A 288,358-nucleotide genomic window follows, 5' to 3' on the forward strand; every position below is an offset into this window, starting at 1 on the left:
AAGGTATATTCATTGCTGGCTTCTTTTCTCTGTGTTTCAGCAAAGACAGGCACAGCTATTGACAGATTATATAGCAGAACTGCAGCTGGGCACTAGTAACAAAATGGGAAATTTTGTTTGCTAGTCAAAATCTTTGCTGTAAGTATTCTGAGGAATACCTGTAGTAACACATTTTCTGCAGGGAAAAAAAAAAAACAAAAATATGTTTGAAAAAACAGAGGGCCTATGCCTTTGCTAAACAAAGGACTCTCCACATCATCATTGTTTCATAGTCCCAGTCTAGCCCATTGCACCAAATGAATATGACAGATTAAAGAACATTGTTGAACTTTTACAATTATTCCATAAAACCCCACAGTGTGAGAGCAGGGTATGTTCTCTTTCAATACCTCATATGAAGATCATATTTAAAAAATTTCCATTCTCCTAAACCTGCAATAAGCTTTTCCCCATGCTGTGTGTCTCTGAGAAATATCATAATCACTATTTATTTCTCAGAAAATTTGCTTTTTAAAATAAGGTATTACTAAGAGCTTTACTTTTTAATTGCTTCCTGTAGTCCATAGTAGAAACAATGCATATGATATATCCCTTCAGGTCAAGCCTATTCTATAATCACAAAATAAATGTCAACAGTCAAAAATAATACCTCAGGTTATAACTATGAGCTAGCTGTATTTTATTGTGTTGTTTCAGTCTTAAATTTCTTAATGCACAGAAGATTTATATGTTTTCAAATAAACTTCTGACTACACCAAAATAAAAAGTGTTTACTGTTGTTTAATATTCAAGAGCTTATCCCTTCAACATCATTGATAAACCATGCTGGAAAAAAAAACAACAAAAAACCACAAAAATATGGGCTTCTCTTCCATCTTTCCATCTGCATCTGTGGTTAACAGAGACATACCAGTGATAGACAATGAAGATTTCATTATACATTGCTTCAAGTATGATTAACACTTTCTCCAGTGAAATTCATAATATATGGGCATAGGTTTGTAAGGGAGAGTAAGGAAATTCTAAACTTTAATACTGAGTTTCAAGGAATAGACAAAGATAGGAACTCACTGCATAAAATGCAGACACATAGAAACTTTGCTATTGTATGGTTTTCAGAAACTAATATATGGGAACACCTTCTGAGAAGTGCCTTTTCTAAGAATAAAGGAACCATGCTTGAGTTCAGTGTTTATAGTGATATTTGCAAGAAAGAACGGAGGTAAGTAATTACATGAAGATAATAGTTATGGATAGTTTTTATGACTGGAAACGAATGTACTTTATTATCTGTAGATAAAAAAATTTAAAAAACCAACAGACATAAATGTAAAATACCAATCCATATGCTTTTATTAGTATTTTTAACTTTCTGTGTAGGTCTAGAGTTTGTTTTTCCATACAAACATTGTGATGTTGTATTACTTAATAAAAATAAGTAAAGAAAACCTCCAGTATCTGGATTTCTTGAAATATAGAATTATTTTTAAGCCTTTTCTGTTGTGAATTATGCCAGCACAGTGAAAGAGTCTGTGTACTACTGCAATAAGTAAAAGAGCCAAAGAATAACCACAAGTCTGAAATCCTTTCCTCATACCAGTTAGCTGTTCCTTTGCTCCATGACTGATTTGGGTTGCTAACAGCATGCTCTCCAGGGAAATATCTGGACATTGGTTGGTTCACTTCAGGTCGGTTCACAATGGAATAAAAGCAAGTGGCTTTTTCTGTCTTCCAAGTCCACCAACAGTTATCCCAGAAATCTGTGCACCTCCAGAATCCTTCTATCCTGACTTTTGTTTCATCATTATAAAGCAATGATCTATATTACAACCTCTGCATTGTGTTGCATTCCTTGAACTGAAAAAAATCTGCACAAAATAATAGTGATGATTCAGGGATACTGTATAAGAGTCAGAGCAGCTGCAGTCCAAATGGTTTATAGCATGGATGTACAAAGTCTGATCCAAGAGAGCTTATTCCTGAACGCTGTGAACGAGCCCCTACACGCCGTGTAGCCCAAAGGATATGATTATCTAAAAATCCATGCAAGGCCAGCTAACTCAGTCATGCATAGTGAATATCATTCTTAAAACATTTTCCGGGAAGAAACAAATAAATGATAGGTTTTTTAAAAACACACTAGTAACGGCTAAAGTAAAACATGAAAAATTAGTGACTTGGAATGGCAGGATAGCATAAAGCCTCACTGCTGGCTTCAGTTTCTTTTGGACCCCTTTCTGTGCAGCAAAGCCAGAAAGGCTGTTATAATCTACTCACTGTTACCAAAATTACCAGTCTTTTCTAAAGTAACAATAGCAACACAATAATAACTCTTATTGTAGAGATACCAGAAAGACATTAGGGAATAGATTAATTTTCAGCATCTGCCTCTTGTAATTTATCACACATTTATAAGAGAAGATTCTTGAACTTCAATTAAATGAATAATGTTAAGCAAATCATATAGCAGAATGTGCTCTTCTGAGCTTTGTTTTCATTATTTATTTTAAACTTGTCTACATGCATCACAGCTCCATATTGGAAATGGACTCCTTTGGTACTTAAGACCTACACCTGGTGTGTTTTTGCACAGCATCTAGTAGAAATACAACAATATGTATTTTTTTTTTTCTAATATTGTTTGGTTAGGAAGCAGTCTACAAGAAGACATGATATCATGGCTTTATCCTGTGCCATAAAATCCCCCACAAAACCCTGGATTCTGCGATTTGGCCAATTCTATGTCAAAATACTATGATTTACTTATAATGATAATTCCAAGCAAAGGGTCAGCAGGGTCATTCACCTGTTTGTCACCCCAAGACCATGGTTCCAGTGCACACGTCTATTGGATTATCTCTGAGTGCAGACAATAGAACTTCAGTGGTGCATTATTTGTTGTAACGCACAGTCTGGAAAACATTCTAACACTGACAACAGGATCCATCACCTACAGAAAGTTCTGACATTTGATAAAGACTTCATAGTCAATAGGAAAAGTGCTCATGTTCAATTGAAACAATTTTCTACTGTCAGTCTTTGAAAGCCACTTTCTATTTACTGTAGAACTTAATTTATTTAGGGGACCTGTGCACTAGGCACATTAAATCAGGAAAAAAGTTAGATGTCTCAATGAAGCAGACTATAAGCCCCAACTCTGTCTTAAGAAAGCAGCTCCAGAAAATACTTGATCCAAATAATGGATGAACATCTACATATATTTATTAATTCACCAAGGGAGTTTTGTTTTTCTGTTTCTTAACTTGCTTTTCAGAAGACAACAGTTCTATATTGCATATATACATGTAGAATTCCCAAATTACTGCCATTTTAAACAGAAAACTAACAATGCAAATTAAATCTTGGTACAGTGAGAAGAAACATCACAATAAAAAAATTAAAAAACAGAAAATGTTTTTACATTTATGTTTTTAAAACTGGTAAAAACAAGTTTCATTTCATTTGCTGTCTATTGGGAGATCTGAATATAATTTTTCCAAATATGTCAGCTATTAGATTTTATTATTCAGACTGATTCATTCTTTATTTGTCATAAAGGGGCATATTCATATAGTTCGTGCAAATGAATCTAATATACATATAAAAAAGGAAATAAACAGTAACTTATTCTGAAGTTGCAACTGTCACTGTTTGCTGTTCTTCACTGTGTTTTTTATTATGGTAATAGCTACTATTTTGTGAGATTTACAGCACACTTCCCAATTCCAGATGTCACCTCTAACCTGAGTCTGGTGCTTGCAAGGTGCACTTCATGGTTTTGGCTGCTAAAGATTGGGTTAAATGGGCTGCTAAATGGGATAAAGATTTCTCTGCAAAGCCCTCAGATGTGTTTCCATCATGGTGTTGAGGTGTAGTGATCTCCAAGGAGTACTCTGACCAACAGAAAGTTTAAGGGTCAGAATAGGACAAGTATGGTCTACAAAATAAAATGGCAATTCCTCAACATAACGTAACATATCAACTTCTTTGATGTTTATTGTGTTTATTTATACATATTTAAAGCATATTACCAAATGTTATGTTTTTTTAGGAAGAATGGCTCAAAATGTGAAACTTGAATGTTTGTATTTTGCTGTCTGTTACAAACACATTTGCTGTAACTTTCTGAAGGGAGGGATGAATGACATGTTCTCTATCATAGCACATGTGTATGAGTCTTTGATGAAGCATCAAGGCATGGGATGGGGCAGAAGCCTCAGAACACACAGTGACAGACTGCAGCTAAACCAGAGAATGGATCCTTGAAAACAGCAAGCAGCATGTAGGCAAGAAGTCACCTTAGAGTGAGAGAAATGAGCTTTCCTACAGATGGAGACAGAATTAGGCAGAGCTTGTAACAACTCTGGAAGCCATAAGAAATTCCAAGAGTGATACATTTTCAGACCTTTGTTTCAATCTTCAATCTATTCTGAACAGTTTTCTACTATTTTCTAATAGTGTGAAAGGTGGGTTTTGTTGTTTCTATTTTTTTGTTTGTTTGCTTTGTTTATTTTCTTTTATTTTTCTTGGCAGTGGTGGTTGGTTCAGAATTTTTTGCTTTTGTTTTTGTATGTATACAATTAAAAGTAATTAAATTTTTAGAAAAATGGCATAACAGAAAAATGATGAAACTTAACAAAGCATGATCTCAAGACAATTCTTCCTTATCCAGGCATTCACTGTTGCTTGTAGAAATTTCTTCTGTGTTTTAGTTATAGTTTTTTATATTGGGAAATGTCTTCTTTTCATCCTGTGCCACTTCCTTAGTCACTGACTTCTACTTTCATACTGAGATCATTAAACATCTCAAACATGCAAATGAAACCTTCAAATGGTTTCTTCTAAATAAGTGCATTTTCTCTTTAGTTTTAAGTGGAAGATACTGTTGTGTCATAATTCAGACAAAACTAACATGATATATGGAGTATTCCTTGTATTATATGTTCCTTTTTATAACTTTAGAATACTTCTGATGTCTTGACCAAGTTGTATAGTATAAATGCTGCAAGATAGGTTTTCAACAATTATCATAAAATTTTGGCCTGAACTTCAGACTTGTGTTCTGGTTTTTGTTTAGTCTTTCTTACCAATATATTGTTTTTCTAGTTTATACAGTTGTTTACAAGGAAGCATTAACTACAGAAACATCTCAAGATCTCCATATTTGACAGCTTATCACAACTTATGTCTGAGCCAAACATGGCACATCAGTAGATAAAATGCAGTAGGTAATGAGGTGGTTGGAATAACCACATAGCACATGCTATTAGGAATGGGAAATCAACCACACTCCCATTATGTCTTCTAAAGAACACAGAAAAAAATTATAATACTGAGCAGAACCTGCTCTAAGAAGAAAACTTAGATATGTTGAGCATTCCAGGTGTTGAAAAAAGTCATCTTGGATATGAGGAGAGAAAAGCTGTTAACAGCAGGAATTTGGACTGTAATGAAGTTATCTGCGAGGTCATGGAGTGGGGTGAAGGAGGGGGTGAGATTGAGAGGGGAAGATGGTTTAAGAATTTGAGTCTTTCCTAATGTGCTAAATACTTACCTTTAGAGGCTTCTCCTTTTGCCCTCATTGACTGGAGACAGAGAGAACCCAGACCTCTTGCTTAAACTTGAAGCCTAAAGTTTAAAAAGTTGGATTTAGGTGAGCTATTAATGAAGTGCAGCTATTTCTACCACAGTGGAATGGCTGATACATAAACAGTTCCACTCTGCAGAGAGTAAACAGGTATTTGCAAATGTCCACAAACAGGATGCCAACAGTGAAACCATTCCAGACCATAGGAATGCTGAAGGCATCTCTATCCTCCCTCTTTCTGAAACACTGAGAAACCTCATTACAGGTTATGTGATCTCTTCTTCAAAGCTTTGGGCCTCACCCCTTTTCTTCAAAATGGAAACAAAACACTCATTAAATAGTTAAGACAGCTGAAAAATCTGAGTCTGTAAGTTCTACAACTTTTTTTAACTATGTTAACAAATGGTTGTTGTGTGATGGAGGGAAAAAAACCATTAAAAAAATAATTTAAAAAAATAAAAATGGGATCTTAAATAGAAGATATTTTAGTCTTATTTAGTTATGCAGTTTTTTCAGTTATATCAAAGAGAAAAAAAAAGTTGTAGTTGAAAGGGACTAATTGCAAAATATGCAATTCATTTATGCCATGCCATTTACATAGATATAGATCATTAACATTTCTCTCCTTTGTTCTGCTTACAATCAAAGTATTTTCTATTCTAACTACTCAGGCAGCAAAGGGCCATAAATGCAATGTGTCTGTTTTTGGTTTTTACTAAATATTTTCTATTATATGGCTACTAGGATATTTATTTCCTGCAAGTTACATATTTTGAGACAATCTCTTTGGAAACATTACACACAAGAAGAATTTATCAATGTCTGATCTCAGTTCCATCTATCTTCTGCTATTTTGTAAAGATTGGTAATACAGAATTTTGACTTCATTGTCTTATATTGATTAAATTGTGTGTTCTGATAAAGAGGAACTCTCTTAACAAGGACTTCAAAATTGCTACATGGAGTGGTGATTTCTGTCCCTCACAGAGTAAGATAAATTTAACCATAAGCAAAGCTTAAGGTGGTCTACTGTTTTTCACTGAAGTATGTACTCCAATGTAATTAAAGAAACAAAATTCCAAGTCCAGTCCTAAATATCTTTGGATAATTTGTTTCCAAAGTAGCACAGTCTTGGTTCAATTAAATAATTTCCAACATTTCAGACACACAAATGGGTTTGAGGCACTGATATTAGTTACATTGTCAGCCTCACCTGGATCCCCTCACATTTCCAAATCCAATAACATTGGAAAAATTCCTGTTGTGTAATCATTACAATTGATTGGTATATTCATAATGCAGGAATATAATTTTACTTTATTAATTATTAGAGAAAAAAATCTTGACCCTTTACAATAATAATTTTACTTTTTAAAAATAAATAACAATAACAATAATAAAAACATAGGTACAGAAATGTACAAATAATGTTGCGAAGAAAGATTTGTTTTGAAAAACAAGTGACAATTTATTTTCTGTAGATTTATGCCTATTCAATCGAATAATATGTTTTCTTGTACTGTATGGATATTCATTGAACTTTACATCATATAAGTGCTCCTCTGTAATGAACAGAGAGAAGCAGATAATGTTGCAGACCTCCAGAGGAATATGCTATCTAGAAGAATTTAAATCTTTAGTATTGAATGGAATTCCTAATTGACCTGTCACTGACTGACTGACTGACTGACTGGGCACTTATGTTATGAGGGCTGCTTCACCAAATAATGAAAAACTAGGTTAATTTTAAATATCTCACTTGACGATAATTTTGTCTCTTTAAAGAAAACAAAGATAGCCTCAAATTAAAAATGTACCTCACAATTTTTTTAGATGAAAATTGTTATTAATTTTATTTTAAAATTAAGAACAGAGTAATTAATTGATATACAGAGTGCCAGAAAAAATAACACACTCCTGAGGTGTTTTCAGGGCTGTAGCCCAGATGTCATTTTCTATTACTTCAGTTAGGTAGTTCTACTTGTCTTACTGCTGTCTGAATTCTATTTGGGTCTTCTGCCTGTTTGTTTATTTTAGGACTAACTAGGAATTTTCTTCTTGAAACATGTTTATTTCAGTAGCAATCTATTTTAATGTTGATGTAAAAAAATATTTTGGGGCAGGTCATGCTAAGAAAGATATGAGGAAAAAAATGAGAATGAAAAGAGATTTCAAATCAAGAAAAAAGAAAAAAAAATCACAGAATCTGAACTCCAAACATGTATATATGGGGCAAGTGTCAGAGAATAAAATGCATACCTCACTGCTTTGCAGTACCAATTTCAAATAAAATGCTTTTAGTCTCATTCCTACTCCTTATTTGTTGGTTGGGGTTTTTTTTAACTGTAACTACTTTTATTTCTTTCTTTTTATTGAAGTTTTTGGTCTTTTATGCTTGTAACTAAAGGGGAAAACAAGAACATATAATTACTCTTAAACTGTTTGTTATTTTACACTACTCAGTCAGTCATCTGGTATTCATCTCTTGTTTAAACTTAGTAGCCAACTTTTCAGCTGCTGTAAACTGCACAGTACTAACAAAATCAAAGGCACTGCAGCAATTTTAATCAGCTGTTCATCTGGTTTCAGAGTTCTATTAAATATCATCTTACTGTAATATAGTAAAATAACCCTGAAGTTTTTTCTTCTTTCCCTGAATTTTATACTTGTTTTTTTTTATATATATCAAAGAGAAGCTCCTCAGACACAATATTTTCAGTATTTTAATAAATTAATTTTTCTTTACCACTTGCTTTCTTTTATTGCGAGCCAGTGGGTATTCAACAGATGTTTTCCCTGGGGTTTTCAAAATTATCTTTATTTGTTATTTTACTTTTTCTAAGATGGCTATGGTTAATTTAGAATCCACTAGTTTGTGCAAGTTCAAATTGTTCCTTCAGTTGTACAATAGCTTGTATTTCTCTACAGTGATTTGAACTTGCATTCATTGCCCAGGTACCAGGCATTAACTTGACTTCTGAAGCTCCTTACAACTTTCTCAAAACTGAAAAAGTGTTGTCATCCGAATATTTAACTTACCTTATGATCTGGATTTCTGCTTAAAAATATATATATATTATGTTAATATCAACTTTAGTTCCAAAAATAACTTCAAACTTTTGTAGGCCTACTTTTAACCTAAATTTACACTTTATTTTATTTTTCTTCCAGTACTTTTTATTTCATTTGAATTATTTTACTTAAGTGCCAGGAGTTATCATTCACCAATTCTGCTTTTTCCTCTTATCATAGATCAGTAACTTAAAGACTTTCATTGCAAGTACACATCCGATATCTTGCAATTATTCTGTTGATCACTTTTGCTTCTAGCACTTTAAAATGAAGTATGTTATATGCCTTACATACTTTATTTTGGAAGTAATGGGTTGTGAATCAGACTCATTTATTTGTGTAAATTAGATTCTTGATTGGATAATGACTCTTGTGAAAGTCTCACATAAGTAGACAAATATAAAAATTAAAAGTAAAAAGTTAGTGTTTAGCATAAATCCAGCTCACAGTAGGCATTTAAGTGGCTGTGAATTCCATTTTGAAAAAAGCATGACTATAGCAGAGGACAAAGAAACACATAGCGATTCTGAATCACATCACAACTTTGTTTATAAATTAGAACACTGAATTTTCTGTCTGTACAGTCTTCATCCTTAAAATGGAAATATATAAATATATGCAGATTATAGCCTGTGAAAGTCCCATGTTAACATGGTCCTGTAGATGCAGACCAGAGGAGAGCAACTAGGATAATAAGAATTGTAGAAAGACCAGTAAATGAAGAAAGAATGTGGGAAGTTTATATAGCCTAAGGGGAAAAAACCCAAATCTATTGTAGAATCACAGATTATTCTGTGATAAAGAAAATCATTGAAATCCATCTACTGGGCCTGCACAGGACAGCCCCTGTTGTAACACCCTGTGCCTGAAAGCATTGTCCAAACCCTTCTTGAACTCTGTCAGGCTGGTGCTGTGACCACTTCCCTGGGGAGCCTGTTCCAGTGCCCAAACACCCCCTGGGTGAAAAACCTTTTCTGGATTTCCAGCCTAAAGCTCCCTGGCACAACTTCAGGCCATTCCCTCAGGTCTAGTCAATGGTCACCACAGAAAGGAGATCAGTGTCTGCTCATCTTCCCCACACAAGGAAGTAACATTTCTTGGCATTGAAACAGTGGTTAAACACTGAACAGCTTCCTAGAGAGGTGGTCAATGCTGTAAGGCCGTGTCTTTAAGAGGCACTTGGAAAATTACATTAATAACATGCTTTAATTTTTGAGCAGCTCTGAATTAATAAGAAAGCTAGACTAGATGATCATATTAGGTTCTTTTCAACTAAAATGGTTCTATTCTATTCTATTCTATTCTATTCTATTCTATTCTATTCTATTCTATTCTATTCTATTCTATTCTATTCTATTCTATTCTATTCTATTCTATTCTATTCTATTCTACTCTTTCTCCAAATGTTTTGATAGCCTTAAAAAAAACCCCAAATAAATTCTGCTAAAATCCTGTAAGATTATTTATAAAATACTATAAGATCATCCAAATCACATATAATGGAAAATCACTGTCCACTTGGAAAACCTCAGTCATTTGGGGTTTAATTTATTTTTATGCAACAATAGACATAGAATCTGGTTAATTGTCTGTATCCAGAGTTCTTGTTAATATTGATTTTTAATACAGTAGAACACACAAAGCAAAAAAGAAATAAACTGGTTATCCTTTCTGTATTTGTTGCATGAATAATCCAGCCACAAGGTTAAATTAGTTCTTTTGTTTTCTTATCAACAGGGAGGCTGCAGCCAGGTGAGATTCTGGCAAATAGAGCTACTTTTTGCCCTTTTCAACTTGAGTGTGTTAGCTCTAAGGGCAAAAAGAAAAAAATAAATAAAAAGAAAAAAAAAGGAAAGGAAAGAGAGGCAACAATCAAATAAATCCCCTTGTACAGGGAGAAGGTATTGTGTTCAGCCTGACCTTGGCCTGCAACTCTTGACATCAGCTCTGGAAAATGTGTCAGTTTTCTTGCCTGGTTTGTTCAAGTGGTGAAGCCTTACTACTACTGTAAGGCATACTTTACATACACACACAAACACAAGTACAGTTATTTCTATGAAGTCAGAGGCAACAAAGCTGCCTTTGTATCTGGCAAATATAATTCTTTCCTCCTTGCATAATTGCTTAGATGTTTTTGTCTGAAATTCTATTCACATTGACACTTCATGTATGTGTGAAACTGGTTTGAATGATGTCTACATTCATTAGTTTTTCCACAGTAACTATTTCCCTTACAAGGTACATGATCCCAGAGCAAAGAAAAGTTAACAATTTAAAACTCTGAGGGTGTCTTTGTTGGGAACAGTATAATTTTTTAATTCACATTCCTTTCACTTAGTTTCTGTAATCCCTGAAGAGAACAGAGTCAAACTTTGTGCTTTAATTAGGATTTTCAGTATTTATGGCCTGCAGCAATGAAAGGAAAAAAAATAATTCTAGGGTTGTTGTGGGAAAAAAGATTGGGCCAAGTTTGCATTCTTGTGACTGTCATTTACATTTTCTAAGAACAGTTGTAAAAACTGAAAATGGTTTTATTATTCACAGCTCGCATGGTTAAAGGTAACAAACTGAATTTTGCATAAAATACTGTTAAGAAATATCTAGCAAAGGGAGTGAATTTAGTCAAGGAATGCTACTTTGCAAGGAAGAGACTGGAATTATAGAAATTATGATAATTAAGATTCAGGTCCGCAAACTCAAACATTCTGCTGATTTTATAAACACAACAGTTATAGATGCATAGCATTGGTACTAAAAACTGCAGAATTTAAAGGTGGTGGTGTGAAGATCTTGTGTCAGGCAACAGAAGCTTACAATAATTTAAAATCTGGTATCACTACAAATGTGCTCAAATTCACTACAGGACTGAAATATTGAAAATGTACATTTTTGCTCTTTTGCTTTACATTAGAAGTTTTTTCATTTGTCAGCTGTAGAGCATTCAGAAATGCCACATGAATGAAACATAATTTTCCTGGTTTTGCTTAGTTATAAAGCTTCCTGCTCTGTTCTTGTAGGCACCTGATTTGTTTGACTGTTTATTGACAATTTCTTGACAGCCACTGAAGGCTAAACTGTGTAAGTGGATCAAGATAATCACTCAGGGAACATCATGCAAATCTGGTAAAGCTCTGTGGTGGTTTAATGGAACTAGATAATTTCCAGCAAAAACACCATCACAACTCTCTTTTTAGTGAAACTTTCTGCACTAAAAAAGTTAACAAAGTTAAACCCCTCCAATTTAATAAAAAATGAAGTAGCAAAGAGTAAGTAAGAAGATGAGTAAAAATTTTTTATCGTGAATGCTCCCAGAATAAGGTTTTTTTTCTTTTCTATGGGAATGAGAGAAAAGGAACAGAATTGGTTTATTGGAGAAGTTAAGACAACCCTGTTTGGTGCTGTTTTTAATAAGCAAAGAGGTGAAAATACCTGAAATAATCCAGTAAAAATAAAAACTAAAAAGGAGGTAAAACATTCTGTGTCTGTTAGAGACTATTTGCTAGGTGCTCTAAAAGCTGTGTAAGAAAGTGGGAAGATTGCTGTAAAAAACACACATGAGAAAAGAATCAAAATTTAGAGGTACCAGTGAAAGGTAGTGACCAAGAACATACCCACTTTTGTTTTTTGATGCTAATTTGGTGCGTAACTGCTAACTATGTATTTGAAAACTCACACTACACTTTGAAAAATGAGACTAAATAGATACAATAAAACAAGCAAGTGTAATTAACACTTGAAAAGGGAAGAAAAGATCAGCTATATGCATATATTAACAGTTCAATATTATATGAACTGTTTTCTTAAAAGGAAAGCTAGTGTCTCACTCTAGTCAATTGTCTTTTGAAGCTGCCTTTTTTAAATGTTGCAATGGTTTAAAACAAGCAAACTATTTAAGCTGAGAAAAGTGCAATCATGCCTCATGTATTCTAAACTCTCTTCATTTCATGAAGCACACACAAAATTTTGCATTTTCCATGATACATTCAGAAAAATGTCAGTTTAGCAAAACCAAACTCCAGCTCCTCAGCAAAAAAAGTGCAACAGCAGAATTATCCATAGAGATACTAACAGATCCAAAACTCACAGATTCAAAACTGAAATAGAAGATTTCTCTGCCTCAATTTTCATACAGTTATCTTAGTATTTGTAAGCTTCTTAGTACCCTTGAGCTCTCATAAATATTTGAAAACCCTCAATATTTGCACATATTTGGAAAAAAAAGCCAAACAAATAAAAAAGGTCCTACCTTCCACCGAAAGGTCTAACACTGAATGTTATTTATTTCAGAATGGCAGTTTCCAAAATTTTAATTAGACTTATTTTTGACTTTTCAATCCTCTTTGTATGTGAAAATGTCCAGTAAAATGTGAAAGCCTAAAATTAGTGTTCTCTGCCCATTGTTCACCATTAATTAAATCCCAGTGAGACTTCACAATTTTTTTCATCTCTTTCTTAAAATTTCTGGAGGAAATTTTTAGAAGATATCCTTGTGAACCAGGAGTTGAATTAATAAGAGCATAATGGGGAAATAATTTGTTTTCTAATTAATTTTTGCATCTGGGATGAGTCAAGCACAAGACAAGAGAAGGCAACAGTTTCTTTCAATATCTGACAGATAAATGATCGATAATTGCTGACTCCCTCTGAGAACAAGATTCCCACAAAATTGTTGGAATACAATATGGCAAAGCATAAATCTTTCTAAAAATTTCCACTGCTTCTATACATTCCCTTTTTTCCATACAGATGTCTGTGTGCAGCCATGAGCATTCACATAGATGCATATACACTGATATATTCCCCATTTTCTAAAAATTAACAGTCTTAAAATAGCATGGCTGTTTTCATCATTCACTTATGTGGACACATTTTTCAGAACAAAAAGTAAAAATATACCTTCTTTCTAGTCATACCTATGAAAATAGAAATAAAAAGGAGTATAATAAAAAAATCCATGTCAAAAAGTCATGAAATAGATTACTCTTTCTTTTCTGCTCTTAAATTGCTTCATCTTCTCTCAAATTTTGATCAGATGACATATATTTAATAGAAACGTATTTTTCTTCCTTTGGAAATCAACATCAACTGTCTTCTCACTGACTGCTGGAAAAATAGGAACAAAAGTTCTTACTGTTTCCTTAGTAATTTCAGTTCAAGGCATGTCAATATAAAATAGTGCAATTTATTTCTGTATATCAACTTATAATAAATGTCATAAAAATATTGAATTTTCATTGGGACAAGGAAATCTGAAATGTGTAACTAAAGCACTTGATCTAGCTTCTACAGTGATGAAAAGATGAAAACAGGCAGCTGATCTATCATTAAAATGTTAAAAGCAAATGAGTTAAGCTCTTTATTTTATGGTTTTTCTTTTTCCTACGTGCATATACTCATAAATCTGAATTTATACAAAGAGTGTGCCCAAAATTAATGAGACATCTCACATTAGACATTAGAACATTTCAGAGTATCTGTTTTGAATCATTTAAACATAAACTTTATCCATGGAGTTCAAATTAAAACTAGATCTGGTATAAGTTTTGATATCTAGATGTGCTGAGATTCATTATGGCAGTTTCATCAACTATAAAGAAGAAAATTTACTGACTTACTTAACTTATATATTTGTCTAGGAGAAATGGAATGTGAAAAGTTCTTTTAGTAATATCTGCTTTAGAATCACAGAATGAGGAAATGTTTTGGGTTGGAAGGGACCTTTAAAGATCATCTACGTTCAGCTTCTCTGCCATGAACACTTCCCACTAGACAAAAGTTCCATCTAAACTGGTCTTAAACTTTTCCAGTTATGAAGCATCAACAACTTCTCTGGAAAACCTCTTCTAGTGTATCACCACCCTCATGGTAAAAAAAAAATAAATTAAGACATATCCCTTATATTCCAAAAGAAACTACTTTCAGTTTAAAACTCTTGACCTGTGTCCTGTTACTACAAGCCTTGGTAAAAAGTCCCTCTCTATCTGTTTTATAATATCCCTTTAAGTGCTGAAAAGCCTCAGTAATGTTTCTTCAGATCCTTCTGTTCTCCAGGATGAACAACATGAGTCCTCTCAGCTTTCTTCATAGGAAAGTTGTTCTAGACCTCTGATTATTTTCATGGTCCTCCTCTAGACATGCTCCAACAAGTCTCACCTGCACTGGGGACAGGAGTTCAGGTGAGGTCTCATGAGAACAGGGTAGAGAAACCAGTATATGGTAGAAAATTCAGGCTCATTAACAGAATATAATTCAGGACCCATCATGCATGTCCACATCTTCTAGCTGATGATAACCTGCTAATAGTCATTCTTCTTTTGTTGTCTGCCAGATCCCTGGGAAAATGTTCACTTATTTTTGACACCTTGATTAGAAGGCAACTGCAAAATACCTATTAAACCACCTTACTGGACAAGGTTAGACGGACTACATACTGAGATACTTTCTAGATAAGATTTTTGTTTCTCTCTTGATTTTAGCTATTTAAACCTATTTGGAAATAGCTTCTATATGAAATTTACTTTATTTATAAATGGAGTAAAGGTAGTTACATAATTTTTCAGAGGGTGATGAAAGAAAATGTAAATTTACTCCTTTTATGCATGGTGTATACAGTATTTTTCTGTTTTATTAGGTAAAGCTCATATTTATATGGTATACTACAGGATGAAAATTACCAGCCTTTAAGAACACCAGATGCATAATAAATGGTCTGTATTATTTTAGTAGTAAATAATATGAAAATAACATGCAAATGGCTTTTGTTGCTGTTGTTGTTAATAAGCAGGTCACCTATAAAGCCAAATAAGAAAAATAGATGATGTAATATTTTCTTGAGACTGAATAACATTTATCAAAGTTCATCTTGTGTTTCCATCTTGTGCCATTTTACAGTTTTTTCTTGGTAACCTCACTAATATTTAGCTATTTTTCATGTGCAGACTTCACAAAGAAAAGATTCTTGTCACTTTTAGCCAAATGTCCGTTAGCATTTTCTGAGGTTGCTTTTAGTAGTTAAAAAATTGCAATAGATTGATTATATGTTTACCTTTTAATGTTGTTTATTCAATTACTTTTTCACAACTCTATTTCTCGTTGAGTTGCCATTATAAAATATCATACTTTGCAAAAATGGATCAGAAGTATGTCTTTAGTGTAGTGTTCAATATGGAAATCTATTCTTAACCATATGCAATTTCAAAAAAAAATCTCAGTATGCAGCAGCTGTGTTTCTTGAATATGTAAGTGAATACATGTTTTTTAAAGTTCTCATATATTATGCTGATCAAAATTTCCATTTAAACACATTGTAGATATGCACTGTACTTATCTGTAATAATGTTTTTTCTTATATGCTTGCACACAAGTACGTAGAAACTACAATAATGAATATGAGGAATTTCATACCTCAGGCCAAGTATTTTTTCACAAGTATCTATCAAGTAGATACTTGTGAAATGATTTTTGGCACTGTTAATACTTATATCATCAATGATTTTGCTTGTGCTGCTGAATTTTGTTTTAGATTATGTACAAAAATAAGAAAAAAACATGTTTAAGAAACATAATACATCACAGAGTGAAAAATAAAGTAAATGATACAAAATTCTATTGTCAGAGGCATAAGTTTATTTAAGCATGAGAAATAATTGCTAGGTGAAAGATAGTGCTTTCAGACAACTGAATGAAGAAAGATTTCTAATTATATTGCATCACAAAGATCAGGACATAAATGGGTTCATCAACAAATCTCAGAATCACAGCTGTCCCATTCCTAGGCTTAGTAGGAAATGTATCCAAGCTGTTGGAAACAATAACAGAAATAAGTAATGAATGGCAAATAAGAAGAGATTAAGATGAAGACAAAAATATTCAGTGTGCATTTGACACTGTCTCTTACAACATCTTAGTGTCTAAACAGGAAAGACATGGATTTGATGGGTAGACCACTTGGTGAATAAAACTTTGGATGGTCACACTTAAAGAGTTGTAGTTAACAGCTCGATGTCCAAGTGGAAAATGGTGATGAGCTGATGCTCCTCAGGGGCTGGTGTGGGGTCCGTCACACTAACATTTTTGTTGGTGACATGGACAGTGGAACAGCAAGTTTGCTGATGACACTAAGCTGTGTGGTGTGGTTGACATGTTGAAGGGAAGGTGTGTCATCCAGAGGAACCTTAGCAGGCTTGAGAAACATCTGTGCAAGACTCATGAAGTTCAACAAGGCCATGTGCAAGTTCCAGCACCTGGGTCGGGGCAATCCCTAGTACCAGTACAGACAGGGAAGAGAACAGATTGAGATGAGCTCTCAGGAGAAAGCCCTGTTTATGGACAAAAAGCTCAATATGACTCAGTAATGTGCACTTCCAGCCCAGAAAGCTGATGACACTCTGGGCTGTATCCAGAGAGCTGTGACCAGCCACCCAAGGGAGGTGATTCTGCCCCTCTGCACGGCTCTTGTGAGACTATACCTGGAGTACTGTGTCCAGGTCTGGGACCCTCAACAAAACAATCAGTCATTGATCTATTGGAATGAGTCCAGAGGGGAACCACTGGTGTGATCACAGGACTGGAACCTCTGCTATGAAGACAGGCTGAGAGAGTTGTTCAGCCTGGAGATGAGACAGCTCTGTGGAAACCTTACAGCAGCCCTCTAGTACTTAAGAGAGCTACAACAGAGCTGGAGAGAGTTTTTTTAAAAGGGCATGTAGGGGCATTTCCATAGGACTTGGAAAAATGGCCTTAACCTGAAGGAGAGTGGTTTTAAATTAGATATTGGGGAGAATTGTTTTACTGTGAGGGTGGCAAGACACTGAAACAGGTTGCCCAAAGAGGGTATGTAATCCCCATACCTGGAGGTGTTCAAGACCAGCCTGGATGGGGCTATGAGTGACAGGTCCTGTGGATGATTCTTTTGCCCATGGCAGGGGTGTTGGAACTAGATGAGCTTTAGAGTCCCTGTCAACCCCAGCCATTCTCTGTTCTATGATTCTATGATTCTGATTCTATGATTCTATGATTCTATGATTCTATGATAGATTCTATGATTTGTTCCCAGTATACAAGGTTTATAGAGGATTACAAATTTCTCCAGAAGGTATAAGGTACAGACAAACAAAATTTTCAAGAACTAGCCATGGGTTACTAGTTTTCTTTAGTGAGATGTGGATCTATATTAGTTTATTAAGGGGGACCTTAACAGTACATATGTCTTTCTCCTCTTTCATGTGAAGAGCTATTGGGAAGTTCTGGTAATGAAATTTTTTTATTTACCACTATCACTATATTGCTTATTTTCTGTAGACAGTTAGCTCAAACAATTGGAAAATAAGCATGTTCTTGAACATTTCCTTTCTGTTTGTTTAAGCTATTACACTTACGAGGCTCTTAGGAATAAGGGAAAGAGGAACTGCTTTTTTGTCTGGAAAAGGCAATGCCAACTTATGTTTAGATAGTGACCGCAGAACTACAAGAAAGGAAAATATGAATTAAGATTGCGTATTAAGATGTATCTTGGCATCATATGCGCTCTTCAATTTTTTAAGGTTTTGGTCAGAGTTTGATGAATTTAACTGTGTATTTCTGGTGCAGCATAAACTTGAGATACCTCTATATTTAGCTATACTGCACTTGATGGAAATTTTCTCTCCAGTTTATGCAACATTTCACAATAATTTCATGCTCTGGGGAGAAGGGAAGGAAAGAGGAGAGAAGAACCCTTCTTCTGTTTTTGCATGGCTTTAAAACCAGGATGTAGATTAGTGCACTTGACTTCAGTTTGAAATAAAATCAGCCAACAGAGATTTTACAAGTGTTGTAGTTGCCAATTCTTGTATTTTAAAGTATTATGTATCTTGGTGATTCTGTAAGATGAGAAAAAGGAATTTCTAAGCTACATAATTTGAAAAGAACTGAGGAAGGCAAAAATGCAGAGGGAAAGAAAGAAAAGAAAAGAAAAGAAAAGAAAAGAAAAGAAAAGAAAAGAAAAGAAAAGAAAAGAAAAGAAAAGAAAAGAAAAGAAAAGAAAAGAAAAGAAAAGAAAAGAAAAGAAAAGAAAAGAAAAGAAAAGAAAAGAAAAGAAAAGAAAAGAAAAGAAAAGAAGAAAAGAAAAGAAAAGAAAAGAAAAGAAAAGAAAAGAAAAGAAAAGAAAAGAAAAGAAAAGAAAAGAAAAGAAAAGAAAAGAAAAGAAAAGAAAAGAAAAGAAAAGAAAAGAAAAGAAAAGAAAAGAAAAGAAAAAAGAAAAGAAAAGAAAAGAAAAGAAAAGAAAAGGAAAAGAAAAGAAAAGGAAAAGAAAAGAAAAGAAAGAAAGAAAAGAAAGAAAGAAAGAAAGAAAGAAAGAAAGAAAGAAAGAAAGAAAGAAACAAAGAAACAAAGAAACAAAGAAACAAAGAAACAAAGAAACAAAGAAACAAAGAAACAAAGAAACAAAGAAACAAAGAAACAAAGAAAAAGAAAGAAAGAAAGAAAAAGGGGAAGAGGGAATGAGGCAAAGGAGAATGGAAGGGAGGAATGAAATTGGCCAGTTGTTGCATATACTGAAGCACATAATGTTTAGATTTTAAAAACATGAAGACTTTCCAGCCGAATCTCTTCCTCTAAGCAATCTGGCCTTCTTGGCTAAAAATAAAGATCCTGCTGCCATAATAACATATTGCTCTTGATTAAAAATGCTCATTAAATGGAATTGAAATTCTTACTAGTGGCTAAAATTATTCTCTAAAAATAAAATATGGGCCTGAACTAATAGAAGAAATATACAGTCCAATAATAGTTTAGCCAGATAAAGTATTTAATTATTTAGGTGTGTAAACACTTCTAATATTGTAAAATCAGTGTAAGACTATCAATGAAAATTCAGACATGGAAGGACAATTTCCAACCTGTCTTTTTAAGAACTCTGTCATAGATGAACATTTAAATTGCCTGATTCCACCCTTTCTCCTTTTCTTCCATTGTATTTATTCATAATTTTATTGTTCATCATTGCAGAAGTTAGGTTCGAAGAGTGGAGGGAAGTAGCAGAATGGAACAAATGCTACTATGTCCATTTGGGAATACATAAACCCTTCTAGCAGAGAATTCATTTATTACACAGTTACCACTAAGTTATCCAGATTCATCCTTTTAGAGAAAAATCCTTTTAGAGAAGGTCAGACCCATTCTGATTGACTTCAGTTTGAAATAACATCTGAATGACCACCTGAGGCTGTGCAGAGGTACTTTATCTTCCTCCACTTCTGGAAATCTACAAGATGTAAGGTTAAATCCCTTCTCTCTTCCATAGATTGAGACAAGCTCTTTCAGCTTGTTTTCTGTGCCTAACCAGGAGGACTTCAGTTAAAAACACTACTATCTTTCCCCATTCCTTCAATATTCACTGAAATAATGTCATTCCTCCAGAGATCAGTAAAAATTTTATCTCTGATATACTGTTTCTGTAAAATCACATGCCATCACTTATCTTTGTCCCAGGCAGGACAAAGAGAAAATGAATTATCTAGAAACATGCTGTAAATGTGCTTTGTAAAGAGCATATGCAGGCAAAGAGTTACTTAATTTAGTCACCTATTGACTCTAAACATCACAAATGGACTGATTTCTTCTGGACAAGTCTAGTTCTGGGGCTGGTGTTAATATAGTCAATGTAGGATAAATTGAATAAAATCTATGATTAACAGTATGAATATCTATGAAACTAGACAAAAATGTCATCTCTCTCTTACAGTATACCAGTCTATATTTTACCAAAAAATGTAACACTTTTACATTCATAATGTGAAACTGGCTAGATTAATAAAGCAGTATCTTCTAACTTTTATAATAAGCTCATAATTTAGGATTTTTCCAGGCAACTTACTAAAGCATTATTAATAAAAATGTTAAAGTTTATTAGCATAACCTTTTTACTAATATATTTTCCAGACTGAAGATGTATAAAAAAATCAATATACTTAAACTTTAATAAGTGCTAAACATCATCTATGTAAAATGTGGTTGGTCCTTTTTCTCATATGGCAAACATAAAGTAATTAAAACTAAAAAGAAAAGCGTGTTTGCCAGAGTAGAATAATATCAAAATATGCCTATGCTGAGGAGGATGGGAGGAAATATAACACAGATGGCACTGATTTAACAACTACAGGACATCATTCAGTGCTGTTCAGTAATCAGAAAAATAAAGCACTCACATGCACAAATTCCAAACTGCTTTCACAGGCAGGTATAGATGCATCTGATTTTCTCTCATAGACCAATGAGACTTCTGATATGGTACTGATATGATATTTCTTGGTATGGGTTTGTTCTCTTGATGCAAGACTGTCATGCCTGGCTGGGAGGTTCAGCACTCTTCAATGGCTGTATTACAGATGCTCAGAAAAGAGATCAGAGAGACTCTTTCTCATGAGCTTCAGTCTTATGTTAATAATGATTCTGCAGGTACCTTCAGAAACACCTCCTTAATTAATGCAATTTAAAATATTGAAATGGTGATGCAAAGTGCTGGACAGGTAAAGGTACAATGCAGAAGACCAGTACATTTCATAGATCACATAGTGCTTTTAACACCTATAACTTGTGACCACTGTTACAACACATACAACTGCAAAAATTATGATCAAAAGTGCTACTTGTTAGAAAATGGCCTGCTATTATTGCAAACCTATTAAGTAGCAATATAACATGTAAAATATCTTTTTGTGACTCAAACAAAATGCCTGCAATGGAAAACACTACCGCAGCATGCTGGTCCCCAGCTGTTATATAAAAGATTGGGGTAGATCCAACAGAAAAGAGAAATTGAATCAGATATTATTATTTGTTTTGTTAGAGTAGCTACTTGCTAAAGCTATTATTTTTATTGTCCTCTTCCCAGGGGTCCATTTTTGAGCTTTGGTCCCTGTGTATATAAACTTGTGAAGAATGTAGAGTGGTATCACTTTGACTAATACTAACCAGAGAAAATAAAATTTACCTCCTTGAGTAGTAAATACTTAGTAAATCCATAAGATCTTGGATTCTGGGAATAAACAACCTTATGTGCCAATACAGGCTGAGGGCTGACATGCTTGAAAGCAGCTTTGAGGAGAAGGACCTGGTGCACAACAACCTGTCCAGGAGCCAGCAGTGCCCTTGGAGCCAAGAAGGTCAACAATATCCTGGGGTGCATTAGGAAGAGCATTGACAGTAGGCTGAGGGAAGTTATCCTGCCCCTCTGCTCAGCTCTGGTGAAGCCACATCTGGAGTGTGCAGTTCTGGGCTCCTCAGCACAGGAGAGACTTGGAGCTCCTGGACCATGTGCAGCAGATGAGACAAAGATGATGAAGAGACTGGAGCATCACTCTTATGAGGAAATGTTGAAGGAGCCTGTTCAGGGGGCCTGCTCAGCCTGTAAAATAGACAGATGGGAGGGGACCCTATCAATGTCTGTCAGTATCTAAAGGTCCAAGAGGGTGGAGTCAAGCTCTGCTCCGTGGTGCTGAGCAATAGGACAAGAGGCAACAGCCAGAAACGTATGACTGAGAAGTTTTCTACTTTGTAAGTGACTGAGCACTGGAACAGATTGCCCAGAGAGAGTGTTGAGTGTCTCCCACTGGAGATGTTCAAGAACAGTCTGAGCACAATCCTGTGCCATGTGCTCTGGGATTACCCTGCCTGAGAAGGGAGGTGGGATCAGAGGCAGATTCACTGCATCTACCCATGGATTGGCAAGGGCCTTTTGGCATCTGAAAACATCAACTTGATTTTGCATGGAAATTTACCTTCATTTGTATTAGCCTATGATGCCTAAGAACTGTGTCTGTAAATCTATCCACTCTAGGCTCTTTTTAGGACATCAGAAGTACAAGAATATAGAAAGGAGATTCATCAGACTTCTGAAAACATCCATTTTGGGTTGAATTGCTTTTTAAGAGTATTTAATATAACTTAGATGATCTAAATTTTAAGACACAGCAAATACAATTTAAGCAGATTAATTCTTTATAATAGAATCATAGAATAACTTAAATGGGAAAAGACATTTAAGATAACAAGTCCAAACATTTGCAAAACTAACACTACCATTTAACCATGTGCCTAAGAATCTCCTTTACAGGTATTTTAAATATGTATTTAGGGATGAGGACTCTTCTGCTTCAGCTTGTTTCAGTATTTGATAAAACTTTAAGGGAAGACATTTCTCCTAATATCCAATAATAAAGATCATTTTGTCTTAACCTATCTCTTGTTACTTGGGAGAAAAGACTGATCATCACGAATTTTGTCAGGTTAGTTTCTTCTGTCTTGTGACCTCCTGGTCTTCATCTGTGCAGAGAACATCTCTTCATGTTACTGAAAATGAAATAATTAATTGATGTGATATACATATCATCTTTTACAGTAGTAGGTCTCTAACAGCAGTGCTCTGGATGAAAATGAGAAACAATCTAGGTTTTCTCCCCACCCCCTCCACTCACACACACAAATATTTAGAATAAGGAACTCATACATTAAAATCTCAAATTATTTGTACAAAACCATATTTTCACCTAGTAACAATTTAAGTACATGACTCTTATGATAAACAGAAAAAAATAATCAGGAGAAATGCTCATTTTATTTTAAATAATGCCAGTAAATCCCAAAATGTATTGCAATGCACGAATATCAGCCTTCTATAAAACCTAAAAGAAGCAGAAATTAGCCTTTAAATAAAATTTAAAGGTCTATGGAGAGCACTCATCATGAACAGAAAAGGTAGTTTTTGTTCTGTAATTGGGACTCATAATGTTTTCCCTATTAGATCTTATTAACCTATATATGCAGTACACAACAATGCACAGTAAGTTTTATTCACTTTAGTCTTTGCAAAATCTCACAATTACAATCTCCAAAACATGTGAAGCTATTTTATAATGTTAATTAAGGGTCATGGAGTATTGTTTCCTATATGGTGTTACTAAGCTGCTGAACTGTAACAGTTTGCTGGAGTTTTAGTTAGCACACTATTAAATATACCTAAGTGGCTTGCTTATCTTCTTTGTTTAGCAGGTCATTTGACACCCAATAATTTCATGCTATGAAAGAAAATGCATAAAACTATGTCAGCTTAGAATATGTCAGGTTTTTATTTTCTCAGTCTGTCTCTCTCTCTCTTTGCTTCCCTATCTGTTCATGAAGAAGGAGAAATAGAGTGTATTAATGTTGACAAGAAGATACTGGTAATAATGAACATTGCTCAAATAGCTGTGATGGTTTCTGTTATTATTATTTTAATAATTTACAGAAGTATCTCCACAGGGTTGTGTAGAACTCTAGAATATAGCATGCTTTAAAGCATTTAATAGAGAAGATTTATGTTTTTTCGTTTGCTTTTTTTCTTTCCCTTTTTTGGGAAAAATTTTTTGGGAAAAATTTTGGTGAAGTTCACCAAATTCATTTGAGTATCAGATTAAGAGTCACTGTTTAGCTGAAACAAGGGGTTGTAAGGTTTCCATCAGTAAGAAGAAGTTTCAGACCTTTTCAAAAGTGTCCAATAAAAATTCAAATGGCATTAACGCAGCTTTTAGATCAGTCCCTGATTTTTTCTAGGACATTTATTAAGCAACTAAGCATCAGATGCAAACCCATGGTGGCCTTCTGCAGGAATTCCTCACACAGCCTCAAAGCATGATACCTTTTGTGTACAAAAACTTGAAACTGGTATTCTTTACAGGGTCAGTTAATATTCTTATCTCACAAAATCCAACAGAAAGTGCAGAAATGACCCCTCATCTAGGTTGACACAAGCTTGTCTTTCGGTGGCTAATGTTTTAGTTTTCTGCTAATACAGGTATTGGTCTAGCAAACATGCAGGAAAATAATTGCTCTATCCTTTCCCAAAAAAACCCCAGAAACTGAACTGTCACTTTGTTGTGTTGAACATGCCTGTTTCCCCTCTCCCCACTCCTTATTCTCAAATGTCAATATGAAGAAAAAGAAAAATGCACAGATAACCTCCTCCTCTCGCCCTCCCAATTCTTTAATTTCAATTTTCAAATCATCATTTCTGGTTACATATCATTTGTATATTTTATAAAAGCTATAAATACAATTCTTTATATTATGGGGACATTAAAATTAGACTGACAGAATTATAAATATTTGGTCATCAACACCAAAAACACAAAATTAGAGTGTTGCTAAAAGTACTGTCCCTTCTCTAAACAATTAACAGGAGTGGATCATACTTAAATCATACCTACAATAAAGTGATAGACACCTCATTATAATTTGAAGAAGGAGATAGCTCCAAAATGAAAGAAAACAAAAAGCAGTTATACTGGTATCTAGCTAGACTAAAGCTCCAGCTGCCTATTTTTAAGTCCCTAGCATATAAATATCTAAAGTAAGCATTTAAGCTTCCCTTTTTAACATTTTTTAAAAAGGAAAGAATCTATATTTTTTCAAAGAAAAGTGGTTGAAAATAAAACAATTAGATAGATTAAAAATATGACTGAAAATCAAAATGGTCCCTAGTGCAGAGCACTTGATGACTGAAATTTACATCTCCTGTTGCAAATCATATGCTCCCCAGGTAAACACCTTTCTGACGAGGTAATTGAAACACAGGTGGTCTATAATATTACTACAATTAGAGAAAACAAATCAAGATGCACATTTTGTAACCTACTCTCATTCAATGACTTCGACTGATTAATATCACAGCATATTTTAAACATTTGAAAGGTAAGAGCTGGATAGTAAAGGAATCACACAGTAGTTATCATCTTGGATATGACCAGTGTATTTTAAAAGCTGTTACACTTGTGTGTGGTCAAGACAAAACACACTGCAAATACTTTGACAAAAGGTATAACCTCTTACCTTTAGCATAAATCATATTCCTTAAATCTAATTTTAGGCGTTTATTGGCTTTTTTAAATCTGATTTTTTAAATCAAGGTTTCTCTGACATGGAGTACTTCTGTTTACAAGTTATCTACCACTTTTGTGTCTTAAGGAAATCTAAAAAGACTGAGCTCCTAATTTGAGGAACTTTGTTTCATATGATGACTCAGAATCTCTAATGCAAATTGTCCTGGTCAACATTTATACAGGCAGAATACTGGGAAGACTTGTAGTCTTCTGTACCTCTTTTCTGAAATTGCATATTTAGATTGCAACTCTTTGTTTCAGTGATAGATATAAGGAAATATTTTTTTCCTATTGGACATTATACTGACTGCAATTTATTCCTTTTTCTGATCATATGTAATGGTACCACAACCTGCTGAAACATGTAGTTGTATTTTTCTTTGTAGAATTTAGGCTTGAAGCATTGGAGCTGGCACAAATTTGTGTTTCAGAACACATGGAATGTCAGAATCATAGACTAGAGATATGTGTAGTGGAATGTTCCCACTACCCACCAGTTAGATTAAAAAAAAAACCAAAAAAAAAACATGGTAATATGGCCTGTTGCATTAACATTTGATCTATTGCAGTTCTAAAATAACAACAAAAAACCCCCTGACATTAGTAAACTCAACATTAAATAAAAACTGACAAAATCTGTAACCAACGTACCTTGTTTGTTAGAAAGAGCTATTTTACATGCCTGATTTCAGTAGAGAATGTGACTCCTGAGACAGTTTTCTGTTATATGATAGTGTCACTTGTAACAACCCTTCAAATGTTTTCAGGATTTCTTGTTTGTTTTGGAATGAAGAAGTGATATTTAGTAATTCTTCTCTTTAAAATCTTTAGAATGGTCTGATTGTTTTCAATTCTAAACTTGACAACCTGACTTATGGCCTGATTTCATTCCAGTTTTTGAAGGCCAGCTTTAGGCATTAACTGAAGCTAGCAAGTGATGACCTAGCTCCTAAAAACATTTTGAAGATGATGGAGTTGCTAAAAATGTCCTATGAGGATACTCAAAACCTCACACAAGAGCGATTTAAATCCTTACTGTTCTCCATTGCTTTTAGAGACTTTTCTAGGATTATAAGGCTTCCTAACTCTGTGTTAGTAAGAGAGAATGAGTCCAAGACATTGCTCTTTCTGTACTTACATGTTGTCATTACAAATAAAGATAAAGTATGACAAATTTGGGAGTGGGAGAAGAGGGAGGAGGAGGAGGGAAGAAAAGGTTTATCATTGCTTGTTCTAGATTTGAACACAAAAAATAAACTGAGAAAAAAGAATGTCTGTAGATAATGGTTTGAGAACAGAATATTGACAGCATCATATGCTTTTACGCTGCAATAAAAAACAAATTATTGTGTATTCCAGTGTTTGGAATGATACAGAAAAGATAAAACCTTATCCTGTAAATCCAAAAGAAATAGCAATCAGTATTTGTCTTCACAATGTAGCAATTTATTCTTGAACTACCAAGAGCCTTCAGACTCAACTAGGCTGTTATTTTGTTCATAGAACTGAGCATTAGTCCAGTCCTGAGCTGTTGCTAGTCATTTCTGAGGACCCTCATGATTTCATAACATGGGGCAGATGAAAAAATGCAAATTTTGTTTAGATGTCTTGTCATTCCTTTAATTTTTTAAAAAATCTTGACATGTATATGATGCTTTCCATGTTCATTGTTATATTCCTCATTTGTTTGGAATATCTAGGCATGTTTATGCTTGCAGTTTCAAAGTACTACTTATTTGTCGCACACACCTCTGTAGTAATGCTTCACAACTGCACAAAGAAATAAATCACAAAGGTCAAAATCTCTCCTAGAAAACTTCATCAGATAAGACAAATTGATATGGTTGCAGAAAAATTCTTTATTAAAAGCAATACACCTAAATAATTTTCACGTATCTGAGACAATTATCTGTCCATACATGGTATTATTACTTGTTCTTTAAGCAATTCTGCTCTGAGGCTTTTTCTGTAAGCAAAGATGTATTAAAAGGTGTTCAGATCTCTAAAATAGTTTCAAGTACTTTTGGAGCTTTTTAAATCAAATGGATAAAATCAAAACAATAAAGCAGAAAATGAGTAAAAGGGTTTTAATGTTTGGCTTAAAGCCAAACTTACCATTAAAGTTGTAAATATCGCCACTAAATAGATAACAACATAAAAATATATGTAAATCAATAGAAATGTCTATACAAACCTATTTATGAAAATCTATTTTCAGCAGCTTGCAGCACTATGAACTCAGTTGTACTGTGCTTTCCTTTTTGAAAAATGTTGGCACAAGAGACTTGACATTTAAAGAAACAGGCATACATAAATGCTTTCAGATACTATTACTACTATTTTTGTTCAGTGGACTTTATACACATTAAAAAATGGCTTATATCTATTATATCTATTACTCAGGGGAAATTATCTGTCAATCATTGAATAAAAGCTTCTCCTTCAAATGACATAATTTTAATGATACTAGTGTAGTTTTTCAGAAATAAAATACATGGCATGTAATCAGACTTCATTTTCTTCACTTGAATAACCCTTGGGTTGGCAAGGAAATATTATAGCAACACATTGCCATTCCCAGCATGTGACAATTTGAGCCCACACGACAAGTATTTTTCAAATATATATATTCATTTAACTGAATATTGATGAGTCGTATCAAAAATGCATGACACATGGATGAAATTTCAATTATAACAACTTAATTAATCAAAATTTTTATGAAAGGCAATTTTGTAGTTCTTACTTATTTCATACATTAAATTTATGGAGATTTAAAATTAAATATATTCTTAATAGTAAATCTGTGAATATTTTTAATTTTTTTTTTTTTTATATTTTCAAACCCATGGGTGTTTCTGTCTATTTTTTTTGAGGGGGTTGTGCAAGACCTGAACATGTGAGGGAGTGGTGAAAGGGGGAACAGACAATATGTGGCTAATATCCATAACTATTGCCTGCTGCAATTACTAAGATACACAAAATCCTCAACCTGCAAATCTAGAACAGGTGCATTGGAGAAGAGGCAGTTTTTATTGCTCTGATACTATATTTTATTCTTTTATAAACTTATTTGTTTAATTTGTTCCTATGGTACTGCTTTTGTTCCTCAAAAAGATGAATGAAGTAAAAGGCTGAAGTCTGCTTAATCATTGGATTTTGTTTCTTCTTGTGATATTTTTACCTCATTTTTCTTCTGAAATAAGAGCATATGGAAAATACTTAGTATGTGGCAACCAACTATAAATAAATAATTATTTTTTAAACAGAAGATCAAAAGGATATATGGGTTGCAGAAAAAGAGTAGACATAGTTCAATAAAAAAGACTTTGGTCAGAATTTGTGCTGTGACTGAGGTTTAGAATTGTGGATTACTTTTGACTTTTGTTCCTCTCTTGTGTTTGGTAGTGTTCATTTTTATCATGCTGCAACTATGCTTTTATTTGAACATAATATACACAGCAAATTAGACAACTATCCAGTCAGGAAGAAACAGGTGGTCCTGAACATGTTTTTTTTTTTGTTTTTTTTTTTTGTTTTTTTTTCATGTGTAATGTACAGCAAAGAGAAACATCATTCAGAAATGTGCTTTATCAATTACTCTGATGTGTTACAGCCACTGTTGAGAAACTGCAGAGAACTATTTCTTTCATAATTTGATTAGGAAAATGGGAAGGGTGAAAATGGTGGATAGGAGAAAAGATGGCAGCTCTGCATTATTCACAAGAAAAGAATGCAGAGAGAAACAACACATCCCACACAAAGCAGGATTCACCTCTCACTGAGTTCTGGTTTCTTTTAAGAGAGAAGAAGATATGGTGATTATTTAACACAGTTGTTCTAAGACATACAAAACATGACCCAAGGAAGAAAAAAAAGGGAATTTACTAGAATCATAGAATAGATTTATATACAGAGTTATTTTTTAAAAAGTGCCTGAAAACATACTAGCATTCCACTTGATGAAATGACGTTTTTAGCAGACGGAAAATGAAAGATCCTAGAGTTGCATTTAGCCGTGAGATATGTGATATACTATTAATTAAATATTTTTTTGAAGTAGGAAAAAGATGAACAGCAATATTGAAGCTCAAAAAGATACAGTATACATTGGCTACTAGCTAAAGTTTAAATTTAACTATATAATGCAAAATACTAATTTAAATAAAGATTGAAACATATTTTTGAGATTTTGTTTTGTGATAATGGCCAAATTTCAAAATGTCACATAATTTTTAGATAAAATTATAGAATGCAAAAAATGTTGAAATTAAATACTTCAATGTTTTAAATTTACAACACAGCACTTTTGCAAATAAAACAAAAGCATTGCTCCTTTCTAAATTTGCATGCAGTTCTTACTGGTCACATATTCAATTTCCAGTGAAAGACTACAATTTTTCTAAAAGATTGTAAAATGTTAGTATTAACTCAGTAGCCCTCAATTATTTTGCTCTGGATCATAAAATTATTTCCTTAGAAGGTAAATTTTCTAGATCAATTCATTTTTCAATTATTCATTCAGAAATTAAAAATTTGATTTTCCATCATGAACACAGCAATCTATCCTACCCAAATAATGGAGAGAAGTGGCACACATTTTCAGGAGTCAAAGCACATCACTCAAAAGTTATTGAATAGTAGTTCCTATAATTTAATAAATCATATTCTAGAATCCCTTTAATAAATTTATCAATACTATTTTTTCATTCATTTTATGCAATTTTCACACATTAGATATTTACTCTCCTGAAGGCAAATAGCTCTTATAACATGGAAATTTTTCCACAGAATATATACTTTTTTTCAACAGATTTGTTCACTATCTTGATAGGGACTGTGTGATGTTTTGCCAGAATGCAGGAAATACTGGGAAAAAAAATCATAAATGTGTCAAGATTGTTTTTATTTTTTTTTTTATATAACACAACAGTAACAAAAAGATTCTTCCTTGCTATGCATTCCAAACGCAGATTGTTTTTTCCAACAAAGTATAAATTTAATTTTCCACAATACACTGATAAAGATTTTACATTTTCATAAACATAGCAATTCCAGAAATCTGCATTTATATTTTTTTTAATAATTTCACAAGTTCAAGCAATGTCTTCTTGGAAAGACTAGATAACCATGTCTAAATTCTCACAGGATATCTACAATGACTGTTAGACATATGCCTGTACCCATATCTAGGCTTACATTAGCTGTGTATTTTTAAACATTGCCTATTCATCTCTAACAGCACAGCAAAAGCCAGCCAAAGGCCAGTTCTGGACCTCTGCTCAATTTTTACTGTTCCTAGTTTGTAGTTCTCTCCTACAGACTGTCTTCCTATGAGGTGGCTTTTATCATCTTCTACTTTTGCTCTGCTTCACTTCAATTTCATTCTGCCTTTATTTGCTTTTCAGACTGCTCCAGAATTCTTGTAGCATCCCTCCTGCCCTGAACTGCAATTTTTCCAGGGCCTTTAGAAAAACACGGTCAGAAAAACATGGTCTCAATTTGATATCTGCTGGGAAGAACCATAATTTTATAACACAGCCAGATCACATTTGAAGCTTAATTTAGATCATATTTAGACCAATCACAGAAGGACAGCTAGGATGAGTGAATTTCTTTACAAGAGGAAACTATCTGGTTTAATGCTACATAACTTAATTTTTTATTTTTTTCACAAGGAACATAAAGGAAAACATGTCAATGATCCAAGTGCCTTGCTTTCATTCAACTCTCTCTTGTAGGACAAGGATTTTCATGGGCTTTTTTACATTTTACAGAGAAAATGAAACAAGAGAGATACTTTTGTGCCATCTCAGGCCATGACTACCCTTAAATACCTGATACAGCATCGGTTCTGTAGGTAGTCAAGCCAAAACATCCCTCCTTCATTATGCAGCCTGGATAGACTCTTTATTAAAAGAGCTTCTGGCCCTGCTGCCAAGTGATTTCCTGTTCAGGTACATACTATCAGGCCAATTGTCTCCTAAAATGGGCCAGCTGCATCTAGCCTGTATTTTGAGAAGAGCTCCTGAATTTAGATAAATCTCAAATTCTGTGTGGGAATTATCTGGCAGAAGACCAGACAACCTGATGAGTGTCAAATGTGAGTGGTTTAAGCTGTAGATCCTGATCCCATGACTAGGATGGTACAATAGCAGTCTTGGAGAATCTCTTTGTCAGAAAATTCCTAGATCTCCTCATGCACAGTATCTGTTAGACAACATATTTGTTATGTGTTTTGCATAAAGTAGAAAGGTAGATAATATATATTGCAAGAGGTTTTGCTTTCATTGGATTTGATCAGTGGTCATTTAGTGTAGGAATTATACAGGGGTAATGTGATAATGCTTAGTGATTACTTCTCATCTTTTCTTGTAAATGTGTCATTGAAGCAGATGGAAAAATAAGCAAAAGCAAGAAGAAGCATGTGGTTAAGAAAAGGTGCCACACTAAGCAAAATATACTAGGACTGTCTCAATGACTATAGTATCTCACACTGTCGTGCAGGCATTACTCCAAAATCATTTATATATATACGTTCATGCATGTCAGTGAAAAATTAAAGTCTAGATAAGAATTTCAAAGACCAATGAGGTGCTTTAACACTTGATTCATTGAAAGTGTGAGCAGCCCTTGCTAATTCATCTTGGCAGGAGGGAGATCATCTCTGCTTTTGGCTGGATTTTTAGGGACAAAATATGTTAAAATTAAGAGAGGTATGTCCAAGTCATCTATTCCTTTCCTCTCACTCTGAATCTGTGAATGCTGAAACTGGGACAACTGCTGACAATGCTGCAGCAAGGAGAAGCCAATTTCCAAGCATAGCTGCTGTAACAGGCAGAGCAAGGGTGGTAGGAGGAGTACCTAGTGACTTGCTGGAGAAAGATGATATTTGTAAACTATAACTGTGCTTGTTTTTCACACTGCTGATGAGCTAAAAATGCCTGTAGAATCACATGAACATGACCTTATCTTCTTTTAGGTGCCAGTTCAAGTGTGGTCCCCAAATGCATCATTCTAGAACTCCAGTGTTATTCCATAGAGGCAGCTCTGAACAAGTGGAGGGATGACAAAACCCTTTCCACTCTTATTTGGTCTTGTGGTGAGAAAGAAAAAGAATGAGAAAGGAAAGAAAAAAGCAGTCAAAAAATACTTTAAATATTCCTTCATATTTTTTCCTCTAAATTTAAGCCTTCTGTAGTGTTTATACTTTTCTCTCCATTCTGGTTACATTAATTTTCACTCATTTGGTTATCATGCAATGTTCCTCATAAGTCCAAGTTGTCTTTTCGTTTAGTAAAGCTCTCCGTTGAAGTTGTTACTCCTACTGGCCTAATTATGGTAAAAGTCTTTCCAGAAAGAATACATTGAAATTCAATAACAGATGAAACAGTTTATATAGACCATTAAATTGGCACTACATTATTCTCAAACAGCAAATACAGGAAAGCTTATTTAAATCAATACATTTTTCGACAGACAAATCACTGCTTTTTTCTTCATATATCCAATCCATAAATTTTGGAAAGGCAAACTACCACAAGAGAGCTTCATGCAGGCAGTTCAGAAAATTACTTCAACAGGAAAGTTAAGCCCTGATATTTTGCACACCAGTATGTTGTCAGATGATTGGTTATTAGCCACATCACTTTTATCCTGAGTTCTGGCGGAACAGTGTTCCTTCAGTGGATGATTTTCTTCTTTTTTTTTTTTTTTTTTAATTACTAAAAATAATTTGAATATGAATAATGCGTTCAGACAATGTGTGTCTGAATATATGCAAATACTTTAGAATTACAGGGAAATTTGCTGATACACAGAGAGACACAGAGAGGCACCCCGAGATAAACCCTTTTCATCCAGTCAAACAAGTTTCTATCTACAATTTTCTGCCCCTGTTAATACTGAAGTGGTTACTTCATGTGTTACCATCTTATCTATATCTGGCTTCATAAATAAAGGCTGATGAGGTTTAGCAATGTCCTGGCCACAACATCAAAAGGAAATGAAATCTGGTACTACCCAAACACCAAAGCATCAGCAATTTTCTCTGTATTCACCTTCCTGTATCTCTCCTTGACCAAATAAGATTCTAGTACTGCTTTTAGCTAATTTATCATTACATTTATATAATATAAATGATAAACAATTAGTTTCCTTAGCATCTCTAACTTCGACTGAAATTTCCATTTGAAAATCAGGTCTGATTTCAGGTGTGTTTGTAATTTCTGTGGTTTTCAAGTGGAGAAATTCTCTAATATCTAAAAGCAGTAGCACTCCAAGACTTGTTAGATTATTATTACCACCAAAACAATTTATTCTGTGTCACTCATCAAATGTAATGAACATCCTCCACTGTTTTAGGCATCAAAAGCTTCAGAAAGCTACTGGTGATCTTCACCATTTTGCAGAACTTTGGAAGCCGTGGCAGATTGGTTCAAAGTTGCAGAATAATTTAATTTCACTAGTTGACTAAATTGACTAGTGTATGTCAATTCTCCTCTAAGAGTGCCACTGTACTCAGGATACCAGAATGGCTCAAGAGTCTTGCAGAGTATGTTGGCTACCTCTGCTACATGTATTTCTGGGTGGTTCACTGTTTCCTTTGAATTTAGAAATTCCCTCTGAAGGCATGTACTCTCTCTTTATGTATCTATCCCAGGATAATATAATTTGTATTGCGGTTCTGAGGAGATTCTGGCCCCAGCTCGTGTTTGCTACAAATTCAAGTAGTCTTATCGCTTAGTATTCTGCCATTCAAGGCTGCAAGCACTGAGGATGGATGACAATGAGTTCTGCCCTTTAAGATCAAGTTATCAAGACAGAAGTTTCAGAGGACCTCATATTTACTAACATAAGGAACCTGCTACACAGAACACCACCTGCCACAGAGGCTCATTTGGTTGATGTTTCAATAAAAAACAGTGAAAGATGGGTCACAGAGAAAGGGTCGGTGCTATGTTTGGTGTCACAAATTGTGACCTGTCATTACAGATGTCACCATCATGTTGATATCTCAACAGAATGTGGTGAAATGTTAGCTACTTCGAGCGCTCAATTTCTCGTCAAACTATCTGCTTCATGGAGCTTCCATATTTTCCCAGGGACTCCTGGTCAACACAGTACATATGTAAGGTCACAGCCAACAGTCTAACAATGTTTTTGACACAAAGAAAATGTGTCTTTTTAGAATAACTGGATGCCGATTATTGGTAAGTGGATGTGCATTCATTATGTGATGCCTATATAAAAATAAATGATTACTCCTACACAAAAACATTTGTTGAAAGAAAAAGACAAAGAGATTATATAATATATAGTTTAAAGAATGATGAGAATAAGGCAGATCAGTCTTCACCTTGTGCTTTACAAGAACCTCCACTGCAGCGACAATCCCAACTTCTGCTAACCCTGTTTTATCAAATCTGACTCTTCTGAAATGATATGAAGGAGTAAGAAGACCTGCTATCAAGTACGATAGGGGATATTAGCATCAGTATATTAGGAAGACATATTTAGGAGTGCTAGTGGATCAGATACAAAGTAATGAGTGCCACATTTTTATTTAGAGCTTGCTAAACCTAAAGCTACATGAATAAGAGCATGTCTCCTTCAAGAAAGGATCTAATTCAAAACAGGAATAACAGCATGATATCTTCATTTCAACTGCTGGCTGCTGTGGCTGTTGGGACTGAAGGTCTGATTAAATTGGCATTATAAAGAAATTCCCTCCCGTTTTCTTTCATGTGCTCCACAGCCCTGGATCACTTATTTTGGCTGTTCTCACTGTCTCATGTTTTCAGACACATTCATTTATCACAAAGCAAGGCACTTTCCTGTTTGTGTTTCCACTTTACTGTAAAGGACACGCAGGGAAACATCACAGGAATGCAGGGTTGCAGCAAATAAATTGTCTGCAATATGTCTGCAACCATTCAGCCTCGTATGATTTCTTGTTGCAGAGATAGAGTTAAAAGGCTTCTTGTAAACAACCATTTAATACAGCATTTTCTGAAGACGTGACTCTTTGATCTGTTTTTCTGCTGAGAACTGTAATATACACTACAGAAATTTTATGTTCTTTGTAATGAAATGTCTTAAAGTCTCATTTAATAATACAGTTGTCTGTATATCTCAAAGATACATGGTGTACAGTATTTTAACTGGAATCAGATTGCCATTCAGCTCCCACAAATCTGAAAGTTTCATACCAAAGAAATTAAAAGATCAACAGTTTCCAGAAGGATATAAGGAAGTGCTGCAACTTGAGGCGTTGATGAGCTACACTAGACAAAGTGATAGTCATCACTACATTTACTATATTTGCTACTGGAAAAAAAAAACTGTGGTAGGACAGAATCTCCTCAGTTTCATTCCTTTTTTTTTTTTTGTAACCACATATATATTGCATTGCCTTCTCTCAAGGAAAAAAAGTTAAATACATACTCTTCAATCAAAAAAAATATAAACCCAGCCCCAAACTAGAAAGGATTTCTATGATACCATAGATGAATTTTTCCTTTAATTACTATATGAAGTGAACATCCTTCACAGCAGAAGCAGCCTTGTAAGGCAAACAAACTCAATTCCTTACTAAGTACTTCTCATTTATGTAACTGCAACCTGCAGGCATGCTTTCTAAACTAAATAAATGATTAGTGGTTTTCATGGAATGAACAACCAGGTTCAGTATGATATATATATATATATATATATATATATATAGGCATCTAATGTTTTTTAATTCTATTATTTTAATTTTTATCTTAACATTTTCTAAGATATTTTTACAGTTTAGATGAAGTTCAACTTTGAAAATCTAAGATTGCACAGAAATATAAATGTCTGGGTAAATACTTCTTGAAGAGTTATCAGAAAACAGCAGTCTCTGATCTAACAAAACTAAAACATGCCTTTTAAAGGAATTTTGGAAATTAGTATATTCCCTCCTATAGTTTCTTAGACTGGTGTTGTTTACTTTTTATTTTTTGCTTACACAACGTGTTCAAAAACCAAACACCATGTGTTTGGTATTTTTTTTTTTCATAATGATTGTACTGTAACATAAAATTAAAAATTAAGAGTGTAAAAAAATTTCAGGTGCCTTTAAGTTACAGTCTCAACAAATTGCAGTATTCTTGTGCTTATTTTTCATTTCATTCTTCTGCTGAGAAAGAAGGATTTCACTGTAATTGTCTATTTTTATATGTATGGCTTAATTCACAAGACATTAAAGTTTCTGTTTTTCAGGTTGTTTTTTATTTGTTTGTATAATGTGAACAATTGAAAAAGCAATGGCTTGAAAATTAAAATATTTGACCTGAAACAAACTTTTAAGATAAGACCATATTTTTTGTGTTGTAATAGTATTTACATTGGATTTATTTTTGTATATTATGGCTTTGGGTTTATATTTATTTTTACAGTTTGCCTTCATAAATTATCATATCTAATGAGAAAACTTCTTAAGGCGTTGGCAGAGGAAGGCATCTCATCAGGCTTCAAAGGGATTTTAAATACTTTTATTTTCTTTTTCTTCTTTGAATATCCAAGGTAATATTCAGACCACCTAAGTTAGAAAAAAACAATATCTAAGTATGGAAGCTCCCTAATCATCAGTGCAAATACATCATATTAAGTAGATGTGGTTTTTATACAGTTAATATGAGAGTCAGAGACTGCTGAATAATGGCTATTAAATTCTCTACACTATCAAGATAACTGTCTGGAATTCCCTGTACAGATGATTATGGGTCCCCTTCAACTCAGATTATATAAAATTCTGGGCCCACTGATTTGGGGTATCAGTCTTCTGAAATTCAGATGGGAATCCATGCATAACTTTACTGAGCTCCTGAGATGCCAGTGTTTAGTTCAGGAGGTCTAAGACATGTTATCTACCAAGGAAATAATCCTCTAGACCAAGGTAATAAAATACAACTCCCACATCCCAAGAAGGAGGTCTCATCTCCTGATGAGGAACATGATATTATCTATCTGTGTAGAGGAAGAAATAAAAAAAAAAAAGTTGTTCTTGCAAGCATCAAAAATAGAAAAGGGCTAAAAAGGAGAGTAGGCACAAGATTAGGGTGTCAGGGAGAAGGATCTTGAGTGGATTAGATTTGTGAAAATAAAAAAAAATTGCTATGGTGCTTTTGTCCCTGAGCCTGTTTACTATAATGTAGATAATCATCTTCATCTGCCTTGCCCTCAGTAAAAGCAAGACCTGCTCATGCCTTGCAGGGCAATGTCTTAGTTGTCTAACTACAAATGAATTAAGGGTTCCACTCCATAGACATCTTCAGTGTTTCATGAGTTGAGGTTTAAACTGAAACACTGAACTCTCCCTACTAAACCTTCCTTCTCCTTTTTCATTCTTTCGTTCTTTTAGTTTTGATAATCAAAAATCAATTTAACATTGATGAATACTGACATCAGGTTTTTGAGAGTTAATTTAATAATTTAATACATGTAATTATTTCTCCTGTTCATTTGGAGAAATAAGGATGAAGATGACATTAGACTCAAATGAGTTCAAAACCTGGATTTTGTGCCTCTGGAATATATATAGAAGTAGGGAAATAGAAAAACAAATGAAAAATCCCCAGGGATGATGAGAAATTGCTGTTGTGAGGGGTAAGCATAATTTCTGCTTCCAGTGGTTTGAATAGAAGTGCACCCCACAACCAGATGCACAGTATTTTCTGATGAAGACTGAACAACAGAATGTTATTCTCAACTCTTCATCCCTGCATTCCCCAGGGTATTTTATTCTTCTGTAGTTAAAAGTGGAATCAAAATATTGCCAAATTCTGACATTGTGTGAAATTCATCTCTTTCTGCACAAATAATTGAGCTGTGGAGTTGGAATAGCACTTCTTTAGCACATTTTATTTAGAAATAGAAGAAAGGGAAGCAATTCAAAATCATGCCAAAGTAGTGAGATATGATGAATGTAAGTGAAATGAAAAAGCTGACTAGTAAGTTGATTTCTGACATTTCTAAAATTATACTTGTAAAAGTCAATAGAATGGATTGAAAAATCCTAAGATTTAAACTATTCATATAGAGAAAGTCAACATCACTATATCACATAGACAAGCCTTCTAGAACACCCTTTTTTTTTTTCAGTGACTAAAATAGAGGCAGTACAGTAAGTTCCTGGAGTGTGTGGAAGAGAGCTTCCTGACACACCTGGTGAGTGAGCCAGCCAACAAGACCTGTTGCTCGTGCACAGAGAAGGACTGGTAAGACATGTGATGGTTGAAGGATATTATGAGCACAAAATGAAAATTTTCAATTCCCAGAGAGCAAAGGACTTGGGTTTTCAGAACTTCAGCTTCCAGAGGGCACTTTGGTCTCTTTAGGGGACTGTTTGGCAGAGTCCCTTCTGGTGCAGTTCTGAAGGGCAAAGGAGTCCTGGAAGGCTGGACACTCTTCAAGATGGAGATCTTAAAGGCACAGGAGCAGGCCATCCATATATGTCAAAAGACTAGTCAGAGGGGAGGAAGATCAGCCTGGCTGAATAGAGAGACAGCATTTTCTCAAGCTCAAGATAAAAAAAAAAGGAGAGTTTATAGCCTTTGAGAAAAGAGGCAGGAAACTTAGGAGGACTACAAAGTTTTCATAAGGTTATGCAGGGAGAAAATTAGAACTAAAGCCAACTAAAACTTGTATTGACAACTGCTGTAAAAGATGATAAATGAACTTTCTATAAATGCATTGACAACAAAAGAAAGGCTAAGGAGAATTTTCATCCTTTATTGGTTGTGGGGGAACATAGCAACAAAGAAAGAGGAAAAGGCTGAGGTACTTAATGCTTTCTTTGCCTCCGTCTGTAACAGTAAAAGCAATTGTTCTCAGGGTATGTAGTCCACTGAGCTGGATGGAATTCAGGGACAGGGAGCAGAATGAAGCCTCCAAAATCCAAGAGAAAGTGGTCATTGACTTCTACACCACTTAGACACGCACATCTATGGGTCAGATGAAATCCACGTAAAGGAATAGAGGGAGCTGGTGGAAAGCGTCATTGAAGCACTTTCCATGATTTGCCAGCAGTCCTGGCTCACTAGGGAAGTCTGGCCAATGACTGGAGGCTGGTCAATGTGATGCCCAAGGGCTGAAGGGATGATCCAGGGTACCACAAGCCTGTCAGCCTGGTCTCAGGACTGGGAAAGGTCATGGACCAAATATTTTTGAGTGCCATTATGGGCACGTGCAGGACAACAAGTGGATCAGGCCCAACAGACCCTGTTTGACCAACCTGATCTCCTTCTTTGAAAAGCTGACCAGCTTAGCGGATGAGGCTGTGGCTGTTGTCTGGATGAAATTTAGTCAAGTCTTTAACACTGTCTCCTACAGCATTCTTCTGGAGAAAATGGTGGCTCACAGCTTGGATGGGGCATGGTTCACTGCGTAAAAAACTGTCTGGGTGACCAATCCCCCCAGAGAGTTTGGGAGCTGCCTCCAGCTGGTAACCAGGCACCAGTGGTCTTAACCAGGGCTTTGTTTTCAGGTCAGTCCTGTTTAATATCTTTATCTGTGACCTGGACAAGAGGATCAAGTGCATCCTCAGGCAGTTTGCAGAAGACACCAAGCTGAACAGGAGTGTTGATCTGCTGGAGAGCAGGAAGGCTCTGCAGAGGCATTTGCCAAGGCCAGTAGTATGCAGTTCAACATGGCAAGGGTCAGGTCTTACCCTTGGGTCACGACAACCCCATGCAGTTGGGAGAAAAGGAGCTAGAAAACTTCCTGGTGGAAAATGGTTTGGAGGTGCTGTTCAACAGTGGCTGAACATGAGCCAGAGTGTGCCCTGCTGGTCAAGAAGGCCAATGGCACCCTGGCCTGTATCAGCAGTAGCGTGGCCAGCAGGAGCAGGGCAGGGCTTGTCCCCCTGTCCCTCAGCACTGGTGAGGCTGCACCTCGAGTGCTGTGCTCAGTTTTGGGCCCCTCATTACAAAAAAGATGCTGAGGTGCTGTGGTGTCCAGGGAAGGCCAACAAAGCTGGTGAAGGGTCTGGAGCACGAGTACTATAAGGTGAAGGGAACTCGTGTTGCTCAGCCTGAAGAAAAGAAGGTTTAAGGGGAGTCTATTACTCCCTACAAACATGTGAGAGGAGGTTTTAGTCAAGTGGGGATTGGTCTATTTCCAAGTAATAAACAGTGAGAGGAAATGGTCTCAAGTTGCTACAGGGAAAGTTTAGATTGAATTTTAGGAAAAATTTCTTCCCTGAAAGGTTTCTCAAGCACTGGAGCAGACTTCCCAGGGAAATGGAGGAATCATCATCCTTAGAGGCATTTAAAAGGTGTGTAGATGTAGTACTTACGCACCTTTTAAATTACATGGTTTAGTGATGACCTTGGCTGTGCTGGGTTAAGGGCTGGACAAGGTGATCTCAAATATCTTGTCCAAGTTAAATAATTTGATGTTCCTAACCACTTTTATTCCCACTTCTCCAACCAAGAGAATGAGAAGATGTCATGTGATCCTTAAAACTTTTATATTTTTATCATAAATTTATAGCAACTTATAATACCATTCTACAATGATCTGATTTTTATTGTTGTTTTATATCTCACTATGTATTGCTTGCCAACATGGTATTTGTCCCTCCTTACCTTTTGATTGAAGTATTTGACATGCTTCAAGCCCATCAGGGTGTGGGGATCAAGATTCAATTTTGACTGAGGAAATAATGCATATGAAAATCCACTGAGTTGTGATTTAAGAGCTGTTAGGTGCCAGCTCCTAGACCTGAATGTGATTAAAATACTTGGGAAATTACAGGTGCTGCTTCTGCCATTAGTGATAATACTGTAGTAATAAGACTGTAAGCTTTAGCAGACTGATTTTTCCCCCTTTGAATTTTCTCTCAGGCAATTTTTTTGAGGTAAAATTTATTGTATAAACTGATGTAAGAAGGACCCAACCTGGATTTATTGATTACATGGAAGGAAGCTTTTAGATCCTCTAGGTATTTAATGTTGCCTGTGGTATTGGGATGAGGGCAGGATAAAAACTGCTGGTTAGCCTTAGTAAATTTTGGCCTGCCATTTCTGTACACGTGAATGAAGCTTGAAGAATGTTTTTTGCATGTCATTGCTCCTGAGGACACACCAAAGTGTTAAATTTATTTCTTTGATAATCAGATTGCTAATATTACCTTTTTTTGTGTGCTGTAATTGTTTGATAAAAATAGAAGATACAACAAATAGTATATCTGTAGATTTATCCTTGTGCTTGGAGAAAAAAAAAATGAAACACTATTAAACCATGACTTTGGTGCAATATGGCCTATTTCCTGTGAATAATTGACAGAAATATAGTAAAATGTTAGTGGTAAATTTGAAGTGGCATGCACAGTATGTGTTTAGAATGTTTATACAGCCTCCAATTGATTCTCAGGGAGCTCAGACTAATTGGAAATAAGGTTTATGTGCAGCGAAGCAGTGAACCAGTGATATGGTGATACTGCAGAAGTGATTCCTGCCTGTGGCAATATTTTTATACATATCTGCAAAGCTCAGGAAATCTTTATAATTCTGAATGACTTAAATAATAGAAATACATAATTTTGTAAATATATCTAGGTTTACAGTGTTTCAAATACGGACTCTCCTATCAGAGTGAGAAGGAAGGATTAGCGCTTTGCCCTTTCTCCTTTCACTACTGTTAGAAGGAGTTGTAAAACTTGTTTTCACAAGCTGAGCTAATGATAGGTGGGATTTGAATGCAGGGATATTGAATTCTGGTTATTCAGCCCCATCTTTGTCAGGGTCAGGAAGTGATCAACAGATAACTGCTCATTTTGCAGGGATAAACATGTTCAGAACTATTCAAACTAATAACCCTGAGTTATTATTCAACAGCTCTCAAACAGTAAAACTGTCCTGGCTTGTAAATTGACCTTAGTAGAATAGACTGTGGCTGTGATTGCCAGAACTTGGGATACTAAGACCTTTGTTAGGGATGTGCGCTGATTAATCCAAGCTAGCAGCCAAGCACCACGGCACACTCTGCTCACTCCCTGTTTACCTGATAGGTTGAGGGAGAGAATTGAAAGGTAAAAGAAAACTTACTTTTGTTGAGATGGCAACAACTTACTAACTAAAAGTAGTAATAATAATGATAACGAAAATTATAATGATGATGATGATGATAATAATAATAACAATAATGAAAGTTACAAAAAGAGAAGTAAAACAGGAGAAACAAGTGATGCAAATGAAAACAGTTTCGCACCACCATCAGACTGATGCCCAGGCAGTTCCCAAGCAGTGGCCCCAAGGCCAGCTTTCTGCCTAGTTTATATGCTGAGCATAGTGCATAAAGCATCAGATATCCTTTTTGTCAGCTGGGGTCAGTTGTTCTGTGTCTGTCCCCTCCCAGCTTCTTGTGCAACCCAAGCCTGCTTGCAAGGGCATGAGAAGCTGAAAAGTCCTCGACCTAGCATAAGCACTGCTCAGCAACAACTGAAACATCAGTGTGTTATCAACATTATTCTCTTTCTGGATCCAAGACACCATTGTACCGACTACTAGGAAGAACATTAACTCTATCCCAGCCAAAACCAGGATGGTATGTTAGGGCCAGAGATGTTAGTACTGGTAGGAAACCTGTACCTTAATTACGGTACTTACTTCAGGATTGAAATATCAATGGCAGAGCTATAGAAGGCACCTGTAATAATTTGGTTTAGAGAACAAAGTCCTCAAAAAACTGCATTTTTTCTTGTTAATTTTCTTTTTTAGAGCTCCAGTTCTCTTCCTCTTCTCTTCCTCTTCCTCTTCTCTCTAATTTTTCTTATGGATATGTAGTTTTTCCTTATGCTATGCACTCATTTTTTATCCCTGACTTCTTACTCTAAAGCACTTACAGAAGTCTGGGGATTCTTTCCTTTTTTTCCCTTTTTTATTTTCCTCCCATTTATTACTGCCTTTTATCTCTTTTTCAGAAAGAAATTGCTTTTCTTATGTTACTGAAATTAAAGCTGATTATTTTTTCCAGTACACGTGTGTGGGTACACTGACAGATAACTACATCTGTATTGCTTTCTCACTTGTACCCACAGAAGATACTCTGGTGTTTCCAAGACAGTTGTCAACTGTAGCTGAAATAATGGCACAATTTTCTTTTTCACTGCTAAGAGATACAATGAAAAAAGGGGCAAAAAAATTTTCTGCCTTCAAAAGCTTCCTTACCAAGACTAGGAAGGTTTTTTCCTCTCCTCTTCATCTTTCTCTATTTATTGTAAAGATAGAAATAAGAAGATAGACTTTCATAATTTCAGATGGGGGAGACTAGAAGACAATGTTGTAATGAGGCATCTAGTCCCATGAGTTCTGTTTAGCTAAGCATCCTTTAACTGCATTGGAAAGGGAGTAACACAAGGAAACAAGAAGAGGAAAAAAAATATAAAAGATCAGAAAGCTGGTCTAAGCTGTTTAAAAGATGAACATTTAAAACATTTTTTATTTTTTTTTCTGCCAAAAATAAACATAGATATTTCAACATTAAATTCTCCAAAGATTTAAATAAATACTTTGACAAATGGGGTAACCCTTCTTCAAGTGTCTTGTGTTTTGATATTATTTGTTGCTCAAGTGAGAAAGTAGCAGTGACATGATAATTTCAAGCAACATGACAGATAATAATTTCACACAAATAAAAATCCCAAACAAAAATCCCCCAAAATCAAACCAAACCAACCAACCAAACAAAAAAACCCACAACAAAAAAAAAAACACAAAAAACCCCCAAACAAGCAACCCAAAAAACCAAAAAAAGCTATAATCTGATTTTTCAACCTATATGCATATTGTTTGATATTTCTTTAGTAAAGCAATTGATGCTTAGTACAGAGATGAAACAAAATCAACTCCCACCACACTGATTCATTCTTCTTAAAAGTTTTTAATGCTAATAAAATTTTAAACTATCTTAACTGAGCTCAGTATTTTGTATCTTGATACAAATTAATCTCTTGGTCCCTGTTCTGGGTTTATGATTCAGATATGAAAACAAAATATGAAATAAATTTCTCAGTTAAGGTGATTGGGACAAGGATTTTATAATATGCATCCTTTTGGGAGAAAAAAAATGGAAAAAAAGAACTCAGAAAGACTTTGATGGTGGTGGTCTATTTTTTGTGTTTTCATATACAGCTTTCAGAGGAAAGGCATAGAAATTTATTTTATATGACAGAAACAGAGATATTTTCTTTCCCTTGATGCATCTAGAGTTCTTACAGTAAATGAAAGACATCTACTTTTGTGTTTATCTACTGAAATTCAAAATGAACTTTTTTTTTTTTTACTTTAAAGTTATTGATTTCATCTGAAATACAAGTTTGAATGAAAGTATTAGCTTTGCTGAATGTGGAGAATTGTTCTAAGCAGCAAACACTCACTTTTTGACTTAAAATGTGTTAACAAAATGAAAGAAGTATTTATCTCATTTAGAAATAAAATTGTGCAGAAAGAGAGGTGGCCTTCAACTGAAGAAACAGTTGAAGTAAACACTAATTTTAAGATGGTGTTTAAACTACCACCATCAACAGCAATACGGAGTATTTTTGCTCTCTGAATTTGTCCTTATGCTCCATGGGGAAAATCTAGGTGGTTTGGGGAAGACATCTAATTCTTAGATGGCTCAGAGGGACAAAATGAATGCCTCTTTTTCTGTCTAGACTGTTGCTGAGAATATATTGGATCTGTTTCTTTAAATATTCATCAATTTTCAAAATGGATTCCTGTGGGAGATATTAATTTGCTTGTTCTGGACATATACAACTAACTTAGAAAAAACCTTTGGTAAGAGGTTGTTTCTGGGGTATATTCTGACCAAAAGCAGAAAAGTAAATGTATTTGTCTACAGTCCTGAATATAAAAAGGGAAGGACAACAGATTGCGTACAAACTCCCCAAGAATCTAAACTATTACCTGGCCCAGGTAATAGTATCTGCCCATGCTGCCTCCTATGCAACGAGTCTTGCTGTATAATTGCAGTTTCTCAGGTTTCCAAAGAAAGCTGGCACTTGCCATGGACCACACCAAGGGAAGCCAAGTAGAAAATTTTGAAAAGACAGATGTAGTTAAAATCAGGTTTGCAAAAAGTAAATGCTAAGGTAACCTAAACTAGGTATGCCAGTAGGTCTTCAACTGATATATGTGTGTGGACATGTAGGTAGAAGAACTCTGAGAGAGACAGACAGACAGAAAGGTAATTTCCTTATCCGTCATGCAAATATAATAAATTAGTCAGCTTTCTTTCCAAATCTGTACAGGATGACAGGATGATCTGAGAAAGTGCATTAAGGCTTCACCAAGAAAACTGATGGAGGGTGGTTATAGTGAAGAAAGGAAGACCAGAAACACATTTCTGAGGAATCTGAGATAGTTCTTGAGAGGATTTCTGTTGTGAAATGCAAAGGAAAATAAGAAAAACAGATTGCAGCCTATTTCCATAATGGTCTAGATAGAATGACTTCCTTTTTATGTACGCAATGACCTGAGACAAGTAGTCATGCTTTCTGCTCACTAGTGATTATAGTTGCACAGTGTAAATATCTGATCATAAATAGTGTGTTATTTCACACTAATGCTTTATAGATTGTCTCGTGTGATTAGTGCTCAGAAAGCTCATTACCTGCTTGATATCTTTTTCTGCAGCTATTCTAACATCAAATCTGTAGTGAACTGTAAACAGAGTAACAGTAGTGATTTTGCTTTTTTACTCAAGTTGTGTATTTTTCTCATTCCTGATTTCTCAGGTGGCAAAAGGATTGAATTCTGCTACAATGTAGAGGTAATTTTATCACATAATTGACTGCCAACTTCTCTATTAACCTGATAAAAACACTGCCATGCCGAAATGCAGTTCAAATGGACCTTTGCAGATTTGATTTTTCTGTGAGACACCCACATTTTGTACAGGCTCTACTATATCAAACTACTTGTTAAAAGTATAACAATCTTAACCCTGGATAACAGTCAGCTGGTATAGGATTAAATAAAAGTGATTTCTAAGTTTTTTAGGTAGAGGAGGGAAGTCCTGACTTCAAATAATGATTGATTCCAAAATAAGGATAATTGCAGGATGAATTATAGCAAATGTACTATGACAATTCTTTCCTCCACTGTTCCTTTCTCTTTTGCTTTGTTTTCAGTTTTTCTTTTCTCCCTGAGAGACTTAAAACATATCCTTGAGTGTATATCAGTACAACTTCATGTGAAAGATGCAAGTTGAAATATTTAATTAGAAACATTTCTACAAAAAGTGTAGTTTTTGTAGTAACTTGAGCAAATGCCCAGGTGAGACAGCCTCCATATCTTTCAATAGTCATGATGTGATCTTTTAATCTTCTTGGAATAGATTTCAGGAAGTGAAATTCCAGGAATGAGATTTTAAGGGAATAAAGACATTATTTCTCAATATTTGAGGCTCTGTTTCAGTGGCTAAGAGCCAAGATTAAAATGTTAATTCTAGACTTAATTAAATAACTTTGCCCTCATTATTCGTACGATAAGGGGCTATCTTTTTTTTCTGGAAATACTTAGAATGTGTGTTCACCATACAAAGACATACATGCTAGCTACCAGGTTTGCATGCTCTTGTCTATAGAAACAGGCTAAAAGGGAGACCTAAATTCACTTCTGAAAGCAGTACAACGTTTTGTTCTTGGGTCATAAACTCTTTCTTATTAAAAGTGTAATTAAGATCCTTTATGTATCATACAATATAGCTCACTCTATTACTGCATGTGGAGGTGAAGGTAGATCAAGCACCTTTCTGTGCCACAAGTGGCTCAAATGTTCCTTCCTGCCTGGTTTACAGGCATGTGTTGTGGCTTAGACTGGGATAGAGCTCATTTCTTCTCAGTAGCTGGCACAGTGCTCAGTTCTGGATTCAGCGTGAGAAGAGTATTGATAACACTGCAGTTTTGGTGCTAAGTAGTGTTTATCCTATGTCAAGAACATTTTTTTGTACTCATGCTCTGCCAGTCAGGAGGTACAAAATAGAAAAAAACCCCAAAAACCCAAATTAACACCGAGCACTGGGAGATGCCACAGGGGAGAGCAGATGACCTGAACTTGCTAAAGGGGTATTCCACACCGTGGAACACTATGTCCATTATACAGACTAAGAAGCTACCCAGAAGGGAAACAAATTAGGGTTCGGGGACAAGGTCTGGTATTGGCCAGCAGGTGGTGATCAATTGCATCATGCGCCACTTGCTGGTTTGGTTTTTTTTTTTTCCTTTTTATTAACATTATTATTATGTATGGGTAACTATTAATATTATTATTAAATTTTACTTTGTTTCAATTAGTAAGCTGTTCATACTTCAACCTACAGGCATTAACTTTTGATCCTCCTCCCCATTCCAGTGGGTAGGATGGGGCGAAGGGTGGTGGCTGAGGGGCTGCATGGTGCTTAGTTTCCAGCTGAGCTTATACCCAACAGCATCCAGGTCATAAATTAGCCCACGTTTTTAAATGAGCGGTTATTTCTAAAAACACACCCCAGCAGAGAGGTTTTTCCCCACACATGCACAGCAGTTGGAGTGTTGGAGTAGGCATGGCAAGCAGCTGCAGAGAGCTGAGCTCAACCAGCACAAAATCCTTATTTGGACAAACTAACTTCCAGAGTGCGTTTGTCCTTGTTTTCCATCATTTCAGGCTAACCATGGTAACATTATGCTGCAGGAACTCTCCTCACTCTATTGCCTTTGTTTGATGAATATCTTGTGGCACAGGTGCTATCTTTGGGAAGCCTTTTTTTTGGTCAGCGGTGAATACATTTTGTGGGTAAAACACCTTCTCTTTTGTATACTCTTGCTGTTAATATTGCTGTTCTTTTAGGAAGCCATTTCAAGTCATAATATCTCATTTATTGTCTCTTCCTTACCAAAAGGTGTGAGTGAAGTGGAGTGGCTTATTTGAAATTTAATTTCCCTGCTGAGGTAAAACCCAGCATACAAAAGTAGAAAAATTACCCTGTGGATCTTGAGAATTAATTGTCTTCTATGTGTTTCACCTGTTTTTAGGTTAGTTATGTTTGGGTGGTTTTAAGCAGAGAATAATTGACTCTACAAGATGAATATACATAAACAAATGATATAGAACAGTTATTCACTGTCTAGAATCTATGCATAAGAATTACCAGATATTTGAGTAAGCACTTGTGTGCTCTTCCCTTCAATAGACAGGGCACCCAAAGATCTGTCAGTCCTGGCTTCCGCAGGGGATTCACAGAGCCAGAGGACTACCTCAGGCCTCTGACTGTAGCTCCACCAATGGCATCAACATCTCCTGGCTGGGATCTCATCACCTTTGCCTGCCCTGTCTTTGCCAGCTCGATCTCATGCCTTTCCATGCTGTTATTTTCCCTTCTGAATCCTTGAGCCACGGATGATCTCACTTAGGCACTCTCAACTCTAATTCTGTCCTTTCTCATAGCACAGTTTATACAGTTAGCCCGGACCAGGACTGCTCTCAGTGTTTTGGCACATGGATAGCTAAATGCCTAGGAGAGGGGACCTTAGAGCACTAGAAACAGATGATTTCAATGAGAAAGTGATTAGTAAAATGGAAAGTTGTCCTTGCATACACTTTGACTTACTTTTCATGAGGAAAGTGATTAATTATGGATGGCTGTTCTCAGGAGGCGATTCCTAGTTTCACATTTGGAATGGACAGAAACTTGTGACTAGTTAAACAGGACTTGTAGTCCTGGTTCAGTTGACTCAGGTTAGAGAGGATGTTGCATCCCTCTGCTGTTTTATTTGATTTTTCCTCTTGGCAGGATCCATGCTCAGAGAAGAGTTTTTTGATTGATCTTCAGAGATGCATGTCTTTCCTTCTGGATTACTGAGGAAATTTAGACACTTAATTCCAGATCTCTTTTCAAAGTCTCAGGAGTTACAGAATGATGCCATACAGAAGTGGTTCTCTCAATTTCATACTGGACTTATTCCTGTTTCCTTCAGAGAATATCAGAAGCCTCAGAACTCCCATGTGTGTTGACAGAGAGAGTCAGAGTGAAAAGACATACAGATTTCCAATGAAATGTATTGTGGCACTTGTAGGAGGGCAGAAGCATTTCAACAAATTTAAGCAAACACTGTCACTTTTTTTTTAATTTATTTATTTTTTTTAACAGTGAGGACTTTCTAAATTCTCAGGTATTAGAGTTGTATTTTCAAAAGGTGGAGGTGAGGAGTGTCCTTGATTCTGGCATAGGCACTTAACCCAGACAAAACAGGTTTCAGACATTTAAGAAAACTATTGTAGAGAGAAAAGAACAAACAACAACAACAACAAAAAAGCCCACAGAAAATCCCACACCTTAATGAAATTGCTTGAAAACTAAACTGGGGTTTTTCAGCTCCTTTCCAGTTCAGCAAGCTGTATAAAATGTGAATAGAAAATCAACATTGTTAATAACTCAGTGCAATTCCTTTAACTGCTGTTGCAACCCTTGTGACACTGACTCTTGCTAGCCTGTTCTTGGCACTATTACTGAATCAGGCTGCAGTGTGTGATATCCAAGGCTGGAAACAGGGCCCAGACACACAGCTAACATGATGGCTGTTGTAGAAAAGCTGCATTTTATTTTGAAAGTTGTGGTTACTTTTTGTCTGTATGGATTGAGAGAGTTTAGTATAATTTTCTAGACTTTCTGCATCTCTGTAATACTAAATAAGCACATAATAAATTTTTACTTGTATAGAGAGAAAAGTATTCCTAAGGTTTATTTTTTTCTTTCTTCTTTTTTTAAGAAAATGATTGATTGGTTGTAAATGACAGCTTCTACTTTTTGAAGAAATAGAGATTAGAAATAAGTAAAAAGAGATAACATGATCAGATAATGACATGAAAATAATATAGTAATGGATTTAAGCAAATTTGTGTTTTAATGTCTGGAGATAATTGCAAAATAAATTGCTTTAAAATATTTTTTTTGTCATATAAATTGTTACAGATTTTCCTTGTGAGATTTTGCTGAACAATGAGGGCTTAATGCCTTGCAAAAAGTATACTTTTCAAAGTTATTATTAGTGAATTTCTACTATGTATTATTTTTCATCTTTTCCTTTATGATCAATAAGCTGCATTAAGAACTGTGGACTTTGGATCTGAGAACCTACAGATAATGTATCAGTTAATTTCATAATAATGTCCATAAGTGTGATGAATGGTGATAAAATATGTAATTAGCAAAATGGTATTTTAAATTTTTCAAGCTTTTGAAAAAGTCATACTACTTTCCAAGAAGCTTCATAAGAAATAAGTAAACTTACAAGATTTTAGATTCAGGTCCATTTTTTTGCACTGTTTCTTTTTTTTTAATCCTTCATATTTTGTTCTCAGAAGTAGCCTTTTAAGCAATTAATTACTTTTAATATCTTCATTTTCATTTAAGTGCTCAACAGTCAGGATAATTAGAATTCATTCTGCATTGTCATAGTATGCTAATGGCAAATCTGCCACTTATTATTAGCATCCTGCAGGCACAATGTTATCAGAGAGATATGACTGGTCCACTTTATCACTTTAACCAAAGACTTTAAATGGATATAAACCAGTAGGAACTGGCATCTTCCCAATACAAATTTATGCAATTTCTGATGAAGAATTGTCTCTTAAGTGCTGGTATCTTTGTGCTTCAGTTCAGTTTTTGAGTTCCTTCACAATACATATAAAGACTGCCTTTGAACAATTAGTTTTGTTCACATTAATATGTGGGGCTGATCTGCTTGTTCAGTCTCGGTGGAACAAAACAAGTGGAATTTCTGGGGCAGATCAGCAGTTCTATTTCACATAAATAGAATAGTTGCATGCAGAATCTGATTGAGTTCAAGCACAGTTTGCCTGACAGTTCAAAGTGACCCTTTTTTCCCCTGTATTTCTTAAGTTCTAATGGTAAAAGAAGCTGAAGTATATTTTCAAGAGGGAAGTATCTTGGTCAGCTAAAAGGAAATGGTATCTTCTCTGATCTTCAGTACAACTGTATAACACATGTGACTGACTGGAAAACCAGGATATACTGACTGTCCTAAGGAGGATGCAACAGCTACTTTTCAGAAACATATATATCTTATCCGGTGGCCAGAGAAGCAAAAACAACAACAAAAAAAGCTCATTTATCCATTTAGACTGATGTCCTCATTAGTAGTATAGTGGTACCAATAGACATAGACATTAAACAGCTTTTATTTTGTGTTCGACTTTTGGTTAAAGCCAAGTCCATAAATCACAGCTATCTGTTTCTGATGCTTGTCCCTGCAGTTTCCACTCATTAAGGTTATCATGATCTTATCTCTTGAACTTCTGTGATTACTTCATTCAGATTCTTCAATACCATCCATTCTTATGGCAAGATTGGCTTTGTCAGGGAAGCAGGAGGAAAAATTAAAAAATTCTTCAAAATTCTTCAAAAATTATTTCTGGTTTGGAAATCCTGGATAGAAACTCCTGTTTGCCACAGGTACTGTCATAAATACAGTGTGTTTGCAGCATGCTAGGCTTGCTGCATGTGCGTGACTCACAATATCACACGAGCACGGTGTACTGATGTTTTCCAGAAGCAGCAAGCTCACTGTGCCTGTGCTGCAAAGTTAATCTTTACATGCATAGTGAATATGTCTGGAAATTTTGGACATTCCAGCTGGGGGCACAAACTTCTTCAGTTCCCAGACAGAGAAAATTTCTTGACAGAAAAGGGAGGACGTGTCTGAAGAAATCCAGATGTACTCTGGCTCTAGTTAAGATTGAAATGAAAACTGAAAAAACTAGCAAGGTCAGTGTTTAGCTACTTTCTCCTTCTTTGGGAAAACAGAGTAAACTCACTGTATTAAAAAAATTACAGTGTTAAATTCTCTTCCATACTATTTCCCTTTTTCTGACAAAAATTTACTGAGTGGTCTTATACTTCTCTGCCTCTGCTATTTCCCAGCCACATTGTTCTCTTACCCCATGCCATTTGAGAGTACTTATCAAATGTCTTTGTCATAGTATTTCTGAAATTATTTCAATTTACTCTAATGAAATTATTATTTAAATGACTTGTTAAAATAGTTCTATTTCACATTCTTTTGCTTAATATTTTTACCCATTTCTTGTTTCATTATTTTCAAACAAGTAGTAAAGGAGAATTTTAGATTGTTTTGGAATGATTAGTTAATCTAGCCTACTTTTAAGGATAGTGTAACTGTTGATTTCTCATAGTCTGAGCTCACATGTGCATTTGAAGAAACTCTCATTAACTTCAGTGAAACAGGTCCTAAGGGAGATAACTTGGAAAGATGCCCTCCTTGTCCACTGCTTGTCACCAGAGAGGATCTTGTGAGCAAAGTGAAGATTGGCAGCTGTCTTGGTTGCAATGACCACAAAGAAATAGAGTTTATAATCTCTGTTGACAGAAGGAAAAGTGCCAGCAAATCCTCAGCTCTGGATATGTGGAGAGGTGACTTCAGGCTGCTTGCAGAATTAGTAAGGTCCCCTGAGAAAATGTTTTTGCAGATGCTGAGGTACATCAGTGTTGGACACTTTTAAACTTCATCTCCTGACACAGGTCTAGGTAATTCCCAAATGTCAGAAATAAAACAGGTGAGGCAGAAAGACATCTTGGCTAAACAGGAATCTCCTCTTGGAATCAAGGCAAAAAAGGAGGTGCTCAGTAGAAGCAAGGTTGGGTGACATGGAAAGAACACAGAAATGCTTCTTGCCACTGCAACAAAAAGTTTGTGAGCCACAGCTCAACTGGAGATGACACTGGCCACCTGTCCACTGTGGGGGACAATAAAAAGGTGTTTCTTTGAAATGTATTAATGATAATAGGCAGAGTAAAAATAATATAGGCCCATTATAGGATAAGTATTGTCAGCTCACAAACAGGGACATGGACAAGGCAGAGGTATTTAATGTATTCTTTGACTGCATCTTCAGCATGCATGACAGGTCAAGAGGGTCTCAGTGCCCTGAGCTGGAGGACCATGGCTGTGAGAATGATCAACTTGCAGTCGACCTTGAGCTTGTGAGGGATCTGCTGCTCCAGCTGGATTGTACAAATCTATAGCACTCCTCACTTTACATGCTGAGCATGATGTCATATGGTCTGGAATATCCTTTTGGTCAGTCTGTCCCAGCTGTGTGTTCTCCCAACCGCCCATTCATCCCCACCCTTCTTGCCAGCACAGCAGTAGGAAAAGCAGAAAAGGCCTTTACTCTGTGTAAGCTTTGCCCAGCAATAGCAAAAACATCTCTATATTATCAACACTGTGTTCAGCAAAAATCCAAAACATAGTCCTATACCAGCTAATGTGAAAAAATTAACTCTATCCCAGCAAAAACCAGCACATATTATTTAAAAACAGAAACACAAAATCCAAATCCCTTAGATCTTTAAGAGAATTAAAGGAACAAATCTGGAATTTCATATATATGCCACACTATATATATACTATATATACTCCATGTATTTTATTAGAAAAGTTGCATTATTCATATTATCTGTATTCCTGAGGAGGTGGTAATAAGATGCTGCCCAGAGAAAAGCTGTGGATGCCTCATCCCTGGAAGTGTTAAAGGACAAGTTGAATGGAGCTTTTAGTAACCTAGTCTAGGGAAAGATGTCCCTGCCCACAGCAGGGGGCTTGGGACCAGATGGTCTGGTAAGGTCCCTTTCAATCCAGGCCATTCTACTATTCTATAGCTATCATATCTCATGCCAACAACAAATATTTTCACATTCCTGACTTTGGACATCTTAATGTCAACAGTAAGTTTTCATTGTTTAAATATCCACTTGTATTTTCTTTTATAGCTTAACATCTGCAATACATATACAGATTTTTCTGTACAGTATTATAAAAAGATTTGTGTTAGAAAATGCTAGACATATCAGCTGAAGTCTCTCTTGCATAAGTCCCTTAACTGAGTCTCTATCTTTCTACCCATATACAATATCTAAAGTCTACAGGGACATCTTAGTACATATTATGCAGATGACTGTTATTTATGGAGTGGGATCACTTATTCCCCAGGTGGTTGTAAAACTGCAATCTCAGTTTGACAAGAGACAAATTGGTTTAGAGAAAACAAATTATTCTGAAGTCTTTAGAAACCTAAGTGGTGTTGGAGCGTGGTAACATGGTAAGTAAATCTAGGAGATGATGATTTAATCATTCAAGACCCGTGCATTCACTTCAGCCCCAAACTTGATGGGCTCTGAAGACCTCACTGAAATTTGTCCTGTCCTTCCAAAACTAGATGGACACAGCAGTCTAGGTGTGATCTATCACTGCCTTGAAACTTTGTGACAGACCTCACTACTGGCTCATGTCCAGCTTTGCAGTCTAGCAAGACCACCAGCCTGTTTCCCCAGAGCTGTTCCTCAATCTGTTCATCCCTGTCTGCAACATTGCAAGAGATTATTCCTTCTTGGGTTCAAACTTTGTATTTGTCATTGAATAAGAAATGTATGACATATTATATTAGATAACAGGGGCAATATACAGTGGTGTAGGTGTGGTTTGAATCAGCCAATCATTCTTTTAGCAATTTTGAAATCCACATACAATGTAAGAAATACTACATTTAGCAATAGTAAAGACACAGATTTTCTTCCCCTTGTTGCCATCACTTTGATCCTAAGCCATTTAAAAATGATAAAATCCACTGTCCTTCCTACCACTGAAAGTTCTTAATTAATGTATTCAATTACAAAACCCAGGTAATAAGACTGTAATAAAGCTCATTCTTTTACATAGTTTCTTCCTTATCCTCTTGTTTTGTAGCTCTTAGAGAATATTACAGCCCCAAAAGAGTAAGAGAATAAAAAAAGATCTATCTTTAAAGGTCTTTTAAAGACAACGTTTTTACATGTAAATTTGTCAGATTTTAAAATTATTTTGAATACTGTAGCAACAGAGATTAGTCGTACATCAGATCATGTAGAGTTCATTCATCCAAACAGGAAAGTTGAATAACAATCAGGAGATATTTTTATATTAGGTAACACTTAAATTCTGAATTGAAATATTTTAAATACAGATTGCATACACTGAGCTTTATGTAACATAGACCACCCAAGAGTTTTATATGATGTCGCCTATAGATTCAGTCCAATATGGTAAAAATCAGATTTTAAAACTTGATCAGAATGCAGAGTAGGTCAGGCAATATTGTAAAATTAAGAACATTTTAACATTAAGAATATTCTCCCTCTGCCTACAAAAGTAATTTAGGCTTTGATGGATCCCAGTTGCTGTATTTCCTATCACATTAACCTCAGTTATATGGTTGAAAATTTATGGCTAGAATTTAAGCAATTTATTTTGAGCAGCTAAGTAACCACTATCACTTTTTGGCTCTATTTCAATGATAATGATGTATAAATAGAGAGTGGAAACTTGTGTTTTGTTAGCAAATTAGTCAGGCTAGGTTAGTTTTATAGGAACAGTGTTTTGCAATCTTTCCAAACTATTATTTAAAATAATTCATGAGTTGAAGAAGAGCTTATAGCCTCAGGAAGTAGAAAGCTGGAAAGAAGAAAATAGATATTCTTCTTGTATGTTTTATTTTTCTTTTTAATAACAGTTATACTGACTATAACCCACTTCCAAAAAGAGGTTGGAGTAGGAAGGAAATGGGATTTATTTGAATCTTCTGTGTCTCATACACAAGAAGACTGGGAGAATTAGAAAGAGTACCCGATGTTGCTCAGGAGACAACCATATCCTAGTAGTCTGTTCAGCAGTTCCCTTGAAGTTAAGAGGCACCACTGTCATCCAGCAGGGATGAATATCTATATACTTGCAGATCATGAATTGGGCCAACTGAAACTCAAAAGCAGATAATAGAAATATGTGCTGGCATTATAGCTGGCACGAAAGCAGCTGATTCTGATAGGGATAGAAAGTTTTGAGAGTCTATGGCACAATAAGGGTTCTTGCACAATTTCTTATCTGAGCATGAGCTAAGGAAAAAATGCATCTGGAAACTGAAAGAGTGAACGTTGCTAGCAAGATGCAACTGGGTTTTGGTTTTCTGATAAGAGAAAAGCATTTGGATTTTCTGCTTTAATAATATGATTTTTTTCTTTGCATGCTTTAAAGATATTCAGGAGAGACATGATACACTATGTAACCAGATAATTACTGGAAGATCAAAGGAGAAAGTGTGGTCTTATATACATGCGCTGAGATAAAGAAGTATTTATACTATGTCAAACAGTATTTAAAAAGCTCAAATTATTTTCCAAAATTTATTTTCATTATGTTAAATAGTAATAACATTGTATTCCAAAATTCCTGGTTAGGGAAGAAGAAATAGAAAAAGAAAAAAAATAACCTTTAAAAAAATATTAATTATCTTTAGCATTTCTTTTGGGTTATTTCGAGAAACTGCATAGGTACTCCAGATTATTATTAAATTTTATTTTTAGCAAACATCTGTGTGCTGTTTATGTAGTGCTGGTCAGAATGTATTGATAATATTACTGTTTTGGTGATAGATTTTGAAGCCTGCAGCAACCATTTCTTAGAAATTTCTTTTTCTTTAACTCATTTTAAAAAAATATAAAAAATAGAATAGTTTCATAATTCCATGATTGCCAATAATCTTATAAGGATGTTTAAAGAAAACAAAATCTGTAAAAGAACATTCACAGTAAAACTCTTTCTAGTACTAGAAATGAAATTTTGACTAATATCAGGTCCTGACCTTGAATCTCTTGAGTCTGAGGTCTGATCTCAAGTCAGGGCCATGTCTTTGTAAAAAAAATATTGTCTAGACCACAAGCAGTGGAAAATTCTTCAATCTTACAGTTAACTATGTCGAGAATAAATGAACCCTGAAAACTACTTAAAGTGCTTGCAACTGTCAGACAAAGTAATTTATATTTTATTAAGGTTTACATGTCTCTTAGTGAAATAAATTTCACCAGTAATTTTAGTTGAAATATTCTTTTGGGTTACGGACTTCCCCTTTTTGTCCGGGTCCCATGTAATATCTGAGGAATCATATCTGAAGTCCTCTATTTTAGGGAAAAAAATAACTTTATGTGCTCAAGAAATCTTGTAGACCGAAGAAGAGAAATCAGAAAGAAGTCATTTAACTAGGCGAAAAGGTTTAAATGTTCTCAGAAATTCAGAGAAGGGCTCTTCTTTAAGGCTATTACAAGCAAGATGACTGAAATTCCTGCCCAAAGACAAAAGTCAGCATATTTAATTTTTTTTTAAGTGCTCAATACTTCCACCTCCAATGACAGAATATTCTTTACCTTGTTTTTCTCATGTTATTTAAGTTTTTTTCCTATTTTTGGATGTGATTCAAATAAAAATGTCTTCACAAATTTAATTTTAAATAATTATGGCTATACAGTAAAATTAAAGACTGAGAGGTATGGAGAACTGAAATTCTTGTCTGCTCTTAATAATGAATGCAATCAAGAAACATTTTATATCTGAAATTTATTGAAATTAATGCTACATGAAATACAGTGTTTGGAGGGATATAAGGAATACATAAAGTGAAAATTCACACAAGGTTGGTATTTCTATGAAGGTAAACAAATGCCTGCTCATTTTTTTATATTATTTGGAAGAATATGCACTTTTAAATGTTTTTAATAAATGACATATTTATTTCAATTTCAATCAATAATATTTTTAATGATATTTTTTTTTCAATAATAAAATTAAATTCATGCCCACAGAATTAACTTTCTAATACCTTCTACATTACTTATATCTTTGCTCATGAACCACTAAACACAGCTGACAGAAAAATCATACAAAAAGACAGTCATGTTTATTAAGCAATCACCTGGTCTACATTTTGCTAGCGAGTGGATGGAGTGGCTTGTGGCTTGATCAAGATAGTAGCTTGATCTATTTGAGAGAGGAAACCTTAAAACTGCTATTTAACAAACAAAACAAACTTTGTCTCTGAGAATAGGTATGAATACAATTCACTACATGAATTGCTGATGCTGCAGAAGCAGTGGTCAAAATCTCCACAGCTCACTAATTTTCACGGGGATTTTGTGTAAGAAAGCATGCAACAGCCATTGAATTGACATTGTTGAGATCAATTTCAAGTCAACTGTACACTAAGTAAAAAAAAAAAACGAAAACAAACCAAACACTGGAAAAGTTGGTAGAAGATGGAGGAATAAGATAAAGACATATCTGTGCTGGATTTCGTCAAGAAAGTAGATTGTAGGGAATTTTCTTTGTTTTATAAAGGGACCATAAGAAGAGGGTATGACAATATGTAGAGAATACTGTTGGGATGAAAATGTCCTAAATTTGCTTTAGGACTTTCAAAAATTTAATTGCCTTCTTAGAATTAGCTCTGATAAATCTGCCTTTTTTATTCAGAATGAAGACATTGAATAACATTCAAAACCTTTAGGTCAAGTTAAGAATATATTAGTTCTTTTATTCTTTTTAGACTTTTTATTGAAATATCTTAATAACTGCTGATGTAATTGCCATTAAAAATGCATGCATGGAGAGAAAGTCTTGATTGGGTCCTATTTCAAAAAGATATTTGTTCATTGTTAGTCTTTTAACTATTACCGCAGACAGAAAGTTGACATCACTGCCCCCACAATAAAGACATCTCCTGTTCTTTGTAATTTTGTGAGAGCATATGATCTGTAATTAACTTATCTTATTCTGAAAAATCAATAGTCAGTCAATCATGAAACTTTCTACCATGACCTAGAGCTGAAAGAATACCCACTGTGAGAGAATTATATAAGCTGACTATCCAGAACAGCTGGAATTGCTTAATTGGTTACAATTCCGTTTTGAATACTCTCCTTTATATCTATCTCTTTGTGACATACTCATGTTAAGAAAACTTCCCAGTCTGACCATCCATGACATTCTCTGGTAGTCACACTCCCAAGGCCAGAGACTTCTGCTGCTGGGATTGAAGTCCCCTCAGAACAGGCAGCTCCAGGAAGTGATGGGAGCCCTTCCACACACCACACACACAGTCAGACCAGTTTTCCTGACCAGCTGGAGCCCAGGTTTGCCACAGAGAAGTCTGAGATGTCTTGTTCCATAAGGATATTTATTCACATAATAAACAAAACAGTGTCTCTGAGGAGGACAAAGGAATCCCTGAGATTTTGTATGCTCGCAGTTTGCCTGCACACTAGTGTTGTTCTTCCTCTCAAGTCTTCACCTCTCGAGGTGTGTCTCAGTGCCCATTCATCTTGCTGGTGTCACTGGTCTTCATGACCTTTCTTAACCAAAGGATTTTCAGTTCACAGCCTCTTGTCTATCTGGGCTCCCACCCAGAGCTCAGTCTGCATATCAGTCTTCATCTCTAGCTTGCAAACTGAGCAACCATCGTCAGATGTATTCTTCCACACCAAATCTCAGAAAAATTCAAATAAACAGTCATACTCTCAGCAGAGAGCAAAATCAATCTTTTATTTGTATTGTCAGAATTTTGATTTGCTGTTTGCTAAGTTACTCTCAAAATTGTTCATCATTGTGTTACTAAATTATAACAATTCAGGGTGGTGAGAGGTATACACCTTTGTTAAGGTTTATTTTTTGTTTCCTTCCAATTGCTCAGATACACAAGGAGAAAATGTTTCCACCCTTTTGTGCTTTGCCATTTTATTGCAAACATAAAAGCATTTGTTTAGGAAAACAGAGGGAGACAACCAGATGATGCAGACAAGAACATGGCATAGATACTTGATGCAAACAACATTCTTCTGAGAGGTGGTAAATGTCAATTTTGAATTTTCTGGGCTTTGTGAGATTTTAAATATAGGACTGATCTTTTAAAATAAACAGCTCCTTTTCTTTAATTTCAAAAGAAAGAAATGAAGTTTTGTGTTATCTAAGAATCCCAGGGTAATCCATATGCATTAAGCTTTCACTAAAATTTTCCATACGGGCAAAATTCTTCTCTCATCCCTCTTTAAGTCAAGAACACTAATAAGGAATTAACATGCTTGAATTGCCATTATTGATGACAGTTTAGGTTTCCCATTATGGCAGGAATTGCCAATATGACACAATACTCATGCTCTTCTGAACCAGCCATTAGAGTACCAACAGGATACAGCACAGAAATATCATCAGATGGCAATAGTCAGACATATGAATCCTATGCCTGGGCTTAAACAGTTGTAATAAACTGTAATAAATTGCTTAGCCAAATTTAAGACTGCATGATTAAAAAAATATCTGATGAGGCAGTGTCTTGTCTTGCCTAAATAGAAAGAAACATTATGTTAAATTAAGAGTTAAATTAAAAGTTAAAAGCTGATTTTTTGATCCCTAGTAATAAATGTCTATTGGGTACTACATACACAAAATTGCCTATTTCTTAATATGTCTGAGCTGATCTGGTGTCAGATGCATCTTTGTTATAAACCATCATTGCATGTAAAAGGAAGGACCATAACTTACTTTTGTACGGTTCTTTGTGGTTCTTGGAGTACACACCAACATTGTGTTTTCATAGTTAAGTCAGTGAAGTTAATGACAGCTTTGGGTTCTAGGCATAAATTGAACATATGTAGAGTCCTAACTGCTGGAGGATCTTGCTTTCAATTTGCAAGGAGAGATCCACAGATGTCTCCCAGTTGGATGTCTTTGCTTCTGCTTCACCAGGGGGGAAACTGCTTTGAGAAACCCAGCAGCACAACTCAAGTGTGTATTGTAAGATTTCAAGTGCAAACTAAATTTGCAATGAAAAGAAAGCCTTCAAAAAAACCCTGCAACGCACTAAGAAAATAATGCATTCACTGTTTGAGTTCACAAATGAGCAAGTAAATGTGGCCTCTTAGCCTCTCTACTTTGTATATCCCAGTTCTTAGACACTCACTTTGGAACCTTGTCTCTGCTTTTGCTATTTATTCAGACAGATCTTGAATGGCTTCTAGGTCCTAAGCAAGGCAGCTATTAGTTCGGGTAATCTAGATTTCTCTTTCCATTTTATGGATTTTAAATCTGGTGTTACTTGTAGTCCATTTCAACAGAAGGAATAGGTATCGCCCTCCGTCTTCCATAGAAAAGTACTATATATTTTTTCAAATATGCAGATGCTACCACACTTGAAAAGGAAAAGCAAGCCTTTTGCAGTGCTCAAAAAAAGTGTTTGATTCTTTCTTCCTTCAGGGATGGGTTTGTTCCAAATCCTTTATGGATATAATAAAATATCCTGCAGGCTTACATGCTTCAGCTCTGTGCAAATACCGCGTTTCATTTGCACCCTGAAGACAATATTCCTTGCTGGCTGTTTTCTGGCTACTGTACATCCTAAAGTTTTCTTGCTTTAGTTTGAACTCTAATATGGAAAATACTTAAATCTCTTTATTCATTCCAGAAACAGATCAAACAGATTGGAAAGCGTGTGAAAAATAATCACCATTTCCTTTATAGGTAATGGTTCTTCATATTTATTTTGAATATATAAAGCTAGATGGTTCCCTCTGTTACTTAGAATTCAATGACCCTTAGATCTCATGATAATATCGCTCAAAACAAAAGTAAGAGAAAAAGGATCTATGTTTAAGAAGGATCTTATTCCTAGCAGTCAGTTTATTATCTTAAAAGAAAATAATTGTTTTCCAGCTTGTCAGAGGTGTTAATTGCAAACTGTATATTTAAATTATTATTGGCATGCATTAGTGTGGTACATCTGGTAGAAAAAAGATGATATCATTCTTAGCCATCTCTGTAGCACAATTTTTTCCTAATTACTCTCTCATTAATCTGAATAGCTAAATAGTTGGTATTCATACCAATAAAAAAGAATCTTGGTTGTTACCCTGGGGAAGTCGTTTTTTTCCTTTACATGATCTTTTTTACTTAATATCAACACTAGCACCAAAATTAGTTGCATGCCACTTAAATATGTGTAACCAGCTGTGAATGTATTTTTTTAGTATGCTGCATGAAAAAGTTTTTCCTTTTCTTGAGCTATAGGTGTTAATTGGTATCTTTGTATCTTGCTAATTAAGTTCTAGCAACACCTTTTCCTTCTTCCTTACTCTGAATTTAATGAGCTCCCTTGTTGTAATAATTTATTAGATAATTAGATAAAACACAACAAAAAGTTTTTTAGAGGAACTTTGAACAAGGAGGTTCAATAGATTTTAGAGAGACGTGCACTCACTAGCTTTTGGCTAATTCAGATTTTAAATCTTCAAGAATGAGTACGAAATACTTTTAAATCATACTCTTCATGAATAAAGTTATTTTCTGTTCAGCCTCGGTTACAGGTAGACACTGCTCTCCCTATTTCCCATTTCTTCCCATACTTTCTAAGCATGAACATTCAAAAGCCAGCTTGTTTGTAGAACCTATATTCAACCTTAAGAAAAGGAAGGTGTCTATGAAACAAAATTGAGGGGTTTTTCTTAGAATGTGTGGTTTGTATGTCTTCTGTCAACTCAGGATGTTCCTCCTCTGCATACTTTATCCAAGTGGATTAGTTTTGTGATGATCATCTGTCATAATGGTCAGGCATACTTGGCAACCTCATTCTGGGTAAAGGGATCCTCCTTTCTTTTTCTCTTGTTGGTCTAACCTTTGAGCCTGTTCAAAACAAACCAAACCAAGTTCCCAAAGCAACAACAAAAAATAAAAATATATCACTTATTTTCTGTTTCAGTGAGAATTGTTTCAGACCCTAATGTGAAAAAACTGCATAAAGTATAGCAAAAAAAGATTGTGCCTGAATGTTAAACAAATAAATCTGGTATTACAATTCACTCTTTATCACATATAATTGTGATTTTAATTTAGACACCTTTAATGTGTCCTAAGATTATAAGGAGTTATAGAAAATATTTGAATTACTATATCGGGCTTCCAAAGGTTCAAAGGAATTTAGAAATGCATACATATAACAACATATTCATTTATAAAAATTTAATTATTATCAACTTATTTTAAATATCACGATTTCTCACCATGCCTTAATGTGATAACACACTTGAAAAAAAAAAAAAAAAAGAACAAGAAAAACAAGGAAATCAAAATTTAGAAAGACCACATTAATTAAAATTCCCCAAATTGCAATAAGGTCTCTTTGGGAAAAAAATCTCTGCAAAACATGGCTATTTTCCAAGTTCTAGAAATGCTTTCCACTAGACAAGGTTGCTCAAAGCCCCATTCAGCTTGTTCTGCTAAAGGCTGGGGATGGTGCATCTGCAAATTCTCTAGGCAACCTGTTTCAGTGCCTCCCCACCCTCACAGTATAGAACTTCTTGCTAATATCTAAACTAAACCTACCATTCTTCAGTTTAAAGCCATCCCCCCCTTGTCCTATCACTACATGCCCTTATAAAAGTACCATTCCTGCTGTCTTGCAGTCCTTGCTTGGTTACTGGGAGGCTGCTAAAAGGTCTCCACAGAGCCTTCTCTTTTCCCGGCTGTACAACCCCAGCTCTCTCAACTGACTTCCTAGGAGCAATTCTCAGCCCCCTGATCATGGCCCTCCACTGGAATGGCTCCAATAGGTCCATGTCCTTATGCTGGGGCCACAGAGCTGGACACAGGACTTCAGGCAGGGTTTCATGAGAGCAGAGTAGAGGAGCTGAGACTTCCCTCAGACATGCTGCTTTTGATGCAGACCAAGTTGGCTTTCTAGGCTGCAGACATATATGTCTGTCTCATGTTGATCTCTCCACCCACCAACAGCACCAAGTCTTTCCCCCCAGGGTTCTATCCACTTTTTTCCTAGCCTATATTGGTGCTTGGGATTGCCCTGACACAGGTAAAGGATCTTGCACTTGACACTGTTGGACTTCCTGTGGTTTGCACAGACCCACTTCTCAAAGTCCCTCTGGGTGACATTCATTCCTTCCAGAGTGTCAATTGCACCACACACCTTGGGGTTGCCAGAAAACTTGCTGCCAGAAAAGTGCTTCAATGCACCTCAGTGCAGTTCAGTGCAGTGCAGTGACCAAACAGTTCTCCTTTCCTTAAGAAATAAGGCAAACACAGTAGAGTTGTTTTCTTCTTCGACTACTTAGAAAGCATTTTAATATTTTATGCAATGACAAGGAATAGTGAAATAGTCTTTAAGGCATTAAGTTTATTATTTTCTCCTATCTATTATTGTTCATTAGTTTTGTTTTATTTGTTTATTTTAAAAATTACTTATAAAGAAACATTTAGGAAGCAATCAGTGTCTAGACACCTTTGCTTGCCATTTGGGTTTATATCTTAACATAGATTCATCCCACACAGATCCAGAAAAACATTTGGACTCTTTTGCTCTCCTCTAGCTTGGACTACTTCCTAGAATTTTCATAAGGCTTACTTGATTCAGTAAGTCTTTTAAAAGACTCTATCACATATGTTCCACATTATGGGGTACATACTTGCAAGAAATTTTCCACTTTTGTTCTTTTTGGGGATTTTGTGTCTCAGACTTCCTGATTTTTCACATTTCTTTGAGTGTCACTTTTTCAAGCATCTTTATAGTCTATGTGAACAGTTTAATCTGCTTTACATGACTTTTTAAATGCAAAGCTAGTCTTCCCATTCTTTAAGTCTCCATAAGACTATTAGTCTATGTTGCAACCGACATATCAGGAAGCTGACCATTAAATTTCCTCACATGTTTATTGCAACTTCTTTCTCCAGCCCTCATGATTATTAGGTGTTTAGTTTTAGTTTCAGGTTAATGCAAATTTCTTTATCAGGAACTAGCAGAAAATATTTTGTTTAGTGCTCAGGCTGAAAGTGCTAGTGCTTTCTTATATATGTCATCCTCAGTATTAGCACAAATTTGAATTTAAATGCAGAAAAAAAAGAAAGTTAAGATTCAGATCTTTTTCACTCAACTTTACTAAGTTAATAGTAGGTCACTAACTCAACATTTAAACCAATCTAATTAGTAATTTGTGGATGCCTTGAACTAACATTTAAGAAATATCTTTCAGTCCTATGTCCTGTGTCATTTATTCTTTTCCTTGTTTATGACTGTATTTGCAAAAAGGTTTGCATGCCTTTACAGGACCTAATATCTGCACCTATGGCCACTCCTTCCCATGAATTTTCCTTCCACAGACCATAATGCAGAGCTCTGAGACTCTTGTTTGCTGGAATTCCACAACTTTCTTCCCATTCCTGCTCCTTTTTCCTTCCTCTTAGTCTTTTTGCTCTGATTAAGTTTCTGATTAGTACTTTTATATATATATATACACATATACATATATATATATTTTAAATATCTTAGTTAACATGCAGATCAAGCCTTTTCCTTAGGTATTCAAGACCCATATTTATCAGCACCAGAACAATCCTTCAGAGAACTCCATTTTCATTTTGCACTGATATTCTGTAGGAGTTTTCTGTTGTTAATTTTCCGTTTTTTTGTGGTAAATACAAATTTACCTACAGTAACTTTATGCTAGCCCATCTACTTTCTCCAAATAGTACAACTGAAGATTTTCTGACAATCTGATTGGTCAAGCGTGGCATGGATAAGATTTAATTCCTCACCATACCATTGATATCCCTTCTAGAGAACCAATTGCCTACTCTGCAGGAGACTGCCAATAGTAGAAAATTATCATATAATCTCTTAGAAAGATGCAAAAGTTAGAAATATACTGAAAGAAACAAATGTGCTTGCAGTCAGAAAGTCAACCCTGTCTTGGGCTACATAAAAAGAAGCGTGGCCAGATCAAGTGAATTAATTCTGTCCCTCTTGTCTGCTCTGCTGAGTCTCCACCTGGAGTACTGCATCCACCTCTGGGGTCCCCAGTGTAGAAAAGTCCTGGATGTTTTAGAGTGAGTCCCCTGGAAGGCCATGAAAATGGTCAGAAGGCTGGAGTAAGACTGTGTAAAAAGGATGAGAGAGTTTGGGTTAAACCTGGAGAAGAGAAGGCTCTGGAAGACATTGTTTTTCCTTTCAATGTATAAAGGGGACTTATAAGAAAGATGGAGAGAGATATTTTTCCAGGCCCTATAGCTATAGAAAAAAGATTCATGGTTTTAAACTTAAAGATGATAGGTTAAAATTAGGTATAAGGAAGAAATTCTTTATGGTTAGGGTGGAGAGATATAGGAACAAGCTGTCCAGAGAAACTACGGGTGCCTCATCCCTGGCAATGTTTCAGATAAGGTTGGATGAGACTTTGGGCAACTTGATCAAGTGAAAGATGTTTCTGCACATGGCAGAAGGGGCATAACTATTTGACCTTTGAATGTCTCTCCCAGATGTAACTGTTCCATGATAAGTCTGAAACTGTGGTTTGTCCCAGATTTTTTATCTGCAGAAAATTAAGGTTTTTTTATACTGTTATGTTGGCAATCTTATCCTTGTATGTTATTACTGGTATGGTTACCTAGGTTACTGGCCTTAAAAAATGTTGCTTTCCAGAAGATTTCCCAGTGTTCCCCCTCAACTTCATACTGAGTTGAGTCACTTTTCAAGTGACTCCCCCTTACCCACTCATGATATTCAGCTTTTCCTCGTGATGCTAACAGCTACCTCTGGGTGCTTTTTAGGGCCACAGAATCCTTTAGGTTGGAAAAGACCTTTAAGATCAAGTCCAACCACAAGACTAAAAACTGCCAAGTTTTTAAAAACATGCCAACTAAGCCATGTGATCATCCACCAATTTATGTTCAGTAATTCCTCACATCTTGCTTCACAGAGCAACCTAAGGCCAGGGATGAGTCAGCAGCCTAGTCACATTTTCCCAAATATCCTTGTGACTTACAGTTGCTATGGCAGAAGCCTGAAAAAGAGCTGTGTGTCATATTCACCTCTGACTGCTTGTAAGGTAGGGATTGTGTAGATACTCGTAGTATCAGTGTTTGCTCTTTGATCTAGCCACAAATCTTAGCCTTCATGGCTATTTGTTTTGGGTTTGATTTTTTGACTGTAAAAGGAACCTCTAACCTAACTTTCCTAAGTTATGTGAAGAAAAAAAGTTAGGTTATTTTACTTCCAGTTTTCCTGTGCTTGAAAATGGATGATGTTTATCAAAGCTCTGAAGTATCTGTGGAAGGACAGTGCTGTATTCAAGGCTTACACAAATGCTGCATCAATCTGTATTACTTTATTTGTTTGACTCAGAAAGACAGCCTTTGACTTGTCAAACACAAAGACTGAGCTTATTCTCCATGTTTGCTAAAGCATTGTCATATTCCTTAGATTCATGATGCTTTCTATTAACTTCTAACTGCTCAGATATGGCCAAACTATTTGATGTCACAGTTAGAAGTCTGCCAAAGTAACAGTTACATTGAAGCATTATGTTTATAGAAAGATATCTGAATGCATTAAATCAGTACTTACTTAATAAAATTAGCTGTTAAGAGTTGTGGCAGATAAACTACAATTTTAAAGGAGAAAAATAGATTTTTAAAAAATACCATCCTACCCCCTAACTTGTTCCAACTAAAAAAAAACAAAACAAAAACAAAAACAAATCACCCAAAATCAATAAAACCCTACAAAACCACAGTTTCCATCTAATCTATTAAAATAGAAAAGTAACGTTAGAACCTTACTAATAGTGGCTTGAAATCTTAAATTTGTCTCTTTCATGTGCATTTTTCTTTATTATTTTCATTGTCATATTTTTCTTAGGATTGCAAAAATTTTGTACCATTTTCAGTTTTCATCAAAATGCAAAGATTACTTTGAGAATAGCTTAATTTTGTACAATTTTTTCATTTCATTTTTTTTGGTTATTTTTCACTGAAATGGGTTTATTTATTCTGAGACACTTTTTGAAGATACTTATCCACTATTTTGAGGGGAATTATAATATGATGGATTAGGTTTAAAAAATACAGAATCTTATTCCAACAACAAAGAACATGACCAGAACAAGCAGTGGTAGCTGAATACAGTCACTAGCAGCACAGTTGTAAGAGTCATGAAAACAGAAAGGTGCATACATATGTGATAGGTACAATTATACTGTGAAATGTTCTAAAGTTATTTTCTTAGTATCATATTTTAGAACACTTTGAATATGTACTTAGATTTCTACATGGTTTGTGGTGGGTTTTTTGGGCTCTTTTTTATTTTTCTTTTATTTTTTTGACAATATAAAAATAAGTCCAGGTTTTGCAATCATGCACAATAGCAGGTTATCTTGTAAACCTCCACAGGATTAGCCATGTGAATAAATGCTGTTTGGTCTGAATCTGTAAAAAATATTAATGTAAGTAGAGGTTCTAGTGAGATTTCCATCTAGGTGATTTGTTCATAGAAGCACTATTGTACTTTTAAGTGTCTTTATATATGCTTTGTATGTATGTGTGTTATGCTACTGGACAGTATGAATTATGAGAGGAACATTATTTTGGAGAAGAAAACACTTGTTATCTTTACAGTTCTGTAATTGTAGTGATAACTGCAGTTTGTATAGAGAATTCAGCATTGTTATGTTTCGTATTTCTAATAATTAGAACTATATAACACAATGAAAATGCTACTTCTTTTATTATATATTTTCATTATTATGTACTAGGATTCCGTCCATACCCCTTAGAAATTATGTTTGATACTGAAAAATTTGCATGTATTTCTATGCTAGATTGTAAACTTCATTTTGAATCCTTGCTTCAGTTCATTCTCTACATGAATATTGGACTAAAATAAATAAATAGAAATTAGGTGAGAGAAATCTTACAGTAAAAGAGTAGGAAATGAATAAAGAAAGGATTAGGGGTTCTCATCTAACAATTTTGTTTGACTAAATAAAAAATTCAGGCTGGAGCATAATCACTATTCTACATTATTGCACTGCTTCAAACATAGCTTAAACATACAACCAAAATGCAGGATTAAAGTAGTAGAAATTTATTATTTAGTTTTGGAATTTGTTTATTTCCTCTATCATTTGTTGGAGGTGTGAGGCTTATGATTTTAATGAAGGCACATGGCATGATATGAGTTGAGCTGAAAGGTCATGGTATCATGGGTGGGTACCCAGTATGCTTCACAGCCACCTTACTGAGTATCTCCTGCTCTTAAGATTGCTTACTGCTTCATTACTTCAGTTTCCTTCACAGGCTTCTGTCCCACCAGTTGTTTCGTTTTCGTCTCGAATAGAGGTGTTACTTTGTTCTGTCTCTTATCGTATTTCTTTCTTCTTCCTTAATTTCTACTGTTAATAATAACATGTCATTTTGCTCCTAAGTTCTCATTTCCTCTAGATCTCTTTCACTCAAACTCTTTAAAGTCCATTTTTTTCCTTTATCAGCTCCAGCCATGGTGAAAAATTAGAAAGAGGAAGTTACTTTGACTCTGTTCCTTTTTTGTGTACTGAACCTGATGAGCATTTTGCTAGCTGAACACTAATTTCATTCCTGTGGCCAGGGCTAACAGATGCTGGCAGTAGTTTTGATGAAGAGGAAGAGCCTGTGAATTTTGAGAGGGGAAGATTTTACTAAGATGCTTTTAAAAATCTGAAATGAATATCTGAAATCCTTTAAAAATCAAAAATAAAGAAATACTGCCACAAAACTTGTTATCTATCCTCAACTCAAATCAACAGAACCCTTAGCAAGCAAATACATTGAGGCATTTTATATGATGGATAAAATTTGCAGGCCCTGTAAACAAAGAACTCTCAATGAAAAAACTAAAATGCTTCATCTGAATAACATTTTTATATTATAAATAATTCTTGGAACTATTAATTTTTGATAAATAGCTGACAGATTTTAATAAGCAAAAAGATGAAATGCTTTTGCCCTACATTTTTTCTTTTTAAAAAAGTTTTATGTTGCACTTAGGCTACATATAATCTGAAACACAGTGCTGTTACTTTAATTTATCATTAAATATTTAAAAATGTATTTAAATTACATAAATATTTTTAGGGGTGTTTTTGCTGGGTCTTTTAAATTTGTCCTTTTAGGAGAAGGAGAAAAAAATTAAATTAATTTAAACATTGCAGATTTCAAGCCACTGAACTAATTAGAAAGAAAAACACAGATTTTGTCTAGTAGAGAAGTAAATTTAATCCATCCTCTCCTTTTTTAATTCTACTTCAATATAAACATATCAAAAAAGCTTAGGAAAATTGTTACACAGTCTTTAACTACCATCTATTTCTTTCACTTCATTTGCCTCCATATACAGAGACTTAGTTGAAATGTTACCACAAACTGTCTATTTGTCCCCTCCTTCCAGTTCAGTAGTCAATAGATTACAAGGAGAAAACAACATCTTTGTATTTGGATCATTAATGCACAGCATTTATACTCTAATTTGTACAGTATATGTTTTTCAGAGTTAGTCTTCAGCACATGTGTATTGGAAAAATTATTTCAGATTTTATGTCTTTTCCACACCATATTAATATTATTAAGATTATTGATTAATAATAATATTATTTAATATTATCTATAACTATATATTATATAATATATAATCAATATATATTATATAATAATTTATATAATATATAATATATAAATATATATAATTTATATAATATATATTATATATTATATAATTCTATATAATATATAATACATGTAATTATATATATTATATATTATTAATATTATAATTATTAATAAACTTATTATCTTGGGTAGATAGCCATGGTTTGTTAGACCTTTTAATATTCTAGTCTAAGTAATGTTACAAGGCAAAAAGTAGACATTACTACATTGTGAAATTAACATCTGATACTTCAGAAGACACTACTAAACTATTTTTTGATAATTCAATCACATCTCTTCTCCTAGCCACAGGAAAAAAAAACAACAGTGTTTTTAAAATCAAGCTGTTTATATTATCTGTCTGCATATTGTCCCTACACTCAGAGTGCTGCTAGAAATTAACTTAGTTTAACTGTGTCTAGCCTCTAGGGACAGCCAGCAGGCAATTTTGCCTTAATTGTTTTTAATGCGTGGAAGTACACCTCTCAGTTACTCATTGGATCATATGGAATTTTTATTGCCCCTAGGAAGATACTGCACAGCAAAAAGTCGAGCACTGGATTTGCCTGGAAGCTTTCCTCCCACAGGCACTAGCCTGCAGTTGGTGCAGTTCACCCACATTTCCTGACTGAAAAAGCAGCAATGCTGGTTTCAGATTGCATCACTGCTAATCCACACCCTGCCACCTCATTCAGCTTCACCCTTGAAACTAAATGGGTGTTCAGACCATCAGTGACTGTCATGACAAATAATTTCTGAAGCTGGTACTTTAAGATGGTTAGCCTCTATGCTATTGCAAAGTTCATGATATAATTTTACATTATTAGTTGTCCTTGAATAGCTGCTGATAGAAATGAGATGGGAAATAGTGTCCATTTCACTGGTGATCATTTCTATTCCCTGATGATTTGTACAGGGATGTTCTGTGAACTGTGGTACACAAAGCAAGCTATTGAAATTCTGGTTACTAAATCCTTTCTTTCCTCTTGACATTGTGCACCAGGATTGCATATTGTAGAAGAGAAAGTATTACTGAAAGTTTATCATGTTAGATGAAGGGAATTTTTCCTAAACTGAACAGTTTTACAGACTTTTCTCATGTATGAATAAAGATATGGAAGTTTTAGATCAAAGACCAAACAAAAGCTTCTTCTTTGACTGATTTATTTTTTTCTTTACTGAAGTAAAGTCTTTGACAAAATAATGTTGTTTCTTTCCTTTTCACCCAACTTCTCAGAGACTATCCAACTATTCCCTAAATAGTTTCAATGGCAGTAGCAGAAATTCTTTCAATTTTTAATTCATGTTTTCTTATAAATACATTCAGCTATGATTGTTTTACCTTCAAGATAAAGTACATTAAAACATTTCAACTTTTATCCTATGTGATCAGCAGTTCCCACAGTTTAGTGCACCATTGGGTGGCCCAGAATCATGAAAATTCTCTCATGAGGTTTTTTTTTTTTCTTCTCCCAGTTAACAAAAGTATATTTCACTGAAGTGTGAAGAAGTAGAAGCTTGTTCCTTTAGCTGGATGAATACTGTATGAAATTACTTATTAGCCACTCTCCTGGTGAAACACTCAGCCTTTATCTGAATAGCTTGCCAAATAGATGTCAGGTCATGATTTGAGGCAATAAAAAAAAAAAAAAGAAATAAAAAATTGTTTCCCTAGTTAACTGCAGCTTGCCATTTTAATTTTGCAAAACTTTCTCTTTTTTTATTTTTAACATCAGAGTTTCTGCACAAACAACATTCATACCAATTAAGCTATGATTTTGTCTTAACCCATCAGGTATTTCATCATTTAGCACCTCAAGCACTGTATTGGGAGAGGTGAGATATGGTTGGGAGGGCAAGAGTTGATTTTTAGCACTTGCAAAATAGATAATCTTAATTCCTAATTTACTACAGGGAATGGAGAAGGCACGATTATTTCTGAATAAAATAAAAGTAATAAACCAAATTAAATAAAGGTAACATCAGTATCAGTATCAGTATCAGTAAATAACAAATCAACCAAAACAAGACAAGATCAAGTCAGACCCATAAAAAATACTGCCCTATTTTTCGTTTGAAAGACTGCATGTATTTACTTTCAGGACAAAAAAAATTGTATATTTGCTGGAGGGAATGTATTTTACATTGGTATGTACATGGTTGACTAAAATTAATTCATCTAAAAGTTCTAAAATACAATTTGGCCTTGGTGTTTCTTTACTGACACATTCCTCTCCTGTGAAAGTCTTGGAGATTTGAATCTCATATAACCATATATAATCTATTTCACATCCTACATAGGAAATTTCTCTGAAAACATATTTGATGAATATATTTGAATTAGTGCTTGCTCTATACCTGAAAGGAGAAGAAGAAAACGGATCTGGGGAAAGGCATGTCATTTTACCTGAGGGGATTGCAGGCTTGGTACAATTAGAGCAGGGTCAGGTAGCAGAACCTCAGCATATGGAAGATCTCCATCAGGTGGACTTACTGTGCATAGTCAGCATGGAAGCAGGCATTCCTGGGAGTGCCTGATTGTGTAAGAATCATGAAAGAAGGTGGCTCATAGTATTTGGAAGATTATTACAGATCTGCTTGTTGAAAACTAGGGGAGTTCAAGTTAGGGAAACCCTTAAAAGCGGTGTAAACCCTGTCTCACTTCTGAAGCAGAAATCCCTATTAAAAACCAAGATTTCCCATACCCTTTATTTTTTTTTTTTTTTCTTCCTCTCATGGGAAACAAGAACAGAAACAGCAATAAAAACCTACTGGCATACACATGCAGAGTGTTATTGCTACTGCTGCTCATGCTCTGTGAGTGAAGAGAATGAAATAAGGAACTACACACTGAAACAGCACAGGGTAAGCAGGCTCTACTGCTGAGCAAGTTTACCCTCACCTTCAGATATGGCAAATTACAGTACTGGATTTAAAGGTATTTGCACTGCATGGTTCCTAAATAATAATGATAAGCTAAAACTCTGTTATTTAATATTATATATAACCACATCCTTTCTGATGGATTCATTAATGTATAAACATAGTGATTATATCCCAGACATTTGATGTGGTGTTTCATACCTTAATTTTAAATTGGACAATAATTTTATGTGAATTAATACCCAGATTTTTCTACTCTTTATACATGTTTCAATAATTTCAAAAGATGAATAGTAAAAAGAAATTGCACCCTGTGTAGGATAGAATTAATCATGAATGTTATGAAGAAATATGTTCATTCTGCAGGGAAAAGTTGCTATTAATTACTGGAGATAAATTTCCAATGAACAAAGGTCTGTTGGTTTTAACACAAGTGCAGTGAAGGCCTCCCAGAAGGTTACATGGCTTTTTATTAAATTAACAGTAAGGGTTTATTCAATTTTTTCTATTTTGCATGTTGCATTTTTGGTTTTGTTTTTATTTTCTTCTAATTTACAACTTAGAGCTTACAAGAAAATCAAATTGGCAATTCATACTTTTCAATTCTGCTGAGATATTTTTCTGGCCTTCTCACTAAGGCCAAACCAAAGTATATCCTATGTATTTAAATGGTAATAATTAATCTTCTGAAATCTGTTGAATTTTCTTTTTAAAAACTTTTTTTTCTTGTAACTTTAGAACTTAATGTGAATTATGATGCTTTATGTTTATCTAGATGCAGTGTTTATCTGAAAACTGGAAGAAGTAGCTTTGCCATAGGTCTGAGCTGGACATGGTAAATTCATAATTGCTTCTTGACAAAAGGTTAACAAGAGTATATGGGGAAAAAAATGAAACTATCACAAGCCAATTGATGAAGATGTCTTCACTTTAAATGACTCAAACTGATGAAGATTTTTGTGATTGTGGAACATGTTCTACCAGCCACAGATATCTGGGACTTGCTGTGCTTGATATGAGAAGTTCCAACGACAAGCAGAACACATTCTTTCTGAAGGACTGGAAACTGAGTATGAGGAATAAGTACTTAAAATAAGGACATGGTGTTTCCTGCTGTAACTTTCCCACAACTGCTTGAGTTTATTTATAATACTTTTATTTTGACTTCAGTTAGATTTGTATATCTGGATAGAGTTTTGAAGTCTGACAATCATTAATTGAGTTGCCTGAATGCGTTCTCAGCAGCAGTCCTATCTGGAATTTGACTTTCCACTCTTTCAAAACATATTGGCAAGGTTTTAACTGGCAATCTCATGTATTCTATTTTTGCATGACTTGACAGAAATGTGAATTTTGGTGTTCTTCTGAGTGGTATGAATAACTGCACATCTCTGGAAGGTAATTTAGCATGAATGAATTCTTTGCCTTGATATTTATGAGTGCAGCTGTAGGCCATAACCTAAAGTCTGGAATAAATTTTCTGTGAAAGTGAAATACAACAATGGTTTTATGAGCCCCAGATCATATAAAGTGTTTGCAAAATTAGAATGATTAAAGGATGATAAAGCACCAGGCTCAGATAAATTTTTCTGTGACATGTTTGGGGAAATAGAAAAGTCAGCATCAGATATTCTGATAACTCATCGAGGTTAATGAGGTAACAGAGGTATCAAAATCTGTTTTTCTTTTAAAGTTTAAGAAAGAATCTATGAAAGATTCAAAAAATGACCTGAAAGGCATACAATAGTTAGAAGAATAGTTTGAATGGAGCACATAAGACAGTCTTATGAGCCATTTAAAACAATGGCATCAAAGGGATATGACTAATTTGCTTTATTTCTTTAAAAATATATGTATTTGCTAAATTTGTGAACAAGGAAGTAGTAGGGGAAGTTATTAATGTGGATTTCAGAAACATTTTCATGTGTCCTTATACAAAAATGCACTTCTCTGCTAAGAGTGTTTCAGCATAATAACTGCAGGAAAGGGATTTTGTGCAATAGCTAAAAACTGGGCCAGAGTTACTAACCAACTCTCCTTTTTATATGGAAACATAGGATTTTGGCACCTGAGGTAGGGTGAAAGGTGGCTCCCCAAATATTTCTGAGCTTGCATATTCAGTTGCAGGTTGTACTGCAGTATGGCATGCAGTTTTAAGTTAAACTGCATTTTATTCTTGAATAGGGAATTCTGTATGGCTATGCAGATTGAAGTCTTTTGCTACATCTATATTCAAAAATTAAAAGGGTTAAGGGTTTAAGGGGTTAAGCAATCTCTTGCTTTGATTGCTACTGATGCAGAACATCTCTCCATTCATTTAAACTGTCTCCTTAACCCAAGCAAAATGGTCACCATAAATCTACCCAGAAAAAGATTTCAGAATTTTCATGGCATTTCAATTCATGGATTAATAAATAATGGGTGCCCATTAGATGAGGATATATATGTGAATGGAAGATAGGCAAGAATGAAGAACTGTACAGGGATGTCTGTTTATCATATCAGAAAGTTCCTTAAGAGATTATTATCTGTGAGGTTATCGAGATTATTAATATAAAATTCCTCCTAACTGGGTATGTAAATCTTACTGTGATGAAATTTCTGAAAATATCTGATTCATACAAAATAGTCCAAAAAGTTATAAAATCCTTAAACATAATTTTTAACAGTATATTTTATAATTGAAGTAATACTGTTTCTCTACACATGGTATGTAGTACTCATCAAGCTGTATGGATGCATTCCATTGACTATCGTGGCAGAAATGCAAATATTTCTATATGTGTTAGTTCTTGTTTCCATGACAGTTGAAATACTGTAGCAAACAATAATAAAGGAGTATATCAGGTAGCATTCCAGTGACTAGCAATTAGAAAGATCCTGTCTAATCTTGATGACTAGGGAAGAAGTAGGAGGATTGGGAATTCAATGAGGTATGTCAAATCTTATTAGTCTACATAATTTCCCCTTGCTGAATTCTGACAAAGCAGCACTGTTATTGAAACTGAGAAAATATTCACAGTAAATAATTCAATTAAATTTTAAAACTATGTCAGCAAACAATTATTTTCTTTCAAAATTTACTTTATTTTTCTTACAAATATGTAGTTTGTTACTCAATATTTATGTGTTGTTGCTTAGCAATTATCAGTTAAACAAAAGGTAGTGTGTAAGTCTTCTTATATCATTGGGTAAGGATATTTCCAGTTTATGACAGTAATATTAAATAAAACAAATTTTGCATTCAGTTTTCTGTTGACTTTTCTAAAACAATGTGGCAATGAATCATTACACCTAGGCGGAACATAAACATAGTTTTTTTTAAATAATTAAAGTTATATCACAAAAATCCATATCTTATTATAATTAATTTTCTTTATTTAAGCCTGATCATTTCAAATTTTTGTGTTCCTTATCAAAGAAAATAAGCAACTTAATACACTCTTTCCATTCTTCAAAGCATTTATATTCAGTTTATTTCACTTCACATGTATTTGCTTTGAAAAGAACATTTCCTACCTTTTCAACGTAGTGACAGATTAGGCTTAAAATTCTATTTCTTGCTTTTGCCATACTCCTACTGCAATCAGATATGCTGTGGGGGTACATTTTATTTTACACCCCTTTCTCTCAGCTGAAATTTGTCTCTTGAAATTTGTCAGCTCTGTCTTTTGACCCCCATAGTGATCTGTTATTCTTCTATTAAGAGACAATCTGTGAATAAACATTATCTGTTCTTAAGCCATCCCTCAAGAGGTGGGTGGATTGACATGGTGTTTTTGTTACCTGCTGAAGTTTTGTTTCATTTAAGTTTGGGGGTTTCTTCCCTTCCCTGGGTACTGAAAGATGTTTGCCAGTGAGGGCATGTAAGGGATCAAGGGCCCAGACGACTGATGCCGAATGAGGCGGAAACAAATTGATATCAGCAAGCACCAGAGATAGTAACTAGCTGCAAAACAAGAGGTCATGATCTGAGGTTAAAGGGAGTAGTAGCTGAGAGGCAACTCAAACAGTTTGTCTTTATACAAGGAAAAATTCAAATACAGAGCAAAGCAGCAAGAAGCTGTAAAATACACAATGGGAGCTATGAATTAGGGAGAAGAAAAAAGGCATATTCCATAAATGGAATCATAGTTAGAGGAAAGTCCGTGAATTTTGTCCAGATTAGAGTTAAGCCTCAGAATCATAAAGGGCATTAGAAACAAAATTAACTATCAAAAAGATATTCTTTTCCCCTGCTTAAATTGTAATCTAGGTCACTCCTGCTTTACTTTTATTCTTAATATTTTTGTGGGGTTTGATTTTTAAGATAATAATTTCTCCTACTTATTTTAAATTCACTTTACACTGTATTTCAGACTGAAGTTAAATTTTTTCCTGTTTATATGTGCTACAAGTCTGATTGTAGGAATAGGTTTTCATCTGAACAATCTCTTTTGACAATAGTTTCTCAGTTTTATTGTAAGGTTCCATGCTCTAGCCTGAAATCTGATGTATTTTCAGATAGCCTATGGACAGATAGTGGTATTCAGAAAAAAGAAACAGAAACACATGAAAACATTATGTGTAGTAGGTGGGATGTTATCTTTTTACACTTTTGCTTAATTTTATATCCATGAAATCCACTATGCAAAGTCACAGTGGCTACGATTTATTTTGTAAGGAATTTTGGAATTGTCAAAAAACTGAAATCTTCTCTGGCTTCACAGTACTTGTTGACTAATATTTCTATAAAATAAAGCCTATGTGGTGTAGTGAGGTTAGATGGAATTTATCACATTTCTCCAGGCAAGTTTTTATACATGGAACATAAATTAATGATCATAGAACTTTTCTCAAATATTCTTCAACACTTTCCTAGAAACAATATAATCAGGCAACTAGACGGGTTGAATCATATGTGAATCAGCTGTAACTGAAGGAACTAAGGAAAACATGTAAACTGAAATACATGATACAGCATTAGGCTATTGTCATAGAAACAGTAATGAGAATAGAAGAAATGTTTGTACCTAGAAGTAAAGATATAATGTCAAAAAAGCCTTGGATAGACGTTTCCAATGAATGCCAATAAAGTAATTATGCTATTTTAATTCCTATTTATTCTCATCAGAATCTAAGGATCCAAGTAAGACATATGAGAATCTTAATTTCAACAAAGACTAAATAAAAAAGGGTGGAAGAAAACATGGTGTGAGAAGAAACAAGTAGAGCTAAAAAAAATAATAGTTTTCACTTAGAATAATTACTTTCAAGTAATTACATTCATGTAATGAATCTATAGTTAAGAGCTAAGAGATAAAAAAAACAAAAACCAAAAAATAACAACAAAAAACCCAAAGCCCAAAAAGCCAAACAACAACAAAAAAACCAAACAAACCACAAAAAAATTTTCATGTCAAACGATGAAGAGTTTAAGTATCTCTATATTTATATTAGATCCATCATTTGAAAATCGTAGAGAAATCTCCAGCTGGGAAAACATCAAACCAATTATTAGAAATCTTCATTATCATGTTCATTAGTGAAATCATGGTGTTTTATTTGCTCTGTTTAGTTATTTACTAGGTTTTTTCCTATCTGTCTGTATATAAAGTTTTATGTTTATATTTAGAATGTGTGTCATTACTAAGAAATATTTTAATCAGGAAGAACTTTTCCAGATATGTTTTTCCATTTGAAAGTTTTAGTTATCCAATTAGAGGAAAAAAAGATTGCTGAATAATTCAGAGGACCAATCAGGTGCATGGAATGGTAAATCAATTATACTTAGTGAAAAGAGGGAATATGCAATATAAACACAAAAATTGAATCAATTAGCAGAATGCATTGAGAGATTTGGATACCTTTTAATGAATAAAAACTTTGGTATGATTGAGGGTGTTTTGAGAAGAATAAAGGACTAAATTTACAGCAAACATTAGTAAGTGCATCGTTTTACTTTTAATGTTTATGTTGATGAAATTATATATCTCATAATATTTGGTTTTAGAAGAGTGTGACTATGTGAACATGATTGTGGAACGACATTCTGACAATACTTCTTACTCAGGCAAAATAAATTTGCATTGAAGTAAAGACAGTAAGACAGTAATAGGGTTTCTGTGTCTCAGCTCTGGCTTCCAATTAAATATGCACTCCTACATTCACTGGGTTTTTTTACTTTGATTTTCTTGTGAATTAATTTTGTTTCTCTGAAGTGTCTAAAGTCATCTGTGTCTTCCTTTTAGATGCCTCATCATTCCTTTGCTTAATCATAGAATCATTTAGGTTGGAAAAGCTCTTTAAGATGACTGAGCCCAGCTGCTGCTAAGACCATCATTAAACCATCTCCCTAAATGCCATATCTATATGTATATTTTAATTCTTCCAGGGACAGTGACCACCACTTCCCTGGGCAACCTGTTACACTGCCTGACCATAAAGAATTTTTTCCTAATATCCAATCCAAACCTCCCTTGATGTCAGTTGAAGTATTTCCTTATCCTGTTGCTTGTTACTTGTGAAAAGAGACCAACCCCTAAATGGCTACAACTTCCTTACAGATGGTTGTAGGAAGCAATAAAGTCCCCCTTGAGCCTCCCTTCCTCTGGGCTAAACAACCCCAGATCCCTCAGCCACCTCTCATAGGGCTTGTTTCCAGACCCTTCAGCAGCTCCATTGCCCTCCCTGGACACACTCCAGAACCTGAGCATCTTCCTTGCAGTGAGGGGTTCAAAACTGGCCACAGAATTCAAGCTGTGGCCTCATCAGTGCCGAGCACAAGGGCACAAGGGCACAGTCACAGTCACTGCTCCTGCTGGCCACACCATTGCAGATACAGGCCAGGCTGCCACTGGCCTTCTTGGCCACCTGGGCACACACTGGCTCGTGTTTAGCCACTGTTGGTCAGCACCAGGTCCTTCTCTTCCAGGCAGCTTTTCTGCCATTTCCCCCCCAGCCTGTAGCGCTGTATGGAGTTGTTATTTAAGTGCAGGACCTGACTTGTTCAACTTCATACCACTGGAATGGGGTCATCAATCCATCAAATTCAAATTCAAATTCATCAGTCCTTCAAATAGATCAGAACTGAAGCCTAACAAACTGGCTGAATAAGTGAAAGCTCTCTGAGAAAGAATATTTGTGAAAACAAAAAAAGATAATTAATTATAAGAGATTATGCTCATGCCACAATTAGACTCTTGGCACATGGAATTCTCATAAAGAAACAATTACAAAATATTCCATTTCTAAAGTTTTTAATCAAGAAGTCAATATGGATTTGATATGGTCTGAATGCTTTTTGCTTGCATTACGGTAACAATAACTAATTTAATAATACCTGTTGCATTCTCTCAAGCAGTTATATAGACTACTGAGGGATGATACGTGGGGTAATGCTATTTATAGTTCATGCAAAGAAAAGCTGAAACGTGTTATAAGAAATAAATTTTTAATTTAAGTTTTCACTTTAATGTCTTCATTGATTAAAACAAAATCTCTCCATATTTCTGCAAATGAGGATATTAAGCTAAATAAATGAACTATAAAGTGTCTTAGCAAAAAACTTTGTTCATTAATTTGAATGGGTAAAATAAATCTAATGTACATTAACAAATGATGGCTTTATGGCTCATTGTCTAATGTCTGAATTAGAAAGTGAAGCAACCATGAATTGCCTGCTCCTCTGGTGAACAAGATCCACAGTATTTTTACAATTAAATCCTGGCAGGCTTACCCTTCATCATGACCCAGAATGTGTCCTGAAGTCCCAGGATGAAAGCTGAGATGTCTCTGCCCTTGACCCCTAGTCCCCAACACTTCATTTTCAAAAAAGCTGAGTATCATTCAACAGAGTTGGTGGGAAACATAAGCTTTCCATGTGAGGGAGCTGACAGTGCTGCTGAACCGAACATAACATTCAGCATGAGATCAATAACTCATGGTCTCCTTCTGAATGGGATTGCTTTTCTTTTGTGCATGTAAGGGGAGCCTGGGGCTGAGCTAGTTACTGCCTTGGAGTGATTGAATTCAGAGAAATGAATGAGCAGTAAAGCAGAGCTGGCCCACCCCCCCCCTTCCTACTCCCCCTTCTCCTTTCCTTTCTTTTCTTTGCTTTTTGTTGTGTTTCAGGCCCAGTGTCAGCAGAGGAGGAGAGGGACAGGTTCAGCCTGCCCTGTAGAAGTGCCCCGGTGTGCCCGTGACTGAGGCACTGAATGCTGTGAGTGGAGTGGCTGTGCCCGGGGTGCCTGCCCCACCGCGGGGATCCTCCACCAGCGCCCTGACCTGCTGCCCTGGGCAGGTCAGCGCTCAAAGGCAGCCTGGGAAGACAAGTCAGAGTTACTGACCTCTCCTCAGGGCACTCTATCAGCATATGACACTGACCTAAACACCACCTTAACCTAGAAATTAGCATCTTATACTAGGGAGGTAAAACGTGGCCAGTGAAGAACTTTAAATTCTGCAGAGGCTTTTGATGGCTGAGTAGGTGTAACTTATACGAATGACAAAGGATACGATATAAGCAAGTATAGTAGGACAGAATTAATGCAAGCTTCCTAGTTTCTCATTTGTTAATGTAGGTTCACTTCAATTGACCTTGGTTATAAGCATTCAGTGGATGAAAACAGTCATAAGTACATATGTTTCTCCATCCTTTTCAAGGTGCCAGAGCATTAAGGATATTTCTGAACTTCATACAGGATACTACTGATGGGGGAAGCAACTTCTTTTGGAGAGACCACAGTATTTCTGTAACAGGGATGAGGGAGTTTCAGTTCTGTCACACACTGAATGCAGAATTTCGATGAATTTCAAACGGGATTTTGCATTTTTCTCAGCTTTATCTGGTTTTGATTTGACTAAAACATAGATGAAAAAGAAAAATATATTTTACTATAACATGGAATTTTAATAATTTCTGACAGGATCTTTTATTTTACCACCACTCCAAGTGTTAATTTTTAGAATTTTTTTCAAATTGTCTATTCTACTATTGCCACCTAATTCCTCTATAAACAGATTGACCTCTGCTCTAGAGTAAAGGGTTTGGTTTTCTTCTTCCTTTGCCATTGATTTTTGTAATTCTTCCCCTGCCTAATAGAAGTGACAAAGGAAAAGAGTGCTTTGACATCATACATCTTTGCTCAGCAGGCTTTCTTAAGCTTGCCTAACTAGTTAATTAAAAACATTTGACATTGGTCACAAAGTAATGGTCACCTAAAGACATTGATTAGTTCATACACTTGAAGTTTAAAGTACTAGAACTTTAAGAATAAAAAGCAAGCCTTTGGTATCACTGTCTGTCAGCTTCAAGCAATAATTATTTTATGTTCATGGTCTTTAATTGTTACTTTTTTGTAAAGTGCAGTACCCTATGCACCAATAAGTAGTAAAAGATTTTTGCATGCTGGTTTTAGAGTAAATTTGGAACAGCACTAATCTTGATAGTTTTATTCTTATTAAATTGGACATAAAAATCTTTCAAAGGTGAATTAATAGAAGGAATGAAAAAGAAAGTAAAAAGCATTTATATGAATTATAAAAACTACGCAAACAAACTAACTAAACAAAACAATGTTTAAAAATACTAGAATGTCTTTTTTGGCCTCTTTTTCTTCTTTCTGTACAGTAATGAAGGGTTACATTGAAAATTAACAGAATTAACAATTATCTCTTTCTATTAAAAAAATAAGTTGCAAAATACAAGAAATAAATATATAGAATTTTCAGTGTCTAGAGAAATAGGCTTTTACAGAATTGCAATCTCAACCTAAGCCTTTTAGAGAGGAAGGAGAAATAATTTAAGGAAAAAAGTTGAGAATAATTAAAACTATTATTTTCACCCAAAACAAACTATTTTTATGGATACATTATGTTCATAAAATTATCTTTATTTAAATAAATACACTTCTTTCTTCCTTTTGGCTACTAAATTCTAACCATAGAAAGCCCCAAATAAACAAGCAAAATAATCTCCAATTCACAATGCATTTCACTGTTGCAGTGACCAGAATTTAACCAATGAAAATATTTCTTAGTAGACTTCCTGCATAACAGGTGCAGCATATTTATTTCATTATAACTGAGGGAAGGGCTCCTTAATTCTTAAAGGAGAAATGAAAAAATCTCCATTAATGAAAAATGTATATGCCAAAACAATCTGTAAGAGACAGATGTAAAATTAATTATCGTGGGTACCTAGATTTTTCAGCAAAATACATCTGAGGGCCAAAAGGACTTTATTTATTTACTTCAGACATTCTCTTTACAGAACTTTGAAGGATGATCAAATCATTGGCAGGAGCCAATCAGCAGAGACTACATCCTCTGCTCATAGGCTGAGCAGAATATTGCAGCTGGGATGTGTCAGGGAGAGCAGAGAGAGAGAAGCTGCTGAGATGGCCAGGTCACTTCATCTACTGCATAGTCACACTGAGGACAGCAGGAGTTACAAATGTGCAACCCAAAATTTGAAAAATATTGTAGAGAGAAGTGGTGGTAAAGCTATTTAGCTACAGAGCTGGAATCTGGACTTCCTCACTTCCTTCCAAAACAATGACAGCTTCACAGTCTTCATTTTCCTCTTGTTTTTAATTCTGTTTATCATAATGGGGGGTTTAGTGGGGCTGGGTGTGGTGGCAGTTGTTTGTTTATTGTTTTGTATTTGCTCATTTTAAGAGAGGAGGGGAAATAGAGGCCTATTATCATTAAATGACAATAACTAATGAGGTTTTCATTACACTTACTCAATCTCCTTATCAACAAACCCACACTAAGCACTTCTACTGAATAAATTTAACATAAAAGATATGAAGCAAGCAAACAAAACCCCTACAGAATATCATCCCGAGAAACACAGGATGTTTGATTTTTCTTCTAATGAATTTTCATGTGGTTTCTGTTCCTGCTATCTGATCCAAATATTCTGGGAAGGGAAACATTATTAAAAAAGTATGATTCTGGAAAATCCACTAAAACGTGTTCAAATCAATTTTTCCCTTACAGAAGCAAACAAACACACAAACACACACAAAAACAAACAAACATAAAACCAACAAAAAACAAAAAAAACCCAAACTTCACAAAACACAAAAAACCCAGGGAGAGAATTAACAGGAATTACTACATGGGTTGTTCTGCTACTTGTTTTGTATACTTGACTGCTTGTTAGTTGGCAGAAATCAATGGTTCCCTTTTCACACAGAAAAGAGAAGGAAATGGGGGTCAAATTTTTCCTTATGGGTAGTATCAGTATAGATCAAGTATTGTACCTGTGTCTCTCCAGTGAATCCCCTAAAAATAAAATTTGCCATAGCATTTCAAATATATGCATTTATGCATGCATTCACAGTTGATTAATTTATGTTTCATTTATCTTTCTTAATTTGCTGCAAAATTATTGTAGCTTATAATAAATAATTATGAGGACTAAAGAAAAGTAATTCATGCATTATATTTAATACTCTTTTTTTTTCCCCCAAAAGTCAGGTTGGCTACATCTAAAACAGACAGTTTGAATTCCTTTGTCTAAAATGCCTTTGTTTTGATCCCAAAATACAGTGTACAGAGTACAACAGATATGAAGAAATGCTACCAACAAGTAAAAGAAATTTCCCAAAGGAGAGTTCATCCAGCATAGTAATAGTGCCATGTGGCAGTAACCTGTTGCCTTCATTGATAATAATAATTCAGTAAGGAAGGTTTCAAAGTCATTCTGTATCACAAACAAAGGAGCTAAATGGGATACTGCTCAAACTGCTAGAATGACAAATTCTTTTTAAAATCGCAGTAATTTTTGGCACTAAGTCAGGTAGGTTTTTTAATGTTATTTTCCCATGAATTTTGCATGAAATAATCAGGTGAACGCATTGTCAGGCTGTGCTGACTCTTTCTCCTTTCATTCACGAGTATCCTGATTTTAAATAGGTGTTTGCCTTAAGGTCAGGGGTGCAAAATCTATTTTCATTGGACATTTATTTGTCTGTCAGGGTTTGTGATGTGGACAGCTGCATTTTCCACTATGGTGCATTCATTGCAGCATGGTCAAAGTATCTGAATTGTGTTATTGGTTCACAGGAATTCCTCAGTATGGTATATATTTTGAGGACAGTTTTCTGTGTTTAAACACTGTTTAGCACGCTCTACTCTATACCCTTTACATTATATCAAATGTCAGGGAATCTATTATTGCAAAATGAGCACTTGTATGGCTGGCAAGGATTTCTGCATTACAAAGGCTTCAGCAAAGCCTGTTGCAATCTGTACTTCGGGCTGAGGTTATTGCCTTAACAATGCTGCAAGACAATCTTTTGCTGAAGATTATTGTTCTGACATCCCTTACCTCATAAGAGAAAAAGAGTGCTTCAATGGTAGCACTGGGGAATGGGACCATGAGAAAAGTGTCTCAGTTTTATTTTAGTGCTGAAGTGAGAGACGTGGATGGCAAGTGTGTATGCAGCAGAAACAGAGAAACAGAAAAAGGACTTTTTAGAGAAAAGTTACAAAGTGTTATGAGCTAACATCAAGTCCTATTCAATTATGTGCTTCTGAAACTTAAATAATTTCAACGATATATTAATGTCAAAAAATCATAATTTAACTTCAAATTATGTTTTCTTTCTTATATACTAATCTGTAGTTTTATCCGCACTGGAGTTTGAAATGCAATTGCCATAATCACATTTCAAATTTTCTTCCTACTTGCATTTTGGTCTATAGCACTTATTTAACATTGCTCCCTTTATTCAGGTTTTTGCTAAGAAGTGAGCATATTTTTTTTAAAATTTTGCGAACCTATTTCACAGTAGTCTTCAGTAATTATAATTAGAAAGAATTTGGGGAGCAAGGAACATTGTTTGTTACTTAAAAAACACAGTAAATTATAATTACCCTCCTGATAAAATATCTTGTTTTATTCTACTGAAATTTATGCAAGAACTAACTGATCAAGTTGCACCTCTGGTTTACACAGATGCACTGGAAGCAGTTTTAACACATTTAGCACACACATTTTGACTCTTCATATACATGTGTAAGTAGTCCCTCTAAATTCTCAGTGAAATTAATTCAGAATCTAAACTGACTAAATCCATGAAAACCAAAAAAGAATAAAAAAGAATTCATGATTAATAAATTGCAAACAGAAGCCAAATTTGCCTTGAGTGTGATTTTTCCATCCTCTACTAGTCACAAAAGATGCATCTATTATAATCATTTTCCTGCAAATTTCCTCTCAACCCATGTTGTAATCCTTAATACATATAATATGCAGTAATATTACACAATATTGTAATCCTTAATAATAACCCCTAATATTTATCCAGTATTATGTATCTATTTAGAAGTGAAAGTTATTCTCCTAAATTATTAAAGTTTTCTCCAGTGTAGTGCAAGTGCAAGAAAGAAGTTAAAAACTAAATCAAAACAAGTCAGTAGTATGACTCTTGAACAGGAACAATCCATGTCTCTTTTTCAAACTGGGCTTGGATATATTTGCAAAGAGCTAGCTAATTAGTTGTCTTTTTCTTTCTGGTTTGTGCTACTTGGGGTGGAATATTTAGAGTCACATTTATCGTTTTGTTTTTACTTTGTCAAAAATATCATTCCTCTTTTTTCTGTTTATTATTATTAAACATTTATATGCATCTTAGTTTAATTATGAGTTATAATTACACAATTATCATGTGTTCTCCTACAACCAAAATTCAAAATCTTAAAATTAAAAAAAATGTAACACATTTTTTGTTTCCAGATTTAGTTAACTTTATATGCAGGCTATTGGATTTTATGTCAAGATAGAGAATTTTTGATTTTTATTTCTTCTAAACAGAAATTTGGGGGTCTGATCAAATCTGTGCTAATATCACAGAATTATAGAATCATGGAATAATTTGGGTTGGGAAGAACTTTAAAAGCTCACCTCATTCCAATTCCACTGCCATGGGCAGGGACACTTTCCACTAGACGAGGTTGCTCAGAGCCCCATCCAACCTGGCCTTGAACACTTCCAGGGGTGAGGCATCAACAACTCCAGAGAACATGTTCCAGTGCCTCACCACCCTTACAAAGACATCCAACATATTATGCACATATTTATCCCGCACACTTTTAAAAAAATGTAAATAATCAGTTTAAACTTTCAGTTTTGCTGGATGTAAGTCTTATCCAATAGGGAAGTTTTTTTTTTCTGTCTTCATTTATTTTCATCACTTTGTTGCCTTTAAATAGATTTAAAAAAAAACCACTGTCATTAATATTCATATGATATTTTTGCCCTATCATGTGATCCAGACTAGCATAGAAAATAATGTCTACCCAATTCTTACAGCTGGAATTATTCCAGGTTTCCTGAAATGTGAAATGATTTATCAACCAAGAATGACTGTCTCCAGAATTTTGTCAGGTGAATCATTCCCCAGGCTCTTTGGTTCTTCACTGTAAGCTAATCCTGTTTAGAAATCGTTGAAGTCTTAGTCTGATTTATGTAACATTATTGGTGCTGTGTGCTAGTTTCTCTTCACATTTTACAGACCCATCTTTGGCAAAATTGAGTGTTTGCAAAAATGTATTTGACAAAATCAGTTACGGTAAACATCATGATCTGACAAAGAGCTGGCCGACTTTGAAAGGTTTAAACCCTCTGGATAGATACAAATAAGATAAGAAAAAGCAGACACATGTTAAATCATCCAACAGCAAAGGGGATACTTTATGGAAATGAACTTGCAAGATAATAATTTGAATTTGACAAGGTGATAATTAAAGTCCCTAGATAGACTCTTTCCACATCTGTATGCCTTTCAGTGAAGTTGGTTAGCATATTAAGTACTGTTGGAGAATGATAAAAAATATTCATGGGATGTTAAACTGCATATTGTTATTCATTTCAATTTGTATAATAAATGTAACAGAATGCAATGCATACAGTATTACACAAGAGGTACTAATCTCTATTATTGACTTATTTTAAAGAACTCTGATACCATACTAGGCTCTCAGATGCCAGTTTTATCCAGAGAAATTCAAAAGATTTAATATTAATTAGTCTTTCTGGCAAGAACAACAAGGTGATAAATTTCTTTTGAATGTGAAATACTGAGGCCAAGACTTTTTCAGTGCAGTAGCTGGAACTATTTTATATTGTACTTACTGAATAATGAATAGGTACTTTTACTGGAAATACTTTAATAGCAACTGGCTTCATGGAAAAGCTTTGAAGCTTACATCTGTAATAAAAGGTTTGTTGTTAACTGGTGATAGCTTTTTGGACCAACTTTAAACAAATAGACCCAAAAAACTATTGGTGGATTGTTGAAAAGCCAGTATTCTCTCCCATGGATTTACTGCATCAGTGGGAAAGCATTCATATACTTCTATAAAAGACATAATTCCATTTCAGAAAAAAAACAAAAAAGAGAAAAAAAAAAAAAAAAAAAAAAGAAGGCAATTTTAAATGTAAATATTACACATCTATGTTCCCTAGCAGATGCAGGTGTCTCTTACATTTTACCTTCCATTGAAAGTACATTTTTAAAGCAAGACTTCTGCTTTTCCCCACTTAGGTGGAGTCATGTAATGGAGTGGTCTTAGGGTTCTGGAATTGGATTCACTGCAGGTGAAACAGTGGAGGAATATATGTTGGGAAGCTCACCTAGGACATTCTGTCTGCAGATGGGCATTTGGACCCTTGGAGACAGATGAGGACTGAGATGAAGTAAAAACACTCCATATTATCTCCTGTGGTCATCAGGTCCTTGGCACCAGCTGCTCTGCTCTGCAAATCTATTCTATGATGTACTGTAATTGTTTCTGCAGGTGTAGTCTCAGTGTGATAGATACAAGTGGAGTGCACGCACATTAAAAAGTGGGAGCCTTCAGGTCTGGGGAATGACTGGCAGCACCAGCTGGAGAGAGATGGAAACTTTGCCACTTAAAGTAAAGATTTAGTGTGAAGAGCTCAAAACACTGAGAGAGCAAAGGATTATCAAGTCTGCCGTAGGAGTGATTGTCGTCTCTGAGTCAGTGGAGTGAAAGACATAAAAAACACTGTGATATGAAAGTGCTGTAAAAGCCTATATGACCAAAAGGGATGTGTTTAATGTTCTTTTATTTTTCCTTTTTTTAATATTCTATGTCCCTAAATGAAGGAGAATTTTGCATTGACATAACTTTTCTCATAAGTTGATGTTAGTCTGTCGTCTTTTACAGTAGCAACATAATTATCATATAGCCAAGAATTTATGAATCATTTTGCAATTCTAGATGTTTTTGTTAGCATTTAATGTTGTAACTTAACACATGGTATTCATATTCTGTGGAGTGATTTCCATGCATCATGACTTTCTCATTTAACTGTGCCAAAACTTATTTACAACTTGGAATATTTCTTCCTGACATTTTTATTCTTCTTTTCCAGTCTTCTTATCATCATATCACTAGCTGTAGAGATCATGGATGTCACAATTAGAAAAAAAGGCCGATTTTTTTTTTTTTGCAACCAGATAGATTTTCTTGCATCTCTCTTTTGCTTTTTGCTCCAAATCCTTCATTTAAAATAAAGCAATACAAACCATCAACTTCTGTAGCATGCTAAGTCAGTAGTTGGTGAAATACTAAATGACATTTCAGCTTGGTTTTGTTACAGTTCTCAAAAACATAAAACACATGCAATACTTCTTGATCTTGACAGATTTAATTTCACGCACTTTAAGAGCGTGGTTTTAAAATCTCCATGACTGAGAAAACATCGATCTGATAATAGCATTTTTTCCCTGGTTAGCTGTTACACAATTGTCCCTGCAGGAGGCTATAAAGATGCAGATTTTAAAGGGTGAAAATTCACAGGAAATAACTATTGTCCATTGCATTAACATCACAAAGCAAGCATTCATGTATTCACCACATACATGCATTCATGTGTTCATATTTTTAAGGGAAATATACATATATCAAGTTTACATGCTGCGAATAAAGTAACTTCAGTGCTGTATGTTAAAAAACTCCATATAAAGTCAATATACATACCCCTCTTAGCATTTTTAACATCTTTGGTCTCAGCTGCAAAGATGTGAAAAAGGGAATAAGGTATCCTGCTTTATCTCAATGCAGTAATCACCACTTTGCTTCCTAACTCCTGAGCTGTATTATACATTTCATTTTCAGCTGCTTTTGATGTAGCTGTGAACAGCTGAACTAAAGCTCTAATGCAGAGTCCCACTTTTTTAGAGAACATGCTTTTGCTTTTTTACATGTACAGTGTTTCTTTTAAATATTTTAAGGTGGGGGATACAATATCCTGGTTTTAAACCATGTTATTAACATACAATACTTAATACAAAGCCATAATAATCAGAGGGGAAAATCCTAATTAATTAAAACAAACACATTTCTTATAAATTCAGAAAAATATAACTAGCTCTCAGAAAATTTTGCTTTTCAAGTTCTATGTTACCATTAAGTGAGGAAAATTTTGTTTTCAAATACCTTAAAATAGAGAATATAATTTCCTGATGTTGAAAATTACTAAAACAAAGTCTCTGCAACAGTAACCGGAATGGTAGGTCACAGAGTGGAATATAAATAAATAAAGAAATAAATAAAGAAATAGACACAGTGGTATATTTTAATTGTAGATACCATGCATGATATCATCTGGTGCAGTGTGACAAATCTGTCTTTTCTAGTTTTGCTGTTGTTGCTACCGTGTTAACAAGAGAGCTCTCATTAAAATTGCAAAACTTAACACTCATTCACATTATTTCAAAACTTATTCAACACTAATAGGCAAGAGGTACCATTCATATTTAAAATACTTTGCAAAATATTGACCCTTTCAAGAAAGAAGAAACCAATAGGATAGCAACTAGTAGTTATACGACTATATAGATATAGTATAACTATAGTTATATAGTTATACTATATAACGGTAAAAATTTAGTAAAGCAGAAAAAAATGTTAAAGGAAGAGAGAAACAAACTGGAAATATCCTTATGGTAAGTAGATTTAGGCCACACACTTTCAAACAGACTCTGTTTAAGACTTTCTTGATTCATCTGGAATTTTGGACCTTTCTCAATATACATTCTTGGCTTTGTATTTTTGTTTGGGCACAGTAAGTGGTTAGTGTGGCCTTAAAATGAGAGGTAAAAATTGTTCACAACCGCTTAATGTGTCTAGCAACCAGGAAGTCTTGTTTATTAGTATTAACAAACCTTAAAGGAGTAAAAAATTCACCTAATGGTGGGAAAAATGATAAGAACCAGACCTATAAAGCAAAGGCTAGTCTAAGTTGTCTTAGTGGCTATTAATTACTGTTTACTTCAATTTGATCTCACAAATAAGTGAAAGTGACTAATATTTGACTTAATGTGAACCTCAGCTTGTAATGTTTGTAGTGCTGTGTGTGGGACACATTTAGATTAATGGCTTCAACAGTAAAGGTCAATAATAAGCCTGAGGGTCCACTGAAAATCCTGACAGTAACATTTGCCAGGTGTTTTCTGGACATGGCCTGCTATCACTAACTGACCAGTATCCCACAGATAACAGGAACAGTAGGCCTTTCACCACAAGACCTCACTTGACAAGAAAACTGACATTTCAGTCCTTTTGGACAGCACAATGTGCTCAGTGATTTCTAGGCACAGAAACGTATTTCTGTACATTTCACATATCCTGGAATGTACAGAAATGGGACTGCTCTTACTTATATAGAGATCCATATGTGTGTGTGAATGCATGTGGTTGTGTATGTGTGTCTGTCTGTCTCCCCATTTCTTGCCCCCAGCATGACATCTCACTTAGTCTCAGTGGGACTATTCTTGCTCTGAAGCATCCGTTCAGCAGGAGTGGAACAGCTTGCATCTACCCTTGGAGGGTTTGACTGAAAACAAGGAGAGAAAAAAAGAAGCTTGACTTCACATCCAGTGGTGTTCTGAGGAAGAGAAAAATACGTGTTGTTTAAGAAATGATGGGGGAAAGAAGCAAAAACTTAGAATTTTTGGAGTAGAAGTTGAAACAGTAGAAGGTAATTGTGTAGCACGAAACATTTCCAGTATAAGAACAGAAACAATTCTGTGCTGCATATTTATCTCTATTTTTTCCCCCTGAAAATTTAAACTCATACTTTTTTTATTTTATTTTATTCTTCTGATTTCCCCATCTTTTATGTGTTATACAGCTTACTGAAAGTACTGACTTTGCATGGAGAGGGGTGGGACTGTAGATTTCCCTTAGGGAATATAAAGAAACCAATAGGGTACAGTAATGGCATGCACAGCACTTCAGGTTTCTCTGAACATATCAGGACTTTAAGATGTAGAATTCAGAAAGAGGGGACTGTTGGTGAGAAAAGCAGTTGTACGTAGTCAATTTGAGCTTCAAAGATAAATCATTCAAGATAAGGTCATTATAGCCATGCTGTGAATTTGGGGCCTCTCAGCCTCTTACTTGCCACCCCACAAGAAGATTTTAAGGGAGATTAAAAGTTTATAGCAGGATGAGGAAAGAAAAAGGCACACTATTCAGGGCAGCTCTGTGCAAACCCAGTTTGCCTTTTCCTTCCCAGTTGTGAGTTTGAAACCCTGATGTCTGCCTTCCCCTCCATCTCCCATCAGTGACTGACCACTTTCATCTGCAGCATCCAGGAGTTCACTCGTTTGTAGTGATGAAAATGTTAACTTTCTTCAGTAATCACCGAGGCAGGCTCAGCTGCCTGCTTCTGCATTCATGTGAATATTAACTCACCTGGAAAGCCCTTCTCTGGAGTTGGATGTGGGTTGTAATTAAAGAGTGTGTTAAGAACGAGCTAGCATTGTATCTACAACGCTGAAGGTAGTCATAAGGAATGCGTACACAGAAAAAGAAAATAGATGAGCTAATAAGCCATTAGCAAACGATCCACTTCAAAGCACTAAGTTATGACAGCCAAGGGCAAAAAATAGTGGGAGAGGGCTGTAAATCAGAGCTCTGCTTTGTAAAACACACTTTTGCCCGAGGGCCTATAGAAAGTCTAGTCCAGGGAGTGCAGACAGGGAAATAAGGCTGCATTGGTTTCTGAAAATGGGATGGAGCAAGCCTATTTTAATTGAGATAAAAAAGTTTTTTCAATGTCATTAAACACAATCCACTGACAAATACCTGCTAAATAATTAATTTGCAGCCCGAATGCTCAGGTTTAAAAACTTACACTGAATGTGCCAGCATTAAAGCAAGAAGAAATTGCAAGCCACTCCCTGCGCAGTTCGATTTCCCTCAGAAGTTTCTGGAAAGTGCCTCCACTTGATGACAATCAAGTCTTAAAATGCAGATAAAAAATCTCACCAACTGAGCTCTATATCATGTAGAGATAATACATCATTGAATAATAGGGAGTTTGAAATTTTTTTCATCATATATTTTCCAGTGACAATGCTGACAATGCCAAACCTTTTCCCATTATTTCTGTCAATTCTGAGCATTAGGGAGATAAGCTTGGAAAATTTTCAAAATGCTTTATTTTGACATTTTTATTGAAACTATCAAGTTTTATAGCTCAAAATTATTTTGTTTGGCAATTAAACTAATTAGAGCTGTAAAATATTGGCATTTATTGAATCCTACTTTTTAACTTTTTCTGTTTTAAGTTAAGTTTTTTTTCTGAATCTCAGAATATTTTGTTTGAAGTCTGGTTTGAGAAAATTCTCACTATATTAAGAAAATTTTGGGTCATTTGTTAAACATAATCCATCTCATTCTCCAAGCCATCATAACTCTAATCTCTGTCAATATCTGTTCATAATACCTGAGTAAGAGCAAGTACCAAATGATAAAATAACCTGAGTAATAACTATTATAGTAGTAGATCATAGTTTCCTTTTCACTTCATTCGTGCAAGTCTTATGGAAAGAACAGTCTAAATATTGCTTAGGAAAAGCAATATGATATCTGATTCTTTCTGATGCAAAATATGCAAGCCTTCAAACACATTCATGAGCACTCACCCAGCTCAACAATAATAGACTAGCTGTGCAAAAACTGTGTAAATATAATTGGATTCTTTGGTTCAGATCCCAAGGCTTCATTCAATTTTTTTCAGTTATTATTGAAACAAGCTCCTATTGAATGAAAAAAACATTTTATCTTAGTTAAAACTTAACTGGGACCTCTGAATTTGACCTGCTTATAATGCTGCATGTGAAGTATTTAATGCAGTGCATGAGAAATTTTATGTGATAATCAATGCTGACAAAAGTGCTGAGACCAAAAATAGTCTGACCAAAACTTGATCATAGTTATCAGTGTCTGAAAAAAAATACCTATTGACTTTTTCTTTTTTTTTTTGCCAAAGCACCTCTATTTCCTTCCCAAAATACAGTTGTTTTCTGTGATTGATAAGTTCACTAGCTTTTAAGCTCATTCACATCCATTAGTTCTGCCTTTTCCCCTCCCTGTTGAAAATCAGGAGCTGTCAGGCTGAAACATTCTTGACAGACACAAATAGTGTCCCCAGGGGTAGCGAAAACCAGTTGGAATCAGTAAGAGACAGATTTTAATGCACTGCTTTGCTGACACTGGTCACTCCACTTACATTACGGAAAATGTTGACATAGAGGACAATTATACAAATACTGTTTTTTTAATGTCTTGCTAAAAATGTTTGGGTTTTTGGGGGGGGGGTTGGGTTTTGGTGTTTTTTTGGTTTTTTGTTTTTTTGTTTTTAGGGAAAGCAATACATTTGAGATATTTTGAATAAAATTTATGGTGCAACAGGGAAAATCTATATGTTGATCCTTTACAGAATATTTCAGGTGTTGTGCATTTTCAGGCCTGATCCAAAGCCCATTAAATTTAATAACACTAATCTATTTTTTCACTTTAATAAGATTTGAATCATATCCAGTATGTGAGCAACAGTCACCCATGTGCTATTTAAACTTGCAGAATGCATGATCCCATGTTACAGAACCAAGATCAGTTCTGGCTCTGCTGAAACTGATGGGAGTTGTGAAGCCTTCCAGACCAGGATTTCAAACTTTATCTCTAGGACATAAGAGCAGGAGCTTCAAGCAAGCAGATTTTTGGAGGAAAAAAAATCTGAAGTTATAACAGAATTACTGTTTATTTGAGTGCCTTATGTGTAGTTAACCCCAGAGGAATCTTATATTTCCATATGTCTTCTACATAAAATGAACAGCTTACTCTCATGTAGGAGTATGCATAGTTCGTTTAGTAAACAGTTGCATATTTTTTGTTAGAAATGGTGACCCATTAAAAATTATTTCCTTAAGAATCTAAATTATTTTTGTTTTCAAAGCTAGCATATGTATAATTTCTCCCATTGCGAGAACATTGTAGTGGGAGAAATTACAAAACAAAGTGTGAAAACACTAATGATTGCGATGAAGAACTGTTGTCTGGCTTCTATTTTCTCTTTAATACATGGATTAATACATTGACTGAATGTAATGAAGAAGTCCAGAGGTATAAGAAGTTTGAGAAGAGTGACAAGTGTACCCATTACCTTATTCATTCCAACAACATCCTTTATTCCTGCCCCATCCCCTGCCCAGTCAGTTGTCTGAATTGCAGTCTGAAAGGCTAGCTGTTTTCTAGGCTCAGCTCCTTTGTTTCAGACATTACTTGGGAGAAATGATGACTGAAGAGGTGTAGGCTGTTGGCCAAAAGGGTTTCCAGATACTGTTGAGACATGGATGATCTCCAGTGCTAACTGGATTCTTGTTTTCTGATACCATATTAGGTGGTTACCTACAGTGCAGGAGACAGCTGAATGAAGAAAATTTATGCTGAAGACTCCACTCTGAGAAAGGGCTAGTCTGACTTCTCCCATGTATTTTTTAAAGCCACCTGACTCTGATCTCTTAATACTTGACACACACTGAATGTCATTATCTTTATTATTATTGTTGTTGTCTTTGCTGTCGTCATTATAATTGTCATTATTTTATAAAATGAAATTGCTCTTTTCTGATAACTGCATTGCCAAGACTAAAGGATGCACGTGATCATTTTTTTGGTCTTCAGTATGTGTGGTAGAGGAGAAATGGAAAAAAATGTATTATTGGATAGGCTATGTTTTCTGAAGTGTCCTCACCATTTTACAGCATTCAGAGGGAAGATTTCATAGCAGATGGATTTCAGGTCAGTTTCAGGGTAGAAAGTCCTGTAATATGTTTTGATGTAAAAGATTATTGTGAAAAACATGTTGAGGTTTAAGCAGTACCTGAAAAATCATAAAGATCAATCATATAATAGTGAAACCTCCAATAAGTATGATGCTAATAATCACGTGGTATCTAAAAAATATTTTTAAAAATATATTAAAAAAAAATATGTTATCTGAAATCTTACTGTTAGTACATGTTTAGGAAATTTAATATAAAACATTACTTAACAATTTACACCAATTTTTTATTATTTTATTATTTATAAGTTTTTATTTCCCTATGTTTTTCACATGAAGTGGAACCTTATTAAAGTAAGATTAAAGTCATCTTTCCTAACACTGTTTGTGTTGGAGATTTTCTTACCAATATCTGCTTTTGTTGATCTATTGTTATTGATAAACTAGAAGATTAGCTTCATGTCAGGAAATTAAAGATATTTTCTGACATATTTATTAAATATTAAATATCTTGGGCAATGATTAAATAACACTGAATCTTATATTTCTTACAAAATCCCTACTCTTTGACTGAGTTCTAGGAGTAGAGTTGGGGTAAAGAGAGGCACCTTAGTACTTAGTAAAGGGTTATTAAACCTAGTTATCAAGCTAGGGTTTAACCTAGTTAAACGCATTATGTTGTTTTCCATATCTATCTCTCCCATTGGCTTGCCAGGGCCAAAATTTGTTTTGCATCTCTGAGTGAGGAAAAGCTACATTAGTTATTTTGAAAAACTTTTCTCAATGAGAGAATTTAAATGGGACCATCAGAACCAAGGGCATCCTGTTATCTATCACAGGGTCCCAGGATAATGCTTTACAATCCTTCCACCCTGCTGGGGTCCTGATGCACAGAACAGGGAATCACAGACAGGAAGAAAAGAAGAAATAGAATGACCAACTCACGTAATAATGCTTCTGGTCTGCTTTGTAAGGTGACTGGGGTGATGGCATCAAATTTCTGCACATATTCCTCTTGAAAATGAAAGAAGACTAGAGAGAAGACACTGCCCAGCACTTACCAGACTTGTGACTACTGTAGGACACCCCTACATCTCTCATTGTACTTGATGCCATGTAGTATGTCTTTGTCTTCTGTGTTTAACACAAAAAATATTGAAAAAACTATTTTGCTTTTACAGAAACTTGGATTAATCTAATGTTGTGATTGAAAGAAATGCAGAACATAGTTCTGAAACACATGGTTAGAAATAGAAGTAAAGGTGGAAATATTCTTATGCCTAATGTCTGTGCTGCTACTTCTCCATTAAGTTTCTTACTGTGGCATATTTCATAATCACCACTGATCAATAGCTTCTTTCCATAGTGAAAGGGTTAAGATGATTATCAGACATTATAGACAAATACACTGTGACAAAAAGGCCAAACATAAAGATGTAAAGCATGACTAAGAGCAGGGAGTGATGAATAAGAAGCAGAATGATTCATAAAATTGTCATCGCTGTGTCTTGATTCAGCCAAAGAGCCAAAGAGAGAAATCCCAAGCACAAATACAGGCTGGAGGAAAAATGGATTGAAAGCAGCCCTGAGGAGAGGGAATTTGGGAACTTAGAGGATTTGGTTAAGGAGAAGGTCAACATCAGACAGCAATGTGCACTTGCAGCCCAGAAAGACAAACATATCCTGGGCTACATCAAAAGTAACATGGCCAGCAAGGCAAAGAAAGAGATTCTGTGCTTTTCTACTCCCTTCATGAGACCCCATCTGACAACTGCTCTGGGAACCCCAACATAAGACCAATGTGGACTTGTTGGAGTGAGTTTAGAGGAGAGTGATGAAGCACCTCTCCTATGAGGACAGGCTGAAAGTTGCTCAACACGGAGAACCAAAGGCTTTGGTGGAGACCATGTAGCAGCATTCCATCTCCCGCAGGGGGCTTACAAGAACAGAATGTGTTGGAAGGGGTATTGAATGGAGCAGATGTCCAAGGAAGAGGAGCTGGAACTAGATAATGTTCCCTTCCAACCCAAACCATTCTATGGTTTCATAATTTTAGTTATCATATGGAAATATAACCTAAAATAAATTTTCCTCATGTTTAGAGTAACAAGCACACTGACTTATTATAATTTGTTCTTCAGAAAGCATACTAATTTGTAGAACTTAGAAAAACATAAGGAATTTTTTCTTCAAATAGATAAAAGAAAGATGCATTGTACTGTGTGGTATGATTACCATCCATGAAAACAATTTTGTGTGATATATAAGAAATACAGTATAATTTAAAGCACAGCATTTATAGGACTTCAACTAATATAACTTTATGGAGCTATATCACAAGTAAAGTTATGATGGTGACAATGACTCCTACTGGACAAGTCCAATCTATTTTTTTTTTAATTCTTTATGAAAAATTAGTTCAATCTATCTTTTCTGTTTTAGAGTTCCGAGAGCTGCCAATCCTCTTCTGAAGGCAGATTTGGTATATTCAAAAATAATGCTATGTCCTTATAAGAAAAGTTAGGGTTTCTAGTATAGTCAGACAATTGCTTGTAAAACAGAAAGAGGGTCTTGCAGCATTAGTGCTTCTTGAAAACAAATTTACTGGCAAGTTTTCACTTTAAGGCGAATATGAGTTGCACAATAGAATCCCTGGGGTGAGATAGTGCATGTAATCTGTGTGCAGGCTGCATGTGTGTGCATTTGAGAAACCCATTTTGCCTGATTGACACTTCACTGCTTAACATTTGGCTCTTTGTAACTTGTTTATCCAAGTGGATGATATATTCTTGTGCAGCATGACTTTTTTTGAGGAATAAGTTGTGATAGTCCAAGCCTATAATTTGATTTCAGCAACGGGCCTTCAGGGACTAGAGTATTTGTTCTAACTTGACTTTGCTTTTCCCTTCTGAAGTATTTCACCCAGGATATGCACACCCACTCGCCTCCATGTTTAGCAAAGTGCGCTCGTTGTCCTGTATTGCAACCTCAAAGGTCAGGGAATTGAACCATTAAATATTCAATTTATTCATGTAGGTACATTACACGTGTTTCAGTGTTTTCTTAAATGATTTGACATTAGCAAAAGAACACTGAGGGAAAAGAAACTGTGCAGAAGATATAGGCCTTAGGCAATACACAACAACAAATCATGACAGATTTTAAAACGAGATTTAATATACATATTGTTGTAATACCCCTTCCTTCATTACAGTAGTAATATCTAGAGAATGTCTGCTCATGCAATTTGCTGTACATTAACTTACAAAATTCTATTAAACTTATTGATAAAAATTCTATTATAAATTAATTCATTGATGTCAAATCAACATCTGTATATGCTTTTAGCCTAGAAATAAACAAATATTTCTTGTGCACTCCCATACCACCCTGATTCTGAGAGTTCTTACTAGACCTGAACTAAAACTGATGTGTTTTCCTTTTCTTCATTTAAAACAGGCTTTCTTTCAGCTCTTTACTCATTTACTGTATCTGCTTTTCATAAACATTGAAAAGTTAAAATTTATTGAACCAAACATTCATTATCTTTCAATTTCTAAGTGATATATATGAGATTTTGGTTGATGATATATTTGTAGCTGTGAGTATTCATGAGAGAAATTTTTTATTTTCCCTCAAGGGATAAAACGTCACTCCAAAATCAAGACTATTTATAAAAAAATATAAGCATATATTACATAATAAAAGAATACTAAAAAAATTTATAAAAAAAATACTAAAAAACCCTTGGACTATTACATATAAATTACTTGTAGAGATCTTGTGAAAAACATGTACTTCTCCTCCTTTTCCCTTTCAGGATTCTGCTGGCATGAAGACTACAAAGAAATAAAATAACATTTTTCATATTAATGGCCACCTTCCAAAAGAATATAATTTTTCAATTAGAAATATATGCTACAAATTAATGTTCACAGTATTTATTGCTCTGAGAATTTAACAAAGCAAAATTTTACAAATTATTACTTCAAACATTTGGCAAGGAACAGTGCTGATCTATAGAGATAGAATGTAAGGAAGATGATAATTTAGTGGCAAAATCCACCAACCTGCTTGTATTGACCAGTTTTTTACTCTGAAGTTGTCCAAGTGAGATCAGTAGGATTACTAGAATAATAATGCCCCACTTACTGTGGGCATTACTGAGGGTGTTACTGTGAGAAAGCCTGGCAGAATTTGACCTTTAATGTGTCTTACTCACCAAAACCGTCCTTTTCTTTCTAATTATTTTTTTGTGTGCGTGTGTGTGTATAGGTGATAAACAGCTTCACTGCAGTTTTGGGAAATGTAGCGTTGTAACCTGGCAATTTATATATTTATTTCAAGGAGAAAACTTCAGGTTTGGTCATTCATTTTGAAAACACTTTCTTCTTGTATTCTGCAATTAGATTTATAAAAACCATTTTTAGAAATAACACAATACCAGGACATACTCTTTTTTTTTTTTTTTTCCTGTAAATCTATTTGTTTTGCAGCTCACTGTAGCATTCTCCTCTTAGAAGGATAAGACCTCTTCCTCTCTTTGTGAAACCAGGAAAATACCATCTATGTTTGCTCTTCTTCACTCTTGAACCACTGAAAGCAATACAAAAAATGGCATTGATTCTGTAAGAGTAGAGACTTGACCCTGACATTATGAGCCCTCTTAGGGACAGTGCAGCCCTTTAGTGGTGCTTGACATAGGCCTGGATCACACCCAAGGTATATATCATTTGCAAAAGGTGAGTCACTTCACTATTTTTTTCTCTTCAAGCACTGGTGATGACTTTCTGGCAGCTGCTTGGGAGGGAATAGACACTTGGGTGGAAATAATTCTGAAATCTTTTGATAGAGAAAAAATTCCATTTTGAAGCTAACATGTTTTTCTTTTTTTCGTATTAGTTGCTGCTGCTGTATACTTATCTTTGTTGCAACTTCCATGTGCCTGAACATGATTGGTTGGCTCCATGTTCTCATGCTATTGTTCAAGATGTTTCTATGGAGAGTGATTTAATTTCACTAGATTTGTGGCTTTCTCCTGCTGTGCCTGTATAATGGCATTGAGGCAGATTGTTGAAAGAGAGTGTCTCAAGCCAGGTGGAGTTAATTAAGCTGAGGTAGGTACCCCCAGTCCTTCTCACATGCAAAAGAGTATAGAGCAAACCTGGCAGCTGATGATATAACAAATGTAAATATATTTCTGATGACAGATTATGTCATGTAAAAATAGTGAAAGCAACTGAAAACTAAGGCAATGTACTGTCTGCCTAAATTGCAATTCCCACTAAGAAAGAAGTAATTTATTTGCTGTGAATAAATGAACAGTCATAGGGCTTGAGAAAAACTCCCTAAGTCTTAAAATGAGAAGACTTGATACACATGAAAGAAAGACACAGGACCCCCCTCCCCTCCCTGCAAGGGTCCATGTAATGCTCACACATTGTTGATATATTGAATTTGGAAATTCCTCTAACTTGTGGCTCCTTCTGTTGGGGAAAAAACATGTGAGATTCAAGATTTCTCTGAAAACGGCTAAAATTTACAAGCTGCAGAAATGTAGACTCGCTTAAACCATATTTACAATGATAAACTGACCTGAAACAAAGAAAGCAACATAGAGAGCAATGTACATATAAGGAAATCTCATGCTATTTTGAATACAATTGACGGAGGAAGTTGTTTTTACATTTGTTTATATGAGTATATTTTGTAAAATTAGTGTAACTTGGTAAAAATACTGTGACAGGTGGGAGCAAACAGAAACTTGTAGATCATCTGTAATAAAGAATGGAGCTAAGAGTGGTAAAGGAACTGTGGATCTGAAGCTTAATGGGTTGAGAGGCAATGAAAAGATGAAACTGGGGAACAGCTAATGGCCACAGCATGCTTTTCGTCTTGATGAACTAATTTCCCAGTGGAATGTGTTTTGCTGCAGGAGTATGTTTGGTATGAAAATTAAATGGAAGCATAAGCAGTTTATCTAAGGTATTTTATCTAATCTCTGCGTATATTTTAAATCCATCAGAACAGAATCTCAGCACTAACAGTCTTTTATAACGAGGCAGTCAGAGGACTGAAATTAACCACTCTGCTTACATCATCTCAACATAGCATGCCTTTCCCTTGTCTTACTCTCCAAGGGAATACTGTTGGGTCACTCAGAGGTGACTGCACCTATGCAAATGAAAAGAGATGGATCTTCACTTTGACTTGTAAGGTGCCATTGTCCAGAATTCATTCCAATTTTTGATGGAAAGAAATATCCTTCTCTGTAAAGCAGACAAAGGCAGTTGCCAAGATCTTAACCGAGGTCTCTGTCTGTCACAGTTACTAAGAACACAGCTGCTACACTGGGGCAGAATGAGCAGCAGGTATGAAGGAGTCATGGCCTAATTCTTTCAAGACTGAAGAATATGGCCAGCATTTGGCCTTGGAGTGGATCTGATGCCACACAGGTAGAGAGAACAGAGAGGTCATCAGAATGATGTGCTCCTTTTGTGCTGCTGAACTTAGGATATACACTGAGTAAGATGATTGCAGCCAAGTGTTTCTCACATTTCTGATTCCTCCTTAAGGGGAGAAAAAAGAGATAGGATATAATGTTTCCTGAGTTATTGATTAGATAAGGGATTTTAGAGTGATGTGGCAATGGTACATAGCAAGGTATTAAATGTATTTCTAGTTGTAGTTCTGGGCTTTCAGCTTTCTAGGAGTTCTTGTGGTAAATATAGGGAAAGGAATCCTGGAGTTACTGGCTTCCTGTATCTGTTGTAACACTAACACATTTCTTCAGTTGCCTCTGTTTAATCTATTGATAATGAACTTGTCAAAGTTAATAGAAGAAAAATTCTTTGGATCAGACTCATGAGCTAGTTAAGCTAACACCTGGGATTAAGGCTAGATTTTTACCTACTATGAAGTAAGGGAAATGTTAACAAGTAGTAAAAAAATAATTCCAGCACAAATTTGGAGGTGAAAAGGAAAATAAGGATATAAAGGTCAAAGAATGTCCTTCTAATGGCAATTTTTCAAAGTTGAATTATTATATTCATTTTACAAGATAATATCTAGCATCCACCATAATTTGTTTGACCAAAATAGTTGCATTTATTATTTTTGAACTAGAGCTTCAACCCCACCCCAGCTACTTTAAAATTAGTTTTAAACACATCACTTTTGTTTTGTATAATTCCTGGTGTTCTTCTGAATCTCTTGAAAGACTAGGATTACCCATGAGTGCACCAAGTACGTTAATATATTATTCAGTATTTCAGACACCTTCATTCCTAAATTCATTGATTCAGAAAGAACTCACTATGAGTAAAGAAGATTTTATGAACCTTCAACAGAACTGCAAGTTACAAGTTTAATTTTCTAGGAACTACAGTAACTTTTGGAAGTTCTCGACATGAATTTTCAGAATCTCAAATATTTTCAACAACTATCAGGTGTAAATACTGTCTCTGTACCAAACTGCCATACACACAATTGTTTTCACACAGAAACAAGGTCATTTTTTATATATATGGCTCACACAACTTCTACTCTGTCATACAGTGATGGGTTCAACATTAAGAGAACCTTCCAGTTTCCGGAAAATAATTCTTCAAGATATTTTGCCCTCAAAAATCACACTGCCTGTCAAAGTAGCCAGCTCGTAAAACTGCAGGTTGATCTGCCAGCTGGTGAAAATTTACTACACTGCAGTCAATGACAAACACCTAGAGAGATAGCATTTCACTCATGATGCTTCACCATAATAGATTATGACTCTAAAAGAAGTGGTGATTATTCATAATTGAATTGTGATTACAGATGAGCAGCAATGAGAAGAGACAGTGAAAATGCCATTTATGTTTAGAATAAGGTAAAAAATAATGAGTCAGATGAAAAATTTTAAAAGGAAAGGAAATAAATTATTTCATTTTTCAGAGACTAAGATGTAGTATTTAAAGGACCACATACTTGACCTTTTCTTTCTTTTATTGATATTTTTTTTTCTCTATAGATTAAAATAAAATAAATATTATTCTTAGATGTCTTCAATCCTTTTTTAAGTCACAATTCTTTAAAAAAAGAAAAAGAAAAATCTAAGAAAGAAAAGTAAAAGGAAAAATTAAGAAAAAGAGAAAGAAAAAAAGACAAAAAAGGAAGAAAAGAAAAAAAAAGAAGAAAAGAAAAACAAAGGAAGAAAAGGAAAAAGGGCAGGGCAGGGCAGGGCAGGGCAGGGAAGGGAAGGGCAGGGAAGGGAAGATATAGGAATTAGATGTTAGCAAATCCAAAGCAATAAGCAAATCATGCTGTATCATAGCCACTTTTTTCCTATGTTATTTGGGGAAGAACACCTTAAAATATATGTGCATATCAGACTTAAAAGAATGAGACCTGCACAGTGTTTGACTGCTAAATTTTTTGTAATGTTATAAAGAACAATTCTAATAAAATAAAAAAAAAAAATAAATTAATAGAAAATAAAAGCCCTCAGCACTTTCTATTTTCTGAATATTTTTTATTGTAAAGGAAATTGTGTTATCATGACCACTCTTTCATCTAGAATGATTAGGCATGGAAAGCTCTTACAAAGAATAAAGGCAGGAGGAAAAACAATATAGTTGGAATATAGCATACCGTAAAAAGCTGAAAATTTAGTGAATTAGAAAAAATTTGAAGAAAAGAAAGAGAAAATATGCATCCCTAGAAGAGGCTTGAAAAACTGTCAGCTTTTAGCAGTAAGCCAATATTTCCATTTGTGGGCTCAAGGGACTGTTAAATAACAAGCAATTATTTCAGGCAGGAGTAGATGTAAATGGCAGCATTCAAAAACCTATGAAAAGATATTGTTAAAACTGGTTTAGTACCTCCTAGAATATTGTGGCTGTGCAGTCCTACATGTCACCAGGGAGATTTATTCCCTAGAGAAAGATAAATAATATTCATCAGAGAGACAAAATGATGAAGCCAACCAAAGGGTGTTGTAGAATGACACATTCAGTAGTAAATGATATATTAATTACCTCTAATGAGTTTAAGGCAACAAATAAATAAGACTGAAAACTTATTTCCTGCTTAAAATTAAACATGAAGTGAACATTTAAATTGAATTTTTAGAGATGTATTTTTAAAGTTAAGCTACAAGTTCAGGGTGTAGGGATGAAACCAGTGATAATCCTAGTGCAGTAACTCCCTGCTTGTATAAAAAATAAAAAAGTGAAGCTCACTACTTTTTTTTTTTTTTTTTTTTTTTTTGTAGGTCATATCAAAATACGTAAAATCAGTGGTGAGAAGCAGGTACCAGATTTTGAAAATGTCCTTTAATATTATATTTTTGGCTGTACATAATAAAGCTGAAAGCCTTGTAATTTTGGAGACTTGAGACAATACATAGTGGTCTAGATAGTGGTCTTCTGTTCTATTGACAGATAAAGATTCATATATGTGGAAGTAATTCTGAAAGTCTTGCCATATTTTATGTATATAATATATACATAAAATTTATATAATATATACATATTTTATGTATATAATTTGTTGTTCATTACTTTTCCTTGCTTCCTATATTTAAAAAGAGATAATAGTGCATCTTCATTTGGGAATAGAAAAGGGAGAAGTTAGTTGACCAGCTATGTAAGAAAGTAGCTAATGTCTGGAAGTCAATACAAAGTGAATGTTTGCACACAGTTAAGTATTTTACTTATATTATGAACTTTGGAAAACAGGAAAAAACATTCACAGAAAGAAAAATTGTCTAACAAATAAAATTATGTGGTTAAAAAAAATAAAAAAGTAGGATTTAACACCTTGGTAAATAATGGTAGATATATGTAAATAGAAGCAGTAAATAGCTGCTCAATGAGTAGCCACCTGTATCCCAAATATACACAACAGAAGCAGCTTCCCAGCTGTATCTGATGTGAATAAAGTATCCAATTGCAAACCTGGTTTAGGCATGAACAAACGTATCTTAAAGGTTGCCAATGTTTAAATTAACTCTTTGGGAAAAGGAATATATTTCCTTTGAGCATGTACAATGCCAAGGTAAATGGCACCCTAATCCCTAATGAAGGCTTATCTGCACTGCCAGAACACAAACTGTGAGAGAAGGAATAAAAAGCCCCCAATGCACAGCATAAAACTTCTTTACTCTGTATTGTCTGTGTTCACAGCTGCAAACCTTGCAGTGAGGAGGAGCAGCTCTCCAGACCCTCTAATATACAGCAGTGTCAAGTGAAGAGTTTTGCAACAGAAATCTATTCTCATCAAGCATGTCCTTGCTCACATCCTTTTCCTTACTGCACAAACAACAGAGTGACTGTGTACTCATATAACAAATACAACTCTAAAAATTGCGACAATTTGAACTTGATGCTTTCATTCGCCTGTTGATTTGCAATTGCTAATCCCCAAGCACTGAAGACCTCTGGGAATGTATAAATAAATCTGTTAATTATTATGTGTTAAAATTACTTTAAATTATTTTAAAATTAATTTAACACTTAGTATTAGACACTGACATTTCTGTCCCAAGTGGTCTTATCAACACCCTAGTGCTGCAATTTCCTATTTACTTAAAACTGACTGAATTGTTATGCAGGTTATCGCTTCATATTTTTTAAGGATGCAAGGAAGTTTCTCATTTTGTGAAGATTGGAGAGAAAAAAAACAAACCCCAAACCCAACAACAGATAAACAACACTTGTGAAAATGTCAATGAGTTTCCATATCTCACAATGAGTGCTGTCTAAATGCTCTAAATAGTATTGAAGCTTTACAATTTCACCAGCAAAGGTTTATTTCTTGCATCTCACTCCATCTTTCTTAATCTTCTAACAACATAAGGTTGCTGCCATTTTCATTTAGAATAACACAGAAAATGGAATGCTATTTTGCCTGATTTTCTCAGTAAGGGGCAGTAAAGATAACCCCTAAACAGAGATTTAGATGTCTAAGTTTAAAGGTTAGTTTCTTCTTTCTTGTTTAAACTAGATATCATTATTTTCTTTATGCAAGTAGGTTTTCTTTTCAGAAATTTCTAGAATCATCTAGTTCACCACCTCTAGTTCACCCACTTTTAGTTATGTAAAACAATTTCTTAGAGTTTACTTTATAAAGGTTTGTTCCACTTTTGTTTATCTCAGTATTTTGGTATAGACTTCCCCAGACAAGATTCAAAGCACTTGATATCTCTCTCCAAACTCTTCTCAGGAGAGAGACTTTTCAGTTATTTATATTGAGAGCCTAAAAGACAACCTTCCTGGAGATGCACTCACAATTAGGCTCCGCCTTTGTCCATCAGGAGGGGAAGAGAGAGAGGGAGGGAGAAAGGACAATTCCTTTAAAAATAAAATAAATATTTTTCTTTAAGATATACTAAGACTTCAAATTTAGAAACCTAAAAACAAGAAAAGCAGGCAAAGAGTGAAGAACTATAGCACAAACTCTAGTTATCTGCAAGATATACCCACTTGAATATGAATTCCTTACTGTCACAAAATGATAGATAATGGGACATATACCACAGGTTTCATTTCTAGAGAACTAAAGGATGGAAGAAGGTGGGGAAAGAGGGAGGCAGAAAGCATAATAAAATATAAACCAAAATAAGGTAACATTATCTCTGGAATTTTGTATTAGTTTGACATTGTTAAATTGTTATAGACTATAAATGAAGAAACATATTCAGTAGAAAAAATTAGTTTGAAGGATTAATGTAGTAATTTTTGAGCATAATATATTACTGAGGTAAACATAAACAGTTTATTCTGGGACTAGATTTTTAAATTTATCATTTTATGCCCATGACATCCATTTCAGTTGGCTTGGTGATTTATGATGATACAGTAATAATACATAATAATAGTGTTAGGGGTAGGAAGTTTTTCAGAGACTTTCTATAGAATCTTACATATTATAGTTAATAATAATAGTATGTGTAAATTCAGGTGATTTATGGAGTATATCTGTATCAGAGACAGCATTTCTAGATGTTTCAGAGATTGTGGTTTTAAAGAAATATCGTCACAATGAAAATTGCAAATGTTAGGTAGGCACTGTTATCTTTTTTAATTGCTTTAGGGTTGGATGAGTTACTAATTTAAATGTGTTCTGTGTTCCAATGAAAGGACAAGAACTTTATGGTGTTCACCCATTTATAATTAATGCAAGCAGTGAGCACTAAAACCTTTCACTGAGATTTGCAGCATGGCTCCTGTGTTTTCTTCTCTGTACCTCAGTGGCTGCTTTCTCCCCCTGCATTTAGTTGGGTGATGTCCTTGATGGTGTAGGGCTGGCTAGCCACTGGCTGAGACTATCTAGCAGAGTCTTACTTTTTATTCACATGGAAATTATATCTAACAAAATTGCTCTATCTCAAAAGACCCGAGCCTTTTGGGCCCTATCTGACAGTCTAACACAGCCTGCTAACTGATGATTTCAAACTTTGTTGCATACACTTAAAAGTGGTAACAAAGTAAATGAAAAGGGGATTGCTGCATAATGCTGAAAGACTCTCTTCGTTTTTTTTTTTTTAATAAATAAATAAATAAATAAATAAATAAATAAATAAATAAATAAATAAATAAAAATATCCTTCTTTTATTTGTGTTAGTCAGCACTGGAGATGCCTAACTCACATTAACAAGTGTGTCAATACCAAGCATTTGGAAAATAAGAGAGAGGAGGCATATGCTATGTCAATTTAGGCCATCAAATATCATATTGTATTGTCAGTCATTTCTGAGAAATCTCTTGAGAGTGTATAATCTGTTTTGATATGTGTTTTCTTTTTAATATGAAATACAGATTGGAAAATACATGTATATCTGTAGAAAATAGGGAAAAATAAAGAAAACTGGCAATAAAGATTCAGTTGTAGACCAAAATGGTCAAGGGATATTAAGAAGCAATGCATTTTCACAGTTAAAAAAAAAAAAAAAATTAAAACAGCAAAATTTTTATTTCTGAAAATATAGAAAGATTCAAATTTAATTTATGGGAAGAGGAGTTGTAGGCTATGTCTTGAGCTGTAAATACTGTTTTATTATTATGACATGTCAGAAAAATGAAATCTCTTAGTACAAAAAATGTTAAACAGGAATATCAACTAATTGTCTGAGCATAGCATATATCCAAATGGGATTTCACAGATTAAAGCTATGCTCAGGGCAAAGAATGAATTTAATGTATCAAATGTCCTCATTTTAGCTACTTTCAATACCAAAACCTCCCAACTTTTCCAACGTCATCGTTCAAGAAACATTTAGAAGTTATTTAAGGAATCAGAAACTTCCTTGAGATAAAAGGTTGTTTAATCAATGTTGTAGATACACATCCTGGAGGACACTATTGACCAACACCTGTCGTTCATGTTTACATTTCATGAAAATCTTGAGTACAGAAGTAGAAAACACTCATTACAAATATACTAACACAGCTCACTAATCCACAGGGAATTTTTTACCTGCCTAATGAATGTATTTGGACTACTGTTTTTGGGAAAGGTATTTCCTTGATGAGAACTGAGCAGAGGCTTTCTGAAGGAAAATTCTGACCTACTCTGTCACATAATTTAAAGAAAAATGTAAGGAAAAACCCGCTTCTTTAGAAAACCAAGCAAAGCCCAACCAAACCAAAGACCCACTTGCTTTTAAAAGTGTTTTTCTGACAACTTTACATAATTATCACCTTACTAGGTCTCAGTGTATGTCTAGTATGAATGTAAACACCAAGAATATGAATGTTAGCACATACAAAAAAATATGTTAGCACATACACAGAATCACAGAATAGTTGGGGCTGGAAGGGAGACCTCTGGAGATTATCTAGTCCAACCCCTCTGCTTAAGTATGTGTCCAGCACTTGCGCCCAGGAAAGTTTTGAATATTTTCAGGAAAATAGACTCCAAATGTCTCAGGGCAGCCTATTCTAGCACTCTGTAACTCCTAAAGTAAAGAAGCTTTTCCTCATATTCAGACTGAACTTCCTGTGTTAAAGTTTGTGCTGGTTTGCCCTTGTCCCGTCAGAGGAAATCACTGTAAAGATGGACATCGCTGGGCACATCCTCTTGACACCCACCCTTAAAATATTTCTAAACATTGATAAGATCCTTTATCCAGGCTAAACAAGTCCAGTTCCCTCAGCCTTTTCTCATAAGGGAGATGCTTCTGTCCCCTGATCATTTTTGTAGTCCACCACTGAAGCCCTTACAGTAGTTCCTTCTTTTCCTAGAATTGAGGAACCCAGAACTGGCATAGCACTCCAGATGTGGCCTCACCATGGAAGAGCAGAGGGATAGGATCACCTTCCTCAACCTCCTGGCAATTCCATTCCTAGTGCACTCCAGGATGCCACTGGCATTTTGGCTATAAGGACACTGCTGGCTCATGGACAGATTGTTTTCTGCAAGGACTTCCAGGTCCTTTCTCCACAGAGCTGCCTTCAGAGCAGTCAGCCCCCCACCTGTAGTGGTGCATGGGGTTATTCCTCTCCAGGTGCAGAGCCCTACACTTTGTTCCTCTCTGCCCAGGTCTGCAGCCTGTTCCCATCTCACTGTCTGGTAGCACACACTCTGGGGTATCAGCCACTCTTTACAGTCAGCAAACCTGCTGAGGGTGCAGCGTGTCCCTTCATTCATGCTGTTGATGAATAAGATACCTGAAATATTAGCAAAGGTCTTTACCATAGTAAAAAATGCATCTTTATATGGAATTGCTTTTAGATTTGTAAGTGATCTGGAAATATGTAATGAATGATCTGCCAAAACAATGGATTTTTAAACTCAGTTACAAAGGACTATTGTTTTGCAGTGAGGAGCAGAAACAGACAGACCACCCATAAAAGGCTGGAAATGCCAGAGACTATGGATTGTACTCCATAAGACCATTAGCAGTGACATGTTTATGCAATATTAAGTAAACCAAAAGTATTAAAATAAAATATGTTTGCGTGTGCATGTATAAATGTATAATATAAATATAAATTATGTTGGTAACCCTACTAAAGACCTTCCCTGGCAGAAGCATGACCAGATCCAAGGGTTTCATTAAATTAATTTAAAAAAAAAACAAAACCTGGTCAGAAGCCTCAAATTTTATGTTCAACTTTTCATTTTCCAGTGAAAAATTAACTCTATTCACATATATGAATCTAATGCCTAACATGACATTTATATTAAAGAGAGAAAATAAAATTGTGTTGTTAGATGAGTGAGGGAACAGTAACTCATTCTTTAAATGTCAGAGTAATTTTGTGATCTTTTTCTCTGAAGAGGAGATCCTTAGGCAAAGTGCTTTGCACCTTGGTACAACACAGGGTCAGTACAACTCCAGTAAGTCTCAATCAGAGGTTCCACTGGGTAGCGTAGCATGGTTTAAGTTGATCTGATCCATCAAGTTACCATTTTTCATCAGCCAACTTGGCTATCACCTGTTATTACCCTGAGCTGCACGTGTAGGCGAAGTCTGACCCTGTTAAAGGTCCAGTGAGTCATGCCATGTCCCAGCACTCACACATGCACCACCACACAACACAGCTATTCCCTGATGCTGGGATCTGTGGCATCAGCAGCTCCTGGCTTCTTAGCCTTGTTCCCATTAGCTGGATCTTACTCTAGGCCACCCATTACTCAAAAACATATTGCATATATCTTCAATGGGCTGCAACTCATGACTTTCTTTACTCCTGCTATCTGTGCAATCTTTCCACTGCAGCTCATGGTGGTCCTCATTCCTCTGTGCTCTAGTAAATGGCATCAGACTGGCCAATCATGCCTGTTGCTGTGTTTAAGGGTAGGAAAAAAATTCAGGAGAACCATAGAAAATGTTAAAGCAGCTCTTGGTGCCTCATACATTGTTAGGAAAACTGTAAGCATATTCCTGATTTTCTTATTACAAATTCTGTCCTTCATGCCCCTATGCTGGAGGTTGCTACTGAAATGTAATGTTCATAAACACCTTATGAGCTTTTAGAAAGCTAGACAAAACTTTTTACATTACAAACTTCTCCCTTTTAAATAGAAATTAAATCCCAACAAAAAATGCAAGGAAAACTTTATTTTTCCCATTTTTTTCTCTACATTTGTGTCCTTCTAGTTCCATCAGAAAATAATCAAGCACAGTCTATGAAAATTTGGGTTGCCTTCCCCTCCAAAAGGTAATAGGGAAATGATGGGATTTTGCTTCAGTTTGGGATCTCAGCCATCAGGCTTACATAGACAGTCACATAAACTCACTCTGTTATTCACACATAGACAGTCACAGATGTATATGCATATATAGAAACATAAATATATTATTTAAGTAATACCTACAATTATTAGGCCAAGAAACACAAAACATATCAAGGAAGTTTGAATTATGCTGGTATAAAAAAAATGTAGAATTCTTTGACCTTGGTCAGTTACAAGGTATAAAATCTTCAATTAGGGAAAAAAACCCCAAACATCTTTTGTTATCTAAATCTTTTCTATATCGGTTTTCACATTGCAAGAATAATTCTTCAGTACTGAGAGCCAAATGTCTATTATTTAGCTGTGTACATCCTCATATTTTATAGTACATATGGACTTGGTCATATTTAACCTCCACTGAGGTTGAGAGGTTGATCTTTATTTTCATAACTTTTACATCAATAGAATTGCTCCAAATTCATAATGCTGACACCTCAATCTAACTTGACCCTTGTGCTCAAAAAACGGCATTGAGAAAAATCACATCAAGATTCAGCTGAGAATATGGGGAGTAAAAATGCAGCACCATCATCACATTAAAAATAAGCCTTAAAATATTGCCGGCAATAATGCCAGAGATGATATCGCATAAAGGACAAATGCATATATTTGTGATTTAATGCACTATCTATACTCAAAGAACAATTCTATTGTTTTAAATATTTTAAACTCTTTATTCATTTTTGGTTAAGAAGGAGTGGTCAATGTTTTATCTTGATATCCTTATCAGTCCAATTTCAAAAATATAGGTGACTTATGTATTATAAATATAGTGGAAGGTTTAGAAAAATTTCTATAGGCAAGTTTGCATTTTTTTTTCTTCCAGACTATATGAACAATGAACCTTCTTGTTTGTCCCTAATAAATGTTGAAAATAAACAAAGTCTTCTCCTTTTACAGAGAAGCTGAAATAATGCATGCCTTGTTCAAAATAGAAACAAAAAAACTCCTGTTGAACAGAAAGGTTTGGTTACTGTTGTCAATATAGTGGATGCAGTGTTAACAATATTGACTTCACACCACCCCAGAGAAAAAATGTGAGGAGGCACAATATAGACAGTATGACCAAACTACAAGCATACTCTGTCTGATTAATTCTTTGACTTTAGCTGAAGTTGGTTTTTTGAGCAGTGGAATGAAAGAATGGAGAAAGAAACATAGTTTGCTTTAGATTCCAGTAGTTTTTATCTCCTGTATATTTATCCATGCTTTTAATTAAATGCCAATAAAATTCTATCCAAAACATTTGTTGAAATATGAATTTTAAGTTTAGTACTTTGTTCTAAAACACAGATTAAAAAAAGCTTACAATTTATTTATTTTCTTATTTTCCCAAGTGAAAATTTTAGTACTTTTTTCTACTCTAGAAAAAATTTCTTAATTTATTTTTGGGAAAAGCAGTAGCTGCTTCGATTTTATTATTTGTGGTGTTTCTTTGTAAAAAAGCAGTAGCAGTGAATTCATTCTCATTTTCAAGTTTGTTGTCCTGTTCAATGTTTAATTCCTGATTAACTCAATGAATACTCAACACATAAGGATCACTTCAGAGATCTGGTTCTTGTCCAAGATATTTAGATCAGCAAGACAAGAAATTACAAGTAACACTTGGATTTCTTTTAAACTCCTGATGTTTCTTGTTCTATCTCTCTATGCTTAGGAATATTAGATAGCAGTAGAACTTTCCCTCAAGGAAGCCAGCATGTGTCTGAACTGCTAGATTTGTTCCACAAATCTAGATGTGTGTACACACATTCCCCTGTGTGTACGAGAGATATAAGTTCTGTTAGAAGATTATTAACAGATTTAGAGGAGTACTGATCAGTGATCACCTCCAAATGTGACCTTTGGTAATTATTTAGTGCGGTATTAGGTAAAGATATTTGCTGAACTCAAATAAACATCAGAAATGAGAGTACTATATTCAGAATTCCTTCCTGGCAAGTTTGATTACCAATAAATGAATAAAACTGTCATACATCTAAGAAAACACATCCAGTGTAGCTCTTGAGGCTCAACACAGCAAAAATTAGTTGTAGAGGTGGCTGGAGGAGAGAAATGGCTGGGCTAATGGTTTTGAATATAAAAGACTAAAGTTTTTCAAACTGCCAAGAAATTCCTCTATGACCCTTTCCTAAAAGAGAGTGAAAGATCCAGATGGCAATCATGTCACTTGATATGTGTAGGATTAACCAAGTTCTCCAATACACACGTTCATTGACTAATTCAGTTCTTGAAGGGCTGAGTGAAAGAATCAGACATAGCTGCAAGACCTTGATTTTTTAACATACCTGATGCATAATTTATCAATTATGGAAGCTCAAAGTTTGAAATATGTATGCTCTTTGTGGATGTAAAGTGTTTTAATATTTTGCCCTATATAAAACTGTAAATATAAATTACATTAATATCAGATGTGAAAGTCATAGTTTTTAGTCGTTACATAATTTTTTAATAAAATTAATTAATGTCAGGATATCATCTTATAGTTGATCTTTTTAAAAACCTCTAAAGTTTGAATTACTGCTCTTCATACTCATGACAAATAACCCTACATCCCATGATTGTGTTGAGTGAATCTTATATTAGTAATACTTAGCATAAGTAAGGATGGCAGAAAAAAATAGTTGCTTAGTTTGTCATTTAACAATTGTTACTTTGCAATAATTTATTTCTTAAAAAAAATATTTTTTCTTTTTCATCCAACCATTTTATCTCTAATTTCCCTAATTTTCATAAGACACAGAAAAAAAAAAAAAAAAGAAAAAAAAAAAGAAAGGGGAAAAAATGTTAAATCATCCTTATATTCTAAAGTTAAAAGAAAGTGATGGCTTTGCACAGCCTCTGTTATGTAGACATTGCAATATTATCAGCCATATATGATAAATAAGTGAAGTAGCAACAGCCCAAGGACCTGCCCAGATGTGTTTTCATCACAAAACCACAAAGAGTTTTTGAGGAATATGTGGGATTTAAAACTTAATTACTTGGGTGATTAAGTCCAAAGCTCTTTTACACATTGTGACAATGGATTTCTTGGTTTCAGTTTCCTGTAAGTTATTGTTGCTACTGATAGCTAGAGCTGTTAATGAGTAGTCTTTGAACTGCAAGTACTGCTATTTTCCTTCAATGAACAAGAAGCTCTGTTAAAAGAGGCCAAGATCTCCAAAAGCATGTAAATGCCAATCAACATTTAATGTGTATTAATATTTCATGGCAAGTGATCAGATTGAAAATGCCTTTCTTCTATTGTACAGCACTAAGTCATGACCATTTTGATTGAAAAAGTGAGAATTCTCCTGTGAGTAATCCTTTGGACAGAAGGGTAAGAGAAAAAGTAAAGTTTTCAAAGAACTGCCCATAAAATTTTTGCACCAATTAAATTCCATATGATATTACATAGGGTTTTAAGATAAATAAGGGGAAACCAAAGATGTGTTTCCTTGATTTGGCTGCTGGACCAGTTCTCAAATGCTGGATCTGTCACTCAAGAGGGAAAATCCCTTTCCAGTGGTCTCTGTGGCCTAATGAGTTGTGACTGCCAGTTTCATGTCCTTGTTTATTATCTCCTGGCTATAGTATTTAATAGGAGTACAGAGGTGCCCACATTCCATTCTGAATGTGGTAGGATTCACAGAAAAAGTCAAACAAATTTAGTTTTGTCTAAAGTGATATAAGTTTACTCTTTTGGACCACAGGGATCTCTGTCTGGCTTTACAACAGAGTAATGACACAGGTTTGGGTTTCTTACCATGAAGTGATATGATATCCTGAAGCCAAAGAAAAACCCTTATTCCCTAGTATTTCTCAGTAGGTTTTCAATCTGAATGATTTCTTGTGTTTCTTTGCAAGCTGTCATTTCCAAAGGACTATAGCTATAAGATCAAAGCAATCATACTTTAACAGTTAGCTAAAAAGCCTTGTACTCACTCATTAAACAGTGTTGAAAAATAGATATTTTCTTTATAACTATAATGAAGTTTCAGAGCCTGAAGAATCAATTCCACATCAAAGAATCACTGTCATGATAAATATATATATTTTTTCTCCTGTCTAACAAAACTTCATAGAAGGATTTATGACATATTAAAACATCAATTTGTGAGAAACATTTATTCTGAACTTTTAAGTAATTAGATTCAAATCACAAACAAGACATTTTTAGTCAGACATTCCTGAAGGGATGAATCAAGTCAAAACCACATTGCTGCCATCAATAGGCAGCACTTTAACAGAGAAAGACACTGCTGAGCTTTACTATACATAGTCTACAAAAATGATATATAGTCTACAATAATGGAGATTCATTTAATTCTGCTACTGTTTGTCAAAGTAATCAACAGTACAGAAACACATGGCTCAAGTAGGTAAATGCATCTCCTTGGTTAGACAAATTAACACATTTCACCTGTGTGGTGGCACTCTGTGGTCACAAGCAAAGCAATTTAACACTGAAAACCTTTTGCCTCAATCTCCCAATTAATTTCTAATCTAGAGGTTAGTTCCCATATAATCTTGTGCATATGTGCATGGGTTTTGTAGTCCTGCATTTTCACCAGCATATAAAAGATAAGGACAAGCACTCTGGGGGCTTGTTTTCTGGTGAGCTAGACACATATATATAGCATATGTTATATGAATAAAACCGAAAAGATTTGCTCTATTCACTTACAGAATCTATTTGGTGAAAAATCCCAAATCAACAAAAAGAGAGTATTTCTTGATTCTGATGATACATTTCAAAATTTTCGCATGCAGACAAAGAAAATCCTTGTCACTAATTATGAAGGTCATTGATTATAAATGAGCATGATTTTTTTCCGCAACTCATGTATGGTTTATTCGCTGTATTATTAAACACTAGACCTGAAGTACTGAGGGAAATAAAATATCACCAACATTTAACATATATTGTTTCAGACTGCATATTTTTGGAAAACACATAAAGTGTTACCAAGAATTTCCAATGTGATCTTTAAAGACTTACTAGTAGTAAATAATTTCCTAAATAAAAAATGTTTCATTGCTCCATTTCTCCCCCACCCCATGGAAATAAACAGTTTTCAAAGAAAAATACCTGCTGTTTATTCTGTTCTTAATTGATCCAGTATAAATCCTACACCTGCTTGTGTACTGTTATAAAATCTTTCTGTTCTAATAATGACTGACACTGATTCCAAAATTTGATATATTTGGTAAAATGGTATAGGAGTTTTTTAATGAGGAAAACTTTAACAGATTTTTGCAATCTTTCTCCAGTTTCAGGATATCACTAGGTAAAGGTTATTACCTGGTGAGAAAGCTCTCAATCAACTTAACAGATGCTCTACTTATTTTTGCCAAAAATACTAGAGTGAAGATGCTGTGGTGTATCTGATGAGTGACAGTGTGTGGGAGGAGACCCCAAACACACATGAAATCACAAAAATACATCATGATGTGGCATTGTTACCGGTTAACTCTATTTATAAAAGGTAGTTTAGGGCACAAAAGAGTATAAGTGGAAAAGCAATTTTTAGAGTTTATTGCCATCCTCCACAACCCAAACTGAAGAAATGGCACTCCCTACTTCCTCAGCCTGTTGAGATCAGAAAATAATTACTGTTATGACTATGAATCACAACCAAGTTACTGTCAGAGAAATGTAGTTTATTTAAGCCCCTTTTTAATATCCTTTCCCCCAGCTGCATGGATATATTAGTAACTACTTACATCATGGATACTGAAAATAACTCTTTTCCTGTTATGATTTAGATCACAATCTATAATTTGATAATTTTGAATTTTTTTTTTGTTCTTGGAAGATGAGTTAAAATTTTAAGTCTTGAAAATTGTGGTTCAAATCTTTGATTTAAAAGACCACTGATTAAAACACTTTAAATGTTCATAATATATGAAATAAATTATGACAAGAATATTTATGATAGAATTAATGGTTAATTTCCTGTAGAGCTCTTTTATAAATGCACATATAAGCATACATAGTGGTACATGTATACAAGATTTTATATACAGTGTAAAGCATATACTATATATATTTAGCATTTTCTTTATTGTAGTATTATAAATTGAAAAGGCATTCTGAACTCCATAGTTCCTAGATTCTGACATGTTTTTTCACATTCTTGAATAGATCTCCTTAACATGTTTTCCCTAAAAACACTAACTCATCTACTTTAGTTTAAATTAAGGGTTGAATATTTCAATGGTGAAGTCGCAACAGAAGTTTACTGAGGATGGTGAAATCTAGCTAGTGTTTGGAATAAACTACTTGTCACTGCATGTGATGTCTGCGTGACATAACCTGGCTGTAGATGCAGCAATGAGTACAGAACATACCTGGAGCAGTGGAAAGCTTTAAAAACAACCCTGCCTCCAAAAGTCTGACTAAATAGAGATATGTGCATCAAACATACATATTCTATTTATGTAAGAAGTTACTTAAGTTATATAAGCATACATTTGATTAATCATTTAATTTCTTGAATGCCATTTTGTACTTTTGAGGGGAAAAGATAAAAGAATCTGATGACTCTGAAGCATCTTCTTCTTAAGTCTTTTCACATTTGATCCTGCACAGTTGACTGACAGATTAATAACTTTGAAATTAATTGAAGAATTGGTCTCAACATTTTATGAACAAACTAAAGAGCCTTCTGATATTTTTAGCTATACATACTCTGTTAAATGGTAAGGGGGGTTGGATTTAGATATAAATATAATAGCCAGAAATATTAATTTTTTTTTTCCTCCATAAAACAGCTGATCTGAATTTCTCAAGCATCATTATAATAAGGTATTTTCTTAATCTCCTAAGAAACATATAGATATCTCAATTAAGGCATTATCTAACAATAATGCTGACACCTTATAAATGCCTCTCTCACATAATTGGTCTATTTAGAGAATTTTATGCTCTTAGAAACCTTATCAGGTATGAACAGCTAGCCTTTTAGATGATGCAACTCCTGTTACCAAGGATTTTTCAAGACTGTGGGATTCAAACTCTATTTTGAAATAAAAACCCTTAGCTAATCTGCTTTAACCACTAGTGAGCACTCCATCACCAAAAAAAAAAAAACAATTCTGCTATTTTGATGGTAGATTTCAGATGCATGTTAAGGTTAAATAGTGATAGAAGGGTGCTAAATGAAGTCTTATCAGGTTACCATGCATCAGAACTGTGATAAAGCTTCCTCAGGATAGTATCAAATGGAACAAGGGCCTATTCAGTAATGTTTGACAGAAGACACACCATTACAGTGGGACCTGTCTAATTGACAGCATGGCTTAAGTGTGGAATTTCTCATAGATAGAACCTGGTGACTGCCTCGACTCCAGAAGTCTGTGCTGTGTTCAGGCTATTTCAGGGCCAGTTTTGTGAGTTAACCAAAACCAGGGATCTGTATAAGCAGGCAGGAAATTTTGAAACAACAAGCTTCTCTTATCTTTTTTTTTTTCTTTGGATATTTATCTCCATCAGAAAAATATGTAAGGCTCATAAATAATCAAGTGTAATACATCTCTGAACCTCAGTAATGTTTTCTTTTGAAAGTTATTTATGCTGGACTGATTTACCATCACTTTCCCTAATTTTTAGGCAGGGCCTCAGCTCTCTCAGAAGTTCTGAGGATGACCTCATCTTCAAAGTGATTCATGGAAGGAGAAGACACAGACAACAGGACACAAGCAGGAGCCATCTATTTAAATGAGTTTTAATTTTGGTGCTTTCTGTTTGGATGTCCCACATCTGTATCTATATGCCATTACAAAGCTCTGTTGCTATTGAACAGAATTTTAGTTTATCAGAAGTTGACAGTGAGATAACTAAAGAAAAATTTAAAAGAAGTTATATTGTTTGGTCTTGGTGCCATTCCATGGAAATGGGAACTGTTTAATTTACAGAGTGGACATACTCCCATACATCATTCCGCAATAATCTTTGTGTAAGAAAATGCTTATTTGATAATTGCAGAGTGCAGGACAAAATGGCTGGAAAGAAATGGCAGGACCAAAAATCTAAGGTTTTGAGGTGTTTACATAAGAAGCTGTACCACTGGTTTACACCTTCTGACCTTCCTTGAAAGATACATATCAGATGTTTTATGCATCTTAGCATACAAAGGGTTGAAATAGAATAAGAGCAGAATATTGCTTTTTTTTCCCTTTCAGGCATGTGTTTACTATTTGCAGTAAAAAAAATTCTATAAAGAGTGCTCAATAGAACCTATAACCTACTAGTGGCCCTCTTGAAAACATTTATGAACAGCAAAATGTGTTGTATTTAATCAGGTAGTTAACATTAAATCAAGACATTATTTGTCTCAGAGAGTGCAAATTTACTCTTGAGGCAGATTAACTGAAAGAAAGCACAAGTCACAAAAAAACAGAGAGGAAAATCAGAGGCTCTGGCAAAATAACTCCACATAAACAATGGTGCTGGCTGAAAAGGTAAGCAAGATTTAAAAAGAGGAATATAATTATTTCTTTAAAAAAATACAAGTTTGTGTTTGGTAAAGGATTAAATGAACAGAGTAGCTGAAAGAGTAAAGATAACAGGAATGGAAAGGCCATTTTGCAGTGTGTTCCATTATGGAATGATGCCTTTCTGCACATATCCAGCTGCCCAGTAAACTACAAACTGCTAAAGAGCTGAAAGAAGGAAACTGAACTGAGGATTTCTGGACTGAGCTAGAAAGCCTCTTAAAAAATTCACTTTTGAAAAATGAGAATTACACATGTCCTATTGTGCAAATATGTCTGCATGAATAATTGGTGCAGTATTTGTGCTTAGAGTCTTCTTTCCATTGCATGAAATTCCATTGTCTGAGATATGATGAAAACCAGATACAGCTAACAAACTAATCTGATTAGGAATGTTTTACCACAGATGGTAAAAAAGGTTTCCAGCACCAACTGTTTTCTGGGTTTTCTTGAATGTTTTGTGTGTTGTAAATTTTGTATAGTCATGCCAGCTTTTAGACTACTACTTCTTGCTTTACAGATACTCTTATGCAATACAAGACTCCCATAGATGTACCTCGACTTAGAATACCAGAGATCTTCTCACGTCTGTATTACATGTTCTATATAGGTTGAAACAGTCTTCAATACTGTTAGTATAACTTCATTTGAATAAAGAAGTATATAGTTCATTATCCACAGCAGCCAGCTTCCTTTTTTATCTAGTTTGATAAAATGGCAAACACTAAAATGGGACAGTGCTTTATTTTCCATTGAAAAAGTTTTTCCTACATGATGAGCAGAATAAATTGTTTGCATCCATACTTAGGTGTTAGGAACTGTTTGACTCCACTCAAAATTCTGAGTAAGTTTATTTGAGTTTTTCACTCGATTTGGGCTTCATTTTTTGTCTTTGACCATAAGAAATGAAATAAATGCAAGCTACAAAACAGTAAGAACTTAAACAACGTATTATGCATTACGCTGTACAAAAGTTTATTTTGTTTATTTGATGTTTAGCGTCTTCCTGAAATACAAAGATGGCTAATGTTTTCTGCTGCTAGAAGAAGAGGAAATTATAGCATAATTCTGGGGAAAAAAGAAAAAAGTTTGTATGAAGCAGCAAGATTAGAAGAAATTTTACTATAACGTTGTTTACAGACAGATATTTCTAGGATTTTTTAATTATTTCTTTGAAAATAAAACTATTCTTAAAAGCATGTAAATTTTTTTGACCATCATCTTAAGTGGGCTTAACTGATACCAATATTAGCATGTACAAAGAAAAAAATGATTGGAAGAAAATTTAGGTCTATCCTGCCAAATTTTTACTCTTGATTTGAGAACTAAGGAAATTTTCTGAAATATATACAGCTATGTATATTAATTATTTACAATATCCACATATTATAAAAAAATATTTTTTTTTCTTTCCGTGGTGAATTAGATACCAGTACTCTACTGGCAAAAAATTAAAAGAAATTAAAATTGACACTAGTCTCTAGAGTAAATTTGGTTAACATTGGATATTTAAAAAAACATTTTGATGAAAATATAATTGCAGGAATCTTTAGCAGTCTTGTGATAAACTTTCTTTATTTTTTAAACCTCTTATGTTAAGATAACACTATTGTTAATAACAGTAATTCTTTGCCATCCTATTTTTTTGCCATACTGACCAAGAGGTCTGTGCAACTTCAAGATAGTTCAACAAAATTACTTGACTCATTTTGCCTTTAGAGGATTATCTGTTTCCCACTGATGTCAACTTTTGACATGTGTGTGTTCTGTATACACAATTTGGTACATATTTAATATATCAACAGCAACGGGAGCCATGGGTATCTGGGGATCATTTCACTGGCTGCCAAAGTGCACCCACCTCCTGGGCAAAAGTTATTCCAGCATAAACAGTTTTGATATTGCCAACTTGCACAATATTTGATAATTTCTCTGTGGCCCAGCTGTTCCCTAGTCTTCACATATGCAGATATAGCCTTTATTTGGAGAAGAAAAGGTTTTTACTGCTCAGTGGAGGAGTTTGGGGCAGACTATAAAATGAAGTTTGAGGCATTAAAGGCTTTTAGCCACGAACCCCCCACAACTGCTTTGTATTAACAAAGTGATCATCCTTTATTTTTTTATTATTAAGCATGATCTGGAGGGGAGGATAAACGGGTGCAGGGGACTTGGAGAGTCCTACTGTGTCTTTTAAGTCCTTAATATTGTGAATGCTATTCTTTAGGAAGAATAAGCAAACATGGCATGTATTCAAACGTTAGAGAAGTCAGTGCAATTCTAGTTGCCTAAAGACATTCAGGTTTATTTTCCTACTGACTTCTGGAGAGCAAGGTCACCTTTTTTTTGTAAGTAAGAACTTCCATTCCACAGAAATAATTCCATGTTGAGTATCTACTATACTTTAAATAACTTTAAGTAATTAGAATATAAAACAGGAATCCTGAAATTTTTATTTATGCTGGAACCCTTGACAGATAAGACATCTGTCTGAGAACAACGTTATAAAGTTTACATTAATTCTGTTGCTTTTTTGTCTTAAATTTATAAGGTGTTACATTACATATAAAAAGTTACTTTAAAAAATCCACGTTCTCTTAATATACTCACAGATGGAATCTTCACAGCTAAATTTCCTTGCTAATAAATTGAGACAGCATGTGTTCAAAATGAGTTATCACAATATAAATGATTTAATGAAAGTTTCCAATGGTCGCTTCTGAATTGAACTTGGATTTAGCTGAGAAGGTTTTCTCACAACTCTGTATGCATCCAAAGAGAGAGGTTAATCCTTAGGAATGCTAGAGAATCACTGGGTAAACTGATAATAGTACGTTTTTATGATTCTGTCAAGTATAGCCACAATTAGAAAGTCCTTTTGTGGACTGAATACAAAGGCTTTGCGAGCCGCAAGTGGTCTGTGGGCTGTGATACAGAGAATCTTAAGCTGGTGGATATTGACGTAGCCCTATTAAAGTCAATGGCATTAACACCTCTTTTATACTAGCTAACAATCTGGCCTGTGATCTGCCCCCTACCCTCTCCATTATACACTGTGTTAACAGATTGTCAGACATCCCTTGAGAGAAAATGTATATCTTGCTAGACAAACTAATTTCACATCTACACATGATTTTCAAACCAAAAGTTTGATCTGAAGCCCAGTAAAATAAAACAAACTCCTGGAAAAAGTGCTTACTTTCTAACATTTTCCTTTTCCTCCTTTTTAAAGTTATAATCTAGGAACAGTACAACAAGGAAGTCAAAGACAGCCTCAATAGAGCTATTATTTCCCCTCCTGCACAGGTGGTAGGCTCAGTTTTTCCCCTCCCAGTGTTACGGCCAGTGCAGCTGTATCAGAGCATGTATAATTAATTAATTATACATGCCTTAGTATATAATTAAGTTTAGGGGTGGTGTAGGGGGATACATCAATGACTTTATAGAAGAAGAGAAATAGGAGGCATATTGTAACGCTGATTCACAGTTTGTAGGTTTCTCCACCCCCTGAGGCAATGCAACTGCCCTCTGTAATTGAACCCTCAGCTTGTACCTTTTCTTTTTTTTAAACAGCAGAACAACAATGTCAATGAATAAAGAGACTGTGCTCTAGAGTTCAACTTCAGCCAAGTTGCAAGGACAAGAGACGAAGATCTCAGAGGTAACAAAAGTCAAGGCAGTGACTGTGGAATAAGTGTGGAGTGCAAAGCAAGACAGTGCTGGTGCAATTAGAAGTGCAGCAGTGAAGCTCAGCATGGCCAAGACTGAGCTGCAGACTGGATCATATGTACGTGGTAGGGGTGTTTCCATGTGATTGAACTTACCCTCACTGGAATTTTAAAGCCTGTAAAAAAAGAACAACTGCCCTGGAAGAGAAACTCCAGGGTGTGTGGTTATGTTGAAGTCCAGTAGGATTGCAAATATCTATTTAGATGATAAACTGTAATTCCCATGATTTGGATTTTATAGGGTGTATTTAAGCACACAGTTCTAACATCAGTCTCTACCTTCTCTCCCATATGTGCGTCTAGAGCATCTCCTTGCTGTCATTATTCTGCAAGAGAAACAGAGAATGGGGTAATTTTTCTTCTGTCTGTCGTTGAAAGGCTAATGAATGTTTATAGCGTTTTGTATTTTTATTTCCATTCTGTTGGGAAAAAAAATTATTAGTAAAAATTCAGGTAAAGGTTTCTTTTACCATGTTAAAAAAAAAAAAAAAAAAAAAAAATGATGGGAGCCCAATGCTCTTAGAAAAATGTGAATAATTTGAAATAAGCTAAGAGTTGAAGCTGAATGACTGCCGGCTTTGTGGGACAGCAGCTGGCCTTGATTTTAATACCAGCTGTCAGACATCCAGTTTAATATTTATCTTTGCCTTTCCATCACTGAAAGTGTAAAGACACCTCTTGGTTATTGTTCAGATGAGAAAATATGCATGTAAGGTTGTAATTCATGTGTGGCAGTCTTCTGTGTATCAGCAAGACTGTGCTTAAAAACCTTGTAGGCTATAGGTTTTGCAATAAATTACATGGCTACAAAGGGATTTTCTTAAGACTTCAGAGGGAGGTGGGTATCTGGGGGAGGGTTTTTTTGTAGTGGAAATGGTGTGAATCTGGATGAGTCCATCCTCTCAAGACACATCTGGCTCAACAAAGTTATTTATAGCTTATGCAATTTCCTAAATGAGGGTATTTTAGAAAGACATGGAATACCAACATCCCAAATACTACTTCCTATATTAGTTAATCAATAGTGTGATTTAAAGCTACCTACACACACACACACACACAGTGCTTTATCAAACTGATTAAAATACAGTATGATTTCTGATATTTTCACAGGAAAAATACACTGCTATGCAGAGTTGAATGATTAGTTTCCATCCCAAAGCTGTTACAGAGTAAATTGCCGATAGCTATATGTTGTGTTGAGTTTGGTTTCCCTTCTTAGAGCGCACTATCTAATGGAAGTCACCTCCATTTTTCTAGATTATTTTCCTCTCTTTTCAGTTTATTTTTTAACAGCAATAGAAACATCTATCAGTTTAAGCTACCTTAACATCAAGGTACAGAATTGGTGGCTGTAAAGAGCCTGTCTCCTGTGTGTTAACAGTGCAGATGCCTCTTCTGCTCCTGATGTTTGAACAACAGCTGAGCTGTGTAGGAAAAACACTGTTGCCCAGGAGCTTCAGGTAGAGTTTGCAGCAACATAGTTCTTGAACATCCAATGAATTAACCTTGACATTGCTCAAATGATGATGAAACCTGTCTCTGGTGCATCTTTACATACTCTATGTTATCATCCCATGGTGTCATTGGGTGACTTTACCTTTAAGATGGTTTTGGGAGCTAAGGAAGTTGAAGCTGCTGGCGGCTGATGGGAGTCTTTTCTCTGGACCAATTATCAGTCATTTCTAAGAATTGACAGCAGTTTTGACCATTAAAAAGTGAGATCAACTTGTGAACACCCCCTTAAGATGTAAAGTCAGAGCTCTCTTGTTCTCTTAGGTTTCCAGCTTCTGAAGATGTGACAAGGCTCTGTCTTGGCCTCCTCCCCCCTCCAGGCCGGACAAGGCCGCAGAGGGCAGTGGGGGGAGAAGCAGAGCCGGCCGGCCTGGCTTGGTTTTCAGTTTCTGCTGCTGGACTGAAACCTGACACCATGAACTCTTGCAGCTTTTCTAAGACTTTAATTCTTTTACTACCTGGATAAAACGTAGATTACTCCTTTTTCCCAGAGAGGCAGAGAGAGAGACAATCAACATGAAGAAGACATCATAAAACCACCAACAACAGTGAGGAAAAGAGTTAAGTTTTAGATGGGGAAGAAAGAATAAGGAGATGCTTTATAAGCTGAAATATCTTTCTGCTAAAGCCATGGAGATGGACAATAGTGTTTTGAAAAGACTCTTTTAATTCATGACAAAGTATATTGGGAGGAATGGAGTGTTCAAAGTGTGGACTTTGAGCAAAAGAGAGAGTAATTGTGATACAGTGAGGTGCTGCAACAGAGTGAGGCGAAGATTTGAGGCTGTTTAAGACAATGAGGAAACTGTTTCCAGGGAAGCTCACAGAGACAGATGAAGAGGACTTTTGCCTTTGAATAACTCATCCTTAAAATTACATCCCTAGACTCATGGCCCATACACACCTCAGAGTGATGTGAAATGGGAAAAGTGAACTCTGATTACAGATTTCTGGGCATCTGGCATCGGGGAAATAGAAAACTATAACAAAAATAGTTTTCTCATGAGAAACTCCACAGATTAGCAGAAGAAGACTTCTGTTTCTCTACAAAGACTGATGAAAAGACTCTAGCAGGAATTGGGACTGTTTTAACCACCAAAGTTCCAAAGTTTTTTTGTCTTTATGTTGTCATGTGTACAAGAGAATGGTTAGGTAGTGGGGGATAAAAGGGTTTTCTGGAAGTTTATTCTGGTGTTTTTATTCTTGTAGTTTTGTTAATAAACTTTCTTTATTCGTTTTAAGCCTCTTTTGCTCTTGTTCTAATCCATATTTCACAGCAAGAAATAAGTAATTTTTTTAGTTACTGCTTTAAGACCACAACACATGGTAAATAATGTGAGCCCAGTGTGACAAAGTAATGCTGAGGTGCTCTTCAAAATTCACAGTTTGATGACTTCAAAAATCACAGTTTGATGGCTTACTGGTTTTGCTCATTCTGCCTGAGGAGCCCAGGAGAACTGTTCCTAAACTGTACAGCTGTCATGGCTTAACCCCAGCTGGCAACTCAGCACTAGCCAGCAATCCACTCAGCCTCTCCTCCCACATGGGATGGGGAGGAGAATTTTAAAAAAGGAAAACATAAGTTGAGATAAGAACAGTTTAATAATTAAAACAAGGTGAAATATAATAATGATAAATTGTAATGAAAAAGAAATTGAAGAATAATACCCAAGAAAAAAGTGATGGAGGGTACAGTTACTCAATACCTGCTGGCCTGTGCCCAGACCATCCCTGAGCAGGGATCACAGCCAACTCCCCTTAGTTAATATACTGAGCATGACATTCTATTGTATGGAAAATCCTCTTGGCCGGTTTGGGTCAGCTACTCTGGCCATGCTCCCTCCCGGCTTCTTGTGCACCTGCTTGCTGTCAGAGCATACGAGTCCGAAAAGGCCTTGATTTAGAGCAAGCACTACTGAGCAAAAACCAAAACATCAATATGTTGTCAACATTATTCTCACACTTAATCAAAAACAAGGCCCTGTACCAGCTGCATGGAAGAAAATTCATTCAGTCTCAGCCAAAAACACAATAAGAGATGACCTAAAATTGCAGAACCTTATTGGCTGTTTTCAATTTAAAAATATTTTTCTATCAAAATTTGTAAGATTTTATACAAAAACAAATAGAAATTGAAAACAGTTTTATCACTTCCCTTTGAATGTGGAGAGTGGCTAGACACATACTTTTTTTTATCTCCATCAACACCTGCTATGTGGATTTTTTTCACAGCGAAGTCACTACTATTCACATCAGTAATTAGTTTTCTTGAGAACCTGTGAATCTACCTTTGAACAGACTGAACATTTGTCATAAAAAGATAATGATGACAAAAAGTAGATACTTTTTTTTTAGATGGTCTATGCTCCTGTAGCTTATGTGGCGTTCCATACTTCAGAACCAAACTCATAATGCAATGCCTGTGATTCAAAGCATTATAGGTGTTTAAATCCTCCTCTCAGTTTCAATTTACTTTTCTGTTCCTGTTGGTCTACAGAAGATTTTATGCAATGCTGAACCCTCCTCTCTTTTCTTCTTGTACATTGCAGCATTTATGCATCCAGTTAGTATCAGTTGTTCGGAAGCTCTGGAACATGTTACCATTATGGCAGTGACTTTTTAGGAAGTTCTGAAGAGAGCAAATTAATTTGAATTGCTGCAATTCTGTTAAACTACTTGGGGTTATGACTATTCATGTTAGTAAATTATTGTGTGTTTCCATTGTGCCTAAGGAATGAATATGTATTTGAAAGCATTCCCCTACAGTCTTTTGTTCAGCTTTATTACATTTGCCTGGAAGCAATGTCAACTTTTTCTTTACCTGTACAATTAATAACAGCAGTAGTCCATCTCTTCTACATATTCTGCTTGTTCAGCTCTTTTGTTTCATAGTTTGATCTCAGCATCTGATGCCACTCATCCATTAATTCATTCATAAAAGAAACCTGAGAAGATAGCAATGAGTATTAATAAAAATACTCGTTTTCTCTACCATCCATCTTGATGTCAGTTTTGTGGAAGGCATTCCAAGCTTACAGATGCAGCAAGAAATATCAACAAAGGCATGCATCCTAAGAGTTATGCAATAGAAGTGGATTCGTTTCCAAAAAAATAAAAAAGAGAAATAAGAGAACTTGAAGGCTGCACCTAAGGAAAAAATGAGAGACTGAGACTGTGATTATGAAACATAAATTTAATGACTTTTTTTTCTTAAATTTTAATTTTTTCAGGCATGATCTCACAGACAACCCAAACATTTCCTCTTTCCTAAGCTACATGTGTGTTCCACATTTGTTCTAACAACTTACATGGTTTTTTTTCCTTATATGTAATGTATTTACAGCAAAGAGAAAGATGAAAAAGAGTAAAATAATTTTTTTTTCTGAAATCTGATGTACTTAAATAGACTTTGTGCTCTTTAGCCAGAGAGAAAGACTGGACAAGAGCTAAAAGATTGAATGAGATTATGAGAATATGACAGTAGGGTGCGGAAGAGCATATCTCATATAGAAAGGTAGATAATCAAACAGAAAATGCAATTTAGGATATGCAGATTGCTGTCTTACATGTTCCCTTAAAAATGTCACCTTTAAAAATTCATCTTCCATTACAATCAATCCAAGGATTCTATGACTATATATGATACAGGGAGCTGCAAATGAGGTTAAAAGGCTGCATGAATCCTAAAATTGAAAGGCCCTTACATGTTCAGTGGCAACAGACATAACCAAATTGGTTTTCTTTTCCATTTGGATCTCCTATTGCTTTGGCACCCTCCATTCTTATGGCATTCCAAGGGTCCACATGGGCTTGCTTTGTTTTAAAAAGTTTGGTCTAGACTCTCACGTAAATCTGCTTGTAGAGGAGAAAATGTACTACTCTATTCCCTCTCAATTCTGAAACAGAAAATGCTTATACTGTATATCTCTAAGGATCCTGCTTTTTTTTTTAAATTAGAATAAAGGTTGAAAATATATCATATGTATGATAAGATACACCTCATTCATACACATCAAACTACAACATCTCTGGTTATTCAAGGCTCAAATCCTTTTTTGAATGCCCATGCAAATCGTTAACTTCACTGAGGTTACAGTGACATAAGTGAGACCACAATTTGACCTGCTGTGGATAGGGGTTACAACAGAAGGCAATTAACAGCAATCTATATCGGTACATATTGTCCCACAATGTGTTTCTCATTGGCATTTTAATCAACAGGGGGTTTATGACAGATTTCTGTATGGTATTTTTTAACAATCTAACTAGGAGTAAACTATTGGTAATTGCTGTTGATTTCTTCTTATTAACAGAAGCTGAACTTAGAGATTTAAGGGAAGAGAAGCTTTGTTTTTTAGAGACTTTGAGTTATTGACTGTATTGATTAACTCCATGCTTGCTATTTTTTTCCAAGAAAGAGAGAAAATTTCTTAACAGAAATTAAATAATCTCTGCATTCTTTTGCCACTAATGATGTACTGATATAGTGATCTAAGCTTTCTGGTTATGGTTAAAAAAATAAGTGCCATACTTCAGAGATGTCTTTCTACACCTGTACGTGGATCGTATGGTTCTCTGCTGTTTCGTAAAGATCTAATTCAATTGTAATGAGTTATGGCTCGTTATTATAAAATATTTTGGTTTAATTCTTGTTGAATATACTAGAAGCAACACTACTAGAACAATGTAAGCATCACTAGAGTCAAAAGATGTTTTAATAAGGGATTAGAGATAATTTATATTTTCTATTGGTTTTGGACAGTCCTTACTCATTACTTAATCACCCTATGCTTAATGGATTTTGAGTTTTGAGCATTTCTTCCTGTGTATAGAATTCAGATTTTTTGGGAATATGATGCATGCAAGTGCAACTAACTATTGAATCACAAAAATTTTTCATTGCCCTTCTCTTTATTAGTAAAAGAACTCAATGAAACACATAACTTCTGTTTCTCTGGAGTTTGAAGTAATCTTTCAGCAAATCCATGCTTAATATTAAAGATAAAACTGAAATAGTGGTGTTTCATTGCATTTGTAGAATTTCAGTTCTTTTATAAGCTTTTCAAGAATTGAAATACACTGAATACACTGAATTAATATTAATACATATTAATGTACAAATTAATATTAATTACATATGAATGACAAATTAATACTGTATCTCAAAATATTTATATCAGAAATTATCTATCTTTTTCATATCTAGTAGAGCACATTAAATCAAGTTTCTTATTTTAGAATAATATTTCAACTGAAACTGATTATCATTTCAGAATCTGAATCAAAACATCAGAGTCTGAAAAGACGTGTTTGGTTTGGTGGAGATTTTTGGGAAGGGAGCATGTGCTTTGGCTTTTTTTCCTAGATTACATCATTATGATCAAGTAAACTTCTGGCAGTTTTATTTTAATTGCTTATTTGCATCCAGGTTTTGGAATATATACTTGGGGCAGAGCCTATGTCTCCTGGGAAGACAGATATTCACTGATTTGGAGAGGTTCTGCAATTTAAACAGTTAAATAGTTTAAATAAAAACGTTTCTTGTACCCTTCTTAGTAAATTGTATAGGATCTATGTGTTTTTTTGAGTTGTATATGTCAGTGTCAGATTGGATATCCTAAAATATGAGAAAGCTGAGCTCTTCGGGTTTATGAATATGACTTCTTCTTTGAGCTGTGTAAGAGAACACTCTCGAAAACAAATAAAAAGCTAAACCTAAGCACTTGTAAACTCTGCTTTGTAAAGAGGATATTTGTTTGTGTAGATTTGTGGTAATTTCATGTTTCAGTTAGGTACCTGTCCCTCTGTGTATAAATTACTTTATTTTTGTGCTTTTGAAAATTCTGTCTTTGATGCTTAGGTCTTACTTTGCTTCTCTATTGGTGATGCTTAATGAAGCACAGTGGGCCAAAAAATAAATAAACAGAATTTTAGTTTATCTATTTGTCCTCATTGCAGTGTATAGTAAGTTTGACTAATCATGTTTAAAGTACTAAGTAATTAAATTCTCTCTGTGTACACTCTTAAAGTCCATATGACAACTACATTCTAGCTAGGTGTAATTTGAAATGCCATTGTTTCCTGCAAAAGTTGCTGTGGTATATGTTAGCTATTTAGTCCAAACTACCCAAGGAAAGTGAGCTCAGAAAAGAGTGGTTAAAAAGCTCTAGTGTTTTTGTATATTAACATAAAAATTCAGCCACACCTGAAATGAGCAGAGACGCCTTTGGGCAAAGATGTTCTGCCCTTTCCTCACAGATCACTTGAGTTTTGTGACATATTGAAAACTACTGATTACTTTCACAGTTTTCTTCATGGAACAAAATAGTGAAATCAAGCATAATTACAGATAAATAGATTATGGGATAGAGCATCCAGTGTTTTTATTGCTCAGTAACTGTTTTTATAACATTTGACCTGAGAAAAGCTTGTAAACCAATTTTAGTTAAAGAGTTCAGGTTGTCAATGTTGTAGTAGACAAAAGAATCCTTTATATCTCACAGCGAAGGAAGTTACCCGTTTTGTAACATTTATAACTTCAATATCTTCCTCAGGAGAATGAAAATATAGTACTGAACACTGTTTTCATTTTCAATGAAAACCTGTGAATGGGTTTTACTAACTGTTTCTTGGTAACTACAAATAGAGATACCAAAGACTATCTGGAAGATCTGAAGATCTGGAAGATCTGGAACTATATGTTGTGTGACTATCTGGAAGATAGCCACACAACATATAGTTATGCATGTGGAACATACAAATTACATTTTGTTAGACATATTTTTTCTATTTAGGATGCAGTTTTTATACTAGTTTTCTATGTCTTTGTGGTAACAAATTTTCAACTCATTTTATATCCAGAATAGGGAGAGCATACTCTCAGCATATCTGCAGATAATTACACATTTTTTGTATTATACCTAAATAGAAAAAATTGAGTTCATCCAAAGGGATTGCCCCCTCAAAAGCTCAGAAACATCTCTGCAATAAATATTGACAATTTTAGATCCTCATCCCAGCCTTCCTAATCAAAAAAACAACTTGATCTTAACAAACATGTCAGAGTTTAATATATGAAGAACAAAATTAAATATGAGTTTACATAGAGTTTGCATCATTTGTATGCAATTTATTGCTACACAATGTTCGGACTTTAGACCAAAGTCTACTAAAAGTAATGGAAATATTTCTTTCAGAGCATTTAGCATAATAGAGCCACTTGGAAATACACAATTTAGTGAATTCTGAGCAAGCTGACTCAGATACTGAAGCCAATGTAAAAGTCTCTTAACATATCCCAAGAGAACTGCAGCTGTATTTCTTGCACAAGATATCTCCAGGAGAGTTGGTTTGGGTATCATTACAAAATGAGGACATTACAAAATGTGGAGATATAATTTTAAGCTCTGTGAAAGAATACTGTGTCAGTACAAATTATTTAGACTAGTGGAAATCTGGTAAGTTTCAGAAAATATGTGAATGTAGTGCTAAGGCAGGAAACTGCTTCCCCCACACAGCACAATGAGAACATATTTATTTTGTTAATGTTATGTTACCATAAAATAATAAAGGAAATTAAATCAGAATTTAATTGTTCATCATATTGCAGAACACATTGTATCTCAAGCTGTCATGGAAACTAGTTATAATTTCTTTGATCTTTAAATCATACACATAAAAATAGTTGAGAAAAGATAGAGGGATCAAAATATTTGTATGAACAAGATTAATGAGCTGTCTAAGCTGATTGCTTTTGCAGTAACACATATTTCGTTATATTGTATGATGCATAAAATAATAATTTTTTAGACATTTAAATGAAAAATACTTTTATGTGTATCGATACAGATATAATGTTATGCATACTTAGTCATGAGTTTTACTTTCTAATTATAGCAATTTTGCTAGTGGTAAAATATGCAATGTATCCTACCTATTTCAAAAGTCTATCTGTTGATGATTTTCTTCCAAGCATTTTTCCTAGACACTTGTCAAATGATTGCATTTTACAGTATAATATGAATGTATTCATGGAGAATTCATTTGTTTCTATTCATAGTACACCCTAAACAACATAAAGGATTGCACTCTCTTTCTTCCCTCAGCTACTGAGGAAAATATTTATCATGTATATAGTATTTCAGTATCTCTATTGACCTGAATGCTCAATAGAGCATTCAGGTCAATTATTTGAGGTCTGTGAAAATTCATGTAATAATGTCTACATGTTTTTTAGCCACACAAAATAATCCCAGGTATATATATTTCCAGTTGAAATTTTCAAAAATATATTTACATGTTCTTCATGCAGTAGTAAAGAAGAAAGAAAAAATATAATTTAAAAGCATGTGGGTCTTTTTGTTTGATTTTTTACTACAGTATAAACTCATAAAACCAATAATAAAGTTATACTCTTTTAATGTCATAATTTTAAAAATTATAATTAAAAAGGAGATTTTTTTTCTAATCCTTATTCATATATGGAAAATAAAAACATAATTGTAAAATATCTCTTCAAATTCAAATATGAAACCCCAGTCTTCAAAAAATCATAGAATGGTTTGGTATGAAGGGACTTGAAGATGATCTAGTTCCAATCCCCCTGCCACTGGCAGAGATCCCCTTCTACACACCAGTGCTCAAAGCCTCATCCATCCTAGTCCTGAATAATTCCATGGGTGGGGCAACCACAACTTCTCTGGGCAACCTGTTCTAGTGCCTTATCACCCTCATACAAAGAAATTCTTCCTAATATCTAATCCAAATCCACCCTCTTTCAATCTGAAGCCATTTCCTCTTGTCCTATCACTTCATATCCTTATGAAAAGCCCCCAGCCATCCTGTGGGCCCCATTATGGGAAGGCTTCACAAATATGGGAAGGCTGCTTTAAGGTTTCCTTGGAGCCTTCTCCATGCTCAGCAACGCCAGCTCAGCCTGTTCTCATAGGACAGGTGCTCTAGTCCGGTATCAGTTTAATGTTTTACTCTGGACCTGTTCCAATAGGTCTAAATTTTTCTTCTCTTAAGGGCTCCAGAGCTGGATGAAGTACTCCAAGTGTGTTCTCATAAGAGCAGAGTCCAGGGAGAGAATCACCTCCCTTGCCCTGCTGGTCACACCTCTTTTGATGCAGCCTTGTCATTGGCCTTCTGGGCTTCAAGTGCATATTGCTGAGTCATATTGAGATTTTCATCTACAGACTTCCCCAAGTCTTTCTCTGGAGGGCTCATCTCAATCCATTCACCTCACAGCCTGTATTGGTGTTGGGATTGTCCTGAAACAGGTTCAGGATCTCACACTTGGCTTTGTTGAATGTCACAAGTTTCTCACAGGCCCATCCAAGCCTATCAAGGTTCCTCTGGGTGGCATGACTTCCTTTCAGGGCATCGACTGCCCCACACAGGTTGTGTCTCCATGTCATCAACAAACATGTTTTAAAAAGCTGGTACTGATACCAGCCCCTGAGGGATACCACTTATCACTGGTTTCCTCTTGGAAATCAAGCCATGGACCTCAGCTCTTCAAGCGTGACCATGTAGCCAATTCCTTATCCACCAACTGGTCTTTCCAACAAATTCATATGATGGCTACTGGTGTAGCCACTTCTGTCAGATCTCTCAGGACACATGGATGCATCTCATTAGAGTTTTGCATCTTCAGGTTCCTTAGATATTTTCAAATTTGTTTTCAGCTATACCTGGCAATTCATTTTCCCACTCCCTGCCTTTGCCATCTACAATGCAAGTGGTGAGGTGGAACATTTTCCATTGAAGACTGAAACAAAAACTTCATTGAATACCTCGGCCTTCTCATTGTCCTGGGTAACCAAGTCTCCTGTTTCTTTCCAGAGAGGGCATATTTTCTGTAGTCTTCCATTTATTATCCATGTGTATATAAATGTTTTTCTTGTTGCCCTCAAGGTCTCTGGTAAGACTTAATTCTGTCAGGGCTTTAGGTGTCCTAGCTTGATCACTGGCTGCTCAAACAATCTCAGTTTTCCTCCCAGGCCACTTGTCCTTGCTTCCATTCTCTCTAAGCTTCCTTTTTTGTTTTGAGTTTGTCCAGGAGCTTCTTACTCATTCAAGGACAAGGCTTCCTGGTGTTTTTGTCTACATTTTTTGGTTGTGCAGCCTTCTGGTCTTGGAGGAGGTGATCCCTGAATAATAACCAGATGTCAAGAAGCAGATCTCTTAAAAGGCCAAGGTCTGCTTTCTTGAAGTCCATAGTATTGAGTTTTCTGCTTTCTGCCCTAAGGATCTCTTCATTTTTCCTCATGCAAAGAGTTAGATGGAATTCTTAAATTATCTTTTTACCAGATTCATAAGAAATAATTAAAAATTACAGCTCATATTGCTAATTGCAAATAGGGCTTATGACTTTATCAGAAAGGCAAAGTAAAGCATATTTTGAAAGGTGTAAATATGGTGATATAAACATTATATCCTTTTTTAATACAATCATTTTTTATATTTTCCTCTGAGATGGCTCAAAGGAAATTATTACACTTTGTGGCCCTTTATGCTTCTACCACCTGTATTTCAAAGATATTGACTAGTAAGTGTTAAAACTAACAGAAATATGGTATTGATTGTGATGTTATGCTAGTTGATTAAACCAAGCACTTCACCAAGGCCTAGGAAACTTTCGTTTCATCAGACATAGAAAAACATGGACTGAAGATTTGAGAGCATAATAATGACTTAATAGATTTTATTTTTTTCTACAACTCAAATTTAAGTTTATTCTCCTTTGCCTAGGCTAGTAAGATAGCAGAGAAAACAGGTGCTTGCACAGACACTGGACATCTATCCAGTTTTACTACTTTTCTTTTTACTGTCCCATATTCCCAGCATAGTGCCCAGTGTATCTAATCTCTACATATTCTCTTTCACAGCAAGTGTAGATACAGAGGCAGTTGTTTGTGAAGCTAATTTTTTATAGTTTTCAGCTTCCTAAATACCTTGTCTTTGTATGTGCATGTCAGCTCTTTTGTGATACATCATAAGAACTTTAATATTTATTCCACAAAAAAACTTTGACTTTTTCTTTTTTGAGGAGTTAAAAGTCTGTGTTGGCAGGAAACTGCTGAAACTTTAGTATGAAATTTAAGTTAAAGAATCATGGAATCATAGAATGGTTTGAGTTGGAAGGGACCTTCAATGACATCTACTCTGACCCCATAGCAAAGAGCAGGGGCATCTTTAACTAGATCAGGTTGCTTAGAGCCACCTTCAACCTAATCTTGAATGTTTCCAGGGATGAGGTGTCTATCAGCTCTCAAAAAATTGCTGTTTATACTGAGGTTGTATACAGCTTTAGCTTAGCACATATTCTGTCCATTATGCTCATATCTAGATTAAGGTTAAGAAAACCAAAATGTTGTAAATTAAATCCGTGTTGTCAGTAGTTCAATCTGAGAAGAAAAGTGTTCAGAAGATGGAAGAGATATTTCGGGTATAAGAAGTGTTTCTCCTGTCCCATCCCTATCTTCTAGGGAAACTTTGTCATCAGTTTTTACATTAAAATGTGAAGAAAATTAAGGACAGTTTTGCAAGCTTCTTCATTAAGAAGAAGCTTAAAGAGGTTATTGTGAGGAAAAAGACACAACTTTGGGGGTTCAGATAAACTAGGGTGTTTATTAAGGGAAAAGAACAAAGGGGAGGAAGGGATAATGGGTGAGGGAGACAAAAAGAAAAGAAATTTAAAAAAAAGTCCCGGGTCTGAGGATTGAGGAATCCTCTAGCCGAACCAGCGTTTTGGTCCCAAAGCAAGAATGCAGTGGCACTGCAGTGAATGCAGCTAATCTGCACTCAAATTTATATAAAAAACTCTCTAAAAGAGATGTAGACCAAAGTCTGCAGTGCTGGGTCCTCAGCTGCAGCTAATCCACAGTTAAGGGGCAGTTCTTCAAACTTCACAGGTCCTTTTATAATCTCTGTCCCCTCAGCTTGTTGCTGGCAGTCCCACCCCTATAGTTGTTGATTGGTGCTGGTAACATCTTCTCCTCCAACAGTTTGCTGTCGTTGCGGTAACTGAGGTTTTGGAGGGAAAGTTCCTCATTAGTGTGCACCATTGCCATGGTGTCAAGTTACAAGTCTTCTGGGGCAGGTTAAAAATTCTTTGTAAAATGTTGCTGGTGAGGGGATTTGCTTTGAAGACCTCGAAAGTAACAAACTTAAAAGGGATTATTAAACTTACAAACAATGCATCAATAGCATAAACAAATGAGTAAGGGACCACAAAAATAGGGATAATGCTTATGACAGTCAAACATTCAATTGGAACACATAAAAAACAACCAGTACAATTCTACAATGAAGAACTTCTAAACAACAACAACAAACAATTCTACATGTAAAAGCCAATCTAAGGTTTTATAGATGACACTCATCTGCTCTTTAAAATGAAGTAAAGCATTCAAAAGTGAAAGTAATAAAGGAATAATTAAAGATTCTTATGCAATGATTGCAGAAAACCATAAGTGTTGAAAATATCCTAAGTATTCCTAACACATGCTGCTAATACCTTTGCTGAGAAAATAAATGAAATTGAATTGCTGGCTTGTCTATAAATTAAGAAAGTAAGTATGTTGATAATTAAATAATAGCACTTTGGTGCCTGGTAATCTAATTTTCTATTGTGGAAGGGTAATTAATAGTAAGGGAAGAAAAACTAACTTTGCACACAGAAATCTGTAATGGTACACACTTTGTTTATGACATTAGCAACTATATTTTTGCTATTCTCTCTGAAGCCTCATCTGCAGTTTCTCTGTTTTACCTTCATACATGATAACAGTTGCTGCTATATTATTGAGATGTCTGAGAAAAGTCAATTTAGCTTTACTTTTGATTATCTATCTTTTAGCTGTTCTTTTTTTTCTCACCACTTCTGTCACTTCTTCCAGAACTCAGAAGAGGTACAGTGTCTCTTGTTTTTTTGTTGGCTCATTCTACATGTCAGGCACTTGCATTAAATGAATTTATTGGCATTTTTTTCCCCCACTATAATCAACTGGGATCTTGCCCAATGTCTCATTCTACACTGACTGACTAGACCACTGTACAACAGTTATACCTGAAAACTGAGATCAAGATATACATCTGCATGTGTTTGATTTGTTTTGAGATTCTTTGTTTGCTAGGGGATTTTTATTCAATTTAATTTGTTTTATGTAGTGTTTGTTGGGTTTTTTGTGGAGTTTTTAATTTATTTGTAAACTTCGTAAGTTTTCTGTAATTTTGCCTCATTTAGAGAAGGATGGGTACTAAGGGAACAAAGCAAAAATAAAAAGCATGTTCTTTTAATCAAAAAATGAAATCCAAACATGACTAATTAAAAAATAATAACATAAATATTAAGCATAGATGTAATCACACTCTGCTTTCTGAAGCACTGCATTGATCAAAGCATCCCCAAAATTTTGGAATTCAAACATCAGTTAATGATGTGAGAACAGCTTAATTTTCCTGTGGGTTATTCCACCCATTCAAGTCAGTCTGTCTCTCTTGGACTCTATTCTAGTGGGGCAGAAGGTTTTTTAATGTTTTTAATGTTACAGTGCTTATTTGTGTAGGAATTGTATGGCTCAGAGGTCTTACTTCTCAGAGATTGAAGTGATTTTGTGTCAGTATTTTCCTGAAACATGATGTGTTGAACCACAGGATGCTGAATCTGTCTCTGGACTACTCTGTCGATATATTCTATATTATTTTAAGACAAGTTTTTTATTCTATAAAGTGCAATGATACTTTTTTACCTTTTTAAGGAAATCTTAAGTCTTACACTCCACAGAATATGTAAAAAAATGAAGGTTTGAGCAGACCATTTGACTCAGGTGTGAAAATAAATATAAATGGAGGGTTGGAAATACACTATGTGAATATCTAATCTCTTACTTTTAAAAAAAAATTTGCTTAGGGTCAGAATTTTCTGTTCATATTTTAGGATATTAATTTACTATCATTAACAGATTGATGGAATATTTAGATAATGATTATATGCCAGCTCTCCTAAAGAAGATCAATGTTTTATTTTTGCCTACAATACACCTCTAGATAACACCTTCGTTATCCTTTTCTGATGTCAGTGAATGTCACTCAATGTGTAAATATCCTACTTTAGAAAGTGATGTTCCAACCACTATGAAGTTGGCATCCATGGTTTTCTAATCCATCCTTCACATGTCGCATGCATCCCTAGTTAGCTTGGAAACCCATGCACTTCTTTATATCAACCAGGACCTCAAAACCCCAAACCAGTGTCATTATATAACTGGGCCCTCATGTCCTCTGATGCTTTATTGTTGCTGATGTTTTCTTTCAAGGCTTAATTCCAGTGTTTTGAACTATTTCACCTGTTCTTAAAATAAAACTAAGGCTCTTTTAGTACTTTTATTTATTAACAGGCTTTTGTTTTTTGGCTTTGTTTGTTTGTTTGAATTTTGGTGTTCATAGGGGAGTTTCTTTCTACTGTCAGCAATATGGATCCTTTGGTCCCTGTGAAGGCTTTTCTACTCTTCTTCTCACAGTGATACCTGAGAACTTTTAGGTTCGGTCACTGCAGATCATGAATTACAATGCATTAGCTTCATGTCTTTAAAAAAAGCAAACATTTGAAAGAGTTGACAGAAAAAAAAGGCACGAGCAACTGTAATCCTTTTTGTCTCTGCTAACCAGTCCTCTTAATGGGTGGATGCTGTCTGATTTAAACCAAATTTGACAGTCTGAAGTTTCAAAAATACATTGTTTTTTGTGAAAAAAAAGTCTAACTAAATGAAGATAAATCCTATCAATTCCTTCGATAAGCAGACAAAATGAGGATGTTACCACACTCCCCATTTTGCTTGATGCTGTCCAGCTAAGTCAGTATGTACAGAGCCCTGGATTATCTGCAGAGCTATTGGCATCCTGCCTGACTAGAAGTCACATTACTGCTATGGCTAAAGTATGGAGGGGAATTGGAAGTAGAATGGACTGCACAAAATGTATAAAACACAGCTCAGATAATTTAACAGGTACTAGAGAGGCTGGGAAACTAATAGTTATGGTAGAGGAACTGGGAAATAGGAGGTTCAGGATGACATAGTGAGACAGCAAATAGTGTATTACATTTTCTTCCTATAACCTACATAATGTCTGATATTTTTAATGTGGGTTAATCTGTGTACGGTTGTACTATTACTATTCCAACTCAGAGCTGCTGGATGGCTAGTCATTTCTTGGCAATGATTCACCAAATGTCAAATTGGTAGTTACTAGGTAAAAATTGTATCAACAGGAGAGAAAGTTCTGTGGGATGAAGGTACATTTATGTAGTGAAAATTAAGACTGTGTTTCTCCTTAAAATGTAGATGTGAAATAAGTAGGTTCAGATCTTTGCATTGAATTTATAGGTACCTTGTTATTATCAAAAAAAAGGAGAAATACAATAATTTTCTGGATTCTTCAGAACTGAAATTGAACATTTATCCTGGTTGAGAATACTAGGATTAGCAAACCACCCACTGGCACTACTTGATAATGGATCATGCTGCAACAAACCCCATGCATTTTCCTTTGTCTCACATGGTGAAAGAAGAGTAAGGGTTGTAAATGGGAAAGGAGGAATGAATTGTTCTGTTTCTTGAAGAAATCCGTCTTGTCGTATCTGCTAGGAAGTGTATGAGAAGATGCTGATGACATCAATCCTAGAATGGACATTGATGTAGTGATATATGGATCACTCTGTCCTCCTTCTAACCAAGGAATGCATCCCATTTACTCTTGGTAAAGAGTCCTCCTGCTCCTGGTTGTATAAACTGGTTTAACATGTGTCGTGGTCAGAATTATGTTGACTTCTTTCACTACAATAATCAAACACAGGGCTGCAAATATCACAGAGAGCTCCAATTATGTTATGTTCTTGCTTTATTTCCTCCTGTCCTGTTTTCTTATGCTTCATTTCATTGGACTCATACCTCCCTTTCTCTGTCTAAATTAACTCCTATATAAACAACCTGCCCCAATTGCATTTTCCTAGATTCACTCCATCCATCCAAAATACACTTATTTAGACAATCTTGGTTTTATATGTTGTTACTGACAGTGAATGATAACACAAATAATAATTTGCTGCTGCCAGTTATAATTCTGCCACCCCCAAATTACAGCTATCTGTAAAGTAACTTCCCCTTACTCACCTATGACACCCAGCTTTTCATCATGATGCTATTATAAACCTCCTTCAACATGGTTGTGTACCATGTCCACCCTAGTTTCTCGCGGCATGTCTACAGCCACTCCTAATATTCTGCTCTGCAGCATGACCTTAAGCCAGGGATAAGTCAGCAACCTAGCCATTTCCCTGTAGACCTAACAGTGCGATTTAAGACTTTTGAATTTCTTTTGGGAGGCCTTTTGTTCCCTTCACAATTTGTCTCTGTACAGTGAAAGACAGCAATCTGCAAAGGCAGCAAAGATATTTTACTCTGCGATCCATGAAGTTATAACGCCACGAAATTCTACAATACCACATTAAGAAAAGAGAGAATGGATTTTTATGGAAAAGGACATACATATATTAACTCCAGAAAATCAAATAGTTCAGGATATTAATTTAAAATATGGTGATAAAATTTCCAGTACTTGTTAAATTAACTGATTAGCTAGTGATAAATATGTCTAATAGGAAGACTCATATATGAGCAATATGATATTTAAATCCTGAGTCCAAAACATTAAAAAAATTATCTGAAAAAGGGATTGGCTATGTCTTGCATGGAAAATAGGTATTCCCCCCCCCCCCCCCCTTCCCCATATTTTGTACAGAAATACCATCTTAGAAATAATTTTACTTCCAGGAAATATGAAAATTTTCTGGTTTTATAATGAAATAAACATTTCTCTAGAAAAAGTAGTTTTCACAAATTCCTGTCTAACCTGTTCATCCATGACCATACATTAATCAACTATTTATCTATCTTTCGTGTCTACTTACTTTGAGGAATATAGATGCAAAATAAGCAAGAAAAATGAAATAAGTATTACCTTTTTGTGGCCTTCACAATTATAAAACTCTTAATCAGAAATCAAAACAATTTGCTTTCTCTATGGCATTTTGATTATGAATCCACAAGACAACAATGTTAATTTTAATTAAATTTGAGCAGAAATCATGGCTCTTTATTTCCACATTTGACTCTGGTTTCTCTAATCTATTGTTCTGTCACAGACATGGACAGAGAATTGAATGAATGACAACATGAATTTTTTCAACACCTTTTTCAAGTTTTAAAGTATTTGGAGTCTAAAAAGTTTTGTGGTATGTATACACAAAGAAGTTTTGAACATTCTAAAAATTTTAGGTGTGTTTTGCTGTAACAACTTATTGCCACTAAAACTGCAACAAATTCATTAGCAAAATGCTACTGTCATTGTAATAATTTTTACATCATGAGGATTAAAATAAAAAAGCAGAAATACCACATATCATATAAAGTACAATCTTTCTTGGCATAAAATCTTCTGAAACACTGTATATATTCAGCTGAAATCTGTTGTTGTCCTAAATATACTCCTTTGTTAAATTATACTTCTAACCCCTTTGGCTATTGACAGCCTATTATTTTTCATATGTGCCATCTTTATCCAAGAAAGTGAAAGAACAACTAATTATATACTTTGCAAATGAGTGTAGCAGAATAGCTTTTGTTCACCAAAATTCTTAAGGCTACTCATCATGAATACAGAATTCACTATGACTTTTTTGTTGTTGTTTTTAATGTACAGCCACTTTAATGCCATGTGAAGTTTGGCATTTGAAGTTAATTGTATACTTTGCTTGGGAGGCTGTAAATCCAGTCAGTCTGCCTAGCTATACTGCATTTATATTTAGGCCTTAATTGATCATTTTGCAGAAGGTTTTTGTGTGTAGTTTTTGTGTATAGTTCTTGCGTGATTGACATTGGCACTATTATTTTTAAAGGTTGCCCCCACAGTTTCAGTAAAGGCTGAACCTTCAATAAGAATGAAGGTCAGTAAAATAAATCTATTAACAAAAGTATATTTGAGGGGAATGTGCTAAACATGAAAAGTTTACAAAATAACTGCATATAAAACCTTCTCTAACTCATTTGTCTGTGTTACTGAGAAATCAAAAGCAAATTACTTAAGAAGAAAAGCAGACATTTGAGCCGAAAGTGGAATATAGGCATGAGTGGTATGAAAAAATGAATGGAAAAGCAGAACTGAAGTAGAAAGCATATACAGTCATATATATCTTCAACAGATATAAGAATTTCAAATATTATATTGGTCAGTTTGTTTATCAGTGTATGTATTTCAAGTTTACAGGTGTCAGTAAAGACCACTGAAAAATTTAAGTTAATCTTTATTAATGATGAGGCATAATGTACACTCAGGAATTCTGTTACTGTTACCAAAAGGGGAGGAATGGCAGGTACACAAGAGAGCTGCACTGATGTTTAAGGAGACCTTACCAGTCTGGAGAAACTGACTGACAGGAACCTTGTGGAGTTCAACAAGGGGAAGTGCAAAGAAATCCACATGTAACCATTTACCACATGGTGCATTAAAACTTCATTTACCAGTACAGGTAGGGGGATAGTGACTGGCTCCTGACAGACAGCAAGTTATCTCCATCCCTAGAGATATTAAAAAAAAAACAACCTGAGTAACAAACGCTAGGTACCCTGTTTGAGGAGGACAAGATAGACCTTCAGAGGTCCCTTCAGTCTCAGCCATTCTGTGACTTCAGGAATCCCAAATAATACCATCATGGAGCCTGTCTGCTGCTCCTTGAACATTCTCTCAAGGCCCTCAGATTTCTGCATTCTTCCTAAAGCATTCAGAAGAAATTCATATAGTTTTCTTTTTATCTTTACATAATCAATGTGTGTCTAAACCAAGTTGTTTTACTTAAATGAGAGACTCCAGGTATTTTTTCTCTCGTCTCTTTTATCTTCTAACACTGGCAAGGAATTGCCACTGTTAAAAGTGTATCTGTGTACTTTGTTGGGATACTGCCAAAAGGATTAGCCCTACTGAGCATGATTTATGAACAAATACACAGCTTTTCATCTTTAGTCAGAGAAAAGAGGCACATTACGATTTGTATTATTATTCTGCAACTCTAAATTTTAATGTATAATTAGTGTTTCCTTTGTAATTTCAAATGTGATTTTCTTTGGCTTTCTTATCATTAATCTGCACTAGGGCTTGCACTGAGAAAATTGCAAATCTATGACTGTTATTATAGGTCTTAGAAGATATCGTATGCTGACATTTTGACAGGTCGCTCGCATACAAATGGCTGAAATACTACTAGCAACCTCTGTAGTTTGTTTCCTCCCCTGCTTTATTTATTTTTTCCAGTATTATTAATGTTTAATACATACTGTACTGTTTGATTTCATATCATGTGAAACAGGAATACATGAAGGTGTTTGTCCTGTTTGCTTCATAAATCAAGGAGTTTGTCATCCTTAAAAGCATCGGGTCAAAATGTGTCAAAATCTGTGCTGAAACCGAGGTTAATAGTGTGCTGAAAATGAGCTTTTGAGTAAAAGATAGAGAAAACTAATTTTTTTGCAAAAAAGAGAAAAGCTATCTCTTAAATATTCTCAATGAAAATAAAACTCTATTGTGATATGTATCCTCATGGTAAATCTACTGCAGGGATTTGTATAACCCTCTCTAAAAATTATGAAATACTAACCTTGATTCTAAGGCCAAAATACCAGAATATACAGTCTCAGCCAAAATCTAATGCTTTTATGGTTTGTTAACTGTACTGTCCTACTTCACTTGGTGTGAAAGGGAAGAATCAACTGGATCTGTTTATCTGCTCAGCTCTCAGGTTTAATGAAAGCAAAATAACTTATAGGTATAAATAAACCCAAAAGGACTTCCAAAGCAATCCTTTCACTTGAATCATCTTTATTTCATACATATAAATAAAATGTAATATCTACTTTGAATATCTCTTGTAGGTCTTAACTAATCTGACCCTTTTTAGATGAACCTTATCATAATAGGGTTTGCCTTTTCATAGAGTAAAACAGAATAGACTCAGTTCACATACAGAGGTTTATTCCTTCATTAGATGTATTTCACACCGGTCTCCCACTAACTGTACAGACTTACATATTCTAATTCACAAGAGAAGTCAGTATAGAAGGTAAATAAATTATTGTCAAGGGTTAGTTACCATAAGTAGAAGAGAATATACACAGAGGTGCAGAGGTACTGTATATACAGAAGCACTGTAATTTTTTTTTTTTTAAGATTGTGGGGCATAATCTTTTAATAAAAGTGTTTTTATATTTTAGATATCATACAGAGTGTGTTTAAATTGAAAAAAAATAAACAAACCCACAACAGTATCAATAAAGAAAAAGGATAGGGTATCCTACTTAATTCATATTATTCCTCCAAAAATAGTCAAAGAGGATGTGGTTTGGTTGTTGTATTTTTGAATGAAAAATATACTGAAAAAAATAACACCATTACATCTTTGGCACTAGGTATCACTATTGATTATACACACTTAATGAACTCGGAAGGACAGAGTAGTAATCAAACCAGTCTTTTATCATCTGTAGAGATTGCAATAGTTTAGAAAGAAGCTGAAAGAAGTGAGAAGATAATGCTGAATGATGTACTAAGAAAAATTATATTAAAACCTTTGCAGTTGTAGGCAACTAAAGTATAATTTATTCTAATCACATTTACCAGAAAGAGTTGCTCAGCTGAGGTTTGCCTAGAACAAAATTCCATGAGTTGGTTCAAAAATAGGTGGTAGTGTGAAATTCATCACATTGCAGTGTTGGAAGTAACTTAGCTTAAGGGGCTGTGCATGAGAAGCAAATAGAATTTAAGATACAGAGAAGTTTTTCTAGGTTTAGACATTTATTATGTCCTGCCATCCCATTACATTTCCACTGAAGGCTGAAATGGAAAATATTTCTGACATATAATGTTGGGTAAAGACAACGGAATTAATTTATTAAACAAAAGAGGAAGAATACCGGGAAAAAAAGATAAGACACAGTTAAGGAAGCAAAAACAAACTTGCCAAATCTCTTTCAGATGTGTGTTGTGACATACGAGTTTCTGGTAGGACTTTTATGATCATATGACTAATCTGGAAGGCATTAGCAGCTAGACACCAGTCTTCTGCCAAATGTTCCACTTAGCACTTCTATGTTCTCATTCCCTCAATTTGAATATGACATAAAATCTAAATGTTATTGAAGAATTTGAAAAACATAGTTAACAGATATAGAAGTAAAATTGACTATTAGGGAATAGGTAAAATTATTTCTTAATTCTTCATGCAGTTAAAACTCATAGATGATAAAAGCCAAAGAGAATATTTTAATCACTTATTTGACATTAAACAGACATTTTAATTTGGAGTCTCTTTTTTTTCCTATGAAAGGTGATGTGTTTTACATTGTATGTGTTCAGATAGTTAATAAATTTTGGTAGAAAAGAAATTTGAAGAATAAGGTATCAGGTTTGGTTTCCACATCATAGTAATAGCAGTAGTAACAGCAATAATATATTTTATCTCAAATGAATGATTTAAATTACACAATTTTAAGTCTCTGTGTCAGTGTACTTTAGTTGAATAATGGATAGATGGCTTCTCTTTTAATGAGAGAAGCTCTTCAAAGGGAATCACGATTGTCAACCAAGGCGTGATCATGATGACTCCACTTTTCACTCTCAGTTTAGTGCACATTTGTGCTCTTGAGATCCTCTGAATAGTAAAGAAAACGTATCAAAGAAGAGAAAGATTTCAATACATTTATATCTTCACAACACAGGACTACCATTCCAGTCAATTCCTCCAAAAACTGGACTTAAAATTAAGACAAAACTCCAGAATACCCAATATTATGAATTGTTAACACAACTGTGGCATTAAATTAGACTTTTAAAATTTAAAAAAATCACTGTAAAGGGGGAAAATTAGAAAGTAAATCTTATCAGGATCATTAACACAATCAGTTTTCCTCTATCTTATTTTTTCCTCCTCTATCTAGATTAGAGCTATAAATAAGCACAATTCACCACTACTAAGCATGCAGAACTATGTCTGCCTTGTAATTGAAAGTTCACTAATAATCAGCTACATTACCTATATAAATATCTAGAAAGTGAATGTGGAAACTTAAAGAATGTTTAAGAATGTTAGCATACCCTTAGAAAACTAAATGGACCTTTTTACAGCAGATGACAACAGAGAAATATGAATGGTGAACTCCTGACAAGCCTGCTATCAATGGAGACATGTCTGAAAACATGTACTGCTACTGGACACACTTAATGTTCTTCTGCAAGGGGGAAGCACCTATGGCCTGCTCTAGCAAAGACATATTTCATTTAGTTGAACTCTTACGTTTACCTGACTGTAAGAAAATACAATGGAAATAGGCAGTCTTCAGGCTCTTTTAAGACTGTATGGATTTTTATTTAAAAAACTGTACAGTTCTACTTAAACTAAAGAAAAAACACTTCTTTCTTGTTGTGTTTGGAGTAGGTCCTTCAATAACTATTATGAAAGGACATCTTAGGGATTGAATAACTTATTATTAATTAAAAAAAAAATAATTCTTAGATTGACTTTTTTCTCAAATTATGTTTTTTCTTTTGAAACATGTGTTGAATGAATTCCAGTTAAATAAAGAGTTTACTTTTTTCAATATTTATAATTCCGATGGAATTCTTTTCAACATTAGAGGATTGCTGTCAAGAGAGGACTTTATTGATACTTTTTAACAATTTTCTATCTAAGGACTAACAAGAGTGGGAACTTAATTTTGCTCCAAAGTTGGAGGAAATAGGATCTGAATTTTCTTTCTCTCCATAGCTTTTTTTCTTTTTTTTTTTGCTAGCTGAGTCTTTTTGTATTCATGTTGATTTTGTTGAAATGCTGAATAAGAGGTGCTTCCACAGAGCAGGCCAAACCCAGATGGCATTGTATTTTGTCATGGAAACATTTTGAAATTGGTGTCTATAAAAGTCTGTTTAGAGGTTATATGTTCCCACACCAAAGCCCACTAAAGTGAGTTTTGTGCCAGCTACAGGTCGCCTTCAATTTCCTCAGCCCCTTTAGAACCAGGGTGCAGAATGACAGCGGTTCCACCTCAAAATGGGCCCTCTGCCCATGCAGAGAGCCCTGTCGCATTTTCCCTCAAGTGCACATAGTATCCTTGAACCTGATCCTGAGTTTTTGAATAGCAGATCAGTTCCTGCAGAAAGCATGTTCATACATGTTAGTGTTTCCTATGGGACTTTATTCACTTTGTCACTATTAATAGGAGACAGCTGTTCTATACAGGTGAAACTTTTCCTTCTAAAACCAGTTGTGAGCAGATAGATGTAAGAACATATAAAAATTTGAGAAAGGGCTTGAAGCAATATTTAAGAACCAGTCATCTAGTATGTCCCAACATTTCAGTTGACACAGAACTTAATGTTCTACAGAAATAAGGTATTGATTGTCAAAAGTAAGTTTCTGTAATGAAAGTACATTATTATACTATTATGAATTCACCAGAAATATGATATGTTTAAAAGATTACCTACATATGTACAAACTTATATATAAAGGAAGAAGAAATATTAAATGATAATATCTTTCTCACTTCTTTTAATGGTGCTTTTAACTTGTATATGCAGTGTTATTTTAAATATCCCCATTCCTTAAAATTCCACAGATCTTTACAATTTTTCTCTTGAAAAAAATAAAGAACTTTACATTTGTGTTAGTCCTACAATTTAAAACTTATATTTAATTCAGTTTTAAACTTTAATGTATATTACAAACAGAAAAGAAATACATATTTCATGGAAGAAAATAAGACATGAAGACATTTTTCAAACAATTCTACTTGATGACAAAATAATAGATATAATGAACAGCAGGGAATGAAAGAGGAGCTTGTGCTTTAGAGCAATATAATTATGTAAATTATCAACTGAGTTATACATACTTGCTACTCTTTCATTTGAGGTTGCTTCATTTTTTTTTGTTTATTATATGCACAAAGAATAACAAATGATTTTAAAATATTAATTGCAAGAAGATCAATTAGAAATCAATTGAGATAAACCTTTGTATGAGAGACATATGGATCTGTCTTTTCTCACTGAGGCTCAAGAAGCTGAGCTGTCCTGCAACCTGAAGAATGACAGAATCACAGAAAATTCTGAGTTTAAAGAGATGCATAAGCATCATCAAAACTCCACTCCTGCCCCTGCACAGGACACTCCAAGAGTTATGCCATGGGTGTGAGAGCATTGTCCAAACTCTTGAGCTCTGTCAGGCTGGGGCTGTGACCATTGCCCTTGGGAGCCTGTTCCAGCGCCCAATTAGACTTTTAACAAGAGTTTAGAGTATTACATAAGAAAAAGGAAAGTAGGACCTTAAGACACCACTGAGATAAATGGCACTGAAGGCTGGTATGACTGGCAAAAGAGAAGGAAAGGGGAACAAGACATTGTAATTTAATAAACACAGCTAGGATGCCTGAACTTTATTTGCCACTGATTTTTCTGTTTTTTCCATCCTTAAATTGAGAGGGTTTCTCTAGTCAGCGGTGTAAACTACAGTGGCTCCAGACTGAGAGATATGGTGGGGAGAGCCAAAACAGTATGCAAAATCACATGGGGGTAGAAGAGCACTCTGCAGAGGGTACCGTATGAAATGATTACCATCTGAGATCTGACAGGAAAGAGAAAAAAATGTTGCCAACATGAGGGGAAAGGCCAAATACTGAACAGCATTGCTGAAGCTCTGAACAAGTCAACAGTTTGAGGACTGACTTTTTCTTTCCTAGCTTACACCTAAGATTTAATACAGAATGTATTGTACAGAGTACATTTAATACAGAAGTTCTGGTTATGCACTTTAGCAAATTTCCCTAACATTTCAACCATTTTAGTTTCTTGTTAAGAGTCCAGTTTCTGCATTTGAGACATGAAAAAACAACTGAATTTCAGATAATGGAATTGCAATGTGCACTGCTGGGCTCTGTTCAACTGTGCTTTATGTTTGCATTTCAGACAGAATTAATTTTCCCTGGATTTAGTTTTCTAAAAGTTTGTCATCCTACTTTCCTTATTGTATTTCACAGGTTTTCCAGGAAACTAAAGCATTTGTAATTCTCAGGTTAGGGCTCAATTATAGTAGAAACAAATGTCATTTATAAGCAGTCACCTCTACTTAAATATAAATCATCAGTTATTTAGATTTCAGTAACAGAATGTACTTCCAGAGGACAATTCAAACAATCTTAGAATAATTGGTATAATAAACTTTCAGACAGCGGAAGAACTTACCGAACTTTATATTGTTAGATGTAATGAATCTTAAAATTTACTGTGATTTTCAGAAACATTCAAGACTTGTAATTTTTATATGAGGAATATGACATAACAAAGGGATGCGTGTGCATGTATTGCTCTTTAGCTATATGGTAAGGATGTTAAAGCTTGGTCTTCTAAGGTAAGAGATTGTCACGTTTGTTTTTCTTACTATCATTTTACCTTGCAAAAAACGAACTTTTTTTGGCTAATCTTAATTCAAACAGCAATTCAGAATAAAATGTCTTGTAGGAGTAAACAATTATGTTGGAATAGTAATATGCAGTGAGGAGCAGAGACACACATTTCACGATTTTGTACTTGCAATGACTTTCTCCCTAAAACGTTGACCCCATGATGCTTGCTAAAAAACTGTTCTTCAGTTGTAGAAGGACATAAGAAAGGAAGAAAAGCAAAATAACATTTTATGTTAAAACTCTAAAGATTAAAAAAAAAAAAAAAATCAGTCCTACCAACAAATGCAGTTAGTTTTCAGTAAAATCCTAGGCCATTTTTAGGGTTGTGGTTGAAACCCACGTGAAGTATAGATCTTAAATGTCTTTTGAAAGGAAACAAGAAAATACATTTGAATTTATTATTTATTTAAAATACTGTGTTTAAACAGAGGACATTCAAGTGAAAACTAAAAGCCTTCCAGTAAAGGTTGAAGAAAAGGTGGCTGCTTAGAAATAGTATTAAGACTATTAAGAGCCACAAAGTCCAGTACTTGAATTTCCTCATTTTACACCATTTTTAATATCTCCTAGAATTCTGCAGTATTAATTACTGACCTCAGTTCAACAGGATTTTGATGCCTATAACATTTGCTTTCCATTTGCATAATGTCTTTGGCATTGCCTTCATGGAGGAAGACTATTGCCTATCCTAAAAAGAAATGCAGTAAGATATGACCAGTCCAGGCTGCACAGTACCAGCTCCATGGATAGGGATTGTCAGTAGCCTGTTGACCCAAGTTTGGAACCTCCTGCCTGAGTATCAATAGCAAGTAAACATTTATACTGAAAAAAAAAAAGAAAAAAAAAAGAAAAAGAAAAAAGAAGAAAAATGCTGTTGTATACAACTAATAAGAATTTTCAGCACAGGCTCACTGGAACACAGAAATGACATACCCTTAGCAGGGCCTGCTGTACACTATGTCATGTGTGAGTTAAAAAGTTGTTCCAAAACAGAGATCCTCTATGTCCCTCAGCATTGTGGATGGTTCTATCCCTGTTTCCTGGATTACTTTAATAAAATTAAACACAGCTTGGTAAGCATTTTGAATTTATTACAGGATGTAAGAACCAAACAATTTGATATCTCTTGTCCTTTCCAGCAGCTCTATCAGACAGTCTGAATCTTTCAAATGTTAACGGTACTTCATTAGAAATACCCAGCCTTATGGTAAAGTTTAGATGCTGTAGACTTTTCCATATGGCAGAGTAACTGTGTGGATATTTAATGTACTGGCACACCCACAAGTGAAAAAAAATGTAAATAAATATAAAACTGCACTTAGTAGAGAAAACAGTAGAACGTGATTTCTATTTTGAGAATTTTCTTTTTTTTTCCTATCAATATTTTACAATAAATATTGTGCACCTCCTAGAAATAGATAAAACATATTTTTAATTTATTTTGCTCCCATGAGTCAAACAAATTTCTGTGGAATTTTTGAGAGATAAAATTTTATTTAATTTGTATTTAATTTGATTAATTGCAATTAATCACAATTGTATTTAATGCAACTATTGCAGTTATGTTCAGCATTATTAGTTTACTGGGGCAGGGACAAATAAGAAACACCAGCTATATTAATGTCAATAGAAAAGTGTAAGGCATCCAATGCCATTTGTTTTCTTCTGATATCTGTATCCAACTGCAGATGTTAGTGTCAACCTCACTGAAATTATTGTAGGATTTCTTGAGCAGCAGACAGACACAGAGATAGTAAAAAGACTTTTTAAATGCTGTATATTGTTTTAGTCTCACAATGATTTCAGTACTAGCAATACTTCATAAGCTAGAAGTGATAAATATTCATGTGCATTAAATATATTCATTTAGTAGAATTATTCATAGTGAGGGAAATTATGTAGTCAGTTTCTTTTGGAATCAGTGTAGTTTTAAATGAACAAAGATTGTATGACTTGGCCTGTGTATTTAGCAAGATAAATAGCCTGTGCTCAGCACCATGTCACTTTTTGGGGCTTCAGTGATACCACTTCTCTTTCCCACACACACAGACATAAAGAATGTGTTTCTTCCACTGAGGTCGACTTACTTCTATGCTTTTCTTACCAAGAAAGAAACATGATTTTAAGGGCCTACACCTGTCTCACAAATGCTCCAGCAGGAGTAAGTCTGGGCCAAAAACCACTGACTTCTTCCGAGAGCCTAATTGAGTTATGGAGTTAGAATCTGCCTATTGCTTGCAATGGTTTTGACTGAAACTGCCAGAACAGCCAGGATCAGTTTCAGCAGCAGTTGACTATGGCAGCTGGATGTAACTAGGTGTACATGAAGAAAACGTGTGGAAGTATAAAATAGGAAACCTCTTACAGATGCATGAAGTCCCTGATCACTTTTCTCTGAAACCATATTCACAGACTAATGGCTGCAGACTTCCAGACAGTAAATTTTAAAGGGTTTAAACCTTGATTTCTTTCCTTTTTTGTGATCGGAATTACTATTATGTTGAAAAAAGTTAAAATGCAGAATCTTTTCCTTGTGTAATAAGAATGTTGCAAGTAGTGCAGAGTCAGCAAACAGCATTTTTCAGGCTTTTAGCATTAGAGATTGAAAGAACTGTAGCATACATAGAATTCTGAGCCAAGAAAATTAGTTTTCAAATTCCCAAACATGTACCATTGTGAGAGACAGGTAGCAGAAGTACACTTCATATGGTCTATACATTTGCCTACTGTTGCATATTAGGGCTGTGGAATATGCATTACTTTAGAGGTACAGCTATCTAAAGTCTGTAGAAAATTTAAATTTGCTGCTATGCAGTCACGGGAAAGTTGGCAGATTGTAACTATAAAAAACGTAATTAATGTTCCCAATAGAGTTTTAAATTAGGTGCTTTCAGCTCTTTAGTAACCTGGGCAGTCCATTAAAAATAATATGTGATAAATTTAATGCTGTCTGCTTGCAGAATCAAAAATTCATGATTCTATTTTTAAAGACTGCTGCAACACCTAATATTTGATATTTCTTTGCATATTCGCAATTATGAAAGTTTCATTTCAAGCAAAAATAATTGGCAGAGAATTAAGGGTTATATATTTTTGTGGATTCATTGTTCTCTCTTTAATATATCTTCTAAAGAACAACAATATGACATTTCTTAAAAAAAACACACTAAGATTCATTTTTTTTTTTTTAAATGACCCTTGGCATTTTTCCTTTGAATGCTTGTGAGATTTCCTAGGGTTAACAGCAAGGAACAAGCCAGGGAGAGCTCCACAATGGCAAGCATCAGCAGCAGAATGAAAGAGTGCCAGAGGGCCTGTCTTGGGGTCCAATCTGTTCAGAGAAGAGACAGCAAACTGCTGTTGCCAATTTACATACCTTTGCTTTGCTCTGAGGCACAGGGCACAGAACTGTGTCTGCTGAGAGCTGCATCATATGCATATTCATCTCAGTGTAGTAAGTATAGGGACTTATAACAAAACAAAACACAGAAAAAAAGAGCCTACCCTAGCAACAACATCAAGATCAGAAATACAAAAGAACAATTGATTAAAGACTTGCGGTGTAACCTGACCTTTTGATGGAGAAGCCAAGTCTATAGTCCGTCTGGATTCCAAGGCACAGATAGAAAGCTCACATGCTTTGTGCATGCTTTTGTTATTGTTGTTGTTTTGTGAAAGCAGCTGTGGGAGCACCTTGTAGAAATTGTGATAAAGATACTTATCAAAGGGAAAAATGATCATATGTGTTTTTTTAAAATAGAAAGTATTTGAACAATAGTATTTTAAAACACTCTGAGTATCAAGCTTATTCTCTGTACAAAGGGAAGAGACTTTCTTCCTCTTACAATTCTGTTGTGGCTGTTTTAAATCAGGAAAATGGAACCAAGGAAATCATATTCAGAATATGGTTTATGTCTGCGTGTGATCACTGGCAACACAGCTCCACCCAGAAGAAGAAATTTGCCTGCTGATCACTGATGACAGTACTCCACCCAGAAGGAAAAATTATGGATGGTTTTGATGATGTTGTAAGATGAAATCTGAGAATTTAGAAATCTCCCAACATAGAGATACATTTCTGAAATACTCTGCTGTGTGAATTCCAAGGTAGCCTTTCACTGATTAAATAAAGAAGCCGCAATATTCAATCAAGTTATACTTTTTTTTTCATTTTAGTTTCTAATTTCACATTGGGTTCATATGATGACTCTAAATGCAATTTTATGAGTGCAAATGACTGGTTGAGTATAAATCTTAGACTGCTATATTTTATGTATTCTAATTTTAAAAATAAAGTAATGTAACAGTATCTGCTATACAGAATGTATTTTTTTAAAAAAACCAGAACACTTGGCAAGATTTTGTCTTATAGTAAAGCATCAAACTGAAAAAACATGATTCAACCCACTATGATATGTTTGGCAGCTGGATCCATCAAATCCATCCAATGCATTGGAAACTTCAGAGAGTACACAGGAGGAATTTTTTGTGTCTTGAAGAATTTGATAATGCTTACAACATGACACTTTGTTATAGTTTGTTTATTAATTTTTTTCTTAGAATTAAATGCTTCTTAGAACATTTCCCTTGAAATACATACACTGCAAATAACAATATGCATAATTAAAAATATCCTCATGCCTGATTGGCCTCTGGAGAAATCATAGGAATCCAGGGGTTTTTTTTGTTTCTTCTGAAAACTGACAAATCCACTGTGACCATTAGACAGCATAGTTATTTAAACTGGTTTTATGGTGTTACTGTAGTTCAAAACTCTTGGGTTTAGAAAATGATGGTGTCGCCCTGAAAACTCAGCTTCTGAGCTTGCTAACATAGTTTTCTAAAGACTTTCCCAGGACAGTAACTGTAAACATAGATATGTGTACATTCTTTCTGTTACACGTCTTGTGATGGACATCTCTCATGGCCAGTGCTGTGAGAAAGTGTTATCCTGACCATCCAATCTCTGGCCGTGGTCAGAAACCTATAAATCCTGGAGGGAAAAATAAACTCCTCTCTTCTCTTCACCACACCTCGACCTGTGTCCGTGTGATCTATTCATCTTCAGCGGTAACATGATGGGATTTTTTTTTTCTTTTTTTTTAAACATAACTCAGTATAAGCAGACTATTGTAAACTTCAAATATATTTTAAGAGCTTTCAAGAAATGAAATTAATGGTCATTGCATGTGCATGGAATTAATAAGATAAGAACACAATAAACAAATGTTTATACCTCTTAGTTCTGTTCAATGAAGCATAGTGGACACTGTGTGGAAATTAAATTATTTGTATCGTATTGTTAAGATGCCAAATATTGAGTAACAACTAGAAGTTATATGAACTCATGAATACAGTTGATGCCTTTTGGGAGTGATGTCTGCAGTAAGCCCAAGATGAGGAATTAAGAGCAATTGGAATGAACTACAACTTTGAATGAACAAATGCTTTGAATCTTCCACCTGTCATTGCAATCTTTCCTCCTCTCAGGAATGAGTGAACTTCTCAGGGAAAGAGGGAATCTGGGGCTTGTGTTCAGCTGGTGACACCATCCAGGTTTTAAAATTTGTGTGTGAGGCCACTAGGCCAAGTTAAACCTGTCAATTTAGCCTAACTTAATATAAAATATATTAATTTCTATAACTTTGTTCCTTTATCCTGTGCATCTTAATAAATACCTCTAGCACTCAGGACAAGGTTTCTATATAAAAACCCCTGAATTTTAAATGGAAATAGCACAGAACATAGTATTTAGGCCTTTCTTCAAAGTACTTCTCACCCAGTATTTCTTTGATTGGATTTGTCTTGTATTTTCTTTATTGAGTTTGATCTTCAGTGCTTTGCTTATGTTGTTTTACTATCTTTAGATAGTTCTTTTCCTAGAGAAAAAAATGTGCAGATTCTGACACATGTTTGAGAGGAGTTCTGTCAACTTTAGGCAGCCAAAATAAGGAAAATGAAGTCTGTAGTGTATCATGAAAAATTATCTTTCCATATAGAGAAAAAAGTACTAGAAAAGTCAATGGTACCATATTCATTAAATGTATAGTTAGATAATGTGTAAATGTAAATTGAATATAGAAATAATTTATTTTTTCCAACTTGGGATTCTGTTTTTATTTATAAGAAATACTCATATTTTTAGTATTATAAAAATCACAGATACAGACAATATCAGGAATTTCTTTAATAATGTCAGTTAGTGAAATGATTACAACATTAAATTATAATATTAATCTTGTAACAAAACAAAAAACTCAGTAGAAGTTTATGTAGATGACATCAGTTCACCTTTTTTTCCCCCTTTACCTCAGAGCCAGGAAATATTAATTCGCAAGTTTCTTAAACTGAAATTACAGAGTCCTCTTTTCAAGTGTTTGACCTGCTAGGACCCACTCACTGTGCTTTAATTTTTCATGAAATAGAGAATATCAGATATCTAACAATCAAATTTGCTTTTTACATACTGATTGTATAAATTACTCAATAAGAGTGGAAAGGAGTGTTATTCTCTATAATTTTTAGAACACGTTCCAACAGCTTGTCTTTGGAGTTAAATAGAGCTGTCTTGATCATTTTTACATATAGGCTTCTTTGAACACTAAAAAGAATTATAATCACCTGATTATAAATTCACTGTTAATATAGCCTTAGAGCTGAGAACATTTCACTCCAGTAGTTAATTTAGTCTGTGGTAAATTCTCACTGTTATTTAATGTCATTTATCACCTGCTGTTTTGTCTTACTGTGAACATCCTGCCTGCCCTGTACAGTCTACAGTACATGGACCTTCTGTGACTTTAATGTACTCAGAACAAAGGCTCCAAAGTGCTTCTATCGGGAGGATTTGGCAACTTGCCTTAGATATATTCAAGCCATTTTGCTGCCTGTCACTCAGTGCTTTACAAATTGAACTCTGAGGAGAGGTAAAAAGGGTCTATGAGGCATTTTTTTTCTGGGAAGAATATGCTAATAAAGCGCCATCAGCAGGAAGCAGGTTGTGTCTGAAAGAGTTTTGTCAACTCTGAATTAATTTTGTGTGTTAAGAAACACGGGGGTGCTTCTAGAGCTGGTCTTTGGTAATTAATCCTTCCTGTTTCTGGAAGAGGAGAACTGTAATAAATGCAGCCCAGATTTAACAGATGTGTGCACACAATGTCTGCTTTATGAGGAGTAAGACAAAATTATGTGTATAGAACAAAAAATGTTGATTTAAAAAAATTAAAACAGTATGGAAAGTACTAAGATTGGAATTCCCAGTGCTTATGCAAATACTGTATTCCTTTAAATGTTACCAGACAGTATGGTTTTAGAAACATCTGCCAGAGTGGTTGGATGCTGTGAAGAGAATGAAAAGGACAGATGTTCCTTGTGCTTGTAAAAACACCCTACCAAAAAATAGATGCATGAGATCTGAGCCACAATCTCCTTAATCGAGGTGATTATGGAAGTTGGACTAACAAGATAGAGAGTAGTAATGAGCTAATCTTAGAATCTTTTTAATATTTTCATAAAATATTTTAAAAAATGTCAAAGATTGTTGTTGCAATACAACATTATGCTTTCAGTTCCCTTACCCTGTATGGGATCACGATCAGGGCAGGACAAGGGGAAAATATATTTGGTGCTATGTAAAGAGTTTTAGAACACATATGTAATATCTTACTAAATTAGCTTAGTCATACTTGCCAGTAAAATGTGACTTCAGTGAAGTGTGTGATCATTCATAACAAGTTTCAGATTTTACTGAAGTCCATTACATGCCTCTCATTTATTTTAGTGCCCATCAGATCCCTTGGACAATGTCACCTCTGAAGAACATTACAATCACACAGCTAACTCCTGAATTTCCTGTCCAAAACATATGCAAGAACTTTTCCTTCAGACCTAGTTCCGGGTTTGATTTTGTTTGGGGAACTGTATTGTTTGTGCTTTTAACAAAACAGAAACCCAATCAAACAAGCAAAACCTCCAAACAAACAAAACTCCATCCAAAGGGAAAAAAATATTGTCCATGATCCATTAGTGATGTTTTGTCATAGTTTGACATATCCTTCATTTAGATGTGTCTCCATGATGAATAGTTTTAACTGCTATGTAGCCAAATAGATGTCTTAATTTTATCAGGAAATATAACTTTCTTATAGCTTAAAAATAACTTGAGGCTTATTGCTGGTTCAGCCCTCACCCAAGAAGCAGCATACCTAAGCACACTTCATTTTAAGTTTGATACAATTCCCATTTTCTAGGAGAGCTTGAAGGTTGTTTTAATTTTCTACCTCATCTTTTACTGGAGCTCATAAGCATATATACTTCTCTGACACTTTTCAATACTCTGTCTTTAAACATCAAAACTTCTCTTGAATTTGAGTAAATAGAGCATTAACAATATATTATTAATACCTTAATATTAGCTGCTTTTATTAAAATGTCTACAAAGACAAGTGAATCTAAGCAGACTGAACTACATTTCCATGTATAAGTTAAAGTACTAGAATCTACAAACCTTTTCAATTATTAATTTCAGCTAATAAACCTCTAGTCAATAGATCTATTTCAATTACAATTCACTTTAAAATATGACACTGGAAAGATTTCCCCACTAAATTAATTTAGAAGGATTACAGAAATGTGGTTAAGAAACTAAACCTCACAAACAGGTATGATTGTCAGCTTCTGAGCAAAACTTCAGTACCAGCCATATAAAATTTGCAGATTTCTGCACTGAAATTCTATGATCTTCAACCCACATTTAAAATTGGTAACTTTATGAAATTTTGTTTGCTAATGAAATAATTTTTGTATTGAATAATTGAATTATTTTTCAGGGCAAGTGTTGGTAACCTATAAACATTTAAATGTAAACTGAATACAGGAGATAATTTTATTTAAAACTTTCAGCAGAGATACTGTTTTGGGTACATATGACTGCTTTATGCATCTCCTTAATATGCAACATTTTTGAAAAACAGTTAATAGGATTTCAGTTATGTGAATTTGCATATTTAAACGATGTATTCGGAAAAACAGACAAATTTTTTAAAAAGTGGGAAAAGGGAAATCACTCACTGTGCCAAATTATGGGCTTCCTGACTTCAATATTCTTGATCATTCTGTGTTTATACCTTTTTTTTTTTTAATCTATTGACTATCAGCTCCTACTTACAAATCCTCTAACTTGTGCCAATGCTAGATGTTTAAAGTAGCCCCAAATGGAAAGTGTGAATTCTCATTCAGTAGCCAAATTCACACATGGTGTATATCTATTAAATCCAGAAGACCACCATAGATTTACTCTGTCTGAATCAGTCTCGGATTATTCTCACATTTCACAAAAATTTATAGCACATGTCCTTTTCAGTTTAAGAGGAGAGACGTGAAGAGTTGTTATTATTATTCTTTATTATTCTTAACCAAATGGTCAAGGAAGAGGTTAAGTCACAGGCTCCTTTTCCATCATTCTTGCAAATCACTTGGCCAACTACCTTCCTTGGTCTATTGGGACTTTCTGTAGTGTAAAGCTCTAAGCAGTTGCCCTGCTGGCATCTCCTAGATCTCACATCTGTTCTTGTGTCACTGAATATTTAGTGAAGTCTTTCAAGCAGTTATGGTACGTTTTTTTTCCTTTTTACCTTTGCAAATTTAGAAACTAGGAATAAAATAAATCTGTGCCTCTTGACTCAGGAGGAGAAATACTTATTTTGAAATTAGCACTGCAAAACAATTACTTTGAGAAAATTTTGTTCCATATTTAAAAGTTTTGCTCTTTATTCTGATTTGTTTTTGGAATTTCCAAGAAAATACTGAAACCATTTTTGATGAAGGCTTTAATTTTTAATTCAGAAATTAATTGGTTTCTTTAGAGGAAAAACATTTATTTTCTCTTGTGAAAGTTATCTTTTAATGCAGTCAAGTGGCTCATACTTGGTCATCCATTTCTGTTTAAGTTTGTGAAAAAAGCTTCAATGAAAAAATATGGCTTGCTTTCTCAACTGGTACTTTTTCTTGTCTTGCCTCTTGTCTACATTTGGTAGATGATCTTCTCGTTGAAATAAATAATGAGTGTTTTTTTGTCATTATTCCCTTATTTGTTTCATATAATTACAAAATGAGAGTAGGACTGCTTTTATTCACCCAGAATTTCTTCCCAAATTGACCTCAGTAAGCACAGTTTCTCATGAAATCCAAACATTTTTATTGGCACCTGACCTTTTTCTGTATAAGATGGTGTATTGTGTTTCCAATGACAAGCCTTCTACAAGTTCGCAGACAGTGCTGAAAAATTTGTGATAACATTCTCGATGCAGGAAAAGCAGTCTCATCATTACCATGCAACACATTTGTTCTGGGTTAGAGTGAATGAGGCTCCATCTGGCTGGCAGCTGGTCACCAGGGGTGCTCCTCAGGGCCCAGTTCTAGGGACAGTCCTATTCCATATGTTACCAATCATCTGGCTGCAGGAGTTGAAAGCACCATTAGCAGCTTTGCTGATGATACCAAACTGAGAGCTGCTGTTGACTCTCTTGAGGGACAGGAGGCCTTTCAGAGGGATCTAGATAGGCCAAAACTATCATCACAGAAGCACTGGGCTGTGATTAATGTGATGAAATTTAACAAGTCCATATACCAGATTCTGCTCTAGGATGGAGTAATGCTGAATATAAACTAGGAGAATGGCTGGACAGTAGCCCTGCAGAAGGGGATCAGCAGCCTCAGTGGGAATCAGCAGTGTGCCCTGGTAGTCAAGAGGGTAAATACCACCATGGAGTGTACCAAACATGACCAACTGGTGAAAAGAGGTGATTATCCCTCTTCAGCATTGCCACAGTCTTACCATGAGTGCTGTGTGCAGTTCTGGGCCCCACAAAAAAAGGAGAATGTGAAGGTCTTTGAATATGTCCAAAGGATTGCAACAAACTGGTGAAAGAACGTGAAGGAATTCTCAGGAATCAAGAGTGGTTGAGGATGCAGAGTTGGACAAAAGAAAGCTGATGAGGGATCTCACTGCACTCTTCAGGTTCCTGGGGAAGTGGAGAGGAAGCTGCTGATTGCTTCACTCTGGTACTCAGTGACAGGACATGTTGGAATCATTCAAAGCTCCTCCAGAGGTATAGACTGGACTTAGCGAGAGGGTGTTCAAACATTCAAACAGGTTTCCTGGAGGAGTGGTTAATGTCCCAACCCTGTCAGTGTTTAAGAGGCATTTGGACTGTGCCCTTAATAACATGCCAGTCTCTTTTAACTAAAAATATTTTCTGTTCTATTCTATTCTATTCTATTCTATTCTATTCTATTCTATTCTATTCTATTCTATTCTATTCTATTCTATTCTATTCTATTCTATTCTATTCTATTCTATTCTATTCTATTCTATTCTATTCTATTCTATTCTATTCTAATTTACTTGCAGTAGTTGCCTATTATGTTTGGTTTGTTTGCTGACATAGATTAAACTTGTTTGAATGATTTCTTGAAGATTTTTGGAGGTGATTGAATTTTCCTGGGTTTCAAGGCAGTGTAATCATGAATGTGGCACTAAAGGTTGTGGTTTTAAAGCTGTTATAAAATATTTGAGAAAAACAAAAATTGATAGACAACATATTTAGATTGTAGGTGAAATGGAAATGTGTTGATTTTATTTGGGTAATTTTTGTCTTACTTAGGTATGAGTATCTGAGGCAAGTATGCTCCAGTTTTTAAGTCATACAGATTTTTGCACTGCAGTTATATTGACAAGCATACCTGAAGCATAAAATAGGAGTTCCTATATTTGAATGTCTTTAAATCTAGGTAAATAAATGTGACAATCAAGTTGAGTTTGCACACTGCATCTACTAAAAGCTGACATTCACTTTGAAACAACTTGCAGCAAGCAATTTCTGAAACTGCAAACTTCCTTCATCTACAAGTAATTCTAATAAACAATGCCATATGAGCTACCTCTGAATGTCTAAAGGAGGAGACAAGGTGACCACTTCAAATTGTTATTGACAAAAGCAATGACAATACTGCTATTAAAAACACACAGCACAGTAGATAATAAATCTCAAATGTTTAGTAGAACTTTCAAACACACATTATTCTAGACTCCTATTTAGAAATGTTTTCAGATCCTGAATTTATGCATAGCAGTGTGTGACGTCCCTGGGGCTATTGCATAGGGCAACATTAGTGACAAACTATGCAGAACAGTGCTTTTCTTTCACTAATCACAGTGTAGCTGGGATGAAATTTAACAAAAGAAGAATGCTTCTGCAGGAGAAAAGAAAACCAATTGGTTTATACCATCTTTGTGTAAGGAAATAAAACAAATAAAAAAAAAAATTACCAAAATGCTAATATCACTCTATTGGGTGAGCATTCACTTTGCTTCCCTTTCCATGACTCAACTTCAATATGAGGCAATTTGGCAGAGCAATTGAGCACCTATGAAGTGTTACATTAGCAATAATGAAGGATTATAACTGCAGCTGGCGGGGGTGGGGGGGGAGGGGGTGATATGTTTTGGTTTGGTTTGGTTTGGTTTCTTTTTTAGTCTTGGCTTTTAACCTTATGTGAGTTGTGAAGTCTACCCTTAAAACATCTGGGCTTCTTACTGAAACAATGGCATAGTTTCTGCAGTAATCTTGTATAATTTCTGATGAATGGTAGGGTACATTTAAGCAGTTCTAATGGGGTGAGCAATATTATTTTAAGGGGCTTTGATCATTACTTATCTTCCTGCTGATTATAGGAATCTTGTTGGAAGCTTTAAAAGGACTTTTAATTTTGAATCTCTTTATGTCTTCAGCTTAGTGATGACATTAATTTCCCCTATTGCTTGTGAAAGAAAGCATAGTTTTGCTTCAGATGGTTTTTGTTCCCTGTGTCATGTCTTTTGTGCATGCAGATGGGACTGATTAATTCTGTGTCCTTACTTTTACAAAGTAAAATAAAATAAAATAAAATATCACAGAGTGGTAAGCATAACTTCTGTTAAAATCTACCATTAATGAAAGGAGTGTGGCTTTTACCTTAGGAACAATACATTTAACATGCCTCTGTATGTGAGATCTGTGTGGATTTTTTCTCATGTAAGAGAGAATTTCTCAGGATTTTTTGCAACATGTAAGCTTTGTTAAGGGGAAATTTGTTTCGGTGCAGAGATCTGTCACAGGCCACTTCATCTCTTGAATCCTACTTAAACCTTCAAAATATGGTATAAATGGCATTTAAGTAAGGCATTAGCCTCCACCACAGGGTAAATTTCAGCCTTTCTTAATTAGCAATTTTTTTTCCATTTAACAATGACTGAAGAACACCTAAGATTAAAAATTAAAGGTAAAGTAAGGATCGTGTATAAATGATGGCCTTATGAATTATCTTTTACATTATTCTATATTTAAATAGAGAAAGGCTAACATCTAATTTATATAACTTTCATTTATTAGGACTTCTGAACTAAGATAGTGCTGAATATATGCATTTCAATCTTAGAGTAATTTCTTGCATGCAATGACAAAGTTCATATTGTACATGTAGATCTAAATATTTTGTGCTTTGTTTTTTGGTTTTGTTTTGGTCTTTTTTAATTAATATTAAGGTTTATTGAAACCAGTCAATAAATACCATCAAGACAGTGCCTTTTTCATTCTGTTCTTGATGAGATAGATGCTAAATATTAATTTCATTCTCTATAATGCACTCCAAAGCATCCTAGGACTGATTGAAAAAAAAAAAAATCCCTTTCTACACAGAATAAGACTAGAGAGGAAATCTTAAAATTTTCTAAATGCTGTATTAAACTTATTTTCTTAGTGGAAAAAGTAAGCAAACAAAAAAATTACCCTCCAATTTAGAACATGGTGTGCCTTCAGATTTCTCAAATAATTTTGGCTAGAAAGTGTAAATTCAACAGTAAACAGAAAAAATCCCCTAAACAAAACAAAGGACCCAGCTCTACCCAACAATGATTATTTTGGTATATGTACAGAAATAACAAGCTCATTTACAAGTATAAACAAACAAACAACAAACAAATAAATAAATAAATCCCCTTAAATTGTAAACTGAGAAAGGAAGAAAAAAGTACTTCCATTATTTAATGTATTCATAAAAATTTACCTGACTCAAGTTTTCAGTACATTTTTTACCCAAGAAGTCAAAGCACTTGAAATTCCATTATGTTCTAAGTAAAGAAAACCATGGGTAGTTTCAAGCCTTCTTGGTTTTTATTATATGTTTTTCTCCTTAAAAAAATTAAGTTGAAAGCTTCCTGGCATTTTACTCTGGCCAGAGAGTAAAAAGTGCTAGAAAAAATGCTGAATAAATGCTTTCTATTTTCAAACACAATAGAAAGCTTCCTGTCTGATCAAGGCAGTTAAATCTCCCAATTTTTATTAATAATAAGTGTGGGGGAAGGGGAAGGATGTTTCAAGCCTTCAAATTAACTTCCTGATTAAAAAGAAGTTCAAAGATGCCCAGGTGAATTAGAAAAAATGATTGGGCTGAAAACCACAATAAGTAGTGTTTTAACAGCTGAAAAAAATCCTGTAGATGAAATTTAATGAAAAATGCACTTTTATGCTCATTGTTATCCTTCTGTGGCTTTGGATATTGCACAGAGAAAAATTAAATAATCTTTTGTGTTCAATGGGAGGCTTTGAATCTATCAAGTAAAATGGTAATTGCAAAATGGCATGCTTATAGAAGTATTGTGAGTTTTTTTGAATTAGTGAATGAATGGATGTAGACTCTGAGTTTGCATACAATTTTCAATAACAAATTTTCCATCTATGTAAACTGACTGCTTGAATAAATGAAACACAAACTATTTATTTAATAGTAAAATGCCTCTAATTTCTGGTATTAATTGTGTTTCTGCTTCATGCTGTTTCCTAGGTATTTGAAAGAGAAGATTTAGAATGGACTGCAACTTATCATCTCTCCCTATACATAGTTTAAATAATCTGTATCTAAAGTTCAGCCACATTCAAACTATACAGCAGATTAAGGCAGAAAATATATTTTAATTTCATAGTGTTGAATGTGAAGAAGAAATGGAAACAGGCTTACACTGAAAATACTGGACACAACATGGAAGCATTATAAAGGTAATTCTGGTAGAGTTTGTGCAATTGTCTTCAGATCACCACCATCAGTCACCACTTATCTGCTGTAAGCTGCAACATTTGCTGTGTTTTTCCATGTTAGGTTTCCTCTGTAAATAAAAATGTTTTGTATATTATGTCCTGTTTTACAGTCTCCCATAGCTGCAGACTGGGATGTATTGTGGATTTTTCCTGCAGTAAAACCCAGAGGGTTTCATCTTTCTCCCAAACACATTTTATGTAACCCATTTTGTTGCTTCCACAGAACTAACAATTTTTCTCTTTAGTCCAAAGCATGAAGCCCTTTATGGACACAAACTGTTGATTTATATATCTGATATGCATTGGTTCTCTGCTTTTATCAGCTTTTAAATCACTTTTTTTCTTCATCAATTTGAGAATTTTGCAGTGCCTTTGTGCTTCATGGGTTATCTGACAATGACTATGAATAAAAATATGCCCTTGGATAAACTCCTAGCCTTTCTTAAAACTAAGCAATAGTGAAAGAAGGAAAGGAATATGATAGTATCAGCAAATATAACTCCAAAATTCTTTTTGCATAAGCTAAACTCAATTGAATGTCAACCTTGTAAAAATGTATGAGTTCACCCAAGCTGACCCACTGTCAATATCATTCAGAAAAGACAAATAGACTTCTGGACTATATATATTTCCCTTGGAGGTCCTCAGAATTTTCATGTTACCTGTCTCTTTTCGTTGTCCTTTTTTCGCTTTAGTTATCAAACATTGAAAGTAATACTAGATCATTCCTTTCACCTGTGCTCTCAACATACCACATCATCAAATCTCTGAAGTTTAGGTTTTTGGAACAAATCATTATAAACACTTTATACTCCTACATAAATTAGAATTTAAGTGTTAAGAATACCATGGTATAAATCTTTTAGACAGAATATCTTTCAAATACTCTCAAATACTACATATCCCATATATATAGATGCAGTGACTGCAAGCCACGACAGAAACAGTGAATGCTGGATAGTATGTCCATATGTGATCCCATTCCAAAGGGACCATAAGTGAAATAAGCAAGACAGATAGAAGAATATTATTAAACTGTTGTCACTCTTATAGAATCAGCAAAGAAAACTATAAAGGTCTTTTTTGCCTTAAACTACCATTAGGTTGAGCAGTGAGTGTTTTATAGGATTTACAATACAATTATGTATGTACTAATTTCATAATGTTAAAAGTGAAGAGCATTAACATGCAACATCTATGTGTGCTATTGAAAGCCATAAAATTTAGTCAATATTTTTCACTGTCCCTATGTCTTTCTGATAAACAAAAAAAAAAAAGGACAATGACTACTCTGTGACACCAAAGGCCAATTAAGACAGTAAAAATTGTGCCTAAGCAGGTAAATTCTCTTACCTCCAGACACATGTAGTAGTATTAGAACTATTCATTTGGAATTTCTCAATCCTGAGCCACGACTGTGTATGTTTTCTAAGCATTCTGCTTTTCTAAGTCAGGCTTGGTCAGGGACCATGTCAGCTGCTTAACAGCGTAGAGTACTGCATGCTAGTTCTTGCAAAGGGAATCAATCTCTGAACATGAAATAAATGAAGGGAAATACCTGTACTTCAGGATTTCAGTAAGACCACCTAAAATTAGGAACGTTGAATTCTTAGTAACTAGATATATGTAATATATGTTGATATTGATAATTTTCTTTTGTAGTTTTGCATGTGCATGCACATAAGTGTCTGTGCCAAATATTGTATATTGCAACAATTCAACTGATTCAGAAAGTGAAAAAAATGTTTTATCTGAGCACGGTCTTTGAGTTATTAGACTACAGTGCATTCAAAATATAACACTGTGGAGTATGAAATAATCCATGATCTTTATTAAATGTGAAAATATGAGATCTTCTACTCACCATTAGCTACTAGAAACGATTTAGCTACACATTTGTGAGAATTGCTTACTCTGCATCTCCTTAGAGTAATTTACCTTTTACAGTAAATATCTCTTTGTGAAACTATCTGAAGAATAGTGTCAAGGTCCTAAAAGCTTTAGTATTTGCTTGATTTATCATTCTGTTCATGAATATAATGCATGTCATTCTTTTATCTTATTGAGCTTTGTGATTGATTTTCCCTTTTATTGTCTGTTTTTAATGGTACTAGTCTCCTATTGTGTAAAGTTTTATAGCAAATGTTGATCTACTACGCCTACTTGGAAATAAGTACCAAATAAAGTATCGTAAGTTTAGTAAAATTTTAGATATTTGCTCACATAGATACTCTAATAGAATTATATTATTTTCTGTAGCTTTATATCAAAACCATTATCAATGCTCCCACAAATTCCATAACTGCATTATAACCTTATATATTTAACTGTTCTGTGGGGGAAAAAAACTAGGAACTAATTAAATAAATGCTTCCCAATATATTTACCATATTTCATTTATACAGTCAATCAAAACAACTTCTGTTCCTGTTGTAATAACTTAGGTATCTATAAAGATTGTATTGAAGTAATTTCAATTTAATTTTAGTCAAGAATAATTATAGATGTATACATATATATATATATATATATATATATATATATATTTTTACACTGGGGTTGGAAGAAAATATAATTATTCTCCAAGTTCTGAGTATCATTATTTTCTCTGAACTAATGAATAAGTTGGCTATGTCCAGTGCTAAGCTCAGAACACATATATGCATATAAGAGGAAGAGCTGACTAAGCCATATGACTTCAAGGAGTTTTATCATATTGTTGCTTACCCTGCCAGGTTGTCATATGAACTGGGTTTAAATTAAGAAAACCTGGATTTAAATTAACAGCTATGGATGTATCTTACAGGTATTTATGATTGCATAACAGTCAGAAACTCATTCTAATTCAGCAGCCATAGATATTTTTAATATTTTTTCCACTTTTTAAGTTTTAATTAACAATGACAATGAGGATTTTTTACGTTTATTCCACCTCTGTTTTGAAAGCACTCATTTTGAACTATCTCAGAGCAGTAAGATACACCATTTAACTAATGTTAAGAGTGCAAGCACAGAGAAATTAATGGGAAATTAATCCAGTGAAAACTTTGTATGAATACTCTTCTTATCTAGAGAAAAAAATTGCTCATTTATTTATTTATGTATATTTAAAACAGCTGCTGAAACTATATTAGCTCTCTGTATTTTAGATCTAATTCTGTCTGAAATTCCTCATTTCCAAGTCAGATTATGTTTTGCTGTAGCTAAACCTCTGTTTCACCATGGAACTACTTTCCTGTTTGAATATGTTTTGTTTGAATGGTTTTTGACTGCCATGCGCTACATTTTGACTCCTTTGTAGACAATGCAACATGGATTATAATTTTAACAGGAAGAAAAAGAGTAATTGCTATATTACTTAAAGTTTCTCTTAAACTCATGTTTTTTTTCTTTATATGTACCTGTTGATTTGAAATGTATAGACATACAGAAAATAAATAAATATATATATTATAAACTACTTCCAGCAACTTGAAAAATGTTGTCTGGTGATATAAGAATATAAAAAAAAAATTCAAGTGTTTCTGCTGTGAAATATTGAAAGTAAAAATGCTATAGAGATCAAGAGAAGATCTGCAACCATTCAACATTCTTCTGAGACATTTTCCCAATTTCTTTGTTATTTTCTTGTGGTTGGAAATAAATTTAATCTTAGGAGTATGCTTCCTTAAATAAGTTATATAATATGCACCTACTGATATTCTCAAATAATGTTAACAAATTTTTCTGGCTATATTAACAATTGTTGAATTTTGCAGCTTTCCAAAACAATGCTTCTAAGCTTATTCTGAACAACTGAGATACTCAAACATGATGTGAAAGGAAGAAAAAATGTTTATTTATTTCTTTAATATCAATCACTACTTTGCATGATAACATGAGAATCTGTGGGGACTGACTCCTCCAACACAGAAACCAGTGGCATTATTTTCCAAAGGCATGTTTATGTTACCAACACATACTTTCAGTTTCACATTCATTTTCAGTTTCAGTTTCATATACATAAAACACTGTTGGAGTAGGAGAGCATTAAATGTCATCCCGTCTCCTCCTCAGAATCCTTGAACACTAAAAAGATGGTGTAGATTATAAAAGCTGGGGGACTTATCTCACCTAAATTTTTCTGAAATTCAAATTATTTGTCTTTTCTCAAATCAGTGGAGGCCCTACTGGGATGTGGGAGGTTCCAAAGTCTCAGCATCTCTACTGCCTGCACTGGCACCCTGGTGGAGCACACCATGGGTGAGAAGCAGCAAGGAAGGACTTGTATGACCTTGGGGCTGAGCCTAAATAAGAGGACAAGCAAACACACATAGCCTTGTGAATCTGGGAATATTTAGAGGCGCAGTATCTCAGACATTGCTTCTCATAGTTGTTTTAGGTTTATTTTAGGATGAGTATTGGGTAATGAAGTAATGTCTGTGCAACAGAGATTTCCACCTTCTCCAAAGCAATGCAGTGTAACCTTGAACTGAAGCCAGCATTTTTTTTCTATAAAGTTCAATGCAATATATATAGCAATGTTCAATGCAAAGTTCAATGCAATATATATAAAGTTCAGTAGGAGCAGAATTTTTTGGATTTTAGAATTAATTAAAGGACCTGTCCGCAAAACTTCCTCTAAAGTTCAGTCAGTATCATGAAAATCACGACTTAAAGCCCTTTTCATCTTGTTCCTGTATTTTTACTAAACATTAACTTTAAAGACTCCCAGATTGCAATATCCATTTCAAACAACAAAAACTATCTTTTTTTAAATGTGGTTTAGGTTTGATTTGCAGTATGGAATACATCAGGAGTGGAAAAAGAGATAAACTATCTTTGACTCCTTAAATTGTATTTGCCAGTTCCAATTTCAGAAAATGTTTTAGTTCAGATAATAACAGGACTATTTTCATTGATCTTTTTAATTAAATGGAAAGTAAATTTCAATTGTGTGTTCTTCAAAAAAAGTTTCACTTAAAAATGAAAAAATTTACAGTCCTCATTGTAAGTGTTAAGGACAAATGAAAGCTAGTTTTTATGTCACTCTTCTTTTTTAAGTTCGCCCCTCCAGGATGATTTTATCAATTAAACTTGTTATCTTATTAGCAGTTAAGACAGATTTTCCTGAAAGCATAATGAAAGTATTCTTGTTAAACCTTACAGGCTTACTGTTAAAAGTAGTGCGCTTTTGTTAATTGTAAATGAAGTTCTATAGTTACTACCTTGGTGTCACTTAAATGAGATGCTAGAGTAGCACCAATTTTAAACGCTTTTTAAAGTTTATCAAATACTTTTGACACAACTGGAGACTTATTTTGGTTACTAGAGAATACATTTAGTTTCTTCAGTGGTAAATGTATTTTTTTTCAACTTCTGTATTAGTTCACTGATGTAATTCACAATACAGTCCAGATGAAATATTTTTTATAAATATGTGTTATTTTATTACATTATTTTTTTTTCCATTTCATAAGATTTCAATTGCATCATTACTTAATTATCAGATAGCTCATGGAGACAGACAGTTGTCTCATTATGAGACAAAAAGCCAATGTTTTGTAAAAATCATTACGTTGGGCTCCTTCACGAGAAAAGAAGCTGTATTCATGTCCTTGATAAATAATTAAATGATAATTAATTTTTCATTCTTTCATCTGATACTCAGCAATTGTTGAAAAGCATATTTATTATTCAAGTGGAGGTGTCAGATTGCCCATAACTTGTTGTGTTTCAGCCTGTCACAGAGAAAACTATACAAGTCCAGTTCTGCTGTCTTTTTCACTACTTTGCATGGTGTAAAAGAGAAGCATGACTGCTGCAATGAAAAAATATTGATAGCCTGGAACCTGAAGGAGATACATGCCTACTCTCATCTTCCCACTCTGTACATGCACAGCCCCATCTCGGAGGCCGGCAGGACACTCTCTCCAATATCCCAGCCACTAGGTGCCTTGAGAGCTGGGGCCTTTGTGGAGACATGGGCTTGTTATGCACTGTCTAAAGTTATACCCATCAATCTGGATGGGTATAACTTTGCATAATCTTTGGGTATAATCTTGCAGCATTCTGGAAAGACAGGGATCATCAACAATGGGTGATAGTCTTGCATGTGTGAGACAGGGAATTCTGAGAACTTTATAAATGCATGTGTCTATGTCTGTCAGCACAGTCTTTATGATAATACAGTATGTGCAGCTGAGATGAAGTTATAGAGAATTCCAGACCTAACTAAGGCTAGCTGTATATTTTTGTCTAGAAAGTAATAATCAAATACTCAAATACCTTATTCTGCAGCTTTATTGCCTGTGTCTGGGAGGAAAATTTCTTGACATTCAGATGTTTGTTCTTTCATATTAACCACAAGCCAGAAGAGCATGATGAAAAAGACCAGTAGTGAATTTTGCCCTTAGTGTGCAAGCCAAAAAAGAAATTGGAAAGCACAACTATATTAATGTAATGATAACAACTAATGATAATTATTTTGTTGTCTATACCTATATTAATATGACACATAAACCACATATTTTTATTAGGAAAAAAATAAGTTCCCCCAACTATCTAATCACTCAAGAAAAAAAATAATGTTTTATTTTATATTTTCAGAGAAGCACATCCTTTTAAACAGTTCTGTAACTTAATGTATTAACCTGATCAATTAACATTGGACAGATATATCTTCTGTGCAGAAGGTAACCAACATACTTGAATACCTGAAAACCTGCATACCTGAATCGTAGAACTGATAGAAAAAAACTAAAACAAACTGATGGGAAAAGAGTATCAATCTACTTTACTTTTGTTAATCTTGCTGCAAAGAAAAAAAAAATATTTTCTGTCTCAATTTTTCAATTGGAAGTATGACTGGAAAAATACACAGAGCTTATAAAAATCTACAAGGGTGCTCTAAACTGTCAGGCATCAGAGGGCAATGGAGAGTAGCTAGAGCTAGTGGGAGCATCTGAGCACACACCTTACACAAAACTGAATGCTGATCCTGATCTAATAGCCATTACATCTTAGAACAACCCCAAAGAGCTAAAGTATGGATTTGATACTAGCCTAGGTCAAATAGAAAATATTTGAAGATACAGTAAGCATGTCTAAATTACTATGTCTTTTTTTTTTTTTTTTGTTAGGCATTAATTGTAACTTAAAGGTAAATGACATTCTTTTTTGGTTTTTACTTCATTTTGCATATTTATGAGAAATGGTATTAATTTTTTGTGTGAAAAAATATTGGTTGGTGTGACATATCCTTTCCTGGTTTGCTTCACATTTTGGAATGCACCAGTTTGAACATCTGAGTGCTTGATTCAATGCTTATGGAAATGTAGATAGTACAACACATAATTTGCTCCAGTGATACCTTGTAAATTTTATCAAACTACTTTGTTCAAAAGCCCTCAACAACGTGAATAAATATTTGAGCAACAGAATATATTAAGATATATCAGTTGAAAATCTGCCCCCTTCATTTCTTCTGACAAAGATAACTGTGTTGCTCTTCCTGCCCCCATCTCCTTTGAGTTGGACTGCAGCCATGCAGAGTGAATAATGACGCATAAGCACATTGTTTATTTAAATAGATTTGTGTAGTTAAGTACATGACCTGTGATCTAGAGCTGAGAAAAAAAGAATTAAACACTGATTTCTAAGTGCTCTGTGAGATAAATCAGCCATCACTCCAGCACTCAGCCAACACAGATTCTTTTATTTGTACTTATCACTTCAGTTTGTTTGAGTATTGTGTTAATAGTTTAGATTAGTTTTTGATGTCTGTGCACTGTGAGCGTTTTCACAAAATGAGAAATGGTGAAGTTATGCACTCTCTGTTACGTAGCTGCAGTTTTCACTTAAAGCAATGAAGTGCTACTTATGGTAAGAGATACACACTAAGGATCTGATTCTCCTGACACTTGCAGCCAAGTTTCACACCAAGGTAAGTTCCCTCCCTTCATAAGTTTTTTAATAGTCTGCGTTACTGTTACGATTCAGTCTTCCCAGTGCTTCTGAACACAAGTATGTTTACACAAAGCATTCTCACAGATCTCACCAGGGCTACCTACCTTTATGTGCAAAGATACTCAAAAGCAAAAATCCTTTGCCAAATCGGACTTGGAGAAGCAACTATCTTTTTTTTTTTTTTTGTTACATTAAATGTGTTTATGTGAGGTCAGAAGCTGGCAAAGTCCTATATACTTAAATGTAACACATGGATTTTGTTTTTCCTGTAGACAGGATACTCAAAGCTGCTTAGTCCCTCAAAATTTTCAAGCTTTTATTGTTATCTTTAGAGTTATTTGTCCATTTGCCTTTCAGAGTAGCTTAATATGGAAATGCAGATATAAAAGGTAAACTAAGGAAACTTTTATTGTTTATGTTCCATGTAGCACACATTGTCTTCCATCATTTATATAAGTGAACTGTTGTGATAAAATAATCTAAGAAGACAAATGTCAACATGCTGATGCACTGACTATAAATTTAATAAATTTTAATAAATTTTAAATAAATTTAATTAGAAAAATATTTTAGAAATAACAGGGAAGCCTTATTTTTGTTGGAAAGTTTGCAGGTTAAAATATGTAAGTAGACTCCATCTTCCAAAATAGAGTGGTTTGTAGCACTTTGATTTTTATTTTTTTTTTAATTCAAAAACATGGTGCAACTTTATTACCATTACTAATTTAATATTTTTTGTGGATTTTTTTTATTTGTTTGGGGCTTGTTTTTGTTTTTGTTGTTTTTTCTTTCTTTTTACTGTTCCTTTTGCTGTCTCTGATTAGAAAAAAAAATTGTTTTCATTTTATATCCATTCTGGGAATTTTCATTGTAGGTACAAAAGTTTGTACAATGGTGGGCTAATCCTAATTTTTAATATCTTGCAACAAGAAAGAAGGTAAAACTAACCATGTAACCTTGTTGATGTTAACAAACTCTTGTTCTGCTTTTAAAATCTGTATTTGTGGGTTTCACACATCAGTACCTACGTGGTAGGATGTGTCTAGGAGTAATGCATGTATATTGATGCCTAGCTGAGCTTGGAGCTGAACCACCAAGACGGGTCTGTGTCTTTGATCCTATGTAACCTAGGTAATGCTGAATCTGCACTGCACCTCCTGCTCCTTCACCTTAAAGCTAGTTGAACAGGGCATGCTGTTCCACTCCCTCCTGTCTTCCTGAAAATGTGCCTGATGTATACAGTCTGACAGGTCTCTGATTCCTCCTACAGCCTATCCTGTGCCTGAGCTTTCTGTGGAAGATAGTTGCTTTCCAGTGGCTAGAACCTTGTGCAAATATACACTCCATACAGACAGTTGCATGCCCAGGCCTCTGCCAGAGGCTTACCCCCGCTGATGTTTTTTTGGTACAGATGTAACCTCTGCTGCCAGCACCATATGACTGCAGAGAGGAAAGTGTGATAAATGGGGAAGAAGACAGCATGTACAGCAAAATGTAACAGACATCTGAAATATCAAATCCATATGTGAAGAATGGGCAAACCCAGGAATATGTAAAGCTGATGAAGAGATTAATGGGCATAAAAGAATCTAAAGGGAATTAGAGGCAGGTTGCTGGGAGCAAGTGTATTCATTCCATCAGTGGATACATAGTGGACCAAATTAAGATCCTGGATCAGAGAAATGAGTGGCACTGTTACCTAGTCTGTCTTGACAGAGACATGGAACAGCTGTTCACTCCCCCTTGGAAATTGTAAAAAAAAACCAAACAAAAAAAACGCCCAAAAAACCATACACACACACACACACACACACACACATGCACACACACACATATATATATATATATATATATATATATATATATATATATATATATATAAATAATTATTTTGATGGTATTTAACTTAAATTCCAAGTCCAGTTTTAATACCATTTAAAACAGCCATCTAACCCTAAATAAGAACCAGTAATATTTAAAGCAAATGAGCAAGGATAAACCCTTGCATATTGAAGTGTTTTCTTAAAAAAAAAGTTTTACGATTTAATTTTTAAACCTAAAACTAAAGCTTGTCTCTCATACATGTGTATCAAAGACCAGTAATACAGAACATTAAAACTTAAAAAAAAAAAATAGCAAAGCCAATCTTAAAATATGAAAAGTATATTTTGTTTTCTTGCATTAAATACTAAACATGATACCCTAGGTAGCTTGTTTCCAGCAATCTGAAAAGGGCTTCTATCATCAAGTACTTTCAGAGTTTTAGTTTAGCACATCAAATTAATTTAATTTCTTGTTTCCTACCTGCCCGTCCACTGCAAAATAGAGATAAATGTTCCTGAGAGAGAATTTGGCAGAAAGAAATAGAGGAGACCTGAATATCTGGAGTTTTCTTTATCCAATTAATTCTCATTGGGTTCCTGTGAGTGCTTGAATTAAATCTGAGAAATTAGGTAGGTGTTTTCCTTCATTTATAACTTTTTATATTTAACTTATTGTATTGGTGCACAGGTCATTCAAGGAAGAAAACTGGAAAACCTTCAAGACACTGTTTTGTTTTACATACACAGATTTGTTTCATTTCCAATCCTTGTCAGTAAAGGTGAAAGACATTCAGCAGTACCACAACAACTGGAGAGAAAAACAGGTCTGACCTTTAAAGAGCAATGCATGACTTCTTTGTAATTACTATTAAACAGAGGCAAACTCGTGTTAATATTAACAGTCCAGCTGTGGTCTGCAGGACCCTCAGTGTCATCCTGGGGAGGGCTGGATGCAGTTGCATGGTCTTGGACAGCTTCTGTACCACAGCACTAAATCATATCAGCACAATCAAAGGATCAATTAAGGACTTGCCAAATGTCTGTCCTCCTTGTAGGCAGCTGCTCTGGCTGCTATGGTGGTGTAATGGGCTTATAACGAAAATGGAGCAGGGTGTATTGTTGATAAAAGCAGGGAATAAATAACTATTTGTGCCAATGACTCCATAAAGATTCAGTACATATTAAGCTGAAGCTTTTTCACCTCATCCATAGTAGAATGTATGCACACAAAATATCAGAATATTGACAGGACTGATAAAAGAAAGGTATCGATTTCTAAACTGGGTGTCTGATTTTGTGTATGATTATAAAATCACTGGCACTTTGCCTAATATGTGTGAATAAAATATGTATTTATAACCAGTGGGTTACACTTTCTTTGATGGTATTTTAGGTTACATAATTTTTTACTGTATTATATTTGAATATAATTGAAAATTATATTTAAATGCTACTCTTTTCTTAGGTGAGGCACTGGACCATCTACAGACTGGGATTTTACAAAAGACAACTACATTAAATAAAACAATCGAATCTTGCCAAAATATTTTTGTAAACTTGCCTCAACTCTCTTGCACCTGGCCACAATATAGTTGTAGTTCATGTTAGAATCAGTATCACAGTATTTTCATAGATTGCACTAAAAATTTTAGCCTGGGTTGATTTTTCTGTCTTAACTGGCTGGATAGAACAAATAACATAAAAGCAGATAAACAAATAACATGAAAGCAGATAAACTTGGCTACTATATTTGTTGTCTAGTGGTATTAGCATACTTCCATTTAATTTTCTCCAACTGTAACTCAAAAAATAAAAATTAAGAAAGGTACTTGTAAATTTTATGTGTGGTTTTTTGTTTTTTTTTTTACAACTGTCTATTTCCTTTCTAATATGAATCCAATTGAAATGGTCTGGCATTTAGCACAATCAGGTCATAGGAAGGTAAATTTGAGATGTCATAAACTTTCCAAACTGTACTTCTATTTCTGAAAAAAACTCTATAGTAATTTCAATCTGTTTTTTAAAGAAAAAAAAAATAAAAGCAAAACAATTTGGAAGAAATTATAATGGCTATTTTGGTTTGTTAAATTTTTGTTCCAATAGAGGGTAAAAGGATATTTCAGAGATAGAATTTTCTATGGAAAGGAAATCCCAGGATGACTTTTTCAGAGCTGAAATAGAAATGAATAGTTTTCAAGTAACTTTACTCTCTAAATGTATAAAGCCTATTCATGTCATTAATGTATTTTTAATTTTTTTTTTTAATTTTTTACTGATTTATTTCTTCCATTGCTAATCATCTATTTCAGATATGAGAAGCATCTCTCTGCATTCTGTCACTATTCTATCATGATATGAGTTTTTCAGGTTACTTCCTTGCAGTGAAATAATTAATAATGTTGAGTCTTTTTAAATTTATGTAGACGTGAGATTAAGGCAAATGTTATTGCTTGTGAACATCTTTCCAGGTCAGAAGTTTTCACCTTCAATGAAAATGCTATTCCAATAGCATTTACTTGTTTAAATAAACAAAGGATTATCTGCACTCAAAAGTAAGAGGTTGTTTACATGGTAAGATAGGTAGAAAATTTGGAAGTCTAAGCTGAGCAGCACCACCTGATGTTTCACCTCTCGAAGAATGTGGTAATAATGCCATGACATGGATCTTTTCTCTGTGATATTCAAAAGCTGGTGTAGCAAAGTGATTAACAGCCACACCAGATGTGTGTGAGTAGGTCCACACAGAAGGATCTCTGTGTGAAAATGGATACAGAAGACTTGATCCCAATGAGCACTGAAGACACTTGAACACCGAATTTCCAGATGTGTCTTATTTATTGTCCTCACTGTGAAATAGCCTAGGATTCCAGACCATGGTCTGCATGTTAGGCTCTAAAATATACTTACCAAGTTTCTGGCCAATGTGATTTAAAATGGCTGTTAAGCCATATACAGTGCAGAAAATTGGATTCATAAAGGAACCATACAGATATTCGCTGTTTTCTGGAAATGCCAGACATGGTTCGATGTAATGAAATGCAGGTGATGGTAAAATAATGGATTATTTAAGGTGAAAGGCAGCAGAAACTTCTCAAAGCATAAACAAATGCTGACAGGAATTTAAGCTTCTCCTTAGTTATTTTATATTATTGGATCCATTCTTAATAATAGATATCATTCATATAACCTGAGGTCTGTGATTTCACAGTGAAGGCCAAAAGGATATCGTTTTCATAGTCCCCAGCCATACCTCATGGTGAGTTAGTGGCAGTAATTCTATTATGTCATTAACGTATGTTTCCACTGGAATTCCTGAGATATTTTTCTGCATTCATGAAAATATCATCACTTTGCTACCCATAAACATAACACGTTATATAATTGCTTCTTCCATTCATGCAGTCTTTTACATAGACCTCCTTTCCAAACAAAATTAAAATATTTTTTATCTAAAGGCTTCCTATTCATTGCCCCTCACCATCTGCCAAAATTAATGGACCAAGGTTAGGTTGCATGAAATGGGAAATAGGGCTTTCCTTCTTTTTCTGTTCCTGTTTTGCCTGAGAATCTTCTTTAATTAATTCCACATGCATAATATTAATGTTCAACTCTCTGTTAACTTCAGATTCCATGAACAATTTAATTGATGAGGATTTTTTTCCTTAAGAAGTCCTCTGAAAGAAATTAAAAAAGAATCAGTTTTATGCTCCTAGATGAAATCTTGATGCAAATTTATTTAAGAAATTCTATATTTAATTATATTTATTGAAGAACCTATCAAAATAAAATTAAATAAAAAACTGATCAAAACTTTTTCAAATAGCTTCTCACTGAAACATTGCCTTCTCATGTCTTTTTTTACATACAGTTTATCTGCATCTGCATCTGAAATTCTGATTTTAAAAGGTGTACATAATTTCTTGAAGTTAGAACATCAAATTTAATTGACTTCTTTAGACATGTCACATGCTGGTCTTCCAAAGTGTTACATGCCTATTTTACTTGAATTTAAAAGTAATTTATTTATTTTTTTAATTTTAATTCGAAGGTAAATTAATTCAAAAGAAAATGTTCATAAAAAATCATCTGCATAAAATGTACCAGAAAGACAATGGTGTTTTCTCAAATGGTTATTTCATAGAATATTGATGTGTATTTTTGGGTTATTAAAGATCATATGGAAAAAAATCCCTACATATTAGGACTTACAAGAGGGAATCATTTATTTCAGGGTCTGTGTCTGATATGTCCACTGGAAACATTAAAAAACTTAAGCAGAAAGCAAGTAGACATGGAAAACTCCTAAGCAGACTTTTGCCACTGTCAGAAATGCATGATAAAGATTTCCTGAGAGCAAGTATTGCATTCACAATGAACTGCTTATCCATTTATACTTCTTTGTTGTTATCCAGAGTCTGTGAGTTCCACACTCATGAAAAAGGATATTATTATGCATGTAGTAAACAGTGTTTGAATATTTCATTTGGTTTCCTTTTTGGTCCTTTGTTGTCAGAAGTTGTGAGCAAATATTCTTTATTCAACCTTTTGAATATTTAATGATTTTATGTTCATCTTTTATACACCATCTTTGATCATCCTTGTCACGATTCTCTCAACCTTTTTTCTAAGATGTGCTGTTAGAGAGGAGGTGATCAGAACTACAACTAGTATTCAAGACAGAAGCAAAGTGACATAGATAAAAGCAGTTTGCTGATACCATTTTTTATTACAAGGGTTTTCCCCCCAAACAATTTCTATAATCTCTTTTGCCTTTTATCTCTTTTAAGCATTTACTTGGCATATTTAGAGACTTCACAATAGCTCTGGTATCTCTTTCCTGGTCATTTCTAAGTAATTTAGAAATCCTCAAGAATTTTTCTGATTTAATTCTGACTAAAAATCCTAAATTTAGGGTTAGTTTCCTTCCTACATTTTCTCCAGACTGAAATGAAGAATATAAAGACACTTCAATTTATGCAGGATCATAGAGGACGATATCTCTTTGTTGGCTCAATCCATTTGGTAAATGTCTTCTGTTAACTTTTAATAACCTTCTAATTGAATTTATTTAACTATTTGTGTGTCTTAAATTAGATTTTTTTTTTTTTTTTTTGGATAACAGACTGTAATGTTATACACATTTCTATCTTTTTTCCTCCATGTTTGCCAAAAATAGTTTTCACATTGAGCTAAATCTTAATGGCAGAGCAGCTGTGAGATATATTAAATGGTTATTAATGCAAGTGTGAAACACTGTATTAGAATTTTAAAGTGAAAAATATGTATATATTTGTATGCATCCCTATATGTATGCATATATATATATGTGTGTGTGTGTATGTATATAGATATCTACATACATATATGCTGTAAATAGATAAATGAATTGTGGTTATATGTGATATATATAGTTTGCAGTTAAGTCTGTATTAATTTTTGAGTATAAAGTTATCTATAAGCAGGAGTAAGATACATAGGAAAAATGCCAGTCTGACAAACAGTTAGGATTTTCTTCAGTTTAGACCATTTGTTAAAATTCTAGAATTTTATTCATATTAGTATATAATATAATGAAATTGATTGTTTTTTTCAAAAACAAGACCTGGAGGTCAGAGTAGGAGCTTTCAGGAAAAAAATATTTTGCTATGTCTGATACCTACAACAGTGTTCACAGATGCCTTGAAATGATTGCTGTCAGAGCTTTGATTTAACACTTCTTCATGCACAGATACACCACATGGATCATATATTTGATACTGACCTGTTCTATTTATTTTCTCAGTATAATTTATAATACACTAAATTCTAAATGAATGCAAACTGTAGAAAGCAATACATAAGAACAGGATATGAGGTGTGCACAAAGGATATGAGGCACACATGGTCTTTTATTTGTGTTTCAGGTCAATAAAATATTACATTAACATTTTCAAATCAAAGCAATAGGTAAAGACAGGATGCTTTTTATATGCATTTGTGAATACATCAAGATACCTTTAAAATTCAGAGATATTCCATACTGTTTTAGTCAGCTACATGATTAAGTATTTGTCCTGTATACTAAGTCAGACTCACAAATTAGAAGATTGTCATCTTAGGTGATAATTTAAATGAAAAGGAAAATGAGATTTTTTTATAGCAATCTTTTGAGAGATTTATAATGATAAATGATTGGAGAGACTTCTATAAAAAAGTTGTGTTAAGATACTGGGATGTTTAGCAAAATCCAATTGAAGCTATGGTAGAAAAATTACATAGAAGAAGGAAAATTTTGACTAAATCTGAGACAAAAATAATAATTAATTTTAATTTTTAGTTTCTTTCAATTTTTTTTTTTTTTTACCAAGGTGCACCATTTAAGGCCAAAAGCAAATGCCCTATTTTAAGATTTACAATATAAAGCTCAGTAGATCTCTAATAAAATTCCTGTGAGAATTCTCTTTATTGAAATTAAAATATATTCTTAAACTCTTTCTGGGGAATTTTTACTTGTAAGAAACTAAATTTTTTACAAATCATAAAACTCATACATCATAACCTGAATTTAAATAAATGGTCCTCTATGGAAAATATATGAGGTATACCAAGGATAATAAAATAGATCATGACCACGTTTTACCTATCCCGGAGGGTAAATCACATGGCATAATCTGAATTCATATGGTCAAAATTGCTTCAGCAAAGGCTGCCCTGAGCCATAACTGGCTATTTTCTAAGACTATTAATGTGTTTTAGTCTAAAATTCTGTGAGGAATCATGTCGGCATCCTAAGCGGTACGGACGTTACACTATTGATTATTTCAGTCCACAGGTGTACATTTAGCAGCAATGGCCTCATGAGATGTCAGCATATCAGAGCTGCAGCTGAAAATATCAGTCTGACAAGATAAGTAAGGAAATAATGCCTTATCAAAAAATCCTGGAGTTTTTGCTGTGGGCTTCACTTTGGTCAGAATTTGCCAAAATCAGAGATTAAGATCCACCTATTTTGTATATTCCTTATGTGTGTATATAGCTATATTTAGCATAATTATATGTAGATATAATATATTTTCCCCCAAAGATTTCATGTGGGAGCAACAGTAGAGGAAGTGGATTTGTACCCTGTCACCAAAGATATACACATCCTCAACTTCTCTTTTGGGGGACCATGAAGCCTGGCCAGTTTACAAAATGTAAGTTTTGCAAACATCAGATCACAAGATAAAAGAAATTACAAGGCCACACAAGAAGAGAGACAGCTAGAACTGCATCTTGAACTTTTCTTCCACAAAATATACCTTAACGTAGACAAATAAATATGACTATGAGAGTATTAAACATCTAGGCAGCTTCTTTGAAGAGATTACCTAGTTCTTATTTTGATTCAGTAAAGAAAAAGTACTATTTACTCATACTTAGCTTAAGGTGTTTAGCTTAAGTGTATACCAAATATTTATTAACACTGAGTTATCCATTATTCTGGTTGCTGTCATGTTTCTGGGCAAAGGAAATAATTTTGAAATATTTGTCAGTGCCTTTCAATTTAAATATATTTGTTAAAAGGGAAGTGGAGTAGCTTGAGTTGGTACAGTGATACCATGCTGAGTTTGAATTGCAGGGAAAAGAAATAATGAATTAGTTGAAAATTCCCTCTACCTGTCACCCTTGATAGTAGGTATGAAGGGCTTGGTTTAAACTGAGATCACCTTGCAAATCTTACATAGGATGCATTGTGTAGCTTCACAGCCAGACGACGCCAAAGCCACACACCCTGACATGCTGATAACAGCCTTTCAAATAGACACACACACACACAAAGAGAGTTTAAAAGCATCTCCTCCACCAAACTCTGACACAGAAACATTTTTCTAAAAACAGACCTTGAGTAGCAGCAGCTTTGATCAAAATCTGTGAGATGCAAGAATATTAAAAAAAAATGTTGACAGGGGTATGACTTCCTCCTATGCAACAGTACAGAATTATATAGATATTGCACCTTCAACCAAGGTGTCTATTTCAGTTGGTTTTCCTCCTACAAGAGCATATATTTTAATCAGTTTAGATTTTTTCCCTCTTCCCATTCACAATTTCTGACACTAAAGTGGAAGCTGGGTCATGTTAAAATTACTTGGATTTCTAAAGCAGTCCCATTATTTTAATTTTGTGAGTCAAGATTTTCTGATTGCTTTTACAAATTGAAAACAATTGATTACCGCCTGAAAGGCTCGATTTATTTTGGTTGTAACACAATGGCAGGTATAATGTTGCCAGAAACTCTGTGACACATCACTCAAAAAGAATTCAGGCCAAAAAGAAGATCAAGATAAAAGACAGGGAGGTATTTTGATGACCTGCTCCATGGAAAGCCTTCAATTTTTTTCCCATGTTACCTATGGTGACAAAATACAGAACCAGAGGAAATCAGAAAACCAGCTTCTGCAAGTGATTCTGTGGTGTCAATCTAATAGCATAAACAGTCAGAGAATTATTCAAAGGCCTTTCCTCAGTAAACCAGGGGGAGTCATTCAGCGTGATCCAGGACAGTATGAGCAATTAACCTTGAGCACAAGTGGGAGGTAATGTAGGAATGGAAGGGTTTGTGTCAATCTGCTTCTACCACTTCTCTTTGCTTTTTGCCAGGTGAGCTCTACTGAGCCCTTTATCCACCCAAGAATCATGTATTGATGGTCCAAGATTGGACCAAATCCTAAAAGTGGGATTTGACTGCTTTCCTGTGGTAATTTGCAGCTGTTGGTTCCTGCCCCCTCCACAGGAGACTTTAAAAGCCACAAGTCTTTTCAGGTTGCCTTGGCAGCTGTTTCAAAAATCTTTTGAGACAAATTAGGCATAGTCATCTTATGCATTGGATTCAGACAGCACATTGCCGGTCAGACTTGCTGAAATCCCGCTTGCTTAGAGTAAAGGACAAATTAAATGAATTACTGCTCCCAGTTTGAATATTTTCCACGTGCCATTGAAATCAACATAGAATACTAGAAAGAAATGCACTTCTCGGTTTGGGGTGAGAGGAATAAAACTTCATTATTCAAGCTTAATATTAACATACCCATGTGCACTTGGAACTTAAGGGACCATGTTCAGGAAACGTCTAGACTACATAGTCCAGTTAAAACATTAGTAGTATTGCAAAAACATTAGTAGTATTGTGAACATTTATCTGGGATAGTATCACTGGAAAAATATTTAGCTGTTGTGTAGATATAAAATAGGTAGAGGTAAAAATATCTAATATAAGCGTAGGTGATAATTTAATTTCTTTATTACAAAGAGTCATCATGCTTCTGTATAATTTTTGCTCATTGTATATTCTAAAGTGAGGCCAAATTCCAGAAAGTATGTGAATGATATGTAAGAAAAAGGTATTTTTCAGTGTGTTTCAGAGTAAAAAATTATTTTTAACTAGAAGCAATATTTAAGATTATAGGCCTCTTTTGTCTCAACCACCTGGAATGTTGTTCATCCCCATGGTAGCTGCAGGATGTACTATATTACCTGAAATTTTATATTTTTAGTTTAAATTGTTATATTGACCTGTATGACAGAACAAGGATCTCAAATGATAAACATTGCTTTGGTACATTCTTTTTCACATTTTATTTCTCAGGTTTGTGCCCTCATCTTTTCTTTCCTATCCCTACTCAGCTGCAATCTGTAGCATGACTTTCCTTTCTGCTAAAAATGCTCCTTTAATTAGTGACATTATTTGATTTCTGAATTGGCATTATCTAAGCAGTGGAGTATGGGAAGTGAGAATTTGATTCCCGTTCTGTATGCCTGCACTGAGCTGTGCAGCTCTGTGGAGATACCTGAGCTACTCTGACAGAACCCAAGCAACGTGGCAATGTCAGTGTGTTGCTGTGCCAAGGCTAATTAGCTTCACTGCTTGTTAAGGATTAGGTACAACAGCTGCGTAGTGTATGCAATTCCTTTTAATACATGGAAATTGATACCACCCTCTTCCAAGGCTAGAACCTCATTCAAAATGTCATATTTCACGGTGATTTTTAAAGAATGAACATTTATAGAGTGATGGAATAGTTTGGGTTGTAAGGGACTTGAAGGATTATCTAGTTCCAAGCCTCCTGTCATGGACAGGGACACCTTCCACTAAGCTAAGTGACTAAAAGCCCCATCTAACTTGTCTTAAAGACATTCAGTCAAGCAGCATCCACATCTTCTCCGGACAATCTGTGTCAATGCCTCACCAGCCTCACTGCAAAGAATGTCCTCTTTGTATCTGATCTAAAGGTACACACTTTCATTTTAAAGCTATTTCTCCTTGTCCTATCACTACATGCTCTTGTGAAAATTCCCTCCCCAAATCTCTTGTAAAACCCATTTAGGTGCAGGAAGGCTGCAATCAGCACCCCCCACCCCTAGAGCCTTTTCTTCTCCAAACTGAACAGGCCTCAATTCTTTCAGCCTGTCTTCATAGGAGAGATGCTTCAAGGCACTCTTCTGGACTTCCTCCAACAGGTACTTATTTCTTAGGTTGAGGGCCTCAGAGCTGGATGCAGTGCTCCAGATGAGGTCTCAAGAGAGTTGAGTACAGGAATAGAATCAAATCCCTCAACATTCTGGTCTTTCTGCTTTTGATACAGCTTGGGGTATAGTTGTCTTTCTGAGCTGTAAGTACACATAACTAGGTCACATCACTCTCCCTAACAACCTATATTCCCAAGTCCTTCTCCTCAGGGCTCTCAATCCATCCTCTGCTCAGCCTGTGTCTGTGGTTGCAATTCCTTGCACTTGGCCTTGATAAACTTTGTGGTTTGAGGTTCATTTGATCCCACTTGTAGCGCCTGTCAAGATCCCACTGGATGGCATCTCTTCCCTTCTTTACATTGATCACACCACACAGCTTGCAGTCATGGGCAAACTTGTTGAGAGTGCACAGAATCTCACTGTCTATGCTGCTTACAAAACAATGTCAAACATTGTCAAACACTGATCCCTGAGGGACATTGCTCATCACTGGTCTTCACTTGGACATCAAGCTCTTGACTTCAATGCTTTGAGTGTCAATTCCTTATCCACTGAGTGGTACATTTAATCCATGCGTTAGAGAAAGGGATATTGTCCAGGAAAGTGCCAAATGCTTTACACAAACTCAGGTAGAAGACATCTGTTACTCTTCCCTCATCCAAAAAGACTGTAAACTTGTCATAGAAAAACCACCAAATTTGTTGAACACGAACTGCCATTAGAGAAGCCATGTCAGCTGTCATAAATCATCTCCTTATTTTCCAGGTGTCTTAGTAGAGATTCCAGGAAGATCAGCACCATGATCTTGCCTGCACCAAGACGAGACTGACTGATCTGTCATTCCTTAGTGCTTCCTTTCTTTCTCTTATTAAAAAATTAGGGTATTTTCCTCTTTTTCCCTCAGTGGGAACTTCACCTGACTGCCACAACATCTCAGTATAATGGACAGCGGCTTAGCAACTTCAGTTTCCTCAAGACCCAAGGATGAATCTCATCAGTTCTCAAGGACTTGTGTACCTTTGGGGTCCTGAGATATTCTAGAATATCTTCTCTTACCGTTGGCGGTTCTCCATTCTCCCAGTTACTGCCTTTTCTTTCTGCAGCTTGAATGGTGTGGCTGCTGCACTTTCTTGTAGAGACTGAGTAACTCAACCTTTTCCATGTCTAAGGTAACTAGGTATTTTGCTCTGTTCTGGAGAGGGCTCTGTCTTACTGAATCTAGTGTTATCTATATATGTGATAGATCTATAGACTGATATCATCATGCGACTCTGAATGATTCACTACACCTATAACCAACAACCTACAACTTAACATGGGCTTCACTAACACAGAATGAGACTTCACAATATAAACAACCCTGTATATAGACTCTCTGTTATAACTGAAAAGACGGATGTGTTTTCTCAGAGTGGGGTGGCAAGTTCATGTCTGAGAGAGTGCCTAACACCTGTACTGTCTCTCCAATTCTTTGTCTTAGATGAAATGTGCTGCCCATATTCAAAATATTTAGAATCAAAGTAAACAGCTGTGGAAAATTACTGATTATACTCTTTTTAACCAGATGGCTAAAGCAACCCCCTCTTTCATTTGCTGTAAGTGATACTTAGATTAACAAGATATTTATTATGAAACAAATTTGCCTTCCTGAAAAATCATTACAGAAGACGTATAATAGCATTTTGAATTAATTCTCTATCACCAAGGTTAGTAACTTTTCCCATGTATTAAAAGATACAGAGTTCATTTTACACTATTTTCTTTAAGTATATTTATTTACTTACCATTTTATCTCTTTTTTTTTTCTTCATGTCTCTTTTCTGGTTAAAAATAGAGGACTGATCTTATTTTCCTCAATACTGGAATTTAGAATTCAAATAATTTATACTGTTTTACAACTAATTTTACAGGACTGTCAGAAACAATCATCCTCAAGTGTTGCAAAGCTACTTAGGAACAGGAATTTGATTTTAGAAACATAAAGTATTCATATTTACTTCTCAATATGAAGTTGGCCGGACTTTGGGTTTATATGACCATTAAATACTCTAAGAAAGGGTCCAGTAATACTCCAGTTTGAAAGTAACTTTATCAGTTATTGATTTTGAGACCCTTGCATATATTTAGTGATATTCTTACTCCATAAATTTCATATATTTATCTCATTTAAGAGAAAAGAATTCCATATTTGTTGTATTCCAAAATAAAAGGCCTATCTGAACAATACTCCTGAATATCACAGTTTGGTTTCCCTTGGTCTGTGATCATTGATGAGACTGAAAGATTTTTTTTTTTTTTCCTACCATTCTCTTCAAGTGTTCTGAGTTTTACTTCAAAAGAGTTTGGCTGTAGGGTAATACAGCGAAGATCAGAATATAGAGAAATTATCTATATTATTTAAACATAGAGAAAGAGGAATGGAATAAGGAGAAACAAAAGTAAATATTCATTTAAAATAAATAGTGTGCTGTGCTAAACAAAGCTGATTCTAGACATAAGTGAGAGGAGGCTTAGCCCTATTTCGCCCACTCCAGAAGCTGATGAAATCAGGTTAGTGAATTTTCTCTCTCTCCACACACTTGCTCTGGCTCATGCATGACTGTGTGAGCAGGAATAGCAGCCTTTTAATGATTATTTTTCCTTTGGTGCCTACATTAGCTACACAGAAAAATAAAGTATTTTCACCCTCTCACTAGACAGCAGCAATAAAATGCATATGAGTCCAGATAGAAGCAGCCTAAATATTATATTAGTTTTCTATTTCTTCACCAAATGTCATAGTTTCTTTACTATTAGAAAACAGACTGGTTTATGTTGGCTTCTCATTGCACTCAGAAATTATTTTTTGCCATTTCCATTATGTAAAAAGACTATATTATGACTTTGTGCAGAAGTCTATACAAGTGTGACAAAAAATACACCCTTACGAGTGTCTGTAGGAATCTTTTTGTGGCTATGAGTCATACTTCTTCTTCCCACTACCTTCTTTAAAGGAAATGCCACAACAATTTTTCATTATATGTGTTATAACTAATGATAATTTATTATCAGCAACTAGTTAAATATGGAGAAATTTATTACAAAGATTGGGTCATTCATCCATGTCTATGTGTACACCCAGAAATTACCTACGTAATTATAAATCTAAACATTTTGTATAAAGTTTGAAAATACAGAATCTCCTCAGCTGATATCATCCATAGATGCATCACATAGATTCATATAGATATGTTATCCATACAAGCTATATTTTACCACTTCACACCTGTTTTTATAGTAGGTTTTCCTGACATTCAGTAATTTAATTTAGATTGTTCTTTTATAATGGGAAAGTCTATTTTTTCTTATGTTAAGTAGTTCCTATAAAAGGCTATTCAAATTATTCTTTACTGTTGTTACTCTGTGCTTGTAGGCATATTGATTTTGCTGTTAGTGGCACAAATGGAACTTCACCTAGCAGATTTTTGATTTCTATCATAATATGTTTTTCCCTAGTACTTGTCCGTTGTTTTTTTTCCCTAATCTACTTAATCAGTTTCAAAAAGTGAAAATCTGTTTTATTTACTGTACATGATACAGAAGAACTTATTCTTAAATCTGAATAATCAGAAAGCTAGCATTGTAGATCTGTCACTTCATTAATTTAAAATAAAGAAGGTGAGGTACATATTTCTTGTTTTCAAGATCTTAAAATATTTTAATGCTGGACTTTTTTTCTATTATTATGAAAACAACTGTGAAAAGCAGAAGAGAGATGAAAACATCTCAAATTATTTAGGAAAATTAAATTACTTGGGAGATACAAAGTGTTATGCCAACACGTTCACTACATGTTCTCATATTTAGAGGCATGTAGAAAGAAAATCAAACAAGAAAAAGAATTGGGAAAAAGATAACAGTGTCACATTTGAAAGCATTCTGGTTTAGAACTGTGATTCTTTACCTGCTCAAAGACAATTCAGGTGATTCAACTTTTTGTCTTCTTTATGAGCGTTTGCTTATGAACTTCACCAGCCACTGGTCTCACTTCTGTTTGTTATCTACCCTGATCCCAGGAGTGTTTAAAGGTAACCTGTGAAGACAAACACGATGGTACAGTAGGGTTAACCTAGTTAAAATATTTTGATGGTCCTGAGCAAAGACAATAAGGATATTTGTCTATACTATCCTCAGTATTCCAGAAAGGGAAACCAAAAGAATCATAGACTAGACTCCTCCACATCTAATTGTGAATCAATGTCAAATACTAATGTGTGGTTCAGAGCAAATGGTAAATGTAAAGTGTATAAAGAAGCTGCCATAAAATTACTTTGTTATACTAGTGCTTTATGCCAGCACTTGGATCAAAGGTGTTCAAAAGTCAGAAATACCAGCATATGACTTCAGAGAAATTACAGATTCTACACAAAGTATTCTGTGAGAAAAGACTAGAAAAAACAAAAATTGCTGTGTCTTCAGAATGAAGTAATCATTTGTTTTGAAAGAAGGAGAGACCAAGCTCATGCAAAACTTCAAAAGTGAAAATGTAAAGGAAAGTAACCATAAAAAAAAAAAAAAATTCCAAGAAAAAAAACAAATAATATTTGGGAAAAAAATTATATGGATTTTCCATGAAAACATTCTGCTGGCAGCTTATCAAAATATTTTAAATGCAAAAATGTCATATTTTAAATGCATCAACATAAAGAGACAGGACATACATTCTATCTATGATAGGTGCCATAAAAGATCCCCTATCCATATGGTTTATACTCTTTCTCATTCTAGAAAACAAATGGAATTATTCATATGGGTGTTAATAACAGCCTTGATCTATGCATGCCCCCTCCCTACCTGAATTTCCTTGAGGGGATGCTTGCTCTAATAAAAGGCATGTATTAAGAGGCATTTGAGCAACAAAGCAATCTGATATTTTGACTGTGAACCAGTCTCCAGACCTGCTCAGTTTATTAGTAAAAATATAGTCAAAAGGACCATTGCTATCTTTCAACTAACTATAACAAATTGTATTTCAACACTTCAGCATTTTCCCCCAGATATGTACACCTTCTTTATTGAGGCTTCCACACCAGAAAAGTAATCTAGGTATTTTATTAGGAATGAAGTAGAACAGAGTGTATCAATGCATCAGGTTTCTGCTGATATGGATAGTCGTCATAATAGTCAATTATAATTGACGCATAATAGTCGTCATAAGTCAATTACTATTCAAACATTTTTTGATTGTGTTAGAATTAAATAGATCTAAATAGTGTGAGCTGGAAAAAAGTTTTTTGAAGCCAAAAAACCAGACTTTTGAAGCTAGACTTTTTCTTCTGGTGAAAGAGAAAAAATGAAAGAGATAGATTGTGATTACAAATATAAATTAAAAGCTTGCGTCAGTAGCATAACCAAACAAGATTTTATTCTTTCCAGAAAGAGGATAATTTTCTACACGATGACATCAGGTAAAAATTCACAACTTAAAAGCCATAGAAGATGTATCGTAAGGACTGCTCTGATTGGCTTAATATTTAGGAAGAGCAACTCAGTGACAATTGAACAAGACAATGTGAAAGAAAATATGCAACAGAGGTATTCACCTCTTTAAAGTATTATATCTGACATTGTACTCTAATCTCATATTTTCTAGGGTATATACAAATTTAAAGGAATTTATGCTATTCTACAGGAAAATGAAACATAACAGAGCAAAAAAAAACCAAAAACAAAAAAGCAAAGCCAACAAAAAACCCCCACCAAAATGTCACACCATACCTTTCCTTCAAAGCTTTCTGTGAAAAAAGGAAGTTGCTGTGAGTGTATGCAAAAAAAAATTAAAATTTTCAGAGTACTCTGTTTTTTTGAGCATTTGACATCATCTTGAGGAGAATAATTTATATATTTCTGTGTTTATTTAATTTATACTTATTTTTTGTGATAACTCAGTGGAATAATGCTGAAATTCAGCTCTACTGAAAGTCAACAGAAATAAAAATCTAAGAGAACAGTAAACTTCTTTTGTAGAGCAAAATAGTATAAATGTCATCTACCATAATTACTTTATTTTGTTTTTAAATAAATTCTTTTCAGATAGTGCTTAGGATTCTGAATATGTTATTTCACAGTACTAACATCTGCAGAATGGGAAGACAAGCTGTGTTTTTCCTGAAAGGAAAAGGGCAGTTTCAAATATGAGAAATTAATTTTGATTGTTTTTCAGTACTGTCCTAGCTACAGAGGTCAGTGGACATTTCTAGTCGTTTTCAAAGACTTTTCAAAAAATGTATGTCCCATGGAATTTATCATCAAAGGGCTAAACCATGACTAACTATTCTAGATAGTCAAGGTGAAGGAATTGTGTTAACTGATTTTCACAGAGGAAATGTGTGATATCGTACCTCTCCAAGGCTGAAGGGGTTTGAAAAGAAAATCTTTTTAGTGATGCAAAATTCTTTACAGTGTGAATCTTATATTTCATCTGACAGAAATAAATGTGTCATCATCTGCAGGTTCCATGTGGACACTACTTCTAGAAGATAGAATTCCTTGCCAGATCACAGAAATTGTAAGCCATTTCACCTTTTATACTTTCAAGTATTCTGCTCACTATCAAAACAAGATATATGAGAATTTCTCCTTCAGCAATAAAGTATGCCTTAAAAGAAAAGTATTTTACTGACTAAGTGGTTGCTGAAAAAACACAAATATTAGAAGCAGAGAATCATAAAGGTGGAAAAGACCTCCAAGATCATTAAGTCCAGCCTTTGACTGAATATCACTGAGCTAAATAAACCATAGTCCAACACTTCCCTGAATAGCCCATTCCAGTACCTAACTACTATTTCAGCGAAGAAATTCTTCCTGATCTCAAACCTGAACAACCTCTGGCACTACTTGAAGGTGTTGCCTCTTGCCTTGTCATTTGTTATCTGGGAGAAGAGGATGATCCCCCTCTTGGCTACAGCCTCCCTTCAGGTGGATGCAGAGAGTACCACTCACCCTTGAGACCTCTCCAGGTAAAACACTCCCAGTTGCCTCAGTCATGTGACTTAGCTTCTAGAACCTTCTGCAGCTCTACTGCCCTTCTCTGGACATGCTCCAGCACATCAATGTCTTTCTTATCATGGAGACCCCAAAAGTGAGCACAGGATTTGAGGGGTGGCCTCAGCAGTGCTGAGTACAGGGGGACAATCTCTGTCCTGCTCCTGCTGGCCACACCACTGCTGATGCAGGCCAGGCTGTCACTGGCCTTCTTGGCCATCTGGGCATTTGTCCAGCCGCTACTGCCCATCACCGTTCTGTCTTTCTTTGCTGGGCAGTTTTTCTGCCTCCCTGCCTGTAGTGCTACATTAACATTGGTTATTGTGAGCCAAGGGCAGGGCCTGGCACTTCAGCTTACTGAACCTCATACCATTGGCCTTGGCCCATTGATCCAGCCTGTCCAGATCCCTCCTCAGGCCCTTTCTACCCACTAGCAGTTCAACCCACTCCCCCAGTTTAGTGTCACCTGTAAACTGTTCCAGTTTTTTTCTTCAAAATCTACTTTTGAAATGAAATATAAATCATAAAATTATCCCCTAAGGTGTTTTAAAAATGGAAAATTCCTCAGTGAAACACCCCTCTCCTACAGCTGAATAATTCCCCAAAACAAAATGAAAAATCTGGTTTTTTGAAGTCAATGCACAATGGCTGTCTTTCACCAGCACGTAAATGAAATTGTCCTATCCAATCCAATTTCATTTATGTCATCTCTTATAATAGTTCATGCTGATTAGTGCTAACAGAATGAAGGTTAATCATCCTTAAAAATGCTTACTTCTCTTTTTCCCCCTCTGAATGCAGGACAGAGTTTTAAATTGTATATATTCCATGGTCTGTTTCTAGGAAGTCTCCTAAAAAATCAATTCAAAAGGCAGCTGCAGTCCAAAAGTAGCAACTGATGAAACATCTGAGACATACCTGTTCTTGCAGGTGTTCACTTAATGTTTTCCTTTTCTTACTGTTGAAAAACAGTTTTCTCTTGCAAACAAACTGTGATTAAAAGTTGGTTCTGAAAAAGGATTCTGAAGGCTCTGAATCTACTTTTGTTAAAACACAAAAACCAAAATCACCTTATTTCCAAAGCAACTGATACTTTTCTTACAAATAAGTTTCAGTATTACTTAGTATTTAAACACCTACTAAAATCTATCATTGTAAGAATGTCATTCCCATTCATCAAAACCTTGAAATCTCATTGAACATTTATGCTTTGTAATAATTTAGCCTTTTAATCTTTGTGATAACAAATTCTTAAGTACACTTTCCCCAATTAAAAAAAAAAAAAAGTTTTGTAAGGATTTTTATGAATTAAAGATTATATATGGAGTTTATTTTTGAGACTGCACTGTTCATAAATATTTGGATTATCACTGAATATATTGAAACAGACTTGAATCCTAAAAGCACTCTGTTATTTGCTGTAATTTCATGCCTATATAACATAGCATTTCTGATTTGTTATTTCTTAGGCATTGATAATTTTCTGCTTAAAATATTTTTCATCACTTAAGAGATCAGTGATACTTATTTAAACAATTAGTCATAAATATGAGAACATTGTTTTACTTTTTCCAATTTTAATGAAGTACAAATATTGTACACCTCTTAGGCTTGGTGGGATATTACTCTTGATCCTGACATTTCCTGACAGTAGCACTTCTTTTCTTCTTCTGTTAAGAAATAATTTCTTTTTTTCTGCTACATACAATCTTTGTAAATCAGGAAAAAAAAAAAAAAAATCTTTCCTTTTGAGCAGCATTTAAACACCTGAAATGAACAAATAAGACCTGGAATTTTGGTGAAATGTTCAGCAGAGAACTAAGGCAAGCTGTAGACCACAATTTACTATTAGTGAAATTTATCTTCTTGGAAGGTTTCCTCATTTTGAAACAGTAAACACAGAACTATATTCCATTAAAATGTCTTATTTGATTAAAATCTTAGCAACACTTGAAATTTTATAAACAAAAAGTATGAGAATTCCATTAACACATAGATAAATATACATGTACATATTTAAGTCCTGATGATCAGTGCTTAGGGTAGATTCATAAATAGAATTATGAGATAATATGCTTAGATGACTCTTAGACATAAACAAAACAGTTAATTTTTTGAATTAGAAAGGAAAAGCGTAAAAAATTAAAACAAATGCTCTCAGATTTTTTTTATTATTTATTAAACACTTCATATTGCTTTTATGAATGCACTTTATATCAACTAAAGGGAATAAAAGGCTTTACCATCTTGTTTTATTACCTTCCAGGAAGCCCGGAACTGCAATTCTTAAATAAATGATGGCTGGAATATTTTGATATTAACACAAAAATAAAAACACATTCTTCTTGCTAGTACTAATCGAGTTGATTTAAATAATATTTGCTGGAAAATAAATTTAATTTTAATATTAAAGAACAAATTTAAACAAAGTTTTATGCAAGCACAATGAAAGAATGCAGTGCTGAGGCAGCTCTATGGATAAACTATGGCATATAATTTGGACAATGAAGCTGACTGGGTCTATTTCTTTACCATATAGTAAAAATTAAGTTATACAGTCCATATTTTAAGACAAGTTAGAGATAATTTCAATTTGATATGGTGTAGGTATGTGCACAGCTACTGAACTCCTCAAAAACATAAAGTGATAATTTGATTTATTTATTTTATGTAGAGTTACTGTAGATGATAAAAATGTTTTTTAATAGTAGTAGCTTGACTACACTACTATTCCAATAATCCTCTCTTCAAATGCCTCTAGAGATATATAAAGGTAATGGCTTCTTTAAGGAGCTTTAAATTAATAAATTTATTTTACTTGATGTTGACCACTAAGATAAGAAAATTTAGCAGTTATGGTTGGGAAATCTTGACTATTAACAGAAATAGAGTATGAAATTCATTAACTATATATAACTGAAACCTTTATATTTTTCAATGATTGGTCACTGAAAATGCAAAATATGGATAAATAAACACATTTCATAAAATTCTTTAACATTTTAATGAAATGTCTCCATGAATTCAGTCTCTCAAGTCTGTTATTGGTTTCTGCATAACATGTGTCTACACTTCATTTCTGCATTCTTTACCGATGTTCATGTCCAGCAGCCATTACATTATAGTTTAGAAATGGCACTTGATATGCACTTTTATGTTTTAAGAGAAATTTGAATATTAAATTCATAACGATGAATCAAAAAAAAAAAAAATTGAGTCAAGCTGTGATTAAGATTGCCCACAGAGGAAGAGTTTTCTGTGACTTCCAAAAGATCTGCTTCTGGCCTTGTCTTAGCTATGGATAACGGTGAAGCTCACTTGGTCTCCTACATCAGCTGTCAAGCTCATCCCCAGGGTCCAAAGTTTATCATCTATCACACAAGAAATTATCCTACCTGGCAGTTAGCTGCATGGTTTTGTGGCATCAAACACCTGAGACCCAAATATTCTTTTGAAAAAAAAAAAAAGTTGAAGATTTACATTTGTAACTCCATAGATATGCCTTACAAACACCAGAATTCCTTTTAAAGCCTAAATGAAGTGGATGGATTTTTGTTCACATGCTCATATTTTGGGGAAGATTGTGTTCTTATTGTTATACCTGTTATCATCTAAAGAGAAAACTGGTATTGTCAAGAGGAAAGGTTTACAAAATAGGCAAGATAGAATGCAAGGAAAAAAGAGCTTGTGGGCCTGGGTGAAAAAAACAAACAGTGTTTCCTTAATCTGTTGCATGAAGCCATAATAACAACATTTGGTGACGTACGATTTTTTTGAATTTCCTATTCATGTTCTCTTGTGAAATTCTTCTCAATTATTTGAAGGTACATCTATACTGCTGGGCATTCAGAACAGCTCTGTGTGGAAGTACAGTCAAAAATAAATGTAAAATACTCTCTGCAGAATATAAGGTAGGAGGAATAGACTCTAGTTTATTATTACCTTCAAATAGTACTCTATGTGCCAATGTATAAGTAAACTTCAAGTGAACTGAAGAATGTGCTCCCTGTCAAGATTTCCAGAGACCCTCTATATTTCTTCTGCATAGAACAAAGGAGTTTTATTCTGTTCGTTATGTAAACTTTATATTTCAGATTTTATTTGCATAACAATGAATCCTCATCCTTCCTGCTCATCGAAAATTGCTTTTTTGTTTTTGACTTTCTCTTCAGTAGGAAGAAGCATCAATTCATTATTCACGAAATAAAGACTCATTAAAAAAATAAAAAGAAAAAAAAAAGAGAAAAGAAACCAACTATGTTGTGTCTTTAATTTAAAACCTGCTTGAGGGCCCTATGGGGTATATTAAATCTGTCTCATTGCCATATATCTTAGTGTACATTTTGCTTGAAACCAGGTGTTTTGTATATTGAACTTTTTAACACTGCAGGGAGGTAAGTATTCACAGCTGGAGTTTTATGCTTCACACATTTTCATGTTTCAGAACAAGGAGCAACCCCTAGGAAAAACTCCTCCAGCATGAAAAGAGGCAGAACAAAGCGCGTCTGTATCTGGTGGCAGGACATGGATATGATGAAGTCACAGATCTAGGACTTGCATATAAAATAGATGCTGGTGTAACCAAGACAAAAAGTTTCAAGCAGTTGAAGTGTATAGATTGCAGATCAATCACAATATATGAGGTTGTTAGTGGGGAAAAGAGGTGCAAAACAGATTCAAAGAAGGATGAACAGCTTTTGTAACAGATAAAAGTTAAGAAGTCTTGTACTTTTAAACAATATTTGAAGGCTGTCATGTTTACTGAATTACCAGTTTAACATTTATACTTTGTGTGTGTTATTCCTCCAAAATTTCCAAATCAGTCTTTCTACAGTGAGAATGTTTTGAAAATTATTTTTGACACATAAAATATGAAATGAGTAAATTAATCTTTCTCAATTAGTAGTTTGAGAAATTAGCACTTTTCTTCCTCTCATGAAGACAAGGAAGAACATTGCTTTAGTTTTCCAAGTGATTTAAGTTTATCAAAAGAGAAAGAAAACTCCTACTTATTGAGCCAGCTACTCCTGTGAAATCACTTTGGCAAAATGAAAGTGGACTTCCAGAAAAAAGAATTCCTATATGCTATTAACCTGCAAGTTTGTTTATTTGATAATTTAATTTCAGTTTTTGGTCTTCTGACAAGTAATTTCAAAAGGAACTGGCTTATTAATATAGGAAATGAGCAGGGTTTGGGACTTAGACAGAGCATAAGACATTTCCACACCTGTATTTTGATCATTTAACAAGTTTATAATTCTTTACCTAACAGAAACATTAATTATTTTACCCAATAGAAAGATTAATTTCCCGCAAAGATTAAGAAAGAAAATATTTTTTCAGTGTCCTCTATATTAACAGCTTTTGGTAACAGAAATCAAATTTCAGCCACAGGCTGACATTGCACTGATTAACTCAAAGGTTATCCCTGAAATGATAAAAAATAGATGGAGAAATAACATTTTATGAATACCTTGAACAGCTGAACAACACAGAATAGTCTTTATTAACAGTAAAATGCTACTGATATGATAGAAAGTATGATTAATGGATCCTTTACAAATTCAAAATACAGAAAATAGTAAGTGCATATAGATATTTAAAATTACTAAATTAATGGTGAGATCCTTTGGCTTGTTGCTGAGGTCAGGGGTGCTCACATCTTAGTGCAAAACTACATTTTAATGTTTTGTGTTGTTTTGTTTGCTTTATGTTTGTTTTTTGGTTTTTTTTATGGTGCTGTGCTTTCACCCTTCCCTCAGGCTAAACCAAAGGCTGCTGAAGTCCATAAAATTGACACCTGGTCTTGTCTTTCCAGACATACTACTATTTTGTCACTGGTATTTGTGACATTATATCTGTTGCACTGTGGAAATCCCTCTGTTGACAGTAATGCATAGCTTTGCTTCTCTCTGTGGGTGTTGCAGGCACAGTGGGGAGAATAGGCAGGGCAGGGAGAGAGCAAACACAATGGTAAAGATAATGATAAATTGTTATGTGTGGTCAATATTATTACTACTTCTGCCACGAATGATTTATTGCACACAATATTCTATACAAGTGGAACTCTTAAAAACAAAAGGGGAGAGTGGACAACAAACAAAATTATAATCTTACGGAACAATAGAAAGGCAAACAAGGTAAAAAATTAATCTTGACTCATTGTTATACTGGAGATAAATTTTGGTGCAGAAAGAAAAGCGCTTTTGAAGTACCTTGCTGTAGGCTTAGAGTTCATAAAAAAACAAGTAAAGTGATGAATTAGATGACATCTTTGAATAACACTTTAAAAATAATAAAGACAAATTAAAGAACTTCCTCAGTATTTTTGTTGTTTGAAGGGTTTTTATGATGCATGTTTTATATTAGCTTTCCTTCCATATTTTCTATGACAGGATTTTATATTAGGCTTAAAAAAATGTAAGATGTTAATAAAATCCACTCCACTGCTAGATTTTCTACTCTATTCAGGGTAAACATCTGTCTTACAGGGTTCTAAGGTTTTGGCCAAATCCTGGGGATGTGTGCACTATTGTAACTCATTGTCACAAATCTCACCACTGTTTCTTTGCCTGCCTCTGATTTTGGGTTCAAGCCCCAGTGGTGTTCCTTGAGCAAAGCCTATATCCTGAGGTTGTTTGCAGGAGTTCATGTGTTTATATATGCATACGTGGGCTTGTGTTTGTGTATGTGCATTGGGGAGTGTCAGATGGAATGGATTTCACTTAGAATTAAGTAATTTGTGTTATAATAATCTAGTACTTTAATAATTTATAAATCTTTCTCCAAGTAAAAGCCTCTATATGTTTACCTCAATATATGTTTGTCTGGAAAAAGAGTGCATGAACAAACCCTACTTAATTTAGGGAGAGAACTGAACCAATGTGTAGCAGATAGCAGATATATAGATTCAAGCTTAAAATAATTGCATTGGCTTCAGAAGACTTAGTCTTGATTGGCACTACTGAAAGTGAGGGCAGCATCTAGTCTCAAAATTTTTGACAGCAATTTATTACTCCAAAGTTACTTATCTTACCATGATTGTCCTTTCAAAAATACCTTTATTTTGATTCATCATCCTTTAAAAACCATTCTTAGGATCTGTATTCTCAATGCACATTTCAGTAAATTGTGAGGAAGTAATAATGAGCTCAAATATACTTCAAACTATGGTGTATTATATTTGACTGATTCATGTAAACCAGCCTCTTGGAGCAAAAAATTACACACTGATGGATACTTAAAATGATTCATAGCAGTAAATAAAACTGCTCCTTTCTGTCACAGGTTCAGCTCATTAAATCTCCAGTGGTCATGTGTCTGTGGCAGAAGTGATATTGTATGTAACAATTACCAATTACTCCTGTAAATATAGTTGGTCTGTACAAGAGGACAACCTCATCTACCTAAGACAATGAAGCATTTCCCTGACATCTGACCCAGAGTGCTTTGCATTTGGTTTTCCTAAAAAATAAATGGTTGAACAGCACAAGGAGAATAATTTATTAGACAATGCACATTCTCTGTTAAAATCTTTGAACATAAGAGCTGCTGTCAATCACCTTCCACTGAGTAAGATCTTACCCAGATAAAATGTCTAGAGTGCTAAAATCTTTTTCAACTACTTTTGCACATGGAAAGATGATTCCAGATCTGTCTGTATGAAGGTTGGATGGTTGCCACACTTATGTAGCTACTGTAACTGCCAACATTTAATTTTCTTTTAGCTTTATACAGAGAGAGAAAGAAGAGTGGGGGTCTGTGGAAAATGAGAGATCTGAATGTTTTTAAAAGATAAATATATTTTAAAATTCAAAGATGGTGCTAATTATAAAGAATTATAATTATAATCCATTTTGGGAACAGCATGCTTGTTCCTCTAACCATTTTTGTCACCTCAGTCAGAGATAGTTTAAATTTTAGCTGCAGTTTTTTTGTTTAACTGGATTTTTTATGCCTACTTCATTTTCTGGGGAAGAAAAAGTGACATACATAGTTCAGAGGGAGAGCCTGACCCCTTTGTATCATTGTGTTCCTGGAATTTAGGATTTCCATTTCTGAATAAGTAATATTTCACCCCTGGTGAAATCACTATAGCTGAATGACATTGCTTGATAAAGGCCAGAAAGACAGAATTTTAATAAGCACTGAACTGCAGCTCTAAAATAACTTAGTGTGAAGTTTTACATATGTTTACAATGCTCATTACCCTACATACAAATTTCAAAACAAGACAGACTGTTTACAATGCCTGTAATCAGCTTGGTGTCTTGTAGCTGTAGTACTCCAAGGAATGAAACAATGAAAGCACCCAACAGAAGGGCCCTTCAACATAATCTGTTAAATACAGTTTGTACCAGACCTTGGTAGGAATGGGAGGCCCCTGGCTAATCTTTTTACTTGGCTAAGTGGTTCTAGGCACAGAGTTCACAATAAAATAATAAAAGCTCAAGGGGCCCTTCAAAACAGCATATATTCAATGCTGAGTCTCCTTATTAGAGAGTGAAGGTCAACATTATATTGTAATGAAATCGTGTTTACATACAATGATTTTTTCTTTTCATGCATTTGTCAGTGAGGCAGTTAAGATTTTTATTTCACTGTTTTATAATGATGGCATTTATAAGCTACATATTGATTTTGTATCATTGAATATTGTAGTAAAATTTTACTCTAAAAAAGCTTTCAGATTACATTTATTTTTGTAATTTCAGACATGCAAAAAGGTTTAAATAGATTAAATTTTCTGTATTTTTTCTGCATAATCCTGATGCTGACTATGTTTTTAATGTCTTTTTATCTCATGGTGGTTGGAAATATAGAATCTCAATTTTAAATTTGTGATAATCCACTTAGTTCTATCATAGATACTCAATACAATATCTATGGAGATGGCTGAAATGTTCATGTGCATTTTTCTAGTCTGAAAAATAATAATGGGAAAATACTTTTCATTCAATTATAAGAATGAAATACCTTTCATTCCCTTCTTGTAATTACAGAATTATAGGCCAAAACCTCTGCTTGTGAAGATCAACCTACTTATGCTGATGTCAATGGAACTCTATTGATTTATGCCAGCTGATTTGTGTCAGTGTCTCTTCTAGCCATAGTTACAATGCAGTTTGCTGTAATCATAACAGGCAGTATTTGTCCAATGAAGCCAACATCTGATGTTAATGCAAAGAGGAAAGACTAGGAGTAGTAATTAGCCTTTTATCTTTTTTTTTAATTTTTTTTTTTTTTTTTTTTAAATCTGTGTTAGACTGTTTTGTTTCTTAAAAATGCACGGTGATATCGCTATAAATGCAACTACTTATTTTTCACACATTATAGTTAAAATAGAACCCTTCTCCATATTTGCTTGCTTTGTCTTATAGATACCATTAGGACCACTCTACTCAAGAGGTTTAGAGTGAGTCAACCTGCCGAGAAAGTTACTGGAACACACCTGACAGAGAACATTTACCCAAAAATAGTACCTATCTCCCTCTCCTCACACAGGTGTGAAGCTACTAGGTGTTCTCAAAGCCAAGTGCAATAGTCTTTCTTAAGAGGAATGCCATCCCAATCACTAAATCTTGATGCCTCAAAAAAGGGGGAAGAGTGGGAGTGTATAGTTTTTCTGTGATCCATTGAAAGGGTCTGAAGATCAGTAAAATAACTAACTAAATAAAACACCAATATAATTATGAAATCACTATGTTTTTGAATAAGGACATTATTTGGTTGTGTATTCTTTGTTTTTCTGATAGCTAGAAATATAGTTTTGTCATGAAATGGCTGTATTTTATAGAAAATAGTTTTAAGAAACATGAAGGGAAGAGTAATGAAAAGCAATTTATTAATGGAAGGATTAACACTAATTTTAAAAAGCATTCCATATGGAATATAGATTAATATGTAGAATATGTTTTATTAACTTTATTATCAGACTTCCTAGAAAGTAAAAATATAAATGTATTTTTTGATGTTAATAATGAATAAAAATTAAGGATGAAAATGAATGATTTAGAGGCTGTCAATTTCTTTTACTTGCATGAAGAACAGTCCACTAAATAATAGTGATCTTCAAGAATAAAAGAACAGAGAGAAATAATTAATTTGCTTTCTAAATCCTCACGTTCCGAAGTCTGTCAATATCCCAAATAATTAGTCTAAGTGTATCTGCTCCATGGTCATGCTTTAGAAACTTATTTCCATGTAAAATGTAGTTAAGGAAAGCCCAGTTTTGTCTTTTTGTGAGACAAAAGTCTCCATATATATAAACCAGAAGTGTCAACTTATTTTTCAGCAGCCTGTACTATACATTATCAGCTGTTGCAGTAAAAATCAGACATTTTTCTATTTATTGCTTAATTCCCAGTCATAGCTTATGAATCTCTATTTAGTTGCAGTGGTTTTAGAAGCTGAGAAATTATCATTCTCACAGAGGCACTGACACTGTTAATTGTGATGGGCATAAAATCATCTTTATTGGTGTGGCTACTTTATTAAGGCAGCATGAAAGAGCACCATTGTCTCACTAGGGCATTTTTTTGTCATTGAAGGACCTCAAAATGAAATAAACCTACTATGGTTAGATATATCTGTATGTATGTCAAAAATTACACTCACATTTTCACCAAATTGCATGCAGGATCAGTCTTATTAGTAGCAAAAACATAGGCTGTAAAATGCATGGAATGAAAGCTAATGGAATTTGAGAAAGCCAACAGAAAAGTAGACAAAGTGGGCGATATCAAGAGAACTTGGGCAAAAAATACACAGTGTAGGACTGTATTATCTTTTTCAGGCCTCCTACACTTGCAGCTGTTGCACCAAAGAACTGATGTCAGTAGAACTTTAATTACCTTTCAAGTACCCTGTATCTTTTTTTACAGAATGGAAAACACTTTCTATTTTGTGAAAATATAGTTCACATTGCCTTAATGAAAAAATAACCACAAACTAGATGCCACCTAATTTTCCTTTCAGAATAGAGCAGATAGAAGAAACAGTACTAAAGAAGAAATGTCACAGTCTAAATATTAGTCTTTAAAGGTATATTTAAAGGCCTTTAAAGACTATGTTTTATTATTAATCTTGAACACAAAATTGAAATATAATTTTCAATTACCCTTCTGAGGTTGTTACATCCAAGAGAAACTGTAACTTTTAATTCCAAATACAGCTTTTTCTAGATTAGAGTATTCTCTTGTCTCCATTGGAAGTTTTTCAATTTAATTTTGCAATTCTATCTTTCTTAATGCTTTTCCTCTAATATACCTTCTTTCAGAACTATTTAATTTTATTTCCCTCCTATTTCCCCTTCAACTTCATAAGAACTTGTGGTTCACTTGCTGAAATTTTAGCATTCACGTGTCCCTCTGAAATCCTTTGAACCTTGAGGGATTATTTTCCTCTCATATTCCTCCTAATTAACGTCTCAATAACCTGCTGGCTTTTCTTCCAACTACAGCCATGATGATATTTCTATAACCAGAGTAAAAACAGCAGAAGAAATATTTTGCTTTTATTTCTGGCATTCAATGCAAAATTACTTCAGTAAACAAGTCAACTGTACACCATCTAGTGCTGGTTGGAACATTGTTCAAGAAATCAGAATATATCTGAAGTTCATTGTTTCAAGTGCCTTTTTTTGTTCAAATAAATATTTTTTTTTATTTACAAATACCATGTATGCTCTTTGCATTTCAGTATTGTTTTCCCTATAACAAGAATTATGTACAATTTTTAAATCTGTACAGCACACACCCTCAGAGAAAAGCTGCATGAATATATGCTACAACAGGGCAGAATAGAAAATTTGTATTCCTAGACCATATAAGGCCATTCAAAAAATATAAGGCTGAAAAATTCACCAGGGAAGAAAGGTAGACTGTCTCCACCTAGAAGAGAAATTTTAGGTTTTTTAGAGAGTTATTTTAGAGGTTTTTTTAAAGGTTTTTTTTTTTTAGAGTTTTATCTCCTAAAAAATATCAATTTATGACCAGTAAATAGTACAAAAGTTTTTCACTAGCATGTTTTAACGATTTTGTGCTCTTACATCACTATAAAGCATCCTTCAGCAAAGTTTGGCATGTTTTGCACTTCAATGAAAACTGAAAAGTAAGTAAGTGGATCCAGTGCAATATAAAGAGTCTAGATATGTGTTATGCATTTATGCAATATTTTATAACTTTCAAAAAAAGTTCATAAGAGATCTGATTATGTGTCATAACTGAAATGGGTACTCAACCTTCAAGTGTATAGAAGTTGTGACTGTGAGTTCATAAGATGATGCAATCACAAAACCACAGCTTTATCCTCTAAATTTCACTACTTTATTTCAGATTGCCACCAATGTCAAAAATCATTGGTAGTGGATACACCTATGATAAGTAAAATGAATATGAATTACTATATATCAAACTTTTACCAATTGCTATCAACAAACAGTAGTGTATAATCCATCAGTGTATGGTATCAATAATATCAATTGGTATTGTCAAACAACAAACAGCAACAGTGAATACCTAGAGGCTGTTAAAAATGGCTACAATTTATCATCAAGCCAACTTATCAACAATATAACAACAGATATACCTATTATAGATTACTTTTATGACTATAAAAACACAAAAATTAATTTAAATTGGTTTCAAAAGGAAACAAACAATCCCAAAAGTGAGTGTCAAACTTTTCCCAGATCAAGAGGACTCTTGACATAAAAAGGTAAGGATAGACCAAAACAATAAGATAACAGACAAAGTCTCCCTTTAAAAATTATCCATGTCACACAGTCTGGAATCAGTTAGGCATCCCACCTGGTGAGGTCTCAGAGATAGAGAGGGAGATTCATTTTTGGAAAAAAAATTAAGTCCTTTTTAAAAGAGCAGCATAAGATACTGTAGGATGTCCCTCTTTGAGAAGCTAATAAAAGTTGTTAATTTCTATTACTCACCAGTAACAGAGAATAAAAGATGCTGTTTGCTGTTGTTCCTGAAAAAATGTATTTTTTATGAATTGTTTTCCAGCTTCTCAGACAATAAGTTGTTACTACAGCCCCATGGTTTTGTGTTAAATGGTGGTATCTCAGGATGTCTGTTTCCTAGGCACCCTGTCTGCATTTCAAAGATGCCAGCTGCACTTTTCAAGGATGTTTCAGGTTGGCAGGTCTAGCTCCCAGGCTCACAGTTCCAGTCTTTCTCTGTTACTGTTTTTCAACAGACAATTTTCCCCTTCTAACCAGGCCACATTTACAACTGGTCACATCACCACATCTGACTTTATTTGCTGATGGAATATATTTCAGAGGTACTTAAATCTCCAATATCTATTGGAGTCTATTTTACCCCAGAAATATTACTTCACTGAATTTTCTTCAATGTTAGTTTTTTGTCGCAATAAAAAAAAGGACTTTCCTGAAAGTCTCACTTAAACAGAAAAATTTCTATATGGAAAATAAATAAATAAAATAAAATAAAATAAAATAAAATAAAATAAAATAAAATAAAATAAAATAAAATAAAATAAAATAAAATAAAATAAAATAAAATAAAATAAAATAAATTATGCTGAAGCTTTTTTTACCTAATTAATTACTACATCTAGTGTTACCCAAATTTTTGCTATATCTCTAATGTTTCCCATAGTGTGCAGTTCAGTAAACATTAGTAACTTATGTTTTTGCTGTCCACCTTTGCTTTAATTGATAGAAATACAGGATAAAGATGAGGATGAAGGAATGGCCTGATGACATTTTGTCTGTCCTAGCATCTCACAAGGCGTTTGCAGACAATACAGCATCAGTGAATGAGAATAGTTTCTCAGTTTCTCAGAAAATCCAGTTTCAAAGGAGAAAAAAAAAAGGAAAGAAAAAAAAAAAAGTTATTTTTTCATGTAGAAGATGCAGGTTTGAGACAAGTTGCAGACCAAGGTTCACAGAGCACTCCCCTATGTAAAAGAATTTTAGTGAAAATTAGATATTCTTTTAGCATGTCTTTTGGAAGAAGCCCTTGCTTCCTGTGGCTCTTGGACACTTAAAGAGCCCAAGAAAGGAGGAGATCAAGTCTGTTGAATGCTTCTCTTTCTACAAAGAGCCTGACATTGAGTAAGAGAATTGTAACATTTTCTCACATTTGTCATCTCCCTTTCCCAGGAAAGGATACTACTTTGTGGAAGCACTAGGTCACACCAGGAAAAATTGTGTCTTATATCCACAAGCATAAATACCTGGGGAGAAGATGTGAGGAAAGCTTTAGAAAACCGTCATTCTGTCAGGAGATTGAATCCTACAAGAAATGTAGTAAGTGTACAAATGTATTCTAAGTGGCAGATTCACAAGAAAAAAAATGTCAATTTAATTAAAATAGTCATACCTTCATACCTTAAATCCTCAAACATAATTAAAATTAGAGCTATTTATTTTTTAAATGGATTAACACGCTATAAATCCCAATGAAGTTGCTTGTACACCATTCTTTACAACTACACTGAATAATACATAGCATTTAATCTGTACTGAATAGTTGGCAGGCTATAAACCATGGTTTAGGTTCATCCTTTTTGCGGGTTAGACATGATCTAAATTTGGTTGGCTTCTCTCTGACACCTTTTGATGTATTACAGCTGAATAAGTCCAAGTTCATGTCCCATATTTCCTTCATTATCTGTATACCTACAAAAGAAGTAACTTTAAAATGGAAGCAGTTCTATTTTCACTGCAGATTAATAGTTTTGGTGGTTAAGGTGGACAACTAGTTGCAAAAAACAAGTCTATAAAGTATTCCATAAAAAAAAGATTATTATATCTCAAAGAATTAACTGTAATAGAAAATGCAAATGAACATGTTGTGTAAGGAATATCAAAAAGACCCTCTACACAGAAGAACACCCACAGAAGCCTCCATGAGTAAGCCTTGATAGAAAATCCCTGATACAGATACTGTGTAAAAATAGGTTGAGTGAGACAGATATTGACATTGATGATTCAGGGAAAATACTAAAATTTCTCAGAATTTCTCCAATAATATTGACACTCAGTTTTCATTTAGGGATTTTTTTTTTTTTAATTTGGATGAATTCCATAGGTATCTATTCTGCTATTTAACTTACCTTAAGAGACAAATGGACTGGCAGAACACACTTTACAAAAGTTTGGTAAATTTGACCCATATAAAGTGCTTTAGATTTTCATTTAGAATTGTTTTGAAGAAGAAATTACTGAAAAAAAAAATTATATATTCAGGTCTCTAACTGATTATTGGCTACTTGAATAAATTATCAGTAAAATTATTATATTTATGCAGTAATTGTCACTGGAAATTATACTGCATCTGTGAGAACATCATCTCACTTCTGAACTGCTGAGTATTGTAAGATCAGAATGCCACCAGGTCCCCAGATAATAAGTCATACAGCCATGTTTCAGCATTGTCATATCTGTGATGATCTTCTTTTGTGTTCTCAGGACATTGTCTCATGGGATGGTTATTTTTTCTTAGATTATTTTTATTTTATTTATGTCTTAGATTTTTTAATTGGTAGGCAGACTTTTCTAAACAAAGATATTTATCAAAAATTTGATTGCTTCTAATTCTACCATGCTGCAATCACTTGAATGAACATTTAAGTTGCTTTGCAATTGTATTTCCTTTAGATATTAAGAACTACTTTTTGATCATCCACTAGTATCTTAAAGATAATTGACCATAAGTTTCCAATGTGAACCTTGTTGATCAGGTCAGTTTTTCTAAAGTAAATTGACATCTTTAAAAGTCATACTGTCAAAGTATATACATGACATCAATTTATCTTAATGCTTTAATAAAGTGGTTAACACTGGAACTTTCTTTGACAAATAATATAATCTCAGAGCTGCTTAACGGCATTTGAGTAACAGTAATAAAAGTTTGCAACTCAGCTCAGAAAGCAAAGAGTAGAAAGGACAGCCAAAACTAGATCTAGATAGCTGGTTTCTGTATTTATAATAGTGTCCCTTTTCCCATTAAAATTCTTTCATCAGTTTTTGTATTTAGAGACAATATTGATTGCTTACGTTTTATTTGTCCTCTGCCAAAAGTACATGTTTATTTGACCTTCTCATTCATTATTCCTGGTGATAAGAGAAGGATGACACATCCAGAAAGATATAGCACAGCTGTTTCAGCTTCAATGAGAGTTTTATAAAGGAATTCTTTTTATATATGGAACAACTCAGAAAATAATATTGAAATATGTCTATAAAGAGATAAGTCTACTACTCAGCTTCTTCACGAAAACTGAAAATACCGAAATACAGAATAATGAGTACCCAAGAATTTATTAATATCACATAAAATTAGTTTCAAAAATATCTGTCTCTCTAGTAAACATCTTTACAAAATATTGAACAGAGTACATCTATTTGAACCATTTACTTAAGAGTTCTGTGAGGTTAGGATTTAAATTTATAAACAGATTGTTACAAACAGAAATCAGGGCATTTAAAAATAACAGTGTGCACATGCCTATTTTTATTTCTGGATTTAAGAAGTTATTCAAGTGGCAACACTGCTGAAGGCTTTTTCACCCTCTAAATGTCTATTAATTTCAATGAAATTATTGGTAGGGAAAGCACGCAGGGTGCCTTAAGGTCATGGATGTAAAAATGAAAAAATCCTTTAGAAATGTAAAATGTTTGAAATAAATTTTTAAAACAATAAAATCAAAATATCAAAATATCGAAATCATCACATCAAAATAATAATTTATTCAAAAATGAGTCAAATGAGATACTCTTCAGGGCATAATTTTTGATGTCATTATAATTTAAAAATTTGTGTCAGGGAAAAACTCAAGAAATTATGCACAGTAAAATGGAAAAGAAATAATTATTTCAAAGACCAGTTAGTGTAATGAAATGAAATTCATTCCAAAAGATAGGGTTAGGACCTTGGTTGAGCAATGAATGACCTCAACATGTACCAATATTTTGTACACAAGAATTAGAAGCTTCATGCTAAGATTCTTGGGAAATACAGCTGAAAGATGAAAAGTAAATGCAAATAAAATGTGATGCATAAAACTTATATGTTTTTAAACTATTTATAACTCTTTATTTTGTCTTTTAATTTTTTTATTAATATTTCTGAACATTTTAAGATAATTTTATTTGCATCATTACTCTCACAATTTCACTATTTCTGCTCTTTGAGGACTCTCGTACAAGAACCTTTTATGATATTGCCACCTTTCTTCCATGGTGAATCTATCTTCATGATGAAAGTATTTGCCTAAAAATTACCACTTCTTATAAGAATGGTTTAATATAAAAAGGTTAATTAGATTAGCAATGCATATCATGATCATTGGTCCTCTACACCCTTACAGTTCTTGATGTCAGTAGCCTTTTCTGATCAGTCTGTCTTCAATCATTCCATCTCCCATATAGGTAATTTCCTGGATTTCACAGTAAGTGTCTCATGTTTTATTGCCCCTCAGATGATTATGCAGCCTCACTGTTTTGCCCCCAAAAGACCCAAAACAAACAAGTCCATTATAAAATTAATCTGGTAAGTCTTTTCTGAGTTTTCATCTTCCACAGAGTCCTCCAGGAGGTGACTTAAAGACCTGTCTTGTCTACTGCTTCCCCTCATTAAAACTGAAATGACTTCCTGATTACTTCCAAATGCCTTTCTGTGGTTCCTTTTCCTTATGTATTCCTACACAGCCAAATTTGATTCAAATTTATTTGAAGAAACCTTTCTTTACTGGAAATATTTTTTCTTTACAGTATGTATTCCTCTAATTTTTCTTCTATTTCTTTATATATACATTTATACACATTATATATATATATATATATAAAAAGATATACATATATATGTATACATGTAAAAGTGTATATATATATGTACATATATATTCATTCATTTTTTTTCTTTTTAAAGTTGTGAAGAATCACCACTAAATTTTGTATTCAAGGTAATATTTGACATGACATTTTTCACAAACTGTTGAGTGTCTCTTCATCTTTTTGAATGTAAGATTTCTCAAACGAGTCTGAAAGAATTTTTAATATATTGAAAGAGAGATATTTGCAACAGTCACGTATGTTGAATTGCTCTACCACTAAGACGTAGGTGTACTTAAATACTTTCCAGTGAAAATGTCTTGCTTAAAGACATTATTTACTGTTTCATTTCTTTATTCATTTCCAGTTAAGAGTTGTACAAGTATGCATGCTGTAATATGGCAGGAGGGTTTTTTTGTAGAGTTCATATCAGTCTTTGTTGATTTATAGTACTACAGTTCAAATTCCCACTTGAATTGTTCTAAGAAATGTTTCATGCCTGTGACAATACAAGAAATCCAGGACTAATTTGTCAGCCCATCTATGTGATATACTTGAATGATAAATTTCCAAATTAATGTAAAAGTTATTTTTATGACTTGGTGTTATTTTTAATAGTCTTTACCCATTTTTAAGACACTATCTTCACTGGAAGGGTTTTCAGGGAACCAACAGGATGCCCCAGGAAAAGATTGAGTCATGTTGAGTATGTTCAGGCATTTAAAAGATGTGTAGATGTGGCATTCCTTTTGTGACATAGTTTAGTCTTGGATTGGGTAGTGTGAGGTTAACAATTGGATTCAATGATCCTGAAGGTCTTTTGCAATCTAAACATTGATATCATTGTATGAAAATGTACAAGGATGTAATGTTTATTTTATTAAATGAAATTTTGAGAGGTGTTTTTTTAGAAAACCTGAGTTTCATGAACATGACATCTTTGACTAAGTTGCGTATTTGCATATTTCAAATTGCTATTTCAAATCATCTTAACACTTTTTATTATTTCCTGCATTATAGCATATTCTGAAATCTACAGTAGCTGCTACCTAATGTACCTATGATAGAATATTTTGTGGAAACATTTAACTATATACAGTAAATGCACTCTAATAATAAGCTTTACCTGTAAGAAGTCCCATTCTCAAAGGAGGCTTAGCCAATTGGAAAGACAGTTTCTGTGAAATCAAAAATATAATTTTCAGTGTAAAAGCTGAAAATTAATTTTTAACTCACTAGACTGTGAGTGACTGCACTATACGTAGTGAATATTTAATAGTAAGTGTTTAATGAGATAATCCAAAGCAAACACCAAAGTGAGTAGTCATCCACCTACACACTTGAGAGGGAAAGAAAGATCTCTGAAACTTGTACAGAGGCTTTTCCAGATTATGAAAATATAGAACACAGTCCTGACTGTAACTGTAAAATTTTGGAGTTTAGTTTTTTTCATATTTTTTTTCCTTTTTGTAAATCACATGCAAACTAATTTTTTTAATTGTCCAGTACTTCATGCACTTGGAATAATTTCTTGTCAGTTTGGAATAAATATAACCTGTTATCTGTGTCCTTCAAAGTAGATATACCTTTATTGTCCCTTACTGTGCCAGGATCCCAGCAGGGCTCCTTTATTCTGCTCCCATCTCACATAACCATTCTGGAACACGAGCAACTGACCTGTCCATTGAGTTTCAAGTGAAGTCCAAACAATGGCACCAAGTCAGGAATTTTTTTACCTATTTCTCCGAGGAAATACAGTACAAAATCTGTCTCTCATATGACTTCATCATACTGGGGCTCAGTCATCTCACCAACATACTTTATCTTCAAGTCACATTGTCTGTAAATGATTTCAAGAAGGCATCTTATCCATCTGCTCCTTCTGACAGAGTGCAGCTATTGTTGTTAGGTATTTTCACTTTCTCATCTTCAAAATTTCAAAAACATCTCTTCTTCAATCTGTTCTATCACATCATTACTTAAACCACCAGAAAGTGTTTCACAGTTCAAGCCTGAAGTTTCTGATTTTTATTCAGTGTAGGTTCAATGCCAAATCTTATCTTTTGTAGATTCAAAGGAAGAACTATTTCCTTTTGCTTTTCAGAAATACTTTGTTTGTTTGAAGTCTGTGTGATTTGGTCTTAGTCTCCTACCTTTTAGGTTAGTGAACTTCAGTTTGATTTCTCCATTATTTATTTTGTGTTTCTCTAGATGGCAAATTTCTAGACTGACAATTTTAATACAACACCTCAGCCCTTGGTGTAATAAAACAAAAACATCCAGCTCCAGGTTTAACTATGCTAAGATATGACTTGCATTATACAACAATAGCAGGTTCCTAGCTAGCATGATCTGAACTTAATTTTTTCAACAGACCTGCTGTATATGATTGTCTTGGCATAAGAAGAATAGTCATTCAAAAATCATTTATGTATTCTTTGATGGTCATGGAAAAGAGACAGATTACCTTAAATTTGAATGTCTAAGTTTAAGACATGTAAATTTGACTATGTGCATTCTGCTTCATATGATGAAATAGAATTTTTATCCCTGATTATCAGCAGTCAGAGGAACCTAAGCAAAGGCAACACAGGACTGGAGCAAACTTTCACTAGCAGTCAACAAAGAAATGTTCTTAATATCGCCCCAATATCCTTTTGAGCTCACAATAATTATAATGAAAACAACAGATATAGTTAAATCAAACAAGCTCTTAAATATGACTGTTTCCTCAAACTAAGAACAAATAACAACCTTCAAAACAGTCTAAGAACATTTTGTTATATTTAACTTAGATTATTTTAATTTTTTTTCACTGCTTAAGTGATTTGACAACTGGTGATATGAGAAGTGGGTAGAGGGTTCAAAGCTGGGTCCTCAGCATGGTAACATAAAACTTTTAACAAAAAGAAAACTTTTAAATGCGTTGAACTTAAGTACCTGGAGTAAACTAGTGGTAGGATGGTGTGTTCAAGTACTTTTATGTTGCAAACCTTATTTAAGAGGTGAATAGATTTTAGGAAGCAGATGGACCATGTTCCATTTTAATATATTTAGAGTCACCCAGTTCTTTCCTTCTAGTCTCTGCTTTTTGATTTTTCTTTTAATCTTTTTTCTTGCACATTTCACTATTCTCTTCCTAAATCTAGGGAAGTCTTTTCACTGGTTCCTCATGATTTTATCCACTGTTAATATTAAGTTTTTATCTGTTTGGAGAAGAATGGAATAGTCATTATGCTTGTTAAGAGTACTTTTATTTAATTTTTTGCTGTGAAAAAACTTTAATGAACCATGTTTCCTTTGCTAGGAAAATATTTATAACCAGAGAGTGAAGATGGTAGTATAATAACAAATACTTTGCTAAATTCATGTTGCAACATGCTCTATTCTCCACTTCCTTTGCTGTCTTCATCACGTACTTCAACAATTGCTCTAAAAGCTTAAATAAAACACATATCAGGTTAATGATCCTTCAGTTTTCTCAATCACATCTCCATTAAGTAAATATTGATATTCCATTTTCTATTATTTCTTGTTCAAGACAGGTTCATTAAAATATCTTGTTTCTGGATCTATAATTTCCTATACAAGTTTTTTCCAGTTTTCATATGCTAAATATCATAGGATCCCCTTTAGTCTGAGATCTTGAAACTTTGCTTTTACCTAAGAGGTGTTTTGTTTTTTTTCTTTTTCACATATTAATTCCATGAGTTAATCTGCCTTTTTCATGATGTGCCATGCCTTCAGTCTTACTGAGAAAAGAGATAGGCATTCTTTTAAGTTTTAGATAATACACAGATTATTTTTAATCTCTACTATATTTTGGCCTCATTTGCCTTGTATGCTTGTTCTCTTTTTATTTATATAGCAAAGAACTTTTATTATTTCTATTAATTTTCTCTTTGTGGCTTGATTTTATAGCAATACTCTTGATTTTATAGCAGTACTCATTTTGTCCCTATGTCTAGGACTGCAATTTTGTTTTCTGGACAGTGTTGCATTCTACTCCACACAGGCTTTATATTTGCTCTTAATACCAATCTAACTGCTGGGCTGACCCTGCCTGGATGCCAGATATCCACCTGTCCTGTTCCAGTGTTGGGAACTGCAAAGAGTTCTTTTAATAATGGATGGTTGGTAAGGAAATTAAACCGAATGAGGCAAGCATTGTGCCTGAGAGCCGTTTATTGGTAACGAAAAGACAAAATAAAAGGAGTTACTCTACTAAAGGGGGCTAGAGAAGACAGAGCAAAAGGAAGACAAATGGGAGGGAGAAGAGGGAGAGGGGAGACAGAGGCAAAAGAGGGCTTTAGCAGCGAAGGCCAGGGAGTGTGGTCGATGTCCAGGAGGCAGGGCTGTGCTCGCTGCCTGCCTGGGCACGAGGTGATGGGGGATCCAGCAGGAGGTCCGGGAGGCTGGGCAGGGTCACGGGGATGATCACAGTGGTAGGCAAGGTTGGAGGCAGGGGGCTCAGGCAGGGATGCAAAGATGGAGCAGGAAGGGCATTGGTCAGGGATAGAGGGAGGAGGCGAGCAAGAGACAGCAAGGGGAAGAGAGCCAAAAGGCAAGACTCCGAAAACAACTTGGAAAAGCCCCCAAAGAGTGTCAAAAGGCAAGGGACAGAACAGTCACTTGGGGATTATTACTTTTTACAGCTTGGGGTGCAGTTACATTTTATGCCCCTGGCTCCCCCCAAGCCTACCTGCTGACAGGAGGCTGACTACTGGCCCTGTCCAATGTCCCAGTGCATCCATGCTGCAGACCTTTTGCCATCTGACTGGAGAGTGTCCCTGGTGTCCTCTGCTGGCTGCCTGTCCCACTTGAAACATGAAATGGCGGCAGGCAAAGTCTTCCCATAGACAAAGATTTCCTCCATCCTCCCCTGGCTGCCTCCTGGACATGGCAAATGTGCAACCCCTCCCCCAGGTGCCTCTGACAACCATTGCTGAGGCATAACAAAACTGAACTGGCTTCTCACACCACCATAACCATCCTATCCTGTCCCTTTTCAGCTGGACAAGGGAAAGAAAATATAACAAAATATAACAAATATTAAAACTAGGTTGAGATAAGGACAGGGAGAGATTACACACAAGTTTCTGTCACAGGCAAAGCAGACTTGACTTGGGGAAATTAAACTAATTTATTACCAGTCAAATCAGAGCAGGATAATAAGAAATAAAACCCAAATCCAAAAAATAGCTTACCCCTTCCCTTTTTCCCGGGCTTAATTTCACCCTGTTTTTTCTACCTCCACCCTCCAGTGGTGCAGGGAGGACTCTGGGGAATGGGGCTATGCTTATGTTGTCTCCATTGCTCCTTTCTTCTCAAGGAAAGAACTCCTTACACTCTTCTCCTTATCCAGTGTAGGGTCCATTCCATGGGAGACAGTCCTCCATGAATTTCTCCAATATGAGTTCTTTGTACAGGCTGCAGTTCTGCAAGATCTCCTCCAGCATGGGTCCCTTTCAGGGGTGTAGTCTTTCAGGAACAGACTGCTCCAGTGTGGGTCTGCCATAGGGTCATATGTCCTGCCAGGAGCCTTTTCCATCGTGTGCTCCCTTCTCTGTGGGTCAACACTTCCTGTCAGGAATGTGTTCCAGTGTGGGCTTCCCAAAGGACCACAGCCTCCTCAGGCAGCCACCTGCTCCCTCGTGGGGTCCTCCGCAGGCTGCAGATGGGTATCGACTGCACAGTGAACCTCCATGGGCTGGGGGGCGCAGCTGCCTTCACCACAGGCTGCTGGGGAATATCTGCTCTGTCACCTGGAGACACTCCCTCTTTTTCCTCACTGGCCCTGGTGTCTGCAGAGCTGTTTCCCTCACATATTCTCTGTCTGATCTCTGGTTGCAGTTACTGTTGCACTGTAAATCCCTGCTAAAAACCTCCTTCTTATATCTGCTGTCCCTGAGGTGCTGCCACCATAACTAATGGGCTCAGCCTTGGCCAGTGGCATGTCTGTCTTGGACTTGGCTGGCATTGACTTTTTGTTGGATATGGGGGAAACTTCTATCAGCTTGTATTAGTTTAGGGCAAATTAGGGAGGAAAACTCCAAATGGGGATTTCCCCAGGGAAATGCCCCATCGCCACCAACTGGTCCGGGAAAAGGAAAAAAAAAATTCCTTGGAGAGAAGTGGAAAAAGCTGTTTATTTAACAGAAATTGAATAATATTAAATAATAAAACCTCTTGCTGTTTGATGGGATGGCAAGTCTAGGAAGAAAGTCCTTTTCATGTGGTGTAGCTCGGCTCGCTCAGGTTCTTATCAGTCCCTCCAGCGCTGGAAAGTGCCGAGGCCCAGGCCCTGGTGGGCCACAGGCGTGAGCTCCTGGGGTTTGGCTGGGTGTTCAGTCCAGAGCAGGCTTGCACAGATCCAAGAAAAAAAAAAACAAAAAAACCCAAAAACAAAGGTCCAGGGAACTCCTCTGCCTCAGCTAGCTAAAACTAACTAAAAGCCAGAGAGAAGCTCTGTCCCGCTGTCTGTCTGTGCTGCAGACACCACAGTCCAGGAGCGAGATGTGTGGGAGTGATGTTTTCTTTAACGCAAACTGCGGCTTCTTCTACCCCCTCTCTTGCTCTCAGAGCCAGTCTTAAAGGTGCAGAACTTAATATATAACATAAACCAGACGACTGGGGATACCAGTATCATAAAGTCACCCCAGGACACAGCTACTCATGGAAGTCATCCCTTTCACCCTACTGTATCAGAACACTGCCACACAATCCCACTACAGAGCCATTATTAAAATTTTCCTTTTTCTCCTGCAACACCGGCCTAAAACTATTCTAATTCTATATACTTTATCTCATTTTTAATTAAAATACCAAGGGCAAAAATAAGTTCAATTAAGTTTAAACACTAAGGCTCAGGAAGTGGACTCCTAAAACTGAGGTAATGCAAATGTGGTGGAAAGTTCTCATTTGAATGTTTCCTGCATCTGTTTTTTGCAATCATCAAGTAAAAGGGAAAAGCACTGAAAATTCTGTCTTTACAATTTTAGCTTACACTGCTATTCATCCTGGGCCTTCTATTAACAATAGTTTGCATTGAACCTGTCACCTTAGCAAAGGTAACTGAAATAAAACCAGATCAGGAATAATGTGTTCCTGTGGTATGTTCCATGAAACTTATTGGTCCATAGAGGTGAAAAATAGATAAAGGCTTTACTCCACAGGAATTAAAAGTTCATAATTGTCTTACCACTTAAATAGTTCTAACAACATCAAACTGACAGACCAAACTCAGATTTCAGAAGGGCAGTGAGTTACATTTTTTTGTCCCAAAAAGTGTAGTTTTGTCAGAATCATATTATGAGCTTATTGGTTAGAAATTGAGTGAAATACATGCTGTTGCTATCGGTTAAATTTTCTTTATAAGGGTGATATTTTGTGTGTTCATCAGCTTCTTCATTGCTGTTATTTACCTTTATGAGAAAGAAAAGATAATATTTCTCTCCTTCCTCCCTTGTGTCTCCCTCAGTTAGTAATATTGCCTCCCACAACCCACAATAAATAATTTTCATGGGAAAGAGCAACTTCTTAAGAATGCAAGAAATGTTAATTGCATTAACCTTGGTCTGGCTGATTACCTGGCTCAGTTATCACAATGAACATATAGCAATAACCTAGAATAATTATTTCTGGAGTTGCCTGTAACTGCACTTCTAACTGCAGTAGTTAATGTGGGTAATTTTACAAATAATTAATTCTAATAACAACTAGATAAAAATTGCAGGTGAGGTCTGGAGCAGTAATTGCTATCTGAACATAACAATATAATTTTTTTTTTTATTTTTTTTTTTACATTTTAGGAGAGGTAGTTTTATTGAAAGTGGAGAAGAGAAACAGATCTCATTCAAATTATTGAAACTGAGTATTCTTGTTTTCTGGGTTTAGTTAGGCATCTTATTTGCATCCTGCCTGTTGGTAGGAAACTTGACAACTTTGTTAATGTTACTACACACACATACAAACTAACAAATTCATGTTTCCCAATGCTCAAATTTTCACTAAAAGCAGCTTTAGGTGCACAATAGATAACAAAGCTCAGGTAATGTTCAGTCTTGATGAACAGGTGAAACAACGTGGAGTGTAACATATAGTAGACTTTCCTCAAAGTTGAAACAATGCCAAAGTCCATAGATCTGCATATTGGGACACAGGGATAAGGAAAGTTCTGAAATTTCACAATTGTGATAACAATTATTAAATTTGAGGTTCTTGATTCAAGATAATGGTAGAGCCAAATTTAACCTGTTTTGAGTGCTTGAAGGAATAGATATTCTGCCATAAAGTTTGGGGGTTTTTGCCGAAAATTTTTGTAAGTTTACGCTGAAATTAGTATTCACTTGGAAATTTTCTTTGTGACAGCACACATCCTGTGGTAATGCTAATAGCTCTTAAAATTAATCATAAATGTTTTAATAACGAGTACTGAAAATAGCCATAAAATAAGAGCTACATTCTTTGCATTTAAATTAACTGACATTTTCTTTAAAAGTACTTGTTTTTTAATTTATAAATTTTCTCTCAATATGTCTTTGTTCTAAAACATGTAGAAGATGTTTCTTTTCAACTAAATTTCAATTAAATATTTGGTCTTTGGGGACATGTTTATAGATTGACAAAATCATTCTTAATTTGCACCATTTTGAATGCATAATTTAGCATGACATTTTTTGCTTAAACTTTTGGTGATGACAAAAAATAAATTAATATTTTCCATGTCCTTCTTCAAAAAGGTAGATAATAACTTTATTTTTCTCTTTTTTTCCCCCATTTAAATCAAAGTCATTATTGTTCTCCCATTAATCTCTAGTAGCTAAAAGTTTGGATTTTTTTTCCCTTTATTCATAAGGTAATACAGTTTGAAAGGATAGTGAAATATAATACTCTTGCCCCCCAGGGAAGATTATAAACAAAATGGAAGAGCTCAATTACTTTGTCTCAGCCATTTTTCTTAAGGTGCTAATTTGCCAAAGCATTTCTGAATTATTTCATATACTTTGAGTATTGTATTCTGGTATTGGATAAGCTTTTATGAAGAGCTTTAAATATATCACTAATAAATGTTTACTCAGTGTTTTGTGTTTGATCTTTTTGGTACAATCCTTATACCAAAGCTGGAATTTATTTTCAATGACTACATATAAATGCAACACACGCTCTGTGTCCTAACAGATGCCATCTGTAAAAGCATTTACTTTAAATTAGTGGAATAAGTAATCAAAAGGGCTTTGTACTTAATGCAGAACTTTTGGTGACTATTAAATACTCATTAGAGGGTGTTTTTGCTGTATGACTGTCAAAATCAGCAGGACATTTATGTTAGATTTCCTGAGTGGGTCAAGATTGAATATGATTTTACAACTTAAATAACATAAATGAATGCAGGTTATTTCAGAATCTCCAGATGTTCCTTAAACTCCCTGCCCTTAAGCAAAACTTAAAACCAATTTAAATTTTGCAGCAATATTACAGTGCAGATTTTTGCTTAAAACACTTAACAATTCTCTTGTTATATTCTGCTCATTTGTGCCTTAACCATCACAAATGAAAAAGATGAATGCTATTATATTGGGAGTTTCTCTCTTTAAAACTTGTATTAATAGATTGTTCAGATCAGTCTATCAAAAAAAGGCTTTCAGTGGGATAAAAGTTCTTTTCAAAAGTTCCTTACAAAATCTTCATACATGTTCCCAACAAAATCAGGTTGTCTCTCCATATTTCAGATGTCTTGACTAGTCTTAAGAGAACTTAATTTAAAAAATAGGTGACTGCTGAAAGCATGTTCTAAAGGTAAATAGAAGCTTGTAAGTTAGCTGTACAGGAATAAGAATTTTCAATACTGTAATACTTCTACATTCTTACATAAAATTTATGATACAATGTTTTTTGGTTGGTTTTTTTTCAGTAGAAGGTACATCTACTTGTTATTTTCTGGGTTGTTTTTTTTTTTTACATTGTCGATACATATCTTGATTTCAATCTTTAAAAATGGCAACATCTGTTAATAAGAAAGCAATAAACATGGATCAAGACCCAGCTTAGAAAGTGTAGTAAAACCTGCTTATAAACAGCCTTTAATCAAGACACTTTTCTTGATAAACTTTCACTGGAAAAAAAAACAATTCAGAGGTTTTGCAATGATAAGATAAAATAGCCTGATCAAAATTATCTTTTAATACCCAAGCTCCAGTATAAAAACTTCACAACATTAGAGCTTTTTATACTAAAGGCAATTTTTAATAGTTCAGCTCCAAGACAAGATGAAGAATTCATGACAAGGAGAAAATAAGCTAGAGAGAGAATACCACAGACTATTAACCCTTTCCCCCGCTTCAGGTGTTGGGTCCCAGATCAGGACCTGCAGGAACAGCTCCTGCAGTCTTAATTAAAGTATCACTGCTTAAGATATGTAAGAAGTCTTACAACTAGATATTCGAGAGATTCAATCATGAAGTTAAAATATGGTTTCTTTTAACTAGTGAATGAAAAGAATAATTGTCTGTGGAAATGATAAAGACAAGTCAGTTTACTCTAATTTCTGTCTACATATTTTAAGGTAGTCAATGTCCACATTTGTATCTCTTCATTAGGAACCTAGGATAATTCATTTTGGAGCCAACTTCCAGCATGGTTAGGCCAGATCTTGTGGACTTTAGCCAAATATCTAAGGCTAAGATATCTAAGGACAGAAAATATCTAAGGACAGAACCAATATGACCTCTCATGACAACGTGTCTTTTACTTAACTGTTGTGAAAAAGCTTGTCCTATCCAGCCTAAACCTCTTTGGTTTCAATTTATCTCTGTTGCCCCTCATCCTTGTCACAATGAACCACTCTGAGGAGTGAAATTGTACTCACAGTTACCTTCCTCCTTCAGGGGAGAGGCTGTGAGGTGCTCCAAAGCCACTGCTGCACCAGGCTATACAAACCTCCCTCTCCCAGACTCCCCTTGTGGGGCAGCTACTCCAGTCTTATCTTCTTGGTGTTTTTCCACTGAACTGACTACAGTATGGTGCTTCCAAACTGGACATTGCATGTGTGAGAGCTAGATGAGGCAGGTAAAAATTTTCTTTGCTCCTGCTGATGCAGCCCCAGATGTTTTTTTTTTCCTGCCAGGGCTTGCTGAAGGTTCCTGTGTGGCTCACTGTACCCAGTGCCCATTCCCCAGATCTGTTCTTCTTTCAGTGCATCCCAAGCCTGATTCTTTTTCAAAGCTCTGTGAGTTCTAATTTAAACAATCAAAAAAATTGGAATCTTTCTCCAAACGAATCCAAACCTAATAGAAGACATAGAAGACATAGAAGAAACCTACAGTCTTAACCATTTGCCGTATAAACCATGGATGGATACATTCTTCTATTCTAGAAAAATCCATACTAGATTCTAACCAGGTTATCCAGCTGACTAGAAATAGAAAACATGCAACACTCATTTTTAAGGCACTAAGACTTATCCCTACATTTAAAAAAAGAGTCCTAGAGGCACTGGATTATTTTTACTTTTGTTTCCAGGACATTTGTTACTAAAGGATGTAAACTTTGTAGCTAAGTTTTTCTTAAGTTTAAAAGATAATGAAGGAATTTATTAGAAATCAAATAAGAAGTTTGTCCCAGGGGCAGACTCGGCATGTGTCTCTAGAACCACAAAAGTTCATTTCATCTGGTTTAGCTACTTCAAGTTACTCAGATTTCAACCATGTACTACAGCTGCACATATGCCTACTGCTGAACAAAATATCAGCAACAAAGCAAACACCTTTAATCAAATAAAAATTATTTATTTTTGATACAATTAAAAGCAAATGAAGCACAGAATCAATTTCAGTTAGTCTCAGTTGTAGGAGATTTTACACCAGCTCCTAACTGCATTCTAAATGTCTGTCCTAACTATCAAATTATAGGATATTATGTGGAGAACACGTAAAAACCACAGTATCCATGCTGGATACTGATACTGGCTGGTTAATTGAAACAGGTTGTGGAAGATTATAATTTTTTCATTCCTTGTGAAACAGATATTTGAAATGGAGAGTAAAGTCATCTTGTTGCTGTATTTTTTTTTTCCTCTATTCCTCCAACAATCCTTTCTTGCCTCTCAATATTTCTTCTGTAAAAAATAAAAGGAACCAACAAAAATACACTTCCTTAAATATTTATGATTGCTTAGGCCACATATTAAGCCATTTTAGCTCAACTTAAATGTAATTGTTTCCCTCTCTCATGAGGCCACTAAGTATTACAGGCTCTCTTTCTTTGGTTTTTACTGTTAATGCTGGAGTCTGAAGAAAAAACATTCTCAGTAAACCAAGAAAATAAATTAATAACTTTTAAGTTGCTAGTCAATGCACAGACAGGTCAGACTTGAAGTATGTCATTGAAGTACCCTTTAGAAAGCAGGAAGAATATCTCCATAAATAGGGACAGGAGCTCTCTGTGGAAGATATGTGGAGATATTACATAATTTGATGTAAAAGGACCTTTTATGAAAAGTGGGAGTTTTAATTCTTTTAAGTTCATCTACGACTCAAACTTGACTAGCTCTAAATATACTTAAAGCTCAAAATATAAGAAAAAAATAGTTATAAGTAGTGCATAAAACCTAAACTGTGTGGTGATGGTGGTGGTTTTGATTTTCTTACCATTTATTTTTCTTTTTTATAATTAAAATTATTTTGGAAATCAAATATTTTTGCAGTCAATATAATATAGTGTTAAAAAACCCCAATTCTTAAAATTGTTTATCAAGGAATCCACTGCTAAATGGACAGTTTAAAGTTCCCCGCTCTTCAAATAAAATATAGATTTAATATATGGAGGAATAACAAAAATTAATTTGTTTTATCCAGGAACTGTAATTCACTGCCTTGTTGAACTGACTTTGCAGTCTTACATTAGTTAAAATCAAGCTTGGTCTGTGTACTAATTAGTACCTGTTTACCTGAAGATTTCAAACGATATTTTAAAAATTCTACAACTACTTGTATATGCATGTTTATTTCAATGTAAGAGTGATTTGTTGAAAAGGAATTTTATTTGAGCTCCTGTAAAGAAAGGTCAAAGAAACTGAAATAAATAAATTATGAAATAGAAGACACCTTTCTGTACAGATTTTAGCACCAAGTTACTATGATTGACATATTTATTTGTGTGTAGATAATGCTTTTCGAAATGGCATAATGCAAATATTCTGCACTAAGTAAATATTGTTTCATTTGAGGATAGAAGAAACATACAGTCAACAGGAAAACATGCTGGATGTAAAGAAATAAGGGAAAACTGAAAGCAAACACCTTTTTTTTGCATAAATTTTCTTCATATTAAGTCTATTATATTTTGTTTTGGTTTGTTTTTTTCACTTCTTCAGAGCTAGCATGTAAGTTTGAGTAAATATTTTTGGGTTATGTGTCAGAATATATGTCATTTGAATGAGAACTTTGAAAGAAAAACAACTTTTATATTTCTAAACTGGCCACACATGTGGGCTTTTTTATTATTAGTTATTGTTATTTTTTACCTGCTTTAACATTATTAGAGAGATTATTTTCTGAAATATAAATGATGTTCTAATGAATTTGTGCTGCTTCAGCAAAAGTAAGTCACTGCAAAATTGAGCCCTATTATAGTTTGAATATTTTGTCCAATAGAGGGTACAGGTGGCCAGTCTACACATATTTTTCAAAAGTAGACCAGGTCACTTCTGTGGAGGGCAAGTGTTTGTAGAAAGCATTTCTTTTTCCTGAAAGTGAGATTTAACTGCTAGTTGTCAAAAGTGTCATTGACAGATGAAGAACAACATCAATAACCTCCCTCTAACTTCCCTCATCTACATTTTTTTTTAATGCTAAAATTTGTATTCTAGGGTAATGATGAAAAAGCATGTGGAAGTGCCATGCTTGGACAGCATAAATGGAACTTTATATTTCTTTAGGTTGCAGTTTTCAGTTCAGAGAGTCCATTGAGCCCACCTATTAGAGCAAGGAGATCTCCACACACACACAAAAAAATAAAAATATGAGGGGAATAAATTATTTAATATGCTTGTGGGCTCCCCAAGATAGATGGTGATGATGATGACGATGACGACTGTATATCCTGTTTCAAGAATGCTGCTGAGCTTTGTTTTCAAGGTTAATAAATATTATGCACTCAGATAGTAGACACAATGAGGGCAGAAAATAAATTTCTCTTTATGAATTTAGATCTTCTCCTCTGTGTGCTTGTATCTACTTCAAATTTTTCTTTCTCAGATATTTCTTCAGAAAACATATAATCTCTGTTTCTTAATATTTTCATTGAACATTAAAGGAAAAGAAAAAAGATTTTTAAAGGTTATTCCAACTGTTTGAGCCAAATGTTGTCTCATACTTTAGTAACTGTCTTAGTTCAGGGCAAATTAGGGAGGAAAACTCTGAATGGGGATTTCTCCAGGGAAATGCCCCTCCCCACCAACCGGTCTGGGAAAGGGAAAAAAAATTCTTTGGAGAGAAGTGGAAAAAGCTGTTTATTTAACAGAAAATTGAATAATATTAAATAATAAAACCTCTTGCTGTTCGATGGGATGGCAAATCTAGGAAGAAAAGTCCTTTTCATGTGGTGTAGCTCGGCTCGCTCAGGTTCTTATCAGTCCCTCCGGCGCTGGAAAGTGCCGAGGCCCAGGCCCCGGTGGGCCACAGGCGTGAGCTCCCGGGGTTTGGCTGGGTGCTCAGTCTAGAGCAGGCTTGCACAGATCCAAGAAAAAGGAAAAAAACAAAGGTCCGGGGAATTCCTCTGCCTCAGCTAGCTAAAACTAACTAAAAACCAGGGAGAAGCTCTGTCCCGCTGTCTGTCTGTGCTGCAGACACCACAGTCCAGGAGCGAGATGTGTGGGAGTGATGTTTTTCTTTAACACAAACTGCGAGCTTCTTCTACCCCCTCTCTTGCTCTCAGAGCCAGTCTTAAAGGTACAGAACTTAATATATAACATAAACCAGACGATTGGGGATACCAGTATCATAAAGTCACCCCAGGACAGTAACTTATACCTAGACTTCACTACCAGTTTGCAAAACATCCTTAGATGGGTAGAATTGGCATGACTATGACTCATTTAATCCAAGTCCCTCAGGGATAAAGTTAAAGATTAGGCAGGAGGTATCAGGCCACAGAGAAGCAACAGAACACTATGATACAGGTCTGACCAAAGGTGAATAATATTATTTAAATAATTCAGTGTGAAAAACTGATTTATAAAATTCTCTGAATAGCGGTTCAGTAGCCTCCTGCATCAGTAAACCAGCTTGATTAATCAAGTACAGGCTCATACAGACACACCTTTTTGTTTTTTCCTTCTGAAAGGCAAGGGGTTTCCTGGGCTGTACTTAGTTAAATCCAAGAAAACTATTAAGTGAAATTCAAGAGGAACATTTTATTTGGTGGAATTAATTTATTAGTTCATTAGTTCTTTTATTAAGATGCTCCTTTTTCTAAAGAAACTCCTTGTAAAAATTAGTAGGTAAGTAGAAAAAGATATTAACTTTTCATTGCATCAGCTCTTGATTATTTAGGGCATTACAGTCCTCTTAAACTTCTGTTTAATGTATAATAATTGTGTCATGTATGTTATATATATTTAACAAAGTTAGTTAATTAACTTTTATCATCCAACTAGGGTTAAGATACATTTATTTAATAAGTAGGCTTTCTTTTAGTTCCTCTGGTTTTACTTTTTTCTTAAATTTTTCAAGGATAAGAAATAGAGAAGTCAAAAAGAAATAAGTTTTTGAATTGTATAATGATAAAGAACCACACAGGGTTCATTCATATTTAACTGTCATAGAACCATAGAATCATTAAGGTTGGAAAAGATCTCCAAAACTGAGTCCTACCATTGACCTGACACTGCCAAGTCCAGAACTAAACCATATCCCCAAATGCCATACCTACACATCTCTTAAGTACCTCCAGGGACTCCACCTCCCTCCTGGGTAGGCTGTTCAGTATTGTCAGTACTTGACAATCCATTCAGTAAATAATTATTTTCCTAATATCCAATCTGAACCTCCTCTAGTGCTTCTTGAAGTTGTTTGCTCTTGTCTTTTCACTTGTGACTTGAGAGGAGACTGGCCCCCAGGTGGTTACAGTCTCCTTTAAGGTAATCCTAGAGAGCAATGAAGTTTCTCCTGAGCCTCCTTTACTCCAAGCTAAACAACTGCAGCTCCTTCAGCCACTCCTCATAATGCTGGTTCCTGGTCACACGAGAAGACAAAAAGCCACAGCCTCAGAAGTCCCCCCTTCCTCCTTCTTCCCTTCCCATATGCTGAGCATGGTGCCTTAGGGTATGAAATATTCCTTTGGTCAGCAGCGGTCAGCTGTCCTGTTGCTGTCCCCTGCCAACTCCTTGGGCAACCCCAGCCTGATCACTGGTGGGATGAGAGGCAGAGAAAGCCTTGACTCTGAGCAAGTGCTGCTCAATAAGAACTAAAATAAGTTTAACAGCACTGTTTTCACCACAAATCTAAAACACGACTCCCAGCCACATACTATGAAGAAAATTTTGTCCCACACAAAATCATACACTTGATCTTAACCGATTATATTGGTCTCCAGGAAAAGTAACATACACAACAGATATAAGTTACGCTTCCATGGTATAGATGATATACACAAATTTGTATGATGCACTGAACTTTCAATTCCTTTTTTGATTAACATAACTTTTGAATTCCAGAGTAGCTATTCACACTTGATAATTTTATATTCACTATCTAAAAGTGCTTTCTAGTATTTGGCTAAAATTTAATGTATTTTATTTTCTTTGCATTTATGTAAATTAATTTGTTCAGTATGCTTTTCCTGAAGAATAAGAATGAACGGATATCAATAAAAAAATCAATCACTTCTTTCATAATTAAGATTGAAAATTAAAAATATTTCATTCTTGAACTATTCTCCTTGGGGTCTAAATATTTTCCCTGTGGCTCAGAAAAATTAATATTCCTAAGTCACAAAACAGGTAGTTTTACCATGAAGACAAAAAAAGTGTTTAGATCTTCTGTATTCCTCTGTGTTTTACATGAACACTATTTTCAGCCTAATATTATTGGTGAGATAAAATTTTCTTACTTTAAAAGATTCTATATGGCTACAACAACTGCTTACCCATAGTTTTATTTTCTGCTTGATTATTTGTGGATTTAATTCAATATCTGGTTTAAATCAATGTTACTTCAAGATCCTTAGATTATATTGCCATATGACTGATACTTGAAGTCAATAGTAAAGGTTCACTGCAACAATGACAGGCATCACAGAAAAATAAATGTCGGTTTTATAATGTAGTTACTTTAAAATGAATGATGAAGATACTGTACCTTAAAAAATCTCAGCTCCAAAACTGAAGATTATATAAACAACTAGACAAATTGGCTAATCCTTAGTTGAGTGTTGAATGGCTGCAGTTTATATGAAATATCATCATATTTCTTTTGGTAGAACAACATTCAGTTCTTCTTGCAGTAAATGATACATTTGCATAATAAGCTGATCAGTAGAGCTATGAAGCTGCCTCTGATATGCTTCAAGTAACATACCATTTTCTTTTTTTTAATTCAAAACTACTACATTCAGGAACAAATGGGTTATCACTTTCTTTAAGTCATGACTATAACATCAGCAAATTATTAACAGTATAATAATAGATCTGTAATCAGAAGGCTTAACCTTCTTAAGCTGATGGTGAAACAGATGTCTAGTATCATAAAAACAAAGCTTTTTTTTTATTTTAATAAAACATCTGAATGTGTTATTAGGGTCTAACACAGGTATAGATTTTAAAATACAGTGGCAAAAAAAAGAAAGAAAACAACACTGGCTATCATATAATCTGCATTATCTTATATTTGTTTAGCTGTTGATTAATTTCTTAAAGAGAACAACTATTTCCTTCAAATTGACCAGGCAGAATATTTAGGCTTCAAAAATCTGTAGCTTCATTTAGAATTTCTTTCTAAACAAAGATTTCTAAGTGTGTGTTTCAGCAGCTGTCTTGTCAGGTTTCTGAAAGAGAAAAATTAAAGCCCTACTATATTTATTCCATGTCTTCTCAGTGAGTGATCTAATATGGGAGTTAATTTTATTTTCTGTTTATCGGGAATAAGGCTTATCAAAGACGCCGTATGTAAGTAATTATGAGAAACTGTCACACAGATGGTGGATAATAATGTGTAGCTGGGGAGGATAATTTCTTCCTTTTGACAAGCAAAGAGAAATGGCATTTGACTTCTCTTCAGAAATGATAACACTCAGCTCTTGACAGAGATAGTCTGCTTCCATTTTCCTAAGCAAAGGAGTTCTAATGTTGATGATAGTCTGCTTCCATTTACCTATGGAAAGGAGACCTAATGTTGGTAATCAACATGTCTTTCAGAGAGCTGTTCATTGCCCTTCCTCACTTTAGTGTTTTATTCCTAAATTCCTAAGTGGTTACTTTACCTTTGGGGTGTCTAATTGTGGGATTCAGCTTGGCAAGGAGAAAATGGGCAGTGGACTGTGTTTACATGGTTTGCATTGAATGGAGTTAGAGAATGAATATAGTTAAATTTATCTTTACTGCTGTTCAAATGCCTTTCTTATATACATTCCATTTTGGAATATCTGTACAACTTGCAGATCTTTTGGGATATTTAAGCATGTTGGTATTTATTTCCTGGACTTTACTGATGAAGACTAGTAAAAAGTGAAATTGTAGTGTGTATGGTCACACGTTAAAATTAATTTTTTGATGGAAAGCTTGTATCTAGTGTCTCTGGAAGGGCATTAATCTCTCCCATGGTAAAGGCTGAGACAAACCTTTCAGTGACTCTACTTTATTCTCACTGACCCAAAGGTGCGTGCTCTTGCCAAGTCAAAAACAAGCCAAAAACAAGCTTCCTGAAAGTCAATGAGCAGATTTTAAGCAGGACAGGAATCATCTCTAAGGAATTTTTGCAATGTGAATCAGAAAAGGCATTTTGGGGGACAGAGACTCCAGAAGAAATTGTACTGGCAACTTGAACATTTTGTCTAAGATTTTTTACATTACTACTATTTTGAATCTCTGCTTGATTTTATGTTCCAGGAAGGTGGTTCTGTTTTTGAAATATATGTCCAGCTTGTTGTGGAGAATTAGTTGTCAGTGTTTGCTTTAACTTAAGTAAAGTTATGCAGACTTTCTATATATTTCCAGTTTAGAATGGCTCTGATACCTAGAGATGATTTTGCTAACTCTTTAATTTCCATTTATGATTCCTATCATCCTAAATGATTCTATGAAATCACTAAGCTATTATTTTTTGTTTCATAGGTTCATTTTCAAATACAGATTTTAGCATATATGTTCATATGTCTGCATTTATATTTTATTATGTCATGATCACTTCTGTTACAGTGGTTGAGAAAAGAGAATGAAAACATTTTCAAACTTTTAAAGTTTGCATAAATCAGCCTTGTTGCTGTGGTGAATGCTTATACAATCAAAGGCAGTAAATTAAATGGGTTGCAAGGGTGAGAGTGTTAAAATGAGAATTGTTTTGGGCCCCAAGCTATGCGTGTAGTTCTGTACATTATGTGTAAGTTCACTAGCAAGTAGAAATTGTTAAATAAGGGAAGTAGCTAGTAGAAGGAAAAGGTTATCTTCAATGAATGGTGAACATTACACATTTAAATGTCAGTCTGGGCTTCAGTGAAGCTTTTGTGCTCAATGAGAGGGTTAACAAATCACTAACAAATACTGCTAAAAATGAGATAAGGCATCACTTGAGAAAAATAGACAAGTAGTTTTCTTGTCTATTTTTCTTTTTCAAGAAGTTAGATGGGGAACGTTCAAGTGATAACGCTTTAATGAGAAAAAATAAACTGCCCTTCTCCATAATCTTGTTTTTATTTGTGTTGTCTGTCTATTTTCTCTCAAAAAGTAATCCATGTTTTGCTAAGTCACTTCATTAATCTTTTGAGAGCAAGAATAGAAAACTCATAGAACACATGCTGTTGCTTTAGATTCTCAGGTGTTTTGATAAAAGCCCAAGCTAGTGTTTATTACTGTTTCTCCAAAACGTGATACAGTCTTTGCAACTGTCAAAAACTGAATAATGGAAGGACTTTACAATTCACAACACAGAGTAACATGAATTATATTGTAGATTTCTGTAGATACAAACTACTCTATCATCATATGTGAATGCGTCTTATGACGGTTGAACTCTGGCCTTCTAAAAATTGTCATAGTGTAATTAACAAGCAGAATATCCCAAAAGACAGGAGTTATATATAAAATCAGATATTCTTGGATCTAAGCTTAAATAAGTTAAGGCATTCTAGTATGTACTATAGGAGAAATTATAGAATTAGAGAATACCCTGAGTTGGAAGAGTGATATAAGGATCACAGAATCAGAGATTTAATGAGGTTGGAAAACACCTCTGAGATCATGAAATCCAACCTATGACAGCACATGACCTTGTCAACTAGATCATGGAGTGCCACGTTAGTCTATCCTTAAACACTTCTAGGGATGGTGACTCCACCACCTCCCTGAGCAGCCCATTTCAACATCTACTCACCCTTTCTGTGAAGAAATTCTTCTTAATGTCCAAACTAAACCTGCCCTGTCACAGTTTAAGACTATGTCCTCTCAATCTATTGCTTGTTGCCTGGGAGAAGAGACTAACTCCACCTGGCTAAAACCTGCTTTCAGGCAGCTGTAGAGAGCGATAAAGCCACAGCTGAACCTCGTTTTCTAAAGGCTAACAAAAACCCAGGTCCCTCAGCAGCTCCTCAAAGGACTTGTGCTCTAGACCCTTCGCCAACTCCGTTGCCCTTATCTGGATACCCCCCCCAGCCAAGACCTCAGTGTCTTTCCTGGATTGAGTGGCCCAGACCTGGACACAGGGATCATGCTGTGACCCCACTAGTGTTGAGTACAAGGGGACAGTCACTGCCCTGGTCCTGCTGGCCATGCCATTGCTGATACAGACCAGGAAGTCACTGGCCTTCTTGGCTACCTGGGCACACTGATTACTTACGTTCAGCAGCTGTCAACCAGTACCCCCATGTCCTTCTCTGCTGAGCAGCTTTCCAGCCTCTCTGTCCTGTCTATTGATCTGTATGGGGTTATTGTGGCCAAAATGCAGGACATGGAGCTTGGTCTTTTTAAACCTCATACCACTCAGCCCGTCAATCCAGCTCCCTCTAGAGGGTCCAGATTCCTCTACAGAGCCCTTATACCCTTCAGTAGACTGACATTCACACTCAGCTTGGTGTCATCCTTAAATTTACTGAGGGTAAAATCAATCTTCTCATCCAGACCATCAATAGGGATTGAATAGGCCTGGGCCCAATAATGATCCTTAGGGAACACCACTAGCGACTAGAAACAAAATAGATTCCATTCACCACCACTTATTGAGCCCATCCATCCATCCATCCAGTTTTACCCAGTGAAAAGTGAACTTATCCAATTCATGGGCTGCCAGCTTTTCCAGGAGTATGCCATAGAAGATGGTGCCAAAGGTTTTTCTCAAGTCCAGGTAGACAACATCCACAGGTCACTGAGTCCAGCTCCTGGGTATTTACAGCACAACCCAAAAATCACCATGTCCCTTGGAACATTGTCCAAGTACTTGATAGGCTTGGTGCCACAACCACCTCCCTGGGGAACCTTTTCCACTGTTCCAGTGCCTAACCACCGTCTAGGTGAAGGACCTGTTCCTGATATCCAATCTAAACCTCCCCTGACACAGCTTCATGTCATTCCCTTGGACTCTGTCACTGATCACTGCAGAGAAGAGATCAGCATCTGCCCCTTCACTTCTCCCCACGAGGAAGTTGCAGACTGCTATGAGATCTCCCCTCAGTCTCCTCTTCTCTGAGCTGAAAAAGCCAAGTGACCAAGGCTGCTCCTCATACAGCTTCCCCTCTAGATCCATCACCATCTTCATGCCCCTACTTCAGACTCGCTCTAATAAAATTAGATTCTTCTTATATTGTGGCACACAAAACTGCCCATGATCTGGAGATGTATTTCCGGAAATGCTTTAATGGCCGTCTTTTTCTTACCCACTAAGTTTAATGCAATCATCTTATAAACATTTATTAGCAAAAGGAAACACTTGAGAAAATGTCTGAAAGAAGGGAAGTGGTCAAGTGGTCACCAGGAGTATTAGGTAGTGGATATGGACTCAACTAAATAATTTTTCTTCTATTTTCTTCCTAATCACAATGATTTGCAGTAAATGTGAAAAAAGTACGTCATGGACAGATTACAAAACATGAACATGAACATGAACAAAACCTCTAAAGATAAAAGTCTCATAACACTGTAAGAGTTATCTCAATAATATAAATAGAGGAAGTCAATCAATTACAGCCAAAAGAACAAGCTTAACATGTTTCCCACAAAAAGTACCTAGACTTCTTCAAGAAAAAAATCCAAGTGAATACTTTGTGTGTATTGTTTTCCAAGCAGAAGCAAAACTAAAATACAGCTAGAAATATCAAGAAGTTTTAAATTAAATGAATAAACTTCTGTCTACTGAAAGAAAAACTTTTCATAAAGTAAATAAATTACCAGAGTAGAAATTAACAGCGTAACAATGAATTGTGGGAACAACGCTGCATGCAAGTGAAACATGAGTTTCATTGGTTTTTCTACTACAAATTTAGCTGCTGAACATGACGATTGTTACTTGTTACATTCAGAGATGAATGAATAATTAAAAGACAAAACCAACAATGAATAATTTATTCAATGAATTTGGCTGTTGCTTTTTTTTTACAGCCTAATTATCTCAACTTTCTTAAATGTATTCATTATGCAAATTAATTCAGCTAATAGTCATTTACATTCTTAAGAGATTGGATTTAATTATCCAAAGGGTATGTTGCTTATAGTATTTGTAACTGGTCAAAAAAAGTCAAACAGAATTGCTTATATCACCTGATTGGTTAAATAAATAACCAGTTAGTGAAACTATACAGCAGTAAAATTATCATCATGTATGGCCAAATGCAAGCTTTAAAATACACCTTTTAAACAGTTATGCTGATGTGTAAACCCTCAGACATTTTCTTTCAAGAAACAAAAGGAATTAATTTCAAACCTAAAAAAAATATTTCTTTAGCTCTCTCTTTCAACTTCTGCAAGCTGAAAGAGCTTTTTGAGGAAATTAACCTTGTATATTTACACTGGTACATTTTAATAAACTGTTTCTGGCCACTCTTACAAGCATAACCCTTAGGTAGAGGGACCATTGATATGACCCAGGACAGTTCTAATAGTTTACTAACTCAAATTCCAGTACAGTGATATTATGATCCTTTAAAAGTGTTGTCTATGACCAAAGGGAAAAAAAAAAAAAAAAGAAAAAGTCCATTACTATTATAGTGCATGAAAAGGAAACTGAAAATATTTCAAGACTTATCTGTCAATGGTTTTCCTTCAGAGCTATGTCTGCTTTTCATTGAAGTGCATCTCTTAAGCGTAGTCAGATATGTTGCTACTCATGACTGGCAACAACTTCACTAAATAACTACCTTATAAAGGTCTACTACACTCATTTGCTGAAATTTTGAGTTTGAGCTTCAACAATAATGTGTCAGAAACAAATTTTTTGCTCATGCATTGCCAGAAACAAGAGGTTTTCTTTGTCTTACAATTCCCATGACAATTAATGCTTACCTTTGAAAAAACACTAGAACTTAAACAAAATATTCAGCAAAAAATCCTAATGTTTTGATCTGTTAGATTTTATATTTCTTCCCTATAAGTAAAATTATTTGTTGGTAGTATTGTCATAGTTGCTCTGAGACATTTAACATTTTTAAAGCATATAAAAACATAAGCATTTTTTAAGTTTTTAAGACAGTGGTAGATCTTTTCATAATTCAAAACTCATGATAGCCTGCATCTGATATCAAAAACTAAGTAACAAGTTCATAAAAAATCTTCAGCTAATAAAATTTCTCCCAGATGATAAAGTGAGAAGGAAAACAAAACTGATTTCCTGTAATATAGAGCATCAAGTTTTCTTGATTTTAAGTGGTCTAGGGAATTTGAAATTCTTAGCACTGCATGTCATTTGCAGTTAAAAAGTGCTGTGAGGAAAGGCAAAGAATACCACAGCTGAAAGCTTGAGCTCGTTTGAGCTGTTAAAGTCTTATTTAAAGGCAAAACTGTTAAGCAGAAGCAGAAAACATTTTACTGCTTTTCATAATAATAGCAGATTCTTATTTGATCTGTAAAGTCTTTTTGAGTCTGGGCTAAGAATTAAGTTATATGGTTAGTAGGAAGCTAGTCCATGTTGCTGTGGTGTAGGTCACATGTAGCTTTCTAGGTGTTCTAAACTCTTCAGAAATTTTTATTCAAAATACCTATACATTTCTAGAAAAGGACCTGAAGGCAACTTATCTATCCAATATTGGTAATGTCTCATAAATGCAATGTCTGGTAAAACCCAGAGTATGTGAAAGCAGACACAAGGGTCTGTTGTTAACACCTCTGAAGAACTTGTGTTAAGTCCAGATCTCTCCACTATTGTGCGCAATCGTTTTGCTTTTGTACAAGGCACATGAATTTCAAAAGATGTATATGTCACTTGTAGGGTCAATGTTCTCTTAGTCTCTGCCTGATATTAAGTATGACAAACTGTCTTTCAGTTCTCTTTCAAATTGCTTTCTATTTAACTGTATAGCATGTACAAAGTCATGTACAAACTACGTATAACCAAAGAAGAGGATTGAGATTTGACCAAATAATATCAGAATCTCATAAAATGGCCTAACACTGAACTGAAAACTTCAATGAGCTTGGCAGATTTTACACACCTGTTTGCCACAGACAGTGCAAGATGAAAGAAATTAATTTAAAGCATATTAAAGTGTAAGGCTTTATGCTTTTCACTTTTGATCCTATTTTTGAATGATGCAGAGCAATAGAGAAATCAATAACATATGGACTTACCTGATTGACTCCTTGGCAAACAGCCTCTTGTTTTCAGATATGTTATTGTAGAAATAAATGAGGATGTCTTACAAATGTGCAGTTTACTATTTTAATACACAATTTATGAGATTTATTATTTCGGTTTCCAAAAGTAGTTTGTAGGACATAAGGCAGCATTACTTATTCAAAATGTGTGCCATTACTCATAACATATTCAATAAAAGAAATATAATATGTAGTTTAGTTTTTATACTTCAACAGCCTTTTCTATCCTAAAAATAAAAGGCTTAAAAGGTGAGAAAGAATCATTTTGACAGTACCAGAGTAGTCTGAAACAGGCCAGTGGATGGGTAGCTCATATTGTCAGCAGTTATTGTGGAAAACACATTAACTTCCAACAATGTTATAATGTGACCTTATACTTGCAGATAAAGTTTCTTGTGTAAGAAATGTAGCCTAGTAAAGATCTAAAGCTAAAAGCTCCTATAGCTCAGGAAAAAAAATTCAACATATTATATTATCTCAGATAAAAAAAAAAAAAAAAACATATATATTTTTGTATTACCAAGGGCAAAATTCAGAAGATCATTGAGTGCTGAGAGAACAGTACCATTAGAATATCCAGGTGAAAGAAGTCTGCTAAGAAAGGTCTTTTTCACTTTTAATTGTTCAAGTATGTTTTCCAGAGCATTCAAGACACTTTTAACTATGAATTCATCTTAGGTTACAAGGCTTCCCAGAAGACAAAGTTACTCACTGAAGCTGTTACTGCCTTGTGCTCTGTATAGTAGATGATTTCTTAGCAGTTTAAGAGTTGCATTTGGCACATGAGAGAAAATAATGAAGTATCATTAGAGTAACACATATAATTTATATTCGATTTTATTATACATTATGATCTCTTTAGAACAATATAAAAGGCCAAACAGAAAGAGTCTGAAGTGGTTGCATGATTATTCAGAAATATCTTCAGACTTGAAAGACAGAGATGATGTCAATAGATGTCAATAGATGTGTATTGGCTCTGCTTTCCCCCAAAATGTTCCTGTATCATAGGAAGGGCTAACTTCAAATGCGTTGTTGTTGCCAGGGCCGGAATATGAGACATTTAATTTATTGTTTTAAATTTCTGGATGAGATGTAAAATATTTTTATAACTGGAGAGGAAGAATACTAAGGTAACTCCTTGCTCTTAGGAAAAATACAATTCATGGAAAACAAGCCCAAATGAATACAAATCACAGAGTACCCTACATAAAGAATGATAAAATGCTACAGTTCTACCTGGATTATTATAAAAGTACTTGGAGGGAAAAAAACAAAAAAAACCCAAAAAACAAAAAAAAAAAAAAAAAAAACAAAAAACCCAAACCAAACAGAACAAAATGAAACCAAACACAAACCCAGCAATAAATGGAAGCACAGATTCAATTCAGAAGAAGTAGCTGGGTAGATGAAAGACAAAACGGATTGGAAGACTTTTATTTAGTATTGATATATTTGTTTGGGTTTGGCTTTTATAGCTATGCATTTTAACTGCAATACCATCTTTTGACAAAAATTAGGAATTACATTATCTTAGTTCAAAATTCATACAGATATTTATATTGGAATTATATTTTAATTGATGTAATTAATTTAATCATCATCTTCAATTAATTAATTTTCTCATGATCTGTAGGAAATATGGTATTCTTAAACTGAATTTTTATATATAGGGTGCTTACTTTATGTAGATTAGAGGAAAAGATTTTTTTCCTGGGGAGAAATGTTTAATTATTGTGTTTTAGAGATCAGTAGGAAAAATGTAACCACTAAATTCAATTAATTTAAGCAAATTTAAACAGAATTAAAGCAACTGGGGAGGCACAGAAAATTGACAAGTGGAAGCTGCAGCAGTAATGCCTAAAGCTATGCCTAGGGATAAGCTTCTAGCTGGCTAAGATCAGAATTAGTAGGTTAAACAGTACATGTGACCATACATTTTTGATCATGAAGAATTAAATTACATGTTCTTCAGACAACAAGAGGAAACCTCACATTTACTGGCCTGGCTCCTTGTGGGGGGCTGCAACCACCCCATTATCTGCAGGAGGGACAACACAGAAGGGCATGAATATCCAGGAGGTTTCACAGGTGATAGAGGAGCCAACAAGAAGGAGTGTTCTTCTGGATCTCCTACCTATATAAATATAGTAAAATATTGTGATGATTTACATTATATTCACTTTCCTACTTTCCCCTGCTGATATATTAAGCCAAAAATTTTTATTTCAAGAGCAACACTTAACAACAGCACAGTACCTGCAAAATGTTGTTATGGATATAAATAGCAAAATTTCCCAGATACAGAGGGGTTTTTTTGGGTAATAAATAAATGAAAAGTAATTTTCACCTTGGAAAATACCATTATTGTAGGTAATAGTTATTGTGTTTTTAAAGATAAACATCTTTTTATTTTCCTACCAGACTTGAATTTTACACATAAATTTTTGACAATTGGACTCACAGATTGTAAATGCCCCATATTCTAATGACTTTTGACAAAACATGTAAAAAGGAAATAGTTGCATTTATTTACTAACACAAACATTTATAATCAAAGACATATGAATTAAATAATATCTTAAAATGGAACCCTGAACAAATAGATGTCTGGTTAGTTAAGCAATATACACGAGCTTGTTCAGGATATGTTTTAGCACTTCATTAGTGCACTGATCACTGCTTCTGCTCTCTTTGGCAGCACTCTTTCTCATTTATTTATTATACTGCAGTAGCTTCCACATCTCTCATACACCCCCCTTTAAACTGTCAGCTATAGCTGTGACAGTTTAGTCTAGTGAATGGGACATGGGAATGTGCCTAAAACTCCTTGACTGGCGTTTTGGCAGCTAAATAGAAGTTTATGGGCCTAAGTGCAAAAGGGAGTGAAGGAATATATTTCCAAGGTACTTTCCACAAGTTGATCAAGTTGAGTTCATGGTGACTGCTAAAATTTTTATATTGCAGCTACTTAGCTGGGATACCCCATGGGTATCACATGTGGTAACTTTAACTACAATCAAAGTAATATAACAGGCATTATACAATCAGTAATAAGGTATCCCAAAATGGATCTAAGATGATTGAGCACTGGACATGATGTCCATGTTGTAGTCTGTATATATTCTTAGAGAGAAAAACTTTGCCAGACATCTCCTGATCACCTCTAAAAAGATGTGATTTATAATTATTAGAAGTGGCAAACTGAATGTGGCAGAAGGGAGACTCTTGAATATTTTAAATTTCTTATTGAAGCTAGAGAGTGAATAATGTCTTAGAAAACATTTTTGTTTATAAAAAATATGAGAAAATGTGCACTTGAAAGTGAATATTTAATACTTATTTCTTTCAATTTCAGTATAAGCCATGGAAAATTCCTTCAGGAAATCAAAACTACTAATAAAGGACAGATAGAAAGGACCTTATCTTGACTAGAGTAAAGGAGACCCCACTATGCGTATCTGTGAACACTCATCCCACTGGTCCCAGAGATAAAACCTTGTAAAGTCCCTGTAATGTCAGCTGAAGTTGTTGCAACTACCTGCACATTTTCTGCAGGCAAAATATTGTTTGAATGCTCTGTAATTTGTTTTAGATAAAATCAGACACATTGAATCAGGTCACAAATTGAACTTTTTGAGCTGCCTCGGCAGACTGAATATCATTCAAACCACTCCCACACCAGTTATAACCACTTCATCAGTTCCCTTTGCAGTATCATCCTCTATCATTTAACCAGGCTTGCCAGAAAGCACAGGATCTTTCATCTTTGGAGTCACAGTTCTTGCTTTCCTTTGCTTCTTTCCTTCAGGTTGAACATGAGGAAATGTCCTCTTTGGTACAGAAGCTTACTCACATAACTTAGTGCTGACATCCAGTGAACAGTTGAAAATACCACTTAATGCCAGCTAACATCTTTAGAAATTCTGGGCTGGATTGAAATTAAGTTACTACATGACAATAGTTCTATTTGAATATGCTAAAAAAGATATATGATGTTGGAGCTATCCAGAGCTGAGGCGGATAGGCAGCCTGTGAGATTTCCCTTCAAAAAGCCAACACAAATTGACAGCAGCTCTCCTGATTATATACTGCTTTCTAAAGGATACCTGACCCAGGCATTCTTCAGCTGTGTCATGTACAAAATAGCTGCAGTTGGGCTGACTGGGTAATACAGTACTGGGAAAAGGTTAAAGACATATTTCAGGGAGTATTAAAGAACTCCAAAGTTATTTGTCTCAAAAGCAGTTATTGTGTTATCTTTAACAGTGATCCTCCTTTTCCTATGGACAGCTGTGATTGCTTTTTCTGACCATTTTTTTTCCATTGTGAAGTTAATCTCCTTTATTTGGAACAGACAACCTGAGAAGGAAATTAAAAACTGAATAGAAATACTAAACATTATTATAAATTGAATTAAAGTGTATGTATCTTTCTCTTTTATAAAACTCCTGCCTGCACAGAACAGCTGTAATCTGAATTAGCAGATGGCTGTTGATATGGTGAGAATGAGCAAGAGAGGAGTATTTAAGCCAGGTACAGACATAAGAAGATATCAGTGAATCACACAGTGGGTTTCAGTTTGTGGTCATGTGCCATGAATAATTTTAGCAAAATAAATTGCATCAATTTACTTAAGTTTTTTACTGAATGAAACTATCAGTATGAAGAGAAGTAATTTCAAATTAGGTTCATAAATTTAATAGAAAACCAATGTAGTTCTTCTGTAAGGACAAAAACTGAAGTGCCATCATGTTCTATTAATAAATACAAGGTCTCAAAGAATAAAGAGCTGCACTGACCATATATATATTTTTTAGAAAATAATGGAATCTTTTTATTTCTCTTAAAAAATGATATAGCAGTATTGATGCTATTTCACATAGTGGTGTTCTGAAATATTCAAGCATCAGAAATGCTACCATTGTCATCATTAAAAATAGCTTCCAAATTGCATTTGCAGATGTAAACACAACAACAGTATGATTCTTTCTGGGATAAAGAACGGATATGTTAGATAAGGATAAGTTTGTAAAAAATTATTTTCCCAACTATGATTTTTTTTTTTTTTTTTTTTTGTACTTGTATTCATATCTTTTCAAAACATTTAACTGTTTACAATCTTGGTCATGACTATACAAAAGACATTAATGAACCTGTCTCCTGTCTTAAAACATTATCAAACTAATAATTTCTACTGAAAATGTCAAATTTTGTCAGAGTACTGATGTTCAAAAGGACCTTATTATCATTGTGCCACTTTAACTATCAGAAAAGGAATTTCCTGAGATCAGAAGAAATATTTTTTTTCTGTATAAGGTAAAATTTGCCTCTTACCTTGTTATTAACATAGACTCTTTCATCTCAAGGTACGTACATATGCTTTGTTTATTTGATTTCTTCTGCTTACATTTTTGCCTTAAAAATAAGTCACAAAGTAATGGGCTTGGGCATTTCAGACTATCTTTAAGTGATATGCCTGGTTTTCAAGTTGTATCTCACAGAAAACAAAACAAAGTGCAAGAAAGTAAGTAGCATTTCCTTATTTCAACAGAGAAAATAATGTTTGGTCTCTAAGTTTGTCTTATTCAGACCTTATAGCAAAATCAAACAAGTAAACAACTACCAACAAAACCCCCAAACCAAAGCAAGCAACAAATCACTAATTTTAGCTTTTGTTTATATTTCTATTTTCTCAACATCATGAAGAGAAATATTCTCTAGATATATCTATAATGCATGTGAGGTAAAATAGGCTTTGAATTTAAAACCAGACTGAAATATTATTAATTTACTAAAAATATTTATTTCAGATGGGTTTTTCAGCAATAGCTAAAATACAGTAAAACCAAATGGGAAATATTCATATTGTAGTCAGAGTACGATTCTGTCAAAATTCAGAAGTTACATACATTGAGCATGTATATTCATTTTTAGTGCTATTTCCTCACTTCCAGTGTATGTCAATTAAATCTTTAGTTTGTAATTTTATTAAAATCTGGTTTTTACATCAAATACATCTTGTTATATATGCCTCTCCTCCTTCCTTCCTTCCTTCCTTCCTTGCCTTCACCGCTCCCAAAAACCTAGGGAAACAAAATAAACTTGATCCCTGCTAAGATTACCTTCTACAACTTGATTAAATAAGCATTTAGTTGTTGATACAACTGACTGGTTAACGATTGACACTCTAAGTCTCCTCTGCTAACAGTTTGTTATCATAAGCATTGTAACCAATTAGTGTCAAGCCTTGTTTGCCCAAGATTAATTTTCCAATATCTGAAGTTCAAAATCAGTTTTTCCTGAAATTAATAAGAACACTTAGAATACTTTAACTAAGCACATAGCTTTGAAGCTAGAACTTTTGGCGGGTGAATAATGTTTGTAGGCTTTGTTTTTTTCTGATTTAAGTATGCCTTTAGAAATAGCTTAGACCATATGAGCTACAAATTTGATAAAGTAATTCAATGTTCTATACATATCAACTTATTTTCTAGAAAAGTTTTTCAAACATTTTAATTTTAAATTTAAAGGATAGAAATATGGTCAGCATTTCACAAATGGAAAAAAAATTATGAAAGTCAATATCAGTTATGTCCATCCTCATTATTCTAACTACACTGAAATAGGAAATTTTTAAACTAGTTTCAGATGAGCAGTTTGATTCATTATTAGACACTACTTATAAATATTCAGTTCTTAAAGGTAGAAAAATCTTTATATTGCAGCAACTATGATTTTTAAAAACACAAAGTTGATTATTTTTTTCATTACATGATTCATTTTTAATTGAAAATGTTAATACATTGAAGTTAACAAATTCAATTTCACAGAAAAAAAAAAAAAAAAAGTAAATTTGGGGTTTAGTAAAACTGCCATTGGAAAATTTTTGGGCTGTTTCATCCATTCAAAGAAAGTTTAGAACAGCCTAGTTGAATAAAATTCAACTTCTTTTTCTGTCATTTATAAAGGAGACATCTGAATCTTGTTTTCTCTTATGCCTGATAAGAAAAGAAAATTAATGCACCAGATTTTAGAAAACTAATGCACCAGATATGTAACTAATGCACCAGAAAATTAACACATATTACAGGATAAGGATGCATTTAACCATTTGTGACTTTGGCTATTTGGAATCTGGAGTAGAGGGTCTTGTTAAATCATTAGATAGATAAGTGGAATGATTGTGTGTGTACATATATATCATATGTATTTATTTGTACATATGTATCTGTGTTTGTGTGTGCTAATAATGCATATGCATACAAAATAAAATTTAGGACTTTGTTGCAATGCAAAGAAAATAAAAAGCATGATTATACCCGCCCACAAGCACCCACACACCACCCTCCTCCCCCGAAACACAATTTTGCTTTTGGCCAGATGCACATTTTAATTGTTGTCTAAAGTTAGATCAGTCAATAGAGTATCGTGCCTAAAGCTGTTACTTACTGTAATACCCATGACTTATTTTAGCAATATTATTGTTATTGTTGTTATTATTGTGAGATTGAGAGAATATGTTATTTTATGGCACATTAAGCAGTTATAACAATGGAATACCTTTTCAGTTTGGACAACTGTTTGTGATTTCATATGAATAGTTCAGATTTGGCCTCAGCCAATCTTAGTCAAGAGTTGGACTGCAAAAAATTTCTATATGTAACCGAAGAGACACTTTTTTTTCCTTGATGTGAAGTGCAAGCTGGGAAAAAGAATGGTTGAGGATCAAGGTGGATGCCTAGGTGTGATTGCAGGTGTCTCACACTGAGTACATTCCAAGCCTTCCTCACTGGTGCACTGGAACTACATGGAAAGAAAGGCCTGGTGTGTACCTGCACTATTGAATATGTTTAATATTACTACACGTAAGGCTTTTCTCTCTTTCTTCCAGAAAAAAAATATAAAAAAATAAAAAATATGTAGGAATATGATAAGCAGTGGATAAAAAGGACTTTTATGAAATTTACAGAAAGATCATGAGTTCTTTTTGTATCTTCAGATATATATTTTTGTGCTTACAGTACAGTATAGATCAAAATATTTTTAAAATTCAGTGAAGTATATTTTAAGTGTAACCTACTTGACAGTATCTAACAGAAGCTTCCAGATCAACAGAATGTATAGGTAAACTTGTGAAAGATTTCAGCCATAGTATATTTATTCTACATACAGAGACATTATCAAATACTCAAATAAAAATCAAAATTATTAAGATAATTATAAAATTATCTGCCTACTGTTTAGGCATCATATCAGCATATATTGTCCATATGAAAGATCTAATGCAAGAAATAAAGCACCATTACTATGTTCCAAATATATTTTAGAAATATTTTCGTAATCTGCATGCTAAACTCAGTTTAATTTCCCCTGCCTAATATGTCTTAAATTGGTACTTAATTATCCAATTCTGTGGTAAAAACCTGAATGGAAAATAAATGAAAATCCTGTAGTCTTCTAGAGTAAAGACAAGCAAGAAATTATTTCCACAACTTCTGAGATGGTTAATTCCCACATCCCTGTTAACATCATGTGGCATAAACATTTCATGGGTTTAACTTTCTGACATAAACATTTTGAATCAGATTATTTGTATCAGCAACAAGTAAACTGTGAGTAAGTGAGAAAAATGAAAAAACCTAAAAAACTCCTCTCTTATAATGGTGAATGGTTTTAGGCCTTTTTGAGGGGTGTGAATTTTAAGACTTCACTCAGTAACGACACTGATCCAGATCTCAGTTGGAAGTGTCACTATTGTGATTAATTGATAACCGTAATCTACTTCAGGGAAGCATATAATTTTAAATGGAAAACTCATAGAGGACAAGTATTACCATAGTAAATGATGAGCAATTTCAATATCAAATGTCATTCAGGGTCTTGTTATGTCATGCCCTTTCTTTTTTCCTCTTCCCTATCCTCCGAAGCTCGTCCTCATTTCAGTCTTTCAGTATACAAAATATCATTATTTATAAAATTTATGTACAATTTAAGCCAACACACTGATGTTTAATTCCTTTAAGTAAACGAAATAACACTGAAGATGAAGAGAAAGCAGCCTTCCAAAGAGTCAGCAAAGGCCTACAAGGCTGGTTGTGAATACAAACACTAAATTGTGGATGAAAGCACACACAATACTCAGAAAGCACCATCTGAGACCAGGGCCAATCTTGCTGTGTACCTGTGTACACAAAGAGGTGTCAGAAGGCAAAGAGCTTGTATTCCATGTGGATCCAGCCTGCAGTATTTCACCGTTCGTTCAAAGGGTGTTGGATGCCACATGACAGGTAATGGAGTTTATGAGAGGTCTCAAAGAAGAACAGAAGAAACCTCCCACACAAAAACGTACTTGATAATTTTATTGTTGTTGGTTCCTTTGGGCTTTTGTGAGATCTCCTGTGTTTTCCAGAGTGTCCTACTGGGGACAGTGTGGTATCAGAATCCATCAGTGTGGTTCCACTTGCAGGATCAGGGCCCTATTTTATAAATATAAATTGGTAATGTCTATTTACTTACAAATCAGCATTTAAGTGACATTGCAGCAAGCACTATGCAAGTGTTTATTAAACATCAATTAATTTAAACAGAAAGACTTCACATTGTATAAAATAAATACATTTTAGATTATATTAAATGCCTGATTTAATGAGCTACATTATTGTGCTTATTCTATTCAACATATATTACCTTTGTAAATACAAGCTTTACTAGGCTGATGAGGATGGATGGAGGATTACCAAGGTATTATCTTTTGTGTATTGTTTGATTCTGGATCTTGTTTTTCTGAAACACATAATTCATGAGGGATAAGCAGAAAAGGTAATATACTTAGGTGACACACTTTTTATAACTAACATATATAACAGACTGATATATTTAAAAGTACTCATATAAGAAATGAATAAATATTTTATTATAAACATTTTTTGTCTCTTCTATTATTCTCTTTTTGCATACACTTAAGGCTAAAATTTGTATCAAAAGTGTAAAAATATATGCAGCAGTCCAAAGTTAGTAGCAAACTTAAAATGGAAGACAGGCAGAAGTAAGGATACTGTGCTTGTAATAAAATCATATGTGTATTGAGGCTCAAAATCTGGCTTTATTTGCATTTTTTTTAACATTTACATTCCTCCAAATATGTTAGAAATTGTCTTGTGCTTAAATATATTAGAACTTCAAGATATACCTTTGATTATATCCTACTTGACAGCATAATTGGAGAATTTAAGCCCAAAATATTCCTTTAGATATTTTATCTCTAATAACTGTAAATTAGATGGGGAGAGGTTTAGAGGAGAATCAAGAGATGCATGAAATTACACAAACCATAATATTTTGGGGGGAATTTTATCTCAACCAAATATAGTTCATATCATGAATAGTGTTTGTATTGCATTCTTTGACCAGGTATTTCATATAAATCAATTAAGTGATAGCTAATTTAAAATGGAAATCCTGCATCACTAGTACTAGCACTCTCTGAGCATTCTTAGTCTCATTGCCCTCCTCCACTTTCAAAAGGAGGTCTTGCTGTGTGTGACCTGACTGATTGTCAGGTCATATAATCAGGAAAATGCTGTATCTTCATTAGCATTTACTCCAAAGATGATTTTGTGAAGTCTCATCTAACGCCAATATATTAAAATTCTTTTGTTTTTGCCTTTCAAAAGCATTTATGACTGCTGCTTGCCCCTGAAAACTTTCCTCTTCATGTGTCCAAAACAAACATTTCTCAGGACATTTGATCTTATAGACAGTCATACTCAGATAAACTATTAACTGTTATGCCATGCAGGGTTAGTTTGGTCATAGAAGATCAACTGTTCTCTATATAACATCTAGTTCCAACATTAAGTGTTTATAAGAATAGCATGGACTTGCCAGGGTTCTCTGGAAATAAAATGTAAAAGTGAAAAACCCTTATGTCTTCTCTCCCAAAATTCTTTGCATATTCAAAGAGCACATTGACAAGAGGGTATAAACAAGTTACTCTTACACTGTTTGTTATTTTAGGTGTCAGCTACTTTTCTCATCCTGCTCATTTCTTCCTTCAAAACATATCTGTTTTTCATCTCCAGATACTACCTTCTAAATTCATTAAGCAATTTCTTTTCAAGTAGGTTTTGTGTGGTTAGAAGGTTTTTTGGTTTGCTTTGGTTTGGTCAGTTTTTTTGGTGTTTTTTTTTTGTTTCCTTTTGCTATAGTGGTGGAGTTTGCTTATTTTAGTAAGGAAATTGGGGTGTATCCAAAAGTAAGCCCAAAGATACTAATTTAAAGTTTAAAACAGTTTCTTTCCTATAGGTTTCTCATCAGGAAGTAAGAAATAATTCAGTATAATGGTCTGGACTAGGCAGAAACAGCTGATGTTTCAATGCCTTTCATTTGCTAATACAAAATAACTTCTACGAACAGCTACTGATATATAAATAAAATGTACCATCACAATAATTAGAATGAAATGGAGGGTGTTTTAAACACTTAAATAATAATTTCAATATCTGGATAATGTTAACAAACACTTTATCATATTCTATCATGGTATCCTAATTAGTCTAACACATATTTATTTTCCAGCAGTGAATGATGAAACATCTCAGAAGCAGATGTTGCATCGTGTAAGTTGGCTGCAAGACAGTGTTGCATTTTCATGTGTGTTTTTGTGTTTCTAGTGATGTAGGAATACTTTTAAATTTATAGCCTCCATTTCAAATGAACAGCATCCACTAATAACACCGAAAAGCCATTTGTTACTTTTGCCTACATAGTGGAACCCATTCACCGACGTTTGGTTAATATGCCCTGTGTCCATTGGACATTCATAAAATCACAAGATGTCAAAAAAGAATGTTTATAAACTAATTTGCATTACTTATGATTTGTGCCTGTGCAAGAGGGAATACATCCATATTTAGTCTAAGGGGGGTAGAAGGGGAGAAGCTGGGGGTAGGCGTTATTATTGGCTCAGTTCCACACATACCAAATGTGAATACTTATGTTCTTCCCACAAAGCATTAATTTCTTCACATACTGTAGACTTTATTCTTTTACCAGGTTCCAGATAGCAGACAGCTCTTGTTTTTCACTTATGTTTTCCTTTTAACAACAGTCATTAATTTACTGATATGCTGTCTATCAGAACCACATCATCTTGATTAGAGCTGTTATCCTAATCAAAAGGCTGATAATTAAGACTATCCATCTGTAGAGTTCCAAGTGCTAAGATGAGCTGAAGATCCTAATTAAGATTATTTAGGTGTTACTTAAATGCCATCATTTGATTCAGCTAATCATACCAGCAGGTACATTAGATTTGCATTAATGTTCTGCTGAAGCCAGCAGCTCTTTAAACAGATCAAAAATGTAGATTACAGGCACCATTTTCAAACATCTTTATATCAATATAACACTGAGACAATGCATTAAAGTAAATGGAATATTAGAAGAAAGAGGCAATTTCAGTATTTCTCAGTCTGCTTTATGATAATCAGTGGAGTATTTAAAATAAGTAATTTATTTACTGAGTTTGTGTGTCATAGCAGCTCCAAGCTTAAGTTTTCACTCATGCTTTGAATATATACTATATGGATGACTTTCAATTTAATGTGTATTTTTCTAGTCTAAATGAAATAGTACAATGTGGAGGAGTTCATTAGTTCCTGTTGATAATTTATTAGATAGGTAATTTGCAAATAAGTTATTGGAGAAGTCATAATACTTACCTAATAAGGAATTTCTATGAAGCTGAAATTCTCAGTCATAATTGTGTTTAAAAGGGAGCTATGTTAAAATGCTTTTCTTTTTCCTTTTTCACCTTCATCCAAAAGGTAAATCTATTTTCATCAGAATTTGGTACTTCATGATTTTGTCATCAAAATAAACAAGTTTCTATTTCAAGTTTAACCTGTAGATAAATCAGTTTCTAGGAAAGAGATCAATCAGTACTACTGTTAGTAATGTGAAGCCAGTACAATCCAAGATCTTCATATAGGCATGTTCTTTTTCTACTTGGAGATATGAGAGACAATTAACATACTACTCGACTAAAGCCTGTAAATATGTTTTATGAGAGATCTTACCTCAAAATGCCAAGGTACAGGTTCACACATATAATGGGTTGGACATAAAAGAGGCCATGAGTGCACTTCAGAGAGTGGTAAGGCCCTTAATAGAAGGTTACCATGACAGCTTTAAATGTATATAAATAAATATATTCAAATACATGTTTTATCAAAGACTGTTCATCCATAGTAGGGTAAAAGAATAGGACATCTTTCTTCTGTCTTTAACTACCTAATGAAGATGGAACCAGGCTCTGCTGAAGGAACATTTTGCTTGGAGGAAGGACAATGCATACAAGGAAACTCTGATCAGACACTATAAATGCTTTCACTCTGAATATTACCAAACAGTCTGACCCTTGGCTCCATGAAGAATTTTACTTAGCCAGACCCTCATCTGAGATGGAACCTCTTTGGGCAGAAATTCACTATTTCAGTCCACCAGACACATCTCTTTTAAGAACTAGGGGATGGTTTAATCTCTGGAGGTGAATCATTTGGTATAGAATGTGTCTAGGCTTGGAGATTTTCTAAATGTCTGAAGTGAAAAGAATCACATCCTTTTAACTTATTTCTGTTTTTCAGAGTCATATCAATTTCACAGGATTTTTTCTGGAGAATAAAAAATTCCATTGAATTCCATACATGAAGTACTCTCCAGTCCAACCAAATACTTAAACATGGGGATAACACGATCACATTGCTGAATTTCCTTTAAAGAAGCATTTGCCTGAAGATAAATTGGACTTCACTACCTAGTTCCAAAGAGCACCCAGGACTCCAGAACTCTTTCAGAATAATATGCTATCAGTACTGTAAAATACTCACCCAATTCAGAGAATACAGACATAGATTTTGGGTATAAAAACTATTCCAAAACTATAGTTTCTGGGATATATGCGTATCATTAATCTGTAAAAGTGAAGATTCAGTTTATGAGTTCAATGTTTTTAAGGTTCCTTCAGGAAAACTAGACTCAGCAATCACATAGATCACAATCATGTAGAGAGGAAAAAAGAAAAATGTAAGTGTGATGTCTAAAGAGGGAGAGTTAAGTCAATTTGGAACTCATAACTTTATATTTTGTTCCTTTAAAATGTTAATTTTGCCCGTAACTCTGAAGCTCTACCGTGTATTTTTCACTGTTTTTGATGTTTTTTCAAAGAACTTTGCTTGCAAGCTTCTGATGTTATCCTTAATTTTATGTTAACAGATTCTATTATCTAAAATATGCCCAGCACCAATTGGAGATGGACAGAAATTTTCAAAGAAATTATAGCAATTACACCAAAATAACAAAGATATTACAGTGTATTTTAGTGGCTACATTTAAGATGTGAATCATCTTTTAAAAAATTCCTTTTCTTATATTCTGTTTTATTTGCATATAAACAGACATATTCACACAGAATTTGCATAGAAATAGATGCATTTACAGCATCTTTACAGCAATCATGAAATCACAGAAGTTACAGATGTAACAGTGTTATTAGTTCTGATTATCTAAACTGGGCATCTATTTTTCTGAGTGATTTTTGGGAGAGTTACTGATTTTACACACCATTTTGCACCTGCAGATTCAGACAATGGATTTAAATATTTAATTTAGATTCTGCACACACAGCAGGCAGTAATGCCCAAGTTTTACAGACTGCACTCAGGTTAGGAGAGAATGTCTAGAGTGTTCGACATAAATGATATATGTATGTAATTTTAGAGTCTCGGAATATTGGAGACAAGTGGCAATCAACACTTTGAAAAGTATCCCTTGTAGTTTAAAATCTTGCCTTATGCTCAGGAGGACACATTCCATATTAGGAGCTTAAAGATTTTGATTTAGATATTCCAGCAGTAGAATCAGAAACACTACACTACAGTTTGTTAAAAAGTTGCCCAGGCTAAGAGCTAAGACAATTATTCCTTGCACACCAATGTCTCACACCATACAACTATTTTCTAAATTTTTAATGTTTAGAGGTTTTAATAATGTATTTATTTTAAAATTATCTCCTTGGCTGTCATTTGCTTTGGATAAGATCTCGGTAGAGAAATGGGTAACATGAGGGTGATCTTCAGGTAAAAGAGTTATAGGTATTGAATCACCAGGTCTATAACATTACAACTTGTCTTCCTAGTATTATTTTCATGGGTGGGTAGCAGATAGATTTATTATTTTTCTTCATACCTGGACTGAAAACAGCATGCCTATAACTAGCTATCTGAACATTTTACCCAGCCCTCGTTTCAGCTAAAAATGCAATAAATTCTAGGATGAGCAAAACCAATATGCAGGAAAAGATATTTTTATTCCATAAGTTCTAAGTAAGTTCTTTTCCAGTTTACAAGTTTTATAAATTGATGGAGGAATTTCTCTCTAAACAAAGTAATGATTTTGCTCAAGGTCAAGGAAGAGATTTCTAATTTTTGCTTTACATTTACAGTATGTTGTCACATTTCTGAAGGGACAGTGCTCTCCTATAGAAATGATTAACTGTAAAGTGTTTTATTTTGTGCTCTGAGGAAACAGAATTCTCTCAAACTATTTGACCTAACAACAGAGCTTTCATTAAATAGAGACCTAATCAGATACTTCTATTGACTTGTGCTAAAGAATCTTCTAAAAATATAATGTCTATTGACTGTACCTGGGTACTTCCTAACAAATGCCTAAAACACTTTAAATGTTATATTTTAAGATTGTGGTTTTAAGCAATATTTCCTGTTCTGATATTTTATTCATGCTGTTAATGCTAAGTTGATTAGCTGTCACTATAATTTCTTTTTGGAACATATTTCTTTAATTACCATTTCATCTTTCTGCAGTTTTTATCAGTCTGAAGCCATAAACCTGTTATTGTTTTTACTACACTGGTGTGACAGTGGAAATTAGATAAACTGTCTGCAAAAGTACATATTTGGTGGAAAACTGCAGCAGGTGGACCTTCAATCAAAAATTTCAGAAATTCATGTGTGTAAGACTTAAGAAAATGGGGGATATGCAACCATGTATTCAGTCCTTCTTTCAGAAGTGTTAGTAGGATATACTACTTAAAACTAGTATACAAGCCTGGCTGCAGCAGTCTATTTCCCTTGTAAATTCTATCATCCACAATCATTAAATTAATGATGCTATAAGGTACATTCCTATGCATTCACTTTAGTATCTGTCTCTGGACTTGTTATCTGTGAATTTGTCTAACCACTTTAAAACCTGATGATATAATTTTCACCCACAAATTACTGTAACGATAAATTCCAAAACTGTATTGCCTCATGTTTTAAATACTTTTAAAATATTTATTTTATATTAGCTTCAGTGACAGCCCCCTATGCTTATTAGCATGGGATTTAGCAAACAACTGTTCTGTATCAACTTGTCCACTAACTTGCTGGTCTTTTGAAATCTTACTAATTAGCCTTCTCCTTTTCAAATTAGTGTCCTAGCATTTTCAAATTCTCCTTGAATTGTAAGTGTTCTGTTCCCTTATATGTTTGTTGTCTTTCTCTGTATCTTCTCTGACTCCACTGAGTCTTTCTTGATAGATAAGAACAGCTCTTAGTAAATGCTGATATATACATTTACATATTTTGAAAAAAACCCAAAACATTTTCAAATAATATAAAATTAATTCCTCAGTATTCATAGTTTGTTTAATCAAACAATTAAATATCAATTTAATTTATTGGGATGAGGGTCTGATGACCACCTGCAACCTGAAGGAAGCTAGTCCTTCCTGAAAATTACATATTCTTCTAAGAAAACTAAACTTGGTCTGAGGGCTCAGATCCATATGGGACTTGCTGAGTTCAACAACTGAAGAGGCATTGCTGCAGAGCTCCATGCCTCTGAGTTGAACCAGGATTGAGGCTGAAAAGATGTTCCTGATAAGCACAACACAAACATTTGGACATGGCCAGACAAGTGCCCTTCGCTGCCACCTGCCTTCATGCACTCTGTTCTCTTAGCTCCTTATCTTTCTATTTGACCATACCTGCCTTCCTAACAAACCTTGCTACTCTTATTACCCCATGGTCTGTTTATCTGCTAAACATTCCCAAATAAGAGTTATACCATCCCAAAATATTTTTTTACTGTGCATTAATAATAATGTGTCTCATCCCTATCTACATAGGGATAACACATAGGTAGTAACACCTCTTTATTTAAAAGATGCTCCAGGGAGCTGCTGCAGATGATGGTGGTTCAGCCCATGGGGTTGGAGACTCCCCAGAGACAGCTCCAGGAGGGAAGATGTTGAGGTGTTATGTCTCTGGTTGGATTTTTGGGTTGCCTTCATCTTCTGTCATATCTCTCTACTCCTTTATGTGTCTGGAGAAGATTTTGGCTTTTTCTGGAAAGCTGATGGCTCTCCTATGTGAATGGAGAAGACTTTAATGGCTCCCTTGTGGTGGGCATGGAATAGCCAGGGAAGGCTACTAGTTTGGTCCCTACTTGCCTTTTTTCCTCTGTGGCTCTGTGGTCCTTTATGTGTTGAGGCCAGCTTTTTATTAACACAGCCTATCAAGGACCTTAAAGATTTTCTTACACCACAAAAATGTAAGAGATGCCAGAACATCTTTTGGAATCTCAGGGCTACTTACCACTTATGATGACTTGCAAATTCTGGAGACAGCACAGGTCAAATTTCATGAGCCTTGCTCTATGCCAGTGATATTTCTGAATGTTATAAGTATATATATTGAAAAACCTTTGTAACTGAAAAAAGAGCACTCTTATAATCCTGTTTGTTAATCAATATTTTTTCAATTAGGTTATAATAAGAGCCAAACTTTGCTATGCACCTAAACAACATAATTTGCTACTTCTAGTTACAATCCAGATAAATTTTCTAAATGAGATCTAAAGCATGTAAAATATTTGCTGACAATTCATCATATCATATGCAAGTTCATTCAAACACAGAGGGAAAAGTGCCATAAATACAGGAATATAGGTGGTTTTCATTATTTATTTTTTTAGTTAGTAATATTGTCCTTATTTTTGCAGACTTACTAGCAAAAATCAAATATATTAAAGACACTTGAGATGACAGTTTTCCTATTATTCAATTTTTTTGTGCAAATATTCATGATATATTTTATATGTAGAACATGGAGAATCTGTTACAATCTTCGCCAAGAAGATACTACTACTCCTCGATTACTAACTCTCAAAAACATCATTTCACCTGGGGAAAAAACAACCAAACTAACTAAAAAAAACAACCAAACCCCAAGCAAAAAAAAACTTCTAAAATTTGAAGTCCTCTTGGTTTAGAGCAACAAGGAAATGTGAACTGAGCAATGACATAGACATGATTTGCTTTTTCCCTCCTCATCACTTTGTTCTTCATCAGATTGAAATAAAGATGAATTTTAATAATTCAGTTCCTTAAACAGTTCATCCTATCATTTTTCAAAGTAATACTTTTGTCCCTGTGTTTATTTCTGAGCTACCATTTAGCAGAATTTGTTTTACTGACACTTTTAGAAATTCAGACTTCACAGGCTTCTCCAACATGTTACTACAATTACAAAACCCATTAGAGAGAATATAATTGCTGTTAGTGCACAATGTTTGTAATATATATTAGACATCAGATTACCAAAAGGCATACATATTTAATGAACTAACTCTGAATACAAGGTTACTAATGATTAATAGCCTGAAAGGATACAAAAAGCAGCATGCATTTTCCCCAAGACATTATATGGTGCTATACACATCTCAGAAATTACGGGTGAGGAAGTAATCTGATGGGGCAGTGAAAGTCAAAGGAGAGAAACAAAGTGTTCCATGAAATTATATCTCAAAAAAGATATTCTGTGCAGTATAAGTTCAATGCTAGATTATCATGAAACTTTATGAATCACAATGTAATGCTTTGAGTTAAACGAATGGTAATTGTCTGCATGATCTTAAAGACACTTTTTTCACAGGCTTCCTGCAGAGTTTTAAGTGCAGAGCAGAAAAAGCAGTTTGGATGCTCAGTGTGGAATACGAAATGTCATAGGGTCTGGCTGCAATCTGCTTATGTTTTGAATGGAGAGAGTAGAAATATGGTTTTATACTCCTTCTAAAAGCCTTGCATTAGAAAATGATTAAATTTGATGACCACTGTGGGGGATAGTTAAATCATGCGTGGTCTGATACTTTCATTACCAAAACCTGAACATACCTACATAAACCTGGGCAGTTGGTAACAAATGCTAGTCCCACATTTGAAATCCTTGGATGCCAGTACCCTTTGATTCCTTTCTGTTCTTTACTGCCATGATTGCAGGAGGTGGAGGAGGAAGTAAAATTGAAAAATAGCAGTGAGAAGGAAATAGTTTGCTATGTTTCCGGGAAACTTTTATTGAAAGCACGGACTATGTTGAACTAAACTTAATGTCAGGATGGATAGAATATTCAGTGGTGTGTAACATCAAGATAGGGAGACACACTTGGACTGTATTTCTTTTAAGTCCCTGCGACACTGGATGAGACTACGAGTTTCTGATGATGCCATTTTACTGGTACTTACCCATTTGTGGTGTTATTGAGCTACAATCAGAATGGAATGTCTGGGAAAGTGTATTAAATATGAATTACTAGAATAACATCTTAAACATAGTGATATTTCATGGGTTTTTAGATACGTGTACAGTTCCTGACTTTCAGTCACCCTGACAGGAGAAATCTATCATTTGCATACACCAGGTTATTTCACAAAACAAGAAGACAGACATAAAAAATGATCTTGATAGTTCTGGAAAATCCATTATGTAAAACCACTCATAGAATATACTAGGAAAAAGGGTCATTAAAGGAGTGGTATAAACAGTTTGGAAAGCTAATCTCTCATCTAAGAAGAAACAGGTCTAATATACTTGATACAGAGCACATATAAACAAAGAAGTCTGGCCTTCAGTCTTATGTGCTGTAGGATAACCAAAGTGAGGTGCAACAAAGATTACAATGCAATTAATAACTGTGACTTGAGAAAACAGCAACTCTGACTGGTTGCCAGAGTTATATATTTGCTCTCCATGCACAGGAAGGAGTTCTGTCAGGTGATCTGTTAATCAAAGTGACAGGTCCTGCTTCCCTTCTCACTGACATTAATGTTGATGCATTTCTTTTCTGATATTTCATGTGTTTCTGCATGCCACAGATAAGAGTTTGCCCGCAAATTCAGAGCTTTTTCTTGCATATCATCTGGGTGATAAGCATTTAGGCTTTCTTTGCAGAGGGAAAGCTGATTCTTGTTGATAGTATGTAAGATAAATGAGGCAAAAAAGTAAGCATTAGTGAAAGGTTCTTTGTTTTTAAGCAGACATTCCATCGACCATGTAGCCAAATATAAATAAATAGCAAAAACGAAAATTCTTTCCTTTGCCACCATGTCAATTTTAATGACAAAAAGATGTTTAACATTTGCCTTTATATGCTATGGCCAGTGGATGAATCATTGCCTTTCCAAGGCCTCTGTATCATTGTAAAATACAGCAATTACTAGCTTTTGAGGTTTTTGAATTTTATCTTTCCTTACTTGTAAGTACATGTGTATAACATACATAAACAAGTAGGATTCAGGGATGAGATGCGATGTCAAAAATTGAACTATTAAATTTATTATAACTGGAGTACTGAATTTATAGGAGAAGAACAGAATACCAAGAATTACAGAGTTTCAGGTAAAACCATTAAAATAATGGATGCTTTACTTTTATATAAAACAGCACATTGTCCAGCCAGCAAACAGTCCCCATGAAGCTGTTTGCCCATTCCACCATCAGCAAGGTCAGGAAGAAAACTGGAAGATTAAAGCTAGGAAACTCAGGTTGAGATAAAAACAGTTTAATAGGATGAGCAAAAGCCATACACACAAGCAAGGAAAACAAGGATTTAATTCATGGCTTTTCATGCGCAGGAAGATGTTCAGCCATCTCCAGGAGGGCAGGGCTTCATCACACATAATATTTGGGAAGATTCATCACTCCAAACATCCACTCCTCCTCCTTCTTCCCTCCATACTGAGCATGCTGTCACATGATCTGGAATATCCCTTTGGTCAGCTGGGGTCACCTGCCCTTGGCTGTGTCCCCCCCCAACCTCTAATGCTCCTTCAGCCTCCTTGCCAGTGTGGCAGTGTAAAAAGCAGAAAAGGCCTCGGCTCTGTGTAAACCTTGATCAGCAATAACAAAAACATTCTCTACTATCATCCCTGTGTTCAGCACAAATCAAAAACACAACCCCATAGCAGCAACTGTGGGAAAAAAAAAAGGTAGAACTCAGTTTTGATATTTCAATTTGTTGCATGTGTATCATTAATTCAATCAAAATAAGTAAATAATTTTTAAAAAATATAATTTAAAAAAATAATTTAAAAAAAATCATTACAGTGCATGTTTTGGACTTAAAAAAGCTAATTTAAACTCTATATCAGATGAGCTTTTTAGACTTTCAATCTGCCAGCTAAATTATTCAGACAATTAAAAGAAAAACTAGAGCAAAAGGGCTTTTTATATGGCTTGATTTTCCAATACTTTCTATTCTAAAGTTTATATTAACTGGATTTTTTTATCCATCTTATTTGGCATACAATCAGCATTAGGTAATTTCTAACCTACACAAGCTATCTTAGCTATCCTCTTCATGAAATCTGCTTTTGTAGGTATAAAACATTTCTACTTTTGCAATGATCATGTATGGATGATTAAATTCAGTGCTTCAGTACTACATGTCGGCTAGGAGGTTTCTACTCCTGGGTAATATTCATTATAATATTGAATTTGAAAGTTATATGTGTAAGTTGATATCTCCTTCAGAAGTCACCTACAGACATTTGGGATTCAGGACATTTCTTTTGGGGATAGTTAGTCCCCGTGGGCAGAAATAGGGAGGAGACCTCTTCCTAATTCATAGTTGCATCTGTCATTATAGACCAGGAAGTGTGGTATGAAGTCTGGAGGGATGACAAGTGAAGAGACTACTTTACTTTTTAGGGGAGAGTTGTTATACCTGAATATGAAATATTCAGCTATCTTCAGAATAGTATGACAAAGCTGTGCAGAGAGAATCCTAAGCTGAACTTGTGTGTGAGTAATTAAAGCAGAAAAAAACAAGTATGGAGTACCCAGGGCAGTCATGCAAGGCATTAGCCTTTAGTCAAAACTTGTTCTCAGCATTGGTTTGTGTTTCTGGGATCTCAGATTGCTATCCTTGGTCAGTGGTTTCAAAACTTGAAATAAATGAACCCACTCATTAATAATTTTCTGCTATTACATAGCTGTAGAATTTATATTGTCCAATAAATTTAAAATGGATTTTGCATCTTTCACATATGCGCAGGTTGCATTTCCTTGATGCTTCAACTGTTTATATATATTGAATGAAAGAAACTATACCTTTTATGCCTTGATGACAAATGCCCCTTAGATTATACCCTCTGCAAAATTATTTTTGGAAATTATATATAAACTGAAACTAAAAAATGTACAAGATTTTATCTGTGTGTCTCTTTTATTTTTTTTGTTGTTTTTATTTAGGAGGATTTTTTTGCTTTTTATTGTTTTGGTTTTTGGGTTTTTTTTTTTTACTTTGGGTGGATCTTTTTTTGTTTGGTGGGGTTTCTTTTGGGTTTTTTGTAGGGTTTTTTTTTGGGGGGGTTGTTCTTGGTTTTTGTTAATTTCTTGTTTGCATACAGTGCTTGCTCTAGGTAGTTCACACACGTGTACAGGCAGAGCAAAGGTTCTGTTGCTGGACGTGTCTCCCAGGATGTATCAGTCCTGACCAAGAAAGCAGACCTCCTCAGCTCAGAGGAGCAGAGGCATGCACAGGAGTGCAGCCTCTCCATCGCTGCTCAGGCTGGCAGCAGCAACATCAGCTGTGACAGTGCCTTTTTGATGTGGGCTGGCGTCCAATTAGAACACAAAGGAGATCCTTAGCTTACTTCACACAGGTCACTAAGCCATAAGATACTGACAAGTTTTGGTTGCTGTTGACCTCAGTTAAATTTGAAATAATGACCCAGAGGTGAACAGGCCCATATCCCATTTCCACCACTCAAAATCACTCCAAACTTCACGACAATAACATCTTTGAAGACCTTTTAATTTGCTTGAGCATGAGTTTCCCCTCTTAAACCTGTGGTGAATGGCTCTAATCAAATTATGTTTGCTCAGGCTATTACTTCAATAATATCTTAAAATCCTCTGGAACTTTTCCCAATGTTTTCTATTGCTCTCTTCATCACCCAGCAGCCAATGTGAAAGTGAGTTATATTTGATAGCTACTTTTGTGACCCTTTCACTATTTGATTTCCTGTTACTGACTTATGAGAATCAACCCTGCAATCAGATAACATACTAAAATACCAATCAATTTCTAGCTTTTATTTAATTGTAATATGTCTGGTGTCTAAAACTTTGTTAAAGGCCCAAAATTAGACATCAAAAGAAGGGAAATATGGAACAAAACACATTTCAGAGGCTGAATTGACTAAGTAGCAACTGATTTGAGTCTTCACTAATATATATTTAGTAAACTGTTTTTTAGCTGGAGGGTCATCTCATTATATTGCTTATTTCTTATCCATGGTAACTTACAAAAGCTGTTTCTGTTGCTGTTATGATAGATAGGAGAGCTTTTGACTCCTGCTACTTCCAATTGCGCTTATTCTCTATACAGCTTACAAAATGTCCATGAAATAATATTTTACCTAAAAATATATGCCCACTTCTGACAAAGAAATTTCAAGGATTTCAAAGAAACACTGAGAATTGCTTTAGTATCTGAGAGAGCACAATTGCTAAAAGGAATTACTTACTTGCAGAGTATACCACAGGCTGTAGCTGTATCTACCAAATGAACTCAATGAATTTATAATGACAAAGTCCCCATTAAAGACTGAGTTAGTTTCATATGGCTATTGGGTGGCTATTTGGAGTATTAAAGTACACTTCAACATAGACTGATCCTCTGATTTGCCACAGGCTTATTTGCAGTTTAGGTATTCTTCAACTCTACGCTCCTATGCAGCAATTCTAGGTTGAACAAGAGAAACTTTATTTTCATGAATGCTAGACATTCTGTGTCTCCAGTCCCCTGTATGTTTCTGTGTTAAGAATACTATGTTAAACATTAATTCAGTGAGGTTTTCTCTGGAAAATATAATTTTGATCCCCAACAAAAAAAAAAAAAAAGGCTCATTTCGTATCATAAGCATCAGTGTTGGTCTTCAAACAAAGCTGTCTTCAAGAAAGGAACAGGCCTCAGCATTTTTGTGTCAATCAACTTGGCCTGTGTGGGGGACCGGAAAAAGTTGAAAGAACTTTATATAAAGTTCACTGCCAATTCTCTCAACACTTCTATTAATACTGAAATTGAAGCATTACCATTTTAGGAGTATAGGATGTCTAAATTACATGAGAATAAATTATTAATCCTAGTGGGTTTCATTTGCTTTTTTAAAAGCCATATGCTAATATTTTCATTAATTGTTATTTTTGAAAAGCTAGGCAGAAAAGACAAAAATTGTTTTGAGGATGACAGTTGCTTGCCCAGCCTGGATTTACTGATGAGTCCTTCCAAACTTTTAGAAGGTTTAAGGAAGGAACCTCATGAAGTTCAAATCATACATCCAGAATTTTTTTTTATCATGATCCTGACAAGGCATGTAAAGTCATAAAAGCTACCTTTGTCAAACTTTTTAAAGCTTCTATTATATTTTAAGGCTTCTGTCTTTGGCAGAGAGCCTGACTGAACTTTTCTTATCAATTCCTCTTTAACTTAAACTCGACACAGAAATGAAATGAATCTGGCATACCAACCCATTGATCTGCATCTAGCAATATATTGCAGGTGCTCATCATTAGGAAGTAAATTCTGCCACTGAAACAACCAGAGTTTATTTAACTCAAGGAACACTAAATATTCTCATCAACATTTAGTGTTTTTCTTTTGCTTTCCATAATTTGCACTCCTCTTTCAACTACTGTATTTATGTCAATGATTTTCAACATTTTTTCCCATGTTTCAGTTGCTGTGTGGTTTAATTGTTGGGTTGAAATTTGACTCTAAGCCTTCTGTTACAAATTAATTGCTAATATATGGTATTGACTTCAGAAAAAATCCAGCACTTCTACTATGTGATTTTATTAACCAGTTCCTGGAAGCTGTAATAAACTGATTGACTGTACTTACCCTTTTCTTTCTAGTAGTGACAAATCTAGTTTTATAACCGTTGAACTCTAAGCTGCATTTTCTTATTAATAGTATCTTCTGACTGGTTAAGATTTTGGATTTGACAGGTTTTTTTATTGAGAAGGAGCTCTATTTCCTGGGGCTTTCTTTTTAGCTTTGTGGGGTTTTCTTTATTGTTGTTTTTGAGGTTTTTTGTTGTTGTTGGTGGTGGTGGTTTTGTTTGGTTTTTGGTTTTTGGTTTTGGTTTTGGTTTTTTGTTTGGCCTTGTTTGTTTTTGTTTGGGTTTTTTTTGGGGTATTTTTTGAGTTTTTGGGTTTTTTTGCAATGAGACAGTGTTTATACAAGACTACATTCCTGGCAGTAACAAAGTAGAAGGTACCTGTGGTATTGGCTGCTTGCAGCTGTGGAAAGAATTTCAACAGTTAAGAAAACACAAAGAGCAAATACACACTATAGCCTAAGGAAACAGTGGGAGATGGGCTGTTTCTTTCATACGTGGATGGGTTTCTGCAGGGCCAGAAAATTATTGATTTCTCAGTCCTTTGCCTAACAGGTTTCTTTTATGCTGAGCAAGTTCTTCAGTATCATCAGGTAAAACTCAAAGAAGTGAAGGGCAAGTCTTCATAACTGCCATATAAATGTCAGAACACTCTCAGAATTCTGAGTGTTTAAAATCTGACAAATAAAATAAAAGCATAAAATCAATATAGTTTTTTGGTGTTCTGTATATTCTATAATGCCGTTTATAAATAAATGTCCCTTGTTCTGAAACTGGTGCCCTCCAAAGGTGCAGCTCAATCAGATAAATCATCTCCTTAACCTTTGGCATCAGATAAGAAAAAAATAAGGTATTCTCTGGCCATGGTGAAGTAAATCAATACAAATGTTATCAAAAATCTTTGGAAAAAAATGTAATTCAGTGCATGTTTATTTGATTTCCTTACAAAATCAGTATCCTCAACAGTGATACTGATCTATCCAATCAAGTTTTCCTTGAACATTTGCATATTTTCTCTACTATAAATAGTTTGAACATCTGCAGTGGTAATTTATAACCCTCATTTATATTATTTATAGTACTTTTTTATTAGTTTAACACCAGTTCTTTAAAAAAACAATCCACTGAGATGCGCTGGAAAACTTTGAAATTAAGCAAGTGGTATCAAAACTATTTGCTTGACCAAATGGAGAAACCACGAAGTAGTAAGGAAGACATGAAAAAATAATGGACTATGGCTCAACAGACATAATAGAGATAAGCATTAAACTTATTTTTTCAATCATGAAAATGCAATTGTGTTTCTTTTTAATAATGAAATTAGGACTTGAAGTTTGATTATTTTCCCTGTATTTTTTGTCTTTTATTTTTAAATTTTGATATAATAAGAAGGAATCTCTTCATCAGTGACAGCCCTAATTTTAGTTGTTTTTTGCCACTGGCTCTCTGAAAAAACACTCTGTGTAAATCTCTGTTTTCTTAAGGAGTTGTTTCTTAAGTCAAAAGGACAGTATAAATATCTCAATGTTATTTAAAAGCTTTTAAGATAAAAGACAATGACAAAGCATGTAAATTTTTTTTTCACTCTATGTATTAAAATTAAATATGACTAGATGTGACTTTAACAAAATCATTGGGATCACTTCTATACTAAAAAAAAACCAAACCAGAGTCATGAGAATTAAGTCAGAGTTTTTATATCTTCCTAGTAATTCATCACACATTGCAGGATAATATATGTAAGTCCATTCTTACCTGTCTAAATTAAGTAAATTTATTCCAATCAAATGATTTGAAAAGTACATGCTTCTGTACTATTTTAAATATTTAAAAGTTTTCAATTTACTTGTTAAGACTGAACAAACCAAGAGTTTCTGAAAACAGCTTAATGAGAATATACAGAATAAATCGTAACATAACATTGTTCTTATACTGAGAATAAAATTAAATAAAATGAAAGCATATTATATTCTCCAAATTGGTGGCTGCAGAGAGTTTTAACATTTTTATGTGTTTCATAATGAGTGAGTAGGTAAGGTTAGTATAAACTAGTAAAACAAACTCTGCACTGTGGGCTGCCAAGCTTTTCAGGAGCCAAATTTAGTAGTTCTTCATAGGCTGCTTCTCCACCCATTCATGTTTGAGTATTAATATGATATTGGTGGTTCATTCCTCAGCTCACTTTTTTTCTAAGTTCACAGGAGAAAAGACAGATTTCTTGTCATGTCTACAAAATTAAGCAGATGTCATCTTTTAAAGACAATTTTATTTTTTTTTACTCTGTATTATGACCTATCATAGGTTAAGGCAGTGTACACAGAAAAAAAAAGTCTTTCCATAATCAGAATAGAATTTAAAATTCCATAGAGATGTATGCTTAAGTTCAATAAGAAATACAGGATAGGTTAAAACATTGATAAAACCAGAGAAAGATTTTTGTTTCAGATATGCAAGAATTACTACTGCATGGGTGTGGCAACAGTGTCCAAGGCTCTGCTTATACACAGCCTTGGAATAATGTCTTCATAAATGGAAAAAGTCAAGGAATACCACCAACTGTACTGTGGAAAATGTAAAGGATGTTCAGGAAAAAATGTGACTTTTGAGCAAAGAAAATAAATTAAAAACAAAAACAAAAACACAGTATCTCTGTAATTTACTAGATGCATTGTCTAGGAGAAAAATTTTCCATTTCACCAAAAAAAATAAAAATCCATGTTTATATATATATTTTGAAAGGGTCTGTTTCGAAAAAACAACAACTATTTTGCAAGTGAATATGAGTAGGCAAAGATGGGAAAAGGATTAGGAAAAAAAAAAGGCAATATGTGTTTTTGAAGTGTTTTGGCTCCCAAATAGCATATTCAATCAAAGGCATCTGACAACCTCCACATTGGAATCTTCTGCTTGTCAGTGAGAATACTGTGAAAAAGAGAACAGTTAATATAATCAGTTCAGACTTTCAGAAAGTCCCTCCTGATGTTCAGTTTAGGAAGCCTGGTGCTATCGTTTTGTTCCAGGAGCAAAGCCTAGTTAAGATCACAAACACTGTCTAAATAAAATCTTAGAAATGGAAGATATGGAGACTTGGAATCCATAAATATCTGTAGTTGGTTGGTTAGTTGGTTGCTTTTTTTTTCCTTTTTCTGAATAAGGAAGGTAATGAATTTCATAGAACCATAAAATGGCTTGGATTGGAAAGGACCATAAAGATAATCTAGGTCCAAGCCTCCTGTGCAAAGGCAGTGACATTTTTCACAAGACCAGGTTGCTCAGAACTCCATCAAATTTGTCCTGAACACTTCCAGGCATGAGGTATTCACAAACTGCTCTGGGAAACATGTTTCTGTACCTTACCACCCTCACAGTAAAGAATTTTTTTAATATCAAATCTAAACCTAGACTCTTTCAGTTTGAAGCCACTCCCCCTTGTCCTGTCATTACAGGTCTTGTAAATAGTCTCTTTCCATTTTGCTTGCAGGTTCCCTGAAGGTTCCGGAGGACTGCAATTAGGTCACTGCCTTCTTTTCCAGTTTGAACAAACCAAATTCTCCTGGCCTTTCCTCATAGGAGAGTTTTCTTTAATTATCTTGGTGAGCCTCCTCTGGGCTCACTGCAATAGGTCAATGTCCTTCTGGTGCTGGGGATTGCAGGACTATACACAGTGCTCAAGGTGGCATCTCACAAGAACAGAATACAGGGGCAGAATCCCCTCCCTCAACCTGCTGGCCAAGCCTTGATATGATGCTGCCCAGGAAACAATTGCTGTTCTGAGCTCCCAGCACATCTTGCTGGGTCATGTTCAGTGTTCAGCCTCTCATTAACCTGTACCCCAAAGTGCATCTCAGCAGAGATGTTCTCAATGCCTTTGTATCCCAGACTACACTGATACTGAGGATTACCCCAAGCCAGGTGCAGTGCCCTGCACTTGGTCTTGTTAAACTTCATGAGATTCCCATGGGCCCACTTCCTAAGCTTGCCCAGGTCCTCTGGATGGCACCGTGTCCTTCAGGTGTGTCAACAGCACTACTCAGCTTGGTGACATCTGCAAATCACCTGAGAGTGCATTCAATCCTTTCTACTGTGTCATTAGTGAAGATATTAAATAATATCAGTCCTAATGCAGAACCCTGAGTGACACCATTTTTCATTGATGAGCATCAGGATTCTGAGCTGCTGACCACTACCTTCTGGATATGACATTCTAGCCACTTTCTAATCTGCCTAACAGTCCACCCATCAAATCTGTCTCTTTCCAATTTCTAGAGAAGGATATTGTGAGGGAAAATGTCAGAATTCTGTTACAGAAGTCCAGATAAATGACATCTATAACCCTTCTCTTGTCCACTGATGTAATCACTCCATTTTAGAATTCTTTTTCATCAGGAGATGATGGTTGAATTTCAAATGAAAGAAGTAATGCAATGATTAATATAGAGATTTAGTTGATAATTTCCTTGTTTCGTAGTTGTGTCTATAGTTGTCCATTACTAGCTTATAATTTAATGTACAAAGTGAGTATTACAATATTTGGAATGGTTAACTTATGGAGGTAACAAATAGTTTACAGATAACATGATTTTTTATTTACATCACTCAAATTACAAAAATAATTTGTGGGACATTGAGAGAATGTAGACAAAATATGGAAATAACACAGCAGAAGATCTTTAATACTGACAATGTGAGTCAAGAGCACATATTTTGTCCTACATTTTAGTTTATTTGTGAGCTGGAACTGACAGAAAAAGTATATTGTCAAAATGCATTAGCACAAATGAAGATTGATATAGGGGAAGAAAAGGAAGGTAACAGTATGATTAATTTCTGTAAAGATGTAATGATTCCCCAGTTGAAATACTGGGTTTAAGTTAGCCAGTTCAAACATACTAGAATTTTGATTTTATCTGCATATATTTTTTAAGAAAATTATTATTGCAAGACAAATATTAGTGTGAAAACCATGGTCTTATTTATGTAGGAGTACACAACATTAGAGAGTACCTTAAGGAGCCATATTGCATAATGGATGGTACAAGTTACCCTATGGCCATCCAAAACTTCTCTCTCCCTATTTAAGTGTAATATAAGATCACAGAGACATTAATTGAGCTGTGAAGTAAAAAAATTAAACATTCCATCAAATATTATATACTTTTAATTAACTTATGTTAATTATTACTACAAGTTACTAGAGGCTATGAAATGAAAAAGTAGTAAAAGTAATAATTCATATGATTAATACAAACAGCTATAGCTCTATTAGGCTTACATATTCTTACATGTATGCCTTTATGCTCTAGGGAAGAAATGAATGCAATATGGAGCAGAAGAAGTTTTCTATATGGTGGTTGTATTCACACCATTCTAATCAACATATGGCCATAGTTCTGGTCACAGTGAAGGCAGGAAATATAAATATGGACCAATTAATTGCATAGTTACATAGGGGTTTTGCAAAACTTTTGATGTCCAGAGAAGTCCTGTTAAGGACTTAAGGAAAAAAAAGAAAAAAAGTGTGTGTGTATGTGTGTGTGTGTATGTGTGTGTGTGTGTGTGTGTATGTAAGTCAGGGGTGAATGGTAATGCAATGATTGACTTTACTAACTGAAGTATATCTGCTTACGTGTCTAAAGCATACACAAGCTGAGCTGGTCACACAAAGCTCCTTTAGCAAGTGCTCTAGTGGCATTATACATACTTTCCTAAGACACTACAAATAGGCTCAATGAAGCTGTTAAAATCCTTATGTCCAGGTCTTGAGGAGATTGACAGGTGTAGTTGCTAAGCTTCTCTCCATCGTGTTTGAAAAGTCATGGTAGTCAATTGAAATCCCCAATTACTGGAGAAAAGGGAAACACACCCTTTTTTAAAAAGAGTAAAAAGGAAGATCCTGGGAAATACTGACTAGTCAGCCTCACATTAGTGCTCAGTAAGATTATGGGACATTCCACATATCCCCAGAAGATATGCCCAGGCATATGCTGTGGATGATGGGGGTGATTTGGGACAGCCAGCATATCTTCACCAAGGGCAAATTGTTTCTGAATGATTGGATAGCCTTCTATGGTGGACTGGCTGCATTGGTGGATAAGGACAACTGGTGCCATTCTCGAATTCTGCAAAGCTTTTGACATAATATCATTTTTTCAAATTTAAAAAGATACAGATATTACAGATGGACTATTTGATATATAAGAAGCTGGTTAGATGGGTGTGCCCAAAGTATAACATCCCACAGCTTAAGGTCCAAATGGAATTACTAAAATCTGATGTCCTCCAGCAGTCCCTGGGGCTGATATTATTCAATGCCCTTATTAGTGACACCGAGTCTTCATCCTCATCAAGTTCACAGATGCCACCCTATTGAGTGGTGAAGCAGGAAGGGATGCCATCCAGAGGGATCCTAAAAATTTTAATGAGATAATTCTCCCTTTCTACTCCACTCTTTTAAGATGTCACCTGGAATACAGCATCTGGCTCTGGGATATCCAGCACAAGAAAAACACGGATCTGTTAACTGTGTCCAAAGGACGGCACAAAAATTATCAGAGGACTGGAACACTTTTACTATGAAATAATGTTGAGAGAGTTGGGGTCATCCATCTTGTAGAAGAATGTGCTCTGGGTAAACCTTATTGTGGCCTTTCAATACTTATAGGGGGCTTATGAGAAGGAGAAATGTGTTTCTCCAGGGCCTATATTATGAAATAAAGAGTTGTGGTTTTAGACTGAAAGCTGTAGGTTTAGATTAGGTCCGGTGAGGCACTGGAACAGGGTACTCAGAGAAGCTGTGGATGCCCCATCACAGGAGGTCTTCAAGGACAGGCTGGATGAAGCATTGAGAAACCTGGTCTTGTGAAAATGTCCCTGCCCATGGTAGGGAGGTTGGACTTGGTAAGATTTAAAGACTCTTTCCATCCCAAAACGTTTTATGATTCTATGTGATCAATCAAATACAACAACAACATTCTTAGTAGAATAATATAGTGCTTGTTTGATGTTATATTATGATAAGGAGACAAGAAATATTTAAGTAGCCATAGACCTAAATGCTGCAATTTTAAAACAGGAGAGCTTTGTTAAAATCATTTTATTACCTCTGTTCCTTTTTCTAAGAGAAGATTTTAAAGAATTTTGCATAAACAAAATGAGCTATTTGAGTTTTTAATCTTCCATGTACTTGTCTGATCCTATTCTAGGATTTTTTTTCTGTTCTGGGGTAAAATCATTTCCATTCTATCTGTATTTGTATAATGCATGAGCTGTCATTTCCTTGTGTTACCACATAGAATAGATTTGACCATTTCCAGACTGGGAACAAGTTTTCAGAAATATTTGTTGTGTGAATTTTTATTTTGCTGTTTCAGAAATCACCTCTTTGTCATTTTCTTGGCAAGTTAAATGAAAGTTGATAAAATGGAAAGTACTGAAAACATCCTTTTGTTCTACCACAGAAACATGGATTACATTTTGTATCTGACTCTTTTAAATCATACATTTTCTTATATTTTTAATATGGTTATTTATTGAAATTCAGGTAATATTTTAAGACATAATGCATAATTCAGTACATATTTTTTAACATTTGCTTTAATCACCATATGCCAGCTCTTAAGTTTGAGAGCAAAAATAATCACTGTGCATGAATTCAGTTGTGAAGAGTAATATTTTTTTACCTAATCTGCTGTTTATATATTTTGGTATATATTTGCCTCATATTCAACAGTACATTAAATAGGATTCACATATTTAATTATTAGAAAATTTTGCAAAAAAACTTAAAAATATTAGATAACTTTTGCAATAAATGGTCCACATAATTGTATTCTTCTCACCTGATTTTTATAGTGGCTTCTACTTTAAGGTTTAAATTTTTCAGATGTAGTTGGACCAGTGTTCAACAATTGAAATATATTTACTATAATGTCAAAGTACTTAAATTCCATGACTCCTAACGTTATTCTTTTCTATCATTAACAGATTTTTAGTTTAAAAATAACTTCTTACAAATCAAGCCTTGCTGAATAACAAAGTAGGAGGAGCAGCTGGACTGAAGAAGGACGACTTTTACAAACAGCTCTTTTTGAGTAAAAATAGCACCAGAAATTATACTCTTAATATATACTCATAACAAAACTCTCTTTTTGATGCAGTCATGAAATTTGGTTTGTTCTTTATTTTCTTCTCTCAGACATTTCTTTAACAGGCAGTTATTACAGAAGCACACACGTGTCTTTATCCAGGAGCTCCTCTCTTGAGCAGTATGTGTTTATGAGTGAAAAGCAGGTGCTCTCCTTTTTGCTTATCACCACTTGGACTGCTTTCAACTGATAATGCCTTTAAAAAATGTGAAGAACACCTGCCATCTTTATATCAGAACTGGTATAACTAGTCATATTTTTAGTTTCAGTGCCAAGAATATCTTGTTTCTTGAAAGCTTCTATTGGACTCTCCTACCACTGATGTCAATCTGGATCAGTCCAGCTGTACAGTCAGCATTTCTTGGCAGTACATTGTGAGAAGCTGGCTATACATGCTCTTTGTCTTTGAAATACTTAAACTACAACTTAGGAAATAGCTCATTTTGCTTTTCTTCCCTAAACCAGAGTTTTTCTTATTTTACTGTTATTCTTACCAGTTGGGTCTCATGTAATTTTTACTTATTACCTACAATGCAAAGAACAGTTCTTGGAATAAAGTATAATCTGTGATTATTTTGCTCACAGGTTTATCCTGTGATATGGATTGAATTCCTGATTCTGGTATTTTTAGGTGGTGTTCAGCTATGTACTGTAAACATCTAAATGTTGATTTCTGTGTGTAAATGGAATCCCCTGGGTTCTTGCTACGGTTCATGTGGACTGAGCTTCAGTTTAGTTGTGTGTATTTCTGTATGCATCTAGATTCACCTGAAGAGTCTCAGGATACCTAAATTCATGGTTTTCAGAGATGTAACTCAGTACCATTGTGGGATCTGTACCACAGTAGAATTTGAGAATGGGGAGGAGACCACACTCTGAATTAAACATTTATGTGTCTACTGCTAGAAGTTTAAGCTTCCATTATGATCTGGTGAAATATAGTTCAATTGAGTTGCTTTACAGTAGTGTCTATTGCCATCTGAGAGGTTCCAGAATATCTTCTCTCACATCCTGGTTCCAGTATAAGTCTGCTCTCCTGAAATATCTACCAGTCCCACATGGATATCTCTGATAAAGTCAAGTATCTTAAACAACATGAGGAGCGCTGGAATGATCAATGCAGTGTGATTTTTATAGTCTATGATCTATACATTAAATAATTATTTTTAAAATGGTACATGTCATTAAATATTTTACTTTTATTTTAAAGAATATCAGTAATCCTTTGCTTACTCACTGGAATGTTAGAATGAAGTTGAAGATAGACTAATTAATACAAAATCTTGTTGTCTTGCAAACTTAAGTATTTCCATGCTGGATCATATTTTATAGAACTATAGAATGAATTTCCCCAAGTAAATAATGTAATAGGAATTGGCTATTATGGTAACTATAATTTAGAAGTAGATGTAACTGTTATAAAAATTTATTAAATACTTAAAAAAGAAAAATCAACTCTCTTTTTCTTCATCTGTGTATCAATCAAACTTGGGCAAAGCAGGGGTATATTTCTTTGAAAACTATAGGTTTTTGTCATGGAATTAATATCCAAATAAAATTTTTAGACTCTTTAAAAATCAAATTAAAATTAAAAGCGCTTTGAGACATATTCCATTATTTGGTATATACAAAATACATGGAGATTTTGACAATCCAGTTTAAGCCAGTAGGCTACACACTGTTTATTTAGGCATTTCACAGTACCTACCTGTTGAATAAATCATATGGGCAAAACCTATATGGTATAAATCTTAAAATGAAACCTTTAAAACTTAAGAGTTGCCCAGAGCCATTGGTTTTCAATGATCAGCACAGTTTCCTCTTCAGTGCATAAAAGTTTTTAGAAGTATTTCAATAGGAAACTTACTAACATCATGTCATATATAAAAAAAAGTCATACTTGCTTTTTTTTCTTATTTCATTTTCCAGAAAGCTCAGAATTCTAAAGGACACTGATGAGGAAGAAATGCAATGATGTGTGAATTAAATCTGTTGAAAAGGTTTAGAAAATTCCATGTATAGTAAAGTTGATGGTTAGATTAAGGTTAGTAAAATTTGGATCCATTAAAATTTCAATCAAATTTCAAGAAGATTTCTCTGTCTGGATCCTGCTCTCACACAGTTTTGTTCCCTAAGAATTTGCTCTTTCCCATGACCCCCAAAATGCCACTGTCTGCCCCATATGTGAGCTCTTGATTTTTCTGCAAGGTTAAAACAGCTCAGTTTAATTTAGTAAAGCACTGACCAACATCAATCAGCTGTGCTACCACAGCCTTAGTATTCATCTACTTCCCCTTACCACCATCTATGTCCGTGTGGTGCTGAGTCTGGTGCTTGTGCTTTAATCTACCCCGTGCCTCCCAAATTTGTGCCTGCTAGCCAGGACCACGCAGAGAGATAAACATCAGCAAAGAACAATTTAAAAATCTTTCAGGAATCAAAACGGGGTTACAGAAGTGCTACGGTTTGTGGTTGCTGCATGAGTCTCATTGATTGCAAAATGAAACTGCCATCCACATTAGGAATGAGTGTGGCATAGCATGATCAATAAAATATGTTTTCTCCGGTTAGTAGACATGTTCTAGAGATGAACATACTATTGGCTAACTAGTAGAGAGCAAATGTTCTGCAACACACTATCTAATGCCTGAAACAGAAATACTGTATTTGTATGTCCATACAGTTATGTTACTACCTATCACTGCATCACTTTTCTTTCTTTGTATCAGCTTTAATAAAAGTAATAGAAAATCTTAGTGGTTTTGCATCAATATGCACAATTCAAAAAAGATTTTACAAATAACTGCCTTTTTCAGGTTAACTGGGTATTTCAAGTAGTAGCATTGCGAGTTGAAAATGTCCCCATTAATGCATTTCATGGCTCCTTGCAAGGATTATATAGTCAATGCTTAAACCACTACATTCTTGAATAAACCTTGTGTGGCTAGACTCAGTTTAACACCTGGAAAAGCTGTGAGTAATGCTGTATGATTTCAAATACACCCAAAGTAAAAGCATCCTACTGACATTTTGACAAATCAGTTGCATCATTGGCCATTAGAAGTTTTGTTCAAACTGTGGAGGCTATGGGGACTAACAAACTTTAAGAGCTACCAGTCAAAAGAGGCTTTTTCAAACAAGAATAGTACATTAGACACCTGGTACATTAGACACTTGAAAAAAAGCTATTCATATACACTTGTATTTTATTTGCTATGTTTTAAAGAATATGAATAATGTAGTAAATATGAAATTATATGAATGCCATTTTTAAATGGTGAATAAACTCCGGAGAAATACAGAATTCTATTTATCTTTAAAATATTACTTTTTGTACAACATACCCTAAAATTTGAGTTTTTGTTATCTTTCAAGTTTTCTTAATGCATAATTACTAAGCTGATGTGACAGATGCTGATAGATTTAGCATAAAAAATAAGTATAGATTTTAAAAGTTTGGATGAAGAGAAGAATTTTAAAAATTCCAAAAAGACTACAATGGACTGAAACTAGGTACTTAAAAAAATTTCCCAAACAGACAAACAAATGAACCTTCAAACACAGACAAAAACAAAAAAACTACCTAAGCCAAATCAAACAAAAACAACAACAACAAAAACAAATCCAAATAAAAACCAGCAAAAAAACCCAAAAAACCCAAACAAAACTCACAAAACAAACAACATAAAAATCCCAAAAAAACAAACAAAAAAAAGCAAGCACAAATAAAATACTAACCAAACATAGAAAACCAAAGCATTTTAAAATTACTAATTTTTTGTAGGAATCATAGTGCATTTTTGCCTTTTCCTTTGAGATGGTTTCACTTGAGAGCTGAGAGGTAAATGGAGAAGATAAGATAATCCAGCAGTATTTTTTGACTCACCAAAGCCAGGGCATAATAAACATTTTAAAAATATTTTATTTTTATTTAAAATATCCAGTTTGTTTTGTTGAATTTCATAGATCAAAACTACTTGTCTTTCTGAACAATTTGCTAGCAATTTCATTCAACTTAAGTCATCAGTCTGTTTTCAAGTGGCAGATGAATTAGGAAGTGCAACTATTTATAGGATTCACTTTTGGAAATAATTTGATCAAATTCTTATCTCTAGTGTTGAGATATAAATTTAGATCTAATCTAAGTTTTTAAGAACTTTAACTAGGATTTTAAGAATTCAGCTAGAATTTGATCCTACTTTACACCAATGTAATTAAGAACAGTATTCTTTTTTTCTGAAAAAAAAAGTCCCCCTTGGGGTAGCTTCTCTTTTCCCAATATTGAAACAAATCAAACCAGGAAAGTTGTAAGTATGTACTTGCCTGAAAGGAAAATGCTTAGCTCATGCTATCAGCACTCAGCTTGAAGCTACTTCCAGAGTCAGAGATAAATGTAGCCACTACACTGGCAATGGCTGGAGGATAAAAACTTCCAGTTACAAGAGCAGAAAATGCCATAAGGATCTATCTTTCCTTTTCTCCCAGCCACATGATATCCCACCTCAAGGACTGAAGGTGGATCACGATGATGACAGCGACTGAGCTTCCTCATTTTACTCAGATCTTCTAAATTTCATATCAGTCTGTATGAGCTGTAGTTTCACACATTTGTATTGGAAGTTATTAAAGCTACTGCATTAGTTACTCAGAAATAGGTAATTTTGGTGATGCAAGACACTCTGTAAGTCACCACTTATAAGTAAATTGTATACCTTTAGTCAAAGGTTATAAGCTTATATACACTCACGTACCCTATTACCAATTAAGAAAAATACAGAGCAACAATTTGAATATGCAACAATTTAACTTTCTTTGATGCTAAGTGAATCAGTACAAGCATCTACACAACTACATCTTTAAAACAATTCATCAATTAGCATTTTCTGACTTTAAAAAATTAAATCCTGAATCTGACGCAGAAAACAGTTTTGCAAAGGAGATGCAAGACAGATTTGGCATGAGGGAGATGTAGGCATAGAATCATGAGCAGAATCTAAGAATATAATACCTGGACATAAAGCAATAAAAAGACCAGTTAGACAAAAAAAATCTTTCCAAGATAGAAAATAATTACAGACAACAGACTAAATATCTAAAGGTTTTTCCACCTTTATTTCTACAAAAACATTCAAAATGTAAAGGTTTTCCCTGGGAAACAAACAATTTGAATTACCACAGTAGAATCTCTACCGTGGAAAAAAATATTTCTGGATTGATGAAGAGTATTGTCTTCATGTTTTTGGCTGCTTGTGATTGTCCATTTTCTTTTATTTAAATTGATGTGGGTGTTATTAGTTCTATTGAAACATAATCAGATAATTACTTTGTAAATGCTTCATGTATTTTTTCCTCATTGCTTATTGCTTACCAGTGTTAAATATCTTAATATTTATTTTAATTGGAATGATCAGAATTTCCAAGTTTTCTAGTTAATTTAGAATCTGAAAATAATTGCTTCAGGTTTTGGAGTCCTGAGGCTAGGCAATCATCCCATATACTGAAATACATATAATCATAAGGAAAAAAAATAAAATATATTAACAGCAAAAATTTCCTAAATAAGTGGTAAATATAGCTCTATTTTTAATGAATATATTTTTTTGTTTGTTTTTTTGTTCTGGGAATAATGGACTGCTTAGCTTCTTCCCAGATTCACTGCTAAAATAGCAGTATTGATTATTTTAGTAAGTTTGCAGAGTACAGATATTAAAATAAGAAAATAAGAAAAAATAATAACAAAATTTAAATATAAGAATTTAAAATGGGTGTCTAAAAAGCTTGGCATGTTTTTTTCCAGCTTTCTGAATTGATCTAATAAATTTAGAGTTGTAACACTCTTGAAAATTTTTCATATTATGATAGTCTGATTCTCTTCCAACTAAGGCTATTTATTTTAGGAATTATTGTACACTGTGGGCAGAGGTATGTAATACACCACTTTTTCACTGAAATCAACTTCCCATTGAGAAGTTAGAGAACCTTTGAAGATATGGATAACTCAAAGGAAATTAAAAAGATGACATAAATAATACTTTTGCATTTATGTTGTCACAAAAGTCAAGTTATTCTTTTAGGCTGTTAGATGTTAATACTACAGATGAGAGCACCATTTACAACTTTAAGTTCTTTGAATGATAACATCACCAGAAGAGTGGTCTCATTCCTCTGATATTAGAAATCTTGAAACTTCTACTCCCTGAAACTTCAGTTTGGTTGAACATCAAATTTGGATGAACATACAAACCAAGATACAAATACTAAACTGAAGTAACAAAAGCAAGAAAAGAGATTGAGGGTGGGAAGAAAAGGAGTAAAACCTCTGTGAGGCAGAACTGATGATGTTTTTGTATCAAATTTCCAGCTATGACCCAATTTATTGTAATGGTTGCCTATGGTTTAAATAAGTTATAGTTATCAGCATAAAAGTCTGCCTACTTGAATTCCACTTCTGCTGTATTTCTCTGCATTAATTTTATTCATCTGCAGTACATATGATATTATTTTAATAGTTTAAAAATATTTTTAAATCTGTATTTTACAATGTGGAACTCTAGATATAAAAAAAAAAAAAAACCTAATAAGTATTTTATCTCCCCTTACTAATTTCAATATTCTTATATAAATTTAGAAAGCACAATGCTACATAAATATTCATAGGTTATACTTAAAGTGGAAATGTGTAGGAGGAGGGCATACCTTATTTCAATAATAACAACCTGTCCTATATATGCAAATTGCACTTGAAAGAGTTCTAAGTGGACATACATAAACCCAACTCTGCCCCTAGCTCAAACACAGCACAGACATAGACTTCATCTCAGCATGTAAAGAAACCTATAGACCTTATAACAGAAGATTTTATCCAGTTTAAAGTTCTTGGTTCCTTTTTCCCAAAAATTACTTCCTTTTTGAATGTCACTTTATATTTAGATAACACAAAACAAATCTCAATGTTTTTATTTTATTTTAAGACTTTTTCATAATACATTGCCTGTAGCAAGTGCAGCATCCTCACCTACTACATATTAAAAGAATTTCTCTAGTATTAGTAGAGGTAATACTCAAACATTTGTACTAAGGCAAGTAATTCTCAAAACCAATGAAGAAGACAGATGACCTGGTTTTAGAATAAATTTTTAGAAATGGTTTTAGGACCATGTTTTTAAATTTAGCCTAGCTGATATAACACATAGAGAATTTTGCATTGCTATGAAAAAAAAATCCAATATTGCTTAATCAGACTTCAGCAGATAGAGATAAGAAACTGCAACTGTAAAGTCCCAGCTATTTACTCCAAATCATTTAGCTAAACTAGGAATTTCTATCAAATGTTTTATGCTGAGTTATACTGAAAACTGCCACCAAATAAAAATAGTAGTGATAAGTCTCTATGTCAGTTTATTTCAGTGTCAAGTCTTCTATTATTCCTTACGGTCTGTGCTGATTATAACTCAGTGATAGATCAGCATTTGTTTACTAGAGAGTCAGTAAGACTAACACACTTGTTTGAGAAATACTGGAGAATAAAATAAATGCATTCTCCTGATTGCATTTGTGTATTTCATGTGTCAGACATGAAATGGAACATTAAGTTAGAAGTTAAAGAGACAAAAAGATGCTATGACATCAGCTGTGACAGAAGAATGAAATATAGCATATTAATATCACTGTGTGTCGTTTTCATGCAAAGTGGGCAGGATGCAATGGCTTGAAAGGGTTAAAAAATTGTCTTTGGGGACAGAAATTTCTTGTATTAATTCTCCATTTACTTCTATTTTAAAACTTCATTTGCTGTATTTCAACAGTCCATGACTTTCTCTGAAAACACATTTATTCATTAACAACTCAACACATACATGTTATAACAAAAAAGAATTAACATAGTAAATAGAATTTTAATAATGGAAATATTTGTAGAAGTATTAGGTATGACGGTTTAAAAAAAACTTTGTTATTCTACTATGTCTTGGAAATCTCTCTGCATATATCTATGCATTTAAGATTCATGTGAAGTAGTCAAAAAAATGTAAATTCTAAAATTAAATAATTTGGCTGTACAGTCATTGTTCATTTCATCCTGGATTGTGATGTACTCCATATATATATATTTATAGTAATACTCATCTTCCATTCATATTCTTGAGAGAACTTGAGTGCTTTTTGAATTGTTTAATGAATATTTCCTCAAATTCACAACACTTAAAATGTGAGCCTGAGTACTATTTCTACTCTCCTAATTGTCCTCTGAAAATTGTTAGATGCATATTTATCTTATATATATATGATATATATTTCAAAATAACTATAACATATATTGTTGTGGTTTCACCCCAGCCAGCAACCAAGCCCCACAAAGCCACCTGCTTACTTCCCCATACCAGGTTGAGAATTGAAAAAGTAAAAGCTAGAGAACTTGTGGGTTGAGATAAAGACAGTTTAGTAGTAAAAGCTATAGACACATGTAAAGCAGAACAAGGAATTAATTCACTGCTTGCCATGGGCAGACAGGCGTTCAGCCATCCCCAGAAGAGCAGGGCCTCACCACAAGCAACAGTGACGGGAAGACAGACACCATCACCCCAAATGAACCCTCTTTCCTCCTTTCTCCTCCCACTTTGTATATTGTCCATGATGCCAAATGGTCTGGAATATTGCTTTGGTCAGTTGGGGTCACCTGTCCCAGTTGTCTCTCCTCCCAGTCTCCCACGTTCCTTCAGCCTCCTTACTAGCCTGGCAGTACGAGGAGCAGAAAAGGCCTTGGCTCTGTGCATGTCCTGCAACATCTCTATAGTATCACCCCTTGTATGGCACAAATCCAAAATACAGCCACACACCAGCCAGTGTGGAGAAAATGAATTCTACCCCAGTCAGTACCAGCACACACACATATGTGCACACACACACACACACACACAAACATATATGTATAATTCAGGGCCAGGTTGGATGGAGCTCTGAGTTACCTGATCTAGAGGAAGGTGTCCTTGCCCATGGCAGGTAATCTTTAAGGTCCCTTCCAAACCAGGCCATTCTAGGTTATGAAGCTATACATTTTAAACTTAGGATTTAATATATTTTTATTTCAGGATTTCTTGTGGGATTGCTTTTTGTTGGATGGTTTTGTTTTCTCTTAAAGGCAAAATTCACAACAGTTTGATGGTTTGGAATGCTGTATTTGGAATCTCTTTTGAAAAATTTAAATTAAATAAAATCAATTTTGAACCTGAATTCCTTGTGCGATGAAGATAGCACTCATTATGGGTCACCTGTGTGGACCTACCTAAGCATTAACAATCTTGTCCTTCTTCAGTAAGTGTACTATCAAGGATTTACTTCCCATGCCTTGTACACCTATTAGAAGCTGGGTTCTATACACATATGTAGGTGTTTATCTCCCACTTTCTTCTATAGGAACACCTCCATATTTGATCCATACAAGAGATCACCCATAACATGAAAGACATATGTAACAGATGACACAGTAAGTCCAAAAGAATATTGCTTTTAAAATTCTACCTCTCCCTTGAATTTTGCTTTCTAACATGGTATGGTATCTTTTCACTCATAAATGAGTAATTTTTTCATTTTTTTTAAAACGAGCAGCCTGAAGTGCTTGTGTCATTACTCCTGCCTGTGTTTTGTAAGACAGCAAGTTACTACTTCTTCAACAAATTAAATTTGTGCTCAGTGCCCTCTTCTGCCTGAACAAATTCATACCCATCTACTGATTTATAACTCAGGCTTGTAGCCACCACTTCTGCAAAATCTAGCCCATGGTACAGTTGAGGATACAAAACCCATGAACCTTTGGAAAAGCAATAGTAAGGAGCATGACCCTTGCATGCAGATGAAGCTATTCTCCTCAGGTTTGTCCCATCAGTCTTGCATATAAAGTCAGTCATGAATGAAAAATGCTGAAGCATTCTAGAGCAAGGACACAAGCTGGAGTTGTTTTGTCCTAGCTTGTTTTCCCCTAACCTTCCTTGAAGAGTAACTTTATTTTTATATTGTATAACCATGCTATTTATGTACATTCCAGTAAAAAAAATAAAATCATAGATAGAGAGGATTTGGGTGACTGAGAGATCACCAGGTTATGCAAGGTTACTTTATAATGCCATAGTTCAAATCCATGCTCTTAGTGTGTACAACTCATCTCAGTGTCTAAATGAACCTAGGTGATTAAGAAAATCAGAATTACTAATAGTGAGTAACTAAGATGTTTGTATGCCTTTTATGATTTTCTTGGTTTCTTACTTCTAGAGGAAATAGGGCAGAAAAAGATGCATTTTTTCCTGTTTTTGTAGACTGTGTCAAAGAGAAGTCAAAAATCTAATGCTGTTATGAAAGTGTAGTCTTTCTGTTTCCTCCTTCATCTAAACAAAATAATTGCAGACTGGTATGAGAAAAAAGATAAGTCATATACAGTCAGACAAAATGTATATTTAATAGTTTGAACTTTTTATCATCATTATATGTTAAGTTTCATGTAACAAAGTTGAACACCATTCCACACAGCAGTTTCATTAGAATCAATTGTACAGGAGCAGGGAATTTTTTGAGTAAAGCATGTTTAAATACCCTTGAAACAGAAGTAAAATAATGCGAGGTTTTTAGTACAGCATTTCCTCTGGTTCTCTCTCTATGACCTAGAGTCGTGTCACACACCCTGAGAGACCAGTTAGAGGATTATGGCACATAGTTACAATGTCTACACATGTAATGGAAAAGTCTTTTTCTGTGTTGTGTTTGTAATTTATGACTGAGACAATAGTACAAAATAAAACAAAATAAAATATTAAAGATCAGAAGATCATTCAGAAATCTTTATGTCAATCCAAGATCTGTGTTTCCAAGTCTAAAAAATGTCCACATGATCACACCACCCTCCATATTTTTGGCTAGACACTTGAAGTAGAAAAACATTCAGCTGAGACTTCAGAACCACTAGGAATGTTGTTAGTGTGACAATCATCACACATGAGGAAAAACATTATCTGTTTTCTTCTGCTGAATGTTAACTAAACTGGTTGAAGTATCCTTAAAAATGACTAGATGTATATTAATACTTTGAAAATAATCAGAATGGAACTGGATGTGATTCAGAGATTTATTTTCCTCTTTCAACAAGCTAGTCTTAGATAATTGTATGATTTCATAGATTAAAAAAAAAAGGGACATTACTTAGCATAACCGTCAGACAAGAAAAAAGTCAGCAATGAAGACTTGCATGTAAAAGTTGCAGTTAAAAAAATCCAGGCATATTAATAAAGATCTAAAGCTTTTACAGCTTTTAACCATTTTTTCTACTAGAAATCTTACATGTACACACTAGGTGAATCAAGATGCTCAGATACAACAATTTTTAATTCTTTCACTAAGGAACCAATAGATTGGTATTGTTAAATTATGTTAATGCTTTAATGCTATGCTGTATAATGCATAATTTATAACTCTAGTGCCAAAATGCATGAGTGCAGTTCTCCTGATTAGATATTTTAAGAGCTGAGAAATCTGAAAACTCTCTGGCTGACTTTATTATATTTAGCAAATCTGCTAATGGAATGTTGTTTTAACATATTCACAATGAGTAGATTTTAGAAGAATGATGGATGTATCAGTAAGTTTTGTCGTGAAGAGTGTACATGGATAATCCATGACAGTGTTAATTACAGCAATGTATGATGTTAACAAAAATAAATTAGGAATAGATTATCACAGACTACTACACCTGATTAAGATGTCTCATACTTGTTTCTTAGAATATGTAAAATTCTCTCTGTTCTATGCATTTAAAGATAACAGCATAACTGTTAAAATTAACAGAATAAAGTGTGAAGTGTCACTTGATTCTGAATTTTAATGCTGAAACCATGTTATTTTTTATTCAGTGAAATCTTTCATAAGCATTTCAAGTAGTGACCATTTTTTAGGAATTCTGAATCTCATTTGCAGGTGAAATAACCTACTTTAATGCTGCAGAAGCAGTTGAGGATGTTTGGCAGTAAAATGACGTCAGAAGACAATTTCAAGAAACTAGACTTCTCTAAATTTAGGTCATATGTCAGGCTAGATAGCTATGGCTTGAAGAAAACCCCTGGCATATTAAATCCAAATGCTCCCATCAATTATTTTACTATATATTCCTTTAGATATAGCAACCACAAATCATCTTATATCAATTTAGGGGGGTTGACTCCTCTGTTACCACTGAAAATTCATGTCAGGATCTCATGATTCCAGCAACTGGAAATTTCTAGCCTAAATTTATTCACAATTAGTTCATTCCCATATGTTCCAAACTAGCAGTTTTCTTTATTAGATCTGTTCTCAATTGCTTTCTACTCTGGTCATTCTTCTACTTAAGACTATCAAACTATGCCCTTCTTCTCTCCACATTTTAGTGTCTTTATGCAGTAATACCTTTTAGTTTTCTGAATATAAGTGACTCAAAACCATGTAAAATTACAGAAGAAACCCTTTATGAACCAAAAATATTTCCTTTCTTTCCTGAGAGAACTTTCTCTGAAAGACCAGGTCTGCCTTTTCATTACCTTGCGATCAATATTAATCACCCTGCCATGACTCTTCTGATACCATCACTTCATGATAATACACAAGATTACAGCAATTGTTTGTCAGTTCATTAATTTCTACACATGGCATGTTGCATTTTGCACTATCAGGTTGTATTCAATTCTTATTAATCCAGGTTCATGCTCTTCTTGTTCTCCTTATTTAATGTCATCTGAAATCCATGTTCCCCCCAATAAACAGATAGGAAGGGAAAACCACAGAGCTGCAACTAATGGAAAGCTGTAGAAGATTAAGGTTCCTTGTAGATGGACTAACACAAGCAGTCTGAATTATACTTGAAAATTTTGTTTTAAATGGTGTATATAACTAAACAGGACTAAATCCTGAATCTAACAATTAATTGTTGCAAATAGAAACATTAAATTATTCTTTTCCCTGTGATAATAGCAGTTTAAGATTCTTATTGTCTATGCTTGTATTCATTTTTTTGGTTGGGACTCCGCTTGCAGACTTAATTTATTTTCTAATTATAAAGATTTATTAAATGATTTATATTTTCAGCAGTTCTGATATTGAAAATATCAGGTAGTACCTGAGTCTTTATCCAGATGCGCAAAACTATTTAATGACTAGAAAATGAAGTATTGCTTTAATAAATTTTTCATTGACTTTGGACGTGAATTCTGCCAGAACATGTGAAGGAATATAGCTTGAACAGGCGAGGGAGATGTGATGTGATGTGATATTTGGTTAATTTGGTTGTGAAAAATTTATATCTAAAGAGAAACTATACTATTCATATGGACATAAAATGTTTTAAGAAACATAAGTATATGACCATCTCAACACATGCTCTTCTATGAGCTGCAGCATACCTGATTCATGATACCTGAAGCTTCCGTTGTCAAGAAAACTAAGAGGTTTTTACACCCTTCTTAGGTTTTCACTTTACTGAGAAAGTCACATTGGATTCATTCTCACAAAAGCATTCACCATTATGATTTTCTGACTTCTAATCCCTCTAAGGAGGAGTTATCTACAAGTACAGTTGTTGAAACACAGCCAGGCAAGTATTTTTAATTGGCTGGTTATTCATTCAGATTTCTATACAGCTAGCATAGATAGATAGATAGATAGATAGATAGATAGATAGATAGATAGATAGATAGATAGAGCATATAATGAGTTCAGTGATCTCAGTAAAATTATATTCTTATGTACATTCAAGAATCAAAATAAATTAATATTTAATTTGTTCAGTTTGGAAGGCACCCATAAAGGAAAAATTGATACATATATCTCTACCTTTCTCTTCAGGAATGACCCTGTTATCTAAAATTTCAGCAAAGTATTTCAAGACATGTGAGTAATCTGAAAACAGATTATGCTGTCAACATGAATGTTTCTGGAGACCACTTCTTTCACTGGGACAGTGAGGCTGGACATGTGCCAATGTGTCATTAAAAGAAAAGGAGAGATATAATTTAGTAATCCATGCTAATAACTAAAGAAGAAGATATGACTATTAATTATAATGAAAAAGTGTATAGAAAAAAACCCTGTAATAACTGTTCTTATATATAAGAGCAAATGTTAGATTCTTGCCCAAATTTCAGGGGGTAAAATGAGTGAATATAATTTTTCCATTTAGATTACTTAGAGGGAGTTATCCTTCTTCAGCATCCCACGACACAGATGATCCTCTGTCTCCAGTTGTAAGGGAAGAGAATCCTCTTCATCCTTTCTACTAATTATCAGGGAAAGTATGAAAAACTACCAGTAAATTGTATCTGTTAAGATACTTTTTCTTCCTTTATCTTTTTATTATTTTATTTCTCTGTAGTTTGATTTCTTACATTCAGGAATCTCATGGAGGAGGTATGTAATTAAAAAAAATATAAATTTATGTCTCCCATTTTCCTGGATGAAATAACTCTTCCACTGAGGCTGATTTTTAGGAGAAAAGAAGATCAAGAGATATTTTGAACAAGTTATGGTTTCTAATAGTGGCAAGGTGAAGGGGCAAGAATTAAAGACTCATCAAAATAATTTGCTTTTTTTTGATTAGGATAAGATTTCCTTCATTCATTCTTGGAAATAAGTGAAATACAGGAAAGAATTTTTGATTTTTTTTTTTTTTTACTTATATCAGTTAGTGATTTATATTTACCTTATTTGTCAAAGGGAAGAAAGCAGAAAAAATAAGAAAAAATATCCAAACTATGTGAATACAGTCATGAGCATACACAGCCCTTTCCTCAAATTTGAGACAGGCTGAACTGTGAAAATTAAGTATGAATAATATGAATAATATCTTTATTGACTCATAGGATAAAATCATAGACTATTTAAGGTTTGAAAAGGTTTTTATGATCACAAAGTCCTATTATTAACCCAAAAGTTCTATCTACACGGTTTTTCAATACCTTTGGAAAAGGTCATTCCAGCATTTCCCTTGTGAGCTTTTGCTGATGCCTGAAAACTCTTTTGACGAAGAAATTTTTTGTAATATCCAATCTAAATCTCCCCTGGGGCAACTTGAGGCCATTTCTTTTTGTACTGTCTCTTCCTGCATGGGAGAAGAGATTGAAATGCGCCTTGTTATAGTCTCCTTTCAGGCACCTGCAGAGAGCAAGAGGGTTTCCTCTGAATCTCCTTTTATACAGGCCAGATAACTCCACCTCCCTCAGATTCTCCTCATAAGATTTGTGCTCCAGATTCTTTCCCAGTTTTGTTGCCCTTCTCTGCACTCACCTCAATGTCACTTTTGTAGTGAAGGGCCCAAAATTGAACATACGATTCAAGGTGTGGTCTAACCAATGTCAAACACAAGGCAAAATCATTGCTCTGGTCCTTTTGGCCACACTTTTGCTGATACAGGCCAGGATGCCATTGGCCACCTGGGCACACTGATAGCTCATGTTCAGCCCCTGTTGACAAGAATCTCCTGGTCCTTTTCCTCCTCCTCCAAAGTCACTGGCAGCTTTCCAGTCACTCTGCCCCACTCTGCTAGATTGCATGGGGATGTGGTAGCCCAAATACAGGATTTGGCACTCGGCCTTATTTGACCTCATACAATTGGCCTCAGCCCATCATAAACCTAGCCTGTCCAGATCCCTCCTAAGACCTTTCCTGACATCCAGCAGATCAACACTCTTGCCCAATTTGGTGTTGTCTGCAAACTGAGACTGCACTCAATCCCCTCATCCAGACTGTCAATGAGGATTTTAAACAGCACCGATGCCAATTCTGAGCCTTGAGGAACATCACCAGTGACCAGCCACCAACTGGATGGAACTCCAGTCACCACCACTCTCTGGGATTGGCTATCCAGCCAGTTTTTACCCAGCAAAGAATGCACCTGTCCAAGCCATGAGCAGACAGTTTCTCCAGGAGAACATAGTGGGAAACAGCGTCAAGTCTACTAAAATCCAAGCAGACAACATGCCCAGCATTTTCCTCATCCAGTAAGAAGGCCACCTTGTTATAGTAGATAAGGCTGGTGAAGCAGGACCTCTCTTTCATAAACCTGTATTGGCTGGGCCTGATCTGTGGCTGTCCTGCTCATGTTCGTGATTGCACTCAAAATGATGTGGTCCATGACCTTTCCCATCACCAAGATCAGGCTGACAGGCCTGTAGTTCCCTGAATCCTCCTTCCAGTCCTTCTTGTAGGTTGGAATCACATTGGCAAAACTCCAGTCAACTCTCACCTTCCATTTTTTAAATGGTAGACAGTGTTCTAATTCTGGTTTTGTGCTCTAGTTTGTACATGTCTAAGTCAACAAAGACATGCTACAGAGTATAATCTCACCTAATCTCACATCACAAAGAAGAAATATGAACACCCAAATTCCACAACTTTCCTATAGAACCATTTGTTTTTTTTATAACTTCTTGTAAGTTGATTTGGAAAATAGGCTACATTATCTCTGACTGTAACAGAAATAGTTGATTTCCTACCAAGAGATTCAACTGAGAAGTAATAATATTCTGACTTGACAAAGCAATTCAAATAATGATGTAAATCTCATTAGAAATCATGCATGCTTTGAGAGATAATCTTAATCTTTTCTTTACTCAATTACTTACTCTACTTAATTAAACTAATTTGGAATATTTTTTTAATATAAAAATAAACATCTGAGCTCAACAAAAACCAAGTGACCAGTAGTAAAGAATTAATAATTTCAAGGATGTTTGGAATAGGTGAAAAAATATAATATGATATTGCATTGTATAAAATAGTAATTAATCTCATTTAGTGTTCTGGTCAAAACAGTTTGTTGTTTAGATACTTTTCATGTTTTTGTATGTGGCTAATGAAGAATATTTTCTCTGTGTAGTCATCATGTAGAGTGAAAGGAATGCTTCTAAATATATTAACATTAACTGTCTAAATCACTACTAATTTACTCAGGAAAAGCATAAACCACTGCTCTATTTAGTTGAATAACAAAAATTTATGGGTTTTTTTTGTATGTTTTGTTTTTTAACAGATTTTTATCATCAAAAATAATCATTCTGCCTCCAACACTTCGAGATTTGTTGGAGAATGTGCAGAGTAAACTATACATACTGGACAAATTTATAGTAATAAAAATACGCAATGATGCTGCAGAGTGAGATATGTGAAATTAATCTGGTCTCAGGTTTCAGCTCACTCAAGATAGTTGATTTTATAAGTCAACCTTTGTTCATCTTCTTCTTTCACCTG

This window comes from Poecile atricapillus, chromosome 1 (genome assembly GCF_030490865.1).
Source record: "Poecile atricapillus isolate bPoeAtr1 chromosome 1, bPoeAtr1.hap1, whole genome shotgun sequence".
NCBI classification, from domain to species: domain Eukaryota; kingdom Metazoa; phylum Chordata; class Aves; order Passeriformes; family Paridae; genus Poecile; species Poecile atricapillus.